This window comes from Telmatherina bonti (assembly GCF_933228915.1).
Source record: "Telmatherina bonti genome assembly, chromosome: 22".
Lineage (NCBI taxonomy): Eukaryota > Metazoa > Chordata > Actinopteri > Atheriniformes > Telmatherinidae > Telmatherina > Telmatherina bonti.
In genome coordinates, this window is record NC_136631.1 from 8,782,459 (window position 1) to 9,070,816 (window position 288,358).

The following is a 288,358-nucleotide window of genomic DNA, read 5'->3' on the forward strand; positions in this document are numbered from 1 at the left end:
AGTAACAACAGTGTTTGATACTCTTCATCATCAGGCCAGTGAATATTCTGTTTTTGTTCAGTATGTCCAAATCTTGTAACAACATCACTACCTCAGTGCAGTGTGATCTTTAGTGCTTCAGTCAGGGGCAGCATGGACCCCGGAACTCGTACAATTGTTTAAATGGAACTAAATTATAATTCTGCTCCTTGTTCTAACAGAAAAATAATGTGACAGACCAACTCAACATGACTGTCTGAAGATCCACGTCATTAGCATGCAGTCAGCAGCTGGACTGGAGACATTTGCATTCTTCCTTGGAAACCATTCCAGTGTTGTCTGGGTTATATTTATGTATTTGAACTTCCAGCCGATAAGAGAGTCATGTGGAAAAACGGAGGAGAAAATAGATTCTGCAGACGGCATTGGCTTTGCTTACTAAACAGCACATTCTTTCTCTGATGGGTCAGAACTAGTTCATGGTAGACTGCTTTGTCCCTTCTTGCTGCTTCTGCTCACAATTAAAAGAATTTGTTTATTCATATAGATATTTAGAAAATAATGTAAAATCTATTTAAAAGCATTTGAGGCTGGAAGTGTTTGTTCCATGGAGGGCAGAGTGGATGCAGACTTTGTTCCAGTCACACGCCACAACAGATTGTTTCTGGCTCGCACGCCATGACACGGGATCAGTTAATTCACCTAGTTTAAGCGAAAACGGTGCTTTAATTACAGGCTGCAAAACAAAAACCCACACTGATGTGCACGTCTTGTGCTCTATCCAGGCAGCAAGAAATGCCGATGATATTGCCAAAGTCTGCAAAACAACAATTGTATCTGTACAAAATTGGTATAAACCTGTAGTTTCCTTTGCTGGTGTGGTTGGAGTTTATAAGCATGAGTATCCGTGTATGTAGATTATAGGGCTGTGACGATACGCTGTCATCCCAATTTTTTTTTTTTTTTTTGGGTGCTGATTTGATTAAAATTACAATTCTCATGATTTCTTAATATTGCTGATTTTTGTGAACTAAAAAACAAATAAAAATGTACAAAACTTTTTTTGCTCTTCATTTTTCTTTATTTGAATAAGGAAAAAACAACCCAGTAGCCAGACCATCATTCTGCTGCTATAATGCCCAAGAAGACAAGTAAAAAGATCAATAAAAACAAAAATTTAATCATGGATTATTTTTATTTATTTGAAAAATTATAGATTTTTTTAACAAAAGAAATCTGTTTTAAAATTGTGTAGCAAAAAATCCCAATATTTCGGTTAGATTTTCCCACCCTTATGCTGGGCGGACACTGTGCGATTTCGAGGGGATTTCACCACGATTTTGCTGTCGCAGACCACGCTGCGTCACCATGGAAACATGGTAGCGTTGGGATGTCCGGTTGGGAGGGCGTAAGCCGTACAGTGTGAGAACACTCACAAAGAAGGATTAATTGCTGCTACGTTCTAACGATGATGCTGCGACTAGGGCTGCAACGATTACTCGGGTAACTCGAGTACAAAAATTGATCAAGGCAAATTATTTGCCTCGAGGCGTCATTTAATTAATATCACGTGGTGATATATTTTAATTTATGCATCATGGCGGCATTCTCAGACCACTGCGCTGTTCGGAGGGACGACATCACTGTTTCAGTAAACATATAAAATATTTCAACATTTATAAAAAATATATAAAAACAGAATCTGTCGCCTACAGTATGTCTGTACAGTATGACTGTTTCACCCGGACTGATGGCGGACGTGTCAAACAGCAGCGGCGAGCGGTTTGCTTTCTGTCTGAAGATTCTCGTTGCTTTGGTCTCTAATGGCAGAGAATGAAGAAGAAGGGAGAAAAAGACCAAAAAAAGTCGCAAGTGTGGGACCATTTCACACTAAAAAGGGCAGAAAACGCAGTGCAGTGTGTGTGCTGTAAAGCAGGTCTCAATGTTGCAGCACCTGAAACGCGAACATTGTTATAACCTGCGATATTCGTCAGCAGTAACGAGGCATGGCGAGGTGTCTGCTGCTAACGCACGTTAACCGTCTTGTAATCCATCCCTCATCTGTCTCTCCTGCACACACGCCAAGTCAAAGCGCATGTTTTCGGCAGCGTGTGACGGTTCCTGCAGCAAACTTTTATTCCTTATTAAACAGACACACTTTTAACAGGCGTGTCGTCCACCAAGACATCGGCTAGTTCTTAGATACTTAGGGCATGTTTACAAGTCGGTCCTTCTTTCTACGTGAATTCATCTTTTAAAATGCAGGAATTTGCGACTGTTGGCACATTTTAAAATATGATACTTTCAAAACATTTTAAAAGTGTCATATTTTAAAACATTTTCCTCATGCATTAGGTAGTAACAACACGTGCAACAGCTTCACAAATATACATTTATAGATTTACTTTGGTTGAGTTTCTCGTATTTGTTTTTACAAATTATAATAATTTAAAAAAAAAAAATCGTTAGAGTACTCGATTACTCAAAGAAATAATCGACAGAGTACCTGATTACAAACGTTACTCGATAGTTGCAGCTCTAGCTGCGACCTCCCGATCAAACTTCTGGCATGTCAGAAATGTTCGCCGTCGCTCATACAGTGTGAGTGGTGTTACGTCACGATTCTACGTTCGCACCTGCGCAGAAGACACCAGTGGAGCTCTAAACAATGGTGGGCAACCCCAACTTCAGATGTGTGCGGTGGACACAGCTGCTAGAAGAGGGATTAGTAGAGCTATGGAGAGAACACGAGGTTTTCTTTTTTTCTCGTTTCAGCGCACAAGACAGTTCACACTCGCTGCTCGCCATCTTGTTTTCAGGCACGCTGTGGTTGTCATAGGAACTAGGAACTTTTTTTTGTTGTCCACGTCGTGTCAACTAGTCGTGGTTGTCAATAATGGTGGCTGACAGCAGTCGTACAGTATGAGTACACGTCGTAGGGTCAAATAGAGTACGAGGGACAAACCCGGTCGTGCAGTGGGAGCATTTCCCCGACAGTCAGATTTCTAAAATCGCACAGCGTCCGCCTGGCATTAGTAGATTATAATAAGTTGTATCACTTTAGTGTTTCATGGTACAACATTAAAGTTTAAAGGGTCGCCACAGCCAAGCGAGTGAGAAAAAGATCAAAAGTCTGTTTCATGGAAGGAAATCTGTCTGTGTCCTTCTGTCGTTCACCAGTTAAGCATAATTTTATGGGTTGCAACTTTGCATTGATCCTTACAGGCTGTGAACTCCGCCCACTGGTCATGTTTTCCATCACTTTAGCTACTGTAAAATTTAGATTCAGTCTTAAAGCTGGGGTAGGTGACGTTGCTCAGAGACATTATTTTTTACTCTGGGTGAAGTGGTTCTTCATCCTGATAGTAGTCTATACATTCTGTAATCATGAACAATAAGAAATATAGTTAGACCCCTCAGTTTACTATAAATCTGTAAAAACTCTGACCAATCCAAACAGTCGGACTGAATTAAAGTTCGGCTCCCCTCCTCCCCCTCCAGCAGCGCATACTTGACAGCCACACCCTGCATATAAACAGTGTGTTAGGATGAAAATACAAAGTAGTGAAGAAGAAACTCGGAAGGCAAACATGGCTGAGAAAATGCAGGAAGGATTTCCCGACCCGGCTCGGTTTATTTGCCTCCTCCTGCTAAACAGCCGAGGAAGAGAAAATCGTTGGAAAAAGCTGTGAATAAAAAATCCTTGGATCACGCAAGGAGCAAAACCAGAGGGGGAGGAGCCAAGACAGGGCGCCACTTCCACATCTTGCTAGCTCCCCAACATTACCTACCCCAGTTTTAAGACCTGTCGTGTGAATGTAACCATTGACAACTGCAAAAAACTGTATTTATTCTTCTAATTACACAGTGCAACACGATGAAATCTGCAGGAGGACTCTGTTAAAACCTGATTTCTGCAAAAAAGCCAAAAAGGAAACTTTGAACCAAAATGGCTGACTTGCAGTTGGATTTAGGCGAACAAGACTTCTTTTCTGCCCTCTTATGTCCAATATTTCTACTAGATTTTATAAAGTTTGACAAGGTGTGTTGACATGGCTGCCGCAACAGGTGGCACTGTGGTGGCAATTGTCCCCCAAACATGCCTGAGCATCCCAAAATGTGAAGATTTACGCATTTCCATTGAGGTTGTGCCAGTTATAAACACTCACACGGTCAATCAGCCGTCGGTTCAAGTTTGATCTATTCAGTCTATTTTTAATAGTAAAAGCCGTCTGTGTTTTAGCTCCTTACTTACTTTTTTAGTTCCTTACTTACTTTCATATTAAGCTTTGTGGACATTACAAAGTACCAGGATACTTTGTAGTCAGTATGTTTTCTAAAGCCAAGTTCAAGCCAGGAGCTGAATGTTCTGCACAGCATTATGTTTGAACAGGTTGAATAATGATGCAGCTGTAGAACGATGAAGTCAGAGCGTTTTCTCATCTGGAGTTTGGTGTGCAGATCAGGTTGTTTGTTTCTGGCCTGCTTAGATAAGTTCAAGGTGTTTCCTTGTTTCCATCCAAATGCAGCACAGCACCATTTGAATAATGGATTTTTTATTCCTCTCTGGGACTTTTTTTTCCTTCATCAACCTCAGTTTGATAACATTAATGCAAGACACGCATCTAGAAATCAGAGTTACAGTTTGTTTTCTCTGAAATGTGGAGGTAATGAAAGGCTGGAAGGATGCTTGTTGTTCATTAGGCAATAATCTACAGTGTGTGATGTGAGTGAGTCGACATGATGCAGGGAGACGGTAGCGAGGAGGATCAGATGCAAGGAAGTTGCGCTCATAGATTCTTTAATCAGGAACATTTCCAGTAAATTACGTCATTGAACGTTTGCTTATTTTTTACCCGGTGACATCCGGAAGATGTTTAATCTGTGCATGTGTGTACCTACAGCTATGGAGGGAGACGGCGAGGTGATCATCAGTCCCGTTCAGAACTGCACCCACTGCGAAAGCGGCGAATGCCACGAGAGCAAGGACGGCATCATCTGCTACTGTGATGAAGAACTCGTCCTGGCACCAGACGGCGTGTCCTGCACCAACACCTCAGGTCTGACCGCTCGGACTTGGAGTCTGACTCTTTTCAGCTGTTGGCAAATGAGACCGAATGGAAAAATGGTTTAAACCAAATTGTACTTTTAATAGACTGAGACTCAGAGAACGGATAATGAGCCTATCTCCAGCAGTAATTAGACCTGGAAGGGTCTGTGCTTTGTGGAATCTTTATCAAAGGAAATGTTTTTAATAGAGCTTTAATCAGCCATAATAATTATCAATAAGTAGGCTAAGCTAACTGGTTCTTAAAAATGATTAGAACAGTTTTATGTGCCATTGTCACATCAAACCTCTTTATTCCAATATGTTAAAGGGTTAATTATGGCTTTGCCTGGATACTGATGTGGTATCTGGTTGTCCAATATCTGGTGCATTAAGCCACAATTTAATCTATATGAATGTGGATCTTAGACAAATAAGATGAGTCTTTATAATTTAAACTGAAATTTAAACCCACCATCTGACGGATATCGTGATGACCCGGAGTGTGTGCTTGTCCTGTTGTGTGATCTGCAGATCCACTCTCATTAATGACAAGCAGAGGATAATTATGATGCTGGGTCGTTAAAGGTCACAGCCTCAATATGGTCTCTGCCGGTGTGCAGATTTGTTCCTCTGCTTAAACAAATGAAATAAGGACCTCCCTCCCTGCCCTTCCATCCCCAGTGAGGAGGAATTGTCATGCACCAGCCATCGCTACTCCTAAGCACTGTTGTGTCATTGCTTTCACATCATTAATTAAGTTGGGGATCTGCATGGCAAAGTGAATGTTGATACTCCGCAGGGGAAGATAAGAACTGTATAACGCTGCTGTTTCCTCTTGTCGTGCAGCCGCCTCCCTGACGCCACATCAGCCGTCTCTCTCCCACCTGGCGCTCGGTCTGTCTGTGGGCACCTCAGCCCTCATTGCCGCCTTGTTGCTGGTTGTGTCTGGAGTCATGATAAGTAAGTGAAAAGAAAACTTTAATCATTTATCAATCTTTATTTCTGTAATTGGCTCTAATATCAATTTTAAATCAACATCTGGTTCCTGCAGGAGTTCAAGAGTAGTAACATGTTGCAAGGAAACAAGAAGCTCTTTGAGCGTAACGCTGGACCAAAACGGGTTGATGGGAATACTGAGGAAACCGTCTTAAGCTTTCTGTGACAGAGTTCTGAATCCACATCCCATCAGGAACTCCAGCAAATGTCACACAACTGGCTTTTGTGTGGAAGCTGATGCAGAAGTGCCAAATATTGCAGTTCCCCCCCTTATCCACCAAGGCAGTGTTACTCGTTGCCTGGCTTGCGAGTCGCATGCAGCTCACTGACTCTTGACTAAGCGGCAACCTCCGGCGGTTAAAAGTGAAACCTATGCGGAAGTGCATAAAACTGCAGTTCCCCCTTCATCCACAAGGGGCTGCAAAACAGAGCGAATCCCCATAGACTCCCATGTTAAAAAGACCAACTTCACAGCAGAAATAAACATGTTTACAGCCTGGTTCAAAAATCCATTTTAGCCTTAATAGGTCAGGTTGACCTTGATGACAACTGTGGGGGGAGGGGATTTTTTTCTAGCCTCTTCGTTTAAAAGTAATTTCATCTCAAAATTTGGCATATTTAGGGGCGTGTCCTTTTGATTGACAGGTACCTGATATTCTGCTTCAATCAGGAGGAATGTAAGACAACCTCAGTTTTTAGCTGGTAAACAGTCACTTTGCTTTAGCCCAGTGTTTTTCAACCATTTTGAGGCAAGGCACTTTTTTTTTTCACTAAAAAAATCACAAGTCCACAAGACTTTTTTAAAGTCCACATTAATAATATAAAGTCCATCTTGTCAAAGCCTCTTGAATAGAAATCAGATAAACACAAGAAGAAGGAATTTTATTATCTTTCACTGGGGTATGTCTGAATGAACACAGAGCTGCTTTTTAGACCAATTAGGAGAAATTGGGTAATTTCTCAGGGCACTTCTGCAGCACGATTAGCGCGTAGCTACAGGCAGGTCGGATTTCGCTTAAAGTCAAATCATCCACCCCCCACGCTCACAGCCCCCCCTCAGCTCCACCTCTTTGCACATTTATGTATTTTCCGAGAGAGACGACAAGCGTGTCGCTGCCAAGATGGCGATTGTAGGAACTGTCCAATGAGCTAAAATTCAGCTCTTCAGAAACCAATGGATGACGTCACGGAGGCGCCGTCCATCTTTTATATACAGTCTATGGTTTTATTTTATTTGCGCTCCAGTGAAGTCCAAAACCCACCATCTGCCTGGTTCTGAAGACTCATTACTGCTCAGAAGAGCTGTACATACTGTAATGTTGAAGCAGATAGGGGTCCCTGAGGAGACGTAATACACTCAGCAGCTGCTATCAGCCAATCACACGGCAGCAACTCAGTCTTGTCGACATGGTGGAGACGACTTGCTGAAGTCCAAACTGAGCATCAGGATGAGGAAGAAAGGAGATTTAGGTGGCTTTGAATTGGTTGTTGGTGTGAGTTTTTCAGGAACTGTGGACCTGCTGGGATTTTTACACTCAACCATCTGTAGGGTTAACAGAGAAGGTCTGAAGAAGAGAAATATCCAGTCAGCAGCAGTTTGTCTGGACCAAAATGTCTTGTTGAAGTCAGAGGTGAATGGGCAGACTGGTTAGAGATGATAGAAAGGTAACAGGAACTCTGATAACTGGTTCCAACCAAGATATGCAGAACATCATCTCTGAACACACAACACGTCCAGCCTGGAAGCAGATGGTCTCCAGCAGCAGAAGACCACACCGGGTGCTCCTCCCGTCAGCTAAGAACAGGAAACTGAGGCTACAATCCATACAGACTCACCAGAACTTGACAATAGAAGATGGAGAAACGTTGCTGGTCTGATGAGTCTCCATTTAGCTCCACATTCAGATGGTCGGATCAGAATCTGCTGGAAACATCATGAAAACATTGATCCAAACATATCAACTGTATCAACAGTTCAGGCTGGTGGTTGTTTAATGGTGTGGGGGATTTTTTCACACACACCTTGGGCTCCTTGGCACCAGTATGGCATCATTTAAACATCACAGCTTTCATGAGACTATCCATCTCTTTCTGACCGCAGCTTCTGATGGAGACTTTCAGCAGGTTAACACGCTTTGTCACCAAGCACACATCATCCCCAACTGCTTTCCTGAACATAGCAATGAGGCGTCCTCCAGTTGTCCTCCCACTGCCCTCCAGTTGCCGCCACAGTTACCAAATCTCGTTCCAGTAGAGCAGCTTTGGGATGTGGTGAAATGGCAGATTCTCATCATGGATGCGATTCAGCCAAGTCATCTCATGTGGTTAAGATGCCAAAGTGGCTCTGTTTAGGGGTAAAAGTACAAGGCATGGTTACCATCCTCTCGTACTGAGCTCGTCATTGTTTTTACTTGATTATTCTTGTTCAGTCATCATTGTTTGGCTTTCATTAAAACAACAGAATATATATTAATACATAAACCCTTGCTGATGCTGCTTGAGTCTAAAAACAACCACAACAACAGGTTAAATCACCAACAATAAAAACAAAAAACACAATGCTTGCTGTTATAACGTGGGAGCTCTTCTTCCTCCTTACTATGCATGATTAACTCTAACTTTCCTCTATAATTATATCTGACATTTTGGACACTGTAAGGGTGCAGAATCAGGGCTGATGAAGTCGCGCGGCTCACAACAGCTTAACACTTTTATAGCTCGATCTTTGTGACTGCTGGTGGAGAGGAGATGAGAGGTTTTTGTAGGGCAGAGCGATTAATCGGATTGTAAACTCCTCCCACAGCCGCTTTGCTTTCATTCAGACACTGTTGCCAACTTGCCGACTTTCTCGCTAAATCTGGAGACTTTTTTTTGTTAAAAGCGACAAATCTAGCAACTTTTACTGGAGTTATTAGAGACTTTTCTGGTGTTTTGGCGACTGACTTGAAGGCACATATTGTTCTGCAGTTACTGTAAGGAAGGAGCAGCGGGAGCCTCTCCCGTCCTAAAGCACTCCCAGGCGGCCAGTCTCAGTCGGCTCCGGCTGCAGGTCGATGTAGAATAACTGCAGTAGGTTGTGGAAGTTCACTTAAACATAGTTTATACCGTTGTCAGTGACAACTGGCTGCATTATTTCCATATACATAGTTTGGCGAGTTAAACACTGTAATGTCCCTCTGTAACAGGGCGTTACCATAGCAACGCGTAATCAGCTGGTTCAGATCAGCCGTCTTTTAACAGGTGAACGAGAGAAACGCGCTGCAGCCTGACAGCGGTTGTTTGGCATAAAACCTACATCCAGGCCGACGTAAAATAGTTCCTATATAAGCGGTAAAAGCGGATTAAACAACTCAGAACCGTTCATTAGACGTTATAATGCGACAGTTGGTTATAATATGACGTTATGACAGCTTCGCTGTCACACGGACCGTTACAGGAAATCATTCCTGCTCACCTCAATAAGACCGTTTAATGCTTCTTCCTTGTGTCTTAGATAACATCGCAAATGTTACCAATGTTATTTATCTCCTCTCAACTGTGGAGAACACCAAGACGTGCAGCGTTGTTTAAAAATACTGGATAATCGTGTTAAATAATCGAGATCTCAATTTCAGTCAAAATAATCGTGATTATGATATTTGTCATAATCATGCAGCCCTAGGTTTTTGCTAATTTCATCATGTTGGTACTATAATATATTTCTCAGATAAAATGTCAGCACCTTAACCTGCCTGCTTTTATATCTTCTGAAAACACAGCTGACACACACACACACACACACACACACACACACACACACTCCCGGTCCCCCTCAGACTTAAGAAGCTCGGTTGTTGTCAGAATGGAGAGTGAGGCTTGCAGCCAACGCAGACTCCAGTCTGCCTGAAGCTTTCAGCCACTACCGGCCAGACATATGCAGTCATTGAGCCGTCATCTCCTCCACACACACACACACACACACACCTGTACATGTATCCGTTCTCCCACACACACATTAGTGGAGGAGGTGGAGGCGAATGAGGACTGACTGTGAAGAATGAACCGTGTTGAAGATGGATGGCTGCTTAGCCGGCAGCTGACGGCGCTCGTACATTAGACAGCAGTTGGTAAATAAATAACTCCCCTGCACACTTACACACACACACACACACAGATAATTCGCCCTGCAACTAATATGTTTACAGCCGGGGTCGGGACTTCTGGCTCTGAGAACTGCATTCAGACTCTGCTGCTGTCCAACATTCATTTGCAGTATTGAAGAGGAGGATGAAAAGTGCTTTCAGGCTTTGCATCTCTGATTGTTTATGTTGTTGTGTTTTTAATGTGAGGATTTAAGATGTCAGAGTTTCTGACTAAACATTTAAATATTTTGTACAAATCCGGCATCCGATGGGGAGAAGACAAAGGGATTCAATCGCACAGCAAGTGTTGCATAAATGTAACTTCTTTAGAGAAAAAGCATCTTTTAAGAGCTTTTGTTTTGACAGTTCTGGCAGTCAACAATCATTTTCTACAAGAAGATGACTTCAGTCTTCTGTTTGTTTGTTGTTTTGATATTTACCCAGGCCGTGAATGTTTTAGCAGGGGAATCAGACTCTTTTATTTTCATTTCTCCAGTGTACAGGCGTAAACACACGGAGCTGCAGTCCATTCAGCTGGAGCTGCAGAGCCCGGATTGCAAGCTCAGTAAGCTGCGGGCCTCCACCATCATGACAGACTACAACCCCAACTACTGCTTCGCCGGCAAGACGGCGTCCGTCAACGACCTGAAGGAGGTGCCGCGACGAAACATCTCTCTCACCAGGTGAGTCAACATCTGAAACAGCAGTCCTGTAACCTGCAAAGCTGTGCAGGATCCAAGCAGTAAATGCTGACAGAAGGAAGACGGTGTCTCTGTAAACACTGCTCACACTGATTTGGCTGATTAAATTCTTCAGATTTCATTTCTTTGTTGAACAAATAAAAGTCTTTCAGCTCAAATCTGAATGTTATAGATATGCAGAATTATTCTAAATCAAAATTATCCAAACATTCACTTTTCTTGGTAAATAATTTCTCACAGAACCATCGGTGGAACTTTTGACTTTTCAGAAACTTTCAGTAAAAAGTAAATTCACTTTTTTTGCACCACCTGCAGCGACTCTTCCATCCAAGGAGGCGGATTTCTCTGAAACCGCATCCTCACCCAACCAACTGCCAAATAGAGACAAGCATTTTCCTCTTTCATTTTATCAGATGAATACGGGAAGGAGTGAGATTTCAGTCAGCTGAAGGCTACATCGGCTGGCTGAGCACAATAAAATACAAATGCATCGTCTTTGTAAAGGTCAGATCCTTCATGGAGGCTGCAGACTTCAGTCCAAAGTCCAACTAATTGCTCCTAATAACAGCAGCTCCTCCTAAAACACCCCTCCACCATCTAAACATCTCTGCCTGCTAGTTTTAAATAAAAGCTGCATCTGTCTGAAAGAAATAACCTTTTAAATGTTTTTAGTTGTTTTTGAAGCCACTTTATCCTCAATGCATGTTACCTGGCAACTAGTTAAACATTAGGCATTCATGTTTATGTGAATTGGACCTGAAAAAACTCATATTTATACGTGTTATGTAACCATCATCCCCTTGTTCAAACAGTTTATATACTATAAGTTTATGAATACACTTTAAATACATCCTAAAATATTAATTCCCAGAGTTTCTGAGCAGGTTGACTGCTGTGATTCAGGCGGCTGACGAGTTATTTGTGCAGGAATGTTTTACATTTGTAACAGTTTTTCATCTTTATGTTTCATTTTTGGTTTAAAAACCACAAATATTTTGTATTTATTGATAAATATCACAAATACAAAGTAAAGGATCAGCTGAATTAGCAACAAATGCGAAAATCAAAACTATCAGCAGGTCTTAAATGTCATTCAGCTCTTCAGTTCCTCAGTAGAACGTGAGATCAGGAGCTGGTAAACACTAATACAGAATATTAATAAGCTGTTCTGCATGAAAGACGCATCACATCCCAGCGCTGGTGATTACATCCAAGACAAATCTATATGCAGATCAAGTTTTGCTGCTGTTTACTTCAAACGCCTCCAGTTTGAGGTGGAAATCTCAGCTTTTCAGCTCAGTGATGGCTTGTTTGTTTGCAGGGGCCTAGGTCACGGTGCTTTCGGTGAGGTCTATGAAGGTGTAGCCGTGGGGATCCCAGGAGAACCGAGTCCTCTGCAGGTGGCAGTAAAGGTAAGTCTGAACCGGATTTAAAAGAAAAATGTATAGAAAGCTCATACGCTGATTTAATCATGATTTTGTTGACAGTTTTTCCTGCCCTGCTCTTGTATAACGTGTTTTTTATTCACACCAGACCCTTCCTGAGGTTTGCTCTGAGCAAGATGAGCTGGACTTCCTCATGGAAGCTCTAATCATCAGGTAAAGCAGCGCGAACGCTTCAAACAGCTCCCGTTGTCACACACCATCAACAAACCTTTCTCCGCTCTGTCGTCGTCTCTGCAGCAAGTTCAGTCACCAGAACATCGTTCGCTGTATCGGAGTCAGTCTGCAGGCCATGCCCAGGTTCATCCTGCTGGAGCTGATGGCCGGAGGAGACCTCAAAAGTTTCCTGAGGGAGACCAGACCGCGGCTGGTGAGACGCGCCGACGGGCTGAACGCTATCTGTCGCCGCACACACTTGTACCTCTTTGTTTCTCCGACATCAGCTTTGAAGTTATAGCAAACAGTTGCTCATTTACACATCAGACAGTTCCACGCTGCACCACCATTCGTTTATCTGTGTGTGTGTGTGTGTGTGTGTGTGTGTGTGTGTGTGTGTTCACCTGACGAAGCGTCCTCAGGGGCTCTTTCTGGCTCTTTAGCTGCTAAATGTTCCACTATGTTCGCCAGCAAGCTGCAAACTGTTCGGTGCTGAGAAGGTAGCGTTTGTTTTTGTTATTTTCTCCTCACTCAGTATGTTTACCACCGTTCCAGCTCAGCCAGGCCACAGAGCTGCACAGTGTTCTTGTTCCAGGGAGCAAACAGTATACTGACACGGCTGTAGTAGGTGGTGATGACGACCCCGTTCAGTTTGTTGGTTGTGGGATATTTCCAGCCCACCTGATATCACCAGCTCATAGTCAACTCAGCTGGTGTCACACTGAACAATTTTCTTTTTTTTTTCTTTCCTTTTCTAACAAAGCGGATGCCGTCTATCTCAAGGGGTTGTTCTGCTGTTAGCAGCCCTGCAAGGCTGGAACAGCGCTGTGGAGCATGTGCAGAAAGAAGTGAAACATAAAGGAATGATTCCCCTTACAAACAAAACCCCATATTGTTGTTTGGTTTAGTTTTTCCTTTTTTGTTTATTTCTTTCAAGCTACTTGTGAACAGTTTCAGTTCACAACAGCACTTAGAAACAGTAATCATTACATCTCGGCTGGATTACTGGAACACCCTTTATTTAGAGGTCCTCCCTCAAACGTCTGCAGTTGGTGCAAAACGCAGCTGCACGTCTCCTACCTGGAGTACGTAGGAGGGAGCACATGACACCTATTCTGGCCTCCCTCCACTGGTTGCCAGTGACCTACAGGATTCATTTCAAGATTATTTTATTTGTTTTTAAATCTTTAAATGATCTGGCCCCTCCTTACCTCTCTGAGCTCCTCCACCCCCACACTCCTGCCCGGTGCCTCAGATCAGCTGACCTGCTGCTCCTGGACGTACCGAGGTCCAAACTGAAGCTCAGGGGGACAGAGCTTTTTCTGTTGCTGGTCCAAAACTGTGGGATGAGCTTCACCTCCACATTAGACACGCCTCCTCCCTGTCCATTTTTAGAACTCATCTTAAAACCCATTTTTATTCCTTGGCCTTTAACCCAACGTAAGACAGTTTCTGGTCAGTGTGCTTTAGTTTAGTTTTATTATTGGTTTTTACTTACTATTTATTCAGTTTGTTTTATTGTTTAATTCCATATTCCTTGTATGACCTCTTGTTTTTATGTTATTTATTTGCACTTGAACTGTTTATTCTGTTTTTATTTTGGCCGATTGTGTTCAGCACTTTGTTTCAACTCTGGTTGTTTTAAAGGGCTTTATTAATAAGTTGAGTTGAGGATAACGGTTGCCGAGTCATTTATCACAGATATCAGGGGTGTAAATCACACCTGAATCATGCATGTGCAACACTCATGTGAATCAGGTGTGTTGGAGAAGGGTTGCATCTGAAAGTTGCAGGACAGTAGATCTGGAGGACCGGATTTCAGAACCGCTGCTTCAGCCTTTATTTTAAAATAAAAGATGCATTATTTAAAATATAGTTGCATCAAACAATGAAATAGAAATGCTAACTTAGATATACATTAATTTCTTTCTGCATTTCTCTGTATTTTAGACCAGAATTTGATTAATAGTCCTAAATGAGAAACAGAAAATCTGCATTTGTTTCTACATTCAGGTTATTGACAACTTTTTTGACTCCTTAAAAACAAAATGGTCTGTTTTGCAAACCTGTCTGTGCAGCCTGATGCATGTGTACAGCTGTGTGTCAGCATGATGGCATTCTAACAGTTTCCTATCCAAAACCCTCAGGGCTTGTTGACGCAGTCATCTGATTGGTTTGAGTGTTAGTAACAGATATCTGATCTGAGAAACTCTAATAGTGTCATGTTCTGTGTCTTCTTCTACGTTTTAGGAGCAGCCATCCAGCCTGACCATGGTGGACCTTCTCAACGTGGCCAGAGACATCGCCGAGGGCTGCCAGTATCTAGAGGAGAACCAGTTTATACACAGGTACTTCACCAGATGGCGGCACATTTTGTAAAAACAAACACGAGTCATGACTGAATGAAAACAATCAACTCTGCGGTTCGACGTTTGTTTCATCTAAACGGATCAGAAAGATGGAGCGGAACACAAATAGCAGCGTGCGACATGAGGCTGCAGATCATTGGTAATGTGCTTCCTGTAAACACTTGCCAGGATTCATCTGTTCGTGTCCGCTCGCATCCGCCGTGTAACATATGGACTCTGCACGCCTCATGCTTTTTGTATGATAGCAGAAAGGACAAGTTATGAGTTTAGCTTCAAAGCAGCCAGATGGGCTAGCCGGCTTGCCTTTTTACGGTCTGTATCCAAGCCACAAGTCAACAGACTGCATCCATCTTCACTGAGGTTGGTGAAGTTATGCCAGCATGTGGCGTGAGAGCTTTAAATCCGTCTCATGAACTTGTCTGCAGAGATCTTCTTCCCGGATGCTCACGTGGAAAGCCAAGTGCATGTTTAGCATGAATAAAGGTCAGAACCGGTTCTGCATTTGTAGCAGGACAATGAAAGGCACATCCACCTTCCTTGGGGTGTTTTGTGTTTTTTTTTTTGTTTTTTTTTTATTCCTAGGTGTTGGCAGTGAAAAAGGAGCTTATTAAACATTGGCCCAACAAGTCTCAGTAAAGATCCATCAATCCACATGAATTTTCACTGGAGACACAACTTGATCTTCTGCCTCCAGAGCTTTTATTAAAATTCCTCCTAACACCGTCCTTGAGGCTAATTTCAGTTTTATGGAGGTGTGTTTACTTGAGGTTGTGGAAAGAGCAGAGAATGAATAGAGGAGTGCTCAGAAAATGCAGCTTTTTTCTGCAGGATTACAGAGCTGGATGATGAGCTGTGAAATGCTTCGACGGGTTAAATCGGAGGGTTAATGCTCCTTGAACAGCTAACTGTAGCTTTTGTGAGTGTTTGCTTACTTCTCTGTTGATTTGTGTGCTTTATGGCCAGTAAATCTTGCAGTCTTACTTTATTTTTTTATTATTTTGGTGATTTTATTTTAGTGCAGGCTTAGCAATCACAATGGAAATTGTAAACACCTGCAAAGAAGCTCTGTGCTGAGGAACTTTTAATGCAACCACAGGTTTTAAAGCGGACTCATGACACAGATTGTTCTCTAAAGACTGCAGTGAAATGGGTCTTTAAGCTGCACTTAAAAGTTACTGTAAATAAGGTCAGCAGCGATCAGTTCAAGATGTTTTAATGACGCTTCGCTCTTACATCCCTCTGATGCTTGTACAATATCTCACTTCAGCTTGCAGTCAGTGACAAATGCTGCATATAAAACTTGTTTTTTAGTTACATATTACACACATTGAGCTCTGCTTCCACATTACACAAGCTTACTTGGGGTCCCTCGTTTCTATGTCCCCTTTAGCAACCAATAGCAGTCAGTAGTGTAATTATTATGGCAATTTTAATGATAAAAAAATCAAATAAAATATTAAGTTGCCTGTTATGTAAGAAATCTTGAGTCAATAGCGTAATAAGTTATATGGTAAAATCATTTTAAAATACAACAACCGCAGCCAGATTTGTATTAATACATTAATAATACATTTTTCAGACACACTATTTTCTTTAACAGTTTATGTGGTTTGCGCTTCTAAAACAGGTGTAATTACCTTTTTACATTATTGGCTTTATTACATTTAAACATTCTTGAAGAGTATTAAATTATTGGTTGCTACATGCCCTCCAGAATAAACATTAGTTAGACTATAATCCTCTTTATGTTTAGAAAATGTAGCAAAAGAGAAAGACCAATAATACACACACAGTACATCTTAGCTGTGCATAAAGTCAGAAAGTAAATCTGTAGAGGAAAAGCAACAAAGTCGTTAAAGATGATTTGTATTTTTATATTAGCATGCTAAGTGGAATCCGCACTAAATTAAATAATTATAAAAGGTGCAACACCCCATGCCTTCTTTTGGCTACTATAGTTTGTACTATAGTTTAGTCAGATTGTGGGTATTTTGTTCTAAAACTGGACCTTAAAGCATCTCTGTGTGGTTTTCTGACCTTGAAAATATGTTTCTGGCTTGTTCTGATGGTACAGAGACATTAACTATGTAGATTCCTGGAGCCGCTGTTGCCCAGCAACATCCTGAGGTTTTGTGTTGCAGCCTGGAGCATCACGTTACTCCGGAGTTTTCCTTAGAGCTTCACAGCATCACACGCTAGCAACCGGATATCAACACATTGGCTGTTTTACATGTGCTCGAGCCTATTCAGCAAATGGTCCAAGAGGATGGAGTTGTTGGAAAAGAAAATGAAGGAGCGGAAGAGATGAATAAGAATCAACATCAAAGTGACTTTTACTGGCTGAAGAGAGCTCAGAGTGCAGGTAGGATGCAAAATGCATGCAGTCATTAGGAGGAGCTTCACTGAGATGATCTGACAAAGTAGCTTTTGTTTTAAGCTTGTTGAGTTACAGCTTTCATAAAAGTTTTATTCCACTTACAGTAATGGGTGTTTGTTGTTATCAGCAGTCAGATGAACCGTCGTCTGGACTTTGTGTGTCCAAACATCAAACAGGACAAGTTATCATCTAACCGCCGGAGGGAACTGTTAGGAGAAAACCCAGTTGTGTGACAGTTGTTCCACCTTTGTTTTTTAACCTTCTAGAGCCCAACGTGACACATCTCATACATAGTTTCTGAGACATTTTCATCACTGTGTGGTAAAAACTTTGTTCAAAATCCTGTTGAACACAACCTGACACCTGTCTCTGCCCCAAAGCATACCAGAGAGCAGAAGATTACATGATCATTTTTAAGTTTTATATGGTAATAAATTGTAGATATTCTGTAAAAAAGAATTATTTTGTTGTTGAAGAGTTTCACAGTGTGGATATTGACACCTACAGATTAAAGCAGTTCAGCTTTAAATGAGGCTTCTGATAAGAGACCTGAGGCAGCTGAGAGGACGACGTGTCATGTTGCATCAATAGGAAGCTGTAAGTGGATTTAATTCTTCAGGTTATAGAAAAGAAAAAGAACAGTAAATACGTGATCTGGGATCACGGCCATTTTCGGTCCATATATCTGATATAAAGACGTTCTGAGGTTTGAATCGTGTTGTAGTTACACGTCTGACACAAACAGAGTTTCTGTCTCACAAAGCTCCCAGTTTAAACCCGTCCACACAGCTTCTTTATCCTCATTGTGTCATTTCTCATTTAATTGAATCAGTGTGGAAGCCAAACATCAAAACAATCTGTTACTGTCTATTCATCCACAGACCTCAGTGCTGAGGCTCCATCGCTGCAAGTTTTCATCCATTTCCCGTCTCATAATGCAGTCTGAGCTCAGTGTCACATGATGTTCTGCTATATTCAGGTTATTTGTCGGCGTTGGTGTCTGTCGTCTGATGAGGAGCAGCGTAGGAAAGTTGGATGCCTGGGGAGCAGACAGCAGTGTGTGGGCTCAGTTTTCCTTTCAACAAAGAGGAGAACAGAATATATTTTCCCCTTTTTTTTCATAAAAACATAAAAAGAAAAGAAAAGCTAAACCGGAGCAATGCAAATATAAGTTTTCCTTTTCTGACTCGCTATGCCTGCATATAGTGTTGAGCATTTAAATCAAGTTCTACAGGCTGTGTAAGAGCTGCACGCTTCACCCAAGGCAACTTGGGACTGAGCTTCAAATCCAGCAGAGCAGCAGCTGTTTTATACACAGTGAATTAATGTATGAAAAATTCTGGTAAACTACTGTAGAGATGAGTCATAAAGCAAGCTGCGAGGATGCTCAGCACGCATATCTCTCATGTGCGCCGCATCCCTGTGTATTAAAATGCTCCATCCAGCTGTGCTGTTGTACTCTGGGAGCTGAGTTTGTGTGTTTGTCTTCTTGCAGGGACATTGCAGCTCGAAACTGCCTGCTGACCTGCAAAGGACCGGGTCGCGTGGCCAAGATCGGAGATTTCGGGATGGCTCGAGACATTTACAGGTATGGTTTCAACACATGAAACGATGTCAGCAGGGGCGGAGCAGCTTGCCTTGCTGGTTCAATCAAATTACAACCTCTGGTTGAGGTGCAGAGGAAGCTGAAGCAAAGTGACGGCTAAATCCAAAGTGAATACCGAAGAGGAGAAACGAAATATTAAATCACACAGAGAGAGAATCAGTGTTTAGCAGTAAGTCATCACTTTTACAGATGTTGGTGTCAGGCTAGCAGTGTGCCCACACCATGCCAACAATGTTCCACTGACACAGTCTAAAATAAACGTGTAGCAACAGCAAAGCAGGCAGCTAAACATCAGCAGAGACTCCATGTTTCACATGAATGAAGCAGCTGAGATTTTACAGAGTTAATGTTGATGTTTATTCCTGAGTTAATCATATGGTTATATGAAATAAAATTTAGAACCCCTCAGTTCAGAAGATTTATGTATCAGAGCATAAAAACAATTATCTGCTCCTTACGGGGATTTAAAATCAGATCAATCAAACAGAAAACAATAATTATATATTATACCTCCATTATCTATTTTATAAAGAGCAAAATGGGCCAAACTGGGGACGTAGTGTCTGCAACAGTGCATCACCCTTCCTACTGCTAATCATAGGCATTGATCAATTGATAATCACCTTTGCTGCTCTGCAGCGTTCATGCCAACAGAAAAAAAAGCAGAGATTGAGAAAATAAGTTCCTGCTGCGGTTGTAAGGTCATTTACAGAGAGATTAATATCATTTATGGAAGATATTTAAGACAGCTGTCACACACAGCTGCTCCACATTAAGCTCACTTGTATCTGACACCAATTTTAGCTTAAGTGATTGGAAATCCGCTGTTATAATCTGGGTGTATGATGTACTCAGTGGAAAACATTTGTCTTGGCTCATTCAGCCCGCATTCCCTCTGCGTACGCCCCACATTCAGCACATGTTCGGCCCACGATCAGCCCACATTCCCTCTGCGGTCGCCCCATGTTCAGGCCACAATTGCCCCACGTTCAGCCAGCATTCAGCTCGCGCTCAGTCTACGTTCGCCCACGTTCAGCCAGCATTCACCCCTTGTTCAGGCTGCATTCGGCCCGCTTTCAGCCCGCGGTCCCTCTGCGTTCGTCCCACGCTTAGGCCGTATACGCCCCATGTTCGACCCTTGTTCAGGCTGCATTCAGCCCGGGTTCGGCTCACATTTGGCCCACTTGCAGCCTGTGGTCCCTCTGCATTTGCCCCACGTTCGACTTGCGTTCACCTCATGCAGCGCTCAGATAAACTGCAAGAAACCCTGGAGCTGCATCTCTGACTCTCCAGGCTTTGGTCAGCAAGTTTAATCTTAAAGTTCCTGCCAACATTTAGACAAAGACTGGTCAGGAAAAAGCCTCTTTCTGTCAGAAGAAAGTTTGGGTTTGTGGAGTTGCTTTCATGAAGGCATTTAAAGCTTTTCAGGCTGTTTTTCTGGTGACTGGTTAAACATCAAGAGGTTTCAACGAGCCAAGCTCTTTTATTCTTCATCACAATGTTGTACTGATGCTTTCTTGTAATCTACACAGACCTGTCTGTGGCCTTGCAGCATGGTGTTATTTCACGTGAAACAGTTTAAATAAATGCACAAGTCAGCTGAGAGACTCCCAAGGCTTTCATCTGTTGAGAGATTAGTCGTGTCACGGTATTCAGCCGTATCAACGCCACTTTTATTTTATTTTATTTTTTTATTTGTTGGATAGAAAGCCGCATATAAGCAAAGTCCCCGTCAGAGTGATGCTTTGAGAAAGCTGCTGAACAAAATCCCCCGGGAGGGGCACATTAAGAATGCTTGATTTAATTGCCGATGTCAGTTTTTCCAGGTGCCTCGATGCGATTTTGTTGTTATCTTCCAGCTTGGATCCGTGGTGCCGGGACTTGATTATTTCAGAGGGAGGGTAGTTGTTATGCACACAATGCCGCGGGCCCGTTGGCGTTTCATGGCGTGGTCCTACTGCTGTGTGACATTGGACATAGGAGTTCTTTGGAGGTGATCACAGGGGACAGGTGCACCAGCGAGGAACCAGGAGCAGGCTTAATGTCAGTGTTTCATAATCCGATAGGATAGCCACAGGCACTCTTGTGTGGTGTTTTCCGTAGTCTTCCTTTTATCGCACACAAGGGAAAGGCAGGTTGTTTTGTTTCCCACATTTCATGTACAAGAAAACACAGAACTTTACATAAACAGTAAAAGCAAGGTGCGAAAAAAGATTTAAGAGTTAAAACAAACTAAAGAATTAATATAAATATAGTAACTTCAAATAAAGAGATACGAACAGCACAGTGAGTCAGATATAAAACTGTCTGCTGATTCTTCTGCAGCAAAAACAGGCTGGATGGACTTCTTGAAATGATCAGATTTATTAAAGATTTACTATCGAGCTTGTACAAGGTGTACTTTTATCTGGTTCAAATTTCTCCCAGAAGTGGGTCAATTCTTAACAATGAAGGTGCATTTAGTCAGTAATTATGATTATTCATGACTGCAGATTGATTGGCTGAACTGTTGTCCCAGGTGCCGTCCATTGTTGGTGGTCAGTCTTTGATCACATCTTGTAGATATACTTGTCTAGTATTAGGTAGTAGACGGTAGTAGTAGAATAGTAGAATTCCCTCCCTTGCTTACTTGGCAACAGCATCCTCAAGACTTTCTCTTCTCCCCATTCCAAGCCTTAATGTCTGGAACACACTGGGGATGCACCGATCCACTTTTTAGTTCCGATCCCGATGTCTGAAATTTGAATATCTGGCGATACCGATCTTTGCTGATACCAAATGTGTTTATGTGAACATTATTGTGACTATGGTTATTATTGCTGTTATAACTGTGTAAGATTTCATCAGGTTGTAATAAACGACCCATCCTTTCTGAAGTTACCTCACCAATACAAATATAATAACATGACAGATCTAACAATTTCAACAAGTTTTACTTTGATTTGGCACATTTTACCTAAATACAACTATAAATGTGTGATTTTGAAACAAAGATTCAGCTTTAAGTGTAACAAAAAATGTCATATTTTAACATTCAAGGCGTTTATTTCTTTTAAAACATGTCTGAAGCATGTCATCAAACACATCTGCGCTGGCTTGACCAGTGTGGTATTGGGTATCGGGTATTGGTTGTGGTATTGGTACACTTTTATTAATACCAAGTACGAGTACACGCTTGGTATTGAGCCGATACAGATACTGATGTCGGTATCGGTGTATCTCTAGAACACACCTGTCTACTTCCATCTTAACTGCTTAAGTAAAGTCAAGTTTATTTGTGCCGCACATTTCATGTACAAGACAGCCCGCGTGGTTTACATAAAAACATTAAAGTATTACAGCAGAGAGCTTTAAAAACAAGCAAAATATTTAAAAGTAAAAGATTAAATTAAAAGAAGGGAAATGCTTCAAATGAAAGTTAGTGTTGGGAATTAACAGTTACTTTGATAAGACAGGAACGTGGCTCTGTCCTCTCTTAATGCAGTTATATCTGGAGCAGTGTGCTGGTTCCTGACTCCTGCATATGCCTGTGTCTTATCGATCTAAAGCAGCCTGGCATTCCTATGTCATCAGCCATCGTACCACTTTTTACAGTTCATAAGTTTACATTCGTAACATTTTCAATGTATTACTAAGTCTTTTAACATAGGCCCCCGCGACCTGACCCTGGTAGAAGATAAATGCAGTAGAAGATAAATGGATGGATATTACTAAATCTTTTCACATAGGCTCTAGCAGAAATTTGTGGCGCCTATACAAAACCGTCCGAACAATACGTACATAGTAACAAAGCTGAACAGAAGCTGATTTGACTGAGGCTTAAACTTAAACCCTTTTTAAGACCAGACTCCAATGGTGAGGCAATTACAAAGAGCTGAGTGTCATCAGCATAATCATAGTAAGACATTTTGTTTGTTTCCATGAGCTGGTCCAATGGGAGCATCTCGATGCTGAACGGGATGCGCAAGATGGGGAACTCCTCGTGCCATCTTTGAGTAAATCTGTCATTATTAATATTAGTTAGGAATCAAACCCAATCAGTTCTGCACTCAACTTTCCCATCTATCTAACAGGACGCCATCGTCCAATGTGTGAAAAGAGGCAAAAAGATCAAACAGAGCCAAAGCCATTCTTCAGTTTAGATGGATGTCATTGTAGACTTTGAGGGCAGTTTCAGTGCGTTGATGAGGTTGAGATTAGGTGTAATTAAGTAGGATTAGATTACATTTCAGGGTTCTCAATTCTATTATTAAACTATTATCAGGATTTTAATACATCATTTATCCCCACTGAGTTTTTTCTAACTCCATACTACTTTATACTCCATTCAGTATCCATTAATTCAACTAACTAAACAAATTTTTCTTCACTATTTAAATGAAGATATATGTAGATAAATGCAGTATAATAGTCATATTATTGTTTTTCACAGTTTGATTAATGTAATTTTAAATCCCTGTCAGGAATAGATAATTGTTTTTGATAAATTAATCCTCTGAACTGAGAGGGGTCGAACTTTTTTTATCACATATCACAATGTATTTTTCATATATCCTTAACATTTTTCCATCGTATCTTCGTGAAAAATGTGTCGGTAATAGATAATAACAACCAACACCTTTTTTCCCCTCCATTCTGTCACGTGTTGTATTACTGTTGTATTTTATTTTGGCTTTTAAACAACTTCCATTAAGTCTTGTCCTGGCCGTATTTGTTGTCATGTTCTTAAAAGCCAAATATTTCCAAACGCTAGCCTTTCGAGTCATTAGTAGATCTCACGCTGGGCAACAGTGGCTGCTATGCTAGCTGCTAGCTTACTAGCTGCTAGCTTACTAGCTGCTAGCCTCTCTGCTACGTCTCCTTAAAGTGGAACGCGACTTTTCTTTTCCTGCCACACTTTACAGCTGCACTTTTTGTCATTTAATTACAATGAAAAACAATTTTTTTAATATTTACTTAATCAAATTGGCTATTGTAGAGTTGCTAATAAACTTTCCAGAATTTTTCATCAGTTGTTGGTTTAAGGGTTAGCCTTTAGTTTATTGAACTTTCCAAATTGCTCTTTTTTTTTTTTCTTTCTTTTTTTTTTTTTTAGCATTGGTGTTGTCACTAAAGTTTTCAGGGTTTGTGGGAAACTATGAGACAGAAGAGAGGTGTTGACTGTGTCTCCACTACTATAAACATCTGGACAAACAGTTGAGAGGAAGAAGAAAGTTGCGATATACTTATATTATCAGTAGGTTTATAGCCTGACTTTAGGTTGCATATATTACTGTCGGCCTGCTATGCAGCTGCACAACAAAGGCAGAACAAAAACATTCAGACAAATATCAGGCTCTCTCATTGTGTCCTTGTCGGGATGCTTTTATCTTCCTCTCCGTTCAGCATCGTCATCTCCGCCTTTGTCTCTTCCCGTTAGCCCCCCTTTCTAATCCTCTATGTGTCTATCCTCCAGCTTTCCTCAAACAAAAACATGCTTGTTTAAAAATGTTACGGTTTTCTAAGACTGGATTTAAGTCTACTTAATCTGCAGCTTTTCAGTCTATGTTTGTGGTAATGGCTGTAGTAATAAATATATCCATAAATGCAGTGATTAAACACAAAGCTCCCTGCACCAATAGGGGGATTTTCAGTCTTACATGTTACATTTCATCATTTCTTCATCTTTTTTTTTCTAAATTCAGTATTCCCTGGTCGATAACAGACCGAGCAGCAGCGCAGCACATGCTCTAATTAAGTTGTTTTTATCAGTTTGGACAGTTTTTAAGCCATTGTGGCATTTTTTTCTTTGCAAATTCACTCTGAATAAAATGACACAGAGTGGAGAATCCACTACGTGGCCTCTGCTGCGGCTTTTTGATCTAATTGCATCTGTTTTATGGAGGCCAGACCACTTCCTTTGCGATCTGCTTTTATTAGGATGGACAGGGAAATTAGAGGGATGCTAAGGAACAGGAGGACAAGATGGTAGCAGCATCCAATCCTGTGATTGTATGCCAAGAAATGATGGTGTTAACCAATTTCCATCACTGACTGGATGGTTTGATTATAAGTGATAGATAAAGGCGAGTAACAGCGAGGCTGCCCCTGCAGGAGCTCTCAGATAATCTGTCAAGCAAACAGACTCTGCTAGGGATTGTTTTTCTGCTTCAATGATCATGTGTAATTTTCCTCAAGGGTAACCTCCACTGCCAATAGTTTGCTAAGTATATATTTCCTTTTTAACTATATTATCTGACTGGTTATCATTTATGTTAATCTCACTGCTGCAGCTCAGAGTTGAAGTAAATGATATTTACCTTGAGTTCATACTGTGGAAACTGCAGTAGACTTATTTACCTAATGCTCCCACTTGAATTAGTAATTTAATAAGCTGAATTATACGAACAATCAAACTCTACTGGTTTGAAATTTGTATTTTTTTTTTTTTCCTGTTTAATTTCCGAGGTTGTGTCTCAGCTGCAGAGTCGGAGTGCTGCATGAATACTGCACGTCTTATTAAACCTCTCGGTACAAGTTCTGTCTAATGTTTGGATTTAAATGTCACTTTCAAGACATTCAGTTCTCATTCCTGCCTCTAGTGAGTAACAGCACAGCTTGAAATTTCTCCTTGAAAAGACGAGACGTTCCTGCAGCTCGAGCATACGTGACTTTGAAAGAGAAGCTTCATTATTTCCTTATCCAAGCTGCGTTTGTCTGTTTTTATGCTCTGTTGCCCTGTTTTAGATGTACACCTTCTTTTTGTCTCTGAGGGAGCATCAGCCGAGCTCTTGTCTTCATGTAACATCACATTAACACAATTACAAGTTTGCAGTTGCTGCTTGGAGTGGGGGTGTCCCTGAAATCTCTCTGGACTCATCCATTCAGCTCATGGTCCTCTTTATTATCTGGCTCTTTGCAGTGTTTCGGGGACAAATTGACATTTTTGATGACAAAATTTAATGCAGACCAGATTTTTTCACCTGCATAATTCAAAGAAAGGAAGCAAACATCTGTGGTGCCACTGAACTGATGTGAAAATGAAACTAAACTGATTCAGTTGAAAGGTTAAAATATCAGTAGCTAATAAAAAGAAAAAAAAATCTGGTCCATTTTAATGTCTTAAAATAAGTTCACATGAAAAACAACATGGCTTGTTCCACTATTAGATCATTTTTGACCTGAAATTTAACTGTTTTAAATGTTTGACATGCATGTGTTACAAACTACAAAAAGAAAAAGGAAATCTTTTCATCCGTCCTGTGTCTACAGTTTGGTAAATACACATGCATACTTAGTCTGACATGCACAGATAAAATAACATTTGCAGAGTTTTTCTGATGCTTTTTCATGCATGCTGCAAAAACTGTGTGTGTTGGAGGGAAGCTGGACTTTACTGGATATTAGGTTTTATAGTTATTTAAACGTAGATACCATTTGGTGTTGGACTGTGAATCATTGAAAAGCCTGATTTGTCATCTTTAAACAAAGTTTAACATGTAAGGATGGTGCTTATAATAATAAGCAACACGCTCAAATCTGTGCTGAAAGCCTCTGCAAGATGCGGCATTTTCTTGTTTAGAGTTACTTGATGGATCGGAGGATTGTACTCTCCTGTTGTCAGGGAAAAAACTCCTTATGCACTTTCCACCGTTAGAAGCCTCAGTGGTGTGTGGAAGATCCGTACGCAGCCTCAACAGCATGGCTCCTCCTCTTCATGCTGGTCACCAGTCTGCTCACACTTAGCTGTGGGAAGGCATCCCATTCGTTGAAGATGGACCAGTGTTGTATTGGTCGCTGCCGTGTACAAGATGATCTCACAAGTTTCTACTTGGGTCATTTGATCCTCTGTATTCTGGGTTGTGTAGTTGTGTTTCCATCAGTCATAAAAATGTACAAAACCTGAATATCAAAATAACAAACTGGTAAAGAAAACACCAACATTTAAACAAAAAAAATAAAAAGCTCTCAAATATCTCTGAAAGGTTTTTACGCTCTCGTGAGACTTTTTTTTCCAGATATGTTGACATAGACGTAAATCACAAAAGTGTAATAAGAACACTTTTTTTTTTTTGCATTTACATGTCACTGATGTTATATGAGGGGTCATGTGACCAGTTCATTCCAAGTGAAGATGGCACGTATTTTGTGTAGAAAACCGCACGATGCGCAATAAATACGCATAAATCGAACAGTTGTACAGGTGCATTCAATAGTTCAGAAAAGGTTTAATTAGTATTTTCAAGAACGTATGAATAAACAATGCTGCAGTTTTTTAAATTCAGTATTTTACCTCTACAGACATATGCAATGATGCTTTTTTCTGTTTATTAGTGATATTTTTAATTTAATTTATTTTAACGTATTCTATAGAGAATAATACTAAATCATAATTATATGATGCAAATATTGTTGTATCATGTTCTTTTCCTGTTTATGACTAAAGAGAACTTGTGTAATTACAATGTATGCATTTAGCTTCAGTGAGTGGTAACATATTGAATCACTCTGTAACATCCAGTGAAGTGGTTTATTTACAAATATATAATCCTGATTCATGAACATGCAAGAATAAAGATGTAAAACGTTGTTTATCATAGTGACCGCTGTATATGAAAGGGTTAAATTAATTTTGGTAGGTTCTTGTGCGTTTTTAATACATTCTGACAAAAAGCTGAACTTTTTGTGAGTCTTGTGTATTCACGTCAGCTGCTTCTGTCCTCTTCTGTCCCACAGCGAGGACAGCTGCTGACCTCGGTCAAAACCAGCAGTCAGATAGAGGAATGATCTGATGTGTGTTCCAGCAACACAAAGCACAACAGCAGCATTAGAAATGGCTCAGATGGAGCTCAGCCTGGTGAAAAATCCCCCCCTGCCCCTCTGCCAGATAACGACTTACGGGGTGACTCACTTCCTGTTAGGAAGCTGAAAATGCGATTGGATCAGAGAAATGATACGGCCGCTGACAGATCCTGAATCAATGGCTGAATCTAAACCGTTGTTTACAGATCAGCATGGTTTCCATAGTGATGCTGCTTATTATATGTTCAGAGTTTACAGTAAATGAAAAACCTGAAGTGTGTTTAATTGTGTGTGTGTGCAGGGCGAGCTATTACAGGAAGGGCGGGCGCGCCATGTTGCCGGTGAAGTGGATGCCACCTGAGGCCTTCATGGAGGGCATCTTCACATCTAAAACAGACACATGGTGAGAATCCTTCACGTTTCCCTCAGACTGATCTCTGAGGACCAAGTTTACCGTCTCACTCCGACTTGTCTGAGTTTCCACCTTCCCAAGTCCTTCAGCCTGTTTGATCCCATTTCTTTTAACTCTGAGTCATGTCATGTCTGGGCCTCGTCCTCTGCTTTCACTTTTCATCGGAGATTTAATTTATGACTTAATTTGTTCCCAGTCTCACCCATTTTCTGTCCTACCTCCTAACTAATCTGTCTTCATCCTCTCTCGTCTGAAAAGGTCGTTCGGGGTGCTGCTGTGGGAGATCTTTTCACTGGGCTACATGCCGTATCCAAGTCGCAGTAACCAGGAAGTGTTGGAGTTTGTAACCAATGGTGGAAGAATGGATCCACCTAAAAACTGCCCCGGGCCAGTGTAAGTAACACGGGTACTGATGCATAAATACACACATACATAATGAATTCATACACCCATAAATACAGTGGGGATCGAAAGTTTGGGCACCCCTGGTCAAAATTTATTTTAATGTTTAAAAAAAAAGGCGCCAACAAAAGATGGAAAATCTCCAAAAGGCATCAAATTACAGATTAGACATTCTTCTAACATGTCAAAAAAAAAAGTTAGATCTTATTTCCATCATTTAACCTTTAAAAATGACAAAACACATAAAATGGCATTGGCAAAAGTTTGGGCACCATGCAGAGTTAGTACCTTGTACGCCCCCCTTTGGCAATTATGACAGCTTGTAAATGCTTTTTATAGCCAGCCAATAGTCTTTCGAATCTTGTTTGAGGTATCTTCACCCATTCTTCCTTGCAAAAGTCTTCCAGATCTTTCAGATTCTGGACCATCTGTGACGGACTGCTCTTTTAAGGTCTATCCATAGACTTTCAATTATGTTGAGGTCAGGAGATTGTGAAGGCCATGGCAAAACCTTCAGTGCATGCCTCTTGATGTAATCCACCCTGGATTTTGAGGTGTTTTTAGGATCATTATCCATTTGTAGAAGCCATCCTCTCTTTAACTGCAGCTTTTTCACAGATGGCATTAGGTTAGCATCCAAAATTTGCTCAAATCCCATTGAATCCATTTTTCCTTCTAGTCGTGACGTGTTCCCTGTGCCACTGGCTGCAATACAACAATACTGATGACTCTTCCATGAAGGCCATGTTTGTACATGTACCTCTTGATAGTGGAAAAGTGCACCACGATTCCAGTATCAGCCTATTCTGTCAGATATTTTTCTTGGTCTTCCAGATTTTGCTTTAACTTCCACTGTCCCCAATGACCGCCATTTCTTGATTACATTCTGAACAGAGGATATTAGCATCTGAAAACACTTTGCTATTTTCTTACATCCTTGTCCTGCTTTGTGAGAATCAACTATTTTCAGTTTCAGTCTTCTTGACAGCTGCTTAGAGGAACCCATGGTGCCGATTGTTGAGGCAAAGTCAGATGAGTCTGAGCATTTAAAACCTTTGAGATTGACATCACCTGGTTTTTCCAGACAATAATTGCAAACAATCCAGGACACTGTCAGGTGCTCAGCTGTCCAAATGTGGGAGTACAAGGTACTAACTCTGCAGGTGCCCAAACTTTTACAGGCACCATTTTTTTGTTTTCTATTATTTTGAAAGTTTAAATGATGGAAAAAGGATCAAACGTTTTTTGACGTTTGAAGAATGTCTAATCTATAATTTGATGCCTTTTGGAGATTTTCCATCTTTTGTTGGCTCCTTTTTTTTTTTTATAACATTAAATTAAATTTTTACCAGGGGTGCCAAAACTTTCGAATCCCACTGTACATGCAAATATAAATAGACAATCATTCTATAAAAACTAGCTGCGGGACTTTGACACATTTATTATGATTAATTAATTACAGAAACATAAAATAAAATAAATAACATTTAATCGCGGAACCTTTAGCGGTTTCCTGGTACACGATTACGCTGATGTACACACTACTACCGCTACTAACTTAACGCTATATAGATACAGTTCTATCTGACCCTTCAGTGAGTTTATTTAAAAACAAAAGGCGCATAAACAAGTAGTGCGTCTTTTTCTGGTGGCATCAGGACTTTTGGTGAGAAACAATAAAAGAACGTTTAGTTTTCTCTGTTAGCTGCAGCTGCGTAGCCCCCCCATATTGTAGACTCTGAACTAGAGAATAACTGGAGCTGCTAAAGTATTTGAAATAACACTTTAACTTTGGGTCTATTTCTTGATACTTTACTAAGACATTTTTTAAACATCCTATACTATGACATTTTATGACACATACTATACTATGTGGTGACATGTCATGACAATTTTTTACACATACCTATGACATTTTCTGATCAAGCTACCACTTTATTTGTGGACTGATAAGTTTGTTCCTCTGCCTCGCCTCTTTAATTTCTCTAAAGGAGTGCCACAGGGTTCAATATTAAACACCTACTTTATTTTCTTTTTATATTGATAATCTGTTACTGATCTTCATTAGTTGGCTTTAATTTGTACACACTGCTTTGGTCTCAGTTCAGTCTTGACTGCTGGCACTAAAATGGGTTTTATCTGCATTTAAAACAGAAACACTAAACTAAATGCACTACCAAATTCAAAATACACAAATAATACAACACTTTGTACTAAAACTGTGTGGGTAAATGTTCTGCTTGGCCATGTCGCCGAGATCTCAATCTGATTTGATCTGGTTATGTCCAGGCTTAATAAAATACACATTTATTGGTTAAGTTCTCTGTGTGGTGAAGCCAAAACCACACCTACCTTAAAGCTATTACTAATACACTCTTCTGTAATCTTCTTCCGCTATTAAATAATCCGTCAAACTAGCAGGAAGTTCTACGTGAAACAAAATGGCTTATTAAGATTATTTAGTCACAGCAGATTTATCAGGGATTTGTTGAATAATATGAAACTTAGAAAATACTTAATTACTCCCCTAAAAAACTGCTTGTGTTTCCACCTATTTGTAAACATCTTTAGGTACCGTATCATGACTCAGTGTTGGCAGCACCAGCCTGAAGACCGGCCCAACTTCTCAACCATCCTGGAAAGAATTGATTACTGCTTACAGGTAACTGATAATCTGACTGTATACCTGAACCCGATGCTTGTCAACCTGCTCAGAGCTGGATTGTGTTGAGTCCCTGACTGAACTGTGTTTTAGGACCCTGATGTGGTGAACATGCCCCTGCCTGTCGAGTACGGACCTGTTCCTGAAGAGGAGGAGCGTGCACCAGCGCGCACCGATGACCCCTCAACTTCAGCTGTGTTGGTCAACGCCCAGGTACCTGATGGGGAAGCTCCCCAGCTGCCCCCCTCCTATCCTACAGAGGACAGAAGAGGAGGGGAGCACACGGTCACGAGCACAGCAGCCGAGGCCAAAGCACAGATGTCCGCTCAGCCCCCGCCATGCCTCCACCAGCACCAGCCTCACATGCAGACCTCTGTTGCCCCGGCAACCGCAAACACCTCCACTGCCCCGTCCACGCTCACTGCCAAGGGACCGCATGCCGCCGCCCAGCCGAGCTCCGAGGGGGGCCACATCAACCTGGCTTTCGCACAGGGCCACCCACAGGAGAAGGAAGCCCACGGTGGGAAGAGCACCAGTCTCTGGAACCCCACCTACGGATCCTGGTTTCTGCAGCAGCAGCAGAGGAAGCAGCAGCAGCAGCAGAGGCAGGGAGGGGTAGGAGGAGCAGGAGGGAGCGGTGGCAGGGTGCCGGGGGAGGGCCAGGAGCACGTGGGCCGGACGGTGGCGGAGGTGCTGGGTCTCCAGCACCAGCATAAGCAGTTCCAGCTTCAGCAGCAACACCAACTGCAGCTGCTGCATCATCAGCAGCAGGGGCTCTGCAGGCCGCTCCTACCTCCACCCCCCCCTCCTGCTGCCCAGTCACCCCTGCTTTTGGATTCAGCCGCCTTGCCCCCCGTTCCGCTCTACAGACTCAGACGGTTCCCCTGTGGGAACATTGGCTACGGCTACCAGGAGCAAAGCCTGCCGATGGAGCCCACCCACGGCAACGCCAACCCCCCTCCACCCCAGCAGGGCACCTCAGTGCCCTCCTCATCAGCCCACCAGAGGGGGGCCGCTGTCCCTCCAATGTCTCTGGGACGGTCGGGTATACCAGAGGACAGCCGCCCACTGTTAGTTACCATGGGGACGGTGCAGGACCCCCGGCTGCCCCGCATGGAGGGCCACAACGCCACCGTGCTTTAGCCTGTACAGCAAGGAACAGAGAGCACTTTCCACCCCTCCCCCCCATCTTCTGGCGGAGAACATTAGAGGTGTGTTTATATCCATCAGATGCTAAAGCACATCACGAAGGTCTAAATACATCGGAAACTGTCGTTTTAAGAGTTTAAAAGATATTTTTTAAGTGCTGGAAAGCTGAGGAACGAACTGACGGCGACTTTCCTGCTTCTCATCCGACCGAACTAACCGTCATCGATGGTCGCCGTCCTTTAGAGGGAGCACAGCATTGTAAATAACTTGTACGAAACTATTTTTCAAGAATATCACAAAAATTGCTGGATTACCAGCCATATTAAAGAAAAGAGGAAAAAAAACGGGGGAAAAACATTTGCTGTTTGCTTGCCTGCTTGGTTATTTATTCATATTTTTATTTATTATTTGGAAGTGGCTGTATAAGTTATTAAAGAACACGCCTCTTCAAATCCAAGCAAATTCATTTTACATCATTTGATTTACACTTAAAATTTTTATACACACACACACGTATATATACATACGGGATATATTTTTAATAATGCCTAGCAAAAACAAAAAGGTAACTTGGGTTACAGGAGCATCAATCAACAAAAGATGAGTTTTAAAGCGAGCTTGTCACCGTTTTCCATGTTTTGAAATCAATGTTCTTTCAAATTGCTTTTGTCTAGAACTCCTGAAAAGCATTTTTTAGTGTTTTTCTTTATTTTTTGGCTAATAAACGACACCATGACCTTTACTTTTTATTCTTTTTTTCGCCATTTTGCCTGGATTTACAAATAGTTGATATTCCCAAATTACACTTGGTTATCTATCTCATCGTGCTCTACTGTCTCAAATGAGCATATTTTATCTTTTCTATTACAGGGTGGGTGGTATCTGTGGAATACAAATGTGTGGGGGGAAAAAAAACTGCTTTTGCATCATGCGAATGAAACCCCGACCAGTCCGACTCTCATCAAGCACATTGTGTTGACATACGTCTGTGTTTAAAGTCCACTTTTCTTAAAAATCTATCAAATGTTGATATGGAGATGAAAGTGGGTATTTTTTATGCTTTTGCTTGGCTGTATTTGGCGAACCATTTAGTCCATCTGCTGTAAAGAGACGAGCTGTATCATGATGCTCAGTGGTAAAGAAAAGTGCATTCCTGTGAGCAAAGAATGGGCAAGTTGATTATTTGTGAATGAAAACTGTTTTGCTTTGTCTCCAGTGCCTGTGTTGAACCACATTGACTCCGTTTCTCTTCACAGCTCATATCTGTTGTTTGATGGAAAAAGACCAGCCGCACCTGTAAATGTTGTAATTATAAAGTATTGTACAATGGCTCTGGTGAAAGCTGTACATTGCCCTTCAGAAGACATTAGCCAAAATGAATAAATTACTATAAAATGGCTGCAATTGTCTGTGTTCTTGCAGGTTGGGACAAAACAGTTGAGATGATTAGAGACGATGGAGTAGAACTGCAACAGCACAGCAACAAATAAATCCACACGTCTCCTCGTCTGCGATTTTAATGGCTACGACTGTTTAAATGCTTGGCAACAGAAATAAGTAGTCTGAATATCCACCCTATTCCATAACCTCTCATTCACTACACTATATAACACACTGCAAAGGTCACTCATTCTGTTGGCGATTCGGACAGAAAAAAAATGTTTTGCAGCTAGCATAATGTGATATCATACAACAGCTGCTACATGTCTTTCTTTTCAAATAGCACGTATTTTAAACACACCATTTCCTCCTATACACACTTCTACAAAGGTTAAAAATGCTTATTTCTAACAGAATTCATCCAACTAAAACTAACAAAGACTAAAACAGAAATTACCGTTTGCGTCTCAGATGTGGCAGCAGTGTGACGGTTCAGCAGGACCCTGGACTTCTGCAGGATTACGGCAGAGCTGGAAATGAAGGAACATAAAGGGCAGGAAGAGTCCCAGTGTCCCTGGACATTCATGAGAAAAATCAAACAGTGCTTATAAAGATGCTGGACGTGTTCATACTGACATTCAGTCTGACCTTAGTTCCAAGAAGCAGCGTTGAAATTCAAGAATGCTGTTCCAACATAGCATATTGTGTTGCAAAATGTCATAGTATGTGTCACAACATAGTATAGAATGTGTCAACAATGTCATAGTATGGTATGTGTCACCACATAAAATAGTTTGTGTCAAAAAATGGGATAGTAAAGTATGTGTCACAACATAGTATAGAATATGTCGAAAAATATCATAGTATAGTATGTGTTACGACATAGCAAAATATGTGTCACAACATTGCATATCAAATGTCAGAGCATGGTATGTGTCACCACATTGTATAGTATGTGTCAAAAAATGTCATTGTATAGCAAGTGTCACAACATAGCATATTGTGTCGCAAAATGTGATAGTATGTGTCACAACATAGTATAGAATGTGTCAACAATGTCATAGTATGGTATGTGTCACCACATAAAATAGTTTGTGTCAAAAAATGGGATAGTAAAGTATGTGTCACAACATAGTATAAAATGTGTCGAAAAATATCATAGCTTAGTACAATGTGTGTCACAACATATATTATGCGTCACAACCTAGTATAGTATGTGGAGAAAAATGTTATAATATAGAATGTGTTACAACATAGCATAGTATTTGTCACGACACAGCATAGTATGTGTTAAAAAATGTTATAGTATAGTATGTGTTACGACAGTATAGTATGTGTCAAAAATTTCAAAGTATGGTATTTGTCACCGAATACTGTAGAATGTGTCCAAAAATGTTTTAGTATCTTTTACGACAGCATAGTATGTGTCGAGAATGTCATTGTATAGTATGTGTCACGACATAGTATAGAATGTGTTAAAAAATGTAATGTATAGTATGTGTTACGACATAGCATAGTATGTGTCACGACATTGCATAGTATGTGTCAAAAAATGTCACAGTATAGTATTTGTCACAACATAGTGTAGAATGTGTCAAAAATGTCATAGTATTCTATCTGTCACCACATAAAATAGTTTGTGTCAAAAAAATGGGATAGTAAAGTATGTGTCACAACATAGTATAGAATGTGTCGAAAAATATCATAGCTTAGTACAGTATGTGTCACAACGTTTTATATTATGTGTCACGACATAGCATATCAAATGTCAGAGCATGGTATGTGTCACCACATTGTATAGTATTTGTCAAGAAATGTCATTGTATATCAAGTGTTACAACATAGTATGGTATGTGTAAAAAATGTGATAGTATAATATGTGTCGCGACATAGTGTAGTATGTGTCAAAAATGTCATAGTATAGTGTCAGCACATATGATAGTATGTGTCAAAAGAAGTTATAGTATACTATGTGTCACGACATAGAATATGATGTGTCAAAAAATGTCACAGTATAGTATGTCTCACGACATAGTATAGGATGTAGAGAAAAATGTCATAGTATAGTATGTGTTACGACATATCAGTATGTGTCACGACACAGCATAGTATGCGTCAAAAATGTCATAGTATAGTATGTGTCACCACATAGTATAGTATTTGTCACGGCATAACATAACATGGTCAAGAATATCATTCTATATTATGTGTCACCACATAGCATATTGTGTCAAAAAATGTCATATAGTATGTGTCACAACATAGTATAGAATGTGTCGACAAATATCATAGCTTAGTACAGTATATGTCACAACATACACTACTCACAAAAAGTTAGGGATATTTGGCTTTCAGGTGAAATTTATGGAAAATGCAATATGTTCATGCTACAGTGATATAATATCATAAAAGTAAGACATTTAAGTAGAAGGATGCACTACTGATTTCCTCATCTCAAAAAATTCATTCAACACAAGAAGTCCATGAAGATGAAATTAGGCCTGTGCTGTTCATGTAGGGGCACAATCACTGGATTAATGATGTTATTCAGGTAGTATGGGCTTGTCACTGTACCATTCACAAAGTGTAGGGCAGTTCTGTACCAAGTGGACACCCCTGCCCACACTGTAACACCGCCGCCACCAAAAGCTCGCCTGGTGACAACAGTGACTGATGCATAGCGCTCTCCCTGACGTCTCCAACATCGTTGCCGGCCATCATTTCTGCTCAGTGTGAATCGACTTTCATCAGAGAACAGCACTGAGGCCCACTGGTTCCTCATCCAGCGTAAATGCTCCCAGGCCCATGCAAGACGATGATGCCTGTGCCTGGTGGTGTGGTCAGGTACCCGTGCAGGTCGTCTAGCACGCAGACCACGCTGATTTAAACGGTTTCGAATGGTCTGACGTGACACTTGGGTGCCTCTCACCTCTCTTAAACGTGCCTGGAGTTGAGTGGCATCATCATCCGGTTTCTCAGGGCAGTGTTCACAATGTAGTGGTCATCAGCACGGGATGTGGCCAAAGGACGTCCACTTCTAGGCCTTTCTGTGACTCTTCCAGTCTCTCCATATCTCTGTTGCAACCTGCTGATGACACTCTGTGACACTCCAAGCTCAGTGGCCACTTCTGTCTGAGAACGTCCTGTTTGAAGCATCGCAATGGCAAGGGACTGTTGTTCCATTGTTAGGTGTCGTCTTGGTCTCATGATGTCAAAATGTGAACAGCATGATGAGGACAACTGTTTAAACACCAGCTCTAATTGAACCAGGACATTTATTGGTCAATTCAAGGATCACACACCTGCCGTGATTTTTACCGTTAAGCTCCTTGTTAGAGAACAGCAACTTGTGCAAAATTTATTGAAACATTTAACAGTTGGACATGTGCATTTAAAAGCTTAGAGAAGATCACATTAAGTTCACCTGTACAGGTTTGAATGCATTTTAGGCTTGTTGTGAAATTTCACCCAAAAGCCGAATATCCCTAACTTTTTGTGAATAGTGTATATTATGTGTCACGACATAGTATAGAATGTGTCGAAAAATGTCATAGTATAGTATGTGTTACGACTTAGCAAAATATGTGTCACGACATAGCATATCAAATGTCAGAGCATGGTATGTGTCACCACATTGTATAGTATGTGTCAAAAAATGTCATTGTATAGTATGTGTTACGACATAAGATAGTATGTGTCAAAAAATGTGATAGTATGTGTTACGACATAATATAGTATGTGTCAAAAAAAGTTATAGTATATTTACAAAACATCGTTTTGTAAATATACAAATGTTCACAAGAAAAAGAAACAATACTCATGACCTGGACAGGGCATCGGCGAAGACATTTTCTGAACCTTTTTTGTGTCGAATGTCGAGATGGTAGTTTTGTATTAACAAAGCCCACCGCATAAGACGCTGGTTACGCTTATACATCCGGGATAAGAAAACAATAGGATTGTGATTAGTGTATACAACAATTGGCGAAGGGCTTGACCCGAAGTACACTTCAAAGTGCTGCAAAGCCAGCAGTAAGGCTAAGGTTTCCTGTTCAATGGTTGAGTATTTGAGTTGATGTCTGTTAAACTTCCTTGAGAAGTAACAGACAGGATGTTGCACACCTTGAGCGTTTTCTTGCAATAAAACCGCCCCAGCTCCCACAGCGCTTGCATCGATTTCAAGAGTAAAAGGACGGGATAGGTCTGGAGCCGCCAGTACAGGCGCATGACACAAAAGTGCTTTGGTGACAGCAAATGCTTGCTGGCATTTTTCACTCCACTGAAAAGCATTTCTTGGGCTAAGAAGATCAGTGAGGGGCTTCACAACAGATGAAAAGTTGCGGCAAAAGTTACGGTAGTATCCAACCATGCCCAAAAATCGTCGGAGCTCACGTCTGGTTGTAGGAGCTGGATACTGTATAATAGTGTTGATCTTGCTTTCCAGAGGACGCACTTTTCCACGACCGATTTGTCGTCCCAGGTATGTAACAGTGGCTTGGGTGAACTCACATTTAGCAAGATTCAAAGTGAGGGATGCCTGAGCTAAGCGGTCACACACATCTCTTAAGGATTATAGATGAGCAGACCAAGTGTCAGTGTACACAACAAGGTCATCCAAGTATGCTGAGCAGTTAGGCAGACCAGAAAGCACTTTGTTAACCAACCTCTGGAAGGTTGCAGGTGCATTGCACATCCCAAAGGCCATACCCGTGTATTGCAAGAAATCATCAGGAGTCACAAAAGCAGATATATCAGAGGCACGTTCCGTTAAAGGAACCTGCCAATATCCTTTAAGTAAGTCTAGTTTGCTGACATATGTGGCAGCACCAATGTTGTCTATACAATCCTCGACCCTGGGGAGGGGAAAGGAATCCATGATGGTGACCGAGTTTACTTTTCTGTAATCAGTGATGAATCGTGGTGTACCATCAGGTTTTTCATCAACCAAACATAGAGAACTCCACGGACTATGACTAGGTTTAGCTAAACCATTCTGTATCAAGTATCCCGTTTCTTGTTTCATAAGAGCACGTTTCAAGGGATTTGTTCTGTACGGGTGTTGTTTTATGGGCTTGGAGTTCTGCACATCGATATCGTGTGTCAAAACAGTGGTACGCGTTGGTACATCTCCAAAAAGACACAAGTATTCTTTTATCAAAAAGGTAAGATCAGTTTGTTGGTCTGCGGCTAAATGACCCAGTAAACTAGGCAAGGAGTGTAACCTCTCCAAATTTGGAAGACACGCTGTCAAACAACAGGTGTTTGACAGTTTTAGGCCATCGTCTCTATCACCATCATCAGGAGTTTCCAGCATCGGCGCTACAGCAGCTGAAACTTGCAGTTGATCAGGAGCTGGTCTCCGGTGATATAATTTCAACATGTTTACATGACATACACATGTCTTGCGCTGCCAGTGGGGTGTTCCAATTACATAGTTATAGTCACCAACGCGCTCTAAAACATCAAACGGTCCGTCATATTTAGCCGACAACGCAGAACCTACCACAGGTAGAAGCACTAGAACTTCATCCCCAATGTGAAACTCTCTGACAGCAGCAGTCTGGTCATGTATCCGTTTCATCTTGGTTTGAGATGAAGTCAGATGTTCCCTGGCCAAGGCATTGGCCCGACTTAAGCGCTCATGAAAATCCTTGACATATTTACTTGCAGCAAATGTCGGACTTTCCGTTAGCAAAAACTGTTCTTTTAATGCTCGAAGGGGGCCACGAGGTGTGTGCCCAAATACAAGCTCCGCAGGACTAAAGCCAAGGGACTCCTGTACCGCCTCGCAAGCAGCGAATACAGCGAAGGAAACACCTTCATCCCAGCTATCCTTGGTTTCCAGACAGTACTTTTTTAGCATGGTCTTCAAAGTCTGGTGCCATCGTTCTAAAGCTCCCTTTGTTCGTGGTAGGGGCCCTACACAGTCAACAGGCTGTTCCACAACTGGAATAGGACAAAAGGGTGCAGGGGGTACAGGCTGGTTTGGTTTACCCACAAGCTGACAGACATGACAACTACGACAGAATCTAGAAACATCATGTTTCATTCCTGGCCAAAAGAAATGCTGCAGTAACAGCTGATAAGTTTTAGTGATTCCAAGATGTCCGGCCCATTGGCCTCTGTGGGCTAGTGACAAAACCTTATGTCTGTATTGAGCTGGCACCACAATCTGATTTACAGCGCTCCACACCGTCAAGGCACTATGAGGAGGGGACCATTTCCACAAAAGAACACCATTCTCAGTGAAATACCATGGTGATTCTTTTTCAGGTTGTTCAGTTCTTCGTGCATTATCAAAACACTTTTGCAGTGTCGGGTCAGCTCTTTGAGAAAGAGACAAATGCTCATGTGTTAACGGCAGTGGATCGATAAAATTATCAAACAGGTCAGAGGAAGGTCTCTCAGAAGCATCGTTTGCCGGTGGACTAGTGTCCTCTTCAACATTGGTTGGAGATCCGCCTTCTACTAAGAAGGGAAACAGGACAGAATCAGAAATTCCTACGTCAGTGTTTTTACTAGCTTGGGCACGAGTGATTACGCAAGCAGGATAAAGTTTGGGGTCATGAAGAGAAGGATCTGGAATGATATTTGCTAAAAGTTCATCCACAACTTCTAAATTTGGTACCACTATTCCACCTGCCACATCATTACCCATTAACATCGTTACACCTTTGATGGGCAAACTGGGGCAGACAGCAAGAGGAAAGAAACCGGTAACAAGCTTAGACCGAATATATACACGGTGAACTGGTCTAGGGACGTAACTCATCTCAACACCTTGTAAAACCGAATTATATCCACAAAACGAGGTGTTCGAAAACGGTAAAGCGCTAGCTAGAATAAGAGACTGTGAACCACCAGTGTCCCTTAGTATACGTATGGGTTTCTGGTCATCTGGATTACCAGTCAAAGACACATAACCCTCAAAAACGAATGGTGAAAAACATGAATCAAACGAATCAGTTTCCGGGCAACCATAACCAGTTTTATGACAGTGGGTCTGAGTTTGAACCAAACCAACTCCCTTGGTTGGTTGTGATTTTGTTTGGTTTTTACGCTTGAGGGCCAAGCAGTCTGCAATGACATGTCCAGGTTTATGACAATAAAAACATTCCCTTTTTTCAGTACCACTAGATGGCTTAACATTGGTAACATGTGTTACAGGGTTACTGCGAGTTTTCTCATTAACAGAAAACAACGTCTTGTGTGTCAGTACAAACTCATCGGCTAATAAGGCAGCTGAAGAAAGAGTTGTTACCTTTTGCTCATTTAGATACAGGACCACACGTTCCGGAATACATTTCTTAAATTCTTCAACCAAAACTAATTCTCTTAATGACTCGTACTCCGTGCTTTTAGATGCTACACACCATTTGTCAAAGAGAAGGCTTTTTTCTCTGGCAAATTCCACGTAAGTTTGTCCAGCAGATTTCTTCTGTTGGCGAAACTTTTGCCTATATGCTTCCGGAACCAATTCATATGCTTGCAGAACAGTGGCTTTCACTTTATCATAGTCCAAGCTATCCTTTAGAGGAAGCGCTGCTACTACCTCCTGTGCTTTCCCCGACAGCTTACATTGTAACAACAGAGACCATGCATCACGTGGCCAGGATAGCGCACCAGTGATACGCTCAAACGCAGAAAAATATGAGTCAACCTCAGACTCCCGAAACGCAGGTACCAGAGCAATACATTTACTCACATCAAAGGCAGAAGATACAGAGGGCTGTATGGTGGAAAGCCCAGCAGGAGTTGACGGTGTGCTGGCACGGGCTTCCAGCTCTAATCGGCGCAGTTTTACCGTTGTTTCAGCTTCTATTTCAAGCTTCCGGAGGTCAAACTCAAGTTGAGCCTGCCAAGATTGTGCTCTCTCTCGGGCTTCAATCTCAAGCCGTGCCAGGGGTACTTTTAGTCTGGCCCTACAAGGGGCATCAGAGCTGCCTGGCGAAAGTGGATCAAAACGAGGGATAGTAACCGGAGTTCTAATCCTGTGATCTCCACCAAAATCATCCTCCTCAGCATCAGCAGACGTAGGAAGTGTCACTTCCTCTTTTGGGTCACCCCCTTCAGGAGCACCCTCACACGGCAGTGCGTTCACAACTGGCACACCAAACACTCCCAGTGCAACCAACTGTTCCACCAAGCTAGCCTTTAACTCCTTTTTTCTAGCCTGCTTTGGTATCTGGAGCTGATAATGCTCAGCAATTAGCAGCAAATCAGATTTCCGGCAGCTGTCCAGAGCTTCACAAGAGGGAGAAGCAACAAAGCTTTCCAGACTAAAGGACGTAGCCATGATACACAGATATGACAGACAATAAGAAAACCCACTCCAGGCACAGGTACCCCCGAATACGGTGGATGCCGGACGAGCCCCCACTTATGTTACGTCCCGGCTCGCTATGGGTGACGGCCGCAACATAAATTAAAGTGTGCCAGATTTAATTGGAGTTTTAATTTTATTGTCCCACACAAAAAGGAAAAACAATATTCACCCAAGAGGGAGGGGCAGGTGGTGCAGCTTAAGTACAATCAAAGCAAACCCAAAACAAAAAGCACAAACTACTGTCTGTTAACCATCCAAAATAATCAAGACAGAAAAACACAAGGCTAAGCCCAAAACTATACACACAAAAAAACAACAATGCATTCAAAGAGCACAAAACACAAACAAGCACCACCAGCTACCCAGATAACAAAACTAACCAAAACTACACAAAAAGCCAACAGCAAGATGCACAAAAAGGCTTAATATTTTCATACGAAACAGCAACCAGTCTGCGAGGGCAAGCTGTATCCAGAACCACCATTGCCACGGAATGAATAAGTTACAGGTCCTTTATACTGGAGTGGAGATGTGTTGAGTCTTGATTGGTTCTGAAGGCAGCCAATCAGCGATACAGATGAATGGGGTGTGATGAGGTGGTGCCAATCCGAGCCAGGTGATGCTAGTGGAGGTTGTCCATGCTGTGAGAGAGGATTTATTATAGGAAAGTGGTGGCAGCTGTAACAGTACAGTATGTGTGAAAAACTGTCATTGTATAGCAAGTGTCACAACATAGAATGGTATGTGTCAAAAAATGTCATTGTATGTGTGTGTATATTAGGTATATGTGTATTATTTGTCAAAAAATGTCATATTATAGTATGTGTCACAACATGGTATACAATGTGTCAAAAAATGTCATAGAATAGTATGTGTCACGACATAAAATAGTATGTGTAAAAAAATGTCAAATTAGAATATGTGTCACGACATAGTCTTTAATGTGTCGAAAAAAGTCATAGCATAGTACAGTATGTGTCAAAACATATAGTATGTGTCACCTCATAGTATAGAATATGTCGAAAAATGTCATAGTATACAATGTGTAACGACATAGTATAGTATCTTGAGAAAAATGTCATATTATACTATGTGACACAACATGGTATAGAATGTGTCAAAAAATGTGATAGTATAGTATGTGTCACAACATAGTATAGAAGGTGTGAAAAAAATGTCATGGTATAGTATGTGTCAAAAAATATTAAAGTATGTGTCACGACAGTGTAGAATGTGTCGAAAAATGTCATAGAAAAGTATGTCTCATGACATAGTATAGTATATGGAGAAAAATGTCATAGTATAGTTTAGTATGTGCTACGACATGCCATAGTATGTGTCACAACAAAGCATAGTATCTGTCAAAAAATGTCACAGAATAGTATGTGTTACAACATAGCATAGTTTGTGTTACGACATAGTATAGTATGTGTCAAAACAAGTTATAGTATAGTATGTGTCACATCATTGTATAGTATGTGGAGAAAAATGTCATAATATAGTATGTGTTACGACATAGCATAGTATTTGTCACGACACAGCATAGTATGTGTTAAAAGATGTCATAGTATAGTATGTGTTACTACATAGTATAGTATGTGTCAAAAAAAGTTATAGTATAGTATGTGTCATGACATAGTAAAGAAGGTGTCGAAAAATGTCATTGTACAGTATGTCTCACGACATAGCATAGTATGTGTCAGAAAAATATCATGTTATAGTATGTGTCACATTATTGTATAGTATGTGGAGAAAAATTTCATAATATAGTATGTGTTACGACATACCATAGTATGTGTCACGACAAAGCATGGTATGTGTCACGTCATAGTATAGTATGTGTCAAAAATGTCATAGTATAGTATGTGGCACAACATAGTATCGTGTGTGTCACAATATAGTATAGTATATGTCAAAAAATGTCACAGTATAGTATGTGTCTCGACATATTATAGTATGTGTCAAAAAATATATTATAGTACGTGTCAAGACATGGTATAGAATGTCTAAAAAAATGTCATAGTATAGTGTCACAACATACCATAGTATGTGTGATGACAAAGCATAGTATGTGTCAAGACATTGTATAGAATGTGTCAAAAAATTTCATAGTATAGTATGTGTCACGACATAGCATGGTATGTGTCACGACAGTGTAGTATGTGTCAAAAATGTGATAGTATAGTATGTGGCACAACATAGTATCGTGTGTCACAATATAGTATTGTCAAAAATGTGTCAAAAAATGTCATGGTATAATATGTGTCACAACATAGTATAGTATGTGTCACGACATTGTATAGAATGTCTTAAAAAATGTCATAGTATAGTGTGTGTTACGACATAGTATAGTATGTATCAAAAATGTCTTTGTATAGTGTCACCACATACTATGTATCAAAAAATGTATTATAGTATCTTTAACAACATAGCATAGTATGTGTCACGACATAGTATAGTATGTATCACAAAATTTCGTTGTATAGTTAGTGTCACAACATAGTATAGTATATATCAAAATGTCATAGTATAGTATGTGTCAAGAGACAGTATAGAATGTGTCAAAAGATGTCATAGTATAGTATGTGTCACGACATTGGATGAGTCAACAAAATGACAGAGTATAGTACGTGTCACCACATAGTATAGTATGGGTTAGGAAAAAATATAGTAAAGTATTTATCACAACAATCTAGTATGTGTCACCACATATATAGCATGGGTCAAAAATGTCATAGTATGTTTAAAAAAATTTAATTGTATAGCATGTGCCACAACATAGTATAGGATGTGTCACAACATAACATAGTATGTGTCAAAAAATGTCATGGTATAGTATGTGTTCCCCAGACCTGAATCCAGTTGAGGACATCTGGGACATCGTATCTCGCTCCATCCACCAACGCCAAGTTTCACCACAGACTGTCCAGGAGTTAGCGGATGCTTTAGTCCAGGTCTGGGAGGAGATCCCTCAGGACATCCGCTGCCTCATCAGGAACATGCCCAGGCGTTGTAGGGAGGTCATGCAGGCACGCAGAGTTGGATCAGCCTGTAGTGTGTTTTTCCTCTTTAATTTTGAGTATAACTCCAAATCCAGACCTCCATGACACATTTGATTTTCATTTCTAATTTTTGTGATTTTGTTGTCAGCACATTCAACTATGGAAAGAACAAAGTATTTAATAAAAAATATTTCATTCATTCAGATCTACAACGTGTTACTTTAGTGTTCCCTTTATTTTTTTGAGCTGTGTATATATGCATGATGTATGGGGTGACCTAATATATGACCTGCAGGTTTGTGACTGTCAGCATCTTATTTCAGGACTTCTTTCACGTTTGGTTTTAAAGAGGATGCTGCACTTAGTACATAAGCAAGAAAAGACATGCAAGCACATGCTACCAAAACAGATTTAAAACACTGTGCATAAACATCATCAGAAATGGATTAGAAGAGACTGAAGCAGACACACACAAGTCAGGCAAAAGCCTTTTTGTGAAACACTGCTGTTGGACACCGACGACACCTACAATCCAGTGTATGAAACCAGCTTTAATCCAAAGCATAGTACACGGAGTTCTCCATCTGACCACTCGAATGCATCCCATAATGCAATGCAGCACAGTCATCACGCGCATGACGAATGTAATGTTATTTTACTCCAACTGAACGATGCAACGTGATTAGGTCTTAGCTTTTTTTTATTTTAATGCAAGTTATTTCTCTGCACGTTCAGGCAGGCGTCACATGGAGGTAAAAATGCCAAATGCATCAAATATTCGCAACAAAAACACGCCATGTTTATTTACACATTTCAGAACCAAAAAACTGGCACCACACCATCTTACAAACCGACATAATCATCTGTAAACTTGAATGCAGGCTGGCGACATGCCTGGTATGCATTTTAAAGTATACATGGCATTAGAAACACATCCTGCTTAAAAATAAGTCAACTTTTCACCATCTAACAGTCAAACGGGCAGAGATTCACTCAGTGATTACACGAATTTCAGGCCTGAAATATTTTTAGTTAAATTGTAAAATTAAATGATTCCAGTCATTGCTAAAAGCAAATACGGTACATTTTAACTCATAAAAGTGCAAATATCAATAGAAGAATGCCAAATTTTACATTTCAAAACAACAGATCACAAACCAGCGGGTTGCTGCCATGGTTACAGTCACTTCTTGTATAGTCTGGTTTGCTAACATGAAACATGGACATCACATGTGGTTGGTTGTCAGCGACTTGCATCATACTGATCTGATAAAGAAAAAAAAATAAAGTTAACATGAAATTATATTAAAATATAAAATAAATTGATCAGATTGTTGTGTCAAACATCCACACTTCAAATATACAAACCAGAAGCTGCACAAAAAACGGAAATGGGAGAGTTTGATCTTAAAATCGATTTATTCATGCTGCAGTTTCAGAGTGCAAATACAATTTATAGACGTTTAGTGGAGAAACTTAATGTTGCAAAATAATGACAGATTATTTTCAAGTTTTTTCTAAAATAAAAAAAAAAAAAAAGATGCAAAGATGGAAATGCTTTCATAGCACTGCACCCTCCCACCCCTACCCCTAACCCCACCCACTCAAATCATCTGTGGCAGATCTTTCAGACAACCTTGGGTTCGGACCACCTCTGCTTTTCAATCACAGGGTCGGCGACCAAACAGATCAATGAGAGAAGGCCACCAGAGATTCTGCAGCCAATGCTGCAGCCTACACACCCTAATTGGATGCTGCATCAGTGTTTTACTAAATAGCAGCCCTGTTTTCCACACTCACAATCAATGCGTATTCTTTGCAGAGTTGCTCAGACTGCTGGAATCAGATTGCCGCCCGCCCCCCCTCTCCCCTTGGATGATTGCATATTTCCTGTGTCAAGCAGCTTTAATTAGGCATCAAATGAAGTGTGCCACATCGGATACTCTTCAGCAGATGTATACTTTACAGGAGATCTAAACACTGAAGCTGGAAACGGACAGGAAGGCTGAGCAAGTGCAACCTGCAGGTGGTCTATTTGCGAAGGTATACTGAAGGAAAGGTGTCTTTTAAGAAGTTATAAGTCTCCATCATGTATTTTATGAGACAGAAGTGCAGAAGTCATTTTATTTCCCACGGGGTGGTCTTCACTCCAACATTGAACAGTAGAAACTAAAAACATTACTTTTCCACCTGGACATGAACTGTGAGCATAAAGATGAGGGAGTTTCGACGTGTAGGAAACACTTTCCTTCTTTAATCAGTTACTTTGGTGGCTGGATTACTTTTTATGCAGGAGAATCATGAGCTGAAGCTGCTATTTAAACAGTAAAAAAAAAAAAAATGCATGAACTGGATGAACTAGGTGGCACAAGGATGAACATTTTGTCTCTTTTTTTTTTTTTATTCACTGCAAATGAAAAACTACAGCAACAGCTCTGTGTACATTATGGAGCAGGGATCTTCAGTCCTGGTCCTCCAGGTCCGGTGTTCTGCAGGTTTTCCAGGTGATCCTGCAGGAACAGGCCAAGCTCTGCACATGGCTGCTAAATACACACTGATTAAAATCAGGTGCGTTGTAGTGGGGACACCCTGAAAACCTACAGGACAGCGTCCCTCAAGGACCAGGACTGAGGATTCCCGTTGTAGAGACTGAGAGAAACTGAGGGGATTGATTCTAACCCTGCGATAAATACTGTGAAAAATATAAGAATTTTAAGCAGGACTTTCAGTAAACCTGCACTGATTTGACTACTTTTTAGTGAACGTTACACGTACTAATCCTGTCTGCACTTGAGATTTATTCTTATATTTAGCGTAATATTTATATATTTAGAGTAAACATTTCGTTCTGTCGTGTTTTGTTCACAACTACCCGGCTAGAGGAGTCGTAAACTAAATCAGACGGACTCACCATCCACGTCTGCAGGTTGCAGATGGACAGATGGAGACGAGTCAATGTGCTTCCTGCGATGCAGCTGAAGACAGATTAGTTCTGGGTCCATGTTCTTGAACGAGTCTTTAACCAGCAAATCTCACACTGCAGATTCCACAGCTGAACATGTCGTACATGCTCCATCCTGGTTTTATTCAAACTTCTGCTTCTCTTCATGCTCAGTCTTACCACAACTATCAGCAATCATAAATAAAGAGGAGCGCCGCCGGTACAACCGCTTCAGCGCATTAGTCACTGCCACAGATTTATGCACACAGGAAGACAACTGTTGATTAGGTTCTTTTTAATGGAAGCAAACGGGGGTCGGAGCTTCATTAAATTCTTTTTAATTCCCACTGATTCATAAAGTGAAAGCCAGTTTTTAACTAAACATCCATCAACTTTCTGCAAGTAAAAAAAAAAATCAATCCTTCTGGTTTCAAAGTGTGATCCATTAGCATGCACGCATACACACTCTCAGAAACACGAACACACATCTGGTTAGACGGCAGCCCACACACACATCCTAAATTTCTGATAAAATCTCACCTGATGTGATCAAAATTAGTTTTGGGTTTAGAATTATGGATTCCATCTTCCGCCATATTGATGTGTTTCAGTGCAATTAGATTAAAGTAGTGCATGGTTTTATGTTTTATTAAACTCCCCACAAACCCTGCAAAACACTCATTTAAGAATTTAAAGTTAACTTTATAAAGTGCTTCTTTTGTCCCCTTTATTCCAGATGAAACGCCGTTTATTCCTGTAACCTCTGAACTCTGCAGGATCAAACACATGAAGGTTATTAATACGCAGAAGGAAAAGCCAAGCGTGTAAAAAGGCCCCCCCCCCACCCCGAGCTTTAGCTGCTCTCGCTCATCAAGCGTGCGCCATTAATGCCGCGATAGGTGACGCGGCTGGGACGGACCAGCACGCCGTAGCCGGGTCGGCAGGTGAAGTAGTGCCGGCCGCCAACAGAACCGTCGTTCTTGCCTTTTGGGCTCCGGAGCTCCAGACCGAGCCAAAGGCCCGGAGCAAAGTCTGCTGTGCCTAAGTAGCGGATGAACGCCATCTCATTGGCGCTGCTGAGGAAGACCTGCATGCCCACGTGGAGCCGGACCTGTCCGTCAGAGGAGGGGGAGGGGCTTCCAGGAACTCCACCGCTACCACCACTGAGGGTGCTCCAGCGCCGGCGGTGCGGGTTGGACCGACTCCTTTTTTCATTATTATTATTTTTAAATGTTTTTGTTTTTTTTTTCAGGAGAAAGAAAAGAAAAAAAAAGGTGGAAAAGATTCATGAGAAAATGGAAGCTGTGTGAAAGAACACATCAGAAGTCAGGACGGAAACTCGGCTGTTCTTCATTATAACCACAATCATGCAGGAGCCTTTTGCAGACTAATACCTCTGCTTCTTATCAGCAGCGATTCTGTCAGCGCTGCAGGGGATTTGCATGCAGCTGCAGAGATGTGAGGAATGGTTTGAGGGGAGACGCACCTGTTAACCGGGCTTCTCCTGCTCGTCTCCTTTGGAGTCGCGATGGCCGACGATGTGCTGAAACTGCGACGAATTGTCCCTGCAGAGCAATCACAATAGTCAAAGGCTCCCGCACAGATATGCGCAAAGAAATAACTTCAAACACTCTCACAATATAAAAAATAAATTCAAATAAATCTGAGCTTAAGTTGGCAGAATTCTCACCACCGAAAGGTTGACGGAGGCGTGAAGAGTTGAGCTCTGAAAGGCAATCGACTGAACCGTGGATCCTGTGGATGAAGCAGAAACTGGTAACTATCCTCCATAAAACGAGACAAAACAATGAATTAGAGCTTCAGTATTTATTTACAATCTGTGTCAACATTTCTAAGGCGCTGACTCATGAAGTACCAGCGCAGGCTAAGCTAGCAGCAAGTTCTACTCGTTCAGCTTTTTCCTAAAGTATCAGATGATGCTGAAAATTAATGCAAAACTTCAACACCAACAACCATGAAGGAGTAAATTATCCAAGTAAAGAAGGTAGAAAAACAAAAATAAAAGCGTGAGCAGGAGGTCAGGCGGGTGTTTTCCTAATGGGTTGTGAAAGCTGCTGACAAAAGAAGAAGAAGAGAGAAAAACAGAATGGATAAGAATGTGATATCCTGCATTAAATGGCTAGAAAGCATGCACCCGTCCACGCAGTCACCTGGAGGTTAATTGGAAAAGAAAAAAAGGAAAACAGACACGGATTCAGGTGGCAAGAAAAACAAGTTTAACTTCATGAAAGACAAATGGTTGTTTAAAGACACGGAACAAAGAAAAAAAGAGCAGAAATTGTGCAAAAGGAGAAACAAAGGCGCAACAGTCCATCATGAACTCCAAAACCCATTATGTCGTACGCTAATTCCTTTTAAATGCTTCTCATTCAGCTGCCAGACAGCAGAAAGTTTAGACATCGTGCTGTTCATGTTCCATCTACTGAAAAGGTCCCGCGTTCTGATCCGTGTGCAGAAGAAGTGGCGTTAAAACAAAGCGGGGGATAATTAAACGGCTCGGCAGACAAACAGGATTAAATTATCGCCAGAAAACAGCCACTTTGAGGTGCGATGCATTCGTCAAAACACCACTTTCGCTTTGTGGTGACAAAGCCCAAACAGACTGGAGGAAATAAGGCGTCAACTGATTGCAGATGGAGACAGCGTGGCGGCGGTTTCTCTGTCTGACGCGCTGAAATGAAGCAGATGGAAAACAGAATGAAGTTGTAACCGTCTACTTCCTGGAAAGACACTCAAACGTCACCACTGACCAGCCTCAGTCCTAGTCTGGAAACCCCGAAGAGGAATTTAATCTTCTCTTTTTACAAGAATATTTTCTTTTTCTTCTCGATGTCAGAGCGAAACAACATCTCTGATCGGTGATGCTGCAAACGTAGACGTCCAACAATCGCCATGATTCTCATCACGAGTTCACAGCAACATCCGTAAAATAGCCTTTTCCTCCAGATATGCAAATAAAGTGATGAGCAAAGACACACACACACGAGAGGATGCGTATGAAAGTGTTCTTTGCACTGTGAGCGTTTTTATTAAGTTTGTTGTTTGTTTGTATTTTTAAAAGATTGTTTTCACGCTGTGCCAATAACCAAAAATCCAAAAAACTTATTACAGTCATGGACGAAATTGTATTATTTGCTCATAAAAATCATTAAATTATTGTGAAGTCATTTTATTGGCTCTACATTTAAAATAGTCCATTTATTGCGTTATTTAATGTCATTCTCAGGCTGCAGGTTCATCTTTAGCGTTAAACGGTACATTTAATGGTAATTAGATACATGCAGACGATCCTACTGGAAAACCAGACAAGCTGATGGTGTGTGGAAGTAAAACCAGGTTCCAGAGCTACTGAAACAGGAAGTAACCAGATGGATACGAAGGATTTAAGAACGTGATAAACTTTGCTTCAGCCTCCATATTTGTTGTCGCTTGGCTCTCCACCACCATCTGTCAGACGTCTGCTTTGTTTTCTACGTGATCTTCTTTCTAATTAGATGCTAGGGCAGTGACAATATGCTTTTGTCCCGATTCAATTTAGATTTATGTGGGTGCCGATTCAATTTTAATTGCGATTCTTCAAAATTGCTTATTTTTGAGAATTAAAAAAAAAAAAAAACGTACAAAACTTTTTGTTTGTCATTTTTCTTGAATTCAATTGGAAAAAAAACACATAGGCTGGACCTGCTATAAATAAATAATTATATAATTAGTTATTTATTTATTTATTTATTATTTATTTATTTATTTATTAGTATTTATAATTTATTATATAATTGTATTAATATATAATTTATATTTATATATATTATTTTATTAATATTTATTTATTATTTACTTCTATTATTTATTATTTCTATTATTTAATAAATTTTTTTAAATAATTTAATTAATTTATTTATAATTAATCATAACTATAATTTACAATGGATTAGTTTTATTTATTTTTAAAAAAATAGAATTTTTAACAAAAAAAAAACATTTTTTAAACTCTGAAGAAAAAAAATCACGATATTCGATTTTCCCACCCCTATTTGACGTGCTGCATTTTACCGTTACTGGTTGTTCTGGTTGCATTCATGTTTCCAGTTACCACATGGTGTCCACACGAGGCAGATCCCACTGGGCCCCGGTCCATCTGACGAAACCAGCACACCCCACGTCTACACGTCTATGCTTTCAGGCTTGTGCCTTGTTGCTGCACTCATCAACGTGACCTCCAGGCACCTGAACTAATGATTTGTGAAGAAGTTATTGATTTAAGAGAAAAAGATCCATCATGCATGCAACGTTTCATGATACTGTCATATTTTATACCCCGAAGTGTAATTATTTGCTCCCTTACACGTCTATAATCCACATTTTAAAGCAGGGATGATGGCATCTGGCTCATTATGAGGTGTCACATTAAATTGACAAGTCATGTTGAGTGAAGGCCCCAAGCTTCCCGTTTGACAACTCCAACACCAGTTAATCACCAGCAGAGAGGAGCACGGTTTGCCTAACGGAGGGCAAAATCAAATATGCCAGCAGTCCTATAAATGACACTGTCAGAGGAACTCATTAGTGCCATCAGATGTATTGATGAGGACAATGTGATGCCATCGCAGTGGTTTCAGGGGCTTGTAGTTTAATCTGCGGTGAAGTGTAAAAGAAGAAGAGTCTGAGCCATCTTAAAGGATCCAGGACTCACCTTTGGACACGAGACGGAGGAGCAAAGACTCCATGTTTTGGAGGACAGCTGAAGTATCTGACTCCTCCCACTGATCCATCGTTTTTACCACTTGGTTTGTCCAGTTCGATGCCCAACCAGACTCCTGCCGACACAGAAAAACGGATCAGAATCAGGCGGGCAACAAAACAAATCCGATAAGGAGAGATGGACCTTAAAAGGAGCTGGCAGCTGAACTGCACACCATTTTCCTCGACTAACACCCATCTGCTTGGTAAAAGATCTCTGGTTTCTGCTCGGCTCTAACTTCCAGCCTTCAGCGCTGCAGGTCTGTCATACGGCGTGAAGCAGGAAGAAAAGTCAGAGCAAAGCCTTCCAACCAAAAGAGGAGTTTTTGGGACAGAAAGGCGGTCCTCGGAGCGCTGCAGCTGAGACAGAGCAGCACCAGCAGAGCTGATTTAAGAGTATCAAAGGAAAGTTAAGATTAAAATCCCCTCCAACGCGCTCCCATGTGCCGTGAGATCCATTAGTATTTATTTATACAGGACTGACGCCTGGAGAGAACCGCTTCCTAAATATTAATGGATCCGGTAAGCTGTTTTCTGTTTGGCTTTCTGTGGCTTTTGCTCAACAGCAGCACTTTCAAAGCTCATTTTTATTCACCGTCTTCCTCCCCGACTGGATGTTCATCACTGCAGTCACTCGTCACGCTTTTCTGACGGCGTTCATGAGCTGAACAGACCTCTTCATCACATGCGACTTGCTGGAACAAACGGCTGTGTTGGTGCTTTAAAGCAGGGCTGGACAGCTCCGGTCCTGCAAACTGGTAGGAGTTTCCCTGCTGCAACACACCTGATTTAAAGCAATGGCTTATTAGCAGACTAGTGCAGACTTTAATGTCAAAGATCTGCACAAGTGTGCTAATTAGGTGCGATGTGTGTCAGGTGTGTTGCAGCAGGGAAACTCCTAACACTTGGCTCAACGGCCGGAGTTGCCCATCCCCGCTTTGAAGACCCTTTGACTCAAAATCTGCGTTTTTGACCCGTTTTTAAGGTGCAACAAAGTTCATTCAGCACATTTCTGGAGCTGTGACTGGTGAGTGGCGTCTTGCTGCTGAAAAACCGGATCATACAACTTTCAGAACCGGGACGCGACCCAACGTCTGGCTTTACGGTATGATAAGGAACTGGCTGTTCTGAACAACAACGTCGCTGATTCAGCAAAGATACGCAAGAAGATTAAAAGAAACAAAACAAGAGTCATCGTCTGATAATCTTCTGCTGGTTGGAGAGCGCTAACAGGTCAGGTAGGATGCAAGATGGAGGCTGTTAGCCGTCGATGAGGTGGCGCGTGACGGGAAAATGTCTAAAGATCTGTAGTGTGTCTTTAAACCCCTCAACCTACTCTGATCCTGTTTCTCTTGATTTTTAAACCCATTTCTTCTACATGACGCTGTTCCTATCTGCACAGCATGTTTAGTAGGAGTGGGAAAATTTAATCGAAAATCTGGATTTTTTTGTTTCACAATTTTAAAATAGATTTTTTTTGTTAAAAATTTTTTTTTTTCTCAATTAAATAAAATTATTCCATCATAAAGTTTTGGTCATTTTTATTGTTTTTATTGATCTTTTTACTTGTCTTCTTGGGGTTTACAGCAGCAGAATGATGGTCTGGCTACTGGGTTGTTTTTTCCGAACTGAAATCAAGAAAAAATACGAACAAAAAGAAGTTTTTATAAATTTATTTTTGTTTTTAATCTACAAAAATCAGCAATATCAAAGAATTGTGAGAATCGCAATTTAAATCGAATTGGCACCCAAAAAATTGAAATTGAATCAAATCGGGACAAAAGCATGTGGTCACAGCCCTAATGTTTAGATTGGAGCTGTTTTAGTTTAGACAGATGATGAAGCAGCAGCCTTTTCCTTGTCGGGATGAATGTGCTGTGTTATCGTTACGTTTTAATTAACCATGAATGTGTTTACATCTTACAGGCGTCCAAACTGAATTTAACTGAAATTATTTCCGTTTGGTCGTTTAACTTAGTTTGAGCTTAAAACTTTTATCAATTTGCATTTTAACTCAAGAACTGCATCTCCTGGGAATTCTGCCATTTTAACCATTAAAACTATGCTAGATTGTCGTCTTATACGGTCAACCATTTCTCAGAAACTGTGGAAGGTAAACTGTGTGGAGTAAATTGTGATTCTAGCTTACCCTTTTTTGTAACCTGCACATGTTTTCCAGGCATTTCTATCCCACTCAGGAGGTTTACAATCCAGCTGCAAAATGCTGTGTTTACTCAGACTTTCCACGTTTCATTAGAAGGATATGCTTTTCATATGATCCAATTTTTCACAATTTTTTTTTGGTGCTGATTAGATTTAAAATTGATTTCTTAGTATTGCCGATTTCTAGTTTGCTTTCTAAACAGCAGACCAGATTTCCCCAATAAAAACATCAACTGTGTGCCAGTTTTTAAGATTTCAGCAGCAATATATCTGAACCAGCTGTTTAAACTTACACTCTTGGGTCAAAAGCTTGAACTGCATATAAAAGTGCTGGTTTGAGTGTCTGTTGTCTTACTGCTGCGCTACGTTTGGCTGCATTTACCTCAGGATGGCGTCTTGCTAGGTGGGCAGTAACGTTAGTCGTGTTACTGCAGTACGCCACATGTGCTTTACAGAGTTGACAAACAGCTTTCCACACGTCCAGCTCTGCTTTTTCCTTCAAAGCAAAACAGCCAAAATGTGTCCACACTTTTGGCTTAAAATGTGATTGAGGAGGATTTATCTCTGCATGTTTTTGCAGGTTGTCCACTGTTCTTCACTCTTCTCTGTTTAAGTGTTTTACAAAACAGATATAACGTCATGATACTAGAAATGTTACTAGAGATATAATAGATACACAATACTAGATACTAGAAAAACCTAAACTTCTCCATTTAGCATAAAAAAAATATAAACATTTAAAATTTGGGAAAAAAATCAATTTATAAACTGTAAAATAAAAAAAAATACCCATTTTAATATGAAATGTTTTTTTTATACCACCCTCATTCATTATAGCATCATTACTACAATTTCAACATAATATCTGTCACAACTGTGACTCTAAGAAATCTCTGTTTGACCTGGAGGTGATTACAAAACAACTTCCTGTTAAAACTTCTACAAATTAAAAGCTTAAATTAATGATGTCCAATCAGGAGCAGCCAAAGATCAACACGTAACATGAAAACAACAGAAATATTGCTCCTCTATGGCTGCAACCATTTTGGATGCACAGTGGCACCAAAAATGATTGTGTTGGTTTTGTGAGGACAGAAGATAAATTTTAGCATCATTAACTAGTAACAATCAAATAAAAAACACACCTGGAGTAAAAAGTGTAAATAGTTTTTGTATACGAGAACAGACGTGGACCCTGGCGATTTATGTGATTTTTTTTTTTTTTAACTATGTTTTGTTGGTTTTCTGGTTTTGTTTGGCCTCCATGCTGCGATATCTATTGATTCATTCATTTTACATCATTTTAGCCTCCTAATCTTACAACTGAGACTGTCCTGGAAAAAATGAGGTGTTGAACATCTAAAAACATTTTTACATCTTAAAAATAAAAAAATAAAAAAACAAGTGGACAAAAACTAAAAATCATCCAAGGTCTCATTCATTCAGTAAAAGTTTTGCAGGAACAGGAAAGTATGTGATGTCTGATGTGATGCCGGGGGGGATAAATGGGGACCATGTAGTTTTTTTTCTCTATTACAGTTCTTAATTAAATGTGTTTAACATGACAAATTTAACTGTTTATGAAATAAAATAAAAAATAAATAAAACTTTGAATAATTTTCCTTTAAAATGACCTGAATAAAAACATACTTTTTTGCTCTTGGAAATCCAAAACAAAGCAGCGCTTCAAAATCCTGGATGAAGTGTTTGTTTAAAACCAAACAGAAAATAAATAAAGGAAGTTTCTCCTCCTGAAAGCATCAGATTATTGATCCTAAATGTTAACCTCTTTCGTTCACAGATAATACTAAACTGCAACAGAGAAGTGCTGAATTTCTACTTCAGCAAATAAAAAATACTGTAGCAGGTAATAAAAACGGAGAAATGCCTTGAGGCTGCTGCCAATAAATGCGTTTCCTGTGAATTCACTTAATCGTTAATGACAAGTTCTTCTTCACAAATAGAAGCCTCGCCGCCGCCTCGCCAGACTGGTTTCACATTTCCCAGCCAAGTTAGACATCCTTTATTTCCCTTCAGGTAAAACAAATTGATCAGTTTAAGTCATATTTACTCCATGATTCTGCTTCCAGAGCAGAATCACGCTTGCAGACAAGTTTATGTGACCATGTCGCCGTGCACACGATGTTTCTCAGTCCCGGCCCTCAGGACCCGCCGCCATGCAGATTTGAGAGGTCATAAAATTAAACAGGCTGGCAAAGAATTTAACGAGGACGTTTAATCATGTGTGTTGGAGTAGGAACACATCTAAAGGATTGTTTCCACCAGACTGTGTGCATGCAGCTGCAACACGGCATCCGTAGCTACGTTTTCGTCAACGGTGCGATTTACACTTAGCAGCCTCAATGTTATTATTTATCTTTTTTTTTTTCAAATAAAAAATGTCATTAAAGAAATAATAATAATAATAATAATAATAATAATAATAATAATAATAAACATCTGGTATATGTCTTACATTCATTTTCTATGTTAAATTTTTTTTAAATAAAATTTTTTATAAAAAAGCAAAACCATTTGATAAATTTCCAAATAAAGCCACACATGATGATTTGCATCGCTGATCATTATGTAATTACGGTGACTGCTTAGAAGGCATTCGGTTGGCGGGTGAATCGAAAATATTTTAGCAAAGATCCATTTTTATGAAGAGAACAGAAGAAAGAGAAAGATGTACCAAGACATCAGCAGTTTTGGGAGTGGAAGGTGAGTTTAACATACTTAATAAAGCTGGGGTAGGTAATGTTGGGGAGCTAGCAAGATGTGGAAGTGGCGCCCTGTCTTTGCCCTCCCCCTGTCTTGGCTCCTCCCCCTTCTGGTTTTGCTCCTTGCATGATCCAAGGATTCTTTAGTCGCAGCTTTTTCCACCAACGATTTTCTCTTCCTCGGCTGTTTAGCAGGAGGAGGCAAATAAACCGAGTCGGGTCGGGAAATCCTTCCTGCATTTTCTCAGCCATGTTTGCCTTCCGAGTTTCTTCTTCACTACTTTGTATTTTCATCCTAACATGCTGTTTATATGCAGGGTGTGGCTATCAGGTATGCGCTGCTGGAGGGGGAGGAGGGGAGCCGGGAGAAGAAGCTTATGAAATATAAGAAATGAACAACTTCAATTCAGTCCGACTGTTTTGATTGGTCAGAGTTTTTACAGATTTACAGTAAACTGAGGGGTCTAACTATATTTCTTATTGTTCATGATTACAAAATGTACAGACTACTATCAGGACGAGGAACCACTTCACCCAGAGTAAAAATAATGTCTCTGAGCAACATCACCTCCTATAGCTTTACATATAAATGTTATTTACTATGCATATTACCCATCCAGTTGGGTAAGATGTCTGAAAAGAGCTGTAACATGATAAAGAAAATATATATTGAAATAGTAATACATGGAAAATATATGTGATTTTGTGATACCATTATGCAGACTGCACCTGCAGATGCTCCAAGTCTGACTGGTGTCACAGAGGTCGGAAAGAAAGCAGTCGGTGGAAATAGTTAAGACATGCAGCAGGTCCTGAGGACCTGGACTGAGAAACGCTGCATTAACCAACCAAAAAAATACGTACATTATGCTCATATCTATTCATACCCTTTCACTAAAGAAGGAAAAAAAACAGCTGCCTGTAAAATAGGCTGAAATTGACTAAAGTAATAATGAATAATTTTATTTTTATTTTTTTTTAAGAAAATCATGACATTATTTTCTAATTCTGGTTCAATAGAAATTTAAAAAAAAAAAAAAAAAAAGCAAACAAATAAGATAAATTACATATTAGATCAGTCATAAACTAATATTTTGTTGAACAATCCTTTAATGTTTCCGCTCCAGTCAGGTGTTTTCTGTTCCTCTCAGTCAGACTTCTGCACCTGTTGACAGGTATTTTGTCCCACTGTTCAACAGAAAATGGCTCTCATTTGTCCAGGACACATTTGTTTGGTTTGTTTTTCTTTCTTCAACTCAGTTAAATGAAAAAACAGTGTCTTATATTACTAAATTTTATTTTTGCAAATTTTTAGTTATTGTTCTTTTTTTTTTTTTTTAAGTCTCCAGTTATTTGAGTGACTGTTGTAAATTCAGCCTTTTCTTTAATGAAAGGGGATGAAGACATATGAACACAACTGTGTATCTCTGTGTCATCTGGAGACAGGCGAACTGGCCAATGGACTGGTCCATACTGGGTCTTCAACACAAACCACTGGGAGTTTTTCTGCTTCATGAAGTGGAAACTTTTGGTAAACAGACGACAGTCATGGTGTCAGTGCTTCCTTCTGGACTCATCAACTTTCACTCTGTTCATCTACATGTTCAAGTTATTTTCAGAAGCGTTTGAGGAGAAATACAGCAAAGTAAAATCTTTCTCTTGATTTGAGGAACTGACCTGGAGCAAAGCTGGTCTTCCCACAGAACTTTACCACGCCAGTCCTCTGGCCCACCACCAGAACCCTCTCCCCGAGTCGCACATCAGAGCCCTCACACAGCGAACTGCTGCCTGACGGGGTCCGACTCCTAAAACCTGCAAGACAGGCGACCCAACAGCGTTTCTAGAGTGGCTTCATGAACTGGATCTGTGTAACGGAGAAGACCAGACCTGCAGCTGTAAGAGTCGTGTTGTTTGAAGAGGAGCGGAGGGATGGCGAGGGCGTCGTCCTGGAAGTCGGGGAAACGCGCTCCCGTCGCTGCCTGGCTGGAAGCCGTTGCCTTGGCAGCGGACGAGGACGAGCGGCTGGTCCGTGCCGAGAGTCAAGCGAGGAGGACGACGAGGAGAGGGAGCGGGAGAGGATACCTGCAGGTGGAAACAGAATAAGGCTCCAGAACTCCAGTCCAGAATTTATTTCCCAGTTAAACATCACATTCACCTCTCATTCATCCAAAGAGGAGTAAAGCGGCCACATCTAATCCACACCAGGAGATGAGCAGTGGATGTTATCCACTCTGCTGCCTCGTCATCACACAGCACCAAAACACTGAATCCACCATCCATCCATTCAGGCAGAAATAACGCTGTTATTCATTCTTCTTCTCATTCTTCTGAACGGAACAGAGGTTTCAGATCAAACCTCAGGAATCCAAGCAGCTGACTCGCATCGGTCAGAACCAGAACAAAAGGAGCTCAACGTTTTACATAAGAACACAACAGTCATTACATCTGACTTTACAGCCGATGCGAGGAGGGCGCTCAATTTCCCCTCCATCAGGAGCCATTTAAACGTAGAACCTCATCATGCTTTTATTTTTCTACATGTTAACAAGCCATAAGTTCAGTAAGTGCCAAACGCTTGGAGGCCAGTTGATTAAATCGGTGCCGAAGTGCTTTAAGAGGAAGAGCAGCTCGGCAGAAAACCAACTTTTGCCAACAGGTGCTTTAAACAATGAAGCAGCGCAAAATAAAAAGACAAAGCTGCTGATTTGTCAGTGAAGTTCAGCTTTTTGCTGCTGCATACCAAGCTTCTCATGGATGGGTGCCGATGTTGGATTCATGCACTAAGGCAACTGGTGCGGAACTGAGGTTTCTAAAGTTTCCAGGGTTAGCAAAAGTCTGGGCTAAAAGGAGCAAATGCAATCCCAACACACAGCATCTGAAACAAAGCCGGCCGTGTACGACCGCAGTACCTGTCTTACTGACTGAGACGTCTCCTTCTGCACCTTGATCAGGACCGGCGGGACTTTTACGAGTTTCAGGTGAAGATTTAACAGTGGGAGATAAACCTTTCCAGGCAGACACACACAGGCAGACACACACACACACACACACACACACACACACACAGAAGGCTTGACTTTGCTTTGACACAGAGATGTAAACAACTCACTCTGACCAGCGGAATCATTTTAGGATCGTGAGGGATGAAATATTAAATGTACCAAACAGACAATCTGTCTGTTCTCTTTGCTTCGTTCTGCATCGGCTTCATAATTCTGAGCAACAATCTGGAAATATTAACAGTGTTTCTGCCCAAGTCTTGATTGACGTCTCGTCCTTTCACCAGTAAAACAGGAAGCAGATGCAGAGATTTACTGAAAGATGAGTAAATCTAACTATAAATACAGCATATGAAGCTAAACCAGGTTTACAAATCAAGCTTTTTAGTGAATATTTGAGCAGCTTTGTTCTTCCTGCAGTCTGCAGACTTCTGTCCAAAGATCTTCTCTGCATGTTTCTGCCTTTTGTCCAGATGATCTCCGTGCTTCAGCCATGTTGAGGTCCAGGCTCTGGGGACGATTCATCCCTCCACTAATCATGTTGCAGACCTTTTCTCATGGGGCTTCAGTGAAAAGCAGATGGATCAGGTGATGAAAGACACTCTCAGATCATTTTTCATCATTTTTCTGAGTTTATCTCTTCTTTTGTCCTCCATTAGTCCAGTTTCCTCAATTGTTTCAAGGACACACCACTAAATATGTTGACATGTGCAAAGTTTTAAGCTGATAGCCCTTTAGGACTCACTTTGTTGCTGTAAAAATACGTTTTATATCCACCACACTCATGTTTAGTATTTTTCTCAGAAGTTACGTGTCCTTGCATCAGGCTGCAGGTAAGAAAAACCTAAAAAGTTTAAAATTGGTGTGATCTGCAGGTGGTATAATATAAAAACACATCCCTTTGAAAATGTTCAGGCTCAAGGACTGAAGTGAAAATGGTGGAAAATGCAGCTAATGTCAAAAAGAAGAACTAAAACTTCTCAAAGCCTCTTTATAAGGAGAGTTTGACAACTTTTTACATATTAGAAGCTGAGGATGCGTTCACATGAGGATAGTCTGCTAGATTTGGTCCGATTGGAGACTCGGCTCAGTTGTAGGGAGGCGTATCCAGAGGTGGCAATTCCTGGTCCAGAAAGTAGAAGTCCTGCCATGTTTTTGGATCTACCTGTACATTTAGAACAGGTGTTTTCACTAACAGGCTCGTTTACCTGGGAAATAAACTCTGCTCAGTAAATTCAGCTGGTTTGGTGACTGGTCAGAACAGCAGCCGGACAGGACTTTTACGTTCTGGACCAGGACTTTCCACCTCTGGGTAAATCCATTCAGACCGAGATTTCATTCACGCTGCACTTTGGTCAAACCAGCCAAACCATTAGAACAATATATTCCCATCCCCACCAGAGGTGGCGCTGCACTAGTATTTAGCAAAAGAGAGGACAAGACCCACGTGAAGAAAAAAAAACTCCACTTGCGAATTAAACATGGAGACGAAACTTTGGCTGTTTGGGGTTTTTATTGTGTCTTATGCAAGTATACTGCAGAAATCCACTGCAAGAATGGACGCAGTATGAACACCAAACAAGGCAGAGGAACGCCATCGCTATGCATTTACCCACAATGCAATGCTACGCTAAATACAGGAAGTGACTTTTTTTCTAGTCCACTTCCCATGTTTGGTCCACTTGAAACAGACCGAGACCTGCGTTTGTAGGCGGATTGGGTCCGCTTCTTTGACTGAAATCAGAAATTGCTTGGCGTATTCACATTTTCCTAAATGAAGCTAATTTTCAAACGGACGAGGAGCCGAATAAAAGAGGCTGATGTGAACGTGTCCTTAAAATGGAGAAATAAGGAATGACTCAAGCTTTAGCAAAATGTTACCACTTATATTATAAACCTTCATAAAAAGTCAAGTAGAAAAACAGTTTACACTGGAAATAAAGTTTGATGACAAACAAGTCGACAAAGTATAGCTGTAAAAGAGTTGAATGAAAAAGCAACAAAAGCAGGGGATGGAAGAAATGCAAATAAGGACATGAAATAGCAGCAAAACACAAAAATAAAAACCAGCATGTTTTTACCCAAACACATAAAGTGATTAAATCCTGAAAAAAGCAGTTCTGTTCACACAAACTCCCAAAGACGACAAACACGAAAGTACTTTTAGGAAAATCAAACAGCAGATAAAGAAAGAAAATTACTGTAAGACAAAGATAAAATTGTCTTATTTAACTGTTTTACAGCAAAAAAAACCAAACATCTTATTTTAGGGGTTTTGTTCGTTGACTTGTGTTAAAAGGTTAAAATGATTATTAAACATTTATGTAGCGTTCATTTTAGAGAAAAGAAAACTGGAGGATTCAGCAGAAACAACTTCTATTACTTTCCAGTTCCAGCTTCAGACTGGAGAAATCTCAAATCAGCCTGGTCTTTATCGATTGTCATTTCACTTCACATCTGGTGGCGGCTGGGAGGCGCTCCCCTCTGAGACAGGCTGGTGTCTTTACTCCAAACCAGAGTACATTCCAACTAAGAATAGCAAACATCTCTTGTCACTTGACCTTTAGCTTGCACGGCTCCATCTATCCCCTCTGCATGCTGACATTCACTTCAGGTGGCAGATTGTGGCGCAGACTGAGCCTTGACAAACCAAGTGGCTGTGCTTTGCGACGTCGTCTATGCTCCATCGCCCTTTGAGGCCTGAGCTACTGCCGAACCACTAATAAGGACCAGGCTGGCACTGGGCTGTGTCTGTCTCTCCTGGTTAGTGAGACGAGACAGTCCCACAATGACCCATCCAATATATTGATAAACATGAGCAAGCCGCCTCCGCAGCTGATCCGATGGGACAGTAAAATGCAGGTGGCTCGGAAAGTTTGGGCTGACAAAAACCCTGAAAAGTATGTGGTCGTATATTAGTCTGGTTCTGGCTGTATGGAGGTGCACACACACATGCCCTCGGAAGCATTGCATGCTATATGTAAACACTCACACACACCTTGTGATTAATAGCCGCCAGGCCACTCAGCCTGTCTATGCCCTAGTTATTAAACCCTGCTTAATTGGACTATCAATCACTCCATTCCACAGGTCTGCTATTCCAGTCACACCCGGATCAATCGCTCTTCCAAACCTTGACAATTACAACTCTGCAATACAGCTGGAAACCACAGAGGTGATGAGAATCACCAAAAAAAAAAAAGGCCCCAACAAGGTTTGTACGATGTTTGAGGCAGACAAACTATACGTGTCATTCGTCAGGAGTTGAGGAAACGGGCATTCAAGGACTGAGCCGGCAAGGTCTTGTCAGCAGTCTAATGTATGCATTGTCCTTTGGCAGCAGTTCAGAAGCCGCTTTCAAAAGAGATTAATTTCAAAGTCAAGATGCAATAAATCCCACCATGCACCGACATGGCTCATACAGGATAGAGAAAGATGAAAAAGGTTCCTTTTGAGGCTAAAGTAGAAAGGTTTGAGTTGCATCTCAAGCACATGGCCTCACTGTGGAGATCCATCTCTATGGTCTCTCTGCAGTGGGCGAAAATCCCACAAACATCCAAACAGATGGCAAACGTGGGCATTTGATAAGAGACAGCCAGTCTGTTTATTTCCAACTTCCTGTTTACCTGCCTGATCAAAAGCAAAGGAAACTATTTTAGTAATACATTTCAGATCTTCTTAATGACTGACACCAGCTGCAAGGTGACTACATATGACTGGGTGATTAGGATGTGTGGCCTGGTTTCAACATTACTCATTACTCAATTTGGCACATATTAACAGTGAAAATGAAAACTGACACCCCTCTTGCCTCTGTTTAGGACTATATTAATTCTTTTAAAAAAAACAAGCTAATTATTGCCATTTTTTGTCCACCTTACCTCTCCATGAAGGGATGTATAATTTCAACCCTTCCATGCACAGTCAAGGAATGAAATGGGCAATAACACTATGTATTCTAAAAAGAAAGTTATATATAGTACGAGTATAAAAACAAAATTAACTAAAACTGATTGTCAAAGCTTTTCATTTTCAGATGTGTCTCGCAGGCCTTGGCTACCAGGAGAAAAAGATCCCAACATGCTGACATAAACACAACAAAAGCTATTTACATTTTCTCCACTCATCTTTTTTCCTTCACTTCCACCACTCTTTGAACCAGTTTGTGTTTGGTACAAGACACTGGACTGTTGGACCTGTCTGTTTTTTCTATTACTTTTGTTTCTTTTTTCTTTATTACTTTTTCAATACTGGAAGAAAACCATTTCACCTCACACTGAACTTTGACAACTCAAGTTGGATTTTACCATCATAAAAACAAAGGAATAGGAAATCTGAGCATCTTATTGGTCAATAGATCAACAGGAAGTCACCATTGTTTACATTAAGCTTCAAAATGGAGGTCCACTAACAATTTACACATTTTAAATCACCAAATGTAATGAACTATGAGGGTATCACGGTGGAATTCACCTGCAAAGTACCTTGAAAAAAATGACGCACTTCAAAGGGTAGAAAAAACAAACAAAAACACCTTAAAAATTGTCTGAAGCTCGGGTCCAAGAGGGTACTTGTTAGGGGTGGGGAATTGAATTTTTTAAAATAAATAAATAAATAAATAAAAATAAAATTGAAAAATATGGGATGTTTTTGCTTCACAATTTTAAAATAAACTTTTTTTAATTAAAAAAAAAAATTCAAATAAAAAAAAATTACATTATGAACATTTTTGTCATATTTATTGTTTTTAATTGATCTTTTTAACTTTTCTTCTTGGGCATAATAGCAGCAGAATGATGGTCTGGATACTGGGCTGTTTTTTTCCCCAAATTGAAATCAAGAAAAATGATGAGGAAGAAAAAGTTTTACACATGCCGCAATTTAAATCCAATCGGCTCTAATAATTTCTCAGTTCCTTCTAGCTTATAGAATGGTTATTTGTGAAATTAGCACCTTTTGTTACTTAAGTGTAATGATTATGAATCAAAATGAATCAAGAATAGATTCTGAATCAAATTGTCAAAAATAGACATCGAAATGAATTGTGAGTTGTCCTTAGATTCACATCCCGAGTGCTTGTGATTGCAATTTTCCACATTAAGTTCCGTTGTGTGGTTCCTGAGATATTTCACTAAGTACTGACGATGTTGCGTTAGCGGGGTGACGAGAGGCAAAGGACACTTCAGGATATAGTCATTGGGGCAGGGATTCTGGTTTGTAGACAACCGCTTTTCCACGTCGGCTGCAGCCACTTAGATTATGTTTCTGTCAGGATAAACAACCCAACAGAAGTCCTTATAAACACTTTGTAAGTGCCACTACGAACACTTTTATGTTATGTGATCAGAGCTGGTGAGATTGTCCAAATTGCTTCTTTCAACAACAAACTTCCGGAAGTTTTAGGATTATTTATTTAATTCTGAATAATTTACTAATTTTTACTTCCAGCTTTAAATTAAACATATCCTTGCTATCAATAGTTTTACAAGCAGAGATCGTCTTCTCCTACAGCAATCATTGATATCAGAATGCCAATCCCATACAGGGAACAGGATTGTTTCTACTTAAGACACCCCGCAATCCCTTCATTTTGATTCCACTTTATGAAATATGCCAATAAATGATACATAGTGATGCTTCTGCTTTACGTTGCAGCACTGCTTGGTGCTCTTACTGCAGGGAAGGTAACAGTGCCAAAAACCATCAGCTCCAACATCTTATTTTCAGCAAAAGAATACAATTCACAGCCTCCATCTCTACTGTGGCCAAGATTATATCCTGAACCCCTCAAGTGAGCACAGATCAACTACGCCAGAAGTGCTGCTGTTGCTATTTCTTCTCTGTGGTTGATACAGTCTCTCTTTACTCAGGCTGTGGTCTCAAACATTGTATCCGTGTCCTCGTCTGGGGAACAGTATCCTAGACTGCCTGCAACATGAAAAATCACCTGCCCCCTTTTGACAAGTTTTCCCACCTACACCTGCAAAGATTCACAAAATTCTTTCCCCTCAGGGGCCGAAAGCTTTTCAGCTTCACTGTGTTTGTTGTTTATGTTATGACATGATGTCTTTTTATTACAGTGCATAGTGGCAGAGTTCCTCGGGCAACCACATCCTCCAAAAACGTGTGCGCCTCACCTAGTTGCAATGTTTAGCGAGTCTGACAGCGTAATCATAGAAGCAAAACCAGGGAGACCAGCAGTCAACCAGTCAGAGATCTCAACAATTCGCTCCAAAATGTCTGGAGATGCAACATGTGTGTGGCTGAAGCATCAGACATGTTGAAAGCATCAGACGTGTTTCTTACCTGTGTTTATCTTGGAGGTTATGCGAGAAAGATCAATACGACAAGGGGGGCGCGTTGGTGCAGACGTCTTCGTAGTGCTGGTTTTAAGCCTTTCCAGAGCTTTGCTTATTTTTGACAAGGGAGCAAAAATTCCTTCAGAAAGAAAAAAAAAAATATTTTAAAAAAAAGTAAAATTGAGTCAAAAAGATTGGAGAAGCGGGGGAAGACCATCATGACTTACCGTGTTTGAGTCGACAGGTGAAATACTGAACTCCTGCCACCGAACCATCATTCTTCCCCTCTGGTTTGTCCAGTTCCACTCCAGCCCACAGGCCTCCAGAGAATTCAGTGCTGCCACAGAATCGCAGGGTTCCCACCTGCACACACACACACAAAGCAGCAAAAGAGCTGCACTGAGAAGTGTTCACAACCATCTCACCTCCTTGCAATGCATTATGTACAAGTGTAGAAGAACCAGAACCTCCAGATTTCGGTTCATCTGAGTCCACCTAAGCAGCAGGAGACAAAGGGGGCATCAGAGTATGAGACCGAAGCAGAAAACAGAGGGCAGATTTGTCATCTGCGATGGTTGTGATGAGCTGCATGGCAGAACAAAAACAGCACACTGCAGTCACACAAGTCATAATAAAAACCATTATAAGGGCCTGAAAACATGAAAAGAACAGGAGCTAATGATGGCGGCTGGTGGTTCTTTTCTATCCCTCGTCAGTTTCAAGTCCACCAGTTTCCTCCCACACTAACTTTGCTTTGTCTAAAAGCTGCACGAAGAAAAAGGGAAAAAAACCATAGAGCCGCCGTGACGTCACCCATAGGTTTCTGAAGAGCTGAACTGAAGCTCGGTGGGCGGTTCCGATCGTGGTAGGGTCATGTGTGTCGTCTTGCCCGGAAAATACAAATATGGGCAAAGAGGTGGAGCTGAGAGGGGGGCCGTGAGCGTCATGGTGGATGATTGACATCGAGCGAACTCCGAGTTTCCTGTAGCTACAAGCTAACCGAGCTAACTTGGAGATAACGGGAGATAACGGGAGCTAACCAGCTAACGGAGGTAAGCGGGCTAAAGCTAAGTCACGTTGTTAACCGGAAAAAAAAAACGCTGTTGTTCTACGTTCTTCTGACTTGAAGCCGGAGATCGGGTACCTGTCAATCAAAAGGACACACCCCTAAATATGCCAAACTTCGAGACTAAATTAATTTTAAACGGGCGAAAAAAATCACTCCCCCCACAGTTGTCATGAAGGTAAACCTGACCTATTAAACCTAAAATGTTTATTTGAACCAGACAGACAGTAAACATGTTTATTTCTGCTGTGAAGTTGGTCTTTTTAACATGGGAGTCTATGGGGATTTGCTCTGTTTTGGAGCCCCTAGTGGATGAAGGGGGAACTGCAGTTTTATGCACTTCTGCATAGGCTTCACTTTTAACAGCTGGAGGTTGCCACTTGGAAAAAACACATTAATCCAGGTGTTTATATCTGGACACACAAGTAAATAAAGTCCAAAATCCATGAGCAAGACGACCAAACTTTAGGCCTTTACACACCTATTTCAAATGTTTCATCCAAATAATTGACAATTAAACAAACTTATTTATTTAAATCAGATGAGTGTAAAGTTCTCAGTTATTTTAAGAGTTTTTTTTTTTGTTTTGTTTTGTTTTTTTTTGAGCCAAGGTTGACTGTTCTAGTATGTGTTAATCTACAGCACCTTGGTCAGCTGTTTGTTGTTTTAAAAGTGCTTTAGAAATAAAAATGGGATGTTATTTGCAACCAACAGATATAAAATCGACCAATCAGAGAAGGCGTGCTGCCTGATCATTGGTTGCAGCTACGCCGGCGTCACTTTCGCTGCTGTTTCATTCAAGCTTTCTCTTCTATCCTCTCCGGTCCAGCAGTACAAACTCTGCAATACAAACAATAACGCAAAATAAATAGAGAAATAAAATAAGAATTCAGGAAATCAAAGGGATCATTATATCTGTAAAGCTCCCCTTGGCAAAGTAAATTTGCTCATCAGAACAGCATCCAGACCATCATTCTGCTCGCTTAAATGCTGGACAAGGCACGGAAAAAAACTGTGGTCAGAGCTGAGCGTATTTATTTTTTCTTCTCTGCTTCTTTAGCCAGCAGCTATCTGCGAAAGCAGATTCTCCAACTGTCCCACGGACGTCCTGAAGCGGCCGTGGTCCAGCTTCAGCTCCTGGATTAAACAACTATGTTCTCCTCTTCCTTCTCTTTTTTTTATTTCTTTTTGTTTTGCTTTTCTTCTGCAGCATCAGCACTGTTAAAATTTTCAGAATTTATTCACAGTTTGGCATCTCGCTTTGTGTGCATAGACAGAAACGTTGGTAATTCACCTCTGAATTATTCACAATTTCGTGTTGTTTATTCACATCCGTCCCGGTGTGTAAAGGCATTCAAGTCATTTTTAACCTCTTGCAAAAGTCGCTTTTCCTTAAAAATCATAAATTTCATGGGCAGCAGACCTTTCGCTTCGTTTTCTCTGAAGACCTAAACTCAGTGAAATTGAACAATTTAAGGCCTCTTTCAAATTTAATAAAGTCTTGAGCCCTGAGAGAACAAAAAAAACCACTCCCTTGTCCAATAGGAGTCCATTTTAGGACCTTTGTAATAAAAGTGGAATTATACCAGTGATTATAAATGTTTTGTTTGTGTCATTTTTTTTTTTTTAATGTAATATGGGTGAAGAAATTCAGAAAACTGATTTACAACTGCATGGTAACTATCACATTTGCAATAAGAAAATTCCCCAGACTTTTCGGGCAGTTTGGGGGAGGTGACGCTCATGTCTTAATAAGACCGCAGAATCAAAATACTCTTTAATACTTCTTGCATTAAACACAGACAAGTTCAGAATAAAAAGCTCAACAAAATCCTCCTTTGGTTTTATTAAAAATACTTTTTTCATTGCAGTTTTTCATTACACTGCTAGGCTTCTGGAAAGATTTGTACAACCAATTGCTTCTTGGAAAACACCACATAAAGCAGCGTTTGTCTCTCTGTCTCTACTGTTCTGCAGGTTAAAGGGATACCGTCAACGTTTAACCCAAACATCCACCTGATGCGAGTCATAACGGATGATTTCTGGGGTCAGCACACAGTGCTTAATGTGTGTTGTGATGAAATTTTTCACATAATTCAGGAAACGTTTCTATTCCAAACAACAGCAGCAAGCGTCTGGTGAGCTGCAGAAGGTTGCAGTATAAACGCAGCTAGCTGAAGCTAATCTACAGACCAAAGTTGATGTGACTCCCTAAACATTTCGCGCAAGTTAGGCAGCTTTGCAAGCAATAATATTGTTTTCTATAATTCATGTAAATATCTAAGTAGTAGCAGAACGATGTGATGTCCTCACCGTGTCCTCCGGCTGCATGGTCAGCAGGAGATACACACCAGCAAAATCCAAGCTGCACAAAAATGCTATTTTCAGCAATTCCTGAGATCTAATTTATGCATTTTATATCTATATCGGATTACATATTTTTCTATCATGTGAAAACAGATTTCTTAAGTTCTAACAAGAGCAAAGTGTCACAGTCAAACTGTGTGTGTGTCTTTTTCTACATGGTTAAACCTTCCCTGCTTTCAGAGTGTTGTATGTGTAAGGATTACACGTGGCTTACACCATCACACTGCAGCCAGGCGGCTGGGTTGATCAGCTGCACTGAAGAATCTCTTACAAGTTTAAAATCATCTTACAAAACAGATGCATTTCTAACCCTGAATAAAGACTAAATCTAATAAAAATGTGTTTAATGTGCTGAAAAATAACCTGACAGCTGGGATTAAAAAAAAGAAAATTATGAGCAACAACAGCTGAGGAAACAGGAGCGAGCAGGTTTCCGAGCAGCCACAGTGTCTGGCTTGTTATTAGGGATATTTTAAAAACATAAGCTGCAATTACACAGACTAGCCTAGAAGCTTTGCATACTAAGTGTTGGTATGAGACAACTTTATTGTGTCATTTTGTTACATTAAATGTGTAATGAGCTCATGTCAGGAGAATGAACGAGACGTGCAGTTGGGTTCACGCTGCTGACTGCATGCAACGTGGCTTTCTTCATAAGACCTCGTCTACGAGACAAGTGTAAAAGACGAAGGTGACACACAGGCAAAGAAGATGAGCAGCTGAATTTTTAGAACATCTAACATGCACGGCCCCGAAGTGAGTGTTTCACCCACTGTTGTTGCTAAAAATAGATGTGCATAAAAACCACCGGGGTGATTTAACTGAAGCAGCTTCGTTTTCTTCCTCTACAGTAACAGCTCGATAACACTGAACAGATACAGACGTCTGTGGTGTCAGCTTTCGTCTAAGCTGCAGACAAACATACCCAGTTTGTTTTGGTTTTTAATGGGCGGGGGGGTTCAAATGGAAAACAATATGTTTGTTACTCTAAGTGTAACAAAACCTGGATTATCACACAGCCGCCCAGCAAGTTTAAAGAGGTGCTATTCTGGTATTTGGAGTTTTCTGAGCTTTCTACAGTGTTGAATCCTCATCAGACATGTGAACTGTTTTGGTTTTTTTTAATCACCTAAACACGTTTGAGTTTGAGTTTGAGTTCCAGCACTCTCTCCGTTCGGTTTCCATGGCAATGTAAAAACGCCTCGTTTTAGAGAGTTTTTTCTACTTGGAAATCCTTGTGACGTCCCGGGGGATAAGGTTCGGTGATTGGTTACCTTCTACTGGTTAACAAGGGCATGTACAAATACATCAGGCGGGTGGAAAACGTGGGATAAAGTTATTTCCAACGATGGCTGGTGAGTTTACCAAAGAGAGACATCCTGCTGCATTCGTTGCTGTGGGTTGCTGTTTTCCACTTCGTTTTCAGGCTCTGATTCAGGTTCCAACATGTAGGGCTGTATGCTATGTGTTGACATGGTATTTTGTTTTTTTTATTGAGTTCATATTAGCCTAATCCTTCTGTTTATGAGATGTTACAATGACGGCGAAAGCAGTTGCGGTGCGCGCTCCCGATGTAGTGCAGTGGCGGGAGGCGGGGCTTAATGTGGAAGAGTCTCAATCCACTCGTTTTGCCTGCAGGCTGATCTGACAGCCTACGGAGAGGGTCGGTCTGAAGTAAATAAAGCCATTTGTGACATTAACTCGATCAATCCCAGCCCTTCTGGGCTCAGAAATAAAAATAGATTAAAATGCACATAATAGTTCCATTTTAAACAAATGTCTTCTCTTTTTTCCCTTTCATACACACCCTCACACACACACACCTATGAAGGCTGTATGGGGTGCAATGAATGGGGCCATGTAAGGCGCTTCATTCGATGCTGAAGTGTATTTAGTCATCAATATACATGAAACACAGACTGACACCACGCTAACATAAGTTTGGGGGTCGTACCAGACGGTATCTGGCAGGTAGGGCTGTTCAGGTATGGGAGGGACTGCCTGTATGTTGTCATACCCCGGGATGAATGAATTGAAACTTTTTATGAAGCGCTTTACAGTGTAAAATTAAACAGAAAGGAGACACACAGACAGACACCATCTAAACGCCACTTCCAACCCAATAAAAACTAAAACATAAAACTGATTAAAATAACAGAATAAAAGCTAAACAGTAGAAATCAAGTAAAAGCCAAACTAAATCAGTCTGCTATGTGGAAGCACTGGTACACTTGTCTCTTTTAAATATGTTTGTATGTCTGTGTTGTTGTTGTTGTTTTTTTCTTCATGTTTTGTTTTTTGGTTTTTTATTTTTAAATGGACCTAGAGTCTGAATAAAGAAAAGAAAAGAAAGAAGATTAAAAAGATGCGTCTTGACCAGACTCTTAAAAAACATGAATGGTTATATGTTCCCTGAATTTTAATTGAAAAAAACATATTAAAGAAAATAAATATCTTAAAGTGTCCCCACATACCAGCAGTAAGGGTTTGCAGCAAAATCTAAGTCAAAGTCTGCCAGCAAGTTTCTGCTTTTGTTTTCTTCTAATATGCATCTTGATATTATTCCGACTGTAAAATGAGCTGAAACAGCAGTCGCCTCCACGTCAGCAGCAAACGGAGGAGGAGATGACTGACAGCGGCTCATATCTGCAGGGTTAATTCCTTCTGAACTCAAGTGTTCATGTAATGAATATAATCTTACTGTAATTACATTTTATTGAGTTTAAATGGTGACTTTTCCTGCATTGCTGCAGCTCTGGAAAATTCTGCAGCATCCCTTTTAGGATAGCAGCCAACAAACCGCTAATAAACCGCTTTGTGTGTTCACACCTGAGCTGTGTGCAGCGACTCTCAGTCTTCTGCTCGAATGCTCCCAGCTTGTCAGGCTGCTCCAGAAACACAAAGGACAATAGGGAGCCAATAAAAGACTGCGTTAATGCCAAAGCAGAACTGACTCATAGAAGGATATCTGACTCCTGCGCTACTGACGGAACATGTGGATCCCCGACACGTTATAGGAGGAAAACAACAGGTGGTGCCGGTTTGCAACGTACTGGACATCATCACCGTCAGCATGAGGGAACAATCGCTGCTAAAAAACAGATCCAAGACAAGACAAAGGCGTTTGTTTGAGTATGTTCATAGATTTCACCTCTTCCTCTCAAAAAAAAAAAAAATCAGTCAACTGATTGGTCAGATCATGACTGGGCTGCGTGGCGGTGTAGCGGTTAGCACTGTGGCCTCTTAGCGAGAAGCTCGCTGGTTCGTGCAGGTTCCTGGGGGAACGACTGAACTTACATGTGTACTTTGCATGTTCTCTCTATGAATGTGTGGAGTTTCCTCCCACCCAGAAGACATGCACGTTAGGTTAATTAATCATTTCTCACATGTAAGTCGCTTTGGATAACAGTGTTTTCTTAATGACTGTAGCATAGAATCTGATCACGCACTACTGGTTGTTTGTGAGCTCTGCTGAAAACAAAAGTAGAAAAACAGCATTTAATTGGGTGCAGAGTTGATGCACACCCTGACTGTTAATATCATGCAACTGCAGTTATTATGGATAACTCTAATCATGGTTGCATAACTGTTTAATTCACATCTTTAAAAACAGCAGGGTGAAAAACAAAAACGTCATTTTCTTTTTGTTTTTAATCCACAAAAATCAAAATAGAAGATTTGTGAGAATTGCAATTTAAATAGAATCGCCACCCAGAAAAAATCGAATCGAATTGGGACAAAAGCATCTAGTCTACAATAAGATTGTAAACATATTTAATTATATCGCTGTACACCTGTCCTCTGCTGGGGACATGTTACATCTGCCATAAGCAGTTCTTTACAAAGGTTAGCTGAAGTATCAGATATTACCAAACTTTCTACATTTCCTGACTCCTGAAATTAAATACCCAGAATAAATTATGTATATATTTACTACGAGGGCTGTATGTATAATCCAGATTATAAAATAAAGATGAGACATTTAAGAATACTGAAAACTTTAAAAGGCATTACTATATCAGAGTAAATCTCTCTCTATGTCAGAGTAAATCCATCAGGAACACACACTGGCCCCTAAAAGGAAAAAACAAACACAGTTCTACCAGTGAAAACCAGAAGTACGGTGACGTCTGATGAGGAATTGGCAAAGTAGGCGTTAAAAGTACTGAGTACTTTTACTACAGTTTTAAAAGGTGTTATTCCACTAAATATCTCAAGAGGTTGATATTGATTATAAATACATCTATCGATGGTCTGTGAGGACATTTGAAGGATAAATCCCAAATTCATCCAGAAAGAAGTAAACACCAAGGTAGTATTTCACAGAAAGAGCCAATACTTCATCGCCATGGAAACTAGCAGGACCTTTATGATTAGTTTCAAACCAAGGCAGAGTCGGAGCAACACGCATTAGCAGAAGGTTTTGGGTTTCTTTTTATAGACAAGGACAGAAACCCGCGTTGTTCTATGTGCTCCTCTTTAGCTGCTGTATTTTCTGCTACAGTAATGAGACAAACATCTCTGCAATCAGCAGAGCCTCTGCTTTGATATGACACCATGTTAGTGAGGTTTGCTTGAAGTGGAGAAATTAGCAGAAGCTCCAAAGCAGACGGCGCTGTTCTTGTGTTCGTGTTCCATTGCTCGGGGTTTTATTACATTTTATTTGGATGGAAATGTTTGGGAGAGTCTTTCTGCAGAGTTTCTGCTACATATTAGAGCTGGATAACAAACATCTCTGCTGCATGCATCTCATGTAGCACCCTGTACGGGGGGGGGGGGGGGGGGTCTCGTGAAGAAGAAATAAAGAAGAGCTTTAATAGGTTAGCAGCCTGAATATGAACTAAAACAAATCATTGTAATTATTTTTGCGCTTGTATGTTAAAGCAACATTCTAAAAGCAAATTCTGGGCGTCTGATACCTCGAACCGGGAGCCGATCTGTAAGGCTGAGAAACTGCATTTTACAGCTTTATTTTAAGACCAAGAGCATCATGTCACATTCCAGAAATCGACACATTGGCTGTACTGAGCACGCACCATGATTCAGCCAAAAACATCTGAGCATTATGTCTGAGGTGTGGAGAAGAAAGGAAGGCAAGACTCAACATCAAACTGACTTATCAAGGCTGGAAAGAGCTCGGAGAAGAGACAGGACAAATATGAGACTTTGTAAGGACGTGCCAAAGTGTGAAAATCTGCCAAAGTTTTAAAGGTTCATAGTCATGATTGCAAAACAAGAGAAATCCGGTTGGAAAACCAGTAACTCTTACTGGGGCAGAAAGAAAATACTGAATGCTGTGCGGGGCATAAGATGAACCATGAATTTAAGCCCAGACGTCTCATTTGCAGGGGGTCCTCGGGTTACACAGTTCTCAACCTACATCGTTTCAACTTTACAACGCTCATTAAATTAATGTAAATAAAATAAAAAGAGCACACTTTGAATTCATGAGGATCCATGTAAGCTCTTACGACGCGACGCAGAGGCTGAGACGACGCCTCGGTGCATATATACATTTATTTGAAGTAAAATGTCTGATTGCCTGAACTGTTTTTCCATTGATATGATGTATAATATGATGTATAATATGTGTAATTTGATAGTTATTTAGTGATTAAGGGGGTATTTAGAGGGCATTTAAGAGTAAAAGTCCAACTTTACGTGGAATTTCAGGTTACGCTGCGTCGTTCGTAAACCGAAGACCGTCTGTGGTTCAATTTAAACGTTTTAAAAAAGGGGGTCTATTTTATATCTTAAAAGTCTCTGAACTAATAAGTTTATGGAACAGAAAAAACGAACTTTTAACAAAACCTACTTGCGGATAGAAATATATAAAAGTTAATCTTTAATTTGACTGATTTGACAGAAGTACATCAACAGCTACTCCTGCGGCTGATTTATGAAAAGATTTTTTGGGGGGGGGGGGGGGGGGGGGGGGGGGGTTGGAAGCATCAAATAAACTTATTAATGAGAAACATCTGCTTTATTTAAGTGGTTTAAGTTTTATAAACAAAGAGGAAGTTGCCGTGTCATTCCTTTACAGCTCGTTTGATCCGTGTGCTGACCCAACGTCAGTTTTTACAGTAGAAGTCCGTCTGATTGTGACTGGAGCAGCACAGACTCACTGCTGGTAGGAAAACTGCTTATTTCACAGTTTCTCCTTTCAAATGAAGAGTTTTGCAAATAACCGAGTGCTAATAATGTTTCTCTACTTCACCGCTGATTATAGCATCTGAGGGCTTAGTGCAGATTAATGCCTTTGACAGATGCACGCATCTCACCTTCTGTCCAGCTATCACCACACGGTCTCCCAGTCGGATTCCCATGGAGGCGAGCTGTATCCTGGCCTTATCGGAGAGAGCAGGGACGGAGCGGCCTTGCAGCGTGAGAGGCAGAGGGGAGCTGGGTTTGGGTAAAGCCTGTCTGAGTAAAATCCGGAGCTCTTTAGCCACAGCAGCAGCGTCTGCCATCTCCAAAGGCATGTCGAGGGGATCAGGCACAACGTCGGCTGGACACTCGCCTTTTTCATTCTAAAAGGCAAAAACCGAGACAAGCAAAGAAAAGCGATTTAACAACAAGTTATCCATCACATTAAACCAAAAAGTATTTAAAAATGAATGAAATACAAACTAAGGACTTCCAGCTGTTTAAAAAAATACTAAAAGACATTTGTACTGAAGAGAAAAAGATTCACGTGACTCCTCACAGTTCAGACATGCTACCTGCCACTGATACATGAACTAAAGCTCACTGAACACTAGGCTGTCACACGTTGGGTATTTTGACCAGTTAGGCAATGATTAAAACATAATTAAATACATAAGACATTTTAATCTGATAAAATAAAACGTATAAAACAAAGAAGGATGAAAATTTCAGGATGTATTGGGATGAACTTCATAGCTACATGAATCTGCTTTCTTTCTGAACCACCGTCCCAGCTCCTTGGTAAAACAAGCCTGATTCGTCAATTCCTTCAGAAAACAAATTCTGAAGAAACTAAAACACACGAGGAGTTTCTAGTACAAGTTATTGATTAGATTGTCATGGTGAGGTGACGAACGCAGCAAAAGATAAACATATGACGGATGACGGAGCTCCATGCTTTATTTTTATATGGTGGAGATATAAATTATATATCAACCAACAGATGAGTCATTTATTTGTTGTTCGTCATGAGAAACATTAGAAGCTGTGCAACACGTTCAATCTCAAAGTGTCATTACAAAAGGGATAAAAAAGATTAAATTGTTTTATAAATGACATCCACAGGTATCTGGATGCTACTCGCATTGGAAAAAAACGTAAGCAGAAATGACTGTATGGCTTCAAACGGCCGGTACCTCCTCCTCTGACCCGTCGTTTGTCTGCTTTAGGATGACAAAATAATTCTTAAGGATTAAACAACTCTGATCCGTGCATTACACAGTTATAATGCACAACGCAGAGTTTAGAACACCACGAGATGCAGCGAATCAGAAGTTACACCGTGGTCCCACACAGTAAACATTTTATAACATGCTGAATTTTTTTTTTTTTTTTTTTTACAAAATCTGCTAAATATGTTAAAGTATAGGAACTATTTTATGTTGGCCTCAATGTACTTTTTAATGCTCAACAACCACTGTCAAGCTACAGCGTGTTTCTCTTTCACCTGTTAGACGACAGCTGATATGAATCAGTTGATTGACGCGTTGCTATGGTGACACCTTGTAACGGAGGGATATTACAGTGATTTAACTCGCCGAACGACCTGTGCGTAGATACGAAAATAATGCACTCCAGTTGTAATTAAAGTTATCACCGACCATGGTATAATTAAAGTTAAACTTGCCCAGTCCTAATTCTATCATCATCATCATCATTATTCTTCATCATATTTGTCAAACTACAAACCATGTAAATGGGATTCATGATACATTTAAACATTATTGATTATGGAATTATTGATTTGTGTATTTAGAAACTGAATTATTTCATTGTTAGTGCTAAAATATCAAATTAAGGGAAGCATCTCTGATGATGCTGATGATGCTGATGACAGCATCCCAAGAGGAGTTGCACAAAATGCTGATTTTCAAATAGAAAAAAATGGGAAAAGAAATCAAATGACTTCCTGCAGCGACACGAGACGAACTGAATTATTCTGAACAGCCAAAGAGTGAAGATGCCTCCACAATCAAAGCCCTAAAGGCATTAAACTGTGCAAAAAGGATGAAGATGAGGGGACATGTTGGAATATTTATGTAAAAAAAAAAAAAAAAAACAAAAAAAAAAGAGGCAAGACGACCCAAAAAGAGAGCGAACAGAGGTTCAACTGTCCTGAAAACTAAAGCTTTAATCTGCTTCAGCTAAAGGAAATTTGTAGAGAAGGTTAAAAAAAAAAAAAAAAAAAAAAAAGTAAACTTGCAGCTTTTATCTCACTGAGAAACAATTCAAACAAGCAGCAGGTAAACAACCATTTTAGATTCCTCACTGATAAGAGAATTTACTGGAAATCAGTTTTAGTGCAAACAACCTGACTCAGATTCTGTCCAGTAGACAAATGCACATCAACAAACCTGTTATGACAAAACAGATTTGTTTGCTCAAAGTAATGAATCAAACTGCTGTTTTACTTGGAGAAGTACCAAGCAGACACAAGCATCCACTCAAAGTGGACATTATTCACTTTCAAATGTCCATGAAAGACAAATTGATGCTAAACTGTGTGATGAAAAGGACTTTTGTCTGTTGTACTGAATGATGACATTAATCTTTTTCATCCCCTTTGTTTCATTTTCTTTTTCAGAAATTATTACTTTTTTTTTTTTTTTTTTTTTAGTGTGAGCTGTATTTCAAGACAAACCAACACTTAAAAGTAAAACTTATAAAAGTAAAGCAAGAAGCTGATGTTTCACAGTGGATGGTACAACAGCAGCTTGGTTTTACAGCAGATTAATCAAAGACTTCCATCTGCCTGACTCATCGACAAACATAAGAATCAATCTAAATGTTTTAAATAAAAATTAGGTGGAACTTTAACGCGTTATTTACAATTAATTAAATACGAAAAAATTAATGCATTTAATCACGGAACATTCTTCAGTGCACAATTTCCTGCTACACTGATGCACACGTAACTTAGCAACATTTTAGCAGTTTTCCCAGACCCTTCCAGTGAGTCCATACAGTTTCTTTTCTGGTGGTACGGGAGACTTGGTTAGTAACGTGAAACAACGTGTAGTTTACTCTCCGTGAGCTGCTGCATCACCCCTCCCTGTCCAGAAGAAGACAAGAAGAAGCCTGAACCTCATGCAGCTCCAGCTGAGAGCAGGAAGCAATCAGCTCTGCTGCATGACCAGAAAATGACACTGATTGATCCCGTCCTGGTTTACTGTCTGATATTGTTTATTAATAAAGAGTGTGGATGAAAACAGCTTGAAGGTTAAAAGTACTGCAACATGTAGACTCTTATTAGTGAACAACTGGAACTTGTAAAGTATTTAAAATGACACTTTAACATGGCCGGGGATGTGTTTTATTTCTTTCTTACCGTTTTAAAATAAATTAAATTTTCCCAGACCTGAATAGAACCTGAGTTTATAATATTAATGCCTGTCTATTATTTGATTTAATCATCAACTAAAAAACTTTATAAAAAAACAAAAAAAACAAAAAACAACTTGCTTTTTGGGGCAATTATTGTTATGCAATAAAAATGTGATTCATCAAGATTAATAATTACCAAGCCTGTAATTACATTCATTTTTGTTAATGGAGTCCCTCCTCTAGTAAAAATACATACCCAGTTAATCACAACGGCAGCAGCTTAACACATTTTGTGTTGTTGACATGGTCAAGACAAGTTAAAGTTCAATCTGAGCAGCAGAATGAGGAAAAAAGGGGATTTAAGTGATTGAACAAGACATGGTCGTTGGTTTAAGTATTTCAGAAACTGATGATCTACTGGGATTTTCACACACAATCATCTCTAGGCTCATCAAAAAACCAAGTAAGCAGCCGTTGTCTGAACCAAGACATCTCTATGTCAGAGGAGACCGACTGGTCAGACTAGTTGGAGATGAAAGAGAGGAAACAGGAACTAAACAACTGGTTCCAGCCAGCTTAACATGACAGCAACATGAACACGTCTATAATACCATCTCTGAATACACACCAATGTGCCATAGTTTATATAACACAGCATTGCTGAGTCTAGCATCTTCTGATGGAAACTTCCAGCAGGATGATGCACCATGTCACAAAGCTAACATCATCTCCACCATGACAATGAGTTCACTGTCCTCCAACGGCCTCCACAGTCACCAGATCTGAGTCCAGCAGAGCAGCTTTGGGATGTGGTGGAACGGCAGACTCACATCATGGATGTGCAGAGACTGTGTGACGGGGTTCTGTGCGGTACAAGAACGTGGCGTAGTTGTGGCTCCGTTTGAGGTGGTTTATTTTATGAACCAACCCTCCAAAGTGCAGCGTTATATATTAGGGCTGTGACGATATGCTTTTGTTCCAATTCGATTCAGATTTTTTGGGAGCCGATTTGATTTAAATTGCGATTCTCAAAATTCTTTGATATTGTTCATTTTTGTTGATTAAAAACAAAATAAATGTATAAAACCTTTTTTTTTTTTTGCTCGTCATTTTTCTTGATTTCAATGAGGAAAAAACACCATAATAAGCCAGATCATCATTCTGCTGCTATAATGCCCAAGACGACAAGTAATAAGATCAATAAAAACAATAAAAATGACAAAAAGTTTCATTATGGATTATTTTTATTTGGAAAAAAAAAAGATTTTCTTTCACTAAAAATATTAATTTTAAAATTATGAAGCAAAAAATCTGGATATTTCGTAATTTTTTTCGATTTGATTTCCCACCCCTAACAAGTACCTTCTTGGGTACGAGCTACGGACAATTCCTGCTTTTTAAGGTTTTTTTTTTTTCCCCCAGCCGTTAAGTGTGTCATATTTTTTTTTAGGAACTTTGCAGGTGAATTCCACCATAATACACTCATAATTCATTACATTTGGTGATTTAAAACGTGTAAATTGTTATATTGAATAAAAACAATAAAAATTGCAAAAATTTTATAATGGAGCTTTTTTTTTTTTTTTTTTTTTTAAATATCGATTTTTTAACAAAAAAATTTATTTTAAAATTGTAAAGCAAAAAAAAAATTCAGATTTTCGATTTGATTTTCCCACCCCCTATCATATACAGTGAATAAATATTTACAACATGTACAATATTTACACCATAAATCACCAATACGTTTTCAAATGCCAGCTTCGCAATTATGCTCTCACCTCCTAACTCTCCACGCTGTCAGCTGTGAATCAGCTCCTTAAATAAACATCACAGGAAGTGTCTCAACTAAGCAGCTAAATTAGTTTTTCTATGGTTCTCGTATCTCTACCCAACAGATACACACACAGAAAATGCAATCAATAATAAATACTTCAAAACCAAACCATCACAATGATCAAATCAACATAAAGAAAAATAATAAAGATAACTGACACAGTATGGCAAGTCGTGAGACTTGAACGCCACTCAGCCATTGCCTCGGTTCGATCTTACGCAGAATTATGGCACACGGTGAGTAACAGCACAAACCATTCACAGTTGCTTTAAAGAGATGAAGTGTGCACCCCTAATCTTACACTGTATGCAGGTGGGACGTGGATATTGTCTGCTTCCAGGTGTCTAAGTGTCTTATCTGTCAGGTAAGTTGGGTGTGTATGACGTCTGTCGGCAGGACGTGTGACAAGGCCTCCTGCTCACAGCTTTACATCAATATGAAGTAAAATCTGAAGAACGTTTCCAACGCCATGAATTAAGGCAGTTCTGGATAAAAAAGGAGGTCTGACCCAGAACTAGCAAGCTGGACCTCAGAGAGAGGATTAATCTACTTTTAGGTGGGGAACTCAAACATTAGTGTGCAGTAAGGCGATATATAGAGATATTAGTTCAGGAACAAACATATACAGCATTAAATGCTTGAGCCCTCCTACAGATAGATGGTGAAGAGGTGAAACAAGGAGTCAGGCAGTGATTTCTTTCTCAGCAAATAAAACCTTGGCAGTGTTCAACCTGCCAATTAAGACTTTCATCTGAAAAATAACAACTCTGATATGTATTTAAAAGATTTTAAGCTAATATATTTAGCATTTTATCTGGTCTAGTAATGGCCTCTATCCTTTCTTTAGCCCATAACAAGTGGAACAGCTTGCCAGCTTAGCATATTACCAGCATCACTAATGTTTCTGCAGATGCAACAAAAAGAAAAACAAGTATGAAAGCATCCTCTCCACAGAGCTCTGTCATTTCTGTCTGATAGTGCTGGGCTTAGCACATTCTTTAATTATATTTCTTCTCTCAGAACAAAATCCCCATCAGTGCGTTTCAAAGAAGCTGATCAGCAGGCACACATGAACATTTACCCAAGTGGTTCACAGACACAAAAAAAGAGCTTGAAGAAAAAAAAAAAAAAAAGGTTTCAGTGGGGGTACCGTGAAAGGAGATATCTGTGGAGGTGTAATAGATGCCGCATTAATTGGGCTGTACTCATATTTGACAACCCTTCAGCAGCAGTTCAAGTGGTTTTTGTCAAAAAAAAAAGGAAATGTCCGTCACCATCATGAGCTAATGACTGTGCCTCCCGAGCCATCTTAATGTGTGGGCAGGGGAACAGTATGACTACGGGGATGCTATGCTCAATTTTCCATATTCCCTTCACTCATATTATGCAACGCAGCAGCAAAAAACATCAACATTAGTCATCTCTGCTACAGTTCTCCTGTGCAACACTCAGATAAGACACTCAGATTAAGCCATTATTTAAACTCTGTCCCCCACTCAGACGCTGACAGTAAGCTAATGGCTTTCCCAACCAGCCCCACTGTGCCAACAACAGCGAGTTAAATTACAACGAGCAGCCAACAACCACGCTCAAAGAGTTTCTGTCTTAACTCAGCAGGCTGTTTAACTGGAAGGTGTTTTTCAAGTTTATCCAAACAGATGCAAGATCAGAAATTACCAGAAAAATGGACAGAGAAATTCTGCAGGCATTAAGTCAGCTAAATCTGTTTCCAAACATGCACTGAAGCTTTGACTTCTTTCCTTGGTGTTGTAGAGGGGCTGCATACAAGAACAGAAACGTCCTAACAATCACTCCTGACATCTTGCAGGGATTATTCTGCCAGCTTCCCAGCAGTACGTCTTGAAGATTAGCGAGTGCGTCCATGTGAGAAATACAACAACAAACACACTTGAGCTTTTACAGCAAGTGTGTGTGCTGATATAAGATGCTCCTTTATATTCGTTCTGCAGACATGCATACATTGTTGGTATAGCGGCAACGTCCAAATACATGTTACTGATAAACACAAGAAGTGTAGCACGAGACTCCCCAATGACTGCATTAAAGAGTCATTTCTGGGGCATTTCCAGCTCGAAGAATGCATATTTGAGGTAGGACCTAATGGACATAAAAATAATCTGGATCCAAATCTGAGCACATTCTTCAGAAAGCAACTGGTGTTTAATGTGACAGAAGAATTTGTCACAATCAAAAACTTCTTTTTTCTCTGCACAATCTTGAAAATATTGCAGAATGTGAATGGGACCTTATTACAGAGTATATTAACACAAAGACAAGATATAAACAGTATTTACAGAGTATAAAGTATAAAAGAAAAAGGTCCCAACATTATCATAACGCGTGTAGTCCAAAGGAGAGGTAGTGAAACTAGGGGGAAAAATAAAATGGGATGGCCGTGCGGTCGACACCGGCATCTGCAGTAAATGGAAACTCACCGCTGATCTGTTGTGGTGAAGAAGAAGCTGAAGGTGAAGCTCTCAATTTACAGATCAACCTTTGTTCCTGTCCTTTACTTTTGGTCACAAGCTGTGTGTAGTGACCCAAAAGAACGAGATCACGAATACAAGAGATTGAAATGAGTTTCATCTGCAGGATGGCTCTCACTTCAAGAAGCTGGGAAGGGCTCAGAGTAGAGCTCTTTTGCATTGCGAGGAGCCAGTTGAAGTGGTTCAGGCATCTGGTCAGGATGCCTCCTGGACCTCTCCTTGGTGAGGTACTTCAGGCACGTCCCTGCAAGAGGAGATCCTGGGGAAGACCCAGGGTTTATCTCAAGGTATCCCAAGACCTGGGAATGCCTTGGCATACCTCTACAAAGAGCTGGCGAATATGGCAGGGAAAAGGAAGTCTGGGTTTTCCTGCTTAGGCTTCTCTTGCGATAAATGGCAGAAAATGGATGGATGGATAAAATGGGATAAGAATGTAACTGAAACAGTGTGTGATTGTTTGACGTGTTGTGCAGATTTTTATGTATAGGCAGGTGTGAGTTATGTACGAAATTATGTGCATGTAGGTAGAACCACAGCCTTACAGCAATAAGGTCTCTGGTTCGAGTCTCGGCTGGAGTTTAACAGGACGTGTTCTCACCGAGTACTCTGGCATCCCACCATCCAGCATGCATGTTAATTGGTCACTTTAACTCTGGGGTGCCCAAAGTCGGTCCTCGAGGGCCGCTGTCCTGCAGGTTTTTGATGTATCCCTGTTCCAATACACCTGGCTTCCATTATTGGATCCAAAAGCCAATGAAGTTTTGCACTATGACTGATTAGTGTAAGTTGGAACAGGGACATACAGAAAACCTGCAGGACTGTGGCCCTCGAGGACTGGACCTTAGCACCCCTGCTCTAAATTCTGCCTAAAAGTGTGTGAGCATGACTGGTTGTCTATGTTGACCCCGCCTCTGGACCTTGGACTTGCTCCTGCCACTCTATGACCCTGAATTAAAATAAGCAATATAGAAAAATGAATGAATTTAGTCAAAAATCATTCAAATCTAGAGATACAAACTACAAAAAGTCCTTCCTAATGTTTTGGATCCTCAAATATTTCCAAACTAAAAATCTAAAATCAAAGTACTTTGAGGGCTATGGGTCTGAATTCATGAGATTTTGTGTTAGAAAAAAAACATGAAAGGCCAATAACATTTTTATTTTTCCATCCTTTACATAAAACTTTCTCCTGCTCCAGTTCAAGGTTTGTTGTGATGAATCTCTGCAGGGCCAAGTATTTAATCCAACCACTTACGGCAACAACCTTCAAAAGGAAACTGAAGTTTTCAGCTTTTGTTTTACGACTTTTAAACTCCGTCGGCTGCCACCAACACTAGTTTTCAACAAGTACAACATTCAGGTGTGTCAAGTCTGCACAGTAAACACTGGAGGTTCATGGACATCATATATTTCTGTTATAAAAGAAAAAAACAAACACTTGAAAACTCAATAGCTTTGAGACTGCTGTGATTTCACTTGAAATTACAATAAAAAAGTTTGGTTGTAAACCTAAAAAGAGAAAATAGAAAAGTAGAACGCAAGTGGAGGAAACGAAAACCTTCAGAGCCATTATGAGTTGTACAAACAAAGCCTGCGAGATAATAACAATGAGCTGTGCAGGGCCAGAGAGCGGTATCTATCTCATATGATTAACAAGAATGTCAACAATTCCTGCACTCTGTTTGCTATGATGGAAAAACTTACAAATCCTCTTAAACAGTTCAACCCAGACCTCCTCTCCACTGACAAATGCAATGAATTAGCTCACTTTTTTAGGGAAAAATTAAAACAATTCGACAAAATATAAATGTCACATATTCAAACAAGAAAGCTAGCCTGTGTCCAAAACTTAGAAATAACTCTGATGTTATGTCAGAATTTTATACGATTGATTTAAAAATTATACAAGAAACAGTACTGCATCTGAAATCAACAACATGCTCTTTGGACATGATACCATCCAACTTCTTAAAAGTAGTTTTTACCTCTGTAGAAAGCGATCTCCTGCTTATTGTCAACAGCTCACTGGCATCAGGTATTTTAAGTCTCTAAAGATAGCTGCTATTAAGCCACTCCTAAAGAAAAAGACTCTGGATGCCTCTGTAATGAACAACTACAGACCTGTCTCTAACCTCTCTTTTATATCCAAGATAATTGAGAAAGTTGTGTTCAATCAGCTTCATGACTTCTTAAATGAAAGTGGAAATCTTGAATTCCAGTCAGGCTTTCGACCTCATCAAAGCACTGAAACAGCTCTGGTCAAAGTCTTAAATGATATTAGGTTGAATATGGATTCTGGGCAAGTGTCAGTCCTGGTTCTGCTGGATCTCAGTGCTGTATTTGATACTGTAGATCACAGAATTCTGTTGGACAGCCTGGAAAACTGGGTTAGATTTTCTGGAGTGGTCCTTAACTGGTTCAGGTCTTATTTAGAAGGCCGGAGTTATTTAGTTACAATTGACATCTATGAATCTGAGCGAGTGGCCGTGACTTGTGGAGTACCTCAGGGGTCAGTCCTTGGACCTCTTCTGTTCAACTTGTACATGCTCCCTTTGTGTCAAATAATACAGAACCTTAATATCATTTATCACAGTTATGCAGATGACACACAGCTTTATGAGTCTTTGTTATCAGATGACCACGGTTCAATAGACTTACTGTGCCAGTGTTTGGAGCAAGTAAACACCTGGATGAGAGAGAATTTTCTTTAATTAAATGAAGACAAAACTGAAATTATTCTGTTTGGTAGCAAAGAGAAGAGGGTCAGCATTGGTAAACACCTGAAGACTCAAGCTCTCAAAACCACCAATCAAGTCTGTAACCTTGGAGTGTTGATAGACTCAGATCTGACTTTCAGCAGCCACATAAAAGCTGTCAGTGAGACAGCTTCATATCTAACTGAGAAACATCAACAGAATTAAAAGTTCAGTCTCCCAGAAAGATCAGGAGAAACTCATCCATGCATTTATCTCCAGCAGACTGGAATAATGTAACAGTTTTTTTAACAGGACTTCCTAAAAAGAGCATTGAACATCTGCAGCTAATCCAGAATGCTGCTGCTAGAGCTTTAACTAGAACTAAGAGGTATGAACACATCACACCAGTTTTAAAATCTTTACACTGGTTTCCAGTCAATCACAGGATAGATTTCAAAACCCTGCGGATTGTTTACAATTCCCAGAATGGTTTAGGACCAGAATACATCTGTGATATGTTCAGAGAATATGAACCAAGCAGAGCTCTTCGAGCCAAAGACTCTGGTCAACTAGTCCAGACTAGAGTCCAGACTAAACAAGGAGAAGCGGCATTTAGCGGTTACGCTGCAAACAAGTGGAATAATCTGCCAGATTTTATTATGATTTTGTTATTTGTATTTTCTGTTATGCTTTTTTTCTGCAATGCTTTTAATGTTTCATGGAAAGCACCTTGAATTATGAAAGGTGTTATACAAATAAACTTGCCTTGCCTAAAAACACAGTTAATGTGCAAATAGCTCTAAAACAGTGAAAAGTGATAGCAGTACCTGCCATATATGACAAAATATTAACAAAAAGAAGGTCCAAGAGATGTTTTCTAGATTTCTAGACATAATCAGGAGGAAATGAGTTTCTTGGTTGTTTACAAGGAATTAAAGTAAATAAAAAAAACAAAAATAAAAAAAAAACAAACAAACATTTGAGTTGAGTTTCAACACCAGCTTTTTTACTATTATTATTATTGAAATGATCCAAATAATATAAAAGTCAATGCTTCGTTCTTTGCGCTCTGAATGAGTACTGGTTAGACTGGTTTACATAGAACAAATGAGAATAAAGACTACTTGACAGGAAAATAACACCATCAGAAGTTAAATCATTTTAAATCGTGCATTTTGTGCTGAATGGCTGCAGTAGATACAAGAAAAACCTCAAAAAGGAATGCAATGAAACAATCCTCTCTACCAACACAGAGCAGCAAACATGTGTGTTCCACCCTAATATTTTCAGAGCTTTGCAAGCACAAACCAAGAAAATATAATTAAATCAAATGAACAAAGAGCCTCTGGACTCGTCTGTTATGCATGGGACTTTGGTGACCTCCAGTGGGAAATTAGGGCATAAAAAGAACAAGCAGAGCATTTGTTTACAAGATTGTTTGAAATCAAACACCAGACAAAGAGAGTCAATAAGTATTTGAATTAAATGGTAAGGTTTACGATGAACCATCAACCTTCGATGCAACATTAACTGCAGGGACTTCTCTTTTTCTATAAACTCCTGAGAGAAAATGTATTTTTTTACAGCTGAAAACAGCTTTTCGTTTTATGCAATGCCAAATCCATCTTCCCATTTAATGGCATGGAAAAGGTGACAAGCTTTTCTCACATCTGGACACCGTTATTGTTTCTTGTCCTTTTTATCACTGAGGTTAATTTGAAAATTAAATGTAAGTGTATATATGAAATTTTATACTATATTTGTTTATTCTTTAGTGAGTAGAAGTGTGTTGAAGGGCTCCAATGTCCACTAAAGTGGTAAAAGAGCAAATATACCATCCTCATTTATGAATATGCCAATACAAATGATCAATCATCTGCAATCAGTTTTACTGTCCATTACATTAAATTATGAGGAAAGTTTATGAATGAAACAACAGAACAATCGCTGCTGTTCTTCCTTTTATTTGATAATAATGTCTTAATGTATGTTAGCAATACAGAAGCATCGACAACAACAATTCTATTTAATTCAATACAACAGCTGTTAATCAGTCTGAGAGCAAGTTTTTTTTTTTTGTTGTTTTTTAAAAAAAAAAAAAAGGTCAACATTTTGTTTTGTCTCGATTTAGCATTGAATAAATTTTAAGTACCAAGAAATCAGGAATATATATATTAAATAAACACATACATGAAAAACTGATGCTCTTGCTGTATTATACACATATATATATATATATATATATATATATATATATATATATATATATATATATATATATATATATATATATATATATATATACACACACGCACACACACACACACACACACACACGTTAAAAGTGACATCAACGTGCATGTATGTCCTTTAACATCAATCTGATGATGGACTGGTAAAGATGGACTACCTCTCAAAAACGTTATACAAGAACCACATGTGCACACGTCAAAGAAATTATTACTGTTACAGATTACTCCCAGAGTTCTGATTTTAATGGTCAGATAAACAGGTCCAGGTTTTCTGAGATGGTCTTTAATATTCCAGAAAAAATGGTGTAAATATTTAAATGGAACAAGTTAAGTTAGAAATGCACCTTTGCTTCTCCTGCAGACGGTTCGACACAAAACAAAAAGTAATGAGGAATATTTTTAATCTCCCCTTAGTTGCATCAACTACTTAGACTTCATCTGAAGGATCTGTGTATCAACTGCTTAGGCTTCATCTGAAGGATCTGTGTAATTATTTCTTAATGCTCATCTGTTGAACATTTAAAGCAAAAATAAAACAGTGCCTGAATTTGGAATGAACAGTGATAGGCTCCAGGTTGCTCTCCGCTGCCCTCTGCTGCACCGATACGTTACTGCAGCAGGAAGAAAAACACCAGCTTCTGTCTTTATCATAGTTTGGTTGTCATTTTATCATTGACTTTATATATTACAGCATCATCAACATCATCATTTTAGCTACTTAGATTTTCTTAATTATTTGCCTATGATGTACATGTAACTAGCTGTGAAAGGAAAGGCAGCTTTTCTGTAACAATGTCATTTATCCGATGCAGTTAGTTTAAGAATTGGAAAGAACTTATTCTATATTTGCTCCATGAAGAATGAGTCAGAAGATTAATGTCAATTTGTAGCAAAAATTAAAATTTGTGATGGTTTCACACATGTAAATATCAGACTCGGAGGACTGACAGGGAGCCTGCTGGTGGTAGAGCATGCAGAGGAAAAATGATGCTTACTCTGAAAGCAGGATTGGCTCCGAGCTCCAAGAGACATTTGACAGCTGATGTGCACAGATTGGATGCAGCAATGTGGAGGGCTGTGCCGAAATCAAAGTCACTGCAGGTGGCATCAACCTCTGCGTAAAAAGAGAGAAATAATAAAACAGCTTAATTCCGTCACGTTGGATTGTTAACAACAAGCTGACCCTTTTTCTAATGACCGTTCCTCCCCGAAAAACAAATTACATTTTACTTTATCAACTGCTGTGCAACAAGGAAATAGGACTCTTATCTGTGCAACATTCATTTGCTGAGGTGTGCTTTTGCTCAGGCACTGTTTCAGACAGACTGCAGTGTGCTGTGCTTTAACATGATCCCATCTTCCCTCCAGCTCCATCACCGTCTGCCTGCTGAGTCGTCATTTTTATGATGCGAACGGCATAGGTGTGTGAAATGAGTCATAATCCAAAGAAATTTAATCAATGTGCAATAAAGTCCTCCTGTCATTATGCAACTCTATCCAAATTGCAAAACGAGTTTCCTGTATCTACAGTTAACTGTATTTACTATTAAAAAAAACCCAGATGTTTGGAGAAATGGTCAATCCAACAGCACCCCCCACTGCTGTGCCATTATAAAGAATGCTGAACTAGAATGCACCTGTGGGTGCACCTAATCAACTGGAGAATGTGAATATTTTGCACAGGCAGGAGATAAAACTGCTGAGGTTTTAATCCTCATGCCACAAAGTGTTGAAAGTAGACGAGTCTGTCCGGTGCTGACTGCTGGTGAAACTTTCCCAGCTGTGTTTTCTCACCTCCGGGCTGGGAAGCCTGCAACACCACACGGATTAGCTGGGGAACATCGAAGTAGGCGGCGTAATGCAGCGCCCTCATGTTCGTCCAGCGTGACCGAAGGTTTGGATCTGCACCCAAAGCGAGGAGCTGGCGGGCAAAGCTGGCTGACGTCTCTGCATCACCTGCAGAGAAATGCACAAAGGGCGAGCTGGGAGGAGCTTCTGCATTCAGAACGAACGGCAACGTTTAGTGAAAGACGCAGAATTCAGTTCAGCCGTCACAGCTGCAGAGATTGATGTGTGAAGACTTGTGTAGCACAGCCGAGCAGTCGTTACTAACCAATACCCGGCGCTCCAGCCTTGCAGCAGTAGTGCAGGAGGCTCATGTCTGTCAGACCGTCCCGATCATTAACGCCGCAGCCTCGCTTTAGGATCTGTGCAAACACAAGTTGTGTTGTGAGCCACAAAGAAGCTGGCGTTGCTTTGCAGGAATAATACAGAAGAAGCTCTGATGTAAAACAGGACACTGATCTGATGAACGATGAGGAAACTCGGCGTCTCACAACTCACTTTGTGTTTCAACAAGGTTGTACAAACTGATATTAAAGCAAGGCTTTTACTTCAAGGACAGAGGAAGCAAAGTGAGAGAAAGAAATCAAACCTAAAGTCTAGTGATGAGTGTTTTTCTGCACAATTTACTGCATTGCAGGTACTTTGTGCAAGACCTGATGGGGGTGTTTTGTGATTACTCTGCTGGGTGTGTGTTCTGTCAATGCAACAGTGATAATGAAATTGGTTGAGGTAATGCAGAACAAGGAGTTAAAAACACTGCGCTGTTACCTCGTTGCCTATTAGCTCGATGTTCTTCTGAACCTGGGGAACCCACTGCCTGAGGACAGCAAACAGCTCTGGTATGGTGGTGTTGGGGTCCTGGAGAATCTCCTTGCATTGCGGCTCGCTGGGGTCAAAGAAGGAGAACTCTGCAGGTGGACAGAAATGATGAGATCCAACTGTAATCCTTGGTTCTAGTGGGATTGAATGAAACTCAGAGCGGACATCAGCTTTCCACAACAGGCGGCTCAATGGATTCAGTAAAAGCAGTAATCTTAAGAAGTAGCCCAGCTGTCCTGCAGCAGAGGATGAAACCAGATGTGACAGTGGGGGGCACGCTGCAGACCAAACGAAGCATTAAAGGACCCAACTGAGATGGAAAACAAATTACATCCACTGCGAAGGGCCAAGACTAACACTTGGTGTATAATTTAAGCCGCGTCGTTCTGCTGCATTTGCTTGGCTGTTTTCATGTCACACGCAGCGACTGTTTACGAGTTCTTCATGTGCAGCACTCTGCTCAGTCAGAAAATGACAGTTTCTTGCCTGGGAATACACGACCACAGCAGTTAAAATCACGCTGTTTTCACTCAAACACTGGAGAACGAGGGGAGAATTCATTCTGAACGATGTCTTTTCTGCAGCAGGAAAGTCTCTTCATGGATCCATGACGACGACCACTTCATATCAGCATGCATCTGCAATATTAACCCTTTCATGCATGAATTAATAAAAAAAAACCAAACAATGAAACATTTTTTTTTTTAAATACAGTATTTTACCTCTACAGACATATGCAATATTTTTTGTTTATTAGTGATATTTAGAATTTATCGTGATTTAAGACTTATTTTAATGTATTCCATAAAACATTTATAAAATAATATATAATCATAATTATATTATGTAAATCTTCTATAAAATATAACTATCATTTTCTTTTCCTATTTATCACAAAGGCAAACTGGCGTAATTACATTATGTTCAATCATATCTTTATTCTCCAGAGAGTGGAAACATATGGGATGACTCACTAACATCCACTGAAGTGGTTTATTTACAAAAATACCGTCCTCATTCATGATCTGATGAGGACTAGCAGGGGAGATCATGTTTCACCAGTTTTAGCCTCTCTACACTGGCTCCCTGTTAAATCCAGGATAAAGTTTAAAATTCTTCTCCTCACATATAAAGCTCTCCATGACCAAGCTCCATTGTACATAAAAGATCTTATAGTTCCATATATTCCAAATAGAGCACTGTGCTCTCAGACTGCAGGTTTACTGGTGGTTCCCAGAGTCTCAAAGAGTACTATGGGAGGAAGGGCCTTTAGCTATCAGGCTTCTCTCTTATGGAACCAGCTCCCACTGTGGGTTCGGGAGGCAGACTCCCTCCACACCTTTAAGATGGAGCTGAAAACCTTCCTTTTTCATGATTCTTATAGTTAGGATATGAGCATCTCCTGAGTTGGAGTCTGCATGTACGGGACCCAACTGCTATATATGCTCCCTTTAGGCAAAATTATTAGACAGCATGGAATAAACTTTCATTGTTATGCAGATGATACTCAAATATACTTATCCTTTAAACCAGATGAAACAAATCAGCCCAATAGGCTACAAAATTGTCTCATAGACATAAAGACTTGGATGTCTAGAAATTTTCTCCTCTTAAACTCAGATAAGACTGAAGTAATTCTCGTTGGATCTGAAAAACTCAGAGCTAAATTTTCCGGTTTTGTAATGAACCTGCATGGCATTACTTTAGCTTCCAGTGCTACAGTGAGAAACCTTGGAGTAATATTTGACCCTGACCTGTCCTTTGGCCCACATATTAAGCAGGTTACTAAAACAGCCTTCTTTCATTTACGTAATATAGCCAAAATTAGGGACATTCTGTCTCGGAGTGATGCAGAAAAACTGGTTCACGCTTTTGTTACTTTGAGACTAGATTACTGTAACTCTCTATTACTGGGCTGTCCTAAATATGCCCTGAAAAGCCTTCAGCTGATCCAGAATTCTGCAGCCAGAGTCCTGATCAGAACCAGCATGAGAGATCATATTTCTCCAGTTTTAGCCTCTCTTCATTGGCTGCCTGTTGAATCTAGAAAAGAATTTAAAATCCTTCTCCTTACATATAAAGCCCTCCACAACCAGGCACCACTATATATCAAAGACCTCATTGTTCCTTATATACCAAGCAGAGTACTTCGTTCGCAGACTGCAGGCTTACTTGTGGTTCCTAGAGTCTCAAAGAGCCGAGCAGGAGGCAGAGCCTTTGGTTATCAGGCCCCTCTCTTATGGAATAAGCTCCCAGTTAGTGTTAGGGAAGCAGACACCCTCCCCACCTTTAAGACTAGGCTGAAGACTTATCTTTTTGATAAGTCCTATAGCTAGGGATGGTTAGCATCCCTTAGTTATGCTGCTATAGGTTTAGACTGCTGAGGGACATTTCCTGATACACTGAGCTTCTTTCTTTTTCTCTTTATCTCTTTCTTTTACCCCCCCCCCCCCCAATAACAGTGTTGCATCATTAACATGTATGTCTCCTGTCTCAGCAGGTCTCCCTGGCCGGGAGTAGCAGTTCCTGTTGTCTGTTGTCTTTCTGTCCTCTTCCCCCCACACAGCAGAGGCAGATGGCTGCCTGTCCTGAGCCGGGTTCTGCCGGAGGTTTCCTTCCTGTTAAAAGGGAGTTTTTTCCTTCCCACTGTTGCCAGTGTGCTTGCTCAGGATGGGAGATTGAGTTGGACTCAACTCAATCTGTTGGTTTCCTTATATAGGCTGTTATGAATTGGCCTTCATTATGTTTTCCCCTCTGTCTGTAAAGCGTCTTGAGATGGCATTGCCGTGATTTGACGCTATATAAATAAAGTTGAATTGAATTGAATTGAACTGTCCAGGTTCTGCTCTTTGCTCTTATAGTTATGGGTAGTCTAGCCAACCTTTACTTATGTAGCAATGGGGATGTTACCTGATGCACTGAGAAGTACCTCGCTCTATTTCTCTAATATATTAATGTATAACTATATGCCAATATTGCCGTCTCGAACTTATTTCTCCTTTTTTTCCCGCAGGTCTTCCTGAATAAGTGCAGTTGTACATGTTGTTCTGTCTTTCCTGTCGTCTCCACCCCAACCAGTCGAGGCAGATGGCTGCCCTCCCTGAGCCGGGTTCTGCCGGAGGTTTTCTTCCTGTTAAAGGGGAGTTTTTTCCTTCCCACTGTCGCCGCGTGCAGCTCAGGATGGGGGATTGGATCCAAGTCATGACTCGATGCCATCAGTTGGTTTCTATTATAGGATATGTATGAATTGGCTCGAAATGATGTGTATGTAAAGTGTCCTGTGACAACATTGTTGTGAAGTGGCGCTATACAAATAAAGTTGAATTGAATTGAATATGCAAGAAAAAAAGCTTATAAATAGGTGTCCTCTACAGGGCCACTATGCATGAAGGGGTTCATAACTAAAAAAAAAAATCTGCAGAAGATTTCCTGCTGCATTAACAACATTGCATGACAATGTCGTCTTTAAGGAGTTCCAACTGGGAAGCTGGATGGATAAACTTTATGGAGTCTGAAGTGAACATTGCAGACATTGGCTTTTCACATGCAGCTTATAATCCCATATAAGGCTGGACGATATGACGATATACATCCCTTGGACAATTAAAAATGTCTTTCGTTTCATATGAGGTTCTATCGTTTACGCCACGGTAAGGTGCTTTACTGCAGTATTTTACATCCATGTGCTTTACGGCGTGCACGCTGCAATGCATTAAGAAACATGGAGGAAGACGGTAGCAGACGTGTTTCAGAGCAGGATAATTCATTAAAATATGACCAGCCAACCCAAACTTATGAGCTTGTTACTAAAAGAGGGAAAACCTTAGGTGCATGGACGTGGTTTGGATATAAAAAGACCGACGTGGAACCGACAACAGACTAGCTCACAGTCCCAACAACAGACTCCGACACAACTAACTCATTTTATCACCTGCGCAGGAATCATGACAAAGAATCCAGCGAGTCAACGAGCAGAAGCTGCAAAAGCTGCGTCAAGTTGTAGCAAAAGAGTTCATAATAAACTACAGAGGCAAAACGCTGCAACAGGCTTTTACCTGTGAAACGCCATACAGCCATAGTTCCTGCAGATGGAAGGAGATCACTGCCGAGCTCATCCGACAAATTACTGATGACTGACACAAAATTACAAACAGTTTTATATCATTATGAGGATATAAAATGAGTTATCGGGATATGAGATTGTGGTCATATCGCCCAGCCCTAAACATGTCTAATAAAGCCCTGAAATGTTCAAAATACCTCAGCTTTGATTTGAAATGTAGCATTAATACCACAAACACAAAATGGTTACAAACAAATATTTTTGGATGTCCTGATTCAAGTTGTAACTTTTGACCTGAACATTGGTGTAATATGAGCCTAAGATGAGGGCTCTGCCTTTTCCTCCTCCTCCAACCAAACTCTGTTCTGGCTGAACGAAGCAAGAGGGTGAAAACGGTCTGAAGAGGCCAGGATGAGAAAGCAGGAAAGGGATCGCTGCAGAGGAAAGATATGAGTCCATCTTGGCAAAGACTTCACTGGTTGGAGTCTGATGAAAGAACAGTGTGGATGTAAAACCCACTCTCTGTTTGCCTCAGTATCATTAGACTGCTAAGTTAGCTCTTTGCCCAATGTGACGAACTTTTTCACATCTTTCAGCTGCGTTTATTTCAAACAACGGCAGTAAGTGCCTGATGAGCTGCAGAACATGTACTTTGCTGCTTAGTAGAGGCTAAATGCAGCTAGTTGAAGCTAATCTGCTACAGTCCAGACTCCAGAGCTAACTCAACTCCCTAAAACATACAAGTTGGGCTGGTTTGCATGCAAGAAATTCATTTCCTATAATTCATGTAAATATTGGAGTTTTAACAAAACGACTGCAAACACGATTCCACAGCACAGTGGGGACCATTTAGTATTGCGACCGTGTTGTGTGGACTGTTGGAAGGTATAGGTTTTGTTTCCGTAGTGGTCTAAAGTTACACGGCATCCCTTTACAGAAGCACTGCTGAACTTCAGCAGGTTCTCCCTGCAACGCAGCATTTCTCAACTCCAGTCCTAAAGTAGGGTTTCCTTATAAAACATGCAGGGCAGGGAGGCCGGAGGAGCGGAACAGAGAAACACTGCAGACAAAGTAGTGAAGTGGTGTTTCTCAGCTTCAGGTTGCTGCTGCATGATGACAGCTCAACTAAATAAAACGTACATAAAACATTTAAAATGCGGCAGAGTTTTTAACAGGTACAAGGAGGTGAGGGCACATCACCTGTTCTACCTCGCTTCATTTGCAAATCTATTTTAGAACTTTTTATTTTGGATTTAAATCTTTTAATGCGCCTGTTTTTTGGTCCTCCCTCCAGCAGCTGTGAATGCCAGCGCTTTCCCTCAGGTCAGCTCAGATGTGATGCAGCTTCTTCTGTTCTGGCTCCTAAACTTCAGCATAAACTTTCTGAGCACATCAGAAAAGCTCTATGACGGCTTTTAAATCGTGTCTAAAAACACACTTTTATTCCCTGGTCTGTAACCCACAGTGACGTTATGACAATCAGCGCTCTTTGTGTTTGTTAAGCCCCGCTTTTTAAATCGCTCGCTTGTGTTTGTACTTGTGTCTGTTTTTACTCTGGTCTGTGTCTAAACTTTTACAGCACTTTGGTCAGCCTGGTTGTGGTAAAACACATCACCTTGCCACCAAAACCAGTCAGAAATACACTTTTAAAAGCCAGAAAGTTGCTTATTGCTATTTTAAAATCTAATACCTACCTAAACTCAAACTCATTCCTAGGAGTTTTCCTAGAAAAACACACCCCCAGCACATTAAAAGGTAATAAAACACAACAAAAGTAGCCATGAAGGACACACTGGGATCTAATGTGCATGTTTAGCAGGGAGCTAATTAGATGTACTAGTTACTGTACATTAAATGCTGCTGACTTGGCTGAAAAAACAACAACAGCAGAATAGAAATTAAGGTGTAATCACCCAATACCAGTCAATTGTTAAAAAGATAAATAAAAAAACACCTTCAGCAGGAGCAGACAAGATCCTTGTGATGGAGCGGTGCATCCCTATCAAATTTTTATCAACTCAAGACATCGTACACATATTTCCACAGATATGTTCATCCATATGAAGGTACAGAAAATATATTTTATATAAAACACACAAGTGTGTGTGTGTGTGTGTGTGTGTGAATGACTGAAGGATAAATGCATTTAAGTGCCTTGTTTAGCTTGAACATGGCTAATACTTGCATATGAACCCTGTTTAAAGCAACATCTGCATCCTAGTTGAACAACCACAAGTCGGTTTTTACTGAAGACAAAGACTGATCTCAATGCATCGACTGAAGGAAGGTAACATGTTCATCTGTGAGCGTCGTGGAGGTTTCACTGTCGGGGCTGCAGGAGCCGTTTTGCTGAATCAGTCTCCAGAGTTACACAGTGTTGCATCTGGAAAGGCTTGGCCAGGTTCCTCTCAGACACACATCACCCTTTGATGCGTGCAGCAGATTGCATTTGTTGGAGTTGAACCACACTTGTGAGTTATGCAAACACAACGTAAATCGAAAGCAACCATCGGATTCAGGCAGCATTAGTACTCAATAGTTACTTTGAGACCAATCAGCCTGAAGCTGGAACCAGTTTAGCTCCAGATCTTACAAAAAATATTAAAACAAGCAAAGAGGAGATACAAGTTATTTTTCCTGTCTACAGATTCAGGATTCCAATCTGCATCTTAGATTTAGATATTTCTTTATTTCAGACAAAATAACTCAATTTAATCAACAGGTTAACAAAGTAGAAATTATTATAGAGTCTGAAAAGAAGCAGGATGAAGCGATGCTTATGTATCCCTGCCCCCCTTTACAGTTATAATCTTTTCTTCCTTGTAGTTGTTAAAATAATCCCTTAAATAGTCAGTTTTCTTTTTTTTTTCTTCTTTTTTTATGGAAAAGAAATAACTAAATGCAAAAAATAATAAATGTACTCATGTACACATCTTGATTTGTTTCATCTCATAACATCAACTCACAACAGAAAATGCACATCTTTTCTCCCATTCTTACATTAATATTAGTGTTTTCACTTAGAGGTGCATGAGTGTGCATGGATTCTCACCAGAGTCACTGGGCATGGGAGCAGAGGCCACCTGGTGGATGACCGGCCGCTGATGGGAAGCAAGTCTGGTGTGGCAGCCCAGGACGGTGTCCCCCTCAACAGGCTCTGAAAGATCCTCCTTTGTCATCTCCCCCTCAGGGCCTGTGGCTGCAACAGTAGCAGAAAATCTATTCTGAGAACACAAGTAGGTCTCATCTCATGGAAAACCAGATCAAGTGTGTTGAAGCTTTTAGCCCATCTGACTTTATAATCATGAGGGAAAAAAAAAAACAACTTTAACATAAAATAAGCACCACAGCAGAAAGATGTAGTAAATATTCTGAGCTGAGCTACTTTTAGTACAAAGTGAACATTTTCTAAACTACACTTGAAACACAGAGGCTGTTAGGGAGACGGGGAGCAACCGGGGAAGGTTAAACTAGAAGCACGCACACGCAGGTCGACAGTAAAACCTAAGAAATCAACATTTAACCAAACATCTTCCAAACCAACCAACACTCACTGTCATCTCCTCCTTCCTCCTCTTTCTTATTGATCTCCATGAGAGCCTCCCTGTTGAGCTAAACAAAAAAATATCAAGAGACACAAACTGGGTCTAGCAGATTGGCAGAACATCTTACCAAACTCCTTCCAAAAATAACTCCCCAAGCAAAGTGAGTCGCCTCACTCTCCAATAACACTCCCACTCTCTCCATTTAAACCCCGCTGATCCCCTGATTCCACATCCAGCAGCTATTTACAGCTGACAGACAGTCTCACCCCGACTCTGTCCTGTCCTGTGTGGTGCTGAACTCACTGCCAAATCACCTGATTAGCTGGCCGTAGGAACCACAACGCAGAGAATGTGGCCGCATGAACAAATAAACACCGCTGAAGGGCAACAAAGTGGTGGATAATTAGGACTGTCCCACACAATCACGGCTTTTCTTTACAGCCAGAGTTTATCCTGGCTGTAGGAAGCAGACTGAATCCCCAGCACCTTCAGGGGAGGGTGTGCCCATCTTCCACACCTTTCTGAGCAAAGCTACACCATCCCAGGCAGAATAGGGGGAAAAATATGACAGCAGCTATTTTCAGACAGTGGGACACAGAATTTACCATTAAATATTACAAGAAGAGGGAGGTATATTATTAATACTCTATATTATTATTCTCCAGTGCATTCCTATGAACACAAACACAATGAAACCAAAGCAGCTTAAAACAGATTTCTAAGCATATTCTACCTCTCAGTTTACGTCTCTTATTTGCCAACATACTGCTGAAATGGTCTGGCAAAGCTATCATCACTGCAACTACAGACAACAGTCGTATTCCATGCAAAAAAATGACAGGATTTACAAGGAAAAAGGGGGAAATTTACAATTTGTTGGCATGCTCTTAAAGGTTATTCCTTCTATCCAAGCTGAAATCATAACAGCTAAATGTTCACACATATTGTTAAAGTCTCTTGTAGAACTTGCGGACAGAGTCATATAATCTATTTTCTGGAAAGAGTGCACTTCAGTTATCAGTCAAGCTTTTGCTTAATCACAAAATGTTACGCAAATGATTAAAAAAAAAAAAATAAAAAAAATAAGGACAAAAAACACCTCAGAAGCTGAGGTTTTATAAAATTCCACTTATTTATTCCATTTTTCATGATGCAATTAGAGGACTACAGTAGGAAAACAGATCTATAGACGGTTTGTTGTGATGAATCTCTGCAGACCAAGAGAAAACAAGATATATTCCATTTAACCACCGCTGGCACAGAGCTTAAAAAGGAAACTGGAGAGTTTCAAGGAAACAAGAGTTTCTCAGCTGGCAACGGTGATGTAAAATACACAACTATTGGTTAAAATTTCATTTCAGCCCCAGTTAATCATTTTCCAAATCAGTTTTAAAAGTTCCAAACAATAATACTGACTTTTACTTTAATTCACCCTCAGACTGTCTAAAAGCAAATGCAGCTTGAATCCCACAGAGACAAAAAATTAGAACAATAATTACTTGAGAAAAATCAAGTTGTTGAAATGTCACCAAACACTTTGGGTTGACTGCCTCCAGTGCAAACTGGAAAAGCATAAAGGGGCACAGAGGGAGGTGGGGGGCGCAAGAAAAGCAGCAAACATGCATCTTCCAAACCTTTAAAACCATATTTCATTTAGGGATGCACCGATATCAATACCAAGTGTGTGTATGTGTAGATCTTCGTTTTAAAACCACACATTTATAGTTGTATTTATGTAAAATGTGCCAAATCAAACTAAAACTTGTTAAAATTGTTAGATCTGTAATGTTATTATTGGTGAGGTAACTTCTGAAAGGATGGGTCATTTATTACAACCTAAGGAGATCTTAGACAGTTATGAAAGCAATAATAACCATAGTCACAATAATGTTCACATAAATACATTTGGTATTGGCAAATATTGGTATCTGCAGATATTCAAAATTTAGATATTGGTATTGGATCAGAATTCCCTAAAAGTGGATCGGTGTATCCATAATTTAATTGCAAACTAACATTTAACTAGCAAATTAAAATCCTATTAAATCATTTCAAATACCAGGTACATATATTTTCATCAACTGGCATCTGATTTTTATTTCTACTAAGTTGTTTTGACTTTTATGTTGCTGAAGATCAAGATGGGGATTCAGCCCATCCCATCTGAGGTCATTGGCTTGCCTCCCACAGATAAAGTCTGCAGACTTAAGACAATGACCTACTTTTGCAGCAGCTCACTGTCAGACCCGTAATGTCAGCTATCTCTCTTAATGCCACAGCTAAGAAGACAAAAACATTTTGGTTACCATCAGCTACTTTTCCAAATATGCAAACTCCCCTTTCTGTCTGAATTAAATGACTTTTTCTTTTTTACTCTTGAGATACAAACTTAGTTCTGCTTACATCTTAATTCCTGCATCCTAAATTCAACAGCAGCAGTGTGATCTAGTATTCATAGACACCATTGTCCTTAGGGATTTAGGTTTACATGAGAATTTCGATGTGACCCATGTGTTTCCACTTAGCCCAATCAAGTCCATCATCCCTTTTATTTTAGTCACCTTCAAACTGAGCAGCTCTAATCTAATCTAATAAAGGGAGGATTTTTTTTCCTTCCCACTGTCACCAGTGTGCTGCTCAGGATGGGAGATTGAGTTGGAGCCTCCAACTCAATCTGTTGGTTTCCTTATGTTGGCTGTTATCAATTGGCTTTCATTATGGTTTTTCCGTGATTTGATGCTATATGAATGAAGTTGAACTGAATTGAAATTGAATTAATCAACTTCAATGACTGAAACCACCTGTGGAAATCATGATCTCAGGTCATAACTTTGCAGATGCTTGCATGGTTTGCTTCAGGTTGTTAGGATGATGTTAATCATGTATCTTATACTTTAGCCTGGCTATTTCCCTGACAGTATCCTCTCTGTCAAGGAAGTCAGCTTCTCACCAGTGACCCCTCCTTCATTTCACCAGTTTATAGTCGTGGAAGAAAAGAAAAAACGTGTTTTGTCTTCTAAAATGCACAAGTTTGTCTCTACTTAATTAGCTGCTATACAAGCTAGCTATATGAGTTAGCCGGTTAGCATATGTCCCAGGCTGATGCAGACTAACATCGTCTTATATATTAGATACTGTAGTAATATCTGGTCCAAACAGTTAGGTTTTACTCAACTAAATTTGGATTTAATGAGGGGAAAAGTTACTTTAGTGCCTTTTCTGATTCACATTAGCTTCTTAACTTAATGTTTCCGAGCATAAATACAAACATTTTAGCTGCTTAAGAGCCACTTGGCGAGTAGAAATATAAGCAAACATAATATCTGCACGCTAATAGTATTCATGCAATAGCAACGTTACCTGCAGATTGCAGCTTGAGCCCGTTTACTCATGAGGAAAATGTCCAGCAGAGGATTTAATTCCGTCAAATAAAACCATGTGCTGCGTAACTCGGCCATTTCCGGTTGGCCTTCAGAATAAAATCTTGTATTGTAGTTCTGGTATGGGTTTCTGCCTTTTTCCTCGGGCGGTTAAAAGTGAAGCCTATGTGGAAGTGCACAAAACTGCAGTTCCCCCTTCATCCACTAGGGGCTGCAAAACAGAGCATATCCTCATAGACTCATATGTTAAAAAGACCAACTTCACGGCATAGATATAAACATGTTTACAGACTGGTTCAAAAATCCATTTTAGGCTTAATAGGTCAGGTTTACCTTCATGACAACTGTGGGGGGGGGGTGATTTTTTTTTTTTTCTAACTCGCCCGTTTTAAAGTAATTTAATCTGGAAGTTCGGCATATTTAGGGGCGTGTCCTTTTGACTGACAGGTACCCAATCTCCTGTTTCAAGTAAGAAGAAGTAGAACAACCGCGGTTTTTAGCCGGTTAACAACGTGACTTAGCTTTAGCCCGCTTACATCCATTAGCTGGTTAGCTCCCGTTATCTCAGGGTTAGCTCAGTTAGCTCTTAGCTACATAAAGCTCAGAGTTTGCTCGATGTCAATCATCCACCATGATGCTCACAGCTCCCCTCTCAGCTCCACCTCTTTGCCCATATTTGTATTTTCCTGGCGAGATGACGTGCATGCCCCTGCCAAGATGGCGATGGTAGGAACCGCCCACCAAGCTTCGATTCAGAAACCTACAGGTGACGTCACGGAGGCTACGTCCATCTTTTTATATACAGTCTATGGTTTTAAATCACCTAAAAATGTGAATACAGCTTACATAAAATGGGAGTATTTAATTAGAGTCTAATATTTTTAATATTCATAACATTTGCTGTTTCAAAAATATCTCTTAATTTAAAAAAAGATAAATGTATCCTGCAACATGCATATTTTATTTTAACAAAACTAGATTTAAGGATGAAATAGTTTTCATTCTTATTTTATGTGTACATTTCATTGCTATATTTTATAGTTTTATCTCTTAAAGGCACCAAACCACCATTCACTTATCAATGGCCTCTTCCTAGTGTCATGTTAACATCAAGTAGGTTTTATGAGTGGTCAACTTCAAACTGGCCTTGTTACTAACTGAAAACTGTAATCCCTCTGCAATTTGGGAATATGAAATATTTCGGGCTTTATGTAACCCCCCTCTCGCCAAACGGCTGCTGAGACAGACTTACATATTGCTTCAGGATGGCCTCAGACAAAGGACTTGTGTCCGTACTTATCTTGCTTGATCTTAGTGCTGCATTTGATACAGTCGATCATAACATTCTGTTACAAAGACTAGAACAGGTGATTGGAATTACAGGTACAGCGTTAAGCTGGTTTAAATCATATTTATCTGATAGACTTCAGTTCGTTCATGTAAATGACAAGTCCTCCCAAACTACAGTAAGTCATGGAGTTCCTCAAGGTTCTGTACTTGGACCAGTACTCTTCACGCTATATATGCTCCCTTTCGGCAAAATTATTAGACAGCATGGAATAAACTTTCATTGTTATGCAGATGATACTCAAATATACTTATCCTTTAAACCAGATGAAACAAATCAGCCCATTAGGCTACAAAATTGTCTCATAGACATAAAGACTTGGATGTCTAGAAATTTTCTCCTCTTAAACTCAGATAAGACTGAAGTAATTCTCGTTGGATCTGAAAAACTCAGAGCTAAATTTTCCGGTTTTGTAATGAACCTGGATGGCATTACTTTAGTTTCCAGTGCTACAGTGAGAAACCTTGGAGTAATATTTGACCCTGACCTGTCCTTTGGCCCACATATTAAGCAGGTTACTAAAACAGCCTTCTTTCATTTACGTAATATAGCCAAAATTAGGGACATTCTATCTCAGAGTGATGCAGAAAAACTGGTTCACGCTTTTGTTACTTCGAGACTAGATTACTGTAACTCTCTATTACTAGGCTGTCCTAAATATGCCCTGAAAAGCCTTCAGCTGATCCAGAATTCTGCAGCCAGAGTCCTGACCAGAACCAGCAGTTTTAGCCTCTCTTCATTGGCTGCCTGTTGAATCTAGAATAGAATTAAAAATCCTTCTCCTTACATATAAAGCCCTCCACAACCAGGCATCACTATATATCAAAGACCTCATTGTTCCTTATATACCAAGCAGAGTACTTCGTTCGCAGACTGCAGGCTTACTTGTGGTTCCTAGAGTCTCAAAGAGCCGAGCAGGAGGCAGAGCCTTTGGTTATCAGGCCCCTCTCTTATGGAATAAGCTCCCAGTTAGTGTTAGGGAAGCAGACACCCTCCCCACCTTTAAGACTAGGCTGAAGACTTATCTTTTTGATAAGTCCTATAGCTAGGGATGGTTAGCATCCCTTAGTTATGCTGCTATAGGTTTAGACTGCTGAGGGACATTTCCTGATACACTGAGCTTCTTTCTCTTTATCTCTCTCTTTTACCCCCCCCCCATAACAGTGTTGCATCATTAACATGTATGTCTCCTGTCTCAGCAGGTCTCCCTGGCCGGGAGTAGCAGTTCCTGTTGTCTGTTGTCTTTCTGTCCTCTTCCCCCCCCCACACAGCAGAGGCAGATGGCTGCCTGTCCTTGAGCCGGGTTCTGCCGGAGGTTTCCTTCCTGTTAAAAGGGAGTTTTTTCCTTCCCACTGTCGCCAGTGTGCTTGCTCAGGATGGGAGATTGAGTTGGACCCAACTCAATCTGTTGGTTTCCTTATATAGGCTATTATGAATTGGCCTTCATTATGTTTTCCCCTCTGTCTGTAAGGCGTCTTGAGATGGCATTGCCGTGATTTGACGCTATATAAATAAAGTTGGATTGAATTGAATTGAACTCCAGGTCCCCCCACGACCCTTAATCAGACAAGCGGTACGGATAATGAATTAATTCATTAATTATTTTGGGGAATGGTTGGGGTTCACATTATAACAGCAGCTTTGGTCATGTTTATATCTGAACAAGATCAGGATGGAGCTTTAGAACATAAATAAACCTAAACACACAATACCAAAATTTCACGCAGCCATGTTGATGCGATAATGGTTCAATGTGAGACAGAGCAACACACATCACCTGCCTGCGCACAGTTAGATGATGCATACGTGTATCTGGGTGTGTGTGTTGCTTTTGGTTAACATTATGACCCTGGTGTCTTCTGGAAACTAACAATAAAATGATAAAGGCAATATGCACCACAGGGATTGTGAGAATTAAGTTATCAGCATACAGACGTTGTTCTCTCTGGTTTATCACAGCGTCCTCCAAGCTTCATCACATTCTCTGCTGTGAAGTTCAGTTTAATCCTATTTGGCAAATTATACATTTTTCTGATCAACTGCATGCACAGTTGCTTCATTCATGGACAAATATGGTTTATATTTTAGGTTTTCACTACATGTTATAACACGATAAAGTCATTTTTATTTGCTACAATGACATATGCTTCCTTACATCTGGGGTTGTACCTCAGTTTAAAACCTGGCAATGACCAGTTGATTGTCACAAAGTTCTGATATATATTACCTTAAAATTGTAGTATAAACCTTTCACAAAATCCTTTTAATTTCACACTAAATGCTATTTGACTCAGTTTAGTAAAGCAAGAAAGATGGATTAACAAGTATTGTAACTGTAAACCAGGAGTACCTGCTAAGAAACAAAAACAAAAATAAAAGACAATAATAATGTCAAATTCAATTCTTTAAAAGCAGTTGCACATGTGTCCTATAATCTCCTTTAGGATGTATATATCCAACTAATTAATTTATTTACTTGTAAACAATTCTCTCTATTCATTTTAGCTTTATATTTTTATTGCACTCATTTTATGTCTAACACTGTTATTTTATTTGTGAAAAGTGGTTTATAAATCAGTTTCATTTACTAATTTAATTACTTTCATGCTGAAATACAAATTTTAGATATAATTATTAAAGAAAGGCTTGAAACTTTGTTATTTATATATTGAAAAAAAAACTCACTGCAAGGTAACAGCAGCATAATTCAAGTTTTGGCTGTATTGCTATATTAAAATGTCATTTTGGCTACTGTAACTTTGAAAAACATTACTCCAGCATATCTCTTGAAAATACAGACTTTGTATTTCTAAATAGACCATTTTGATGCAAATATTCACTAAACGATTTAATGTTGTTATTATTTTGTAGTTATTAACTTCCTTTCATCAGTAAATAACTTTCTAATTAATGATGGTGGAAATAATTTTGTATCGTCGACTCATTTCAGAGAGGAAACAGGCAGAGGAAGCTCCTAAAGATCTCAAATGAATATTTCAAGTACTTCTGCTGGTTTGTGTTTGAGCAAATCAGCTTTCAGCAGATGAATGCGGAAATGAAAACAGGAAACTGTCAAGTTAAAAAAAATAAAAGCGGAAAATACGTCAAATTTCCTTCAAATTAAAAGTTTGTTTACGTTTATTTATTAACTCTTACAACAACCAAGCTTAATTGAACTCAAATCAGATTCATTGAAGTTTTTTTTTTATTTCTTAAGTTTATCCTTTTCTGTCTTTGGAGTTTAGTGATCTTATAAAGTAAAATTTAGAAGTTAGTTGATATTTTAAACCGGAAGTTGGCTTTTATTATGACATTATTGACAGCGGTGACAGCGCAGCAGCTGGAAGCTAAGTGTTAAAAACAAAAAGAAGAAAAAAGAAAAAATCTGAAGAATTCAGACGATTTTAAGAATATATATATTTAATTGAAGTTTTTAGAAAATGCAGTCAGACACTTTGCTTCACATCGCTAATTTCAGCACGCTGTTCCTGTGCATGGTGCTGAAGTTCCCGCAGATTTTTGTACTGATGCGAGCGAAAAGTACGACAGGAGTCAGCCTGAACAGCCTTCTCCTGGAGCTCATCGGGTAGGTGCACACAGAAAAACTTCTAAGATGCATCTCTGTGGAGGGGTTTCAGCTGCAGATGCTTCTGCTGCTTGTCTAAACTGTGCATCTTATCAGGGATGGAGATTAATCGTGATAAATGAGTGGAAGTTTGTGTTTGATGTGATGCGTCCTGTTCCTGCAAGTGCAGAGAAATGAAAGTGGAGGAGAAAGCATAAAGTTGGGTTTTTGTTTAGTTTTTGTTGGACATATTTAACAGAAAATGATGGAAGTGTGTGAAGCGTTGTGCGGGAAAGTGAGCAGCAGACACATTTTCTGATCAGTTTTCTGAACAGACACTTGTCTGCTTTTGGATGATGGAGGATCAAATCAGTCTCTGTGAGGCAGAATAATGTGGCACTGTCCAGTCTCTCTGTGCCTGGTAGTGGCTGCTCTAAATATCACCACTGTGCTGGTGATAATCTGCTGTTACTGCGCAGGAAACACTCAGACAACCCAGCTTCAACATGCATACGTAGCTACACCTGATAGGAGAGGTTAATAATTTTGATCATCTGGGAAATCTTGAACCAAACTCAAAGATCTGTCACGTGACACCCACAGAGGACCATGAATCCATGACTCATCCAGCTCATTTGGGGCCATTGGTGCTTGTCTGTTCTCATTAATATCAAGTTAAACATTGCAAGTGTTTACAGATGCAGAGATGAGGTTGTAAACCAGGGTTGCAGAGGATGTAGTGAAATCATAGACTGTATATAAAGAGAGAGTAAAATACACAGAGGAAGTGGGAGGATCATGGAGAACTCTAAGTTGCATTCCAACTGTGAAGCATAGCAAAGGAGGTATCATGGTGTGGGTCTGCTTCTTGCCTTTAAAGCCTGAACACTTTGCAGTCGTTGAACTGGAACATATTAAAGACATTTCTATGAGAGTATGTATGTTTCTGGCTTCGAAGCCGCTGATGCAACAAATGCAACATGTTTCTTGGATGATGCAATACCCTCTACTTGTCATGTTAGTAGAGGTAAAGTCAGGACTTTGACTTAAACTTTCTTCTTTTTCAATCATTCTGTTCATATGTCTTAATGAGACAATAATTGTTGCAAAATAATGCAACAAACAAGCTTACATATAAAACCATCTAAAGCTTAATATACATCTTATTTGTTGCAAAATAACGCAACAAATAATGTCTCATTAAGACATATTGACATTGAATGACTGAAAAAGAAGAAAGTTTACGTCAGAGTTCTGAGTTTAATTCGACTAACATGACAAGTAGAAGGTATTGCATCATCCAAGAAACATGGAGGGTGTCCAGAATTCTTCTTTATTGTTGTACAAGTCTGATGAACATCTTCAGGAAACATCTGGTGGAAGTGGACATTATCACTTCTTCCAGTCTAGACTGTTCTTCAGTCACTTCGTGTCTTCAGTTGTGACTTAGAGAAATTTTACGCTTTTTTTTTTTTTTTTTTTTTTGTTAAATGAATAAAACAGAATTCTTAGTTATTCCACAGTTTTTTGTGGAAACCTTTACAGGAGCCTTCTCTGATGTGGAAAATTCCTCCTACAACAGCTTTTGGTAAAATGTGCAGATTCTTTTAGCAGCTTGTGGAAAACACATCTTGCAACTTTAGCTTCACAACATCAGCAACAGTTCAATAACCCGACACCTTGTGCTCTGCAGGTTCATCGTTTTTGTGACTTACCAGATGTACTATGACTACCCACCTCCAACATACCTGGAATATCCCATCCTCATTGCTCAAGGTCAGTTATCTAACGTCTGGCTGACACTTCTGCGTCATCGTGCATGTCCAAAACATTATTTCGGGGGGGCATATTAGCTGTTTCAGCTCTCTTTTTAATTCAGTTTTTGCTGAATCCATGTAACACTGACCTGAGAAAGGTCAGTGCTCCCAACTCGACGGAATAAATGTTTGAGAAAACCAGACAAACAGAGAAATAAGAAGTTTCTGGAGTAAAAAAAAACAAAAACAAAACAAAAAAAAAAAACTACGTACAGCAGAAGAGCAGCGTCTGAAAGTTTCCTCGTTAAGAAATCTGACAAAAAACTGTCACAGGTGATGCATCTGGACCCTCAGTTGATCAATCGCCTGCTTGTCGAGGCTTCAATAGAAATAGTTTCCATGGAAACATGGCTGGCAAGAAGGCATTCCTCGGGAAACAGGGAGAAAAGGCTGAAGGAGGGCACACGACCATATAGACTGTACATAAAGGATGGACGGAGGCTCCCTGATGTCACCCGTAGATTTCTGACAAGCTGAAATGAGGCTCATCGGTGGGAACTGTGCAACACAGTTGTGATTTCCGCTGTGTGGGTGGATGGCTGCTTGTAGATTATTGTGATGTGATGTACTGATATTGTAAATAAGTAATATCTTCATTTATATAGCACCTTTCCAGCTGAAAAGCACCTCAAAGCACTTCATAAAGCAACAAAAGCAGTTTTAGAAATACAATTAATACAATAATTTAAAACAGTCAACAGCAAAAAGTTAACTTTCACTGTAAAATGTGTTAAAACAGTGTTAATTAAAAGCACATTTAACACAAAAAGTAAAGCTAACAAAAATAATGAAACTAGAATAAAGTAAAAAAAAAATGTAATTCTGCAGGAGACTTTAGCTAAACTCAGACTCAAGCAGATCCTGAATGTTTTAAGTCTGGTTTGATCGAGCATCCCGAACATTGATCACAAGCTGGTTCCACAGGAGAAGAGCCTGGTAGCTGGAGGCTCTCCCTCCCAGTTCACGTCTCCAGACCCGAGGAGCCAGAAGTTGGCCTGCTGGAAGGGAGCGGACTGCTCTTTTGGGACTGTATGGAACTGGGAGTTTTCTAACATAGGTCAGATTAAAACCATCTAAAGCTTTATATGTAGGCAGCAGAACTTGAAACTCCATCCTGGAAGTCACAGGAAGCCAACAGAGAGAAAGCAGAACTGGGGAAATGTGTTGTCTCCTGCCAGGCTGCATCAGAGCTCCCTGCAGCCTTTTTAAGCATTTGGAGGCTGTTAAAGCAGCTGCATGAAAACCAACAAATGAAGCAACAAATGCTCGTATTAATCTCACTGCATCGCTATAGTTTTCTTATATTACAGAGATGAAAAAAGCCGTTTTAGTGAGTCGGTCATGAGGTTCCTCACAGTGTGGCTACAGGTCAAACTGGGACCATAATCTGGTCCTGAAATGTTCTGTGACTGTCAAGGCAGCTGATGGAACAGCAGTCAAATCCAGGACTAATTTCCTTACTGGGACCATGAAGTGAATTGCAGCAGAATCGTAGCCCTGATCTCCACATTACTGCAGCAGTTTGGGATCGTTTTGACAGAGAACGGATCGAAATGCACTCATTAACTAAATAAAAGAGCTTTTTTTGTTTTGTTTTTTTTTTAACTCTCAAACACATATACAGTACAAGAACAAAAATTCACATTTGTATAACAGTGTAGCTTATATGAGAAGGAGCAGTAGGAAGCCCAAGGCTTATTTAGATACTACTCCTTATTTACAGTCTTTTGAACACAATTATTTAGTAAACCTTTACATACTGAATCATCAGTACAAAGACAACATTAAAACAACCAATTAGATTATGAATTGTTTCCTTTTGTATATTTCTCCATTAACAATTCCTTGTCAATTTTTTTAAAATGGAAAATATTAATACAGGATTTTAAACCATCACTTAGTCCATTCCACAAGTTTTCTCCATAAATGGATATATGTCTGCGTACATATGGCTTCTGTAACATGGCTTTACCTCTCCGGTTGTACACAGCAGCTCTGTCTTTAAATATCTTTTGTATATTATATGGCATCTTATTACTTTGAACTTTGAACATAAATTGAGCTATTTTAAAATTAATTTAGTCACAGAATTTAAGGCAACGTACTTTCAAAACTAAATTATTCGTATGATCTATGTATCCTGCATGATTGATAACCTTTAAGGCTCTTTTTTTTTGTAGGATAACTAGCAAAGTAGTCTTAAAAGTAGTCCCCAGACTTCCATACAATAAGTAAAATATGGTAATACTAAAACATTGTACAAGGTAAGTAATGTTTTGGAATTTAGGATATATCTACATTTTTGATATAAGACCAAAACATTTAGCTATTTTTCCACACAGATGATCGATGTGAGGTTTCCAACTCAGTTTATCGTCTAAGAACCTATTTTCAGACACTCTTTCAATTTTTACTTGATCAGTTTCTAAATCAATACATTTTGTTTTGGCTTTTTTTTTTTTTTTTTACAATTCCCAATTATCATAAATTTAGTTTTGTTTACATTGAAAGAATCAAACCAGGATTTTAGTTTCCCATCTCTTCTGTTGCAGTTTTTATTACATCATTTAATTCATCACCTGAACAGAAAATATTTGTGTCATCTACAAAAATAACACATTTTAAAACATCTGACACTGAACATAAATCATTTATATATAAATATATATATATATATATATATATATATATATATATATATATATATATATATATATATACATATATATATGTATGTATATATAAAAAATGAACAATATAGGCCCCACCATCGACCTCGCTTTGTAGAGTCCTCCAAGATGTCTGCAGTACCTATCACCAGTTTTCCTGTCAAAATACACAGAAATGACAGCTTGAGTAGGACTGCGTGGTGTCCTCAGATTATTATCCGTCATGCAGAACGGTTTTGTAAATGTTTTAGATCATTTGACATGAAACCAGGGTTTCGGGAGGGTTTTGTTAATGAGACATGTCTTTTAGAAACACTTCTGTGCAGATGATTCGTCCTAAATATAAGTTGATAATTTGTTTAACTGTGGTTTTAGAATGCACGGTGAGGGGGGGGTCCTCCAGGAAAACAGGCTGGGAACCACTGATTTAGATTATTTTTTAGTTTGTGTAACTTCACATGCTGCTTGTTACTTGTGTCCAAGTTTAACTCGCTGCAACAGTGTGAGAAGTAAAAGCTGCTGAAGCGACGGCACGTCAGCGGCCCCTGGGCCCCTGAAATGAAGCCTGAACCCAGCCTGCAGCGTTAGGATTCCTAACCTGTTCTGTGTCTTCAGATGTCCTTCTCCTGCTCCTGATTCTTCGCTACAACGGCAGCCTGCGGCAGAGCCTCATCTACGCCGCCCTGTATCCTTACGCTTTACAGCAGTAATGAATGTGCAAAATGCTCCTTCAGTCTTGCAGAAAATCAATGAACCGTAAGTCTTTCTGTAAGCCGCGCTGCTGCCTTAACGTGCTGCGTTCAGGCTGGTCGGAGGCTGGAGGCTCCTCACCGTGGAGAGGTGGATCATAGACCTGGCAATGGTAATAAATCAGTTTAAAATCAATCATAAGGGGCCGTTTGTGCCACAGTAAGGAGTTAACATGTCATCACTGAGGAGTAATGAGGTGGAGATTTGAGAAGAAAAGGTAGCCAGACCTCATTTCAGCCGGTGCACCGAAGCAACGCACCTGGAATCGCTTGGTTGACGAGATGAACACGTCTTCAGGCATTTTTGCATTTAAATAAGCCAGAGCTGCCGTCATGCACCGCGTTTCCCCGCAAAGCTGGAGATGTTAGAAGGAAACTTTTCACATTTTAAAGCTCAGCTCGTCATGTCATAAAGCCTGCCCTGCGCTTTTCTCCTCAGAGCATGTGCACATTCATTAGTGCCGCCAGTAAGTTTGCTCAGCTGCAGTGTCTGTGGAGGTCAAAGGACGCCGGCCAGGTCAGCGCGCTCACCTGGGCCATGGCTACCTACACCTGTATGGGTGAGTTTATTTAATAATCAGCTGTAAAATTAAATAACCCGTTGCTTTGAGGTTTTCCTGCACGCTTATTATAACAGAACTTTTGATGCAAATAAATGTATTTATACCGAAATAACTAAAATTATGACAACAAAAAAATGCACTTATTATCAGATAGCAGGTGGTATTAAATGTTCAGATACCTTTTAGCTCAGGTTTAGGTTAAAAACACACCAGAGTCTCATTGCTGCTTTCCAAATAACAACAAAAGGAGAAAAAACACCGAATTTGATCTTCTTTAACAGATAATTTCCCATAAACTCTCCTTGGTGTAATGTTTCAGTTCATGAATATGTATGATCTTATTTTCTCAGCTCCCCATTTAATAAATTAGCAATTCAACACATTATTAATTACATATCAGATGCTGTGTTGGATAATGGGCACGTCATTAAGTCTGCTTCCTCCTTGTTCCAGCACGGATCTACACCACCACGGTGACAACGGGAGACATGCAGGGTAAGTCAGCCTGAGTGACTCCAGGAGTCCCTCGTATGAATATTTCATCAACATTTGTGAGAGAAAAAGGTTTGTTTTCTAAATGTTTTGCAGCTAATAGCAGCGTGGGAACCCGGGGTGAGCACCGAGGAACGGTGATTTTCTGGGTGTTCAGTTCAGAAACAAAGAGCTGCTGAGCTGTTCAGTCCTCGGAATTAAGAAGTCACAAAATTACTGAAGCCATCATGTTATTATGTCTAAATTTTCTTTTTTTAATCAGTTATGACAACTGTTCTGTTTTATCAGTTGGCCTCAACACACAAAATGAAGAGAAAAAGTAGGACCTGGCTTGCTTTATTTGTTAGTAGTAATGATAATTACAGTAACATACACTCTTAAGTGTCGACGTTTTGAGGGGATCCGGCTTGGAGGCCTCAGGATCAAGTCTGACGTGGTCCTGTTGGCTTCATCTGGTCGTGATCTCCAGCTCTCACTTGAGCGATTCGCAGCAGAGTGTGAAGCGGCTGGGATGAGAATCAGCACCTCCTAATCTGAGACCATGGTCCTCAGCCAGAATAGGGTGGATTGCCCTCTCTGGGTCGGGAGTCAGGTCCTGCCTCAAGTGGAGGAGTTTAAATATCTCGGGGTCTTGTTCACCAGTGAGGGAAGGATGGAGCGCGAGATCGACAGACGGATCGGTGCGGCGTCTGCAGTAATGCGGAACCTCTGGCAGAAACCAGCTCAGGGAGGCTGCAACCAGTTGGTGTGGAGGACAGGAAAACAAGTTCCCAGTTTTAGCTTTTAACTTTGACTCACCTTTCAGTAAATCTTCTGCTTCTGAAGACGGAGTGAAAGATTCTGCAGGAAAGACTGAAATAATTAGCGCACCATACAAACCCAGTAAATAAACTTCATTTGACAAAACAGCAGTGTTGTTAGGCGGCTTTACTTTCTGATAAGTGCAGGTTATTTTATTGCACTTTTACTATAATGTGTTATTTTTATCCATTTTATTAAAAGCATGTTTTTATTCTGACTCAATCATATAATGGCCTTTTTATAATGTTTTTTAATTAGATAACTTAATCATTGTGCAACTTGTATCAGGCTCTTATGTTTCCTCATACACTTCTTTGTTACCCCCCCCTCCCCCTAAAATGATTCTAAATGATTAGAATACTTTTATTATGGCTGGGATGGAACATTGATATATTTCATTTCATTCTAGTTTTTCTTTGCATTTATAAATTAGTTTGTTACATTTAGTTTGATATAAAATAATTCTCTACGTCGTTAATATGCATATTAAAAAAACAAACAAAAAAAGCAAACATCTGCAAATAAAGCCAGACATAAACCTGAATGAATAAATTAACTGTTTTAATTTTAAATGAATTAATTGTTTGTATTTGTTAAATTGTATTTGCAATTTAGTTGGATTAAAATAAATTATAATAAAAGCGTTCAAAACAGAAGGTGGGGAACCCGCCTACCTGGTCTACCTGAGCTCTGATTGGTCAGCTCTGCTGGCCTGACAAATCGCTGCTCACCTTCGTGGTTGTGCTGAAACGTAAAGCTCAGTAAGGAGGCGCAAGATTTCCAGGGAAACTTTCTAACATTTACAGCAGGAATCCTCAGTCCTGGTCCTGGAGGACCGGTGTCCTGCAGGCTTTCTTAGTGTCCCTGCTGCAACACACCTGATTCCAATCAGTGTGTATGGAGCAGACATGTGCAGAGCTGGTCTGAACCTGAGTCAGGTGTGATCCAGCAGGGACACCTGGAAAACCTGCAGGAGACCGGATTGGGGATCCCTGATTTAGAGGATAAATAGTCAGAGCCAGCGTTCCTGTGTGTCCTTCAGAGGTTGGCAGTTCGAGTCCTGCTCTGCCACGCTGCAGCCCAGAAGCAATCCCACCCCGGATAAATGCAGACGGTTATGTCAGGAAGGTCATCAGGCGTAAAACGAGCCAAAGCACGACTGTGCAGAGAGGAGGCCTCCGTACCGACTCAGGGGGAAACTAGAGGATTAAAAAGTCAGGAACAGGATCCAACACATGGCGAGAATTTTGTTGGAAGAATACGATCAGGTTTTTTTATCAAGCCTACTCAAAAAAAGCACCAGTGTTGTGGATATACATGTAACTCTGTGGATGTTCAGGGGCCAACCACTAGCATATCTTCTGGGACTGCACTGTTTTAAGACCATATTGGTCAAAGGTATGCGAACACATAAACAATGTATTTGGTCCTAAAATAGTTGGTAACTTAGAAAATGTACATAAATGTTACAGATTGGAGAAACAAGGATATAAAGCTGTTGTGGATTCTCCTTACATGCAAATAAGAAGGTCATAACCAGAAAATGGCTAAAACCGGACCCTCCAACTACTGAAGAATGGATCAATATTACACAAGAAATTTACATTATGGAAAAATAGTCACACACCCTTAGATTCCAGAGAGACTCTTTTTATAACATCTGGTCAAAATGGACGGAATATGTGAAACCCATAAGATCTGACTTTATATAACAATTTATGGTGCTATGGTCTTTACTTTTTGTATTTACTTTTCAACGGTACTCTTCCTATTTTTATTTTATGTTTTTTTTTTTGTTGTTGTTGTTTACTGTTCTGTAACTAAAAAAATAAAAATGTCCAATAAAAAATGAAAAAGTCAAGAAAAAAGATTACAGATGGAAAAAGGGAACATTATCTTTTATAACAATAATAAAAAAAAGTCATCTTTCACTGTCCAGGTCTTTCTGTAACTTTTATCTTAACCATCTTTATGTTTTTCTCTCTGTTGCAGTTCTGGTGCGCTTCATCGCCATGACCCTGCTCAACATGTGGGTGCTGCTCACCGTCGTCTACTACCAGAAACGCCGCCGCAGCATCAAGAAAGATGAATAATTCTGTAAAGTCAGACAGCTCGAACCAGACAATCAAACTGATGGTTAACAGTAGTTTTTTTTAGTCTTTTACCTGCATCAATCCAGACATTTCTAAAACTGTAACATTCCAGGCTGTAAAAACCCGACCAATGCTTATTTTTTCCTGCATTATGTGAAAGAATTCAGCCTTTTTTAACATCCCAGATATTCTAACTCAGGATGATAGTGACCTCTGAGCAGTTTTTATACTGTAAATGTGAAGTTCATTCTGAAAAAATCTTAATAAAGCAAACATCTCGCCTTCTTACGCCGCTATTTCACCGTCATCCATCAAACCCAGCTGCAGAAAAACAACACAGAACATACCAGTAAATACAGAAATAATCAAAAACCAAGAGGCACATCCATGTCTTTATTGTTCAAGTGGTTATTATCATTATCATAGAGCCGTTTGGTAGCAAACATGCAATCTGGATGTAAAGCCTTTAAATACAAAGTAGACAAGGCTGTATAAATAATATAATGTGCACTGTAAGGCATGTAAAATATATACTGTGGATATTTATACGTATAAAACATGCTTCTTGGTTAAAGGAGAGCACTCAGTACACACACACTCACACACACGCACGCACACACACACACACACTCACAAAGTCAACTCTCCACCTGTTATTTAAGCCACATACACACGACAAAGTGTCCAAACTCAGAGTTTGGTTCATTTTAATACAAAAATATCAGGACAAACACTTAGAAAAACGTTCATTGGGGCTGGTGCTGCTCGGTGTTTTCACTTACTGAGCCAGGATTTGATCAGCTTTGTCTTAAAACTCCTTCTGCTTCTAAACCGGGAGGCCTGCAGGTGAGCAGAGCCTTTAAAGGAATAAGCAAAAAGCACGCGGAGCGGTTGATGAAAAGGGGGCTTCGCTCAAGTATATTTGGTGATACAACGCCTGTGTTTCGTCTCTGGTAAAGCCCAGATGTACATTCAAAAACAACAGAATCAGATCAGAGAAGTATTAACGGTGCACCCCCTGAATTCAGTAAACATTAACCCTTAAAACTGACAGTGCAGGTTTGTGAGATTATGGGATGGCGAGCATCATTTATTGCCATCAGAGCTGGGTGTTTTTTTGCTCACCTGTAACCGGAACTGGAGCGAAACGGGTCAGAAATCTGAACAAGAGACACTGAGTGGATTATTTTACTTAATTCCAGGAGGAATTTCGCACTCCTTCCTGACTTTTCAAGAAGTTGCAGCTTGTTGTGCTTTTAGTACCTCATTCAGAACCGAGGAAAAGCCAGAGAGTCAAACAGCTGTAAAGTATCAACACTACCAGGGAGAAAGTTTAACAACCTCACAAGGAAAATACAGAATCTTCTGAGTGTAGTGTTCCCCATTAAACCCTTCATATTGTTCATTAAACACAGAATGTCTTCAATTTGGCCGTTAAAATCCCCCCAGAGCGGATGTGGAGAGGTTTTGCCGCTCGCTCCCTTCCTCAGCGTGTCCTGCTACGCTCCGTTGAGGTACGTGAATCCTGTTTGTGCCTCTTCAGCCCTCGGAGAGCTCGCCTCTGTTCGAGCTTCTCCAACTTCCCCCCGAAGCACCAAACGAAACAAGACTTTGGCTAATGGGTTCACCCCCAGCTCGCAGTGGAGATCGCAAGTGAGCCTGAAAGTCTTTCAGTGGCAGGTCGAGCAACAGGAATAAATGGACTAAAACTGTGGGATGCAGTGATGAAGAGTTCAGTGTGCAGGTCTGTTGGAGGAAGCATACAGCGCCGTCCTGAAGATGCATCACACTCCCAGGCTGGGTTAACTGGAAAAAGAGACAAACAGAAGCAAAGTTTACCTTTAGGTTTATAATAAAAGCTCTGACTGAACCTTTTCATCGATCTGAGGACCAAAAACTTGAGCTTTAGATTCTACCTCTGCATATACTATGATGAAGAGTACTGAACCACCCAACATTTCTTTATAGTTTAATATTAAAAATCATCAGAAATCTTTTAAAGTGGTCTTAAAAAAAAAAACGTTTGCCAGGTTTTCTGAAGGTCTTATGAATTTTTCTTGAACATCGGCTGATTTTTCTACATCCTGGCTCGAGGAGAAAAGGCTGGATTGTGTCGAACGACGCAGAAACTGGACTGAAAATAACAGCGGCAGGTCTAATAACCTCCAGGTTACTGAAGCAGCATGGGATCGTCTGGACAGAGAACTGACTTCAGAGAGCTTGGAGAGATTTTCCTGAACGCTGCTGAAGGAAACGACAAACTTTTAGACTTTTACAGTCTGCTTTTGTCTGAAATATGCATTTCCATTCACGTTTGCACATATTTCAATCAACTGTTGCACCTCTTTCACCTGTTTTCACGTCACTTTACACTCACTGGCTAATTTTAATCATGTCCACCTGTTTTTATATGGTTGAATATGTAATCAGACGGCAGCACCTTAACGTGGTGAAGACGACATGCTTAAGTTCAAACTGAGCATTGTAATGAGGAAGAAAAGGGCTGAATATGACATGACTGTTAGTCTGACTCCTGGGATATTCACACACAACTGGACCAACATGTCTGGTTGAGGTCAGAGGAGACTGGGCAGACTGGTTGGAGATAAAAGAAAGGCAGCAGGAACTTAAATAAGCACTAAGTATGCAGATTAGCATCTCTGAGGAATGTTTCTAAAACCTGAAAACATGGCCATGAGGTGTATAAAGAAATGAAGGGTGGCTTCATACCAGAATTTACATGTAAAGTAAGAACTGATGAAGAACATGAAACCGTGATCCAAATCTATACTCCCAGTTCAGACACCCAGTGACAACGTTATCCTGGTCCAAACCAGCATGTGTTTCATCGTGTGTATTCCCCACCTGCCTGTAGTCTAACACCCCGTCTGTGTGACAAGAAGCTCATACACAAACATACACACACATTTCAGAACCGAATCATTTACAGGGAAACTTCTGGGGCAAAGCAAGACGAGCTGAACCGTCTTCAGGTGTACCAGAGGCTGCTGGATTCTTCCCGCTTCGTTTGGAAGCCGTTTGACCTGCGAGGGCTGAAGTCAGAGGGGGGGGGGAAACCGCGTTAAAACGACCACAAGGTGAAAAACAGCAGAAGGTGGAGACGAAGGGAGGAGGCTTCCAAGATCAAACTAAGATAAAACATCCACAAAATTTAGGAAGAACGCGACGGGACGCAGAACAAAGAAGAAAACACGGAAATAAAACATTTCACAACGATGCAACGAGTCAGATAAAACAGCTGTGTGACGGAGTTAAAACAACAACCCAAACCAGCCTTGCTGCATCTCATGCCAGTTTCCTTCCCGTCTGGCTGGTAGGTCATGCGTTGCCATGGTGACCATGGAGGTTGTGTAATTATGACTAAGATTACGCTCTTAAATATTGTTGTTGTTTTTTTTATGTCTGGGGAAAGAAAACAACTTATTTTGGTTGAACAACGTCTTCACCATCCAACCCCCTCAACAAACTTCACTACGAATACCTAACCCTACCTCACACGACACAGGAGAGCATCCGTACACTCTTATCACACCTGAGCATAACTCCAGGTACACCGGACTCGCACACTCATCCTGTGAATCATCTCACACACACGGTACCACCGTATGACGGAAAATGTATTCATATCACAGCTTTTTCATAGCATGAAACCAGAAACTGGCCCATCCCAACTCTTATAATGTTTTATATTAAGTAACATATTTGTTTTTGGTGTTTAATCACAATATGCTGCTGGAAAAAGTTTATTTTTGTTAAAAAAAAAAAAAAAACAGATTGAAAATGAAGAGTAATCTGCAGCTTGCAGTCTTTGCAACCTGAAAATGAAATCAAACAAGCTTTCAGTCGTAGAAGTTCATCACGGCTTGATGCAGACTCACACTGTTTGGTTAGAAGAGGTCGAAACCAAAACATTTTTATCAGTGATTTTTGTTGCAAAGACTGAAAAGTTTGGTTGTCATGCGGTGGGAGGTCGCCACTGCACAGCACACACTGCACACAGCGTTACCACATGCCGTCATCAGAAGTGTATGGAGGAACAATCATCATCGATATCATCCAGCGCCCAGTGCCAGTCCTGAAGACTGAGCTCCTCCAATCTGAAAGGGGAAATCATGCGACGGCCATTTAATTACTGCCCACACACACACACATACCAGTGGTGTGTGGCTTAACAGCATTAACTTTCATTAAAAAAAACTTTGATTAAAAACTTCTTAAAAGTATTATTTTGGCTCTAGAAGCCTTCATGACACAGTTGCTGGGTGAGAGAGAGAAGCTGCACCGGCTGCATGAGGTGCTGTAGTCTCTGCACACAAACCAGTTCAGCTGAGCACCATAAACATCTTTATTTATAACTCTTTTTTTAATTACTGGTTTCTCCTCTAAAACATGGAAATCCCTCCAAAGTTTCCAATCAGGATGCCCTGAAGCTTTGCCGCACGGTGAGTAAGTGGATAAATGATGGTGTGCTCTCGTTTTCTGACCATGTTTGTAACGCTTCGTCCAAAAGAGAAGGATTTTTTATAAAGCTATTTGCATTTCTGCATTTCATAAACAACTTTGGTGTCTTACCTGTTTGGAGTCTTTCCAGTACAGCTAGCATCACACAGACCCAAAGATTTATTTGATAAGTTAGTTAAAGTGACAGAGGTTTAAAGACGCACGTCAAAACTTGAACATTTTTCTCAGTGATGCGCCGCTGATTGACGGATAATTTAGCCTCTATCGAGCGTCCCGCCTGTTCTGTCCTGTAAAAGACAGGAAGAATTTGCTAGTGTGACGTGGTGTGAAAAGCAGAACTCTGCTGCAACACGGAGCAGCTTCCTGGAAGAGAAATAAGCTGATATGTGAGCATCTATAAATGCTGCATTAAACCCGTTGTAAAAATGTGCACCTTGCAAACACCAGTCTATTCAGGCGATTGTTATTAATAAACACTATTGTTTTAAATGAACAACATTAATTAATGATAAAAACAACTTTCTGCTGTTTACACTGGAATTTTGCCAGACACAAAATATATGATGAAGAATTTGAATAAATTAAAAATGTGGAAGCTTGGGGTCCTTTAAAACCATAGGCTGTATATAAAAGATGGGCGGAGCCTCTGTGACGTCACCCATAGGTTTCTGAAGCGCTAATTTGAAGCTCGGTGGGCGGTTCCTACCATCACCATCTTGGCAGAGTCACACATGTCGTCTCTCTTGGAAAATACAAAAATGGGCAAAGAGGTGGAGCTGAGAGGGGGACTGTGAGCGTCATGGTGGATGATCGTCATCTAGCGAACTCCAAGCTCCAAGCTAACCAAGCTAACCTGGAGATAACAGGAGCTAACCAGCTAACGGAGGTAAGCGGGCTAAAGCTCGCTAAAGTCACGTTGTTAACCGGCTAAAATCTGCGGTTGTTCTACGTTGTTCTGACTTGAAGCGGGAGATCTGGTACCTGTCAATCAAAAGGACACGCCCCTAAATATGCCAAACTTCCAGATTAAATTACTTTTAAATGGGCGAGTTAGAAAAAAATCCACTCCCCCCACAGTTGTCATGAAGGTAAACCTGAACTATTAAACCGAAAATGGATTTTTGTACCAGGCTGTAAACATGTTTATTTCTGCTTTGAAGTTGGTCTTTTTAACATGGGAGTCTATGGAGATTCGCTCTGTTTTGCAGCCCCTAGTGGATGAAGGGGGAACTGCAGTTTTATGCACTTCCACACAGGCTTCACTTTTAACCGCCGGAGGTTGTCACTTGTTTGAAAGTTCCCAGCTCAGAATTTCGAGGTCGTTTTGTCATTTCTGGCAATAATTTCTTGAAATTAAGAGTTCTGGGATGCAGAAAAGGTTGTGCAGTGCAGATTTTTAGTCTAGTGCTGGGCAGCAGTGGCTCCAAAAAAGTCCTTGTGCATCAAACAAGTCCTGAACGCAGAGTTTACAGTTACGTAATGCGTCTTTAAGAAAGTAAAGAACCAGCTACGGTTAAGGTTGCAAGTAATGTGACCTTCGTGTCTCCTTCTGAGATACAAACCATCTGCACGAGCATCAAAGGTGATGTTGGTAACCATGGAAACGCTTATTAAACTCCTCCTGGACAATATGAGGGCACATTTTCAATCAATCCATATATTTTCCAACTCATTCCACATCTGCAGGCTGAATCCAAGCTGGGATCACCTCCCATGTATACTGGTCCATGTGTGTCTCCAGCTTGTAGGAGCAAACAGCAATCTGATCCAAATTTTTCTCATTTTAATTTAAAACTACCTGCTTGATGCTGAAAAATAACCATTTTTTTAATTTATTTTTTTGTTTGTTCGTGCTACCTGCTCTTGCTGGTGGGGAGCTGTCGACTGGGCCTCCTCATGGACTGGCTGGCCTGAACCTTCATGGAGGCGCGTGGCGAGGAGCGTGCAAAGTGCTCTGGTGGTGGGGGTTTCTTGGGAATCTTCTTGACCAGCCGGCTCACCCACTTCTGCTGCTCCTCCTGGGAGGCGGCGAGCAGCAGCAGGTTCTTGGCTGTAGACACGTCGTAGTTCACTAGTGGATGAGAACAAAGAAGTTTTAGAGATATGAACAAGCGTAGAAACATCGACCTGCAGAAAGCACCTCTTACCTTTGCAGGGAGCGATGATCTCCTCCTTCTTGTCCATGTGGTCCTTGTGGCACTTGATGTGGCAGCGCCGGCACTCCAGAGCCGGCGGCGGCTTGAACATGTTCCACAGCGGCTTGGTGCACGCCTCACAGTTGGTGGGGAAGTGGTAGAGAGTGGGGATGAACTCGTGGCCTTTGTGGCAGATGTAGCTGGACTTCTCTCCGATGGCCAGCGGCTCCACAGGAAACTCAGGCTCCTTTTTGCTTTCGCCTTCGTTGGCGTAAAGAATCTGTACGGTAGAAAGCGATGAATTTAGGATTCCAGCTCTTTTCAGCGGAGTAGAAAAATCCTGAGGCGGCGCGACAGACCTGGAATATCCTGGGAATCTCCTTGGCGTCGGCTCGGTACACATCTGTTTGAGTTACAGGCCTCACATGGAAGAGTTTGCTGTACAAGAGAAATAAGATCAATCAGAGCGCATTAAACATATTAAACTGCTTCTGTAAGAAATAATCTCCCTCTAACTGGACTGAAGCTGCTTATTTTTCATACTCTATGTCGAGCACCATGCAGGGAATGGACTGCTCTCGGTCCTGCTCGCTGTTGTAGAAGAGAATCTTCTTGCTGCTCACCACGACGTACTGCAGAAACAAGACGGATGAAATAAAAACATTTAGGAAAAAAAAGGAAAAAAGACGTTTAAAAGAGCATATTTTGATTCATTCAAACCTTTCTCTCCCATCCAAACTTCTTGGTGTTGTTTCTGACAGGAAGGGACAGCCAACCTTCGAGCCTCATTTCTGTGAGGGAGATGAGAAAAGGAGGAAGATTTGTTTAGTTATTCTAATGTAAATACTTTTACTGCAAGCTAAAAAAAATGATTACATTTAATTTTCTGACTTTTTAACCCTTTGTGTGCAATTAATTAATTAATCAATTAATTTTGCAAGAAAAATGAAGGAAATTATATTAATTAGCTTTTTTTTTTTTTTTTAAGTGTTTGGACTGCCACACTGAGTTCAACCAGTTTCTGTTGGATTTCTTTACTGGTTCCACATCTTTTGCAGATGAAGGTCAACTCTGTTCCCTCAACCACAAGAATATCAGTCCATAAATGTCAAAGTCACCCATTACTCCCAGTTCTACCCACTCAAAGTGGTATTTGATCACTGACATGAACTATAATGTTGTCTGTTTTATTAGGATGAGAATTATTAGGAAATCAACGTTAGTGCCTCGGTCACCTGGTTAAACTTTCAGACTTTAATCTAGTCTACGGTGTTCCACTTTCCTCCTGAACCACCACATCACAATGATGTGCATCTCAACCCTTTTATGGGACCAAACTGCAGGCTGCAGCAGCTTTTAAATGACCTGGTTGGACATGAAGCTGCTTCTATATGGACTGACTCTCACAACGTGATTATCTATGTTGGTATCTATCATTTTATAAATGAAGACAGGCGGGTTTCAGTGCCCGTCGTTGTCACTGGTATTTATTTTAATGCATTCTGTCGGTTTTCCTCATGATGTTTACAAGTTGCAACCTTATATGGGCATTTTTTAAGTGTTTACATATGCAAATTAGGGTCAGCTTTAGGAGAGGCTGGCATTCACCAATCAAAGAGGAAAGATTTTGAGGTCTACCAGCGTGGTGGGTTAGATCCAAAATTTAGGATTTGTAATAAGATATTGAGGCATGTGATGGACTGGGACGTGTCCAGGATGTACCTGCCTCTCGCACAATGACTGCTGGGAAAGTCCAGCTTCCCCACAACCTTTAATTGGAACAAGCCATTAGGAAAATGGATGGATACATGAGATATTGATGAATGAGGCCTATTATCATCCTGCCCACATCGCAGTGGGAACCAGTAGGGCAGGGGGGTCAAACTCCAGTCCTCGAGGGCCGGTATCCAGCAGGATTTTGTTGTTTCCTTCTCCCAACACAGCTGATTCAAATCAAATGGATCCAGCAGCTTCTTGTCGACCTATTTAATAATTTCGGTCAAGTGTGTTGGAGCATGAAGACAACAAAAACCTGCAGGATTCCGCCCCTCCAGGACTGGAGTCTGACACCTGTGCAGTAGTGGATGGGGACAACGATATATATTTATTGGTGTCTATTGTCTGGTGAGACAGTACTCCACCAGGAAACCATTACGGACTGAACCTTTTTCTTTAAAAAAAAAAAAAAAGAAAGAAAAAAAAAAAACCAAAAACAGACTATAAATTGACTCCGAAGCCTGCGTCAGGCTGCTTGAGGACACCTTCTGTAAGAAGTGACCTACTTGTCCAACGCTTGTAAACACAGGTGTGTTTATGAGGCTGAGCTCTTACCTGCGTATGCATCATCAGCATCGAACTCGGGTCCGCTGCTGACGCTGGCAGAGTCCATCGACTGAACGCTGAGCGTCTGTAGGAGATTCCTCAGCTGCTCGATGTCGCTGTCCTTGCTGTCCAGAGCCATCTGCAGCTCGATACGCATCTGGCTCTCCTCTGCTAGTTGCTGCACGTTAGCGACAGACAGATTCAGTCTTTCTGATTCAGACGGCGAGATGAGAGGAGCGAGAACGGGCGACGCTTCACTTACCGCTTGCATTTCGTTGATCTCCTTCTGGTATTTTATCATGGTGCTGTTCAGCTTTTCCTTCTCCGACCTCAACTCCAGCTGCAGCTTCCTGTTCTCCTTCTCCTTTCGCCGCATGTCTGTGTCGTTACCACGGCGACTGCCTCCACCACGAACTTCCTTCCTGTTCATGATCTCCGCCAATTTATTGACGGCCTGCAGACAGACACGAATTCAGGTAGTCTCAGGATGAAAGAAACCGATAATGGATCCCTGAAGCGTTGTGGAAGCGCTGCGGAGCGAGTACACCGAGCTTTCCACCCGGCACCCGATTCCACCTGGAGAGTTTCAGAGCGGAACGTCTGTCGCTGTTCACATGAGGATTACAGCACTGTGTCATAGCAGGCCAGAGACCCTCAGTCCTGGTCCTGGACGGCCAGTGTCCTGCAGGCTTTCCAACTGTCCCTGCTGCAACACACCTGATTTAAATCAGTGTGTATTTAGAAGATATGTGGAGAAGTTGTTAGGTGTGTCCCAGCAGGGACATCTGGAAAACCAGTAGTACACCTCGAGGACCAGGACTGTGTATCCGAGGTGTAGATCGACTTAAAAGGCTTTATAGAAAGGCGTTAGAGTGAACAACTACTAGGGCTGCTCGATTATGACAAAAATTATAATCAGGATTATTTTGACTGAAATTGAGACTCGATTATTTAACACGATTATCCAGTATTTTTAAACAACGCTGCGCGTCGTGGTGTTCTAGACGCCGTGTCGCGCATTATAACCGTCTAATACACGGTTCCGAGTTGTTTAATTACCGCTTATATAGGAACTATTTTACGTTGGCCTGGATGTACGTTTTATACCAAACAACCGCTGTCAGGCTGCAGCGCGTTTCTCTCATTCACCTGTTAAAAAGACGGCTGATCTGAACCAGCTGATTAACACGTTGCTATGGTAACGCCCCGTAACGGAGGGACATTACAGTGATTAACTCGCCGAACTATGTATAGGAAAATAATGCAGCCAGTTGTCACTGACAACGGTATAAACTATGTTTAGGTGAACTTCCACAACCTACTGCAGTTATTCTACATTGACCTGCAGCCGGAGCCGACTGAGACTGGCCGCCTGGGAGTGCTTTAGGACGGGAGAGGCTCCCGCTGCTCCTTCCTTACAGTAACTGCAGAACAATATGTGCCTTCAAGTCAGTCGCCAAAACACCAGAAAAGTCTCTAATAACTCCAGTAAAAGCTGCTAGATTTGTCGCTTTTAACAAAAAAAGTCTCCAGATTTAGCGAGAAAGTCTCCAAGTTGGCAACAGTGTCTGAATGAAAGCAAAGCGGCTGTGGGAGGAGTTTACAGCACAGCGCTGCAATGCCAGAGACGCTCGATTAGCAGCTGAAGACAACAGGAGAGGAAACTGCAGAGAGAAAAATAATCACACCCTTTTATTTTTATGATCGTTGAAAACCCAGATCATAGTTGAAATTAAAATCCGATTAATCGCCCTGCCCTAACAATTACTCAGTAAATTAAAAAGCAGACACAGTTTGACAATGTCTTCTGTGCTGCTCTTTATTTCTTTATGTGCGGTGTCAAACATGAGGCTACAAAGCAGCGCAGCTTTCCTCCTCCAGGATAAATCCACGTTTTCCACGCTTTCATTTATGAAGTAAAACCTCTCCAACCTAACGGCTTGGTGCCGGTGCCGCCAGTCATGAAGAAATGTTGATGTTTCAGAGTAAAATGTATCCAAAGTGGACATGCAGTCTTTTACTGTGAAAATCCAAAGGATCAACTGACTTCCTGTCTGAACGATCCGTTCGGCTCTGGATTGACGAGGTTTCAAAGCGGCAGAAATAGAACAGACGTGTTTTAGAGAAGTGGAAAGCGACGCCGCTTATGGGACGCTTCAGAATCCCACCGCGGAGCAGCTGGTAGAACCAGACCTGTTGACTGGTGTTGCTGTGATCCGCTGTAAAGACGCACCGCAGCCGTACCGCAGCGCTTTCATGCTCCGTGGAAGTGAGGGGGAAGGAAGAAGACGTGGCGACAAAGTCGATGAGCTCTCTTCACAAACACCAACCTGAGTCTTCAGCGTCCTCTCAGACTGCAGCTGCTTATCAAACGCCTGCTTCATCTGGCTGATCTGCAGCTCCCAATCCTTTGACTTCTCTGATTCTAGAAGAAGGAACACAAACAAACAAAAATCTAAATCCTGACTTATTTTTATTAAAACGAAGAATCTTTATACTTGGGAATGTTAATTACCTTCAAGTGCTTCCTTCAGTTTGTTGTTCAGCTCCTCCTTCTCGTTGGCCAGGTTAGCAACATCACTGGTGAGGGTTCGGTTGGCCTCCTCCAGCTGGAAAAATGAACAACAGTTGGTCCCGCTGCTGAGCGTAAAACAGGAAAAGTAGACGAGCGTTTCTGCAACTCACCGAGCTGATGGTGATGTCCTTCTCTGCGAGCTCCTGACGGTGGCGAGCCATCATCTCCTTCAGCTCCAGCTCCTTCATTATCTTCTCCTTCTCCAGGTCGGAGTACTGCTCCTCGGCGATGGAGCGAGCCAGCTGCTCGGAGTCAGCCTTCGTCAAGGTGATCTCCAGCTGGGCTGCCAAGGAGTCCCTGAAGGAGGCCGGAAAAACAAAGTTACACCTGAACTGAACCACTGAAACTTCAAGCCAACATTTCTGCTTCGTCTCTTTAACAGCAAAGCACCTCTCCTCCTGCAGCTCCTGCAGAGACTGTTGCACCTCCTTGTAGAGCTTGTTCCTCTCCTCACATTCCTCCTTCAGCTCTCGAACCTGAGTCTTATAAAGAGTCTGGAGAACAAGCAGCGGGTTCTTATTGTTAGATGTAAATATAACTAACAGCTACAGTTTTAATCGCTCATCACTTCTGATTTAAATATGATGAAAGCAAAGCATTCAGCTTTGTATCATTTAAAGATTAACACAAGATAGAAACACTCAGGTCATCTGAGACACATTTAGATCAAGTTTTAGGAGGAAAATGACGGATGGGAGAAGCAGCTTTACGTTCTCCTGCTGCTTTCTGAAGAAACAATCTTCATAAACACCTAAAACCTCCTGAAACCATCTGCTTTCTTGCCTTTTATTACAGCTTGAAGTTGTCTTGTAAGTTAGTGATACATTCAGTAAATTATCCAAAGAAACCTGTGGTGAACACATTGACGTAATGTTTGATTTATTATCTTCTCTGAAGGATAATTTCATATGTAAACAGCAAAGATTCAGGAAATACACTTTACTTCATAAACCAGGGATTATTTTACATGTTTTTACTGGATTCACTAACAAGACTGATGTTTTCTGCCTGCACCCCACAGAAGTGGGTGGAGTGGAGTGAGGTGTAAATTTATGCCTGAAAAGGAGTTGCTGCCATTTCTGCTGGCTTTTTCTTTAATCAAAACATTTTACTAAGACAAGAAAAGGGGTAAAAAAACGTCTTCTTTAACAAATGGATGCCCAGCTAAAAGCATTGGTCTTCACTGCGTTAGAAGTCAGAACAACTTGCGTTAGAAAAGGAGAACCAGATCCGACCATACTCACAGAGAAATACTGCTCAGCCTCCAACTGGTCCTGCAATTCTTTCATTTGTCCATCTGTGTCCTGCCTCTCTCTGCAAACAAACAAGCTAAATTAAAATAACAGAATAAACTGTGATAGTTTTTTTTGTGGTTAGTTTAAAGTCGACTGACTTGCGCAGCTCTTGGTTCTGCTTCTCCAGGCTGCGTTTAATGTCCAGCAGGTGATTGGTTTCCTGCTTCAGCTGTTTCTCCGAGGTCCTCAGGACGTTGACCTGCTGGTTCTGGGCCTTCAGATCGTTCAGGGTCAGGTTACGCTTCTGCGTCTCCTGCTCGATCTTCAGTGTTAGGTTCTTCACCTGCAGGATGGAGTTAATACAGAACACAGATGAAGTGCATACAGTTCAGGGGTTTTTTGTAAGATAAATGCACTTCTGTTAGTATTTTTACTTAGTTTTTTTTGCCACATTTGTTCCTGTAAGTGACATTTAAAGACAAATTTAACCAGCTGACCTCCTCTGTGAGGTGGTCCTTGTGTCTGCGCAGCTCATCTAGCTTCTGTAAGGCCTGTTTGTAGTCGCAGTCCATCATGCTGCTGTGCTTCTCCTGCTCCAGGATTCTGTTCTCCAGTCGCAGTTTGGCTGCTCGCTCCTCTGCCAGTTTCTGCTCCATCTCTGCATTCAGATCGAGAAATGATGGATCCACATGCTAACCTGTATAAATCTGCAGAGATGATCCAGTTTTGTTCCTTATAAGATCACACGTTAAAGGATAAATCTTTACCCTTCATGGATTCTGACTTGGCTCCTTCAATGGTCACTTTGATTTTGCTCTTGTCTGCCAGCAGAGATCTGGTCGCCTTATGAGAAGCCTCCTCCTGCTCCAGCTCCTGCTGCAGAACCTTCATCTTGTAGGTCAAATCGATCTCCTTGTTGCTCATCTCCTGTTTGGACACAAAACGCATCAGTTCAGCAAATTCTGCATCCATAAGAACAGCACCAGTCGCTTCTGTTCATGCTGTTACATAATCACTACTGAAAAGCTAAAACGCTGAGACAACGTCAGCTCTGAGAAGTTTCAACGCTTCTTTCAATGTTTTCTGTAATGATTACTGATTTCTGGGGGGAGATCTGAGTGGACCAACAGATCTGCACAGTTCTTATTTATTCATTTGTCAAAAAGCTTCTATAAAAGACATAAACATTACCCATAGATGGAAAACGGTTTGATCAGAAGCTAATGCATCATTCTGCATTGTTGGAGCAGACAACTGCTTCATTTTCTGTCCCAGACCAGCAAAAAAGTTAAATCAAGTGTTTTAAAACTCCAAGAGACCACTGAACGTGCACTGTCTGACTTTGTACTGTAGGTTAAAGATGGATGATGTGGTTGGAGGCGTAAGGAGCTGTTTTTACAGCAGAAATCAGAGAAAATACGTTTTTATAAACATACCACAAAGATATAATTAGATGATATTGATGCAACATGTAAAAACCAGTTTCCGTTTCTAAAATTCGTTAATGTGAGGAGAGCTGCTTTCATCCTGGCTCAATGTTTGTTTATTTACTTGGTCCAGACACAGAGGTCCATTTAAATAAAAGAAACAACATCAACAAAGACAGACAACACACAATCAGTCCATGTGGCTGTTAAACAGTTTCCCCATCCAGTGTTTCCTCAGGTCAGTTATAACAACAGCTGCTGAGTTGAGGGTTTGTTAAAGTCTGTATGATGGAGTTTTCTGACTCCTCCAGCCGCTGCATGAGGTTAAACATGAAATGTCTTTGCACAGCCTTTAAGGTGGGATAAGGATTCTCTACAAACAAGGTGGCACCTGATCATCCGCATCAACAGCCTAAATCAATGTGTTTAAGGAAAGCATAAAAAGAACAATATCAAAGACTTATGAAGAGTTAGAAGCATAATGTGAATTACCTTGAATAATTACGATGGTGTTACATTTTGATTATCTGTAAATGCTTTCAAAACTACTAAAAAGAAAGGAATGTAATGGGTAATTAATGCAAATTTAGGAACAACTGGATGTTGTATGTGAATATTGTAAACTGTATAATAAGAATGGACATAGGATGATCATGAAATTAAGGGGCAGATATCATAAGATTGCTCTTCTTTCTGCTCCTTTTCATTCAATCCATATTTAATTGGCAGTCTTATTTTGTATTTACTTTTATGTTGTTTTGAATGAAATAAAAAATAAAATGAAATGAAATGTGTCTTCATAAGCCACGCTCGGTGTATGAAAAGTGTTTGGCCCAGTTACCACAGAGGGTAGAAAAGGCTCTGAACAGGCACATTTCACATTAGGAGAGCACACGCTAAATTTAAATACGTAGCGTATTTTCCTGCACGAACAGTTTACGGTATTGTCTCTGAATATCGGTCAACACACCAGTCCTCAGAAACAAAGTGTCCAACATATTTAACCTCATTCGAGCTTGTGAGAGGATTAACACATAAGTGAAAGATGGGGAGTCACACTTATCTCCATTGATTCTTACAATCATCATATTGCTCTCAGTGGGATTATACTAGGGATGAACTGATACCCATACAAGATGTGTGTCATGACATGTTTCGGATAGGTCTTTAAAAAAAAAAAAAAAAAAAAAAGTTTATAGTTGTATTTAGGTAAAATGTGCCAAATCAAAATAAAACTTGTTGAAATTGTTCGATCTGTCATGTTATTATATCTGTATTGGTGAGGTAACTTCAGAAAGGATGGGTCATTTATTACAACCTGATGAAATCTTACACAGTTATCACAGCAATAATAACCATAGTCACAATAATGTTCACATAAACACATTTGGTATCGGCAGATATTCACATTTCAGATATCGGTATCGGATCAGAACTCCCAAAAAGTGGATCGGTGCATCCCTAGATTATACATTACATTATGATCGATCCCAAAAGCAGAACAAATTTCAACAGTTGTTGCATCGAGCTGGCATCACAAATCAGCTAAGAAACAACTTTCTTCGCTTCTTTACAACCAAGAGAGAAAAGGAAAAGTCTTTATTCAGATAGAGATCCATGAGTCACACCAAGCTGCAGTTGCTTCAGAAGCGTCGACACAAATCTGCACTAAGAGGAGAGGATAAACCTGCTTTCTGCATCTAATCTGAAGCTCAAAATAAAGCAAGATGAGTCTCCAACACATGGGAGATTTCTGTAGTTATAGTAAAACTAGGTGCAGTACAGAGGAGTGTCACTCAGACTGATGCTGTAAGCATTAAACAGGACCTCAGACTGATGTGACTGCTTGTGTGTGTAGCATTATGTAATAAATGAAGGTGCCATCCATTTAAATGCACTGAAATATTAACAGCTGAGCCATAATGGCATCACACCGTGAGACAGAGACAAACACAGTCAAGTCATACAAACAAAAATACAGCAAGTAAGAGACGGTGCAAAAACAGAGGGTTCAGGCTGATGATGACATGAAGAGAGAAACTCCTGATTTACCTTCTCCAGATCTGTGAGTTTCTCCTGAAGCTGCCTCTTCTCAGTCTCGCTTTTGGACAGCGCTTGTCTCTGCTGGCAAGCTTCCACCTCCAGCCCAGAAATACGACCTGAAAAACCAAAACCAGGACTTTTTCAGCTTCCTCAGATTCATACACTGATCTGTGCACAGAAAAAATGGGCAACAAACACCACCCATCGAGTATTTTATTTCATAAAACCCTAATTATATTAGATAAGCATCAGATGGCAATGTTTAAACAAATGAAACATTGTTCAAATAAATGCAATTTGTTGGCTTACTGTGGTCTCAATTACAGTGTGTAATGCTGTTTGATCTGTTAATCCATCTGTAGACCAACAAGCTGCAGTTTAACAAGCCAGAAATCAACGTGTGCTCCTATCAATTACTGCAAATCACATAATGGGCTTTACATCAGTTTACTTTTGCCAGATAATGATTAAATAATCAGCCTGGTTGTTTCTGACCAGTACAAACACAGTTACTGGCTCACAGTGAATAAAAAGGAGCTTTAGCTTTTTTATCTGTGAAACATCAGGAGTATCTATAATAGTATAAAATCCTGGCTTGTGGCCTTTCGGGCTCTGCTGACCACCTCCAGAGAAAATCTCTCCTCCTGACAAGTTAAAGTGACCTTTCTGTGTTACACAAAGAGGGAATGTGCTGTTTGCTGGAGAGATATGGACTAAAATTAAGCTCCGGCGCAGACTTCTTTCTAAGGTCTGGAAATCCTCTGTAAAGCTTCTGTATTTGCTCGGCACAATGCTTCTGTCTATTTGCTGCCATTAAAAGCCATCATGTAAGCTGGAAAGCAGGCAGAGAGGAAATGGTTTCCAGTAGAGATGTGTTGATATGTTTTTTTCCAATCAGATTCAAATCAAAGCGTTTCTTTTTAGGTGCCTCTTTGTATCTGAAAGCACTTTATAAATAAACAACTAATGGCATAAAACAACAATAAAATGGACAAGACAATAAAACAGAACAAACCAGGCCTAGTGGTCGTGCTCTCTGGAGGTAAAAGTCACCATAAAAAGGTGAGTTTTTAAAAGAGATGTCACAGACAGAGGGAGTGTTTGGAAAAGGCTCTGTCTCCACAAGTCGAGTGTAAAGCACCACTATCTGGTCTTCAGATCTCAGAGCTCTATCAGGACGGTGCAGAAATTCTGAGATATGGACCATTTAAGCATTTAACCTTCAGCACACTGCATAAAAAAATGATGTTTTTTCCTTATAAAACGGCATTCTTTGTCACAAACAGAAAAAAAAAAATCACGCCTACCTTTCAAAAGCACTTATCTTTCTTATTTATTGTTGTAACAGCCTGGTATTTTGTACATGATTAAATAAAGAATGAAAAAATATGTTCATCATGTCTTTTTCAGTCTTTTGCATATATTTCTTGAAAAATAAATTTTTTTAAAAAAAAACTCAAAAAATGCATTTACAGTTTTTCTTTTGCACTTTTTCCTGGTGAAGATCAGAAGTCATTCTACCTTAAAATTCAACGTGAGCAACACGACTCGCTCACCCTGCTCTGTCCCTCTTTGCATCTTTTACTTGCTCCGCATAGAGATTAGTGTCGCGGACAAACAGAGCGATGAACTCTTTGCTGAATAATAGCTCAAACATTCCCCTTCAGACACATCATTGTCTTCTAAATGTGGCCCTGCGAGTTCACCAACAGTGAACTGTGTTACTGTATTTCATGCGTCAGCAGCTGTCGGGCGCTTGCAACAATCGGGCGCATGAATGCGCCGGCAGTGTGCTGAAGGTTGAAAGCCAAAAGTAAAACTTTTTTAAAGAGACAGGCAACCTGGTAGGAGAACGCAGCATTAGGGTCATGTGCTCACACCGTCTTTATTTCTGTGTTGGACTGATGCTCGTGTCACCCACCCATCAGGTCGCTGATGGTTTCCGAGCCCTGGCTGTGCTCCCTCCTCTCCGTCTCCAGCGCAGCCTGCAGGCTGATGCACTCCTTCTCCAGACTCAGCTTGCTGCGCTCCAGCAGGCAGCACTTGTCCTGCAGCTCGCGCACGTTGGCCTCCAGCTGCTGCAGCTGCTTGCTGCTCTCCGTCTGCGCTTTCCGAAGCCTCGTCGCTGCTTCGGATTCGGCCCGCAGCAACGTGTTGGCCTCCTCCAGCTGCAAGAGCAACAGTCACCGTTTACAAACACGTTTCCAGACTCTGGACTTGTTAACATCCCTGAATAAAGCAGCACTGCTACAGATAAATACAGGAAAGAGATGATCAATATCTTCTCATCTCCATCATGATATTATAAAATAATTTTACCTTTATGTTACGGTACTGAACTACAGCCGTCTGTCTGGATATTTACTTACCAATGGGCATTTTAGGTATTTTATAAGGTGATGAGTCAGGCTAATTAAAATTTAGAGAAATTTAGAGTAATTTATTTAATGGAACGCCCGCTGAGATGTACCATCTCGTTTTCGAGGGGGTTCAAAAACATAAAACAATACATTATAATCAGCAATTACACAAATTATACGCAAAACAATACATAAGATACAGACAAAACAAGACAAGACAAACTTGCTCACTCCTACAGCTCTCCACACTCCTGCCCATGTACAGATGTAAGACACAAAAATTACACAGCTGGGGAGGTCAGAATCGGTGATTAATGGACATGTCACAGAATTGGAAAATAAATAAATAAATAAAAAAGGCAATAATATAAAGAGCAATATGAGAATAAATTATGTTGACTCATTATTAGTAGTAATTATTATTATTTTTATTAATTAACTGTTTTTTTTAAATTTTTTTATTTTTATTAGTCGTGACGTGGCGACCTGTCCAGAGCGTACCAGCCTCCCGCCCAATGATTGCTGGGATAGACTCCAGTGAGCCTTAACTGGAGGTTATGGATGGATGAATAGATGGTCATAATGTCATCATGAAAACACTTTATCTTTATAGAGAAATTGTAACTTGTATGTGAAATGTGTTTCTCATCATTCTGTGGACTTTAGTGTCCTTGTAAAGGATTCAGACCTCGGCTGGCAGCATGAAGAGGCCAGGTTCGCCAGGTGAACTAAACACTGCGGGTTATTTTTCCTCATCTTTCCATCTAGTCTTTTTGTTCCTGAAGCACAATGTTTCTGTGACGGTTCAGTAACTGCGCTGCTCTGGTCAGTTTCTTCTTTATCTGTGAAAACTCCAGCAGTAAAGCTGCTTAACTTGACAGATTCCGTCTCCCAGAAGGCGGAAACGAGGCGATTCCTCCTGGGTTGAATGCAGCCAGCTTCAGGGTTACCTCCCTTCTCTTTACACAGCAGCAGGAAAGCAGACGCAGGACTCTGCTGTAGTCAGAGAAGCTCTGGCTTTTTTTTTTTACTGGTTAAAATTGGAATGAAGACTGGATATTCACCTCTGAACAGGCGGTTCCTCACAGCAAATATTTTCTGCTATGACTGTCTGGCCTTTTGTGACAGACCAGCTGACGCGCGACACATCTACCGCCCCCCAGTCTCATCCTAAATGAGGCCACGCCGTTCTAAAAACAGAGCTGTAAACATTTCAACATCTACACACTTTGAAACATTGAGACTCCTTTTATTTATTGAAAATGGGAAAATCTAACACAGAACGGACTTTTTGCATGTATATAAACTGATCTGACTGTTGTTGTTTAATCTAATGGAAACACACGTTCACGCTTGGCCCGGTGAACTTTCTGTATTTCTGGATAAACTCCTCAAAATAAAACCATTTAAATCCAATAAGATCTGTTTGTGAATATTTTTTCAATGATTATTACCAGCACTTCCAAGAACTTTTTATCTCGTCCCAGTGAAAGAAAGAACCTGTAAGCAGTATTTCTGCTGGCGTGTTCGTATTAAATTATGTATTAAAACCTCTTTTGTGAGCTCCACAACGAACCATTTTCCCTCTAAAGGTTCCTGAAGATCCAAGTCTCAACATTAAACAGAGCCTCGACACAACGTCATGAACAGACCTGTTTCTGCAGGTGGATGTTCTTCTCATTGGAAATGTGTGAGTTCTGGTTTCTTCTTTTCATGTCGTCCAGTTGGTCCCGAAGGCTGTTGACTGCACAACACAGAAGAACGCACATTAACACATGAGGTGAAGTACCAAAACTCTACCGCTGAAACGAGACGAGAGGAGCCGTCAGCTTTTATTAAAGGAAGAATCAGTTAATCAAAATGTTATTGATACAGCAGTTTTCATACAAACAACAGCGCAAAGTGCTTCGCATACCAAAAAATTAAACTAAATATTAAATGTGGAGTATGTAAGATTTTCAATATTTTCACAATAAATGAACTAATAAAATAACGACAATCATAATTAGATAGTTTTTTGAACATGTAGGTTCCAGTCTGTCCATATTTGATGTGTTATTAAATTACAAGTTTAATAATGACAAAGACCTATCTTAAATGTTTGCCTACCAGTAAAAAAAAAAAAAAAAAAAAAAAAAAAAAAAAAAGTACTTTTTGTCATTTGTCATTAATTAAACTTCTAATTTAATAACGCATCAAATATGGACAGACTGGAACCTACATGTTCAAAAAACTATCTAATTATGATTGTAGTTATTTTATTAGTTAATTTATTTTGGAAATATTGAAAATCTTACATACTCCACCTTTAACAATAAAACAAATTAAAAACAAGCCGTCAGACCAAAACATATAACTCACCCAAAATCAAGCACAGAAACACATCTGATCTTTTTTTTCTTCACACTTAAACCATTAAAATCACATAAAACACGCCCACCTACCAACCCAGTCCCTGGTCTCAAACCCCACAGACAAACCCCAGTCCCCAGTGTCTGCCTTCCTGCAGCCATGACAAAGTGATATCAGGACCAGTCCACACCGGGACACCAGTCATGTCCACAGAGATCACCCCGACCCACCCAGTTAATGGCAGGTCGGGGCACCCACCACAGTGGAGGATCCCAGTAACCCCCCCCAAGACAAGGGCGTTCACCGCAGACCAAGCAGGCCGAGGCTCCGATGCAGAAGATTCCAGTAAAGACAACACTGAGAAATTCAATTAAAAAATAAATCAAATAAATAAATAAAAATAATAGATAAATAGGAGTAGCTGTGTAAAATTTTGCAAAGGTTATAGAAAACAATTTAAATGAAATCTAAAAATAAATGCATAAATAAGCCAAATGACAGATCAGAGCTTCTTCATCGGCTTGAGAGAGAAACGCTCAAACTCTGGTGACGTTTTTAACGTAGTGAGGAGAAGTCTACGTCACGTTCTTGATGAGGGTGTAAACCATATGAGTTTATTAATATGAGATCAGTTTGATGCATTTATGATGTTGGTAAAGCATCTCAGTCATTATAAATGTATAAACTGAATTTCAGAGGTGGAAAGTAACTAATTACATTTAATCACATCACTGTAACCGAGTAGTTTTTGTGAGTAATTAGTAATATTTTAAGTAGCTTTTTAAACAGGTAATTTTACTTTTAGTTCACTACATTTTACTTCAGTACATTAGAAACCTCCCCAGTTCTGAGTAAAAAAAAAAACAATTAAATGCAGGGAAAACTAGAAAAACACCTGGAGAACGCAAACCTCCACCAAGCATATTGATATTAATACCCAACATACACTACTCACAAAAAGTTAGGGATATTTGGCTTTCAGGTGAAATTTATGGTAAATGCAATATGTTCATGCTACAGTGATATAATATCATAAAAGTAAGACATTTAAGTAGAAGGATGCACTACTGATTTCCTCATCTCAAAAAATTCATTCAACACAAAAGGTAACGACAATGGTAGTTACACCACAACAAAAAATTTGAACGTCTCAATATCTCGTCATGTGCCCTTGGAGCATAAATTACAGCTTGACAACGACGTCTCATGCTGTTCACAAGGCAACTTATTGCCTGCTGAGGCATGGCATCCCACTCTTCTTGAAGGGCAGCCCTCAGGTCATTGAGGTTCTGGGGTGCAGGGTTTCGAGCCTCTACACGACGGCTCAGCTGATCCCACAGGTTTTCAATGGGATTCAGGTCTGGAGAGAGTGCAGGCCATTCCATTTGAGGTACACCAGTCTCCAACAGCCGTTCCCTGATGATGCGGCCTCGATGAGCAGGAGCATTGTCGTCCATGAAGATGAAATTAGGCCTGTGCTGTTCATGTAGGGGCACAATCACTGGATTAATGATGTTATTCAGGTAGTATGGGCTTGTCACTGTACCATTCACAAAGTGTAGGGCAGTTCTGTACCAAGTGGACACCCCTGCCCACACTGTAACACCGCCACCACCAAAAGCTCGCCTGGTGACAACAGTGGCTGATGCATAGCGCTCTCCCTGACGTCTCCAACATCGTTGCCGGCCATCATTTCTGCTCAGTGTGAATCGACTTTCATCAGAGAACAGCACTGAGGCCCACTGGTTCCTCGTCCAGCGTAAATGCTCCCTGGCCCATGCAAGACGAAGATGCCTGTGCCTGGTGGTGTGGTCAGGATGCCGCGTGCAGCTCAGGATGGGGGATTGGATCCAAGTCATGACACAATGCAATAAGTTGGTTTCTATTATAGGATATGTATGAATTGGCTCGAAATGATGTGTCTGTTGATTTGTGTATGTAAAGTGTCCTGTGACAACATTGTTGTGAAGTGGCGCTATACAAATAAAGTTGAATTGAATTAAATTGTGAGATCCTCAACATATCCTAAAAATTTGTGTGAGAGAAATTCGTTTGTGTGAGAAAATTCTCAATTAAACTGTTTTAAAGTTCAATAAAAACAGTGTTGGATTGGATTCATGACTTATCCTTTGTTTAGATCAAGTAAGAAAGTAACTTTTACTCAAAGAAAATTTTATGTTTAGTTCTTTTTTTTACTCTAACTCAAGCAGATTTTGACTAGCAGTCAAGCAGTATTTTACTTCCCTATACTGGAAACTTCGCCCCCTTAACAGAATAAAAACATTAATTTAAAAATAAATAAATAAAACCTGAACATAAATCACGCTGAACGCCATGGACCGTCGTTCTCTGCTGCTGATCTACTTCGGTCTCGTTCGACACTCTGAAGGGACACAGCACCGGTTTGCACGAGAGGAATTCTCACTGATAAACTGTTTTAGTTCAATAAAAACAGTGTTGGATTGGATTCATGTTTAGATCAAGTAAGAAAGTAACTTTTACTCAAAGTAAATTTTATGTTTAGTTCTTTTTTTACTTTAAATCAAGCAGATTTTGACTAAAGTATTTTACTTCCCTTTACTCAAAGGAATTAAAACATTAAATGCCTGGAAAAAAGCCTGAACATGAATCACGCTGAACGCCATGGACCGTCCATCTCCGCTGCTGATCTACTTCGGTCTCGTTCGACACTCTGAAGGGACACAGCGCCGGTTTCTCACTGATTAACTGTTTTGTTTATTAAAATTAATGGTGGATTGTTTACATGAAGCGATTGAAAGTAACTAAGTGAGTTTTACTCAACTTAAATTTTAAATTCAGGTTTTTTTTAACTTTTACTCAAGCAGATTTTCGATGGGTACTTTTAGTTTTACTTGGGTAATATTTAAGCAAAGTAAAGATAATTCTACTGGATTACATTTTCCTGTACTATCCCCATCCCTGCTGAATTTCTTCTCTCTGTTTGTGAAACTGTTGACCTCTCATTCAAAGATTTTTTTCCGCTCACGTTCTTCTCCAGACAAACATTTCCAACCCATCAACACTCTCGGACAAGAACAGCTCAACCCGAAGGATGAAACCCAAACTCCTGCAACCCAGGATAAGTTTAAAGCTAGATTTATGGTGAGAAGGCTTCCTCTCAGACGCTCCTGTTGGCCTGCAGTGAGATAAATGGGACTAAATATTTTCTTGGATATGGCAGCTCCGGGCAACAACACTGTTTAACAAACATGTCTTGACAGTTTAAAAGAGACGTAAACAATGCCGCATTAGCTGTGCAGCCTTTTCCAGTTTGTAACAGCTGGAAGTAGCTACACTTCCCCACACACAGGCTGGGCTGAAGACCACCAGTTAACATAAACACCAATAAAAAAAAAATAAAAAAAAATAAATAAATAAATAAAATAATAAAAAATAATAATAATAAAAAATAAATAAAATAATAATAATAATAATAATAAATAAATAAATAAAAATAAAATAAAAAAAGAAACAAAAAAGAAAAAAAAGAAAAAAATTACATTAAATTAATAAACAAAAAAAAAACCCCAAAAAAACAAACATACAATAATCTGCATCACCAGTAGCATGTCCAAGTTTTACGTTTGTTATACTGGCTACACTTACAAGTCACTGTATGAGGTTTAACTTGTCAACACGAACATCTAATTAGCCAACCAAATGTCAGCAACTCAATGCATTTAGTCATGATGTGGTTAAGACTGGCTGGAGATGAGAGGAAAGCAAAACAAAGTCAGATAAGCACTGGTTCCAACCAAGGCGAGCTTAATAGCATCTCTGAACACATAACCTGGGCTACAGCACCAGAAGACCCATCAGGTGTCACTCCTGGCACAGGAGGCTTCACTTCACACAGACTCACCAAACCTGGACAACAGAAGACGGACAAATGCTGCCTGGTCTGATCCGGCGGGGCAAAACCAACCGTCTACCAACATGAAAGTCTGTGGATCAGCTCTCCGGACTACATGCTGACGTGTTTGTCGGGGCATAAATGTGTGTGAGAGGTGGAAAACACTTGGTTTAATAGCAATGACAGAATGGTAAAAGTGCTGTGTGAGTGTGGTGATCAGGTGACATGTAGTGTAAAAACACATCGGGCGGCCTGGGAATGTGCCAGAAAAGCATTAAATAAGTACAGTCTATTTGCTATGAGTCTATAGGGCTGGGCGATATGACCACAACCTCATATCCCGATACAGCTCATTTTATATCCCCGTAACGACATACATGATGATATAAAACTGTTTGTAATGTTGTGTCAGTCATCAGTTATGTGTCATATGTTGGTTGTCAACGGCAGCAGTGATCTCCTTCCATCTGGGGGAACTATGGTCGTATGACGTTCCACAGGTAAAAGGCTGCTGCAGCGTTTGTGTCTGGAGTTTATTATGAGCTTTCATCTCCATTTGACGCTGCTTTTGCTCGTTGACTCTATTCTTTATTCTGTATTCTTTATCCTGATTCCTGCGCAGGTGATAAAATGAGTCAGTTGTGTTGGAGTCTGTTGTTGGGACTGTGAGCTAGTCTGTTGTCGGTTCCACGTCGGTCTTTTTATATCCAAACTGCATCCATGCCACAGAAATTTCCCTCTTTTAGTAACAAGCTCATCAGTTTGGGTTGGCTGCTCATCTTTTAGTAAGTTATCCTGCTCTGAAACACGTCTGCTACCGTCTTCCTCCATGTTTGTTTATGTATTGCAGGGTGCCGTAAAGCGGTTTTTAAAGTAAAAGGAGTAAAGCACCATATTGTGGCGTAAACGATAGAGCCTCACATGAAACGACTGACATTTTCTTTCGTCCAAACGATATAATATCATATCCATGAGCCCTATGAGTCTACTATGAATTTCTCTTGTATCAACAGTCCAGGCTGATGGCAGTGTTACGGTGTGGGGAATATTTCTGGGCATCCATCATCATCACTGTACTCCAGTGGCCTCTAAAGGCAGCAGATCTCAATCCCAGTTGAGCACCTCTGGATTGCAGTTTAACGGGAGATCCTCATAATGGATGTGCAGCCGACAAACCTGCAGCATCTCTGTGTGATGCTTTTATGTCAATGGCCACGGTTGTATGAAGCTTTTAAATTCTGAAATATTTATTCATTCATTAATTTCCCATACTGCTTAGTCTGATGAAGCTGGAGTCTCTTCCACTAATCATCAGGCAAGAGGCGGGGAACACCCTGGACATGTCGTCCGTCAATTCTGAATCAATTACGCAGAATTAATGTATCATTCTTCAAGTTTACATGGAAATAATAATTCTGATTAGAGTTAATCTGCCTTTGCTTAATTGGGAAGTTTCTTTTAATCACCACCAGAAAGAAATCCAATTCTTGCTTCTTTTCTTTTTGGCTGCAACATGGAAAAATAATAAAGAAAAATATTTGCTTTTATATTTATTATTAATTCTAAAGCAAAAACTCGACAAGAGCATTATGCTGTACTTTTTTCAGCAGCTGCGGGGGAGAAGGAAGATAGATTACCTGAGACGGGAGGCAGAAAACTGCACAGAATATGTGTGTCTCATCGTGACGGGACGAGGTAGCGAGCATGTCCGGAAGAAAACGGAATTAACTTAAAGCAGAGGAATTAACTTGAAACAGATGAATTAATCTATTTAGTTTTCAAATGGGAATAAACAACACTTACTTTGGAATTAAGTTTAATTCGGAATTGTCATTTTCATTCAGAATTAGGGGTTTACATGGTCATTTTGCTTCTCTTTTTTAATTAAATTAAAAATGTAATTTTATTCTGGATTTAAACGTGGCTAATATGCAGCAACATTTCAGAGGAAAGCAGCAACAGCTTGGTCTGTGCAACCAGGGATTACCACAGTTCAGAAGGAAAAAGAGAGTCCACCCTGGATGATTCTTTGACAACAGCACGGTGTGCCCTTCTGCCTTTAATCAGCCCTGCATGTTCAGAGACTGGCCGATGCAGATTATGCAGATAACTCCTGAGAATCAGTCAGATGAACTGGTTTAACAACCAATAAGTCACCTCCGCTGTGTAAAGGGTGAAAGACAGCCTTAACTCTACCTGCCAGGCTGTTTCCCACCCAGCCAAACATACCTGACACAGTGACCCAGCATGAAAACAAGCTGCAGGTCACGATGATGTGTCACTTTACAGATTTAACAGCACAAATCTGTAAAGTGAAGAAACCTTTTAGATCAGAGGTGAAGTTTCACAAAGTGTCCAGGTGAGGGCAGCGTTGTCCGCATTTCAGTCGGAGAAGTTCCAGCTAATAATCTAAACAGCAAATGTAAACAGAACCAACTAAATGGCACATTAAGAGGTCTGTTTACCAAACTGTTTCATTGTATTGCTACAAATAATTATTATATTGTAAAACAGGGCAAACATGGCATTGACTCCTTGTTGTGATCATTATTCAGATGCAATAAGAGGCAGATGAAGGAATTGACAACCTATAAAACAGAGGTGTCCAGCTCCGGTCCTCGAGGGCCAGAATCCTGCAGGTTTTCTATGTATCCCTGCTCAGACACACCTGATTCAAATTAATTAGTAGTAGAGCTTAATCAGTTGTGTACGTCATTGGCTGTTTGATCCATTTAGTGGAAGCTAGATGTGTTGGAACAGGAATACATGGGAAACCTGCAGGACAGCGGCCCTCGAGGACCGACTTTGGACACCCCTGCTATAAAATATGTGTAAGTAATCAAGCAGTACTTTGTTTATGTGTGCAGACTCTACAGGGTGCGTTTGGTACCTTCATTCTCCAGGCAGCGCTTCCTGTCGGCCTCGCTCTCCGCCTTGCGGTGGCTCTCCAGGCTCTTGTGCTGCAGCAGGGCCTTTTCTCTCTCCAGCTGTCTCAGACAGGACTCCAAGTTCTTCCTGCTGTTCACCTGAAATCAATCACAAAAGACTTTCTCGGCTTCTGCAACGATAATGTGATTCCACGACGCACATTATGAGAAATTACTTCCAAAAAATCCTCCTGGGGATTAACATTCATCCAATCTCTGCATCTTTTTTGATCGATTTGACATTTTCACCTGAAATAAGGCAAATTGTAATTGTGAAATAACGCAAATTTGCCGTTTCTAGGAAATAGGCGAGGAGGCTTATGGAATCCCAACAGGAAAGGTGGGTCATTACACCCCCAATTATTACAAGTAAGACTAGAGCAGCAGGTATTTAAGGAATCTGAGACAGCGACGAGTGATTAACCCACCTCTTCTTCAAGTTCCTTCGTCATTTTTTCAAGACGGCTGGTGGCAGTTCTGCAGAGAGAAAGACGCCATGAATTAATACAATTTTAACATTTAAAGTCACTGTTCTCAGCATGAAAAGGAACATCATCATCTTTATCTTGCACCTGTATTTGTGCTCAAGATCGTCTTTGAGCTGCTTGTCGTTATTCAGCTGCACCTCCATGTTGCGGAGTTTCTTCTGAAGAGCTGCTGACTGAAAACAGACAAAACATCAACCGGTTGCACGTGGCCTACAACGAACTAATCACGTCAGGAGCAGAAAAATGAATAGAAGTTATGCAAACTTTCATCTGAGCCGGCAGCTGGAACAAATGTCTCCCCGAAGGTGTTTACAGAGGGGTGACTTTAAAGTCGGGACAGATAAAGTTTTGCACTGAAACCAAAGATGAATAATCGTGTGCTGCTCCTCCTCTCAGCCTGGCAGTCATGAAATCCTCCAGTAACATAACATACCGGTATGTTTCTCCAGGACCAAACATACCATCATTTATATGCATGTGCACAAGCCTTGAGCCGTCCTTAATTTCTCTATACGCTGCCATGGAAATGAGAAACAGGTGCAGGAATCTACTGAAACGTGAAAACAATGACGAAAATGCAAAACTCGAGTTTAGTGTTACTTGAGTGTTCTTTCATTCTTTCATGCAGCCTGAATCGGACTTCTTGATGGACTTCTCTAAGCTCTTCCTTTGATGTTGGCTGTCAAGGTGATCTAACCGTCCTTTAATATTGTTAAATACCACAAAGAACACAATGCCACTGGTTTCCAGTCCATGTTTTGTGTCATGTGACACACCTCAGCCTTTTCTCCCAGTTTCCCCATCCTTAAATTGTGACCAGTTCTAATGAGGTTTAAGCCACCAGTAAATGCATCAGCTGAAGAGCCGGGTGCATCTTTCAGATCTTGTATCAGGTTTTTGTTGGAACTGTTCCTACTTCATGAGGTCCCCAACTCCGGCCCTCCAGGGCCACAACTCTGCAACTTTTATGTGTATGCCTGCTCCAACACATCTGACTCAAACTAATTTTGCAGAACTTCATTGTCTGTTGGATCCATTTAGGAAGCCAGGTGTGTTGGAGCAGGGATAGATAAAAAACCTGTGCACCCCCGTCTTAAGGACATCCCCTTCAGATCCTGTTTATGTGCTGAAGATGGTTCCTTTTCCTCCTGGCTCCTTTAGTCTTCAACACGTCCGGTGTTCGCGGCACTCCACGCTGACAAGCTAAATTTTCAGCTCTTTAATTATCGCCTTGTTTTACAGAAATGCTATCCTCAACACTTAATAGATGCAACAAAAGCAATGCTATTAACTTTGGCATCTTTTTTTTTTTTTCATAAGCTACGTTAAGAGTCAATTTCGCACTGGTTAAAATTTCTAAAACAGAAATGTTTGATATATTCAAACTCATGCAGTAGGGCTGCTCGATTATGACAAAAATTATAATCAGGATTATTTTGACTGACATTGAGATCTCGATTATTTAACACGATTATCCAGTATTTTTAAACAACGCTGCGCGTCGTGGTGTTCTAGACTCCGTGTCGCGCATTATAACCGTCTAATGCACGGTTCAGAGTTGTTTAATTACCGCTTATATAGGAACTATTTTATGTTGGCCTGGATGTACGTTTTATACCAAACAACCGCTGTCAGGCTGCAGCTCGTTTCTCTTGTTCACCTGCTAAAAGACAGCTGATCTGAACCGTTGCTATGGTAACGCCCCGTAACGAAGGGATATTACAGTGTTTAACTCACCGAACTATGTATAGGAAAATAATGCATCCAGTTGTCACTGACAACGGTATAAACTATGTTTAGGTGAACTTCCACAACCTACTGCAGTTATTCTACATGGACCTGCAGCCGGAGCCGACTGAGACTGGCCGCCTGGGAGTGCTTTAGGACGGGAGAGGCTCCCGCTGCTCCTTCCTTACAGTAACTGCAGAACAATATGTGCCTTCAAGTCAGTCGCCAAAACACCAGAAAAGTCTCTAATAACTCCAGTAAAAGTTGCTAGATTTGTCGCTTTTAACAAAAAAAGTCTCCAGATTTAGCGAGAAAGTCTCCAAGTTGGCAACAGTGTCTGAATGAAAGCAAAGCGGCTGTGGGAGGAGTTTACAGCACAGCGCTGCAACGCCAGAGACGCTCGATTAGCAGCTGAAGACAGCAGGAGAGGAAACTGCAGAGAGAAAAATAATCACACCCTTTTATTTTTATCATCGTTGAAAACCCAGATTGTAACTGAGATTAAAATACGATCAATCACCCAGCTCGTTCGTGTACTTGTTCTCCATATTGGTCCCTGATCAACGTTTTCTGGAGTGAAGTCAATAAGAGACCCTATATTATGGATCAGCAACATTAAAAGCAGCTTAAGTATTTCTGTGCAGCAGAGAACACTTAAACTCTAACAAAGTGTGAATAAATCACTGGATTGGGGAAAGAAATCCCCCTCTGAGTCATTTCCATTATAATCCACGGCTGACATCATTATGAGGCCTGTTCTGATGATGGAAACAAACACCTCGCGGTTATTATGTGTGAAGTATTTACCTCTCCTTTTGAATTCTCAATCACTGATGAATTATTGGCAGAATTCAGCAACCTGAAGAAAGAAAGAATAAAATCAACACAGAGAGATAAATAAATCCACTAAAATCGTCAGAAATCAAAGGAGTAATGGAGGATTTACTGGTTTTCTTTGAAGTAGGTGAAGCCAACAAATGGTAACTGATTTCCAACAAAAGCCTTGGGCGTGGGGAAGGTCTCCACGTCGCCTTTGTCGTCTTCTATCTCGTCGAAGTTGCTGGTGTCGATGTCGCTGCTCAGCTCTGGGACCACCGGGGCTACCGCTGGCGGGAACAAGATGGAGGGGAAAAAGGTAAGTGTGAACTGCTAGAAGAAGGAAGAACAACGTAAACATGATTTCAGTCTGATGATGAATTTCAATGTTCTACTTGATAAAGAAATTCCCGTAGACATTCATCATACATTGTAATCCCCACTTTAACGTAAGGACCCTCTTGACCTGCAGCTCATACTGAAACACAAAAAAAGCTCTTCACAAACCTCCTCTGTCCACTTCTGTAAACTCTAGACTTCATTCTGTTGACTCAAGTTATCCAGAAGGTAACTCGCTAAGTACATCCGAACCAGGTCATGATACTAACTGTCTCTGATGGTGTCGAAGGTCCACTGGTCGTTCTTGAAGAAAGGATGTCGTTTAATCTCCTCCACGCCGTTTCTGCCCAATCGCACCTCCCTCAAAACAAAGAACCATCAGGATGAAAAACATACCTGGCACAGGATTAAACATGTGAACAAGTTGTAAAATCAAATCAAATCAAAGATACTTTTTTCATCCCAGAGGGGAAATTCAAGGTTCATGTCAGGAGCGTCCAAGGTTAGACATGCAGACATTTACATTTGACAAGTTTACAGAACAAACTGATACTGCAAAAGAAAATCATGACAAATAAAGTGCATCTACTTTCAACTGAAAGGAAAAAGAAAATAATTTTTGACACTTTTTTAGGACACTTTTTGAAGCTATAGTGGAGAGGAGGACTCTCACCAAGCTTTTGTCTATCCTGGATAATCCTGACCACCTTCTCCACCCTGTACTGGTTGGACAGCGGAGCGCCTTTTCCAAAAGGCTCAGACAGCTTCGCTGTCACACGGACCGTCACAGAAAATCATTCCTGCCCACCTCAATAAGACTCTTCAATGCTTCTTCCTTGTGTCTTAGATAACACAATGTTACCAATGTGACTTATCTCATCTCTACCGTTTTGCAAATACTTTAAATTTTATACTGTTCTGTTGTTGTGTTATAAACACAATTATACATGGAACTACTAAATTTCCCAAGTTGGGATTATTAAAGTACTTCTATTTTTAAAAAACTAAAATGGTCATTCAATGTTAATCAAGCCTTAAAATATAGTAAATGCTGCGTTTCATGACCATAAAACATAACAAACATACAGTCACTGAGCTAAACCAAGATTCAGTTATTTAATAGCTTGTTGAAACACATTTAGTAGTAAAGTTTGAAATAATATTTTCTGTATGTATCAGTTTTTTACATGGTTGTGGAGGAGTTTTTGTCGACTCTTCGGTACAATGTTGCTTCAGTTTACTGAGGTCTGTAGTATTTATTTTATTCCAAACTCTCTTCAGGTCTCGCCACAGTATTTTCAGGCCTTCTAGTCGAGCTTTAGCTGCTGTACTGATGGCATCACAATTTACAGAGGAGTTCAGGGTTAACGCCTTGGTTGAAAAAGTGTACAGGGCTGCAAAACAACCCCATATTATCAACCCTCCACCACCGTGCTTGGTAGTTGGCATGACGTGTTTGTGCTGATTAGGCCTGTCGTAATAAGTAATAAATTGATTAATCGCACGATAAGAAAAAATAAGTTTGCCGGACACTATAATTTTCATTTGTCTTTCTTTTCTCGTGTCCCATTTGTTTTAAGACAATATTAACTAAACACAGCAATACAGCAAGCGTCCATCTGCACGTCAAACACTGCAATTTTCCCAGCTGTGAAAAAAGACCTTAGACAGGTTAGCTCCATGTTCCCGACAGCCGACGATTCATGAGGTGTTTAACCGATAGATAAATCCCAACAGGACGGTGCAGCATGGCGTGCACTCAGACAACATGGTTGGTAAAGCCACACTGCCCTTTAATATTGTTAAAAAGGCGACATTTTGAAAAATGTTGCAAACATTTTATAGCCAGTATGATCTGTCTGGATGAACATACATGTTACAAACAGCATTTCCACAACTTTACAATGACATGAAAAATGACACTGAAGGAAATCAACATTCAACTTTACCATTCCACCTCTGTTCAAGTCCAAACATGACCCCTTATATGAGCTTTACCATCCTCTATGTAACTGTGTTACATGGTGTTTAGAGACCATATGTTCCAGATAACCACGTTACCAATAACCCCATGTAGCCTTAGTTTTATGAAGTAAAACCAACTCAAGTCATTTATGTCTTCTGTACTGCATGCCGCGTTTTATTTCTTCTATTGCGCCCGCCATTTTTCTGATTGGTTTACTCCGCGCTTGTTTGTCCTGCCCTAGAAATCCATTGATGTGACTACCAGACTCTACGCTGGTACAGCAAGCAAGTCTGGCTTGCCAGGCTACGGACATCCATCCCTGAGAAGATCAGCAGCCTTGTTGAACGTTTCCACTTGTGAATAATTTCTCTTGTTGTGGGCTGACGGACTCCAAACACTTTGGAAAACAAGAAAACAGTGTGGATGCAGAGCTCCGCTGTGAGGACAGTTCGGGTGCAGGTTTCACTCTCAGGCCACCTTCACCGTACAGCAGGAAGAAACAACTGTCTCCTAATGTCCGTACTATTCATGAACCCTCATTTACGGCGTAGGGCTGCACAATGGAGCAGACTATCTAGTGCAGTCAGTCTGTGGGCGATTCGGACACTGAGCTGGCTTTTTCTTTCTTGTTGCAGCTGTCACCACGGCAACCACGAGGCGTGTGAAGAACACTGAAAATATTTAATTCCTCATATTCTATCCTTTCTTGGATATATTTTCAATTTAAAAAGGCCTAAACTGTTTGTTTTTAACCTGGTTTGACGTTTGTGTCATTTGCAGCAGTTTGAGCTCCTACCTGTGAGCCTAACGCTGCATTGTGGTTTATCTTGACCTGTCTAGTGAACATACATTTTAAGGTGCATCTTTAGTACACTACTTTTTCTCTCTCTGGACTTTCAGACACCCTTAAAAAATGGTGTGATCACTATATAGGGCACTATGTAAGGAACAGTGTCGACAATTCACAGACAACCAAAAACTTTTCAAAATAAGTTGCATTCTGCAACTGATGATTACTTTTCTAAATAAAATGCACTGACGCTGGTGTTCCAACCACTGCGTAGCCGTCTGGATCACCTTTTAAATAACAGTAAGTGCACTTGTCAAACAAGCGGTCTCCTGTCCTCCCTTAAAACAACATACTTTTTTATTAATTCTATTCTTTTGTTTTCTATTCTATTGTACAGTCATTGAGCAGGCACTTTTATCTAAAGCAACTTATATATGAAAGTGAGAACAAGCCAAGCTAGAAATCAGACAGTAAACCAGGGCTACTCAATTAGACGTTCAGGTGGGCCAGATTTTCAAATAAAAAAATGATCAGAGCCAGTAAATAAAGTAAGGTAAAATAAATCAGTAAAAATAAATTTAAAAAAAGAGATACATTTACATTTTAGAAAATAAGTGGTTTATCAATTTTTCTATTTTAAATTCAGTCCCACATGACGCGGACAAATACACAAAATAAATGCTGAAAATTCTAGTCAGAGCCGATTTTTCTCCTAACTTTTAAAATAAAAAGGTCGTATCAAACTAAACTTCTCGACGTGGCGCCTCCTCACATTATAATCTTTACACACCACCACACACTCATTGCATATGAAACACATTGGTTTGGCACTCGATTGTGACGGCAAAATAAACAAATACTTATCAGTCCAGGTGGGGTTAAATCTGCAGTTTTCGTTTTGTCAATTTTGCGTTTTGGGACAAAGAGTGACATGCTTGCTAGCGCTGCTCCTACAACTTCAAAACACAACAAGCGCTGGGGTTAATGTTGCTAGGCAACCAAGTGTTGCATTCATGGTCTGCACAACTGCAGGATTGTAGGCTACTTAATCAGCGTAGGAATGACTGAAGGTTCTTGATTAATATCTTTATTCATTTACATAAGCTGGGCCACATAAAAGTTGGTTCTGAGCCGCATGTGGCCCGCGGGCCGCCGTTAGAAGAGGCCTGCAATAGAGGGCATCATAGATAAGAGCTATTCAGACTGCTGTGACTCCAGTTGGATGCAGGGGTTGACATGTAGTGCTACAGGCAGCGAGTTTTTGCTTGTGGTTTTTTTTTTTTTTTTTGTGTCCTTCCTTATCTCCACAAAACTTTGTTAAAATACAGAAACAGAAGATCCAACAAATTTGTCTCAGCGTTGATTTGTTGCATTACTAATATTCCCTTTAATGTTTTTTAGCTCAGTCTGCTGATTTTAATATGGAAAATATTTACAACACATATGATACGGCCACTAAGTCTGTACGCTTGAATAGTAAGACTTAAGATCTTTGGCTGAATGTTATAAATCATTTTTCTAACTAATGAGAACACAACAGGACAACACCAGTTACAGTTTAGTTTTTGTTTCTTCATGGAGTTTAGTTTTCATTGTAATCAATATCACGTTTATTTTCGTCTTTACCCGTTTCTTCTGCCTCTGCTTGTGTTTTACTGGCAATTGGCAAACCTTTTTCATGTAACTGCGCCCCAGGTGGCGTTGTGTGAGCGCGAGACAGTTTATTTCTCCCTGCTCGGTGGTGGAGGCGGCCTGAGAGTTGAGCCTCCCTACAGCGGAGCTCTGCAGTCAGACCCCTCTCTGGAAAGCACCACGTAACCCTTCCCAGATCGACAAACATCTACAACTACTTCATTAAAATCATGTTGTATTTACCAAATTTTAAAGACCTGGAAAGAATTAGAGCAACTTTATGAAACGTAAAGCTTTTGGGTTGTCATTTTATATGACAAGGTAATAAAATCACCACTGATAAAAAGATAAAGGAATATCTTCATAGATGGAAGTGATTTAAGTCAGCATTGCCAAAACTATCCCCTTCAACTCTTGTCTGTTCCCTCTTTCTTCTTACCTGTCAGTCAGGAAGGCACAGATGATATTTTTTGCATTTTCAGAGATCTCCACGTCGTCAGGGAAATTAAGCGAGTTCTTGTGGTCCATGATCTTACTGTAGGTTCCCACCAGAGAGTCGGCGTAGAACGGAGTATCACCTAACAGCCAATAATGAAACAAACTGCATTAAAAAAATAAATCTCTTTGTTTCTTGTCTGCACATTCAGCAGAAGATCTTAAACCACTCACTGACCCACAAGCATCTCAAAAATGAAGACGCCCACGGACCACCAGTCACATTCCCTCCCGTAAAAACCATCTCCTCCCTGAGACTTCAGGACCTCGGGGGAGATGTAGTCTGGAGTCCCGACAGCTGTATCACAATGCACCATGCCGGTCTGCAGCACAAACACAAGAATTATTCCCATTAGTCACCTTGATGTTGACTGGAACTGGGAACAAACAAGCTGTATACAGAAGAACGCAACAGTCTGCGCAATATCAGTCCAAGTTTCTGCAGAAGTGTTAAAACAAAAATCTCCATCAAATTTAAGATGACATTTCTTTCACATCTTAATGAGAGATTTTATTATTACATTTTATTGTTACAAAATAAAAATAAAAAGAATCTAAACCACATTAAAACATCCCAAGAGTCATTTTGCTCTGATTTTCATTAATTTTTCCTACAAAATGCTTTTAATTGGGAGATTCTTGGGCCAAATTAGAGTTAAATCAGGTTCGCCTTCTTCAATAATTACATGAGCAATCTTCTGGGAAACTTGTTGACCAATTCATATCCTTGTATACACCTCATTACACCATGTAACACAGAGAGGGGGGGGGATCCCGAGGCGTTCCCAGGCCAGCCGAGAGATATAATCCCTCCAGCGTGTCCTGGGTCTTCCCCAGGGTCTCCTTTCAGAGGGACGTGCCTGGAACACCTCACCAGGGAGGTCCAGGAGGCATCCTGACCAGATGCCCGAGCCACCTCAACTGGTTCCTCTCAATGCGGAGGAGCAGCGGCTCTACTCGGATCTCCTCCCAGATGACCGAGCTCCTCACCCTATCTCTAAAGGGAGAGCCCGGCCACCCTGCGGAGGAAACTCATTTCAGCCGCCTGTATACGAGATCTCGTTCTTTCGGTCACGACCCACAGCTCATGACCATAGGTGAGGGTAGGAACGTAGATCGACTGGTAAATCGGGAACTTCGCCTTCTGGCTCAGCTCCTTCTTCACCACGACAGACCGGCGCAGAGTCTGCATTACTGCAGACGCCGCACCGATCCGTCTGTCGATCTCGCGCTCCATCCTTCCCTCCTCGTGAACAAGACCCCGAGATATTTAAACTCCTCCACTTGAGGCAGGACCTCACTCCCGACCCGGAGAGGGCAATCCACCCTATTCCGGCTGAGGACCATGGTCTCAGATTTGGAGGTGCTGATTCTCATCACAGCCGCTTCACACTCGGCCTCGAATCGCTCAAGCGAGAGCTGGAGATCACGACCAGATGAAGCCAACAGGACCACGTCATCTGCAAAAAGCAGGGATCCTGAGGCCACCAAGTCGGATCCCCTCAACCCCTCGGCTGCGCCTAGATATTCTGTCCACATAAGTTATAAACAGAATCGGTGATAAAGGGCAGCCTTGGCGGAGTCCAACCCTCACCGGAAACGAATCCAACTTACTACCGGCAATGCGGACCAAGCTCTGACACCTGTCGTACAGGGACCGGACAGCTCGCACAAGGGGGCGCTGCAACTTTAGTTTCACAGAAAATACAAAAACACAGGCTGCTTATGATGTTTGACCTTCTGTTATTTGGAGATCAGATCAGTCTACGTTGGTTTTACTTGCATTTGCGGAATATAAACAAAAAAAAAGTGGCAGTTTAGTCCACAGTGCAGCTGCAGTGAAAGATCTGCCGACATGACGTTACTCACAGCGTCCATCTTCATGCATGTGCCGAAGTCGGCCAGCTTCAGGTGTCCGTGTCTGTCCAGCAGCATGTTGTCCGGCTTGACGTCCCGATGGATGAAGCCCATTGAGTGAATGGCGTCCAGAGCCATCACCACTTCTGCTGTGTAGAACTTGGCCCACTTTTCAGGGACGTCGTAGGTGCTGGTGAGGTTGACCAGATCACCTCCTGGCATGTACTCCATCACCATGTAGAGGTAGTGCTCATCTTGGAAGGCACAGCACAACTAAACACACAAACACAATTTCCCTCAAAGCTGATGTTTGTTTGTGTCAATGACCAACCCACAGATCCATACGTAGATTAAGTTTTAATTTTTATTGGTGGAAAAATCTCAGTCAACAAACTTAAAACTTTAATGAATACAAAGCTTTTTTTTTAAAAAAAAAAAAACTTCTTATTTGCTTATCTTTAGCCAGAAATCAAATTATAAATGTGCATTTTAAATAAAGAAAAACTTGATATAATAATTAATCGAAATGTTGCATAATTACCTGCACAACCCAGGGACTGTTGGCGAATGCCATGATGTCTCTCTCTTCCCAGAAGAACGCTGAGTCCGACCGCTTGATCATCTCAAACTTACTCAGCAGCTTCAAGGCGTAGACTTTCTGTGAAACTTTATGTCTGACCTGAATGGTGATGCAGGAACAAAAGCAGCATGTTGATGAGTCAAATATCACTTTGTCAATGTAGAAACTGTAGATTATACAATCATCGGGGCATTAAATGCAGCCCTGCATCTTTTTTTTTTTTTGGTCTTGTCCAGCATTTAAGCAAGCCGGATGATGGTCTGGATGCTGTGTTCTGCTGAGCAAATTTACTTTACAAGTGTAAAACTGCATTACTGGTATGATGATCCCCTTGATTTTCTGGATTTTTATTTTATTTCTTTATTTATTTTGTATGATTGTAATACCACAGATTGTTTCAACCGCTGGACCACACCAGAGAGGATAGGGGTGACAGAAAGACAAAGGGAAAGAGAAAGAAAACACCTCATAGAGAGAGAGGAAAAGAGAGAAATAGAAAGAGAAAGAAAGAAAAAACAGACATTTGCATAAACGTACGCATATACACCCATACGCATTTGCCTATATAGATGCATGTACCTACACATTCACACACAGACACAGACAGGCCAATCTTAGATTCTTATTCCCCCTGCGGACGACTAGGCTATCAAGCATCAGGGGCACCATAAACTATCAGGTTAAGTATAAATGAGAGAAAGAAAACAAGCTGCTGTTAGTGAATAAACCTGCAGGACAACTAAGTGACTGTGTCACATGCAGAACATACAGAGTGGAACGTGTTCAGAGAAGAGTTATCATGTCAATGTGACCCCGCCCACACAAAGGTAAGGAGCAGGCCAGGAGGACCCCGAGACCCAGGTGGCTGGCAGCCACCCCCAAGCACAGGATCCAACCACCCCACTCCGGAGCCAGCTATGGACCCACCCGGGAGGCAGCGGAGGGGAGCCCCAGCCAGAGTCCCCCGCGGTCAGGGGGAACAGGCCCCAGTGGGCCCAGACCGGCGAGAACCGGGCCCGCCGGGTACCAGCCGTCCAGGGCAGACAGAGCACGGGCCCCAGGGCCCCAGAGCCCGAAGGCAACCCCCCAACCCCGCGGGCAAAGGGCCCAGCCCACGCCAATGGAGAGGCAGGATCCCCAGACGGCAGACAAGTGGCAGCCACGCTCCCCAGGCACAAGACCGGGGAGCAATAAAACTGATCCAGTCATTTTGTTTACAAGACGGACAGATTTAATACGATCATAATTTTGACACGTGTAAATTGTAGAAATTCAGAAGAAGACAAAGAATTTTTTCCAGATGAATATGAGATGAGATGCTCAATAATCCTGAACTTTTTCTGAGATTCCAATCAAAGTGTATCTGTTTTCCTACCGCCATTTTTTCCTAAAACTCATCATGACACCTGACGCCCTCAAGCATGTGCAGAAGGAACATACAGAGCAGGGAATGATTGTTCACGTGGCTATTTATTCCTGTTGATAGAGAAATCAAATCAGCTTTTTCCATCAGTTTTGTCCAAGAGAAATCCAGAGTTAATATGTAATATTTAATAATAATCATTTTTAGCATGATTAAGTTCATAATATCTACTTGGACTATTTACATATAAAGTTTCTTCTTTTCCAGACAAAGAGTTTCTTTCAGAAAGCAGATGGTTTTAACTTCTTTTTTTTTTTTTTTTTAAATACACGTTTCGACTGTCCCTTCAGTCCTCAGAAACGTCCATCGTGACGCGTCCTTATCAGCAGGAGGTGGAACCCTGGTTGATTCCTGGAGGGTTTCACCTCCCGCTGATAAGGACCCGTCACGATGGACGTCAGATGAAAAAGAAACCCTATATATCTAAATAATCCTTTTTACCATATAAATCCCACCTGGTCCCTGTGATAGACTGGCGCCCAGTTCAGGGTTTACCTGCCTGTCACCTGATGACTACTGGGATAGACTCCAGCTCTTCCACAAACCTCAACTGGACTAAGCTGCATAGAAAATGTATGAATGACGTCCCACCTGGGAAATTAGGCCCTGCATTTCACCCATCTCTAGATTTACTGGAGAGCTCTCATGGTGGGGGCTACTGGGGGTTGAGGGACTTGCTCAGGGATCCACAAACACACACAACTCCCCCAATAACTTACTGTTTACAGAGCGGGGATTTTGTAAGTGACATGTTTTTTACTTCCTTGATATATTATTTTGTTTATTTGGCTTAAAAAGGCACAAATATATATAACCTATGAAATAAACCTATAAGAAAAAAAATACTTTTTTTTATTTTATGACAATAAATCATAAAAATTGTGTGATTTTACACATTTCTAGTGCTGCTAAATTAATTAATGCATCGTGAAAATTAAAATCTTTGGATTATTTCTGGGACAATACTGAAAATCTGTAATCCTGACATCTTCTGTGTTTATTTCCTTAAATTGATGCAAATAACTTTGTGACGTTCAAGCATTGCTATATTTGACTTGTGACTTTATGTTTTATTGGTTTATTCATATTTTATGTTTAAGTCATGCTCATACTGCAGAATTGCATTAGTTTATGTTTGGTGTGTGTAGTTGTCTGATAACTGCTGTTGCAGCGTGAGCATCCACAACAATTCACAACCGTAATGACACGTTTGACTGGTTGAATAAAGGTAATAAAAACCTGCTATCTGTGTTTCCAGTCACTTACTGTTTGGAGCAAAGCTTTGAGGAACAAGAAAATCAAATCCACATTAATCATCAATACTCACCAGTTGGACTTCGCCGAATGCCCCTCGACCGATAATTTTAACTTTGTCAAAATCCTCAGACTTCACCTGAAGGTCTCGAAGCTCCCCGATAACTTTCTCATCTACGGGAAAGTATAGAGAACATGTAAAAAAGTTGGCGTTCTGCTGTGAGATTATTCCACTGGCTCAGAGGAAGCACTTACATCTGTTTAGGAAGGTTTCAATGTTTTTGTTCTTGCGGAGAGCCGGGTAGTCCAAGTCCAAGACCAGCGCATTTATGGAGTCCTACAAACAAACAAGGAACAATTTAAGAAAAACATAAACGTGTAAAAGAGGAAAAACCACGACAGAAACTCTTATAATCAGCAGAAATCTGCTCACAATAATATGTGAACATCACAAACTAAATAATGTGTTTTTAATGTGGTTCATCTCTTTATCAGGAGGACAGATACAGTCAGGATGTTCTCCATCTTCCTCCTCTGAGTATTTTTATAGTCAGTTGACTCATCAGCCTGTACAGAAGCATTGGTAACAGCCGTTACATAACAAACAGAGTTATAACACTCTACGGAGCGGAGCATGTTAATCATGAGGCATCTGCCAGCTTAGAACAATTAATCAGGACTGAAAAACTAAAATGGTATAATATTTCCCCATTTAACTATAATAAAGCAGTTTTTTGACACATTTGTAATTTAAGAACAATATTAATGAGATTGAGCTTAATGTTGGATATGATGAATGCACGTCTCGACATTTGCTGTTATTGAGCAGCAGAAAGCTGCTGGTTTCACATTCAGACCTAACATTACCGACCAATGACGGCATCTGAAGATAGTTTATTTTCTATTTTCTCACCACTGAACAGAACAAAAACAGTTCCACATCAATGCAAGTCAGCAAGTCTGAATGAGGACTACCAGCTTTGCCACAAGCGCCCGATTCAGCAGCGATCAACTTGACTGACCACATACACAAACAGAGACTACATGCAGAGAAAACACTCGAGTGGAGGCAGCAAGGGGCACGATGACTCATTTTTCCCTCTGCCGCCTTTTCTCTATGATATTCATCAGCTAACAAATGATGAACAACTCGTCTCCTTTTGAAAACAGTGGAAATCTCAGTGAGATAAGTCACCTCCACACAGTACAGCTGATGCCGTCATGGTAGAATATCACCCACTTCCCAGTAGCTGAACATCTGAGATAAAGAGCTTTAAATGCATCCAAAGTGGACAATTCTATTATTTACAGAACTTAGTAGAGGTGGGAAAATCGAATAAAAAAAGTAAACGTTAATCGGAAATTCCCCCCCCCCCCCCCACAATTTTAAAATCAATTTTTTTGTTCAAAAAATTAGATTTTTTTTTTATTTTATTAAAATTAATGCACCATAAAATTTTTGTCATTTTTATTGTTTTTATTGATCTTTTTACTTGTCTTCTTGGGCATTATAGCAGCAGAATGATGGTCTGGCTACTGTGTTGTTTTTTTCCTCATTGAAATGAAGAAAAATGATGAGCAAAAAAAAGTTTTGTACAATTTTTTTTTTTTGTTTTTAATTTTCAAAAATCAGCAATATCGGAGAATTGTGAGAATCGCAATTTAAATAGAATCGACACCAAAGAAAATCAGAATCAGGAATCAGGACAAAAGCAGATCGTCACACCCCTCGTACTTAAAGTGAGTTTTCACAACATGCAGTCAAATTTAAAAAAAAACAAACAAACAAAAAACATAATACACACAATATTGATATCCAGGCTAAAACTTGCTCCTCCTTGTACAAGTCATTGTTTAATCAGATAAAATTAGTTATATACAATTAGTTGTTGTTGTTTTTTCTTTTTTAAAGAAGCCACTTCCTGATCAGGCGGTTTAAAGACCATATCTTGTCAATGGGTCATTTATCTGCTTAAAATAGCATCAGAAATAATCTATATTTGTCTACAGGGACTGAAATGATGTAATACATAGAGCTCCATGCACGACATCAATAATAATGCAATATTAATACAGAAATAATTACAACTATGAGCACAAGTAGTAGTTTTATTCCAACAAATATGCATCAGCTGATCAATTTGTGTCCAAAATCTGCTAATGAATGTTTATTTGATAACAAATGTATTATTGGTTGTGGTCACAAAGTGACACTTTGTGCTAAATAATTGTGAGAAACATAAAAAGAAGGTCATAAAAAGAAGAATGAAAGCAGGAAAGAGCCGAACCACACTGAAGTGTAAACAGAAACTTGATGTTGAGGTCAACATCAGCTGATCACGGATAACTCATCTTCCCAGATGGGTAAATCGTCCCACTTCTTTTTCATGCTGTGCACGTTTGTTTGTGCAGGTTGAGAATACAACTAGCTCCTTTTCATGCATAACATAGATTAACCCTTTCATGCATAGTGGCCCTGTAGTGGACACCTATTTACAAGTTTTTTTCTTGCATATTCATGAATGAGGATGGTATTTTTGTAAATAAACCAATTCAGTGGATGTTAGTGAGTCATCCAATACGTTTCAACTCACTGGAGAATAAATGTATATGATATAACTAAACATAATGTAATTACGCAAATTCGCCTCAGTGATAAATATGAAAAGAAAATGATACAACCGTATTTTTAAAAAAGATTTACACAATATAATTACGATATTTTATAAATATTTTATAGAATATATTGAAATAAATTATGATAAATTCTAAATATAAAAAAAAGTGTCATTGCATGTGTGTGTAGAGGTAAACTACTGTATTTTAAAAAATGTTGCATTGTTTGCATTTATGAATGAAAGGGTTAAGTAGAAAATATGTTGACAAACTTATTAGTTTTATTTTATACAGACCAACATCATTAAATAAAGCCAAATGAAAGAAATAAAACAAATCATTCTATTTTTTATTTTATTTTGTCCTTTTAATTCTAATAAAGCCTGTTTCATACCACTACAAAACTGTATCTATTAAGCTCCAAGTTGTTCCCAATAACAGTGATATGAATGTTAGATTGCTGAATAAAACTACATAAAGTTGTTAACATCTGTGATTGACACCCTGAGTGGCCTTTTTCGCCGCAGCAGCGCGTTTACTGCATCTGCTTCAAGGTCTTTGCAGGCATCACCGGCATTGGGCATCACCGTTTACAAAGTGAAAAACAGACTTCATTTGTACACAGTGAGGCGTTTGCAAGTATGGTGCTGTAAATCAGAGAAATGTTTAATTTTCAGTGATTCAACATGAACATGCAATCACCTTCTCCAGAAATAAAAGAAAGGTTTGTGGATGCAGTCACTGCAGAAGTTTGACCCAGAGCAATGTGGGGAAGCCATTAAACAAGCAGAAGACAGACTGGTGGTAACCTCTACTCATTACAGTGCAACAAGAAGGAAGTTGTATATCAACTTCTGTCAGCTGTGCGTGCCTGACTGGTCAACGTGGAGCCGTTAGAAGCACCGGACCGAGCCGAACTGTGGAGAACACAGGAACAAAACTCTGAACCTGCGTTATAATCTGTTCCAAGTCTCCCTCGCTTCCTCTGTACTCCCTTCATCTTTGCTTTTCTCTCATTTGTTCGCTCTCTGTCTTATCAGCCAGTCTTCCTGCTCTCCGCTCGGCTGAAGTCGGGCTGCAGCGAGCTGCGCACTCCGTTTCATCATCTCAGCTTCACTTCCCCATTAAAGGACTGACCTCACACAAAAATACTATTTAAGGAAAAAAATACACACAGCAGGGGGCGGAGAAGGATTGCCTGGTGGCTGAGCGCACACGCCTACGTGCACGAGGATCTCCCGACGAGCACGGTGATACAGGAAATGATCCACCCCACCCCAGGGCTGACAGATAATTTCACTGTGTCATGAAGCCAATCTCTGTGTGCAAGTCATTTCCTCTGAAGCTGCTTTTTTCTGCAGCCGCTGCGCCGAACATTCAGCTGAGACGAAGTAAAAAAAAAAAGGCGACGTGTAACAGACGGATGTGGAGGTATAGGTGCGTTTTCTCACAAAGCATTAAAAGTTTCATTTCTAAAGACTGATTTTCCAGTTCAGGCACATGAAAGGTTAAAGGGGAGTATGTTTTATAGAGGTTACTGATGGAAAAAAACGTCCAAAATGACAAAAGAAACTAAACTACCGCACAAACCACGGGTCAAACATAAAGTCCTCACAGGTTTTCTTTCAATAATAAGTTTATATTTCCCCCATTTCTGCCAAAAATAAGTCTTCTATCTGCAACATCTTTTATTATTTTCCTTATTTTGATAAGTTTTGTATGATAGCAAGTCATCCTTTAGCCCCACTGCTGCTATTAAACACAGTTTAAAGTCTGGAACATAACCAGTTAATGCCACCACTTCTATGCTCTCCACAGCTGCAAACAAGTCATTTCCGTGTTGTTTTACACTCATGAGAAGTGACGGATTTATTGATACATCCTTTTTGTAAAACAAACACTGTCATGGCAACAAACAAACTAAACCTCAGCAGCCCTTGAAGGCAAACTGAAATCGGATATTGGAGAAAATCAAACGTGCTCAGTTTGAACATATTCAAACCACGTCTTGTTGAAGTGAGCCCACAGAGGCGGAAGTCTTCTTTCAGTTGTTTAATCACACTTCTTTCTGTCTGTCAGGTCAACTAAACCCATCGCTGCTTATCAATCACACTTTGTCAAAATGAAAGGCCGAAGGTGTCGATGTAAACACAGAATCAGATGAAGAAGGGACTCAGTTTCACTTATATCCAACGTTTGGCTTAAAGAAAGACGAGACAAACTGTTTACTGAAAAGAAAAAAACAACATTAACACTGTTGTCAAGGAAATAAACATTCCTCAACTACAAAATGATGTCTTATTAATACCGTCGCATTCCTGCATCACTCCTTCAAGCAAGATGAATCAAGTGCGGGGGAAGGATGAATGCATAAATACATGCTGCCCTGGTGATAGCAGCGTTTTTGCAGTGAGGAAGAGAGATTGCAATGGAGGACGGACAGTTGCTCTTGTTTACCACCATGATAAACTATTCTTGCAACTGCAAAGTACGTCAAAAAGACATCTGGTAGGAGCTGCACGTCAAAAACCTTTAGCCTGAGATGATAAGAATTGCCAGACAAAATCTGAATGCTGAAAACAGGAGATGGTCCGGCTGAAAACGATTCACTTAAAATAACTTTGCAGACATTTGGAGGCATCAGGATTTAATGAGATACTAATGTAAATATAATAAGCTGCTGAATGCATTGTGGTTGCAAAAGAAAACACGGCTACGGACGGCACCACTAATTAACATTACTGCAACACATGCCAACAAGGCTCTGGGGAACATTTCTCAACTACTTAGTCGAAGCCACTGTTTATAAATATTATGTTACTGAAGAGTGTCTGGGGGAGAGTCGGATCAACAACTGAAACCTGGACTTGTTCCTATTATCCCATATTGTCCCCTACCGGACAACAACAATAAAGGCTTTATTTACATTAGGCGAGGTTTCACCTGTAACCTGGGTTCAACATTAAAGCTCATAAAGAGGAAAACGGGTTATTGGTGAGGAAAGTGGAGGTGCTTTCAGTGTTTAAATCAGGGGTGTCCTGCTCCAGTCCTTAGGCGCCTCCAGTCCAGTGCTCCAGTCCTTGTATCCCTGCTTCAAAACTCACTGGAAAGTTTCTGGACAGGCATTTTTAAGGCCATCTCCATCGTCTGGAGGGAAAACTTCCCACCTTGAGATCCTTTCTCCAGAAATTGCTGTCTCCAAACTACAAGCGAAAGCAATTGCCTTTATGTCCCTGATAGCCCGACAAAACTCCATCATTCAATAGCTGAATCAAAGACATGCTTTCCACGCTGCAGCAAGAGAAATTGAGATACGGCAGGAAAAATTTTCTTGGAAAACTTTCGATGATCTGGTCACCTTTTATTGACTGTGTTAAAAGCTTGTGTCTGCTTTGATAGCATAGCTATGAAGCGTGACAGAGTGAAATTGATATAGCAATGTCTAAACCCACCAAGGACATATACATATATGAAGGAGTATTATATATTCTGTTATTCCAGACTATGTTTATTTATTATAACTATTATTATTTATTATCATTACTGTATATGCAAGGGGTAGGTGGTAATATGGTGGTTGGGAATGTGTGTATGTGTGTGTTTAAGCTGTAAAATGCAAAACATTTAATAAAAAAAAAACCTGACAAATGAATCAGTCATTGTGGAAAACTTGATTGCCTGTTGGGTCCATTTAATGAAAGTAAGGTGTGTTGGAGCAGGGATACATGAAAAATATGCAGGGCACCTCCGGTTTAGACTATTTTCTATATTAATGGAAGTAAATTTAAAATGAGTGACCAACTTGTTTTACAGAAACTGCTCACAGCTCCAGCACACAGTATAACCTCAGAGCAATGCTAATGACATGATGGGGACCCAAATCACAACTTTATCATATGCACTTGCAATATTAAAGTTTTATCTTAATTATCACTACTAAATGCCAGAGGAATAGTCTAAATCAGGGGTGTCCACCTCTGGTCTTAAAGAGCAGCAGTCCTGCAAATGTAGGGAGTTTCGCTGCTGCAACAAATTTGACACAAATCAATGGGTAATTAAAGATTTGTGCAGAGTTTGATCAAATAAAATCAAACTTTATTTATAAAGCTCTTTTTCTACAATAAAATGAAATACAAAGTGCTGTACGCATTATAAAAGCAGAGCAAAGAAAAATCCAACAGTCCTACCCTTCCCACAAACTTTAATGTATACACACACACACACACACACGCACGCACGCACGCACGCACGCACGCACGCACGCACGCACGCACGCACGCACGCCGAACACCTATTCAATATTCATCTTGATCATCATGCATACATCTAGTTAAATGTTGCTGAACACAGAGCAGCCCAGAAAGGAAACACCATCACAGGAGCCGTCTGCACCAGGAGTCGACCAGACCACACCAGCAACGGCACCAATATGGGCACCAGTCAAAAGACCAATGACCTGAAAGGCGCCCCCGCAGCCATGGCGAACATGACACCCGGCGCAGAGAGCTCCCTCTGAGGAACACTGGAAAATATGCTACAATGATAAAATACATATAAATAATAAAACAGAAAATACATAAAAGTTTATATAATTATAAAATTTAACTTATAAAGCTCATATTAAAATAGAATAAAATGTCCTTAAAGAGAATTGGGTTAAAATGAATAAATAAAATGCACACACTAAGATAATAAATATTGAGTAAAAGCCAAATAAAAAAGGTGAGTTTTGAGCCTGCTCTTAAAAACACAAATGTCCTGCTCTGCACAAGTCGCCTTATTAAGTCTGATGTGTGTCAAGTGTGTTGCAGCAGGGAAACTCCCAACAACTAGACGACTTCGGCTCGAGGACAAGAGTTGCCCCTGATCTAAAATCAATCTGTAAAGCTCACATTGAAACAGACAGAAATTGTTTATTCCAAACACAAGTTTATGCAGAATAAATAGAAAAAAAAGCATAAATCCTTTCCTGTATGTGTGTCAACGCAGTTTAGATGCTTTCAAGCGTCTTATTTCTGCTTATGCAAACTAAATGAAGAAAAGTTAGGAGCAAGAAAGACTGTGTTTCAACAAGTAAAAAGGTACATTTTCATGTCCAAAGGACAAGTTCGGGGCCAAACTAAGTAATTAAACATTTCTTAGTCCAGCTTTGAAACGTGGTCGTTTCCTTCCTCGTACAGCAACATCAACACGACAGCAGTGCCTTCATGAACTGATAAAAAAAAAAAGGTATCTACGTTATCAGGATGAGTGGTTATGTATCCATTAGATGGCTTTTTATCTTTGCTTTACTGTAATCCAGCTGGGGGTGATTGCTGGTTGCTAAGCAACTCCTGCAAAATATAAAGAGTTGAACCCAGTTGGTAATACAGAGAAGCAGGAGTTTTATAAGAGCTCCTTTTCTGCACATTCTATTCTTTTCCATTTTATTTACTCAACCTGCTGTTGACATTTCAGAGCGGTCGCTCTCCCCTTGCCTGCTTACACTCTTTATCACCCTGTAAAAGCCACGTGGATCTGCCAGTCAGGAATGCAAAGACTTTAAAAAGAAAAGACGCAAAACATAAAGAGAAATAACCCGGCTATTTGAAGTTTCACATCACTGCCTCTCTCCGTGTGTACAGTCCATCTCCTCGCCCCCAAAAGTAAAGCTCTTCCTCGTCTCCTCATACCCATCTCATCACCAGGCATGTGGAACAGAAAACAAGCAGCGCTGCTCTGGGCTTTAAAAGGACTCAGGAGAAAGTTAATGTTTTGATTAAATTCCAGCTGTTTTAAAAATAGTCGTGCGGATAAACGGTGGGCCGGGCAAAAGCGAGGGGGACCGTGCCAGGCATGGCCCGTAAACTCTCCAAGACAGACACAACGGCAGGAATCTGGTGCTCGCAAATAGCACAGCTAATGTTTCTGTGGGGAATAACAAAAGTATGTCTTACTCATGCCTTTGACAGATTTCTGTCCCATGCTCCTCTGCCCTTCACATTTTTGGCACCCAGGCTTCGTTATAAAGCATAGCGAGGAAAAACATGACAGTAGATGCTGCATGTACATAAACCCCTGCTGCATGTTACCTGTGTTCTAGCCAGGTACCACCAATGAGTCATAACATATATAATTACTGCATTATGCAAGCCAAAATGTGTGGGATATTCTGAGTCAGGAGGGCAAGTGGCTCGCTAGTTTCAGTCATGCATATGATTTGAACGAATCATTTCCATTAACTTGAAGATTTCCCCATGCTGCGTGAGGGCTGATGCCAATAGGGCTCTAAAACGCATCGAAAATCTATTCCGATAAAAGATGGAAGGATTCTTCAGTCAGCTGATTATTTGTGCACACTCGGCTGATGAATAACCGGTAGCTAAGACAGCAAATGGAAAACCTGACAAGACTGTGCAGCTTTTATAATACAGCATCGTTTGGGGTTCAATAAACATGCATGTTTGTTGTTATGCACTGTTGCTGTGCACTGTTGCTGTGCACTGAAAACAAATTAAACATTCGGTCACATTCATATTGATGCTGGACAAAAGCTGTTGTTGAGAGCAAAAGAGGACTTTTCTGCCCTATTTCTTTGCATTTCTGTGTAAAACTGGTTTTAGTAATGGTCTCTATGATGCCACCAACCTCCAGCATAACGGATAAGAGCAGCAGGTGTTACAGTAAACAATAACCATGTCCCAATTCAGGGTCTGCACACTTTGAAGTCTAGTTACAGTTAATGAAATGAGACAGCCTACATGATGTACGAGAATTACCCATAGTGCTCCAGTTCTCTGCTGCCTAGCAGCTGCAGATGCATTGTTTATCCAATTATGTTTCCCTAAGCACACAAAAATATATTTAAAAAAAAAAAAAATGCAGCCAAATTTTATTTCTCTTTATTTACCTGTAGGTTTAAATTAAAAAAAACATGTGGATGAGGCGGCCCAGACGAGCTTTCCTCGAACTGAGAATGCACTCGGTCAAGCTAACGTTAACATCAGAGAAAATGCTGGTCAGACCTGACGTGTAATTAAATTCATTTGTTGTTACCGAAAGCCACTGCAGCTTTTTCTGCTTGTGGTGGATCGAAAGGACCTTCACAAAGTAATCACTAAATTCTGGTGGTGACAGTACATATGTTGCACTCTTAACTGCGTTTTGGCTCATTGCTCAATGATAAAACTAGCTACAGATTTCACTGAGTCATATTTAAATTAAAATACACCCAAATATATTTACGGTTATATTCATACTTTTGTGCATTTATACATTTATAAATTAACTCCTCGGCACCGAACTGCTGCTTATTCCCTGCTGGCTTGTGCAAAATGAAATCTGGGGGAAAAAAAGAGGCCAGTACTTGGCACGTCGCTATGACGTATTTAGCCAACGCATCTGCACTTCGAAGTGCGCAGACGCTAAATTGGGACATTAACTTCATTTTCTGTCTCTTAAATCTGTGGGATTTACTGTCTTTTTCACAAGAGTCACAGGAAAAGTTCAACAACATCAGGAGAGCCAAGATAAAATAGAAAATGTCCATGTGGAGTCCTGAAGAAACCTAAAGCATTTGGTAAAAATAAAAATCACTAAAACATTTTGAGTAAAATTCCTTGTTTTGGTGACGTGTTTCACTGTTTTTGAGGACAATTTTGTTGGGCTTTATGAAATGATCAGAGACCTTAAAGAATCTGTTTCCCTACAATTAAATAACTCTGTGCGGTCACTTGTTATGAAGAACCCTCTCACTCCAAGATGATTAAATTTGTCTGGTTTCACTTTTAATCATCTGGCATGAACGCGGCAAAATTTGTGTATAAATACTGTTAGCATTGGCAAAATCTGTTTGACTTATAACAGCCAGCTGCTGAAAACACTGCTGGTCTGACCAAGACGGCACAAATGTTCTTGTTTGGGTTTGTTAAAAGGAAATTAAACTGCATGAACTCACTGACAATCCAAAGCTGTTTGGCGATGTGTTTGTATAGTTCTGTTGTCGCTGCTGGCTGTGCACAATGCAGCTTGTGTGTCGCTAAGATCAACTGAATAATGCGTTTGCTTGTGAAAATGAGTGTCCGAGCCCATGCATATGTGTGTGTGAAAGTGTGTAGGAGGGCGTGTTTCACCGTCAGGTTGAGATGGAATAATGAGGCCAGATGGATGGATTGTGTGTTGTGTGTGGGAGCCTCCTGTTCTCGCCACTTCACACTCATTTGAGACAGAAAGTATAAAAATCTCAGGTATCAAACTCTTTTACGCTCAAGCCGCAGGTGAATATTTACTTGAACTTATACTTGATATTGTTTGTTTTTGCATATCTAATAATGTACAACCCAATTTTTATAAAATTGTAAAACTGTGTGAAGTGTAAATAAAAGAGAACTCAAAACACATACTATATATCTTACAGAAAATAAAGAACATATCTGATATTAAAACTAACATTTCTTGGAAAATTATTGTTAATGTTAAATTTCATGGCAGCAATGATCCCTAATTTGAGTCTTTGTGTATAATTGCAGGAAATATTTATTTATTCATATTTTTCTATTGTTAGGGCTGCACAATTAAATGTGCCACAATTAAATAAACCTGATCATCAACGATATATACATTCAACACGTGAGCTCTGCTGCATGCGTCTCTGATCAGTCAGGTTCTCAACCAGCCGTCTGCCAACCACCAGGGGGCGAACATGTGGTTATGGCTTAACTAAGCTGCATAAATACCAAGAGCGCACACCTTTTACCAGCAGCCAGTTAAGTATCACTGGATTGGCTGGATTTGAGGTGGGCGTGGTTAACACAGAAAAGCATGAAGCAGGAAGATGCCGCTTCTGCATTTTCCTGTTGCAGGTAAAATAGATTGTTTTGATTAAACAGCTGATCGAGGTGGTAAAAAAATACAAACATTTTTACAACATGGGGCATGAAAATACACGAACCCAGCCGTGTGCACAACCTGCACTGCTGCGGACAAAGTTGCTCGTTACATATGAAATAACCAGCTTCACTGCACAAAAAGCAGACATCAACCCCTCGCCACTGCAGACGAAGCTTCTTGTGGAGGATGTAACGAGCTTTAGACTGATGAGAGCATGTCATGTCGAGAATGGAAAATACAATTGCATCAAAACACTGAATAAGAAATGTGAGATCCCTTCATGAATGTATTTTACCAAAAGGGTGATGCCTGGGCTATATGAAAAATGTTGGGAGGAAATAGAGGGAGAGCCATATTATACTATATTATATATATATATATATATATATATATATATATATATATATATATATATATATATATATATATGTGCATAAAAAACATATGGGCTGTGACTATATGCTTTAGTCCCGATTCGATTCAATTCCAATTTTTTGGGTGCTGATTCGATTTAAATTGCGATTCTCATGATTCTTTAATTTAGCTGATTTTTGTAGACTAAAAACAAAGAAAAGATGTACAAAACTTTTTTTGCTCATCATTTTTCTTGATTTCAATTAGAAAAAAACAACAGTGACCCGACAATCATTCTGCTGCTGTAAGGCCCAAGAAGACAAGTAAAAATTGTGCAGCCCTATCCACTGTGTATTTTATCATCAAATAATTCAGAGAATCAGAAGGAATCTCTGTGCGCCTGGGATCAGGCTAAAAGTCAAACTGGTTGTTTATGGTTTCTGAGCCCTCAGGCAGACACTGCATTAAAAACAGACATGAATCTCTGGAAACCACTGAATGGGTTTATATGCACTTCCACAAATCACTGAACACAGTTCACTGTGCAAGCCACAAATTCAAGTTAAAGCTCTGTGATGCCAAGAAGACACCATATGTGAACGTAATCCAAAAATCCCACCATCTTCTCTGGAACCATCATTCAAAATTTATTTAAAATGGTCAGAGGCAAAGTGGAAAACGGTTCTGTAGTCTGATAGATCTGAAATTCGTTTTGGAAACCACGGACACCTTGCAGACTAAAGAGGAGAGGGAGCATCCAGCTTATTACCAGTGGACAGTTATAAAGCCTGAATCTCTGACGCTACGGGGTCGCGTTAGTGCCGATGCCATGGCCAGCTTACGGATCTGTGCAGGCTCCATCAATCCGCCTGTTTACATAAATGAGCGGTCATGTTGATAGGACAGAGACGGAGTGGTGCACCTGCCTCTCACCTTCTTATTGCTGTGATAGGCTTTGAATCCGACTAACCTAGAGGTGCCCGAGTCCAGTCCTTGAGATCTACCATCCTGCAACTTTTTGATGCAACCCTTCTCCAACAGACGTAAGACGTAAGTCATTACCAGGCCTCTGCAAGGCTGAATGACACACAGATGAGGGAATTCAGCCACTTTATTCAGGTTTGTTGGGGAAGAGGTGCATCTAAAAGTTGCAGGATTGTGGATCTTGATGATCAGACTTGGGCACCCCTGGACTAAGCGGTGTAGAAAATGAAGGCGTGAATGAATGTTGACGGCAACATCTGATATCCCTCAGCAGACAATAGCAGTTATCCAATAATGACAAATTGGATTAACACAGATTTCTTTTCTCAGTACGGCTATCAGGATGTAAATTTCTATATTTTGAACATCGCTCAGAAGCGGCGCAGTCATAATGTGAGCATTACACAAAAGGAAAACATAATGGCGTGCAGCAGTGGATGTCTGAGTATAAACAAAGTAAACCATTCATCGTGTTCTGCAGGCTTATTAGCTCCTCACACAATCAGCTACTGCTAAAACCAGACACTTCCCAGATGTTTACAGACAGCTGAGGCCATCCACTTCAAAATAAGCATATATTTCAAACATGTAAAATGTCTCAGTTTCAACAAGTGATACGTTGTTTATCTTCTACTGGGAATAAAACATGAGTTAATAAGATTTATAAATCCCTGCATTTGGTTTTTATTTATATTTTCCACAGCTTCCTAACTTCTTTTGGGACTGAAGTTTGAGATAGTTGATATCAGGTAAACAGGTTTCTATAGAGAAGCAGGGCCACAATATCGATGTAACCTAAATAAACCAGCGAATAAAAACCCACCAAACCCACAACATCCGCAGCAACACCTGCATGTGACAAGATATGCAACTATCTCTTAACAACTCCGGTAAAGATTATTTTCAACACATTTTTCTTGTTCGTTTTAATCCAAAAGGAACATAAAAACATGGCAAACACGAACAGTAATCACATAATTTCATGTAAATATTTGCAATCACTCTGAATAATCACTGTAATCACATGTTCCCTTCTGTTTAAGTGACGCCATCTCCTTTACTTCAACTCTTAACTTGTAATATTTGAGAAACAGCTATTTAGTGAGCTTCTGCTGTTATTATCATCATTTGTTCAGTCGCAAAGCCAGCAGTGCAGCTCCAGTAAAAATTCATTTAAATCGCCTAAAAAAGCATCTTTGAGATAAAAAAAAAAAATAATAAAATAATGTTGACGGGGTGCATTTTCATTGTGAAACTATTAGTAGAGTCACAGCATGATAGGGACAAAAAATGCATAGAAATCTACAGTAAAATGGCAAATAAAACCACAAATATCTGTGTCAGTTATCTGTCATCTAAATGCCATGCTAGTGTGAGATTTAAACATTAAAAGTTTTTATTTACATGCCACTTAATACTTGAAAATGAATGGGAGAGTTTATTTTTGTATCCATTCACAATTAAGAACACAGCAACATACTTTTATGTTTGCTTATAAAGCCGTGAAGTGACCTAAATTCCATGTCTATTATTTTACTGTAGTGTCTAAACATATTCCATATGAGGCACAAAAAGCAGAACATAAAAAAATTACATGAAATGTACATGACTTTCTGTTATATAATTTGCTGCATTTCAGAATGTTAAGGCTGCCCCTGTGGCCTGTATCTTGTGTTTGGATGCTGTAAACATCACTCGAACTAGTAGTTTTTGGAACATTTCTATAAATACATTGGCTGATATCACTCAATCAGACTCTATTTGACCTCATCACTAAAAACTGACCTTAAGAACAAACTGCTGAACAATGGAAACAGATTCACAAAGACGTTTATCTGATGGAAAAACTGGCAGAGATAATGGGACTGTAGTGGATCCAGATGAAGAGCAAGAAGGAGAAATCCACAAAATACAAACATACGGTAGAGATTTAAAACTGAAATGAAAAATAAAAACCCTTGGGACTAAAATATGCGAGAAAATATAATCTCCCATTTGTTTATTAATACTTATTTTATTAAAAATCTAAAGAAAAAAGTTTACGATGACAGATAAAGCTGATCAAAATGAATGGGTTGTCCCAACAGCTTGATGACAAGTGTTTGTAAAGTCTTATAAGTTGTAATAACCTACGTTTGAACGACAAGGTATTTTTCCAGAAGCTAGGGGGTCCTTGATATGTACTTTTCCAGACTCCTTCCATTTCCACGGAAGGAGGCAGAGGCTAATATAAGTTCTGGAGGAGATTTTATACCCCTGAAAACAACCCTGAGATGGAGGTAATTCTTCTGCGATGACACACAACCACAACGGTGAGCTTTGTAATGCTGAATGTTTCCAATCAGTTGAATATTCCCAGTCATTCTCATCTCTGTCATAAGTCATAAAACCTGCTAAATGTTTGCAAACAAAACATTCAACCTCAGGCATGCCTGCTTGTTTCAATCAGCTGAGAAGACAAGGCGCTAATTAAGCTGTGTGCAAATAAAGACGAAGCACTGATCATAACTACATAAATCTGTGAGCATTAAATCATCTATCTTTGTTTTACAGCAGCTAAAGCGCAGTAAAAACACCAAAAACAAGTAATAATTTGTAACATGGACAGATTATATAACCAGTAAAGTAGACCTTGGTGGGAATCGGGACACCTGGACAAATAAAAAAGCCGGTTGGGATGTTCCGGGTCGGCTTTCAAGGGCCGCTGTCCTAAGTTTTTTTTATGTATCCCTGCTCCAACATCCCTGGCTTACATGGGTTTAACAGCCTTGGATGTTCTGCACAATGACTTACTAATCTGAGTCAGGTGTGTTGGAGCAGGGATACATGGAAAACTTGCAAAATTGGAGCCCTTGAGGACCAGAACTGGACACCCCGGCCCTAAATTGCTGAAGTTAACATGCTAATCAACAGGGGTGGCGAAAATTGAATCGGAAAATCGGAAATCCGGATTTTTTTATTTCACAATTTTGAATTTGATGTTTTTGTTAAAAAAATCTTTTTTTTTTCAATGAAATAAAATTAAATCAACATTGAAAAAAAAAAAATCATTTTTATTTATCTTTTTACCCGTCTTCTTAGGCATTGTAACAGCAGAATGGTGGTCTGGCTACTGGGTTGTTTCTTTACTGAAATCAAGAAAAACTACTAACAAAAAGAAAGTTTTATACATTTTTTTGGTTTTTAATCTACGAAAATCAGCAATATTGAAGACTTTTGAGAATCACAATTTAAATCAACACCCAAAAAATCTGAACCATATCGGGACAAAAGCATAATGTCATGGCCCTACTTATCAATAAACCAGGAGGTGACTTCATCTGATTTCCTGGCCAGGTGTGGTGCCATCAGGGAGTCTTACAGACATAATAAGGGCTGCAAACAAGTCACAATGAAAAGAAAAAAAAGCCACCTTTTACGTTTTTACATAGGATTAAGATGCAATATATTATTTAACCAGTTTTTAAATGGTGTTGACTGGTAGAGTTTGCTAAGGGATGACAAACCAGATGTTTCCATCTATCAAATGGTGAGTATTTATCAAAAAAACCTTTTTTATGTAAATCACGACAAGACAGGAAAGGGTGTAAGCATAAAAGTCAAGACGATATCTTGATACTAGATAAGGGTTTCATTTCTCCATCCTAACAGCTCAGAGAGCGCTGGCTCTTCTCAGATGCCTCCTGATCTACCAATAAGAGCAGGAGCTGCATAACTAAAGAGAAGAGGCCATTATCAGGCTGCTGAGGGCTCACACACCAAGTAGATGCTGGGTGTCATTCAATGGAGGGGGGGGGGGGGGGGGGGGGGGGGCAAAAAATAAAAAATAAAAGAAAGAGTACGAAGAGGCTTGGCTGTCTCACCAAAGGAGGTGTGGAGCAGAGAGACTGGTTTGTTTTGAGGAGGAGGGGAAAAAAAAAAAATTGGCCAGGCCACAGTCCCCAGTGCCTTATAAGGCAGTGTTTCTATCCAGCAAGCAAATTGAAGCTGGGACTGCTGCTGTGTGCCTGAGAGAAACCCGACTGCAGAGTCTCAGGCTGACTCTCGGAGAACACGGCGTGCAGGGAGGGGGGTGTCCCCACCTCCCCACAGCCCACAGAGCTGCACTCTGAAGAAGGGTTCAGTGGGAGTAATGCCTGGTGAGAAAGCAAACCAAGAGATGGTGGGGAGATACAAGATAAACTGGAAACAAACACTTTTGGCATTTAGTGCAGAAAAGAGACAATGTCTGTTTACGCCAGGAATTAGTTTGGAGGGTGGGGAGGGGGTCACACCAGCTCTGTGCATCAGGTTATGCAAGTCTGCAGCATGATATAGACACTGGACTGCAGGAAAAAAATACCTCAATACCTGCAGTGTGTTTAACAAGCCTGAGAGGAGGAGCTGAGCAGCAGAAAAAATAGATAAGGCTAAAAAGCAAAAGGGGAAAGTGCAGCCAATCTTAAGGACTTTGAGCCCTACATATAGTTGCCAACTATTTACTCAATGAGGTCATTTCCTTTTAAGACTGCAGGAAAGCAACTTAAGCGACTTCCAATCAAGTGTCCATTTTTTCCTAAAGAACCACTGAAAACACCATTTTTGCTTTCCCTTAAAAATGTCTCTCTGTACTTGGAACTATATAAAACAAACAGCACCACAGTCAGCAGTGGGGCGAGTGCTGCCAAATAATGATTATTACTGGAAAAGGTTAGCTTATATGCCACGACTCTCTTGATGAATGCTGATAGAGGCAGAGCAGTGATTTATAAGTGTTATAACTGTAATGTGAAGCAGTTACAGCATCATTTGTGTGATATTTGTTGGTAAGCCTCGTTGGGTTTTTTTTTTAGAAATATGGTAGAATTAGGGGTTTCCTACAGATGATAACATCTGTTCCCTAATTTCCATGTCAGATTAACATACCGCAGGGTGAGCTGTGTTCAAGGCAGCAGACTGAGTTTCTTAACAGATGCTGCAGATTTTTCTCAGGAGAGTCGAACCTAAACACATACACCTTCATGTTGACTTCTTTTTTTCCCAAGCAGTAATTGAATAAACAAAACAAAAGTCAACAATGAAGCTTGTTCTGATGTGTTCTTTCTGTGGCTGTTGCTAAGCTACAATACCAAGAGACATGTGATTCATTATTTACCAAATATAAGGACATGAGCAATTACCAAAGGCACTTCAAGTATGCATGTTTTTATTCCACCTGCAAAAAAGGATATGTCACTGTTTGAATCCCACCCTGACCAGGAGAACTTCTTGGTCCTAACAGCAGCAGCAAGGCTGCTAAAAATGGAAAACTGCAGCCTGTTCTCTCCTACGCATGCTTCCTACTCAACTTTTGTCTCAAACACTCAACACCTCTTTCTTCCCTGCTCATGTCCAGGAAGTAAACACCACCAAAGCACAAGCAAGTTCTCTGCGAAATGTTTTAATGGAACACCAGGAATGCCTCATGATATGTGGAAAGGGGGGCTTGAGAGAGGGGGGTCTTATGCAAGATGGGGCCTATAAAAGAGGGGTGAGAGGTGATGCTTTTTAACATATAAATTACACAGAGCTTTTCCTACGTCAGAGGGCTCAGAAAATCAAACACAATCCAGGAAAAAATAATGTTGAATCAGAATTACTGAGAAAAAGAGGTTTGAAAATATCTTGTATCCAGAGGGACGTAAGACAGGGTGACATCAAACATAATCCATAACGATTCCAGCTGTCTTCAAGTCCAAAGCTGTTAAATCCTCTGGAAAAAATGTCCATAACCGACTGGAACGACAATTTATTTTGGGAATTTTGGGATCTTCTTTCCCATTTACGTCTAAAGTTATGATATAAACGGGTGTAATGGAAGGATTTTTCCACTGGCTTATGCAACTCAGAACTCACCGGGTAAATCTGCTGTACTTCCACAAGAGACACTAATTCATTTCTAAGCCATTAGGCACCAGTCTTTGTCAAACAGCAGAATTTTTTATACAGAAAAATGCCTTTAGATAAAAGTATACAGATGTTTTTGGTTCTGTATCTCATGCAAACATTACATACAAATGTTTATGTAGAGGACATGTCATGCAGATACTCCATCTGGACTTAATACAATGCTCTACATCCATCCTCATATTAAGAGTTTCCTTTCAGTGGATTAAACCTGTTGAATGAGTTGTCACATACAAAAAATAATTAATAACTTTGGATCCAGAAATTTTGCTGATGCCTAACTGAGTACAAACAACTACAGATCTTTGAAGGGGAAAACACAGTAAATGCAACTGCTTTCTTTACATTTAGGAAAGGAAAACAAAGTAGATGAGATTTTAAGTCCAGCAGATTAAAGATTGCACATGGCTAATGGGGTAAATGTGTGCATTTTGAAGAGCTGATTGTGCCAAAGTATGCACACTTGAAGTAGTTGTGTGGCTTTGGTAATTTTGCTTATTTAAAAAGGTACTTAGCTTTTTGTTTTGGAAAGGTTTCCAAGAACATATACCTAAAAATAAACAATGCAAACCAATGCAAAAGAACAACAACTCCACAGGTGGTGGAAATCAGCCTATTAACAAATCCCACAAATACTGTATGTGTGCAGATCTAAGAGGGGTTCAGTGGGCCCAACTGTTACCCAGGCGGGAGTCTTGGCCGGAAATATTAGTCTCCCTGAGCATACCAAGCAGGACATTCTCCACAAGTTAATCCTAATCTGTAGACACGCTTCAAAGAGCCCCAAACTGCACTGTCTGCACTGCCTCTTAACTATTAATCAGGCCTGTCTGAAGCACATCCACAGTGTCCACCTCATCCTGCCTGCTTCTTATTAAAAGTGAATATAACATCACTCTATTTCAAGATTAAGTTGCTCTGCAGCTCATTAAAAAAAAAAAAAAAAAGGATTATAAACTGGAAAAAAATTAAACTTGACAAACAAGGCATGTAGCATTATTAGGACATTATTATGGGAAATGGTAGTGATGCTATCAGCATAACCTGACCCAAGTGTGTGCATACGTGTCTTGCGTTTCAGCCAATAGACAACATCATTAATTAATAATACTACATGTGGTGTATCCCACTTGACTTACCAGCAAACTTTCCAGGTTTATGGCAGATCTGGGGTCTCTGATCATGTCCTCCAGCTTCTTCAGCCGGTTTTCCATCCTCTTCTCGGCGCCTAGCGACATGACTGCGGCCTCCAGACTTATATAAAGTTGACTTAGAAGATATAAAGAGGGTTTTCCTGAAGTAAGTTTACATGGGAGTCCTCTTTGTTCCTGGGTAATGGCCGTAGGCCTAAACGGAGCAGCCTTGGGCGCTCAGCCCACCCAAATCGCTCCCAACAGGAATACTGTGCACAATGAGGAGAAAATATTCCCAACAAAAAAAAAGAAGGAAGACTGACCAAACTTAAGCCAACTTCTTGGCTTTAAGCTAATATAAAACACGCTGCTTTTTAGTTTTTATTACCTCCTGTTGAGTGAAAGATGCATTTTTCCTCCAACTCGTCGGTAAAGTTTGAATTTGGAGACAGCAGCAACAGGCAGCAGGGCGTTTTCTTTGCGCCCCTCTCCTCCCCTTTCCCTGTTTTTTTTTTTCTTTTTCTTTTTTTTTTTTTTGGCCTGCTTAAAAATGCTTTAGGTTCGCAGTTTCCAGAGAAAAATTCATCCCATTCAGCGGTATTTGAAGCCCGTTAGTTGTAGTTTATCCTTCGTGCTGCCACAAGTCTTCTGAAAGGTCGATAATGTCTGTTCTTCTCCCGCGCTGAATTTTTAATAAGCAAACACTCTCTTCCTGAATTTCTTCTCGCATTGTCGTGTCTGCCTTCCTGCTTTCATCCACCTTCCTGCTTGTAGCCACGAATAGAAGTTTTTGGAGTGTTTTATCTGCGAAGGAAAGTCCACCAGCTGCTGAATTTTTTACTGAGCTCACATCTACACTTCACACACGGAGGCTGGAGTCTCTCTCCACCCCCAAACAGCAACACATGCAGGACTCAATTTCCCATAATGCCCCTGTCTCGTCCGCGAGCGCTTCTGTCTGTTTATTTAAGTTATGCGGAAAGCAATAAAGGGGTGTGAAAATCGAATCGAAAATCGGGATTTTTTTTTTTTTTTTTTTTTTTTTTTGCTTCATAATTTTAAAATAGATTTTTTTTTTTTTGTTAAAAATAAAATCATTTTTTTTCAAACAAATAAAAATAATCCATTGTAAAATTTTTGTCATTTTTATTGTTTTTATTGATCTTTTTACTTGGGCATTTTAGCAGCAGGATGAAGGTCTGGCTACTTGGTTGTTTTTCCTCATTGAAATAAAGGAAAATGACAAGTAAAAGAAAAAGTTTCATACATTTATTTTGTTTTTAATCTACAAAAATCATGAATATCAAAGAATAGTGAGAATCGCAATTTAAATCAAATCGGCACCCAAAAAAATCAGAATCAAATTGAATGGGGGAAAAAACATATCGTCACAGCCCTAGAAAACAACCAAGCTAGTATGGAGAGAAATTTGTTTCTTTATTATCCAAATAAGTTAGATTTGAAACCAAAAATTATTTTTGAGAGCAAAAAAAAAAAAAGAAGTGAGAAATATATATATATATATATATATATATATATATATATATATATATATATATATATATATATATATATATATATATATATATATATATATATATATATACATATATTGTAGGGATAGAAACAAATTAGGTTCCAATTAAAAAAATGTATATTTGAGAAAGCATAGTTCTCCAACTTCAATTAAAACTCATGTTTTCAATCAAAACTACTGTTTTCTTCAATCAAAACTAATGTCTGTAAGTCAAAAATATATATATTTTTAAAATTGGATCCTAATTTGTTTCTGTCTCTACAAAAAAAAAAAGATTCTCACTTTTTTTCTTTTTTTTTTTTTGGGTCTCAAAAATCATTTTTGGTTTCAAATCTAACTTATTTGATTTGATAATAAAGAAACAAATTTCTCTCCATATTAAGCCAGTATTGACATATTTTGGATACTTTTCCTAAAACTTACACTGCTGTGCAAAAGTCCGCCCATTAGTTTATGTTAAAATGTTTACACATATTATTCAAGTTAAGTTGATTTGTATGAAACATTGTATGTATCAGAAAATTCTAAGTGCTTTACATAAAACATTAAACGTATTACAGATGGTGTAAAGAAGCATAAAAGATATCAAGAAGTAGCAAAAATCCCAATAAATTACTAAATTACATTTAAATAATCAAAAGCAAGACTAGTCAAAAGATATTGTGTAAATTTAAGAGCATGAGAAAAGAAATGTTTTTAACCTGAATTTAATAGTTTCTTCATTTGGTGAGTTTAACATTTGCGCCATAAAAGCTAAACCTTCTTCTTCATGTTTAGTCACGACTCTGGTCTGGATTAGTTGATATGAGTTTTTTTTTATCTAAGATCTCTGTTTGGTTTATATTTTCTGAGCATTTCATAGATGTACTCTAGACCTAAACCGTTCTGGGGTTTGTAAACAATCAGTAGGGTAATCCTGTGGCTGTGACCTGGCTGGAAGCCAGTGTAAAGATTTTAAAACTGGTGTGATGTGTTCAGATCTCTTAGTTAAAAACTCAAACAGCATCATCTGGATGAGCTGCACATGCTCAATGCTCTTTTTAGGAAGTCCTGTAGAAAACAATTACAGTAATCCAGATTACTGGAGATGAATGCATACGTGAGTTTGATATTGCAAATTATGGCAGAATCAGGAAACAGGAACACAAGGAATTGCAGAAATATGAAGGATTTGAGGAAGAACTGGAGAACACCTGGAAGGTAAAGGCAATAGTAGTGCCCATAGTCATTGGAGCTTTGAGGGCCATGTAGAAGTGGCTTAAACAGACACCTGGAGAAACATCAGGTATCTCAGTCCGGAGGAGCACAGTCGTAGGAACAGCCAAGACACTGCGTAGGACGATAAAGCTCCCAGGACTCTGGTAGAAGACCCGAGCTTGAGGTGAACAGGTGGGGGGGTGAGCGAGGAATGAGTTTTAAATCTAGTACCAAGAAGCTATACGCTAAGCTCAAAGAGGGATGCAGATTCCAAGTGAGCATCAGAGCTGCTGTCCAAGATGAAACAGTCAAGAACCACAAATACATCAGGAAGATGGCCCCATGCGATGAAGCACTTGGTGAATGTTTCAGACAGTGGAACCTGGAAAAGAAATTAATTGGAAGAACATAATGGGAGGAAAAACCTCTAAACAGGATATACCACAGAAAGACAGTAGCTGATATGAACATGTCCTACCAACGGCTGGACAGGTCAGGGCTAAAGGACTGCACTGAAGCACTATCATGGCAGCACAACTGCAAGCTTACCAGAGCAATAAAAGACCAGATCTATACCACACAATACAAGATCCCAGGTGCAGGTTGTGAAAAAAAGGGTCCTGAATCAGCAGGGTGTAAGATACTGGCAGCAAAATAATACATGGAACATCAAAACCAATCAGCTGGCATATGGACTGGAGACTCCTCGGTCATGACGAGAAGTATCTCCCAAGGTAGAGGAGAATGAGAGACCTAAGATCCTGTAGGATTTCCAGGTCCAGAAGCCCATTGAGGAAATAGCTTTGTTTTTTTTTTAGTAAATGTTTAATATGCGGTCAGAATGCAAATAAAAGGCGGGTACAGGCAAACTTAATGTAACCTGTTCAATGTTTCAGTATTTGTTGCAGAACACGTTAACTAACATGGTGGTTAACCACCATGAGAAGCTTCCGAAACATTAATGGACCACTAATGGTCCTGGTTCAGAGGCAGCTTGTATCTAAACAGTCTTCTTCATCATTCACTTCACATTTTGATATTGTCAGACCAAGATGACACCTGACACATTAGACATTTTTTTTTATGTTGCAGTATAATCACCGCTGCTAGCTGTCTAACTCCACTTGAATACTCTACATTTATCATTTGATAGCAGCGTCGCATGAACCTTTTCACATTTTCCAACTTTTTCTGTGTATGGTATATTATTTCCTTGCAAGCTGAAGGAGATTCTCTGTGCTTTCTGAAGGCTTTTCTTCAGACGTTGGCTGCTTTACAGTCATTTTCAGTCCAGTCTTTGTACTTGACCATTTTCAGAGAAATGTGGGTTTTTGTTTGTAAAGACACTTAGCACTGACCTATGATTCATTCAAGCATAATTAAAGACTCACACAAGTGTTGTGTCAACATATAACAAACAACTTAGCAAAGAACCAGGTTTGAATTGTATCTTTAGCACTTTTCGTACTATAAGCCTGTCAAAAGACACATTACTTGTTTCTAATTCTTCAGCTGCATTAATAAAAAAAAACACCAAACATTTTTACCTAGAAAAGCCTTTAGAGAGCCCAGACCTCTGCCAAGCAGCTCATTTCCACCCATATTGTCATTTCCATCCTTACTCCTGCCTTTGTTTTATATGTACTGTCTGCACTACTAGATTCCAACATTTGCTGACAGTGAATCCACAGTGTCTTGGGTATTTTATGGTGTTTGTTGCATGTTTATATCATGATGTTTTCTTACAGTGATAAAAACTCCAAAGATTCCCTATTTTTCACTGTTCTGTTTCTGTTCTACCCTGCTGGGAACTTCTCCTGTATATTTCTGGCCTGTAGCACCCTGACCATTTTAGTGGATTATAGGCATACATGATCCTATCTCACAATAATACAGCATTCCTACCTCCATCCATCCACCAATCGATCATCCATCCATCCATCCACCCATCCATCTCTCCCTCCCTCCCATCATCCATCCATCCATCCATCCTTTCCTCCCTCCCTCCTTCCTTCCCTCTCTCCCATCATCCATCCATCTATCCATCCATCCATCTATCGATTCCATCCATCCCTCCCTCCCTCATTTCCTCCCTCCTTCCCTCCCTCCCTCCATCCATCCACGCATCCATCCATCAATCCTTTTCTCCCTCCCTCCTTCCCTCCCTCTTTCCCATCATCCATCCATCCATCCATCCATCCATCCATCCATCCCTCCTTCCCTCATTTCCTCCCTCCTTCCATCCATCCATCCATCCATGCATCCATCCATCCATCCATCCATCCATTCATCCCTCCCTCCCTCATTTCCTCCATCCATCCATCCATCCATCCATCCATCCATCCATCCATCCATTTTCTTAAGTGCTTTGTCCAATTAAGGGTCACGGAGAACAATCAATCACAACAATCACTGGACAAGAGGCAGGGTGCCCCCTGGACAGGTTGCCCATTCATAAAGATTCCTTCAGAAGATTCCGGGATCAAGATGGTGGTCTGGATCACCCCCAAAATGAATTGGAATCTAAGTTAGACCAAGATTTGTTCTTAAAAAAAAAAAAAATCCATCCATTAGTTTTTGCATAAAGTTGGTGACAGACAGACTCATGAATTGATAGACACAGGCAAAAAAAAACAACCTCCGCCTCTGTGGAGATGCTTCCAAACTGAACATGGAGGGATAGAAGTGTCAGGATTGAAAGACTAAATACAGCATATGAACAGGATCTAAAAGTGATGTCCTTCATCACCTGCATTTGGACCATCAACTGATCCATACTGAGCATCACTCAGGGAAGGTGGCGCACATTTCAGCAATACAATGCATCTATTACAACAGTGTGGTGTCACAGTGGAAGATTCAACAACTGGCCTGCCTGCACTCCTGACCTCTCAGCACCCATTTTTTCATGCATCATATACAAAACAAATACAAAGAACTATAAGATCCCAGATCAAAAGCACGGGTGCCACGTTGGTCCTCAAAGGCCAATGTTCTGCAGGTTTTCGATGTATCTCTGCTCCAACACACCTGGCTTCCATTAAATGAAGTTCTGCACAATACCTGTTCAGTTTGAATTAGGTGTTTTGAAGCAGGGAAACATGGAAAACCTGCAGGATTGTGGCCCTCGAGGACCATAGCTGGACAACCCTGACTGATGACAAACACGAGTAGGACAAGACTCTTCTCTAGCAGCTTATTTTTCAGCAATATTTTACATGGTCATTTTTATATGTTTGTAATATTTATTGGCTTCCATCCAAAATACGACACCTTTAACTCAGGTTCACTTTCAAACCCTCGGTGGACTGTCCACCTCTTGCAGCATTACAGCTAAGACAAGTGGAACAAACTCCCAGTGGAAATTAAACTTTCACCAAACTTTTAAATCCACCTTAAAAACAAAAGTCTGTGCATTAAATCTGCACAGCAACTTTTAACTGATATTGCTTTTATTTATCCTAATCTAATTTATTATTTTACTGGGATCTTTGCTATTTTTGGCATCTTCTCTTTGCAACACCTGTAATGCTTTTGATGTTTTCATGTAAAGCATCACAAATAGTTTTTTTTTAACATGAAATGTGGTGTACAAATAAACTTGCCTTGACTCTTTCTACTTTAGATATGACAAACCTTCATTTATTATTTCTAACACTTGTTCTGCTAGATATATTTTGTTGAAAGTTTTCCAGATAAATACTGTGTCTGCTCAGGCTTTATTTCAAGCTGTTGCAGCCAAAGATTGGAAAGTGGACAAATCTTTTTTCCAACTCATTTAGGGAGTTTTGCTATGTCCAGTCTCATATAAAATGTAAATTTGCTTTACTAAGAGGAGCTTGACTGATATAAACCTCTTCTTGATACTTTATATTACTCTTTATTTTTCAAACTTGTTTACACATCAATTCTGGAACTGACTGAGAGAGCAAAAGAAAGGAGTGAACAGAGGAGAAATGGAGGCAAAGAGAAGAAAAAAAGGTAATAATACAGGCCTGTTTATCGTAACACCCAGGAAGGCGCAGACAGCAGGTAGGCAAAGAAAAACATGTTTAATGTTGTGAAGTGTGAATCCTGAAGACAGAGTTATAAATAAATAACTGAGTGGGGATGTGAGGGAAAAACAGGATTATGTCTGCAGCAGTCTGTACAGGGATTTCTTCTGTTAAAAAGATTAATAAATGCAAGAATGTCAATCCAAAAATGAAACTTTAGAACCAGAATGAAAGGTAGACTGAAGTCATTTTTCACAGGTGAGTTAAAACTCAAATTAGCATCACCACTACACCCAGTAGGAAGCTCCTAACTCACAGAGGAAGCAAAAAAAACCCACACAAAATAAAAGCCAAATAAAAACTTTTACATGACTGGAAGCAGCAGCATCGGCTGTTCAATCCAAGCAGGAGAACCAGACAACCAGGTGCTGCACCTATGAGGAAACAGAAAACAACCTGCTGCATCAGCAAGAAAACAAAGCAGACAATCATCAGAAGCACTTAGACAAAGAAAAAAAGCATTAATCACAACTACAAAAATAAAAAGAAAAGATAAAACTGTTGTAATTGGTGGTTAAATTAACAGGATGGCCATGAAGCAAAGAGAACCAAGTGTGAGGACTCCTGGCCCATCTTTGCACCAGTCACCCAGAAATGGGCAGAGAATGGAGCTCATGCAACCAACCACTAAAAGCCTTGCAAGATGCCTAGAAAAACCAGTTCCCCCTGGACGGGTCAGCACCCGCCACAATGCTTGTTCTTTGGCTGTTTTTTTTTTAAATTTTTTTTTATGACCTTATGTCTTTTGTTTTCCAATTTTCTTCAGACGTTACCTTTTATCATGTTTCCACTGCAGATAAGAATGAATTCTCAATTATTTTCTTGGTTTATGAATAGTAATTTGTTAATTTAACTGTATTGTATTATGGATGGAGTTGATGTTTCTATTTGATCTAGAACAAAAATCACCAGTGCGTGTTTTTATTTTAGTTTTGTTTCTCTCTTTGTAGTGATACAGCAGAAAAACTTAAGGCCTTTCATGTCTGTTTTGTTTTTTTACTCGTGACCGTGATGGTGCCCCTGATACTGTGGTCTGGTTGACTCCTGGTGCAGACGGCTCCTGCAATGATAGATAGAGGTAGATGTATGTGTGACGTTTAAGACAAGTGTTGGAAATTGATGTTGGTTGGGTGTGTGTATGAGTGTGTGTGCGTTTGAGTATGTGAGAAGGGAGGGGCTGATGATTTCTCTTTGTTTTGTTTTTACATCATGTAAAGCATGTTGTGTAACATTTTATTGTAGGAAAAGTGCTTTATAAATAAAGTTTAAAGTTGAAGTTGAGGGGTTATTTTCCTTTGTGAGGTCGCAAAGGGAGCGATCTCAGAACCACATGTTTGAGTGCACATTTGTTAAGAATTGGACCAAGCAAGCTGGAGAGGTAACTGACTTTCTCCTTTTTGGGCCTTTTTTATACACAAGATATGGGGACACATGTCTGTGTCCCACTAAGCCATTTACAAAGTAAATTTAGCAAAATATGACACATTTAATTTGATTCTGGACTTTAAATTTGAATAAAGCTACTTCCTATTTCTGTATTTGTTTAAACAATCTGTTTAAACACTGTATCTGACTTAGATAGCAGCTGCAAAACATATTAAACCTCCACAAAAGGAAAACAACTCAGTCTTTTAAGGTTCCTTTTTATTAAAGCTGTTGCATCTTTCCCTATACTGCATCCACTTCTCCTTGTAGTTCCCTTTTAGAAAATAAAGTAATTTCCCTTTGCCTCCATGCTGAGGAGTGGCTGCTACAGTAAGAAGCCAGTAGATGGAGTGAGAGACCACATAAAACACATCTTTTAGCCGTAAACCTTTGATTATTGGGCATCTCAGATTAAATATAAGCAATAATTGATTAAGAATTAGGACTGTCTTGTAATGTGGTGTTAGCACCATCATCAATTTAATAATTTTTCTGTGTTTTGTTGAGAAAAACTAGAGACTCCACCTGGAATTAGAGGATTTATTATTATTCATTCATTCATTTTCTAAACTGCTTAATCCAATTCAGGGTTGTGGGGAAGCTGGAGCCTATCCCAGCTGGCTTTGGGCAACAGGCAGGGTACACCCTGGACAGCTTGCCAGTCCATTGCAGGGCCACACAGAGAGATGAACAACCACTCATGCTCACACTCATTCCTAGGGCCAATTTAGAGTAACCAATTAACCTAACATGCATGTCTTTGGATGGTGGGAGGAAGCTGGAGTACCTGGAGAGAATACATGAGGAGAACATGCAAACTCCACACAGAAAGGCCACTGACCAGACCCCTCCCCAGCCAAGGATTGAACCAGTGACCTTCTTGCTGTGAGGCCACAGTGCTAACCACTGTGCCACCGTGCAGCCCTTTATTATTATTAAACCATTATAATGACTATTCAACTAGAGTCTAAAGATTGCTTCCATTTTGTAATGTGTTAAGGACCCTCTGTCTTTTAGGGATCAAGGAGCAGTGGTTATTTAGATGGATAACAAAATGGAAAATAGAGCGGTATAGCTATGTAGATGGTTTTACCAAAGAGAGGATTTAGGATTAGGTCTAATTCTGCATTTTATTCCATCTGACCCATGTTGGTCATAAATGTTTAAGTAATATAACCAAAGATCAGCTATTATGAATTATTTACCATTTTAAAATGTGTTTAAACTCTTCCCTACCTAAATATTAATTATTAAAAACATGACTGTATGTCCTCTGGCTGTGTTGTGTTTTGGGATGTGCCTTTGGAAAAAAACCTTAAACTATATTTTAAAAATTCTACAGAATCCTGAAATTGTCTCTTACATGTTTAAATATCTGGTTGCTCCTAAATTTCACACATAATGAATCAGTAAATACGGAGTAAAATGTGCATTTTCTGCAAGGTTGTTAGTTTTATCTGCAACATTTCATTTCATCAGGATAACATTTAAGGATATTTAAATTTCACTGTTTGATAGACTCAGTATACTAAATATATCTGTTGATCAAAATGGGTTATCTGGATTGCATCTTAGAGTTTACTAACAGTTGCATGAAATAATAGGTGATCATCGGGATATCTGCATAAATTGCTCATAAAATGTGTTGATTGTCATCTAAGATGCAACAATAGACAAAGAGTCTGCTTAAACCAACACAAAAATTAGACATTTTCATGTTTTACTGAACACAGCATGTAAACCACTGCTGAAATCTAAGTAATCCCAAAGGGTTAACATACTTTTCCTTGCAACTGTAAATAGCACTTGTAGCAACACAGATAAGTGCATATAAATACCTTGAAATTGATATTAATCATTTGGTTTGTCTTGGGAATACATCAGTACACAAAGGTTGAAACACAACCTGTCAAAATTTCCCTAAATTTTAGACAAAGTGAATATACATAACAGTAAAATGCAACAGTTTAATATAATACATAAAGCAAGATGTGCAGGTCTAGCACCAGCAATTAAATTAAATTAAATTAAATTAAATTAAATTAAATTAAATTAAATTAAATTAAATTATCTTTTAACCCTCATTTTGGGGGATTTTTTTTCTTGAAGGTTTTTTATATTGATAAACCAGGAAAATGTCATTATAACGCAAATTACATTTTCCTAATTTAGTTTTAATATTAAGCTAAAATATTAAATAAAAATTTAAAATTATGCATCTTTAAGCATCCATCCATCTATTCATCTATATCTCCTTCAGTGTCTGCCTCATAAATTAAAAACTGTGAAGTCTGAGAAATAATTAAGATTATGAAAGCCGTCCTTGTTTCATCTTTAGCTGCTCTTAACAGATTAAAAAGATGTGATAAAGGAAACGAGAATAAAGGTTTCCTCATGAAGGGTTCTGAAAGAAAGTCTTTTCTTTTTATGTTTTGATATTGCTTCATATAAAACCCAGACTTTTCTGACTTGTGTGGGTGTCAATTCTTTGCACACATACAGAGAAATGTCTGAAACAGAGTTGTGTGTGCCTCTTATTTATTTGTCTTCATGGGCAATTCACTAAATAAAACAAATACTGTTACAACACAAATAAATGGATTATTTTTCCAAAGCAGTTTTGGCCACATGTTATGTACATCTTATCTCATAAGAAAAAGTCCTCCTCATTTCAACATTTGCTCCATTTTAATGATCAAAAAAAGCATTTCACTGTTTACCAGGCATTTACATTGGAATTGAATGGTCAGATCAAACCATCTTTGCTTTTGTCATTATTTGCAAAAGAAAAACTTCTCAACAATAAATAATACTATAAAATGTACACACACAAAAGAATTGACAGTCCACCACGAATTAAAACGAACAGATTGGCTTGTTAGGGACAGGAAATTTGAGAGAAGGGTTTTCTTCCTAGCAAAAAAAAGTGACGGTCCATACAAGTTACAGAAAAAGCTGATCATCTATACATTGACACTAGCAAGATAACAAACTGGTTGTTTCTGGTATATTTCATTTTGTACAAAGAAGGGACGGTCGTCTTTACAAGTGAGCATCATTGTCTTAACTGTGGAGATTATACAAGCAAGAGTTAAGGCAACTTCTCTGTTGTTTTTGAAAAATAATATGTATTTGTTCCATGTTTCATTTTTGTCTGGTGACGTCCTGTTTCTGTTCAGTTTGGAGTTGTGTTTGCATAATCCAGGCTGTTATTTAGGCCTTCAGTCTGTCTTCAAAAACAGGAATGCTGGAGATTTGTCACTAGTCTGGTTGCTATCACAAAGATTGTGTCCAAGTGAGACTTTAGCTTCCATATCTTCAATCTTTGCTTCAGTACATGTTCAGTGTACTGCTTACCACAACAGTACAGCACAAATCAGGATAGAAAACACTTATAACTGGCCATTTTTTAGTCTATGTGCCTTTGTAAGTGTAAAACAACGCCAGACAGGAGAAAACTAGGCATGACAATGATAAGTAGTTTCTCATCCACATCTAAATGAAAACGTATCCTTAAGTCAAGTCCACCAAAACTAATACATTTAAAGAATGAGTCATCATTGTAGAAAAGATATTAAGTATAAGTTTTTCCTGCAGAAATTGTGGCAGAGAACATTATTTTTTTAATCAGTCTTGTATAACACGGTGTCAGGAGATTGCTAGCCATGTTAGCAGCTAGCATGAGCTTTTCGCAAGGCAGTAAAAATTAAGTTCCCAAAAGGTTTTTGCCATATGTTTTTGATTTTGTGAGAAAAAACAAAATATTATGTCCTATGGGTGTCATAAAAGCACCTTGGCGAGACAGATAGTGCAGAGTCTCAATTTCAAATCCCTTCCCTCTCCAGCAGCATCATAATGTCATCTGTCACTTCTCAAGCAGCAAATATCTCTCCGTGCTGCAGTGCCGGCACCAGAAAATGAAATAGTTTAATTCAGTATTGTGACTGATTGTCACTACAGTTACAGACTTCAGGTATGACCCCCACCAAGTGACATAATGGGTCCCTTTTAATCCTGCCTTAGCTTTGAGCATATCAGGTAAACATGGTGAAATAGTGCATTTCAGGATTATTATCCAATGCAACTAGATTAGAGTTGTAAGCATGACCAGTCTTTTCAATAATCTATTGAGTTATAAACATAGGCAAACATAAAATGTGCTGCCTAAAGAATAAACTGTACATAAGAAATGGATAAGGCTGTCGAGATCATCCTCACACCTTTTTAAGTTTTAGAATTTTTTTACTATGTCTGGAACACAAAGTGAACCTGTATGTACAAGAATTTGGAGCTGGGAAGTAATATCTTTTAAATTAGATTGGATAAAACACTTGCCTTGAGGCCTAATTTTCCTACTAATTAGTGACGCATCTAAAAATGACCACAATCACACTGATCAGAACGAGTAACTCTGGTTAATTAAACCATATTGACTTCTGTGGGGAAAAAAAACTTAGTCACTTAGGTATTTAATGAGAGAAATTGTAGCTTTCTTTAGAGATTCTGGAGTGGTCATAGATGGTATCCATCTCTCAAGGACTTTACTTGTCAGTTACATGACTGACAATAGACTACTTAATCCATATAGTCTTGTAGTGTTAATAAACATCTTATCCCAAGTGCCTTATGAAGATCTTGTTGCTTGGACATAACAAAACAATCATGAATGACATTTTCCTCTGTTGGTGTATTTCAGTAACTCATAAGCAGCAAAAGACACCTTGTGCTTATCTCCAGGATATAACGCCCAGTTTATAAATCAGTCTAAGTAAGATAAATTATTTCTTTTCTTGGATATAATCTCTAATTTATGAAAGACTGTATGCATGAATATCTGCAAAGGCATTAGAGAAAAGAACACCTTTACTTAAAAAAAACAGTGTTATCCAACAGACAAAAGAGAAACAGGACACTAAAAAAAGAACATTTTCATCTCCTTTGCTTGCAGAGAAATGAAGCAGCGGCAATGAAGTGCTTAAAGTGACACCAAAGCTGTGTTTTGGCAAGTGGCGAGGGAAGTCTGAATGGCTGACTAACAGGCAGCAGATAGAGTTGCACAGTGCTTATTCTGAGTCAACACTGTGTAATCTCAGCTGGGCTCTCTGCTTGCATCTGCCTCCCAGACAGACGCAAAGTTACATTTACAAAGTCTGATGCAAGTATAGACTGCATGTATGTTTTTGTATGAGTCAGTTTGGGCTTTATTTAGTTATTTAATGTGTCACTGTGTCAAAATGAAGCAAATAAAAAACATCTCTTATTTTGGCTTATAAAGCAGCTTTTTGGGGGTACAAAAAAAAAGAAAGAAATACTGCTTTTGACATTGTTTTATGCCCTTCTGCATTTTCTACTGTTTTTTTTCTAAGTGTTTGTTATTTTGGCAACTACAAATTATCTGGTCCAATCTTCATTATGAAGTGCTATTTCCACTGAAAACTGTTTTGTTTCAACACAGTGGCCTTTGGCATATGATAATAACTTGTCTCATATTGGTACCATCTCTATAAAAGTGTAAACTAAATGCTGGCTTTGTCTGACTGGATTTGCAACTCACAGCATGATTGGATCAGATCAAATAGTTGTGTTGTTCGCATTTTAACAGCAGCGAGGGGCTGTGCACTAAGCATGACACTGAGTCAAAAATAACACTGCTTTCGTTATTTGGCTTTAAATAAATAGTAAATGGCAAAATATTAAGCAGAATGTTTGGACAAGAAGTTGAAAATGAGTTGTTTGCAACTCTTTTCTGAAAGGGCTGGCTTCCATCTGCCACATCTAAATTCTGCCCAGCCAGTCTCAAACTAACTCCTGACAGGAACATCAGTGTTAATGTATTATAGAGGAGATTAAGTACAGCTAGTTGTAGTGAGTACCCACTGTAAGGGGAGTCTCCACACTGACACGCCATACTGGTTGTTTTGGTGTTGTAGGAGGCCTTGAGACGTTGTCAAACAGCAGCTGCAGCTTCCCGATGAGCTGCACACCTGGCTGTTTTACAAAATTCCTGAAAACAATGGGATGATCATCATGACAGCTATCTTTTCATTTTTATGGAAAGATCCAAGTAAATTTAGTTGGAGAGCTCAGAAGAGATTCCACGTCCACACCTTTAGCTTCTGCTGATGATCAACGATGCCTCTGATAGACTGATTTAATAGAGTTAATTCTAAATGTAACTGAGATTGGTTTTTATAAGCAAGGACACTTTCCCAGCATCTGAAAGAAATATCGAACTGACTTGTCCTTCAGTCATATTGTCCAAACTGTACTCTTGTTTTTATGCTTGTTGTGCATAATCATCCATCAGAATCACCCAGAACACTTGGTGTCAGGTTGGCAAATGAGGAATAAATAACACTTGGTGTACAAAAATCCTGTACCTGCGATGCGACACGGAGTTGGACCAAACGCGCTTCACCGTTCTCACATTTATCTTTTCAGGGCTTCTTTACAAATTTTCAAACAGCAGCTTTGAATACTGAACACAACAAAGCGCCTCATATTAAAAATAATAATAATAATAAAATTAAAACAAAAAACAGTAGAGTGCTTGCTTTTGAAAAAAGGAGGAGGATGGGTAAAGTCTGAGGGGCAGTGTGGGCTGAGAGTCTCTAAATGAGGTGAGAAGCAGTGAGGGGTGGAGGAGGGGAGGCTTCCTGTTGCAGGAATAAACCATCTCCAGTTCAGACGTCAAACGGTCCAGCTGGCCATGATGTCCAGTCTGAAGACTCTCAGTCCATCACAGACTGTCACGCAGAAGGAGTCCTGTCCGCTCTGCCAGCATACACAGCAACATCTTTTTTTGGACTCGTATTGGTTGTTGAAGGCGATTTGTGGTGCTGGTGGACTGGGCAATGGGTGAGGACGACAACAGTGTTTGAGTGCGCATGTGTATGGTCTAGTTTAAGTGGTGGGATTTACACGTTGAGTTGATGATGGCACTGCGGTCCTCAAAGCATCCATCTGTGAAACAGAGAAAGAGGAGAGTGAGATTCAACGGTATAACATCAAATATTGAGTTGTGAGTTTAAAGGTACAGCGTGTCAGAATTACTGACATCTAGTGGTAAAGTTGGGGAAAGAAATTACGTAAAATGTCAAGCAGCCTTGTGAACGGATGGTCAGAAGTCTTGTAAACATGTTTTCATCAGTGAGGGGATCCAGTTACCTCAGGTGCAGGTATGATGCACGGCATGTCACCACTTTTGGTGCCTTTAACCCATTAATTAATCAAAAGCAATGCAATCTTTTTTTTTTAAATATAGTATTTTACCCCTACAGACATTGGCAATGATACTTTTTTTTTTTTGTTTGTCAATGATTTTTAGAATTTATCATGATTTTTTTTTCAAATATTTTTTTATGTATTCTAAAAATACTTATATAATCATAATTATATTATGTAAATCTTTTATAAAATATAGCTGTAACACTTTCTTTTCCTATTTATTGAAAAGGCAAATTTGCATAATTACATTATGTTCAATTATATCATATATTTATTTATTCTCCAGTGAGTGGAAATGTATTGGATGACTCACTAACATCCACTGAAGTGGTTTATTTACAAAAATACCATCTTCATTTATGAATATGCAAGAAAAAAGCTTGTAAATAGGTGTCCACTATGCATGAAAGGGAGTAATGCTGTTACTTTTCCTAAATAGTGCATTCACACCTATCAAATGGTACTGCTGTTTTAAAGCTCAGAGGGTTTTAATTTCACACACACAGTTGATTGTCCATTCGAAGACACTGTAGTAAAAATGGTGGAACAAATATTGCAGCTACCATTATATGGACCGACAGCAAGTAGATAGAAATAGCTCTTTCTAAGAAAATAAAACAGTTATTCTAATTAAGTGATCAGATACATGATAAAATTTCTGCAAATGAAAAAGGCAGAAACGAGATGTTTTATTTCCTTCTTTCTGCTCCTTTTAATGATTTCAGTTAATTAACTTTGTTGATTTTATGTTAAAAATTTGGCTTTTACTTTGTCAGTTTGCCATGAAATGAAATGAACAAATAAAGACATGAAACTGCAAAATGTCAGTGGCAAAAATCAGTAAAAAATTATAATTATAGTTATGTGGAAAAGAAAGAATGCTTTCTTTCAGTTACAAGATTTTACATATCAGGACATTAAAAAAAAGGAAAATAAGGTACCAATAGATCTTTTTAAATTAATATTATTTTTTTATTTCATAAATGCTGCATTTTAAACCCAGTAAACTGAAGTACTGTCTTTGTCCATGCATACAGAAGAGAATAAAAGTTATTTACTAGAATATTCTTAAAATGATAAAAATGGTCAAGAATGTTGAATGTGTTGTGATTTTAATGGCACAGGAGCAAATATGTGAATAAACATTTATATGTCTGTATTCTCCCACATCTATAAAAATAAACAGCTTAATGTTGGATGTCTATGAGATAACGAAACATAATTTCTATTCATTTCAGGTGGTTTGCTCTCAGCAGAGCTAACGGTGCACGGGGCTTCATTTCCATCTTTTGTTGCTACTAATTAATCTTATTCAGAGCACTCACCTCATGTTACCACAACCTGAATTGATCTTCAAATTACTCTTGACTACAATTTCATTTAATTAATAACTCAAGGAGTACATCATTAAATTGTGCATTAATGTGCTGAATGAATCCTTTGAAATGAAAAAGACTTCCCATTTCCATTCTGGAGCTCAGAGGTAATCTGACAGTCACAGCCAAATGGCGTGTGTGTGTGCTCGCTTGTGTGTTTATGTTAAAAACAGAATTTAAAAAAAAACAACATGAAAAAAAAAAGACTGCACTGGTATTACATTTAAAATGTTGCTCTCAACCCTTTCAGAGCATGAATGCTCCTGCAGGTGACATTTAAAGGCATCATCTGCATCCTGTCTGCCACGGTGATGTGCAGGAGCATGCACTCTGACATGACTTTGGCTACTAATTTAGTTAATGCTTGTTTGACCTCTTCCACTTTCTGTATGAGTTCACACTGTGTCTACACTGAAATCAAGCTTCACGTTGAGAGATTCTGATTAACTGATCAACCTTATTATGAAATTTCAATAACCCCAAAATGTCCAGATTTGAGGATTGCAAGACTACAGACAAAGAGAAAACGGCTCATTACAGAATGATTTGTACAGGTTGGGAATAATTTTGAACAGTCCTAATACACACAAGGGACCATTTGATTGGCTCCCTACTGGCAAGTGAAAAATGTCAGTGACAAAAATCTGTGTGAAGTTATAATTAAAGTCTTGTGAAAAAGAAAGAAGGCTCTCTTTCAGTTCTAGGATTTTACATATCAGGACATTATAAAAAGAAAAAAATCTGGTCCTTATCAGAACTTAAAGCTGCAATACTGAACTTTGGCAGATTTTAGCACTTTGGTGCCCCATATTAAAGGGTGATTTCATATTAACTTTGCCTCCTGTCTCTTCTCTGGGGTCTTTCCAGACAGTAAAAGTCAGTCTGATGTTGAGTTTTGTCTTATGTCCTGTTGTGTCACCTTTTTTTTTTTTATTTCTGTTCTTCACGTACTTTGATAATGCCCTCTTTAGTGTCTATATTGAATCAGCCATGGTGTGTGTTTAAAACAGCCAATGTGATATCCAGTTGCTGGTGTGTGAAATGGTGCACAGCTGGCATGCGACCCCCCGGATTGAAAAATAAAGCTGTGAATTGTGGTTTCTCAGCCTCGGGCACAACTGGTCAGCAACAAGTCCAGGAAGATACATTATAAATGTTACTTAGCCATAAAAAAATAAATAAAAAGCAGGGTTTTAAGGTCAGAAACATGTCTCGCATTGCTTTAAATGAGGCAAATTCAATATCAGATTAATAGCTATACATTATACAGTGTCAATATTTATTAAAACTAAGCCAAATTGCAAAAGTTGTGCCTGAAAAAATGGATTAGATTTACATAGCATTTTTCCTTTATTTCAATGTTTATTCACTCCACATGCATAGCTGGTGGTGGTGAGCTAAATTTAAGCTGGTTTAGCCCCAGCTGCCCTGGGGTGCTATTAATCAAGTTACATTAATGCACCACAATGCTAAGGAGGAAAGACATCAGCAGTGATCTTGGTAAAATAAACCCAAAATAATTCTGAAACAATGTCTTTTTTTCACCAAAGTGAAGATGTTTGACCATAAAACACAGCATATCAGCATCAATACCTCATAGGTGTCAAGCACGGTGGTGGAGGGATTATGATTTGGGCTCATTTTGTAGTCGTATGACTTTGACACCTTGTGATCATTGAGTGAAGTATGAGCTCCTCCTGAATAGCACAGTATTCTGGAGTAAGATGTGAGGACATCTGTCGACACAGCTAAAGCTTGGCTGAAATGGATTTGTGCAACAGAACAATGATCTCAAATACAGCAGCAAATTTACAGAAAGGCTGAATCCTGAATACAAGAATCAATAGTTGCGCTGAACCAATCAACGTCCAGAACTCAACCTGACTGAAATGCTGTGGTGGGATTGTGAGGGAACCAGGCAAAAACTAAAGCTACAAACCTCAATGAATTGAAGCAACATCGTACTAAAGAAGAATGGACCAAAATTCTTCAACAACTATGTGGACTGATTAAGCCATATTATTGAAAATGAAGATGTAATGTTATTACTGCTAAAGATGATTCTACAAGCAGCTGAATTATGGGATAAACTTAGTTTTTCCACTCGGCTTCTACGCTTAGCCTTTTGTATAATAGATAATGACACATGTTAATTTATTTTTACATAATTTTAAGACCTGCAAAGAGCTACAGGATTAACTTTAATAACATTTACATAAAACCTCAGAATTGGAAGAAAGTGTACTTTCTGATACATGGGATGGCATAGGATTGTAAATAAAAACTCACCTCATTTGTTCTGATTGCGAATTCGCAGACACCTCCTCTTGAGTGGGGGCTCCAGCTCTGGGCTACCAGCTGCCGATAATGGTGCGCTGATGGAGCAAGACAGGATGGCCGTCTTGTCAGCAGCAGGCTTTGGCACAGGCTGGATGACAACACAGCCTCCAGCTGACAGCAGTGGCAGGGCGTAGGGATGCTCACCTTCCTCCATGTTAGAGTCTGGGTCTGGCTTACCCTCCACTTTGTCCACTTTCTCATCTTGTGCTAAACCCCTCTTCCCTGTCTCCCGTTCACCCACTGAACAATTGTTCTCTTTCAGCGCCTCATGCTCCAGATCACCATTGGCTGGTCGATCTTCTGCCTCCCCATCTCCCACACCCCTGTCTCCCTTTCGATCAGTACAAGACTCAATTATAGGATTGAATGAATGCCATCCAGTACCATTAACTATTACGTTACACATGGCAGCAGGGCTAGCTTGCAGCTGGGACAGGGACTGCGTCCGTATTGAAGTGGGTAAAGGAACAGTGGTAAGATTTGGGATGCAGGGATTCAGCTGGTTCACTGAAGGATCTGCTTGGCTGGAGGGGATGATGTTGCTGGAAGGTAGGGCTGGTGATTCTAGTGTGTTAAGGTGTGTAACTCCTTCTAGTTCAGTAGCATTGCCTTGTGGCAGGAGAGTCCTTTCCCCACTGTCATCCTTCCCTTCCCTCCCCAACCCAGTCGCTGGTGGAGACCTTGATTCAGCCTCTGGCTCCACTTTAACCTGGACTCCAGGTAGCATCCTGTGAATTACTTGCTGCTGGCATGGCCTTTGGCCCACCGTTAGATCAATAACTCCATCTACCAGTCCAGTGCCACTAGTTAGACTAATGCTGGCTGAATTGTCCTCTGCCTTCACAGTCAAGTCCACCAATGCTGTCCTGCTTCTCTCTGAGCGTACAGGAGAGAGATGCTCACTACCACCTGACTGCTCTCCTCTGTCGCCTCCAGAGGAACCTGGAGAATGAGGCCTAGAGACTGAAGCTTCAGACGAGTCTGGAGCACTACGGATAGAGCCATTGCTCTCCGGATGATCCCTGGAAGTTTTGGAGTTGTATGGAATTGGGATTGGAATAGGGATTGGGACTGGCAGGGGTACAATGACAGGGTAAGGAACCAAGAGAGTCGGTGGGGGTACCAGTGGGGCCAATGATGGCATGCCAAAATTCATTATTGGGGGTAAGGGTATGGGTCCATTAGGCATCATGCTGACAGGAGGAAAAGGTGGAAGGCCTGGCATGGGAAGGCCAGGGTGTGGCGGGATCATACCTGGATTGGGATTGGATGTATGGTGGACATGTGGAGACAAGAGAGGCCTGTGCATGGGGCTTGATGCTGGACCGAGGCTCCTTGGGGGAGGTGGTGGACCAATACCAGGAATGATGGGGTTTGAAAGTGGGCTGTTTGGCCCTCCTGGATGGACAGAAGGGCGAAGAAATGGTGGCCTGATCTGGTGCATCATTTGATGCTCCATGAACAGAGGCAAGGGCATAGGTCCTCTGGGTGTCATCACCATGGGTGGGCTACCCGAAGGTACTCCAACTGGTGGGTGCAAAGTAGGAACAGGTGGTGGGGGGAGTGTTGGACTTTCATGGGGTCTGGGTGTCGGAATTTTGGCTGAAGTGGAGGAGGAGGGGGAGCAGACAGCAGCTGTGTCTGAGGGCGAAGTGGCAGAAGAAGTAGAAGGGGCCATAGCGGAGGTGCTGGAATGCCCCCCTGGTGAGGGAGCTTTACGCCGAAGGTCCGTTAATGGTGTTCCCCAGGATTCAGGAGTGAGCAGCTGCACCCCACCACTGCACTCTGCCTTACCCTCCCCACCAGCCCCGTGTCCAGAATTGCACAGTGCTCCAGGCAGAGCAGCCTGGGTCTCTTTGTAGAAAATGTCCATCTTATATTGGTTCAGGCATTTGGCACTGCAGAACTGCAGCCTCCGCTCACCAGCTCCAAAGTCCAGGTACTCTTTAGTGTGGCGAATATGTTTGCACCAGTCGCACACCTGCAAGAAAAGGCACAGATAAAACTGCATCTGCACCTTTTACCCAATGTTCTCAAGACTTCCAACTTGTTTATGAAACAGCATATCTTCATATCACGAGAACTAAAAATAACAGATTCTTTACAATGTAAGTGAAACAGTTTCTAAATACTTTCACAGACAGACTGAAAAAAACCTTGACTTTGAGGATCTTTGTGCTTAGTTTGTGCATGTATTCAAGAACGCATCTGTCATTGTGCACATAAGGTTGTTTCGTAGCTAAGTGCAACTAAGGGGACTTTGTTTTTAGCAATCTATCCAAACAAACAAGAAAAAAAATCTTATTAACGCATTACATTTGGCATAACTAAATTAAATTGCCCTCAAATGGCTTTTCACAGTGTGGTATAAAAACATGTTTTAAATAGTTAACAACAGAGTTTTATAACACAGTCAGCTTTAAGGCTGAGGAACATTTCATACTGCACACCTGAATAAGTGACAATTGTGGCAAATATAAATGACTTTATAATGTTGTCTTTTTGTTATGGAATGATAATGTGAGCTTTAGTGAATGCATATCATTCTAAAGAGGATATCAAACATATAAAAAAAAAGTTCAGCTGGCTCCAAAACATGAACAGGCTCAATTTAAAAAATAGCTTCTTCTAGTTACCCAACTGTTACCCAAAACAGGCTACTGCACAGTTTCATCAATGTTAGACATCTTTCCGGTGCAAAACATGCACATTTTTCTTATAGGAAAAAAATTAATGTGACCCTGGCAGAGCAGATAGCAGTGGGCGAGCCCCGAACACGGCGTTACTCGTTAGGCCGCACACAGCTCACTCTGTCAGCTCTGGGAGGAGTGGCAGGTCCTCGCTAGAGATAATTAAGGCATTAATCAGTTGTCAGACCCTTCAGCGACATCCATCCATCACACAGACCCTTAAGCCCCCCTGCTGAATGTTAATAAGGTGAGGGATGCAAGCGGAAGGTGGATAAACTCCTTTAATGCACTGCATTGCAACATTGGTTTGTTTGGCTGGATCAAGTTTGGCAGCTGCGGAAAGAAGGTGAACTTTGATGAGCTGTTAAGACGGATGCATGGCTGTACCAACAGAGTACATCGCATATGGTCCTGCAGCTGCATCGTGTGTTAAACATCTGGCTCTTTGCATTGATTGTGTTTTAAGTAGCCCCACACAAGGTGGACGATTCAAGAAGCTGATAAGAAAAAGATGAAGAGTGGAGAGTTTTCAGGAAACTTAGCATAAGTTAATAGTTTAGCTTAGGCAGCTGGAGAGCAGATCAGAGAGCAGATTAGATGCTTAAACACTGCACTGGATGGAAGTCCCTTGAATTCTACACGTTTTTACTGTCCATTTAGTCCAAGCTCATTCAATGAGTCGTGACTGAGTAAAAGTCAAAAAGGTGCTCTCGTAAGTTGCGTTTGATAATGGTAGAACCAGGATATTTTAAATAATAAATGTACTGAAAATTTCTCGACTCGGAAAGACAGATGGAGAGCACTTAACGACTTTCTGCACCATGAGTGAAATTTCACTGCGCATTACACTAATGGAGTTGTGCTTTCTCTTTCCTGCTCACCCCCCACTCCTGCACACAGATGTTTGCAGTTGAACGTAATTATGGTCATTTATTTCCATCGTGGCCAACGAACCAGCAGTGGTGGTGTACTTCAACCACTTTGCATTATAACAATTATCATGCTTCTAAACAAGCCCAATCACCTCTGCAGCCGCCGCACTCTTCCTCCTCTCACCCTTCGACCTGGTGACGAGGGCAGTAAAATTTAAGGATCCCCAGATCAGACAGCAACTAGTTTTTGTGCATAATTAATTTAAATTAACAAGTTAGGTGAAGAGAATTTAGAAATTATGAGCTGGGGGTCATTTTTGGGGGTTAGGAGAATGGATGAAGAGTGTTTAATTGCTGCAGATGTAAAGAAGAAGAAGAGTTTTGTCCACCAACAGGTTGTAGAGGAAGATTGGAAAGTTTCAGGTAGGGAAGAGGTTAAAGACGTCGCAAAAGATGTGGCAGATTTAGATAATGAAGAGCAGGAAGAGCAAGAGGGTGACGACTGTAGAGTTTGCAGCAGTTTTCAATGGTGTGAATGAGGTTTAAGGGGAAAATGTGCTTCAAGGGATTCTAAAGAACATGTCCCAACTATTAATGTCAATATGCAATCCTTATGGCACTTCTCAGATTGCTTTGATAACTGCGGCTGAAATTAGTCACATGCTTTTTGGGTAATTAATCGGCATCACATGAACAGATCTTTGCCATATAGGTCCATTAGTTTTGTTAGAAACAGGCAAGCACAAACACTGAAGACAGCAAATTCCATCAGAAAACAACTTCATGCAACAGGTCTGTTGCAGAAAGCAAACAATGCAAAGTTTAACCAAAAGCTTTCACACACAAAAAAAACAACTTTATACGTTGAAAGGATCATTTGCAATATGTGGACACATTACTATAATTATGCAAACAACCAATTTACAGAGTCCCGATTCATTGTTGTGATGGTCTACAACACTGGAAATGTATCTATTTTATCTCATTTTCCAGTTTTCTTTAATGGCTACAGTGTGTGCCCACTTCATTAAAATGCGAATGAAGCCAGAGGAGTTAAAACTGTAGATTAAAGCCAAAGAGGACCGGAGCTACACTCCCTGTGAGACTGCTCTCAGCACTCCCATCACACGTAATAAAAAGGACATACAAAGACCATTCTCAGTTTGCCAGGTGAAGCCCAATTTCAGTATTTCACCGCAGACAGTCGTGCACACGTGATGAGTGAAATAACTCCAGTTCCAGGAATGATCGCGCTTTAATGTCCCTGCAGCCAACTGGCTGCTCTCTGAGGAAGAGACATTACTGCTAGCATGTGGCTGTCTGCTGCACGTTTGCACTTCCACGTTCACTTAAAGCTAAGCAAAGATATTTATATACATTCCTGCTGAAAATTAAAAAGCAGGCCGATTATTTCTCTCATTTACAACAGAAAGAAAGGAAGAGTGGGTAAAATAACTTGTTCATAAAATCCACTCTCCAGCACCTTTAAAGTTTATATTGAACACCTTATGTGTCATTTGTTTAAGTTGGAAAAGAATAATCACGTGCTATAGTTTTAGGGGGATTTCATGTAAGACTTTTTATTACCCAGGATTTGTTATTTCTCTACCAGTTGCCTGGAAACAATGTGCTGATGTCAAGAATTCTCAATTTTATGCGTTTTTTTTTTTTTTTTTCAATGGATCATGTAAAGCAGGTGCTGATTTACTTATGTTTAAATGGGGCTGGGCTAAGCTAAGCTGTCCAGCTTTTAATTCTTTTTCCATATTTAGTTTGGAAAGATGTAGGCAGAGTTCATCAACAGGACTGTGTTGATTATGTGCTGTTTGATCTGAGAGAAAGAAGAGCACATAAACAGGTGTCACAGAGAAAGGGGAAATAGTAAATCATTTAAAGTCCCCATAATAACAAAGTCAGGATTTGTTTTTATTGTTATTTATATATTTATTTGTTTTAATGCTCATTTGTACTCCCAAGTAAGGATAAGTTGCTCATGCAGGCACACATTTCTTTTATTTTAAAGTTTGTAAACTGCAATCATAAAGAGCTTTATTAAATGTTTATGTCCTTCCTTGTGTAAATTTGCACTAGTATCCTAAAACATGTTTAGTCACGGAAATTCCCACTTTGTGCCTTAAAATGCAAAACTGTTCCTGTGTGATTGACTTAATCGCTTTAATTTCAGAAAACATTCCATGCATCTGAGTAATTGCATGTAAACAGGGCTTCTTCATGTAACAAATTACCTGGAAGTTGTCAGTGAAAACTATGTGATCACATCCAGTAATGTTTGTGAGAAAGGAAAATCATCTTTAGCAGTGAACATTAACCCTGGTCTCTCAGCAGATTACCTTTTTTGTTATAATTCCTAAATGTTATCTTATTTATGGTTGACATTGGATACATTTTACTCAGTGCTTTTTTGTTAAATTGTTTTCATCATTTTTTTGTTTTGATGATGAATTGTTCATTGATTATAACAAACCCACATTTTTCAACAAGAAAATATCTATTTGCTAGCTAGAGAGCTAACTAGATTGTCTAGCAAGCTACTAGCTAGCTATAACATTAGCTAGCTAGCTAGCTAATACAATAGCTAATATAAAATGAAAATATAACATCATAATAGCTAATTATAGCTAATAGCAGATCTTTCAGACTGCTAAATCTTTGACTCGATCCAAATAAAGTCACATTAACATTCAACTTAAACAAAATCACACTCAAACAAACAATAGTTTGGGGCGCTAAGAAAACTGAAAACTAGTCTTTTAAACTAAATTTTCACCCTACACACAAACAACTGACTTTTTTTTTTTTTTTTTTAAAATATGTATCATTTGTACTTGTGTTCCTGTGTTATCATTACATATATGCCACTGGGTGCTGTAAAATTAGGTTAAAACTATTAAAAGTATTTCCAAAATTGTTTATAAACTATTGGTTGTTTAATGGGTATTTTGTGTTTTTGTAGTAATGACTGCACTAAACAAAGCAGAACTAATCCATATAAAGCAAATATTGCACAATAATTAATTATTATTATTAATTATATATGCTTAAAAGTAAAAAAAAAACTGACAGCATAGCAGGTCATTAAATAATTAACTAAATATAAAATGCACTGTAAGCATTGCGTAATGTGTTATTAACAATATTATTGTAATACATTATTATATTAAATTGCCTACAAAACCCAGATGGAGGTCACTGAAAATGGTGTAACATGTAAAATGAACAAAGCAAATGAGCATGAAAGGAAGTAAAAAAAAAAGATTAAACTTAAAAATATGAAAAACTTCATGTGCTACTTCTTGGGGTGATGGCTGGGAATGAAATTAGTGTTTTAAATATAAAATTACCTAAAACTTAAATAATTTTACCCAAAAAGGATCATAAAACATATCTTAGAAGCCACAAAGCTAAAACTATCTGGTGTTGAATGGTCGTGGTCCTTACAAGCACGTCGCTGTTTGTCTTGAAGACAAGTCTTGGCGTATCCTGAGTAAAGCTGTGCTGGGGTAATTTCCCACCAAGGCCATCGTCGTCTCTCGCCTAAGGGGGAGAAATAATGGCTTCTTTTTACGGATGGACAAAATAAACAGGTGAACAGAAGCAACAAGGAGAGTGAGAAATGGGAAAACAACAGTGACAAAGAGGAACATAAATGGTGACGGTAAAATGGGTTTGTGGACAAATCAATCAGCAGGATTGTCTGGAACAAAAAACAAGTGTGGATACATGCATGTGCAAGATGAAGAGCCTGGCGGCATTTAACTCACTGAAACAGAAATAATCATTTTCAAATATTGATTTATGTAAAGTTAAAAGGAAATTATGACACTTTTGTAACAAAAAACATAATGAAAAAATTATATTCTATTGTTATAGCCGTCTAAATTTGCATGAATATTTTATAATGTGCCCTGAAGTCAGAATTATATTTAAAAAAAAAATTACTTTTAGTTAAGTATATTGGAGGTTGTTCTCAAGGTTCAATGAACTAACATACATTTTCATGTAATTATTTTCATTTAAGGCATTAACCATGATTTGAGTTGTCAAATGTTTTGTCCTTTAAATAGATTTGGTTTATTATTATCTTTTAGTGTCCTGCAGATTTCCTCACGTGTTATATAAATTATTAGCTATGGTTAGAAAAGCTCCACAGACAGGCACTTTGCAGACAGCAAACTTTTTTTTATGTGATTGGACCAAAACCATGAGGAGGTGACGGTTTTAGTTTGTTGGTTGTTATCTAGGATTTTACCACTAGGTGGCACCAGACACCAAACACTGGATTTGGATTGTTGTGAAAACATATGTGTTTATATAATTATTATTAATAGGGTTACCTAGGTTATTTTCACAGATGTAAAAATTAAAGATGAAAGCTCATCAACAATATGTTTTTTCTTTACTTAGCCATAGCTGTTAAAAGGAAAAAAAAAAAAAAAACGCCTGTTTCTTTAAATACTTTTAATACTTCACTATTACTACTAACAAGTTCGGTCTCAGAGGTAGTATCAATAATATACATCTATTTTACAATCTTATACATTAATAAATGTAAAAAATAAACTTAGTTTATTTTTATGAATATTTAATTTTCACTCTTTTCACTTAATTCACCAGTCAAGTGAAAAAATAAGCAAACAAAACAGCAGTAAACAGTTTAAAGTTACAAATAAATTTCCATATGTAGCAGCCTGATGATGGACATTTATGACAAAACGATAAGTGGAGTTTTAAGAGAATTACATGATTTACCCAAAGTTAAATTAAACTTTCTTTTGTAGAAATGACGAAACAAAACTAACTTTTCAAACCTGGAAACCTGAAAACTTCATTAAAAGGTGAATACTTGTGCAAACATATAACAAACCAATATATCAAAATTAAACTATAACGAGTCTTAATTCACTATGGCTTTGCAACAAATATAGGCTTTGTCACATAGTGTAGGATGAATTTATTAGCCATACTAGAGACTAGTTTAAGACATTTTCTGGCTTTCAGACTGAGACCAACAACTAAGTAAATCTAATTAAGAAAATTAGAGATTATCCTCCTCTTACACAGAGAATGAAGCTGGTATATTTATGGAGACACAGCAAATGAACCTGAGAGTGACACGTGACTTTAATTTGCAGCAGATAGGTAAAAAAAACCCTTGACTTTATATGTGGCTTGATTCTGACTTCATCAGACAGATTTTAATATACTCCCTTGTATGCTGGATCATTGCAAACACTGAAAACCCATTTACAAACACAAATGTTCACCTTAGTTAGTAAGTAAAACTTAATCACAAAGTGCTGTGAGAAAACTAAAAACATTAAACATCAGTTTGACAAAAGATAAATAAAAACGTTTGTAAAATGATGCATCTTTTAAAAGCGCCGCAGACTGCAGACCTCAAACTCAAGAAGAGGGAGTTCCAGAGTTGTGGCGAGAAGACGTCTTTGCCTTTAGTTTACAGCCTTGTACATGGCACAACCAGCAGGCCTTGGTCACATGACCATAGAGACTTACTGGGACGTACAAATGTACAAGTTCTTGGTTGTATGCTGGTGACTGACCATGAAGAGCCTTATAAACCAGGGCCACTGACTGAAGTGGATGGGAAGCCAGTGGGGTCAGACAGATTTAGACTGGCAGCAGCATTCAGTACAAGCTACAGACGGTCCAATCAATCAGGTAAATAAGGAGTTACAGTCACTTAATCTTAAAGGAACAAAAGCACAAATAACAATCTCTAATTTCCACCCTAGTTGCACATAAAGAATGTATTAAAGCATGAAATGTTTTAGGTGAGTTACAGCTTATGCAAAGAAGAATAAAACTGGATTCTTTTACACTGAGAAAACCAATGATTCTAAAGAATTCTATAAAGCAAGCTTATCACTGTTAAATCACAAATTAATGAATAACTCCATGACTTTATTTAGTATGTTCTAAATGCACAGTGAACATACTCGTCATCAAATGCTTCGTTTATCACACACTGGTCAATTTACAGATCCATTTAATTTAGTAGTGAAGTGAAATGGTAAAAAATGACTAATATATGACTAATATATAATATTAAAAAAAACATAGTGTTTAAAAATTCATTTCTTAGGATAAAAAATGTTCATGTCTTAGAAAAGAATTAAATAAATAAAATGATCACATATAGCTAATTTATTAGTAATTATTTTGCAAAGTTAAATAGTAGCATAATTTGTCCTTTAGCAATTATATTTAAAAAAAAACTAAGTCTGCTCAAATACGAGTTATTGTGAAAGTCCTTTCCATGGCTATTTTACTGCAGTATATAAATTCTTTAAAGCCTGATGGTGGCTAGAAAAGGAGCCACCCTCTCCTGCACTCTGTGAGTCATTCATTATGCACAGTGTGAAAAGCGAGGCCGCTTAAAGCAGGTGTGCAGGTGTGGGCAACTTTGTTCCAAAAAATGTTATTGGAAAATTTTTCTTTGACAAAATGCCAAAGTACTTCATTGTGTTTCACTGAATGAAATGCACTTTTACATAACAGAAAACTCAGTGTGATATAATTGGTTGATATTTTAGAGTTACAGGGAACGGAAAATGACAACTTAACTTGAGTTATATGTGTCGATCGTGTTGTTTTGCAGCTGAGACTTCAAGCTGAGCCCAGGTGAACCACAGGTCCGAGCGGCCCTCTTTCAGATTATCCCCCCTTTAAATTGCTCCCTGCTACCTTTGATTTGGCAGAGTAATTTGGCCTCCAGCTCTCCTTATCCCTTGTCGATACCAATAAGAAATGCTGGCATATTTCTTTCACATTTTGTCCAAATTTCTGATTGAGTTTGTATTCGTTTCCATCTGCTCCTCTTACCTCCGAGCTAAACATTGCTGACAAGTGACTCATAAAACATGATGGTTTGTGCTGGAAACTGTGTAAATATGAAGGATAACACTGTTCTGCAACAAATGACAAAGTAACAGGGAAGATTTCAAACCTTTTTCACAAACAGAAGCAGGATTTTTTATTTGTGTTGCACTGACCCAAACACATGTGCTTGATTGACACATGATTCCCTGACAGTTAAACACACATTATCTGGAAAGGCATTTAGGGGCACACAGACACACGCTCTTTGTAGCACACACACATAAAGACGCGCCATTGTGCTATTATTCTGTCTCCAGTTTGTGTTCTGACCCTCTGGCCCTCCGCCAGTTCATTTGCATTTTGTACTAATGAGGTGTTGGCACTGCGAACGAGGTGTGAGGCTCACACAGGGAGCCACACAGATGAAGGAGATGGCACCCAGATAGATAGATAGATAGATAGATAGATAGATAGATAGATAGATAGATAGATAGATAGATAGATAGATAGATAGATAGATAGATAGATTAGCTGCTTGTAAGAACGACAGAGCAGGACATCGTCCGCCTAGCTCTCCTCTGGTGACGCTGCTGTCCTGAGGGGACGCAGCACCAGCTGCTGTTGTGCGAGCTTCCATCTGGGCATGCATACACATCCAGGTGTGTGTGCCCATCACCTGCCAAAAGAGCTGCTCTTCCCAAAAGAAAGACGCTCCGAAGCAGGCTTTTCCAAATCTGAAGACAAACACGGCTGAGCACACACCAGAGCTCAGCTGAAATCCTTCAACGAAGGTGCAGTCCAGGCTCCGTGCAGATCACAGGCAAGAAAACACGACATACATAAAGCAGCTAACACACAGTGGGGTTTTTTTTTTAGTGAAAATTCAAAGCCAGCTGAGTTTTTACACATAAAACAACTTTTTAAATTGTTTCATAGAAGAAAAGCTGTAAAAATAATATTGTTGACAACTGAGTTTTCACTATAACTACTCCTAGATCAACACTTGCTCATCCTCACAAGGTTGCAGAGGAGTCTGTCTGTGTTGGACCTGTCATCACCTTACATATGTTATCTTCCTACAAACACAGAAATCAGTCTTTAGGGCGAGTCAAGCACATCCCACCTTCAGTATTAGCTAAAGAAATGACACAAAGGCGTCCAAGTTGATGTTTACAGTCTCTGTGTCTTGTTAGTTGGAGTTACTTTTGTCTTTATTTGAGCTGAATGGCTGGCAGCTATGAGATAATCACCTCCCTCTCTGTGCCCAGAAGCTGTGTAAGACAGGCCTCAAGGCTTCCCAACCACCAGTGAGCCTCAGCTGCAATATGCACACACTTTACACACAAATTCCCACAAGCGGCTGCATTCACGCACACACACAAGGCACTTATACACACACATGCTTCCGTGCAGCTGACTGAGATGCAAAGTAAACTGTGGAGGGTTAAGGATCAGGGGAGCTGCTGTGTGTGTGTGTGTGTGTCTTGGAAGCATTGTGACATTTCTAGGCTGACATAAAGCGACACTCTGCCCCCTCGTGCCTGGAGGGAGCTCCCGGGGAAAGACACTGATGGAGGTCTGGGGTCTCTAGAGGGGAGAGGGGGGGGAGGATTTCATGATGTGAACAAAAAGCTGTGTGCTGCAGCAGAAACAACCTGCAGGGTTCCTACATGTTTCTCTTTTTTTTTTTTAAATTCAAGACTTCTCCAGTCTCAAATTTCCAGATTTTTTACTCAGGCTTTTTTCCGACCAAGACCATAAACATTTTTGTGGTTATAAAAGCTTTCATGCTGCCAAATATTTACTATTTACACACCAGATCATTTCAATCAATTACCACTAAGCACATGTACATTGTTTTATTAACCTAATAAAGCATTAACATTCCTGGTCAAGAAGATAGAAACTAACCAGTGTTACCTAAAATAATCATTTAAATTTCAAAGCATTTTGTTTATGTTACATTTGATTCCTGAAAGAATTCAAGAGTGCATTAAAAATTAAAATTAACATAATAAAATGTAACAAAAAGCAACATTTAATTACAGTTAATGTCACAGCAATACACTTTATACAAACTCCTGCATGCACCATTAAAAATCCATCTCAAGATGACATGTAGATGTTATGTTTCATGTGGGAAACATCTAGCCAGGAATGCCAAGCAAACCTACACATTTCCGTCTCCATGCTTCACACTCACACAGGATAATTCATCACAGCTAATTGCCTAACTTAATCTTGGCGCTGAGTCCAATGAGCACATGTGTTTATTTGTGTGAGTATGTGTGGGTGTGTGTTAGATAAACGGCAAAAATCATGCAGATATGTGTTAAAGTGTGACCGTTTAGCAGCTTCTTACCTACAGCTGAAAGCTTAATTCCACCTTAAATCTGTATTCAAATCCTCCAAATTAGCCAATATCAGAGCTGGAAATATTCAGTGAACTTTCCCCTTTACTTAATACTCCCCCCCCCCCCCCCCCCCCCCTCCCCACCACCACACAGATTGGCTTTTGTGCACAACAGCAGAAAGAGCATCCAGGAGTGCCAAGTTACACTGCATTACAAAACAAGAAAAAGAGCAAAGCTGTGTTTTTAAATCAATACTGGATGGTCAAAAAGAGAATAAGAGTGAGCATCCGAGTGCAGAGTGAGGTTACAAACAGAATAATTGAGTGGAGCAGGCGGTGAGGAAGCAGCACCTTCCATACCAACTAATCCAGATGCTTAAAGCACACAGTAAACAGAAACAGAAAGTGATTAGCTGGAGTTAAACTATCAATCATCATTCGCCACACACAAACAAGCTCTACATAATGTGGAGTTATGCAGTGATGTGAGAAGGTAGCAGCCATAGTCACCCAAGGAGGGGGTTGGATTGCATGAATGAGGCAGCTGAGGATATTTCATGCAACATAATACCAGAACCAGCCACCCCCTTCGTCCCCGCTCCTCACCGCGTCTCCTACCCTCTATCCGAAACACATGCAGACACGAGATAGTTTTTCTTTTTTCTTTTTTTTTAGCTGGAAAAAGAGAGAAAGCCTGCAGGCTGTGTTGTTGTGTCCAACCTTGTGGGTGCATGAGAAAAGAAACATGTGGGTATCGTTTACACAAATGGTCTGCATGAATGTACGAGAGCCAGACAAAATATAGAATCTGAGCCTCTGTGGCAGAGTTAGCCTTTACTGTGTTTGTGATGTTGGAACATGTGCATCCTGCTGATGGATGACATAAAATACCCAACATGTCTTGTGGGCTCATAGGAACAGAGTATGTATGTAAACTATAGCACTTATATAAACTGTGCAGGATGTGCTGTTGACATGATTTACTGGACTTGTACATTTCGATAAAAACAGACACATTTATGCGGCTAAAATTCTGAAATATCCATCCATCCATCCATCCATCTTCTGCCGCTTATCCGGGGTCGGGTCGCGGGGGCAGCAGCCTAAGCAGGGAAGCCCAGACTTCCCTCTCCCCAGCCACATTTGCCAACTCTGCGGGGGGGATCCCGAGGCGTTCCCAGGCCAGCCGAGAGATATAATCCCTCCAGCGTGTCCTGGGTCTTCCCCGGGGTCTCCTCCCCGAGGGACGTGCCTGGAACACCTCACCAGGGAGGCGTCCAGGAGGCATCCTGACCAGATGCCCGAGCCACCTCAACTGGTTCCTCTCGATGCGAAGGAGCAGCGGCTCTACTCGGATCTCCTCCCGGATGACCGAGCTCCTCACCCTATCTCTAAGGGTGAGCCCGGCCACCCTGCGGAGGAAACTCATTTCAGCCGCCTGTATACGAGATCTCGTTCTTTCGGTCACGACCCACAGCTCATGACCATAGGTGAGGGTAGGAACGTAGATCGACTGATAAATCGAGAGCTTCGCCTTCTGGCTCAGCTCCTTCTTCACCACGACAGACCGGCGCAGAGCCCGCATTACTGCAGACGCCGCACCGATCCGTCTGTCGATCTCACGCTCCATCCTTCCCTCACTCGTGAACAAGACCCCGAGATATTTAAACTCCTCCACTTGAGGCAGGACCTGACTCCCGACCCGGAGAGGGCAATCCACCCTATTCCGGCTGAGGACTATGGTCTCAGATTTTGAGGTGCTGATTCTCATCCCAGCCGCTTCACACTCGGCCGCGAATCGCTCAAGCGAGAGCTGGAGATCACGACCAGATGAAGCCAACAGGACCACGTCATCCGCAAAAAGCAGGGACCCAATCCTGAGGTCACCAAGTCGGATCCCCTCAACACCTCGGCTGCGCCTAGAAATTCTGTCCATATAAGTTATGAACAGAATCGGTGATAAAGGGCAGCCTTGGCGGAGTCCAACCCTCACCGGAAACGAATCCGACTTACTACCGGCAATGCGGACCAAGCTCTGACACCTGTCGTACAGGGACCGGACAGCTCGTACAAGGGGGTCCGGTACCCCATACTCCCGGAGTACCCCCCACAGGAGCCCCCATGGGACACGGTCGAATGCCTTCTCCAGGTCCACAAAGCACATGTAGACTGGTTGGGCAAACTCCCATGCCCCCTCCAGGACCCCAGAGAGGGTATAGAGCTGGTCCACTGTTCCGCGACCAGGACGAAAACCACACTGCTCCTCCTCAATCCGGGATTCGACTATCCGGCGGACCCTCCTCTCCAGGACCCCTGAATAGACCTTACCAGGGAGGCTGAGGAGTGTGATTCCCCTGTAATTGGAACACACCCTCCGGTCCCCCTTCTTAAAAAGGGGGACCACCACCCCAGTCTGCCAATCCAGCGGTACTGCCCCCGATGTCCACGCGATGCTGCAGAGGCGTGTCAGCCAGGACAGCCCCACAGCATCCAGAGCCTTAAGGAACTCCGGGCGGATCTCATCTATGCATTCTGAAATATGAAGATGTAAAGTGTTTAAACAATGTAATAACGTTTAGTTATGTTCAGGGACATAAGTTTATGCTTTTAAAGTACAGAAAGAAAGAAATAATTGTTTGCTGCAGGCATTTGAATAAGTAAGGCTATTAAGATGTTAGACTTACACTACACCTTTATCATGGCCGAAAACATTCGTGATCAGGATATTATCAAATCTATTTCAAACAAATGTCAAACATTTTTAGGACTTGGTCACATTTTTGTCAGCTTAATTTAAGGAAATAAGGACATCTAAAATTATGCAAAGAAACAACTAACATTTAATTATGTTTGAATTATCAGCTCTTTTTAATCCAAATATTATCATATATCATTTACAAAGCATGTACTAATGCAATACTGATTTTTAATATTTAGAAATAAAATAGTTGTAAAAACATGTATAATGACACATAAATCTTGACTTATTTTGTGAAAGTCTCACAATATCTTTAGAGGTTACAAAATTAAATGCACCAGTTTAAAATGTTTATTCACCAAAGCTTAAAGCAGTGGCTCCCAAACTGGGGGACGGGCCCACCAGGGGGACACCCAGAGTTATCACAGGGGGTGTGTGGCAAGGCTAAATAAAACTTGGGAGTTTTTACTGGATGAATTAGTAAAAGTACTTATAGGAAATGATGATAAATCAACAAGAGAGACTTCAAATAATAAACAAGAGAACAAATTATGATGGAGCATGTCTGCCCCTGCTTGACCAGTAATAGTAATAACCAATGGTGGGTAATAATGAGACCATAGTCTTTTGCATGTACCGAAATATTATCATCTAATATAATGAAGTATGAAGCCGAACAATTTACAACACCACTTGTGGACTTTACATCCTGAACACAAAGAAAACCCTGCAGGTTACTTTAGAAATAAACTGAGTATCTGAGTATCATATATAGCAAAGTTGTTTTACTAAAGCAGCATCGTCTCATAGAAAACTCCACTCACCTGAAGTAGTTTGAAAAGAGTCCTGGTTTAAAATGTTTTCACACTAAAGCAGAAGAATGGATAATAATACTGACACGGTTTTAATTATAGTTACCTACAATACAGCTACTTCAACTAAAGAGGCATTTCTTAGTATGTTTCTTTGGTTCATGTGACGGAAGGGGGATGGGGGGGGGGGGGGGGGGGGGGGGGGCTTGATATTATTGTCGTTGATGAAAAAGGGGAAAAAGTTTGGAAACCAGTGGCTTAAAGTAATATTGGGTTAAAGTTTTGTTTTGTTTTTTTTTTTTTGCCCATGACTGACTAAAAATTGTTTGTTTATGTTTTTTAAAAAAATATTTCAGGTAATTTTTAGGTAAACATAATCTCAAGGTTTGTTATTTTATGGGATACAATTGAAATGTTGATTGCAGGGATTCAAACTTAGACATGGATGGTGGGAGGAGCTTGGTGAAATCAACTTAGCTGGCCAAAAAGAGCAGACTTTACGAGAGGGGAGGAGCACATAGTTATATTGGTTGAAACCATAGACCGTATATGAAAAATGGACGGAGCCTCCGGCGGTTAGAAGTGAAGCCTATGCGGTAGTGCATAAAACTGCAGTTCCCCCCTTCATCCACTGGGGGCTGCAAAACAGAGCAAATCCCCATCGACTCCCATGTTAAAAAGACCAACTTTACAGCAGAAATAAACATGTTTCCAGCCTGGTTCAAAAATCCATTTTAGGTTTATTAGGTCAGGTTTACCTTCATGACAACTGTGGGGGGGAGTGAATTATTTTCCTAACTTGCCCGTTTAAAAGTAATTTAATTTTGAAATTCGGCATATTTAGGGGCGTGTCCTTTTGATTGACGGGTACCAGATCTCCGGCTTCAAGTAAGAAGAACGTAGAACAACTGCGATTTTTAGCCGGTTAACAACGTGACTTAGCTTTAGGCCGCTTACCTCCATTAGCTGGTTAGCTCCTGTTATCTCCTGTTATCTCCAGGTTAGCTCTTAGCTACAGGCACTTTGGAGTTCGCTTGATGTCAATCATCCACCATGACGCTCACAACCCCCCTCTCAGCTCCACCTCTTTGCCCATATTTGTATTTTCTGGGCGAAACGACATGCATGCCCCTGTCAAAATGGCAATGGAAGGAACCGCACACCGAGGTTCAATTCAGCTTTTCAGAAACCTTTGGGTGATGTCACGGAGGCTCCGTCCATCTTTTTAATATACAGTCTATGGTTGAAACTCTCAGAAGTGGAAAAAAAAGCCATGTTTTGTTTCAGTGAACTGATATCTCAACACTCAAAAAAATATCAAATCAAATAATTTGGAATGGCTAAAATTGAAGTATCGACTCCAGAGTATCAACATGCGCACCCCTAAATAGCTCTGCTATTTGGTTTTAGGTTTGTGGAACAGAAAACAAAACACAAACATCTGTTTTGGGAAGAAAGACAAATTAATTTGTGAATATCTGCTGGATGTTAAAGCCTCAGCCATTTCAGAGCTAATTATTTCTAGTCAGTTTATGTATATACATGTCTGTGTGTGTTTGTAATCACACACTGTATCATTTCCCCAGTCATACTGAATTTGAAACTTTCAATTTTCCCACACCTATTCCTTACACGAGGAGCTGTCACTATACTGGCAAAACATATTTTGAAATTTCTGTCAAAAGTCTAAGGCAGCCTAATAAGGAAAGCAGGGAAAATACAGGAACTGGAGATCATTTTGCTGTTTCTTTGTATTTTTTCCAACCACATTTCACAATATGTTGCAACTCTGCGATGTACAAATAAGGTCAGAGTAGACTGTGGAGCCAATTAGACTGAAACAGATGTCATATGTGAAACATTAAACTACAGGGCAACCTGTAATTTAAATGTATGGTAATGTATGATATTACATGTTTTAATGTTTTCTTTATGCACAAAGTTCATTAAAACTTTATATAGACAGCTCATTTTTATTTTTAGACGAACCCCCTGTCTTCGTAGCAGGGGTGTAACTCCACACGAGCTTTTTATTTGATGTAATGTTTACAGCCTTCCTGATTGATCTCTGATTGATATGGAGCTGCCTTGTCAGCTTTGCCAAGAGTCGGATTCCTGACCTCCTCTGGAGAACAGAGATCAAAATAAAACCAGTTTAAAAAAAAGATGAATTTTTATCTGGTATGAAGTTCTGTAGCTCTTGCAACTGTCACAAGTTCTCCTGAAAAGTTTCACCATGTCAAAGGCTCCTTGACATTACAAGAATGTGCCAGATCATCTGTCATCCTTTCAACATTTAGCACAATTGAAACTAGATGAAGCTACACAATTGCTGTAAAAGTAAGTAGGGCAAAATGTTGACAACAGTATATTACAACGTTACAGTAAGAGCAGCATTCGGCTTGATTTACATGCTTTGGGAAAAAGTGTCAGGAAAAAAGAAATAGAAATTGGATATCACCAACTGAAATGGACAGACTTAAAGTGCATCCATATCTCCTTCCTGCCTCAGTGTAGTGCTTGGAAAGTGATTATGCTTGGATGAATAACTGACTTCAGGACAGACAAGCAGGAAAGTAAAACGTGTTATACTCACAGCACAATTCCTTATATATCCCAGCTTTGGTACAAAAGAGAAAGGAGATTGTTTAACCACAGCAAATGGGAAACGAAAGCCCAGAAATAGAAAAAAAAAAACAATGATATTTTATCTATACTGCATTAGTTTAAAGAAAAATCTCAAAGATGATGGTTTACTAGCAAAATAATGCATTAAAGAAGAATAAGATGTGCCTTTTTGGGTTTAGATAGCGTTAATATGCTAGCTGCTAATTATTTTAGTTAGCCCACTGCTTTCCACATGCTGATAAAAATGTTTACTTGTTTAAATATTTAGTTTCAGGTTGTTACATCATGGTTCAGAAGAAATCTTCAACTCAATAGGTTTAATGTGGTAGTAAAATTAATCCATGGTTGGAGAATAAGATACCCAATTTTGTGGGTTGATAAAGTTAGCACCCTAGCGTTAATTGCGTTAACCTAATGTTTTTCACGTTACTGAAGATTTCAATTATTCACTTGTAGCTATTCATATTGTCTGCATCACAGATAATAAGTCATCTTGAAGGTAATGGCATAAATATGGTAGTAAAAACAATCCATGACAACAAAGTTCAGTTTTGTATGATATTCATGGAGCTAGCATGCTAGCTTCCCATAACTTTAGCTAGCCTATTCTACACACACTGGTAAAAATTTGTAATAGTTTTTATGTATTTCAGGTGGACAACATTTCACTCAGTATGTTAATTCTTTACGAAACTTTTTTTTTTTTTTAACCAATACCTTTTTATTCATCACCTAGTGTCAAATATAAGCTACAATTTGAGTTTTTCAAGCTAACTTTAAAAAAAAAAAAAGTTGCAAGTCTGATCTGAAACAAAAACACTACCATTGGATTGTTTTTAGTCATGGGACTAAAGAAGAAAATAATCTGTTTACTGGTGGAGAAGGTTATTAAACTGTTGTCAGGACATGAGATTATTGCTAAATCACAAAAATTAAATGTTAAATTCTAATTTATAGCTAATGCTATAAGCAATGATATAGAATACAGAAATCTTAAGAATTAGTGAATAATGTGTAATCTTTCATTGTTTAGGATGTGAAAAAGCAGAAAAGAGATACAAAAAAATGACCTGACTGACAAATCTGTACATTTTCAAGACATATGTCTGGTGGTGATCTGATATAGTCGTGTCTATGTCCCTCACAGTTTGGTCCAGGAAAAACAGTTTTATTTTAAGTCTGTTTAGGACTTGAGGTTATCGGTCGGGCCCATTTTGCAAATTTCTGTCAGACCAAGTTGAAAACAAAGTAAGCTGTTTGTGCACCACCTGTCTTCATATTATCCTCCATCGCCAGCTGGCTCAACCTGCTCACTTAACACACAGATATAATGTATTCTGCTTCCCAGAGTGTTTAACAATTACTGAAAATGGTTGCATATAGCTGAAAAACACTACATGAGTTTGTCCTATTCTTAAAAACCCTTCACCTCACAGTGAGCACCGGTTCGCTATGTGAATTTTTGATGAAAAAAAACTAGCAAAGTTTCTAAAACATGTCACATAATAATGTCCAGTTGATGTTAAAGAACAGGTTTTACCTTATTTCTTTTGAAATAGGCTCTTCGGCAAGCAGCAAAGCATTTTTCACTGCAGAAGCTCTTCAGCTCACTCCCCATGCTCAGAGAGTAGCGTTTCACACCGACCTTCTGACACCAGGCGCACATTATCTGCACATTTGATGCATCCTCATCTAAAAAAAAAAAGAAAACCAAGCAACAGATAAAGTAGAAGTTTGAGTTGTCTCTTACAAACTTTATCCTGCATATTCAGGCATTAAAAGCAACAAAAAGTAGTTCCAAATATAGTTCATGGAAAACACTAAATCGCTAACAACCATATGCATCAAACAAACTGTTTGCATAATATATCATTAATAATATATAACTTAAAATCTTGTGATTCCAGCTGCAAATCACATAAATGTACTGGATGAGTGGTGGGCATGTGTAAATGCCTGTTATGGCTGTGCTCTTTGGGTATTTAGAGAGTTTAAGAGGATACAAGCATGTAATCTGATAACATGGAAAAACAACTGGAGCCTCTGATGGAAAGAATAGACACCTACTGAAATTATGTCTGAAAATGATCAGTCAACTTAGGTTTGAGTCACACAAAAGTCTTGAGAGTATTTCAAGGACACCAATTTTTCATGTAATGCAACTGTGATCAGCAGCCACTCCAGATAAATGCTAAAACTCATGTGAAACCTGATTGCAGCTGTGTTTTGATTTCAAAATTACCCACAGTGAGGGCATTTTAATAATGAGAAAATGAGAAAAATGAAAATCTAAAAGACCTGAAGAGCCAAATAAAAGCAAATACATACATACATTTACTAACCAACAACTGCTGTCAAAGGGTCAAATATTCACTACAAATACAGAGCAGGATTTTTTTTTTATAGAATTACCATAAAAAGACTCGAAGATTTACAACTGCATGACAAACTGTACGTTTTTTAACGTTTATGCATACATAACAGTACAGATTACTTTGTGCCCGAATCTATTGCTTGTATGACTTCATACATAAATGGAAGTACAGCATATGACTGTGCAAATTTAAATAGCTTGAAAGTCCATATTTGGTCTGAAATGCTTGACAAGCTATATTCTTTAAGTTGTCCTCAGGAATAGTTCTGCAGGGTTATTGAAAGACTCCAAAGCTCTTTTTTAGATGTGGATTTTAGATGTTGGATACCTTTTGTTCTGCTTTCTGTCAAGACAATCCCACATTGTTCGAATAATGTTGACGTTTGGGCTATGGGGAGGATTTCCCACCCCATTTGACGTGCTGCATTTGACTTTCAGTCTAGTTCTTGTTAGGAATGTTAAATATTGGCTTTATAACCAGTATTTGATTTACCGGTTTTGTCCAACTCATAATTTCCAAAACTGATATTAACCCATATTGATATTTTTGGAGAGAGTTGTGCCAAACAAACAAAAATATCTGGAAAATTTTTGAGTTAGATGAGACTTAGCTGAAGAATTTGACATACAACATGTGCATATTGTGCAAAGTGTTGTTATTAAAAGAGTACAAACTGATACTAATCATTTCCGATGTTGCATTTTAATTCTGATATCGGCCGATAATATCGGACACCTCTCGTTCTTGTGTTATTTTGGCAGGTGCATACTTTGGCGCCTTCTCTCTTAGCTTCTTGAGCCACCTGGCCATTTTTGATATGCTTCGGCCAACAGTAAATAATCCAGATGCACCACTCAGGTCCTGCATCAGGTCTTCGATGGACTGATGTTCTATTTCACTTTCATATTCCGTTCATCTGCCGCAGATTGTTTGTACATTGCTTGTCCTCCTCATGTCCAGTTTTATCATTTTAACGTCACACTGCACATCATAGTAAGACATGCCAGAATTGAACTAATTGCTATTTTATATTGTTGTTGCAAAAATACAGTTATACAGGTATTATTTATAAATCTGGATTAAGAAATGGGAACAAGTTATGTGTCTAACGATCACATTAAATTGCTTCTTTGCTAAGTTTTCTGTTACAGTTTAACAAACTTAAGTCATCTCTAGTGCATCCATTTTTTTTTTTTTGGCAATAGGTCAGACTGAACGTGGTCTCTGGTTCTAGAAATGACAATAAAATGCAAAAGAAAAAAAAAACTTCAGAAAACTGGAGAACTCTGGCTCAAAAACAGTTTTAAAGATGACCTCAAAGTTGTTTTTTTTAAAAGCAAAAGTAAAAAGAAATGCAGACTGTTGGGAACCATTGTATGAGACACATAATGAATGTTACATGTGCGTTATCACACAGTTGAAGTGATAAACACTAGTTATTGCAGAGATGTCATGTGTTTATGTTTGAGCTTAATTTTGACTGCATAGATGTCGCAGTAAAGCAGGACGGTAGGTGACTTTTCCAATGCATTTCATGCCAGGTGTGAATTTACACTGCAGCTAAAGCAGCTTTGTGATGATCTGTGGGGGTGCGTGGTACACCCACAGGATAAATACAAAGCTGTTTAAACATACATCTGTTTCTTTACATTTCTGAGTAAATTTGCTGCTGGTTTCCACTTATTCTATAACACGTTGTTTAACCGTTATAAATTAACTACGACTGGCTGTGCGGTCAATTTGGGAAACAAGTTATTTTAACAGCCCCTCCGTGACAAAGAAATGCTTCTTCTGTGGTAAACTGTGACTGTTGATGATGAGCTGCGGGCTTTTAGTGCAGCCGCCGCTGAAATGAGAGAGATCCTCCGAGACTCCCTTTAGTATCTCCCAATTATCACATTATGACTATGCGTGTGGTGTGAGGGTAGGGGTGTGGGGCGGGGGGGGGGGTGCACAGGCCCATTAGTTTTTCACCTCCGTTCACCTCTTTATCACTGCTGGCTGGGCTTTTCACCTCTTTTCAGCTTAATGGATCTACAGGGCCATCGGATTTTAAGCAAAACACTAACTCACAATTAAGGGGAGAACTCTCTTGGGTCCTAAAGACAGCGCCGGGGACCCAACATGCATTTTAAGGTCGGTCTTCCCTGCCTCATTCCTGCAGTCGCTCTGATGTTCGTCACAGTGATTAAAGAAAAACAGGATCAGTATTTGCATGAGCCCGTGTCTGCGCCAGATAATAATGGGAAGGACTGAAGGCCAGAGTGAAATCTTTCATGGGATCTTCAGGTAGATTTGTTTTAGCCTTTCCACATTTAACAAGCTCATCTCAAAACACTCACACCTGCACGAGGAGGGGAAAAAAAAATCCCTGTAATTATGCAGTTCCGTACAAAATGCCACCATCATTCACCGTACCTGTACCTCAAAAGGTCCTTTGTCGGATTTTGCAGAGGCACATGAATAATTCAGTGTATGTGTAGAGATGGTAAAGGAAGGGACGGGGGTGGGGGGGGGTTGAAGGCAGTTTCGGCCTGGTAGTTAGTTGGTAGCTGGGCTTTAAGTGGGACCGCACCATCTGTTTCCCCGCCTAGGCAGGGCCAGCGGGGACTCCTCTTGGGTGATGCCAAGGCGGCTCGCTTCCTCCACCGGGGCGTACCAGCCTCCTGTCCACAGCAGACGCAGGGGATAATGAAGCCCTCTGTCTGGCCAGGGGAGTGTGGACATTTCCACCGAGAGTTGATGGGGGTAATGTTGACACTTGGGCAGGTGGAGGAAAACAAGGTGTACAGCAGGTAGCTAGCTCATTAACTGTCTGTCGCAGAGACACAGTGAGGACAAACTTTTAACACTGCATAAAGATTTACTTTTCTTGCCAAGTGATGGTGAATAATAAAGTGGGTTTATAACTTCTGTGGAATGAAAGATGCAGCAGGTTAAATCTACTTTTTCTAAAAAGGAAAAATGACTCTGTGTGTTTTCTGTGGTTACTGGAGATATTTGTGTGAATTCATCAGCAATGTTAAAATCAATGACCTTGATCTGTTGTGGAGGTTTTAAATATAACCTTGTTATAGTTGGAGATTTAGTTGCTGTCTGCCTCATTGTTTGAGTGGCTTTTCGACAAACAAGGACACATATAAGGCTAAACTACTTTTTCACTTAAGCTTCTGCCTTAATTACACGCCTCCCCAAAAAGAAAAATAAATAAATAAAGCCTTCGATGCTCTACCTGCAGGGGGCTTGATCAGTGGCGGGGGAATCATGGGGACCATGATGGGCAGGTTGCCATGCTCCTTGGTGCTGGGCATGGAGGTGGACGGCTCTGTGACTCCATTCCTGGAGGCTGGCAAGGACATGGAGCTGTTGGCTCGGTCCGGAGAGCCTTCACTGATCTCCACTGAAGCTGGGATTTTTGGCAACGAGTTTTCTAAGACAAGAAAATTTGAGCAAAGTGAAGAGTTTACTGACCAACAGAGGAGATGGACTCGCTCCAATTCCTGCCATAAACTAAGCTCATGATATGAGAAGCACAACTAACAAAAAGTTTGATACTTTTCTGTTTAAAAACCCTGAAAATAACTTAATATATTGTGTATTTTTCCATCACATCTATATCAGGCAAATGTTGCTCCTACTAATAATGATGAATAAAAATCAGGCTACCTTGGAAACTTGTTAAATGTTTTTAATAATCTCAATAAATCAAGTGACATCCAGCCTTTTTGGTTTTGTTATATTTCAAGTTATTGATTTAATTTTCTATTTTTTCTTTAATATTGCTTCACAAAGATCAATTTTCGAAGAAATGTGTAAATAAACTCACTAAATACAGCCTCATTAGCACCAAAAGTCCACCATTAAAGCCAAATGCAGCTTTCCAAATGTAAATTACAAACATTTTTTAAAGGAATGTCAGAATTTTCCAATTGGCTTCACCTTTTTGAAACTGTTCAATCCTAAACCAAATAAAATGTGAAAAAAGATAATTTTTTTAAATCTTCAGTCTTTATTTTCCCATTAAACAATTTTTAAAAAGAATAATGCAGGGGTGGCCAACTCCAGTCCTTGTGAGCCGCAGTCCTGGTGTTAGATGTTTCCCGCTTTAACACACCTGACACATTTCAGACTTAATTAGCAGACTTTTGCAGACTTGACATCAACATCAAACACAACACAGGTCTGCTAATTGTCATTGATTTCAGTCAGGTGTGTTGCAGCAGGGAAACTCCCAACACTTGCAGAACTGCAGGTCTTAAGGACTGGAGATGGCCACCCCTGAAATAATGAATAAAACTATTATTATTGTATCCAGCAGAGGGCAGAAGGAGGCATCAGATTGTACACAACATGGTTTAAAGCCAAGTTTTTACCATAAAGTCATCCAAAAGGTCTCAGAAACAGAGTCAAATATGGTACATGTGGCATTAGAAACTTAAAATAGGCCAAAACGATACAGCAAAAAATGCTGAATAATTGCACCCATGAAATTTGATACATCCAGAATATAATCAGAAACAGATTTAAATTCCCAATGCTTTATCGGTATAAAAGATAATAAAAGGACAAAGTTAATATTTTAACAGCTTTAGACTCATTTACAGATTTCTATTGGTAATCGAAGCATCTTTTTTTGATCTTTTTTTTATTATTGTCCTTCCAGTTCTTTTTAGTTAAGCTTGCAAGAACAATTTTGCAGTTGTTGGACTTTAAGTCAGGACTCATTGCTGGGAAGTTTAAGGGTGTTTTTACATCAGGATAGTCTGCAAGACTCGGGACTTAACGCTGTCCTGGGCTGAGATTGTATTCATGCTGCACTTCTCAAACAAATTGGACCTTTAAAAAAATGTGTTTCACTCTCCACCAGAGACAAGGAAATATGAAGATGCATCAGATCCTGGTGGTCAGAGTTCATCAGACTTTAATCAGGATTTTTACCAAATTCTTCCATGTCTGACCGCGAGATATTTCTCCCGTCCATAGCAACCTACATCTATCCACCTACAGGCATGGATGTTTTGGTTGGGTTTAGAGCAGGTTAGTCCAGCTCTGGTCCAGTCCTGCAGATTTCCATGTATCCCTGCTCCAACACACCTGAATCAAATGACTCAGTCATTGTGCAGAACTCCATGAGCTGTTGGATCCATTTAATGTGAGATTCAGGTGTGTTGCAGCAGGGATATGTTGAAAACCTGCAGAATAACGGCCCTTGAAGACCATCTGGCTAAGAGGCAGTACCACTGCATAAGAAACCTTCATAACATCATGACTGATACAGTCACATACTCTCAGAAGCAAGTTGGAAAACTATTTTCACTCCACACAATCTGCTCGTGTAAAAACGTAACCTGAAACTGTATCATACAAGGAATAAGTCATATATCAACTCTGCAGAAACCCTGCTGACTTCTCTGGACACAAGCTCATCTCAGACGGACAGAAAGACAGGACATGCCTTCTGTAATCCATGTTTCAGTTGCTTTTGGGGGAAAAAAAACACAAAAAACAAAAAATCCAGATGAGAAACAGCATCCAGGACGTGAAAGCTTATCAGTGCAGAAACAACCTGCAACAGTGTGAAACTATCATTGATGCAGAAATGTATATCAGCAGTTTGAAGACAAATATGCTCCTAAGGTGAAATCTTTTCCCAGAAGGTCTGTGGTTATTTTAATGTGAGACTTCATGACCTCCACATATGTCTCATGCTGAAAATGTATGAAGCTTCACGAAGAGGAGAATCGAACACCAACCAGCTGAGCAGCTTAAATCCTGGTTTCAGAAGTAATGGACCGATTCCTCTGAAAAACTGCAACAATCAGTATTATCAGCTTTGCAATGGACTGATGACCAGTTCAGGGTGTACCCTGCCTCTCGCCCAGTGACTGCTGGGATAGACTCCAGCTTCCCGTGACCCTGGCGGACTAAGCGCCTAAAAAAATGGATGGATGGACAAATCGATTCAACTTAGTGATTAACTTGACCATATTCCAACTTTTTTTTTTAAAGTTTGCTACTGGAATCAAGGTTTAAACAAATAATATTTAAGGTTTTATTGAATTTCAGAACATGCCCAAGCTGTTCTGGAAACAGGATTTGCAGATAAAACTTTACTTGAGGTAAGTGTGCACAGCACAGCACCGGCTGAAACTTGGACTCCAGATTGCTCCAGGCGTGCCCAAAGCTATTTAAATGACCTCCAACATGATGTTTCCACAATCTTCAGCAACCTTCACAAACTTTTCTATTAAATTTCTTCTTAGCAACAAAAATTTGATTGCATTTATTGATAAATGATTCAATTCTGTACCTAAAATTGGAACGTACCGATGACGAGAAGCAGAAGTTGTGTTGATGTTATAGGCAGCTTCATTCACTTTTTATGCTGCTTACATTGACCTGATGATAAAAAAAAAAAAAAAAGCAAGCTACCTTTGAGGACAGAGATGTGCTGTGGTGTCTCTCCTATCTCCAGGTTGTCCGAGTCTCTCAGCTCCACCTTGTCGTAGCCGTACCATCCGAGCAGCTCATTCATTGTGTTCTCTGCAAAACTCTGCAACACAAACACAAAGCATAGGAGACTCATTAAACATCCCCATACAGGTACGGGTTAGACTAACCTGCTTTAATGTAGATATAAAGCTTAAAGTACGGATTACTGAGCAATTTTACGGACACATGAACATATTGGAGTAATATGAAGCAAAGGTTTGAGATTGACTGGTTCAGATGCTTCTCAGTGACCTTGACCACCTCTTTAGACTTTTTCAATTAATTAGGCCGAGATACTGTGATCCCACTAATACGTAAATCAAAACCACAATGTAGTCTTTTCTCTCCTTGACTTTTTAGAAGTGCAGGTCAGCTTAATTGGGGCAAAATCCTGTCCAAATACTGCAGTGTGCATTCAGCTGAACTAATGGGCCCTATCACAGCACAATAAAAGAGGAGGATCTTATCAGAGTGTAATAAAGAGAATGGGAACCCTATCACAGCACACTAACCAGCACAGAAAGTGTATCAAGCTGCAGGAAAACAGGAGCTGCTGTACAGGAAAGACACAGCTGGAATGTGGGACTGATGCATGGCTGATGATCTGTTCTACTTGACCAGGTTGCAAAGGCAACAGAAGCACAGACACTCCTTTACCAGCCTTTACCAGATCCTTTTTCCTCACCTGAGCGTCCAATACTGATCTGAAGGTACAATATCAACCATCGACCTTTGGCCTAAGATGCCCTGGTTCGAAACACACTTATGAACAACCTTCTTCTTTTAAAATATGATATTTGCTCTGGAAAATCTCTAAACAGCACAGAAATCTAACAACAGAACACCTCTAGAGTACTCAGAGCTTGTCAGTGTCCCTCCCAAAGCTAAATATAATGGCCGGTGTTGGGGAATTTGTCATATGCAGACAATTTAGTAGACAAGACAGAATACAAGGCATGCCGACAAATGTTCAACAGAATTTTCTGCAGTCTTAAAGGTCAATCAAAAGCACAGATGGATCAAATGTAGGTGAAATTAAGAGAAAATTGTATTTAAAAAAAGACATTTTTCCAAGCCTTGTTCTTTGTGATGAGAACTGTAGGACAGGAGGAGGTAACGGTCACACTAGTGGGGCTAAGAATTCTGGAAATAATTGGAAAGATGACACTGACGGTGTCCAGTCTGTTGCCACATTACAGCAATGTTCCTCAGAGCCAAACACAGGTAGGGATCGATTCCCAGACATGTCAGCGACTCCAGGCCCAATGAGCTGCATTAACAGATGTACCAGTTACTGTTGGTGTGTCTCATCTACTGTAGGTTGTTTGGGTTGGACATCTCCTTTAAACTAAAATGTTCTTATAGCCTCAATAAAACGTTTTTCTGCCTGCGCACAACATCACCTAAAACACCTTAAACATTCTTCTTTCAGCCTACTGATATGATACTGTAATAAGTAAAAAGTACCTCTATAGTGATAAACTTTGCTACGATGAACACTGATATTGATGATACATAAGATGTCATAAAGGGGTTGATTTTAACCCTTTATTGAGCGCTTGATGATATACCATGAAATTAGAAATTTTAACTTAAAATTGTCCTTCTGGTATGAACCAAGACCTCCATTCTGTTGTTACATTAACAACAAAAAAAGATAGTTTCATTTGGAATATGAAAGAAAACAAAGTGATGAAAAATAGTCACTTGCCCCATAAAGGGTTAAAGATGACTTTTTTACATTTCATCAGGAGGGAACTTAAACTCAGAACTGCTCTGCTTGTGCTGAAGAAGCAACTTATGTCATTTCACGTTTATTTACTAATCTGCAGGTGTTGCAGACAGATATTTGCAAAGTTGATTAAATTTATATTCATTTTTGGCTTTAGTTGACATGCTAGAAGAATGCAACTTAGATAGTGGATATTGCTAATTGAGTTGCAGTTTTACAACATTAATCATGTTTTAGAAAGTCTTTCTGGGAAGGAGAATTTCCTAATGGTATATTTATTTCCCAAAATTTGCTTACCCTGAGGCCATAATTACAGGTGGTTTTTCTTTTTCTTTCTCTGACTAGCACGACTCCCGATTACTTCCCCAGCTTCCACAAGTTCACAGTTTAATGCTCCTGCTTCAACCAGCAGCCTGTATGTGCTTTTGCATATATAAACCTCTATGCAGGTGGAACATTAAAGTAGTTTCTCCATTACAGCCTCTCATGTCGTCAATAAACACTTTGCTCAAAACAAAACTATAACCTTGCTAATGCATACGGCCCATTATCACCATACATCTCCCAGCTGGAACATTCCCAGAAGCATCTGTTCACTGAACCGCTGCTGCATTAAATGGTTCAGCTATCGTTTGACTCTGAAACACAGAGGAAAATGTTCTTTGTGGATGCAGACATCAGAGAACGAATCAGCTGTGCTTATTTTGGTCTGTGTGATAAGAGTAACGGGTCACTAAACTATCAGCAGAACAATGACACAGGACACGAGTCAGCTCATTATTATAGCCAGTCCCGCTTTACTGTGTACATTATCTCATGAAAGCAGCCGCCAATCATCAGTCACTCGATCGAGCAGTTAAATGTCAATTGCAAACAGCCTGCAGACACGGAGCATGTCGAAGTGGTTCAGTGCCACCCAGAACATCTGACTCTTGGCTGATTTGAGTGTTTTTTGTTGTCTGAGACAGAAAGAGAAACATCAAAACACAGAGGGAGACAGCTATTCGTCTAAAAAATGATCTTACTCCTCCTCATGTCACTGAACATCATCATGGATCGTGTCTCAGAAAAAGCTGACCAAAGAGGAGAGAGGATGAAATTGGGAATTATGGATTTTTCAGGTACAAAGTCATTGAAACCGTGTGGAAGTTAATATTTTTTTTTTTACCAGAATTTAACACCATAGAAACTGACCAGATTCTAGACTCCAGAGTGGTCCGCTGACTCAAATCCTCAATGTAAATATCAGCTTTGTCTCAGCTTTGTCTGAACCAAGCGGCAACCTCAAGCACCTGCAGTTCCCCCTTTCATCCACTAGGGGCTCAAAAACAGAGCAAATCCCCATAGACTCCAATGTTAAAAGACCAACTTCACTGCAGAAACAAACATGTTTACAGCCTGGTTCAAAAAACATTTTAGGTTTAGATTTGCCATCATAATTGTGGGGGGAGTGAATTCTTTTTTAACTCGTCTGTTTATAGCCGATTTCATATTGAAATTTGGTATAATAATAATTTTGATTGACAGGTATCTGATATCCTGCTGCAAGAAGGCAGAGTGCAGAACAATCACGGTTTTTAGCCAGCTAACAGTGTGATTTAGCTTTGGCCTGCTTACCTTTGCTGGTTAATTAGCTCCCATTGGTTGGTTGGTTAGCTCTTAGCTAAGGTGAGGTCAGAGCTTGATAAACGCCAATCATCCACCCTCACTCTGTACCGCTTTGCCAATTTTTGTATTTTCTGGGTGCGGCAGCACACATGACGCTGCCAAGATGGTGACAGTGGGAAACGCTTAATAAGCTTTAATTCAGCTCTTCAGAAACCTACGGGTGACGTCACGAAGGCTCTGTCCATCTTTTATATATAGTCTATGGTTTCAACCAATCAAATTATGTGCTCCTCCCCTCTCGTAAAGTCTGCTCTTATTGGCCAGCTAAAGTGATCTGACCAAGCTCCTCCCACCATCCATGTCCAAGTTTGAACCAGGAGTGTCCAGGTAAGATCCTTGAGAACCACAATCCTACAGGTTTTAGATGTATTCCTGCTTCAACACACCTGACACAAATAATGAGTATTATGCAGAACTTTTGGCTTCAGACTGTTGGAGCTATTTACTTAGTATAGCTATATTTATTGGAAAGTTGGAGAACTTAGCCCAGTTCTTTGCAACAAACGTCATGGTATTAATTTTTTGTACTTTAACATCGGTGACATTATGGGAGGGAAGGGTGAAGAAAAAAAAGAAAAAAAGCCCCATAGCACTTCATGTAAGGACCTGCGTCCAGCTGGACAGTCCACCAGCACCTTCCTACGATGTCCTCTACTGTTTAATTTCATGCTTGTGTTGTTCTCACTCTCATATGTAAGTCACTTTGGATAAAAGCATCTGCTAAATGACTGTAGAATAGAATAGAATAGAATAGAATAGAATAGAATAGAATAGAATAGAATAGAATAGAATATGAGTCAGGTGTGTTGGAGCAGGAAAACACTGAATACGTGCAGGGCAGCGGCCCTTGAGAACCCGCTTTGGACATCTCTGGCCCAGACGGAGCCTAGCGTTTCTGCAAATGCTATAAACAAGAAAATCTCCATTTTAAACACAGTCTAAAGGATCTGCTGGGTTTTTATTCTTGTTCTGTTGTTGTTTATTTAGTTTTCTTTTGTCTTTTTTTTTTATTTTGTCTTGTTTCCTGTTTTATTTTGTAGAGCTGTTTCCCCTTCTATATTCTGTCAACTTTACTTTGTGTTTTGAGCTACTGTCATCAATTGTTAAACCTGCTTCTTGTCTTGGAAGCAGCCGCTCTGTATGTATGCACCGGTATACATCCCAGTTCGTCCTATGTGTTGTCTGTTAGTCTTGGCAGTTCTGTTGTCTTCATTTGTCTGTTTGTGGTGTCGTCTTCTCTGCAGTTGTGGCTTTGTGTGAGTCCTGCATTTGGATTTTCCACCTAGTCTCCCACGTCCACAAGCCGTGACTGAGAGGCTGCAGCTAATGAGGAATGACAGGCGTTATTGATCTATCTGCTATGAAATACCACTGTGGCAAGGAGGTCAGGGGGTAGATGTGTCACAAAGGTGCAGGGCACAGCTTGACAGTTGACAAGAAACACCTTGTGCTACGTCCTCATAGTCCAGTCGCACTAAAAAATGGGGGATGTGAACGTTTGTGCGCTCAACTCTTCTGGTTTTTTCTCAGTTTCTGTCAACAGAATGGAGAAAAGAAGAGGTGATTCAACAAAATGACGCATTATTTGACATAAATAGTTAATTCAATTAGCGTTAAGTTGCAGTGACAATTAAAAAATGTGTAATAATTTCTCTCAGGTGAGCGTTAACTCTGTGATATGGTAGATATTTACTTTAAGTGCAGCATTACTGTCTCAGCTCTTTCAGATGCATCAGTGTTATCAGAAACTGACATGAGATCACATGGTAGTAGCATAAAGCTGTTATAATTGTCAAGATTTTTACCCATATTGTCATTCGTGTGTCTATATTTGCAGGACTGTGTAGGCATTTAGCATGCAAATCTGCAGGTAAATACTGCTTTTGATTTCAAGGTTAGAACACGTCGGATTTAACAATGGCGGCGACTGAAATCCAATCCATTCACAATCTCCTCTTTGTTCTGCAGAGATTTTTTTTTTTTTTTAAATGTAAGATATAGCAGTGAAGGTTGTTAATGAGGACAGCTCATGTTTGCAGATGTAATAACACCCCTGCCTGAACAATGATGAGTGACAGTGATGCTCTCTCTGCCTGAAGGTTCCTGAGAGTCATATTTAGCTCCACAAGTTAAAGGTGGCTTCTTACCGCTACATACGCAACCACGTTGTCACTCAGGGGACACTTCTAGATCTTGGCTTTTATAATGAGAAGTATTGCACAATCATAAGCTTGCAAAATGTGACGTTTTAACTGTAATCACCCACACATTTGGTACATTCTCAGTACAACATATTGACACTTGGTCATCAGTCTTATCAGGTTTTAAACGTACAAGGTACAAGTTTAGCATTAATTTTAGATGTACGGAGACCTAATCTACAGGTGCGGATTAACAGTTAGCTTTCTGCAGCAGTAAGTAACATCCTATGAGTAGTAAACTGCAACAGGAAAGTATGATTGTTGGTCTTAATAAGTTGTAGTTGTTAAGGTGCTGAATATTGGTTCTATGTAATGAACACATTTTTAATTCAATCTAGGAGACATCTCAATTCCTCTTTTTCTTTGAGTACATCTATGTTTTCAACTCGTTTTCATCCCAGAAAGACAGATCCTTTCTATCAGATCCTTGTGGTATTTGAAAGGTAAAAAAAAAAAGGTGAACAAACTGGGATCTACAGTTTTAGTGTCCTGATGCTCAAACTGATAGACTGATGCCATCATGGAGTTATTACTGGCAAACAGCAAACATAGACCATGTTGGGAGGCTGGAGGGGTCAGTGGTGGTAACCAAAGTACTTGCAGCCACTTGGGAGTTATTTTCCTTTTTCCTTTAACTTGAACTTCAATTTAACTTGCTATGTGGCCAAAACTAAACAAAAGCACATATTAATGCACCACCATGCTTGAAAAAGAGCAGAAAGATAAAAAACAAAACTTATAATACCTGCCCCTTTTATAAAATGCAACACACCTATATATGGTTTATCAATAACTTGACAATACTTTATAAAAACACTCGTGAAATGCCTACATTAACTTGGTTCACCATATAAAAATAACTTGTAAATATTCTTTAATACAAGCTAATTCAGAAAATAAATGCTGAATAATGTTGTGTAAATATGTTGTTTAACTTTTTCACCTATTTTTAAAAACTGATTATTGTGTGTGTGAATGATTGGTTTTAAGAAAGCCTCGTGGTTTCACACCTCTGAAAACATGAACTGCACTACATGGTCAACATGCTATCTGCAATGAGATGCTGTTTTGCTCTGTAGTTTTGGCTGTTTTGGGCTTTAGTTCCTCTTATTTATTATTATTATTATTATTATTATTATTATGATTATTATTATTATTATTATTATTAATAGTAAACTTTTTCTTTCTGCATTTTTAGTTCTTTGTCTCCTCTTCTTGTTTCACATCACCAAACACCCTGTCTTTTGTATGCGTGGTTCTCATACTGGAGTTTGGAACCCACATGGGATCACGTGATCATTTCAAGAGGTCACCAGAAATTTATTGCTTGAGTTTAAAATTGGATTTAATCCTTTTGGATGGGAAATGCTTTGATGCTGATTTTTTTTAAAAATTTAAATATTTTTATGATACATCTGTCTGCCTCCTTCTTTTGAGTCACACTTTGCTGTTTTATCTTGTTATATTATATCTTCGTGGCTACCATAGTGGTGGGTTCCTCTGCTCAATATCTAACACTTGTAAACAGTCCTATAATGTCTGTTTTAAACTTTGAAGGAATTTCTATGGACTTTTATTCGACCGAAAAATAAATTCAAGCGTAATATTGTGTTTGTAATGAAGCACTAATGCACCCTTAGTCTATAGGCAACAAATTAGGAGTAAGTGAGGCAGATTTAAAGGTTAATAAATATCCTGCTGAGTATTCTCTAAATCAATCAATTAATGTTTGGACAATAAAATGCAAAAAAATTCATGATAAAAATGGAATAAAACTAAACAGAATCTGTTTTCTTTTATAGTTTCTTTGTGGTTTTTGTCATTATGTAAGCACAATGAAATTCTGAAGGGCCTCTTGGCTTCAACATGCTTAAATAAAAAAAAATTTAAAAAAAATATGACGGGCTATCATGGATAATTAAAAAATTAAGATATAATATATGGATATAAGATAAAAGCTCCACTGTAAATATCCTTGACTGCAATTAGTCCAACTGTAGGGTTGAAACCTTCAGAGGAAAAAAACTAATCCAGGGAAAATCCTGTTTTTGCACAAAGGACTTGGAGCAGAACCTGATCCTGAATGTAGGCCTGAGTAAAACGGATGTAGATGTAAAGTAAGCACATGAGGAGACAAAAACACAGCATCACTCTGTCTCCTCTTCCTCCCTACCATCCTGTCCTCTGTGTCACCCTACTACTTTGAGAAAGTAAGAGTGTTATTAAGAGTGGAATCTAATCCTTGTTGGCGGCTCATCAAAGCAGCAGCACCAACTTTGGCTGTGGGTGTGTTGTGGAGGAAGAGGCACTCTGCAGCTACAGATATATATATATATGCTACGTTAGAGGTATGTATGGCCTTTCTATCTGGTTTAACGCAGACTAACTCTGTCAGCTGTATACTTTTGGAAAGCAGGAATAACTCAGAGGAAAGTGTGGTTTGTGAATGAAGTCGTCTTTAGTGAGATTTTTAAGTTTAAAAGTACAGAGAGGGGAAAGCAGGCACAAGCAGGGTGACTTTCTCTCATCAGTTGAGACTTTAACCTGAAAATTTATCAATAACGTTTAACTGATGATGTTGCTGAACCTCTTAATGCCTAATCAGCTTTTTTGGGTTAAATCATGTTTCTCTTAAATTTGTACTAAAAGAATCAGCCTTATGAGGAGGAAATGGGTCCATCCTTAATCATCCAACTACAGCGAGTGCTTGGAACAAGTTGCTGCTACAGCTGCATGCTCATGACTGGAAGTACCTGTAAACTGGGAAAATAAAAGTATGTTTCCTAAGTTTTAGCTAATAAAAGAGAAAACAGTTGTAATGCCTCTGTGAGAAGAAAACAGCAAACATAAACAACTAAATGTGACAGTCTGCCTTTAGAAAAAAAAGAAAATGAGTTAAGTTTAAATGTCTGCGAACCAGCCTCCTGCAGGATAACTCTAAACTAACACAAGTGCCTTTTTTCCATCAAGTGTTACTCAGTGAGAATGTTACTTGGTCATGAATGTCATTTTAAGGTTTTAAATATCTAAATAAAGCAAATGCACCAGTCCATAATTACTTGGAATTCATAAAGAAGTTGACAGAAACATTTTATAAACTGTAGTTCATTTCAGAATCAGTTTTATTGTCATTGTCAGTGAAGGGTTTCACAAACTAGGAGTTTTTCTTGGTGCAAGGGTGCAACATGGAACATAGACTAGTTCTAAAAATCCCACAATATACATGCAACAACAAACAACAGCGTGGAATGGTACTATATATACCTACATAACTGGATATTTACGTCATCATAGCTTTCCCTTTTTACACAAAAGATCATAAAAATCAACATCTTGCACAATTTAATTAAGTTTCCATCGATGAAAAGGCAAAAACACACAAGCACCAATGGGAGTAACACACAACAAAGTATTGCATTTCTGCAGCACCACAGATTTGAAGATGCTGTGGAAGACGTCGTCTCCACTAATGTGTCTCCTCAGGAATACTGCATCTTGTTTTAGACAGAACTTCTCCAACAAACACACAAACTTGCAACAGATTAATATCTAAAAGTAAATAATTGTTAACTATTAATTAATTAAAAGACTTAGCCCTCCATGCATTGGGTTTTAGCTCATATTTCAGCCTTCAATAAATACTTTTTTTTTATGTTTACACGCACAAAAATGTTCAGAAAACAACCTGATGAGGACTGCGCTCTGAACAGAAGACTTGACCATCTCCTCAACCTTAATAACGTCATATTCTGATCTTTATCCCATTCTGACGTATCTGCACAGCTACATCCTGCTGGAGTTTTCATGGCATCTTGCAACACATCCTGCTGTTTTACTAAGCCTGCTTTAGGCTCCACAGCTGCCATGTCACCATAATTATGAGTATTTTGGTTTTTAAGAACACTGTTGCTTGTTTTAGGCTTGTTTTTGTTGCTGGGTTGCTTGTTTCTGTAAAGGTTCTGTCAATGCCAGAATTTAGTGCAAAGCAGGAAAGCTGTGGTTAAAAGAAAACACTCTTGAGACGCACCATTGCTCCGTCTTTCCAACTACGCTCCGTTTATGTAAGTTGGAATATGAACGGAATATTGTATCCGCAGCTCATTTAAAGACTATAATCAGAATATTTTCTAAATTATATTAAAGTTCATAGAATATTGCAGTCCATGCAGAGTTGACAGCAAAATGACAGCAAGTATTTGTTAATCACTGCAAAATGCCACAAAACAGCCAAAGATTTAATGCATTAAAAAAAAAAAAAAAAAAAAAAAGAAAGAAAAAGAAATATTGCAGTCTTTTATAAATAAAACTTTTACAGCTTCAGATGGATTTACCTTTTTTTTTTTGTTTTTTTTTAACAGTCTTGGTTAGAATTCATCTGAAACTGATAAAAACAAATCTATTTGCTCCTTTTATGTGTTATATAAAAGATGGAGTCTGAAGAAATTAGGCTGGTGTTGATGTGCTGCTGAGTGTCTCTTGTTCCAAAAAAGTCAATACGTTTCTCCCACAGGTAATTACAGCATCATTAACTAATTTCAGTCCTTCTGATCAGTGTATCGCTGTCCCTTCTGAGAATAATTCCATAATTAAATAGATGCTATGCTTCAGAGAGATGTATGTGTTTGGGGATGTGACTGAATGAACTGGCACGACTGTGAGCCAATAGGAATGTCTCACATGCCTTTTTCCCCCGTTTGCTGAAAAATATCTTTCTCTGAAATTAACTGGACAAAAGGAGCATAAGGAGGGTTATCCGACCGGTTTATTTCAGAAATTTTTCTTCATTTTTTCCTATTTAAATGCACGTTGTATGCAGTTTCAGTTTAAATACTATGCAATGCATCCTTAAAGTTTATACTAGTTTTCTCCATGCATCAACAAGAAGCACCTTGAGAGCAAAAATTTTGCTTAAAGACTTTCCTTTCCTCACTTCTAGACTGAAAAACAGCAAACCAATGGATAGATCCAGTTCTTTTACACACTAAGGCTGATTTGTGCTTCTGAACTTAAGCTACTTACACATTTTAGCATTTATCTTCATTATCTTGTATCTGTACCTGACACAGCACAAGATTTATACACTTGTAAACGCATAAATCTTCTCATCACAGATCCAGAGAATACGAATGATTCACTGCTCTAAACTGAACAGACTGAAATGAGTGTTAGCTTGATGAACAGAAGTGTGGATGTGGCAGCTATCAGCGCTAACTGTGTTAGCCAGGATTCACACATATGCCAGACGGCAAACCTTCCTGCTGTTTGGGAAGCGCAGCAACAGTGAACAGCACAGTCATGTGATTTGATGGGTTGGCTTCTGTGCTGTCACTTAGCTGGACTTCTCTCAACTTTTCCCTGCAAGCAACAAAGGGAATGAGAAGCAGGACTCTAGATCCAACACCAGGCAAGAAATGGTCATCCCTGATTCCATTGATCTAGCAATCCGAAAGGGAATAGATGCATTCCTCGCAGGTGCAGATAGAGTTCAGAACTGGCCAATGTTTGAGGGTTGTACTGATGGTTTCCATGCATAAACATACGAGGGTCTACCGTATATTCTGTAGATCTTTAACTGAAACAAGCATTAATGGAATTCTGCTAATCATCCTCATTGTCTGGTATAGAGATTGATTCGTTCCCATGCAGAGTCAGTAAGCTGAATCTAGGTTGTCCATGGTCAACGGACACGGTTTTCTTCAAATGCATGGGTCATTGATTAGGACTTGACAAATTGTTGGATCCATTTAATTGGAATAGTTGTGTTGGAGCAGGGAAACATGTAAAACCTGCAGGATGAACGAAATTGAAGGACCTTGGCTGACAATTGCATTAAAAGAATATCCAACCTCTTGTGGTCATGGTGATGGCAGTGATATATGTAAACCATAACTGTGATTTTTATCTATTTATTATGGGTAGGACTTGAATAATAAAATATCATTTAATCACAGGCTTTTAATTAATTCATCTCAATAAATTGCATTTTAATTGCATAACAATATTTGCCCCCAAAATCCAGTTTTTAACTATTTAAATAGATATTAATGGAATACTTAATGAAATAATAGACACAGATATTAACATTGTAAATTCAGCTTTTTTAATGTCTGGAAAATGCATTTAATTTTCTAAAAGTTAAAAAAAACAAACAAACAAGCAAAAAAAAAGACTCCTAGTTTAACTCCAGTTGTTTTCTGTTTAAGAGTCTGTTACATTTTACAGTACTTTTAGCTTTTAAACAGTTTTTTCCACACTCTTCATTAGAAGGCATTAATATCTGACGGTAAACCAATCAGTGGCAACCTCCGTCTGGTCATGCAGCAGAGAGGGGATCATTACCTCCAGCTCTGACTGCAGCTGGAAGCTGGATGCTGTGCGAAGCTTCCAGTGTGTTCTTCTGAATGGGGGAGGAGCTTATTTGGCAATCACTGCTGCTAACGGAGGGTAAATTACACGTTCTTTCACGTTACTCACCAAATGTCTTCAATATCACCAGAAAATGTTGCTAGATTTGTTGAACTCACTAGAGGGGTCTGGAAAATGGCTAAACATGTGCGTCGATGTAATCGGTGTACCAGGAAATCATGCTATGATAAACGTTCCATGGTTATTTTTTTTCTTTTACATGTTAATTTTTCTGTAATTAATTAATTGTAAGTAATGTGTTTAACTCCTATCCTTACTATTCATATCATATACCTGCAGCTTGGAAGGGGGGGGGGGGGGGGGGGGGGCGGGTACTTTCAAGACTCTATTATGTGTATGAACAACCTGTTTGTTGGGGGACTTGTTGGGACGCTGCAAAGGGACAATAGACTGTATATAAAGAGATGGGCGGAGCCTCCGTGATGTCATCCATCGGTTTCTAAAGACCTGAATTGAAGCTCGGTGGGCGGTTCCTACCATCGCCATCTTGGCAGAGGCATGCGTGTCGTCTCACCTGGAAAATAAATTTATGGGCAAAGAGGTGGAGCTGAGAGGAGGGCTGTGAGCGTCATGGTGGATAATTGACATCGAGCGAACTCCGAGTTCCCTGTAGCTATGAGCTAACCGAGTTAACTCGGAGATAACAGGCAATAACCAGCTAACGGAGGTAAGCGGGCTAAAGCTAAGTCACGTTGTTGACCGGCTAAAAACCGCGGTTTTTCTACGTTCTTCTGACTTAATCAAAAGGACACGCCCCTAAATATGCCAAACTTCGAAATTAAATTACTTTTAAATGGGCGAGTTGGAAAAAAGTTCACTCCCCCCACAGTTGTCATGAAGGTAAACCTGACCTATTAAACCTAAAATGGATTTTTGAACCAGGCTGTAAACATGATTATTTCTGCTGTGAAATTGGTCTTTTTTAACACGGGAGTCGATGGGGATTTGCTCTGTTTTGCAGCCCCCAGTGGATGAAGGGGGAACTGCAGTTTTATGCACTTCCACACAGGCTTCCTTGGAGGCTCCGTCCATCTTTCATATACAGTCTATGAAAGGGACCCAGTGGAGCCTCATGGAGTGGTGACAACTAGATTTAAAAGATCATAAATGCTTGATTTTAATCATCCTTGTATATAACAGCATGGATTTCACTCCAAAATGTGTAATAAAGGTTTTCCTTTCTCGGTTCCCTATAACAGATGCAGCTTGCAACAACTTTCAGTCCATTTTCTTTTTCTTCCTCTTTGCACTTGAGTTGATTGGAAGTGAGGAGCTAAAATTTGGGTTATGGTTATACCCAGAGGTGGAAATTCCTGGTCCAGAAAATGAAAGTCCTGTGCGGCAGCTGTTCTGACCAGTCACCAAACCAGCTGAATTTGATAAGCAGAGTTTATTTGCCAGGAAAACGAGCCTGTTCGTGAAAACGCCTGTTCTGAATGTACAAGTAGATCAAAAAACATGGACCAGGAATTACCACCTCTGGTTATATGGAGACTAGGGCTGTGACGATATGCTTTTGTCCCGATTCGATTCGATTCCGATTTTTTGGGTACCGATTAGATTTTAATTGCATTTCTTACAATTCTCCGATATTGCTGATTTTTGTGGACTAAAAACCAAAAAAAAATGTATAAAACTTTTTTTTTTTTTTGCTCGTCATTTTTCTTCATTTCAATGAGAAAAAAACAACGCAGTAGCCAGACCATCATTATGCTGCTATAATGCCCAAGAAGACAAGTAAAAAGATCAATAAAAACAATAAAAATAACAAAAATTTTATAGCACATTCATTTTATTTATTTTAAAAAATATATTTTAAATTTTAAATTTTTTAAAAAAAAATTTAACAAAAAAAATCTGTTTTAAAATTGTGAAGAAAAAAAATCCCAATTTCCGATTTTTCAATTCGATCTTCCCACCCCTAATGTAGACATTTATGAAAATCTCCAGACTTATATATTTTTATATATGTTTGTTATTTGCTAATTCCTCATTAAATCTACGAAACAGAAAAGATTAGTAGAAGGGAACATTACTATTGCCAAATTTAACAAAAAAACAAGCAAACTTATCCATTAAAGCTTTTCTGGTGAGACTGGAGTTGATGTAGAGCTAATTTTCTTTGCTGTGAATGGTCTTCTAGTGTTTTCTACAGTTTGTGTCACATGCAATTGATGTGTTGGTGTTTTAATTCACACAAATCATCACCATTTTGTTCTTTTTAGAGTCATCCATAATGGTGGTTTTACAGAGCTTCTTCTAATTGAATTAATTTAGGATGACTAGTCAGGATGTGTACAGCTGACTCTTATTTTATCAGAAAAAAGCTGTAAAATTGCTGCTACCACAGTCCTCCCTCTTGTTTCCCTCCAGTGAGACCCAGACATGGCCAGCAGGGCTTGTGGTTATGATGATGTTAGGAAACGGATACCTTGCGGTTAGAAACCAGAGCAGGTCACAGAACACCGTGATAAAATTCCCGAATCCACACGCCAAGTTTCCCTTCACCTCCTCCTCTTTTCCACTCCCCTGCTGCCTCTCTCCTACTCTGCCTCTCCCTCTCCTCTGCTTTCATTCCCCCTCTACTTTCCTTGATATCTGATCCAGCAGAGACACTCAAGTTACAGTTTTTACAGCTTAGCCAGCCCAGTGCTGTATACATTCCTTTCTCCCCTTGTTTCTTAGCCCACTCTCCAGCCTCTCCTATCCCCGCCATGCCCACTCCTGCTTCTCCTTGATTACTCACCGGGGCTTATTTTACCGTGGCGCACATTAAGCAGCCAGATGAAGGAAACACTGTCAGACTGTTTAGTTTTTCAGAGGAGTATGATCCCCTCACAAGGGCACATTGTGTGTCTGCGTGTGAGTGTTTTTCTCTGGTCTGACATGTTGAAGATGAGAGAATCTAAAGAGGAAAAGTGAACAAACCAAAATATAAAAATCAATACACCAAACTTCATTCACAGGATTTACTGTTTTAGGGGAGGCGACCATCATGCAACCCTGGTGTAATGTTAATTAACTGCAGCTCTGCCAGATTTATTTTTAATACTTAGTCCAGGTTTACAGGCTTTTTGTCCAATTACAATTCCTTAATTGTCTTAATGCATTGATCTCAGCAGTATCCATGAGTTTTAAACCAGTTTCTCTTCATTTGATTTCATTAATTTGAGAAGGGTTCTATCACTGGACTGGCTTGTGATGTGATGCTGTATGAATACAAGATCACGTGGAATAGAATATAGAATAGAATCAACTTTATTCTCATTGCAACAAGTACAACGAAATTTAAAGTGACATTTAAGTTTATGCCTCATTCATTAAAAAAAAAACATAATATAAGAAAGATAAAGATAAAAAAAATACACAAACAACACCACAGTGTACCGTCTGCTGCCCCAACTCAATCATCTATGATTGGCAGTATTAAAAATGATGACTGCCGTTGGGTAAAAACTGTTCTTAAATCTGTTTGTCTTCATCTTAAATGATCTATACCTTCTACCTGAAGGTTATAGTTCAAGCAGCGAGTGTCCAGGGGGCGAAAAGGGTGTAACAAGCTACAATTAAACCTTATTTAGCTGTTTTGAAGGGTTTTGACCTTTAAACCACAGCTTTGGTAACTTTCCCTGGCATTAATGGAGAAACTGGTGTCACAATTAAATCATTCTAGTTATTTCAGTGTGGTTCGTCCTTAAATTCAAACAAGCATCTACAATTTGTTTATACTTTTAAATATGACTCATAAAGACCTCCTATAAGGTATCACCCCTGCAGGCTGCAAGAGGGGAATATGACTAATACTGAACCCTATTGGAGAAGACGTCATCCATAAATCTTATGTTTAAGCCTTACAGGAGGAAGGACGGCAGGTTGTTGGTGCAGTTATGCACACTAGTTTTCTGAAGTGACATCAAGATCAACATATCACATCTACAATGACATTTTCCCCTTTGTGCGATTAATTTACCTGGTTAAGTTTGGAAAACAATAATATGTAGGTTAAGACACATTCTTCTTAGAGCAGGACCGTGAGCCATTCTGCAGTTCCTGGCTGGGTTTGGAAACTGAAATGACTTGTTTAGAGTTTAAACACCTTTTTGCAACATGAATGTGATCCACATGGATGGCATTTGCACTCTTAACCACCACATTTTCCTAAAACTTAATCACAGGTTGTCTGCATGAAGGGGGGAAAATAGTTTGTTTCGTTTTTATGCTGACGATGGAATTATTTACTGCTCTATATCTACACGTAATCAGGCTCCCTGTCAGCAACAGCTAAACTTTTGGTTCTTAAAAATTGTTCTAAATTGCGAAAAAAACAAATCTAAACCTTCTCAAATGTAAAATTGAAGTTCTTGATTTCTCTTTTTATGACTTTTTTTATGTTTCATGGATTGGTTCAGAATGCCACTGCAAAAGCCTAGTAATAGAAACTGATGAGTATTTCTATTTTACAGATTGCAGGCAGTAATAAATAAAAAGAAAATTTAAATTACAGTCTAGGCTTCATGTCTTTTAAGCCAAAATGAGAGTTTTTACCACCATTTCTGTCTGTGCTGATGATGTTATTTACATATTTACAACCCTTACAGACTAGACTGGAGTCTAACACAGAGCATTAAGATTTATTAAAAGCCCTAAAACAGTTACATCCCACAGCTATTTCCTCAACTATGCCCTTAACCCTTAAACTGCCTTCTTGTGGAAATCAATCTGCCTTACCGGTTTGTTTGGGAAAACAATGACAAAAATCAATATCGTCTTCCAAATTGTTACTACATGGCATCAAGCGTCATCTCAACAATTCATTAATGAAAACCCACTAATTTTCATTCATTTTCTTTACCACTTAGTCCAACTAAGGCTTGCGGGGAAGCTGGAGCCTATCCCAGCAAGAACCACTGGGCAGGGTACACCCTGGACAGGCTGCCAGTCCATCGCCAACACAGAAAGACAAACAACCAGTCACGCTCACTCCTAGGGACAATTTAAAGTAAGCAATTGACCTAATTAGCTTGTCTTTGGGACAGTCGGAAGGAGCTGGAGAACCTGGAAAGAACCCACATATACATGTTTATAAGAACATGTAAACTCCACACAGAAACGACAGAAAGCATCACCCCAGCTGAGGCTCGAACCAACGACCTTCTTGCTGTGAGACAGTAACCACTACGCCACCGTGCAGACCCTCATTGATTCTCATAAAATCCATTAACATTAAAGGGTTAAGAAAAGTACAAGACTTTATTATCTTCATCCCAAAGAAACATTCCTTTTATCCATGCCCTCCATGCCTGAACTAAACTGTGTTTAGTGTGTGTGTGTGTGTGTGTGTGTGTGTGTGTGTGTGTGTGTGTGTGTGTGTGTGTGTGTGTGTGTGTGGAGGGGGTAAAAATGCTGCTCATTCTGCTTGGAAACAGCTGCACAACCTCCTGAATCTCAAGGACTCAGGTTCGTTGAATAAATTCCAGTTAACTTTGAACATATTGGAGGCAGATATGTCTTTTTTTTTATTCATTTTAATAAAACTATTCTTCCCCGGTTTGACTTGCAATGACTGTGGTGATTAAATATTCTATTAATAAAAATATCTATTAAAGATATTTATCATTTTAGTCATATTGTGCTTTGAATAAATGATTTTTTATTAAGTAAACTGTTATATTTTTGCTGATCAAAGTTGTTACCTATCTTGGTAAGAGTCTTATTGGAAAAAGGAATTTTATATTTCTACATGTAAAGGTTAAACACACAAATATCATGTAAGAGAGTTGTACACGTCATACATCATCAGTTTGTAGGACATCTGCACAGAAATAATGCTTATTTCAGCTCACAATAAAAAGAATGAAAGATAATTAGAAAATGAAAGACATAATGACAAATGTTGCTGCGTCCATCAAATGAGATGTTTAACTGGCATGTCAGCTCTTCAAAACATTTTATAAAACGCGTCAATTCCCTGAATTCTGAACGATGACCGATGTCACAAAATCTATCATCTAAGAGTAAAAAAAAACCGCAGACCTGAAAATAAAACCTCATCTCTGAGTGATGAGTGGCATCATGCAATTACTTTTTCAGTGTGATGAATTATCAGAGGAGACACTTGGTGTGATTTTTTTTATGTGGTTTTTCAAACAGATCTCAGCCTGATGAATGTTCTTTGTATAAATTATAGAAATAACAAAAATCGAACCTGGAATTGTGCTACAATTTGGAAATTTCTCATTTGTAAATAAGCTTGTTGCCCACTTTTTTCATACATGCCACACAGAATTATAAAAAAAATTACATTTAGAGACCCTGCCTGACATCTTCCACACAGTAACTCCCTTCCTCCCATCAGCCTGCATCCCCTCTCATCAGGACCAGACAGCCTAAGGATGGGTCAACTTATCTTGTCCCAATTTCTTCATGGAAAAATCTGTGACTTCCTCTAAACGTCTTGCATATTTTTGAGCAACAAACAAGGACAACTCTATCAGGACCGGAGGCATCTGCCCAGGCTTGATGCACTGAAATGTAGTTTAGTTGAGATAATAAAAGCAGCACACAAACAAAGCATCTATATCACTATCAATAAAATACTCATCCTTTCCTGTTTTTTACAGTAACACAAAACAAGAAGCATGATCGCAGCTGCTTTTTGAAAGCCTCCACACACACACACACACACACAAAAAGCCTCATTCCAGATTTCCTTTTTGTTCCCGCTGACAATCAGCACCTAAAAATCTCCATCCACGCAGTTATTCTCGGTGTGATCACCTGCATGACCACCCGTCTCATGAAGATAAAGTAATACATCTGGAAAACAGAGCAGAAAAAAAGCCGGCTGCCTCTGCATCTCCAGCCAAATGTGTACAAACAATGAGAAGATGCAGACAAAGCGGTCTGCCTCACACACGCACACACATAACGACACACTCACACAAAAACGCCAGCAACCCTCTCATGCTCCACAATGAACCGCATGGAGCTCAAATGTCACAACGTGCACAGAGTCAAGACTGGAATAAAAAAGCAAAAACAAACAAAACAAAAAAAACCACACAGTAAACGAAACAACGTGGGGATTAATGCTGAAAGGAGGAACCGCGCAGGCCCAACACGAGGGACAGTGTGCGTAAAGCCTCACACACGCACATCTGGATCGCACGCCTCTGGGCAGCTGGTCAGCTCGCACATAAACACGCACAGACACGCAAATCCCACGCAGACCCAGAAAAGCATCACGGATAGGCGAGTATCCCCCCCCCACCCCAACCCATTGATGAGCTAATTATGCGCCTCGGCTGCTCCCTCGCACCGTACCGTACTATAGTATTAATAGTAGTAGACGCACTGTTGACGCCTTCACTGACGCGCTGGATTTTCCATTAACTCTGGGAGAGCCGTGAAAGGCAGGGAACAGAAAGGGCTAAATTATGCCACACTGTTCCCGCAACTTAGCAGTGGAAGAGTGTCTGTGCCGCATCCATTGTGCGAGGCGGCGTGCTGGCAAGGCGCGCTGCCGCTCCGGCTGGCATCCTCCAGCGCGCATGTGACAAAAGGAAGTAAAAAAAAAAAAAAAAAAAATCATAAATCAAAGTTTGCTTTTCCAATTCCACGTAGGTGTTACAGGATCATCCACAGAGGACGTCTAGTTAAGAGCTTCAACGCGCATGCATGCTCTCCAAACAAGCACTCCACGCGTAATCACATGCAGCTGGGCACAGTCCAAACATTTTTTTTTTTTACCTTCATCTCTTCATTTATTTCCCTTTTCACCGGGTGAGCTGGCTTGCGGCTTCTTTTATTTTCCGGAGGTCTGCCCTCTTTTTCCATCTCTGCCATGTTTTCTCTGTGATACTTCTGTCAATATTTGCGATGAGGAGGAGGAGGGGGGGGGGGGGAGGCGTGAGCTGAGAGGCAGCTGTTTACAGTCGCCAGACGGAGAACGTCTTGGCGCTTTTCAGCGACCCGTGTGACGCTGGGGAAGCCGCCGAGGGCTCGCTGTGCCCGGCTAAGTCAGCCATCTTCTGGCCGTGTCCTCCGCGGTCCGTGCGCCAGTGGTGAGCCGCCTCTGTGAGTCAAATGAGAGGTTGAGTGAGGGGGGGGGGGGGGAACCGAGACAGGGGGAGGGGCGTCCGCTGAAACATTATATGACGCGCTGATGATCAGAGGTGGGCTATTTCTTCTCGCTTTCCCGTGGAGCGCAATCAGAGCAGCCACATCCACTTACCACCGCTGCCTCTGTGACGGTCTGTAAGCAGCAAACAGGTGCCCCCCTCCCCATGAAACCATCCAGCCTCTTCAGGGGAGTTTAGAGCTGCTCAAAGTAAACATCCAGTCCTGCTCGCCACGCTGCTTCTGTCATTTCACACCACAAAATCAAACCTCACGTCAAAGAAGTTAAGGCTGTGATGCACAGATTAGAGACGCCTCATGGATCACCTGATGTCTTCTAAAGAAGTCTTTTACTCCTGGAAATCCCCAACTAACATGTACAGCACATATAAGCCCACAGGTTGTGCAAATTAAACATGTAGACATTGATTTTACAGGTCAGTTTGAAGCTAAAAGGAGGCAAGGGCATTAAGGAGGCTGACCTGGTAGAGGTCCCAAGAGGCAGAGAGGGAATGTGACCCCACGCACCTGGAAGAAACAGCTTAAATGTGATTAAGTTCTGCAGCGGATTTATGCAGCAGGAGTTTTTTTTTCCCTCAAGAAGATGATCAATAATGTTTCCCACAAGTGTTATCTGTTATTCTATGAGAAATAAATCACAGCAGGTGATACCGACTGAGTGATTATCTTTATATTCCAGTGAGAAACACGCAGCAGTATGCAGATGGTAACAAATGCATGAATACCATATCAGAGAATGGAAATCCCACATTCTTTCATATTGTCTGCTGTTTTCCAGATCTTAAAATGAGATTAATTTAAGCATTACATGAATAACACATACCCTTTATTATTATTATTTATTCAACAAAAACAAGTAGATGAGTAAGTCCACTCTTCTTGATAGATTTGTCTTGCTTGTTGATTGTGTTTTGCAGCTTTTGTTTCTGCATTTGCGCATGATGCTTCCGCTTCCTAAATTATTGTCATAAGAACCAGAACCAGACCTGATAAGAACTTTTGCTCTGTGCATGAATTCACCTGTTTCAGCTGTGAGGTAGATGCAGCTCTCTGAATTACAATGAGGAAGGCTGCTCATGGCAAAGTGACACCCATTTGAGGTGGAAAATCAGCAGGAACAGGAGCTGTGAACCGTGATGCAGGGTCAGGGTGAGATGACTTGCACTGCTCTTACCATGCCTCGCAAAGCGGCAACCCAGTACCGGCATCTTAAGATCCCCCCCTTTTAATCTGTTCCTCCAGCTATAGCAGCTTGGTTTACTGTAATTTAAGTCTGATGCTTCATTCTGGTGGTAAATTGTGCAGTTATGCAAGCAGAGGCAGACTGCTATGTCTACATTTATACCAAACTGGACAAGTGTAGAAAATGAAATATGTAAAAACTGAAATAATTCAGAAGTTTTGGTTAATTCCTTTTGCACTTTAAAGATATAAAAGTGCATCATATTACCAAAAAAAAACAATTTTCGTTGTCTCTCCAGGTTCTGAGTTATGCCGATGATGAAGAAATCTCTGGATTTTCCAGGTCATGAACATAAATGTACAAACTCTCTGTTTGTTTTGTACATGAACTCACAGAGGAGGATGCAGCTCCAGGCTGTGGAAGCTGTCCTTGACAGACTTTCTCTCCAGTAGAGCAAGTCAGACCGAGGAAGGCTCAATGAAAGCATTGTTAAACCGCTTTCACCATCAGCGCATTACACTATCATACTGTTGAACTGTCATATTGTCACAAGGATTGTGTTGCATGAATGGAAACATGAGAAGCTTCACTATGATTTCAGCAGTTTCCTTTAAATTTATACCTTTAAAGGTTTTTTCTTCCCTTACTTGTTATTAAATCATTTTAGGTTTCAATGAATCTTTTAGACAGACAAGAAACAGATGAAGAGGGAAGATTTGTTTGACTTGATTTTGGTAATTGATGTTATTATAAACTTGTGGTTGTTTCGCTCATTTTAGAGGTTTTTATTTGGTTAAACAAAGGATGAATGAAAAAAATGGAAAGGCAAAGTGAGCAAATGTTTTCCTAAAAATCTTCCAGTACATGTTTTACTGAATAGAAAAGTGCAAAGGTTTTCATAATTCCAAATTATTTGACAAAAGCAGTGGTCAATAACCAAATACTGTTGAAGAAGAAGATGCATTAAATCCTTGAAGTCTTCACACTTATAATTTTAAAAAGAAACTGTATCACTTCTCAAGTAATATTGATATGTGTCTCATTTGATTTGTGCTTTTTTATTTGTACAAATAATGACTAAATTCTAAGTTAGTATATATTTGTTTTAAAGGTACAGTGTATAAGAAATACTGCCATCTAGTGGTAAATACAGGAATAGTAATTATGTCAAATGTTAGGCAGTTCCGAATGGTAAATGCTGATCTTGCATAGTGCTTTTCTTGTCAAATGTTCACCACTCAGAGAGCTTTTATACTACACAGCACTACAGCATGTTGTTATATACCAAGAGCGTTCTCCTATTACTCACATTCATACCCTGATGGACTCATCAGGAGACAATGTGGGGTTCAGTGTCCTGCCCGAAGACACTTTGGCATTCCTGGAATCAATCCACCATCTCTCTGAATGATGGATGACTGTCTTTCCTCCTTAACTACGAACCGCCACCCACCATGCTGCTCGCCCCCTTACATCACCGCCACCATTTCCGGTCTTTCGGATTAAGTCCAGTTGTACATGTTGATCTGTCTTTCCTGTCCTCTCCACCCCAACCAGTCGAGGCAGATGGCTGCCCTCCCTGAGCCGGGTTCTGCCGGAGGTTTTCTTCCTGTTAAAGGGGAGTTTTTTCCTTCCCACTGTCGCCTCGTGCAGCTCAGGATGGGGGATTGGATCGAAGTCATGGCTCAATGCAATCAGTTGGTTTCTATTCTAGGAATTGGCTCGAAATGATGTGTATGTTGATTCGTGTATGTAAAGTGCCCTGTGACAACCTTGTTGTGAAGCGGCGCTATACAAATAAAGTTGAATTGAATTTAACTGAATTAACTACGGTTACCCTTCCATTTTAAAGGTACAGTGCCTGTCAGCAGCCAAAATTCTTCCGAACATGTTTTCATCTTCGAGTGGCTCCAGTGTCCTCAGATGCAGCCTGACGGCACTTAAGATAACTACTTCTAAATTGTACATGTGAACTTTTTTCTTTTAAGATGTTACTTATCCCAAATGGGATAAGTAACAAAATAAGGGATAAGTAATATCCCAAATATATATTTCATGCAGAATATCAGATAAACCTGTCTACTTCCTGGATGCAGATTTACAGCCATGGACATGTGGCGAAGAATCCATGCAAGGATGAGCTAAGGCAAAGTACAAGGCAAAACTATGAGAAACGGTTTTGTATGGTGTATTTTTTATTTATTTGTTTTTTTTTTTCTTGACAGTGGGATAGTAAACATTGCAGGTTCTTTTTGTGGCTGCAGTTGCAATAAATAAATAAACAAATAAATTAAACTAGTTTAAACAATACAATAAAAACAACACAACTAATAAAACCAAACTATTCCAGGTAAAACGGCAAAGAACAGAGGTGGGTCTTAAAACTGGACAGTGAAAGTGGAATAAGAGGGGATTTAAAACTGGACAGGGAAAGTGGAATAATAGCGGATTTAAGACTGGACAGTAAAAGAGGAATTAGAGTGGATTTAAAACTGGACAGTGAAAGTGGAATAAGAATGGATTTAAGACTGGACATTAAAAGAGTAATAAGAGTGGATTTAAAACTGGACGGTGAAAGTGGAATAAGAGTGGATTTAAAACTTGGCGGGAAAAGTAGAATAAGAGTGGATTTAAAACTGGACGGTGAAAGAGGAATAAGAGTGGATTTAAAACTGGACGGTGAAAGTGGAATAAATGGATTCAAAACTGGACAGGGAAAGTGAAATAAGAGTGGCTTTAAAATTGGGCGGGGAAAGTAGAATAAGAGTGGATTTAAAACTGGACAGTGAAAGAGAAATAAGAGTGGATTTAAAACTGGACAGTGAAAGAGGAATAAGTGGATTTAAAACCGAACAGTGAAAGTGGAATAAGAGTGGCTTTAAAACTTGACAGTGAAAGAGGAATAAGAGTGAATTTAAAACTGGACAGTGAAAGAAGAATAAAAGTGGATTTAAAACTGGACAGTGAAAGTGGAATAAGAGGGGATTTAAAACTGGACAGGGAAAGTGGAATAATAGTGGATTTAAGACTGGACAGTAAAAGAGGAATAAGAGTGGATTTAAAACTGGACAGTGAAAGTGGAATAAGAATGGATTTAAGACTGGACATTAAAAGAGGAATAAGAGTGGATTTAAAACTGGACGGTGAAAGTGGAATAAGAGTGGATTTAAAACTTGGCGGGAAAAGTAGAATAAGAGTGGATTTAAAACTGGACAGTAAAAGAGGAATAAGAGTGGATTTAAAACTGGACAGTAAAAGAGGAATAAGAGTGGATTTAAAACTGGACGGTGAAAGTGGAATAAATGGATTCAAAACTGGACAGCGGAAGAGGAATAAGAGTGGATTTAAAACTGGACAGGGAAAGTGAAATAAGAGTGGCTTTAAAATTGGGCGGGGAAAGTAGAATAAGAGTGGATTTAAAACTGGACAGTGAAAGAGAAATAAGAGTGGATTTAAAACTGGACAGTGAAAGAGGAATAAGTGGATTTAAAACCGAACAGTGAAAGTGGAATAAGAGTGGCTTTAAAACTTGACAGTGAAAGAGGAATAAGAGTGAATTTAAAACTGGACAGTGAAAGAAGAATAAGAGTGGATTTAAAACTGGACAGTGAAAGTGGAATAAGAGGGGATTTAAAACTGGACAGGGAAAGTGGAATAATAGTGGATTTAAGACTGGACAGTAAAAGAGGAATAAGAGTGGATTTAAAACTGGACAGTGAAAGTGGAATAAGAATGGATTTAAGACTGGACATTAAAAGAGGAATAAGAGTGGATTTAAAACTGGACGGTGAAAGTGGAATAAGAGTGGATTTAAAACTTGGCGGGAAAAGTAGAATAAGAGTGGATTTAAAACTGGACAGTAAAAGAGGAATAAGAGTGGATTTAAAACTGGACAGTAAAAGAGGAATAAGAGTGGATTTAAAACTGGACGGTGAAAGTGGAATAAATGGATTCAAAACTGGACAGCGGAAGAGGAATAAGAGTGGATTTAAAACTGGACAGGGAAAGTGAAATAAGAGTGGCTTTAAAATTGGGCGGGGAAAGTAGAATAAGAGTGGATTTAAAACTGGACAGTGAAAGAGAAATAAGAGTGGATTTAAAACTGGACAGTGAAAGAGGAATAAGTGGATTTAAAACCGAACAGTGAAAGTGGAATAAGAGTGGCTTTAAAACTTGACAGTGAAAGAGGAATAAGAGTGAATTTAAAACTGGACAGTGAAAGAAGAATAAGAGTGGATTTAAAACTGGACGGTGAAAGAGGAATAAGAGTGGATTTAAAACTGGACGGTGAAAGAGGAATAAGAGTGGATTTAAAACTGGACAGTGAAAGTGGAATAAGAATGGATTTAAGACTGGACAGGGAAAGAGGAATAAGAGTGGCTTTAAAATTGGGCGGGGAAAGTAGAATAAGAGTGGATTTAAAACTTGACAGTGAAAGAGGAATAAGAGTGAATTTAAAACTGGACAGTGAAAGAGGACCAGGACAAGGTAATTATTATTTGTATGTTTTAACACATACAAAAAACAGAATTTTAAAAAAACAACAACATAAATCTACATTATTAAAATAGATAAATTAAAAATAAAAAGAATCCTCTACCGGAAGTGCAGTCGTAGCCGTGGTTACGTCTCATGATGTAATACGTTACGTTTTCAAAGATGGCAGCGCCGTGTGGAGGGTAGCGTGTTGTGAAACACTTATTGCTGTTCTTCCAGTGTCATAATGTTAGTTTATTTTTTTTCTGCTAAAAACTTTATTATTAAATACTTTATTATTATCACGTAGATGTTTTCCCCATTATGCGCATGTGTGGACGTTATTATCGGACGCGGTGTCTCAGTGAAAGCATGGTGTAAGAACCGGCAACCTGCTGCTGGGAAGAAGGAAAATGTTGTCGGCAACTCGGTCCCGACTGTCCCGTTTGGCTGTCTCCATCCGAGCCCAGAGGACGCTGAGCTTGTTCTCTAGCTCTGGATCCTCAAACTGGAGCAAAGTGGTGTCGGACGCGGAGAAGATCGTGGGATATCCTACCTCCTTCATGAGCCTGAGGTGCCTCCTCAGTGATGAGCTCAGTAATGTGGCCATGCACGTCAGGAAGCTGGTCGGGACGCAGCACCCTTTACTCAACACTGCCAGGTAAACAAACAAACAAACAAAACAAAACACAAACAAGCTGCTTTCTGTCTCAGCTTCGGGTTGGGTTTGTTTCTTTTCTGGAGGAAAGGTCGGAGCAAACTGCAGACATGCTCCAGTTAGGATTACCAGTTCATGCCTTGTAAATTATAAACATTTTAAAGGACAAAACACATTGGTCATTAGAATAATGGCACATTTTCGGAACAAATATATTTAATTATCTGCATGAGTTTAATCCAGTATTCTGTAGTTAGAATTAATGACATGACCTGTTGGCAGCAGGGCCGGATTAAAAGTGCACAGGCCCCTGGGGCTAGAGTGATCCAGCCCCCCCCCCCCCCCCCCCCCCCCCCCCCCCCCCCCCCCCCCCTTCCCCACCTCAACATTTTGAAAATTGTGAATGATACACTGTGAAATGACATTTCAGCCAATGGTACCAATAGCTAAACACTGGTTTTTATGTACATTTAGTTTCATGTCCAAACTGCTGGTGTTTGCTGCAAATGGGCCCCAAGTGGGCGTGGGCCCCTGGGCCTGTGCCCATCATGTCCATTGGATAATCCGGCTTAGCTCCTAGGTTTAACCTGTTCGAGGAGACTGTGAGAAGGTTTGTCAAAGTAAATCTTACGTGTCACATGGCGGGAAATATGACGTGAAACAGCACAAAAAATCTGAGTCACACAAAAGGTGCTACTCAGAGGGAGGCTTTATAATCACAGATTAGTTATGTTTGGATTGTACTTTTATTATCAAAGACCAGAATAGAAAGGTTTTTTTTTTAACTTTGTCATGGCAGAGTGGAATCTCAAATTGCCCCACATTTGGTGAGAGAAGATCTGGTCACCCTAGTGTTGGGGCAGCAAAACAACAAAACTCTGGTGGATATTGGCCCTTGAGGACTGGAGTTTGACACCCCTGGTTTAAGGGGAATATGCAATTTAACAAAAAAAGGAAGAAGGGAGCTTCAAGAGCAGTCACACAAACAGACAAAGTGGCGCTTTCTGACAAGGTCGTGCAGAGATGTGTGTTTTTACATTTCAATCAATCAATCAAACTTTATTAAGCGCTTTCCCAACATAAAATATGTGACTCAAAGTGCTTTACAGTTTATAATCAGACATAAAGGAAACACACAGACAGACACATTATATAAAAAGACACCTCCAACCTTTTAAATACATCTAAATGAGAGAGGTAAGTGCAGACGGACCGATAGTGGAAACCCCATCCGAGGAGCCGTCTGCACCGGGGCCTGATATTTGTACCAGACTATAATCACTGTGACGTGTGTATGTTTTATTTTTAATTCTATGATCATAAAGGATTGGTGCATCAATTTGACATCTCTATTCAACCAATGAGAGATGATGCAAGTATATAGATGACATAAGAAGAATTTACCTTTGCGTTCAAATTGTCTATTTGTAAAAGCTCCAACTTTATTTAGTTTCTGTCCCAACTTCGGTTTGGGTTTGTTTCGTCTGGAGGAAAGGTCGGAGCAAACTGCAGACATGCTCCAGTTAGGATTACCAGTTCATGCCTTGTAAATTATAAACATTTTAAAGGACAAAACACATCGGTCATTATAATAATGGCACATTTTCCGAACAAATACATTTAATTGTCTGCATGAGTTTAATCCAGTATTCTGTAGTTAGAATTAATGACATGACCTGTTGGCAGCAGGGCCGGATTAAAAGTGGCCCAGAGTGATCCAGGGCCCCCCTTCCCCACCACAACATTTTGAAAATTGTGAATGATACACTGTGAAATGACATTTCTAACATCTCTCAGCCAGTGGTACCAAGAGCAAAACATGAGACACTGTGGTGTAACTATCTGGCTTTTATGTACATTTTGTTTCATGTCCAAACTGCTGGTGTTTGCCCCACATGGGCCCCACATGGGCGTGGGCCCCTGGGCCTTTGCCCATAATGTCCATTGGATAATCCAGCCTTGGTTGGTATGTTTATTTATTTATTTTTTTTTTTTTTAATGTTTTTGTCATATTTCAGTTTGAATGAGTTAAATATATTTAACAAATTAAATCAGTGACTTAAATAAACACCTGTAAGGATAAAAAAAGTTTCCCTTACAAAAATGTGGCACTGGCATCATAAAAATTGACAGATAAAAAAAAAAAAAAAGAAGCTGCTTTTAAAACACTTTTTAAAATCAAAAACATTCTTCTAATTTATTATAAAATCTTTACTCTGATTTACTTATTCATGTTAATATGTATTTATTTTTTCTATTCTTACCAAATTTGTCAGGCATAATAGTGATGTTGAGCTTTCTCTGAGTAATAAATGTTTAGGTTAATACATTTATAGCAATCACTGCAATCTGAAGTGTCTAACCAGAATGAGAGTCAAAAATTTGGGGAAACTGGGGAAGCTGAAAGTTAAACCAGCAACCTTTTGACTGAAGGATATCTCCTCAGCATGTTCACCTACAGTCATTTGGCAGACGCTTTTACCCAAAGCGGCTTACATGTGATAAATGATCAGATAACCATAGCATGCATGTCGTGTGGGTGGGACTGGGAGGACTGTACAGAGAAAACCCACACATGCACAGGGAGAACATGCAAAACCTCGCAGCCAAGACTCGAACCAGCGACCTTCTTGCTGTGAGGCCATGTGGTGGAAATATTAGAGTTTATAATGCTTACCTTCGAGTTACAGATTATTTTATCCAAGTTTTTTGTAAAAAAAAATATGTTTGAAAATTCCAGTATGATGCTTTACTGCTTTCATTGCTTGTTTGTATTTGTTTTATGTTGAGCAGGTCTAGTACAGTTACACTTTGCCTCACCTGCAGATCCATTCATAGTATCTGCTTTCATCTCTGTCTCCATCAGGCTAAACAACAATTCATGACAATCAATAGTTATTTGTTTTCTCTCACTCAAGCAGTTGCTATCAAAATACTACATGCTCATGTGATCATAACACAAATATTTTTTCATTCTCTTAGTTTTGGTGAGTATTTTCAGGTTGCATTTGATTGATTAAACAAGCTTAAAAATGTGGGAAAATGGGGTTTTTGTAACAGAATCGGTGGATTTGAAAGCGTTTTGAATCAATTTTTTAGAAAGGGATTGCCAACATAGTTTACCATACCACTAGAGGAAGTCAGTTAACAACTGGTTACCCTAATCATAGTCCTGTTTCATATCTGTTTCTACATCGTCACTTCATTGGGATAGTTTTAGCTGGATGCAGTCTGTTTGCAGAGTTTTAAGAATGAAACAGAAAATGAAACCAAAATAAATTTTATAATTTTTAACTTAATTTGATATGGGTCATAGTGCATATTATTATTTTTAATATTCTTTTTGTTGATATATTTAATATTAATATTTTTACATTTATACATTTATTTTTACATTTAGAAGTAGTTTTACATTTATAAAATTTTTAGATTTATTCATGTCATTGTCTGTCATGGTGTGTTCACTCCTGTTTTTCTAGTAAAACCTAAAAGACAAACAGGAGTGTAGCTTTTCTGCATTTCAGATGTTCTCTGCCGGCAAATCACTCTTTTTATTCGTTTGTGTACATTTACAATGAGAGATATAATCCCTCCATGGGTCTCCCCCGGGGTCTCCTCCCAGAGGGACGTGCCTGGAACACCTCACCAGGGAGGCGTCCATATTGACTCTTGAGGACTGGAGTTTGACACCCCTGGTTTAAGGGGAATATGAATTTTTTTTTTTTTAAATGGAAGACGGGGGCTTCAATAGCAGTCACACAAACAGGCAAAGTGGTGCTTTCTGACAAGGTCGTGCAGAGATGTGTGTTTTATATTTTAATCAGTCAATCAAACTTCATTTATGAAGCACTTTTCCAACATAAAATATGTGACTCAAAGCGCTTTAAGTCTATAATCAGACATAAAGGCAACACACAGACACATTATATGAAAAGACACCTCCAACCTTTTACATACATCTAAACGAGAGAGGTAAGTGCAGACGGACCGGTAATGGAAACCCCATCCGAGGAGCCGTCTGCACCGGGGCCTGATATTTGTACCAGACTATAATCACTGTGACGTGTGTGTATGTTTTATTTTTAATTCTATGGTCATAAAGGATTTATGCATCAATTTGACATCTTTATTAAACCAATGAGAGATGATGCAAGCATATAGATGACATAAGAAGAATTCAGCTAACAACTAACTGGGTGTTTGCGTTCAAATTGTCTATTTGTAAAAGCTCCAACTTTATTTTGTTGGCTTCATTGGCAAAGTCTTGGTTGGTCTTTACGTGACTTTTACTGAGGGATATTTTGGGAAGATGACCATAGAGGCAGAACAGGATGTTTAAATCGGTTGCATAATGATAGCTCCAATGGATCTGGTCACATCTTCTGTGTTCTCTCCCCATAATGAAGGAGTCGCCAGACTTTTCTTGTGTTTTATCAAAAGTTATCACAAACTTGGAGCAGAAAGAAAAGAGAACTGGAAGGCAGAGTCCTCAAACTCAATCCCGCCGTGCGGACGGGTATGATGGAAACAGGAGCCCAAGGGTGTAATAACCTATACGCCTAAATCTGATATGACAATCCATTTGGGTGTTGTAGCAGCAGGGGGTGGAGGCGGCAAGGGGAGGGGTGCAGTAGACCTCTTGACAGTCTGACTCCTCACTGTCAGCTCGGGTTGGCTGGTTCGTATTTCCCACTGTGTCTCGGCCTTAGACGCGCAGCAGATAAAAATATCCACAATAGCAGACAGGCAGACCCTCGTGGAGTTGGGTTTCGGTTTTTTCTTTCCTTTCATTCTCAAAATCTGCTGCTCAGCTAACTTTGCCCCAAAGTGTGGAGTTACAGCGAGGGGACTGCGGCCCAGAAGAAGAAACTTTACTTGCTTTAAGGACAGTCCTTGACAGTCTGACTTAGACTAGAACTTCCTCCCACTGATTTATACTTATTTTTTTTCCATTCTGATATCAAGACTTGTTTTATTTCTTTCCTCTCTTTGTTCATAAATAAAATAGTCATTAAGATGACTTTAAATGATTATCAGGATTGCAAACTTTGCCATCAGTGTTGACATTGAAGCTAAACCAAAGAGCAGAGCTCTAAATGTTAGAATATCCCACTCTCTTCTTTTTTCCATCCTTAATAACAAAAATGATAAATAAAATACATTGTGTCTTGCAAAAATATTGTATTATCTCGCAAAATAAGTTGCAAACACAACCAGATGACCAAATCGGTTTCATCTTGATAGATATAAATTAACTTGACTGACTTTCATTCATCAAATTAGCTTTGCCATCTTTAGTGCCTTGCTCAAGGGCTCTCTCAAGCCATGGTTCTCCAGACCCAAACCCACCTCTGTAACCACTATGCACATACTATAGGAGGTGGGAAAATGGAATCAAAAAATAGAAAAAAATGGATTTTTTTGCTTCACAATTTTAAAATCAAATTTTTTTTTTGTTAAAAAAAACGTGTTTTTTTTTAAATAAAAATAATCCATTCTGATTTTTTTTGTCATTTTTATTGTTTTTATTGATCACTTTACTTGTCTTCTTGGGCATTATAGCAGCAGAATGATGGTCTGGCTACTGTGTTGTAGCCAGACCATAACACGCAACTAAGGCACCAACTGGTAACGCAGCCAGGAAGCGTTTCTGACTTTAGTTTTAAAACTTTCAGCTTGTTTTCCTTAATTTAATTTGAATTAACTTGTTTTCCTGTCATTACAGCATAAAGATTATTGTATGTACATTGGACCTAACTTTCATTATAAAGACTAAATTAAAAAAAACAACCCTTCAATATGCACTGAGACACACTAAAAACACATAAAACAAACAAAAAAAAAAAACCCACTACCTTACACATCATTTATGAAGTGCAAAACTGAACCAAATCTGTAAATTTCTAGGTTTTTGTTTAGTTTTACTTGATTTTTTTTTTTTTAAGAAAAGTTGATTTGTATGGTCTCTGCAAGCAGTACTGTGAATAAGAAACTAGAGAAAAACTGATATTTTCATGGTTGTTGCAGCAGATGTGTTAAAAAAAAAAAAAAAAAAAAAGAAAGGCTTTTTGGAAACGAGAGAAACAAATCCTGGAAACTCAGGGAAAAAAAGTTGGTCGATAATCTAAACATATCATGCATTTAATCTATAAGTCTTATCGGCGGTGCACAGTAAAGGCGGATACATTGCATAAAATCTCTCCTGAGGAAAAGTGCAGTGGTATTGGACATTTCCATCCATTCATTCATTCATTACTTTGGAAAAAATGTCATGCGGAGGATCAATATGGCACCATGTGAGGTCGTGCATTTGCATGCATTAATTCCAGCCCTGGCGTACAGCAGCTTATGCTCCTGAATTCCTGCACTGCAATTGCTGAGTGGAAGGCGTGGTGACCTGTTCACAACCCTTTAAAATGACAGCAGCCCATTGCTCTCCCCCTGCTTCCTCTCTCCTTTGCTGTAGCCCTCACTGTCTCTCTTCTTCCACATCCTCTTCATGCCCCCACCACTTTGCAGGAGGGCGGTTGTGATTGATTGATGTATGCCGGTGAGCGTTGTGACATAAATATTAATCATGTGCCACCTTCAGGCCACCGGCTTACCTGGACTCTCCAAGAAGAAAGCAGCTTCATCATTCTTGCTCCTGGCTTGGATTTTTTTATTCATTTATTTATTTATTTATTTATTTTTCAGGCTGCTGTGCTCACACCGCAGCGATCTGGCAACTATTTTCCTGTTAGGTTAAAATTTAGAGTGACCATAAATATCTTGCATGAGCTGTAGGGGAAGACATAATGTCAGCTGTATCGTAAATTTGATGTGTTTTATGCGTTTTCCCGCTCTGTCTCAGAGCATTGTGAATCACTTGTATATTTACTTCTCTATACTTTTTCAGTGTCTCGGGCTCCTCAGCCATCACCACCCCCGCCTTGCGGTGCAGGGGTGGGTCAGAGAAGGTGGGGGATGGAAGTTGGGGGTGCAGGTTTGGCAGTGGAGTATTGAGGCCTGTGTCTGGGCATCGAGCGGAGGGGGGGGCGTGACCGCTTGTCTGCCTCGGAGCTCCTAACGAGAGTGTGATTCATAGCACAAGGAGCTCCCATAGGGACAGGATTAGAGGTGCTCTGTCTAACTGCTCCCCAGAGAGACTAGAAAGATATTTAATCTGCCCACCATCCAGGCAGCTACCACTGGGCTCTGTGTGTGTGCTTCTGTGATTGTGTCACAAGGTTGTCGGCAGGGGGTGCGGGGGATACCCCCTTTTGAAACCCAGAAGAATCAGAAACAAAAGATAGTCTGCAGCAAAACTGATCAATTATATTCATTTTGTAGTTTTGGTATAATGCACCCCTGAATTCACAGTTTTATAACGATGGTACTGCTTAGGACAGGGGAAGGCAGCTCCGGTCCTCCTGATTAGATGTTCCCCTATTTCATCTATTGGATCTATTTCATTTGAATCTGGTGTGTTGGAGCAAGGAAACATCAGAGGACTGTGGCTGTAGGGGAGGGGTCCCCAACTCCGGTCCTCAAGAGCTACCATCCTGCAGGTTTTAGTGTTTTCCTGCTGCAACACACCTGATCCAAGTCAATGGCTTATTAACACGCAGGTGCAAAAGATGACTAGTTGTTAGAGAACCTTTTCATTTGAACCAAGTGTGTTGTACCAGGGAAACACTAAAACCTGCAGGATGGTAGCCCTTAAGGACCAGAGTTGGTGACCAGAGATGCTCACCCCTGGTTTAGGATGATCAATGTTCCTTTGGTTGATTATAGTTAACCCTTTACCACTGATAGAACCATGTGTTATACAGTTATTGAGACTTATTGCATCACTTTATGGTAAAACTGGTTTGGCTCCTCTGTACCTCTGAGCTGCTTTCCTCATATTCGCCAGCCTGGTGCCTCAGATCAGCTGATCAGCTCCTTCTGGAGGTAACCGAGGTCTAGGCGGACGCTTTTCGGTCCAAAACTATGGAGCGCTTTGCTTTTACAGGTTAGAGAAGCTACATCACTGTCCATTTTCTGACCTTTCATCCAGCATCAGACTCTGTTTATTATTTTCTCTTATCTATTGTTTTTAATGTTTTTTTTTTTTTTAAACTTTTTTATGTTTTTGTTGTTTTATCCTTTAACTGTTGTTATTCAGATGTAACTCTGCACTTTCTAAATGTTTTACTTCTTTGTTCAGCACTTTGTTGCAGCTTGGTGTTATGTTAAAGTGACACATAAAGTTGAATTGAGTTAAAGTTGAGTTAAAAACCTTGTTAAAAACCCAGATAGCCAAGCATAACCTGATGAATACCTTTTACACTACAATAATTCAGACATTACTGACTAGAAAAGTGACTATATTCAAATTATTAGGGATGCACCGATATGGATATCAGTATCTGTATCGGCTCAATACCATGCGTGTGTACTCATATTTGGTATTAATAAAAGTGTACCGATACCACACTAGTGAAGCTAGCACAGATTTGTGTGATGACATGCTTAGGACATGTTTTAAACAAAATGAATGCCTTGAATGTTAAAATGTGACATTTTTTGTGACACGAAAAGCGAGATCTTTGTTTCAAAATCGCACATGTATTGTTGTAATTGGGTAAGATGTGCCTAATCAAAATAAAACTTGTTGAAATAGTTAGATCTGTAATATTTTTACATTTGTGTTGGTGACTTAACTTAAGAAAGGATGGGTCATTTATTACAGCCTAATGAAATCCATAGACTATATAAAAAGATGGACGTAGCCTCCATGACGTCACCTGTAGGTTTCTGAAGAGCTGAATTGAAGCTCGGTGGGCGGTTCCTACCATCTCCATCTTGGCAGGGGCATGCGTGTCGTCTCGCCCGGAAAATACAAATATGGGCAAAGAGGTGGAGCTGAGAGGGGGGCTGTGAGTGTCATGGTGGATGATTGACATCGAGCGAACTCTCGAGCTTTCTGTAGCTAAGAGCTAACTGAGCTAACCTGGTGATAACAGGAGCTAACCAGCTAACAGAGGTAAGCGGGCTAAAGCTAAGTCTCGTTGTTAACCGGCTAAAAGCCGCAGTTGTTCTACGTTCTTCTTACTTGAAGCGGGAGATCGGGTACCTGTCGATCAAAAGGACACGCAGTTAAATATGCCAAATTTCAAGATTAAATTGTTTTTATATGGGCGAGTTAGAAAAAAATTCCCTTCCCCACAGTTGTCATGAAGGTAAACTTGACTTATTTAATCGAAAATGGATTTTTGAACCAGGCTGTAAACATGTTTGTTTCTGCTGTGAAGTTGGTCTTTTTAACATGGGAGTCTATGGGGGATTCACTCTGTTCTGCAGCCCCCAGTGGATAAAGGGGAAACTCAGTTTCATGCACTTCTGCATAGGCTTCACTTTTAACCGCCGAAGGCTTCGTCTATCTATCTTTCTATCTATCTTTCATATACGGTCTATGATGAAATCTTACACAGTTGTAAAATTATGTTCACATAAACATATTTGGTATCGGCAAATATCTGTATCTGCAGATTTCAGATATCGGATCAGAACTCCCAAAAAGTGGATCGGTGCATCCCTAAAAATTATTATTATTTTCTTTGAAGTTTAAAGTGGTAAATAAAGACCTCAGATTAAAAAAAAAAAAAAAAGCCTGTTAATATCTTAAGTAAATGTTTAAGGTTTAACTTGCTTCATCCCTGTTAATGGATGCACCAAGTGTCTCATCCAGCCATTGCCGTTGACAGCCCCCCATGATGAGCACTTTCCTGAGGTTTCCTTGTAAATATTGGCTCAACTCCTATCTCTGTGTTAATTTCAACAAGTAAATCAAGTTTTTATTAGATATTTGATGAAAGTTTAATGGAAAGTTGGTATTTCTTTGCAGAGGGTTTGTCTACGACAACAAGAACAATCTTCAGATGAGAGGACTAATTGTCCTGCTAATGTCGAAAGCTGCCGGGCCCAGCCATGCAGCCTCCGACCTCCACGCTCAGGACATGGTCAGCGGCATCTACCCAAGGTAAGTCTCCTGACCCCATCATACTGATTTTGTTGTTTAAATAAGCAACATGTCATGATTGTCTTACTACCAGTAAGATTTACCAGCAATTGATCATTAAGCTGCCTCACATTTCTCAACATCTGCCACCCTACCCGTACGCTTGTTTAACTCTGCAGCTCTGGATGGCGCTCGAGCTAACGACAGCAGGACGCCCTAATGAATCTTCCTCTTTTGCAAGAAAAAGCATTCGGGTATCTTCCAGCTTTAATCACAGTTGCAGAGCGTTATCTTGGTAATGATGTGCGTCCAGCGGCTTCTGCGGTTAAATAAATTCCAACCAAGCTGCTAATTCAAATCCCCGGTTTGTGTCTGTGACCGCACTGGCAGCCAGTCTATCTGGCTTCTGCACATTTCATTGTTTATGTATGTGCTGGTTGAGAGAAAACAGTGAGCAGTGAACATCTGTGGCATTGTAGTGCAGAGCCATAAATGGGCACTTTTCTCTCTGTTACATGGCTGCTGAGGGATAAATGGAGAAATAAGATCCTTGTGTCGAAGTAATTCTATCTTGTGGGTATTGTCCATATCAGTTCCTGTAAGTGAAGCACTACATCATCTTGTGTATGTGATAGAATATTAGGGTAATGTAACCAAGGTTATTAGATAGGAACTGTTTTATTGTTCAGTTAGATTTAGTTTATTTAATGTAAAATAAAGAAATAAAATGAAGAAAACTTTTCAAGAAGGACCTCTTTTCATTACATGATACAAGTTAAGACACGTGGCGCATTTATGGCTTGTCTACATGTTGCTCTAACTGGGTTGGAACCCCTTTTTACCTTCAGAACTGCCTTAATTCTTGGTGTCATAGATACAGCAAGGTGTTGGACACATTCCTCTAAGATTTTGCTCCATATTGACGTAATAATGTCATATAGTTGATGAGAATCCACCACATCCCAAAGCTGCTCTGTTGAACTGAGATTTGGTGACTGCGGAGGACAGTGAACTCATCGTCATGTTGGAGATGATGTGAGCTTTGGTGCATCATCACTAACCAGCAGACGACACTACACTGTGGTCAAAAAGGGGCAGATATGGTCAGCAACAATACTCAAGTAGGCTTTGGTGTTTAACCATCCCACATTGGTACAAAGGGGAGCAAAATGTGCCAAAAAATATATATATCCCCCATACTATTACAACACCAGCAGCCTGAACTGTTGATACAAGGCAGAATGGATGTTTTAGCTTTTAAAGCAGCCTTTAAATGTCTGTTTATCTTTGTTTAAATCACTGAGACCTCTTACCAGGTCATCACTGTAAATGAGAAGTTGTTCTCCACGGATTTTAACTGGTTAAATAAGGGTTAAATAATATAAAAGTGAATTCCTTATGAAATTAAAATTAATGTTTAAATCTCCCAAAATTAAGCTGTAAGCTCACGACTTTACTCTTATTGTGAAATCAAATTTCTGTAACATCTGCAGCTTGCAACAGTTCATTATACTTAATGTAAATATGAACGTAGTACTTCTTAAATGCTTCAGATAACACAGTGAGGTCCTCTCAGGCTTCCTCACACACACCGGCGGGAAACCTAGGAGCGGGGATGTGGGTGTGCGCCAAGTGGTTTCCAGAAGTGACTGCTGTGTTTGGCGTGGCTGTGCAGCGGGTGCCTGAAAGGCTTCTTTCTTACTGCGAGCTGGCACAAAGCTTGTAGTCTGTGCAGAAACATCCTAATATTACATCTAATCTGAATAAAGCAGGCATCGGCCCTGTTCAGTCAGCGAGGCCGAACAGTGCAAGTTACTACACACCCACATCCTGCTACAGCCTGACAAGAACATCACCGTGACACCCGACATGCAGCATTCTCTCAGTCGTAAGAAGGATAGTCCAAACACACACACACACACACATGCACACACAGCATGACTTGATCACCTCATTTGCACTATTTTGCTCACTCTCTTTCTCTGCCCCCACCTCTCCTGGGCTCATTAGCACCTCTGCTGATGGCGAGATGGTAGGATGGGGGGAGTCGGGATGGGGGGGGTGATTGAAACCTCCGGGGGATGGTCTCCTCCCTTCTGACAGGCAGCATTTGTAAAACATTTCCCACTCTGCTGCCTGACACTGATGATTCACGAACACGCCACCATGATAGATGGATATATGGATAGATGGATATATGGATAGATAGATAGATAGATAGATGTTCTTACAGACAGCTGAACTTGTGCCAACCACTCCCTTTACTTTTTTGTGTTAAATGAAAGCCATGTCAGTGAACGCATCACGCTGATGGACAGGTCACCTTTTTAAATCAGCGGCAAGGAAACACACTCAGATCTGCAAGGCTGTGTTTGATGGCGAGGCAGACTGCGGAAGGTGGAAAAATGGAACAGAGCAGTCAGGACAAGGGGCGTGGTAAGGGGGCGTTACACCTCAGCAAGATGGCATCGGTTGCTATGCAACTGAGAACCAAAGCTATTTATACACCGGCCCCCTTGTCCCCCTTTTTTCTTTCCCTCCCCAAGCTTCACTGCTGCTGATCAGGACCGCTAGATTTGGAGGCACAGCTTTGTATTGCGAATATGCCAGAGTTCATCTGATGGAGACTGGTATATTTTGCTCCGTTATGTTAGGATGGCCATAAAAAGTACCCAGATGATTAATAATCTGATCCTTCTATCAAACACATTGATTATAAGCTGATGACAGGAGGATATAAGTGTTTCTGCTTTCAGCAACTGTTTGATTAAAGCTTTCCTGTGGTAATTATTTTTAAAGCAGATAAACAATGCTACAAATGAGACTCAGAATTACTGAACCTGAGTGATCATTTATCTCTATTGTGTTTGAACATAGCTGTGTCGCGTTCCTGTTTTATTTCCAAATATTAGAAGGTTCTACAGCAGCTGCATTTATACAGAAATTAAAGCCACACAGGCAGTAAGATGAATAAATATGAAATATGATGAAAATACACATTTACTTTTAAGAATATCAAATGTGGAATAAATGTGGTGGTTTATAAGCTGTGAACAGTGAGGAAAGTCTTAGCGTAGGGATTTAAATTTAGAAGTAGAGGTGCTTTTCTTTGTCTTCAGACAGATAGTAGTTGTTGTGAATGAAACACGAGTGTGTTTAGTGAAGTGTGTTTATAACTATTACATTCCTGCTGTGTGCTTTTGTCTGCCGTTGCAAAACCACCTTATAAAACATTTGAATCAAAATCAGCTCTGCTGTGTTCCCCTTTCCGAACAATACACACTCTCCTCGTGAAGTGTAGCCATCTCTGAGACACCTTGAGACGCGGCGACTGTCTGTTAATTTCCTCTTATTTAAACCCTGAACTTATTAACTCTCATTCGGAGCGACGGTGTTGTTGCTGTGCATCACCGAGCAGAGAAACCAACCAGACAATGGGTGTGATTGAGAGGCAGAATAGATGACATTATTGAAATTTAATCACATCTTTCCCACGCCGACGCTGAACACAGCAATTACCTGGCTAAAAGTGTGTGTATGTGAGTGTGTATATAGGAAGGGGCTGGAGCTTAAGGCAGACGACCGGCTCATCAGGTTCTCGTGGCGGTTGAAAGAAGGTCGTAAGTGGCTATCAGCGCACCCGACCCTGTCTGGATGGATCCCTCCTGTCGCAGCATGGCGAGCTCCCTCCATATGGAGAGAGGCCTAATTATCCCCCACCAATGACTGAATCAACATTTGATTATATCCTCGCTGAGGCTGCTGTGAAAGACTCTATTCAGATACCACTGTTATGTCTCTTTTTTCACATCATAATCAAGGATGGCTGTTATCTGCTAATGATAAGTTTAATTTCTTTTTTTAAACATAGCCCGTGGCGTGCTGTGTGCTGACACGTCTGACACATCTGCTGGTTTATGCCCCCAAGGGTGCTGATGCTGTTTTTACAAGTTTTGTTGTAATTGTAATTTTATCATGAAGATTTTCATATTTTAAGCCTCTGGAAATAAAATCTTTATGGTTTTTTTTTTTTTGAGTTCTCTTCTTTTTCTTTCTTTTTTTTAATAGCCAGAGGAACTTGGCAGAAATCACAGAGCTGATCCACACTGCCTTCCTGGTGCATCGTGGGATTGTAAATCTGAAGGAGTGGACGGTTTCCGATGGCCCGTTGAAGGACATGGAGTTTGGGAATAAAATGGCTGTCCTCAGTGGCGACTTCTTGCTGGCGAACGCTTGTACCGGACTGGCCCAGCTCAACGACACTGAGGTATCTGGTTTGTTACTAAGATATGTGGTAACATCTGGTCTGAACTCTGGGTTATTAATAAGATTTGCTGTCGTGTGACCTTTTTGAGGTCCTCAGATTCCCAGATCTGTGTCCTGAGCTGCACGTGGCGACAGTGGGAAGGAAAAAACTCCCCTTTAACAGGAAGAAAACCTCCGGCAGAACCCGACTCCGGGAGGGCAGCCACCTGCCTCGGCTGGTTGGGGTGGAGAGGACAGGAAAGACAGATCAACATGTACAACTACACTTGTTCAGGAAGACCTGTGGAAATAAGGAGAAATAAGTTCGAGACGGCAATATTGGCATGTATTTATACATTATTAGAGAAATAGAGCGAGGTACTTCTCAGTGCATCAGGTAACATCCACATTGCTACATAAGTAATGGATGGCTAGACTACCCATAACTATAAGAGCAAAGAGCATAACCTGGATAGTTGGGTCCCGTACATGCAGACTCCAACTCAGGAGATGCTCATATCCTAACTATAAGAATCATGGAAAAGGAAGGTTTTCAGCTCAATCTTAAAGGTGTGGAGGGAGTCTGCCTCCCGAACCCACAGTGGGAGCTGGTTCCATAAGAGAGGAGCCTGATAGCTAAAGGCCCTTCCTCCCATAGTACTCTTTGAGACTCTGGGAACCACCAGTAAACCTGCAGTCTGAGAGCGAAGTGCTCTATTTGGAATATATGGAACTATAAGATTTTGGTCATGGAGAGTTTGTTTCTGTGTCGTGTCCATGATGCTGATTGGCTGATGGATAAGGGTACGTTTGGCAGTGGAAACACAACAGTTTTTTGTACCAAACTGCTACAAACTGGTCCGTCCCGAGTCAGGTGCCCGTGTGGAAACATGGCATTAACAGCTCCATAGTGAAACATCAATGTGTTCATCTTTTCTGAGCTGTGGGTGTTAAATTCTACTTGACTTCCAGAAACACTCAGATTAAACATTTGAGATCACAAATGTGGTCTCAAATAATAAGTCAAACATTGTTTTAGATGACAACTGTTCCCATTTAGTGCGTATCACACTCACTTATCTACGTAGACAGACGGTTTATATCTGCTTGCTAGCAAGTGACGGGGTGTGTAAAGCGAAGTTCAGTTGCAGCGTCACTCAGATCCCAATAGAAAAACTTGTATTGTTGTTTCTCCACCTCAGTAGGCTGCTGGGAAGCTGAAGTCCAGAAAATGCATGTGACAGATGTCACTGTCCCATATAGCAAGTCCAGTTGCAGGTCGACCAGTTATGCAGCTCTGTGTGTGTTTATATTACTAGAGTCATATTAAAGAGAGCACTTATGAGATCTGTTAAGACGTTTGTTGTGACAAAAAGTAAATCACCAAAAAGTGTTGCGAAAAGATTAACAAGGGTTTATTAGAATAAAACAAATGAATAAGTGATTAAAAGAAGAGGAAAACTGATCTGTGGTGCAACCGTAGAAGCTGTTCAGGAGTCCGTATGTGAGTTCTGAAGGGGTTCTGCTCATAAGGTCATAGAAGAGTCATTTTAAAGCAGAGTCTTTGGAAAGGCTGACCCAGGGAAGATAGAAGGTGTCGCGATAAGGTTCTTACACATTATCATTGTCCATATCATGCCCAGACCCCTTCAACTGGGGTCCAGTTGCCCAGATGAGCAATGTGTGCGAGTACAGATTAATGCTGATGAGCATTTTTAAAGGAAGATGCCAATAGGAACAGTTTATAAGAGAGAAAAGAACCTGTAAAATTCCCACTACATTGTGAAAAGCAGTTTATGTAATACTGGTGAAGCATAAAGCTCTGTTTACACCTACAGATCTGGACCACTAAGTTGCTTTTTTAGTGCATTTTCACGGTAAAACCTGGTAATGGTACCAGAATGTTCTGTTGGACCCTTCCGTTGGCATCTAAAGCTTTCAAGTCTGACCCAAAATGGTGCTGCTTGACACAACACAGTCAGTTTATTGGTTGAAAGAAGAAAGAAGCCGTGGGATGTTTAAATATACAGTCGATTTTTTTTCTTGTTGTCACCATATTCCACTATTCCCAACTCGTCTTGTTCTTTGGTAGTTATGATTCAAGGAAGGCATTACTCTGTCATGGTGTCATATAGCTGACACATCTATCGCTATTCGGCTGTTATCCCTCTAACTGAGTCAGGGTAGAGTTTGGTGTAGAAACACAACAGAGATCAGAGTTTACCAAACCAAACTGTCCCATTGTGAAACAAGGTAGAAACTGGGCTTAAATGAAGAAGGCACATTGCGTATAAAGGTTTTTAGGTGTAGCTCTGAACCTGTATCAACAATATACCTGCAAAAATCCAATCTGATAAAGTTCAGAGCAAGGATAGAGTTAATGTGAGGTTTAGGGGATTAGTTTTTTTCTTGTTCACCACAGTGAACATCATTATATTAAAAACCATCCGATTCAGCTCCACTGGTCCCACCGTTCGATGGCTCTCCAGCCAAGTAGGATGATGCGGTCAGGGGACACCAGTCACAGACACGTCACATGAATCCTTCTGATTGAGTTTTCAGCTCTGGACATCTGTGTGATGGTGGTCTCATAGGTGCACCACAGATCGTATCTGCTTTGCAGCCTGGTAACCTGTTGCTGACAGATGCTGTCACCACACTGCTCTGTCAGAATGTGGTTGCTTGAGTGGATCAAAATAACCCTCTCCCACCCACATATGCCATCAGCTGGACTGGCCCTTATCGCCTCCCCTGTTGCTTCTTTTTTTTCTACACACACACACTCTTGGTTTATGTCCACCACATGGCAGTTGAGAGAAGCTTTACCAAAAATTTGATGTAAGTGATATCCATGGTGTTTCTACTGTAAGAAACTTCTTAGAAGTTCGCGGCGTTTCCTTGACAATGCAAGTATATTTTCATTTGTTTTGGTCTCTGCAACAGGACTATGAGAGATAATTTAGCCGGAGCTGTATCTCTTAATATTTTCTGCATGTTCTACTTTCGCACATTTCATTTTCAAGGTGAAAATAATGCCGTTCAATTTCAACTGGGACCGAATTGCCACACAATGCTTCTTTTTCCCCCTCAAACAAGCCAGCAGTGCTGTTTATGAGGACTATGAAAGTAATCTGAAGCAACCGCAGGAAGCGTCCCCACAGTGGAAGTTTTTAATGGACATCTGATAGCTAGCAGTTACTCGTGTTTGAAAAGGTTAGCAAAACAAAGTGAACTGAGGAGAAACCACACCACAGCAGGCACGGATGTAGCCTTTTTTCATGTCTATCACTGCTTTGAACACAATAAATTGCATTAGTGTTGGCAAGAATGTGAATTGTTTTGTTCATAAGTGGATGCAACATCTTGCCCGTCGTGTAGTTTTGAACAGAAGTCTGATTTTCTGTCTTCTAGATAAAAGAAAATGACAAAGATCTGACTGGAAAAACAACATAAAACATATGATATGTGTCAAACCTAGTCTCCTTATCAGATAAAAACAGATAATAATCAGATCTTTTGTGTAAATTCTTCAGCATGGTCAGGATTTGCTTTGGAAAACACCACAAGGACTTTGTGATGATTAAGTGCACCAGAAACGTGCTGAATCACTGAAAGTTTAAACATAATTTTTTGATGACAAGTGTGCAAACCTGATCTGCTTATGAAGATGGTGTCATGTGATTTAAAGCCTTTAGAGGAAATGAATAAGCAGGAGATGCTATTTCTATAATTGGCAATAATAGCAACATCATCAGATTCTTCGTCTGTCTCATCAAATAGCAAACCTGCATCTCTGAGACAATCACAAGACATTCCTTTAAAAGTGAGCAAAGGTTTGACTGAAGTTAAATCAAGGGTAAAGTAAAGCTTAAAGCTCCCACAATGCATTTGGAGAACTTTGACGTCTTTAAATGGTGATCTGTCACCAATATGACTTTTTTTTGGTTAAACAGCCACAGCCTAAATCCCTGTCCTATTTCAATATTTAAATCATAAAGTGATCAGGATATAAGGCTAAAAAAATAATGGGCTGCCAACGTGCAGCTCAACATAGTATTAAGCATAACCTATTATTACAAACTTGTGGTCAATAACATTATCAGTGACTGATTTAGTGCAATTTTGTTTAATGTTAAATGTTTTTGATGAGAAAAGTTCTTGACATGAATTTATATGGCTGCCTAATTAATTTTTCTTTATGCCATGTATCAGTTAAGTAACTTACACTGCAGTTTTATCACAGTGAAGACATCTGCAGACAAACTACAGGAGCACAGATCATTTTACTCCAATTATCATCCAAGTAAATTCCCATAAGTTAATGATAACTGCATACAGAATAATCTTTTTTTTTTTTTTTAAAGTAATTACAGGAAACCAAAAGACTATTGAGTCTCCTCTTTGGTTAAATTCCCTATCCTTGGCTAGAGTCGGGCAGTGGGCGACAGTGGGAAGGAAAAAACCTCCTTTTTAACAGGAAGGAAAATCTCCCGCAGAACCAGACTCAGGAGGGGCGGCCATCTGCCTTGACTTGCTAGGGATTGAAAGGACATGACGGGTCAATATAACCATAAATTTAAGCTTTAATGATAAAAAGTATATAAAATATTTTTGTTTAAAGGAAAAAGTGGAGAGAAAAATGGTGAAAATTGCTTAGTGCTTCAGGGGAAGCCTGACATGTAGTTTTAAATTAAGACATAAATAAAGGGATGGTTTACAATTGATCAAAAAGTTGAAACCAAATTTTAAAAGAAAAAGGGGATTAATTTACCTCTCTAACAAAAACTTTTACATTTTAAATTTAGCAGGTTTAGCTGAGCAGGTTTTAAATGTTGGGTGGGCTGCACAGTGTTTCAGGGGTTAGCAGGAGGATAGGGTAGGGGTTAGCAGCATGGTGGTGCAGGGGTTAGCAGCAGGATAGGGTAGGGGTTAGCAGCATGGTGGTGCAGGGGTTAGCAGCAGGATAGGGTAGGGGTTAGCAGCATGGTGGTGCAGGGGTTAGCAGCAGGATAGGGTAGGGGTTAGCAGCATGGTGGTGCAGGGGTTAGCAGCAGGATAGGGTAGGGGTTAGCAGCATGGTGGTGCAGGGGTTAGCAGCAGGATAGGGTAGGGGTTAGCAGCATGGTGGTGCAGGGGTTAGCAGCAGGATAGGGTAGGGGTTAGCAGCATGGTGGTGCAGGGGTTAGCAGCAGGATAGGGTAGGGGTTAGCAGCATGGTGGTGCAGGGGTTAGCAGCAGGATAGGGTAGGGGTTAGCAGCATGGTGGTGCAGGGGTTAGCAGCAGGATAGGGTAGGGGTTAGCAGCATGGTGGTGCAGGGGTTAGCAGCAGGATAGGGTAGGGGTTAGCAGCATGGTGGTGCAGGGGTTAGCAGCATGGTGGTGCAGGGGTTAGCAGTGCGGTTTGAGCAGTACAGTGGTTAGCAGCACAATAGTATGGTGGCTAGCAGTGCGGTGGTTAGCAGCATGGTGTTGTGGTAGTTATCAGCAAAGAGGTTAGCAGTACGGTGGTGCGATTGTCAGCACCAGGGCCTCACAGCAAGAAGGTCGCTGGTTTCAGCTAGGACTGTTGAAACTGTGGCCTTTCTGTTTTATATTTCAATGTTTTCCCCGTGCATGTCTGTATTTTCTCTTCGGTAACCCACACAAACACTCCTGGGTGCAGTTGTTTCATGGGACTTTTGCGGCTTCCCCAGCTTTACCAGCTCTCCTGTTTTAACTAAGCAGTATAGAAAGTGAATGAATGTTGAATAAGAATCATAAAAATAAGTTGAAAATGATGAAGAATCCATTAGTTTGGGGGATATGATGAGCTACTGCCTGTACTTGTCAAAGAATTTTTAGTGTTGCACCAGAAGTGAGTTCAGCAACACTAATAAAAAATTTTAAAAAGTAAAAATGAGCCTGTTGACATCTGAAATGTAGAGTTCCCTCAGCTGTCTGATGCCAGAGATATAACACTATGTGTGTTTTATTATAAGCATAAGAGTAAGTTAATTATCAACAATGTATCTTGACTCATACAATTGTTTTGTTGAATTTTTGCAGGTCAGTATCTCCAAATTTGAGTCAAATTAAGTTGCCAGGAAAAAAAACCCAATAAATTACTCTGACAGAGTTAATGTTTCTTCTTCTATATTCTTCTTCTTCTTCTATTAATAAAACATTCATGTAGTTGATGTTAATGTATTTGGCTTTGATTACCACACAGTGAAGGTCAGATATCACAACAAACGTTCAACAAAGAAGACCGATGAGTTCAAAGACCCCTGATTTCCATGAGTCAGCTTGTTTGCTGGAAAATAGAAAGAAGGGTGTTGACTTAAAATAAAATATATATTTGGAAAAACCTTCACAAAACAGGTGAAAATGGCACAAACGCAGTAAACAATTTGTCTTTTATCATTTATTTTAAATTTCTCTGCATTTAATTTCACTTCATTGTGTCACCTTAATCTTGTCTTTTTTAATTTTACAGAATGAAACTATTTTTTTTTAACTTTGTGCCTTAAATATATGTACATATACATATCTGTATGCAGCCATACATCACCATATATACCATGTTGACATAGTTTACCTACTGTTTATGGCTGCAAACATACATGCATAAAGAAAACAGATAAATTAGTCAATAAATAATTAAATAAACAACTTAAAGAGCAAGAAAAAAACTAAGAAAATATGTATATACCTATATGATTTTGTACATGTACATACATATGTGTACACCTAGTGATCAGAATAGAATAGCGTCTTACTAACATGTTGGAATCTTAATTCTATTATTTAATTCCTGCACTATTTTACTAGTTTTATTTATTTTTGGTTGTTTTTTTTCCCCCTTAGATTTGTTAATTGTTTTCTCATCAAAAAGAAGATTTGGCTTTAAATCAGTTTCGATTTAAAGAAAAAAATGATTTAATCAAATTTTAATGTATTTTTATTTATGAAAGAATCACTTTTAGTCCTCGGATCCTAAATATAACAAAACAAAACTAAAACTACTGGATAATATTGCATCTCCATTAAACTACAGTGATAGAAAAAGTATATATATATATATATATATATATATATATATATATATATATATATATATATATATATATATATATAGTAAATATAGTAAAATCTGTTTATACCCTTGCATACCAGTGTGCTTCAGCAACAGGTGTGTCTTTAAATGCCTGAATCCACCGGTGTGTCTGACAGCGGATCACTGTCTGCAGATTTGCATGAAGCATCATCGCTGCCAGTTGATGCATCTGATCGGACACCTGTCAGTGCAACCCTTCCAATTATTTCCTGAATTCCTGCAGAACCACCTCCTCCTGTCCACCTCCAGTGGCCATTATAGACACTCAGCCTACGTAGGCAAAAAGAAAAAATAAAGTTTTCTTCTATTATGCTTTGTGAAACCCAGTTAGCATCCTTAAAATAGTATAAGTTGAAGAATGAACCAAAAGGAGCAAATCAAATGGAGCCTAAGCAACAAAACTGTGACAGAGTCCCACAACGTTCATATTTTTGTTGTTTTAAGACTTTTATATCCACTCTGCTACTCGGTTTGATACACAAAGCATTTCATTCTCCTTTGAAAATTCATATGTTTGGTGTTTGCTTGGAAATAGCACACCAATGATTCCTTTTTTTGTGCTTCAGCCCAGAGCTTTGAGCTGGAGACGCACCAGTTCAGCTCTCTCTGGCTCATCATCGTGATCCATTAGAGGTGGATTTCCTTCTATCGGCACCAACAGACTGAGTGGTAGTCCCGTGAATTTAGCTTACGCATGTATAAAATTGGTGGCTTGCTCTTTTAAATGCCACATCCAACCTGATTTAGCTCCACAGCGTGAATGAAAAACATCCTGCTGAAGTGTCAAACTTCAAATTACCTTGAGGCAGAAACAACAAGGGCTTTAAAATGTTCTTTTACACTCATGTAGATCTGGTAATTGCCTGATATTTCCAATCTAAACAAAGTGCAGTTTGATTCGGATGTCAAAGATTGACAGTCTGCTAAACAGCCGATTATATTTCTTTATTGGTCGCTGCACAAGACGTGGCAGAAAAGCCGTTTGTGCAGATTTTTAAAAAAGTTTTTCTCATAAAGCAGACTTTTAAAAATAAAAAAAAAATCCTAGTGACTGCGATGCAGATTATATGTCGTGGCCTTGAGAGGAAACCTATGCCGCTACTTGTATAAACTGTAAAGTAATCTCACAGTGCGGCTCTGGTTTCTTCCCCCTCGCAGACCTGTCGGCAAAACACGATCCAGCTAGATTTGGGAATGGAGTAAGGGGGAGGCAGGGGGACAGCTTATCTGATACTTTTCCAAAAAAAAAAAAAAAATCCCCACTGGCCAAGGCAGGCCAGGCAGAGACACCACATCTGGTAATACTGTAGGCACATTGTCCTTCCAGGTCTGTGGGCGCAGCTCGGGTTTCCTCAATATTTTCCCCTGGTGGATTCAGTTACCCAAAGGGCACTGCGAGGCTGACGGAGCAGCCAGCGTCACCAGACTTTTCTGATCAACCAAGGATGTCTGGGATGAGCTGAAGGAGCTCTAAATATAACCCCATTCATCTGAAGAGGACAGGCGTGGCCTTGGCCCGTCCGTCCACGCCGCTCCGTAGCTGTGAATGAAGGACGGGCAGACTGACTTTCCTCATTCACAAGCTCCACACATGAATAACCGCTTTAAAATGTGCAGCCTCTCATCAGACATCATCAAAAAGTAGGCTTGCATGCCCCCTGTAAGAGGAAATGAGCAATTGCAGACCTTAAGAGACATAATTCCTGGATCGTTATTTCCGAGCCATTTCTCAACCAACTGGTTGCAAAATCCCGGCTTTAGACATAAGCCAAAGCATATACATCTAAATCATTGAATAATATGATAAATACATGATATTTTAAGTGTTTAAATGAAGGAAAAGAAGACCCTGAGGTCAGATCATCACTGTGAAACTTTGTTAACCCCTCTGCTCTCTGGACAGCTTCCTATTTTGTCTCACCATCTGCCTTTCAGCTCCATTTCAGCCCCTCAGACCGGACTGACACCTGATCCGGCTCTCGCTGCCGGATCCTCTATAAATACAAAGTATAATGAGTGAATGCGAGTCTGGATGTGCTTGGTGAAATCACCAGGAGCTTCTCCTGCGGGCTGATAATGAGCAGCTGAGCTGCAGTTCACCTGGCTTCCAGCACGTCTCACCTCAGATTAATTCTCCAAACCAGCTGTTCAGACGCTCGTGCTTCAATCTGGGGGGAAATTGTGGTTTTAATTACAAATGCCACAGATAATTTGATGCATTTCTGATCAACCTAATTTTCATCAGCATTTCGCTTTCATCTGCACCGTTAGTGATTTATAATAAGGGAGATGCTCGGCAGTCCTGAGCCTTCATCCTGTTGGTGAACCTGCAGTCTTCAGGTAGGAGCACCGTGGATTCTTGGCTTTTTCTCAGCCACCTTCATTCACCTGAAGCTTTTCCACATGCTGAGCACTTGTTGGCTGCTTTTCCTCCTTTATCATCCAACTCACCCAAAACTATTACAGATGGATTTGGTTGAGTGACTGTGCCATGTGATGCAGCACTGGAAAACACTGCAACTCCTACAGAGCCTTGAGGTGTGTTTTAATGACCCACTTCTCTGTTTAGGAGAGTTAAGGTGTTTCTTTTCTTATGGGAATCAATTCTTATTGGTCAAACAACGCCTCATGGGTTACAAGATGACCTGAACAGCTTTATCCCTTTACAAACTTGTTGCTGAAAAGGGACGGCGGTGGCTCAGGTGGTAGAGCGGCTTGTCTTGTGACCTGATGATCTGGAGTTCAAGTCAACGCTGCTGCAGCCCCGAGGGGGGCGGGATTGTTCTGAGAGGGCGCCCCAAGTCTGGGTTAATGTTGAGGGTTGCATCAGCATGTGCCAGTTCACCTGTGTGATGATTAACGTGGCGACCCCGTCAGAGGGACAAGCTGAAAGGGTCAAAATTTAAAGGGATCCAACAGCCTATGAAGTTCTGCACAATGACTCATTCATTTCAGTCAAGTGTGTTGGAGCAGGATACATGGAAAACCTGCAGGATTGTATAGCTGGATTGTATAGATGGGAGTTAGAGGTCAATATTTAAAAAAGAAGGACCTGATCAACCTGTTTAATATCAGACAGGTATTTATGTGAGAAAGTTGAATAATATGTCATAAGATCGCTAAAAGAGGTTAAAGGGGTTAGAAGCAGAGAGTCGGGGGCAAATAACTATGTACTGTAAATCATCTTGTTTTCCTGTTTGTGTTTACTGAAAAACCTCAAAGCTTGAATTTCTTCTCTCTTTATTTTTGTCTCTTCGGCAGGTTGTTGAACTGATTTCCAGTGCCATCGGGGATCTCGTTCAAGGAATCTATTATGAGAATTACAACACTACAGAGGTAAACTATGTATTTTACGACACACAGCTTTGAAAAAATTCTCACTGGAGGAGCAAAACCTGTAATAAACCACAGCCGATATTTGCATTACAGTTCCAAAAAGGCACCATGGTCCTACTGCTTTAAGGAAATTATAGAGCTGTCAAAGATTAAAGTTATATCGCTGAAATCCATTTGCATTTATTGTAACCTCCAGGATGAAAGGATGAAGCTTAAAACCAGGTCAGTTATTCAGACAGCAGTAAGAAACCAACAAAAACACAGAATATTAGGCTTTTTTTTAATGGTTTTTGGCAACAGGTGAACGTATTTAGACCAGTGTAGCTTTTTAAATGCTATAAAAGTGCGGCTGCATTATTTCAGAAGTCCCAGGGGAAAGAAAGTTGCCAGTTTTCGGTGCATTAAGATAATAGTTGGCTCTGAATGTGAGCAGAATGGGACCTGAATGCTTTGCTGTGATTGGCTCTGACAGTAGGCACTACCAGCTGACTAATTATATGAGGAAAACCAGAAAACTTCAAGATGAATAATGAATTAAATGAGACTTTTTATATGAGTATTGACCGGAGAGCCGGCAGGTACCAGTTAACAAGAGTATCCTTTCATTTCTCTCTTTTTCTGCCATGAAGCTTTAAAATGAGGGTTTAAAGTTAAGTAACATCTTAGATAAAATGTTTTTCTATAAGTTTTTATGGGAAACAAACATAAAAGTTATATTAAATGAATACTTTTCTGTAAATGAGGCTTATATTTGACCAAATTGAAGCCTCAACTTCTTTCTGTCCCAAACAGCTGAAGAACTGATGTGGAATAACTGCGTTAAATGTGTGTTTACTCACCAGTGCACAACAAATTACACAGTGAAAATAAAGCCACACAGACGAAGTTTGTTTTGGTTGAGGAGCTGTTGGGTACTTTGTGGGAAGTTTGAAGTCGCACAGTGGAAGCAATGAAAGCTCAAGCCTGCGGTGTCTGCTGCTGTTTGCCTTGCAGGATGGCCTCACCGACGGCGTCGACGTGGCGTCGTGGGAGGAGCAGACGTTCTTGTCCCACGGAGCGTTGCTGGCCAAGAGCTGTCAAGCTGCCATGCAGCTCGCCAAACATGACAAGGAGGCCCAGAGACTGGCGTACATGTACGGCAAACACCTGTCGCTGGGCCACAAGGTAGGTCTGATCCAGGCTTCCCTCAAAATACCAGTACAGTACTTTTACTCGAGATTTTTAAATTAATTATAGTTCAGTTTAAATACTGAAATACCATAAGCACATACTAATGTTGGTTATTCTTACATCAAAAATGACAGATTTTCTCTTCTTTTCCACTGACTTAAGTATTTTCTCCTTTAAATATCCTAAAAAATCTCTAGATCCAAAAAGGTAGATAAAGAGAGCTAAAATAAAAACAAATTTGAGAATATAGGTCACTTTTTTTCTTCTGGAGTAAGTTTAAGATTCTCTAAAATTATATTTTTGCAAACAAAGTCCTAGACAAAAGTTCTCCAGGTTTTCTTAAGGCCTTTGAAACTTATTTCTTTTGACATTTTCAGATTTTTTTTCTCATTTTCCGTCTATTTATTATACACAGACATTATTTGTCCAAATTTCTTTAGTTTCATCAGCATGCTCAGGATTTAGAAGACAGCACACAACAAAATTATGTTGCAACTCGTCATAGACTTAAAAAAAAAAAAAAAAACAGCATTAAAAACCAGAATCTGAAGCAGTAAAACAGATTAAACAAAGTTAAAAAGGAGCTTAATAGTAATAAATATGACTAAAAACATCCATTAAATCCATAAAATATGAAAAAGGCATCACAGTTTGACAAGAAATGGGAAAATAGCTAAAAGCTTGGCAGATCTCAGCAGTGTTTCAGTTGAAAATAACCATCTACAGCAGATGAACACGATCTCACAGCAATGTCCTGAAGAAATATGAATAAATCCAGCAAAGACCTGAAGGAGGTCCTGATCCATCTGGACCTTCAGTTGATCATGTACTGTTCAGGCAATGTGCTTCTTTAGAAATGGTCTCTGTTACGTCCCCTGGGAGGGGTGCAACCTGACAACCACAGATGGAGACAAGACAAGTATAGAGGATTGAAACATTTATTTCCAGGTCTTGGAGGTGGCAGGATTATGGAACCTGTGGGAGAGGATGGGACGTTAGGCTAAAATCAAAGAAAACAATAAAACAAAACGAGGCCTAACTCAGACTCTTCCTGTAAACCAAAACAAAACCAAATAAACTCCTATCTAACTGATCTAATAACCAGCTTGACCAAAACGTTTACAAGGGGTGGCAACAGCCTCTAACCCTAGTGTGTCTATACAATTATTTTTCTACGTGTGGAAATGTAAAGGGCGCCCCAACTTACCTGGTCCTCATGCCTCCCCACATACCTGTTCCACCATGCCATTAACAAACACTGACAAAACAGAAGAGAGCGACGGCCTCCAGGCCCTGCTCTTTTAAAGGGTGATCTCTAGTGCTCATTGGAGCATCTGAATTTGAACCAGCCAATAGATCCCAGGGTAGGCAGTTCTCCACTTCAGCTACTTGGAAACACCTGGAGATAACAGGGATGACAAGTTTTTACAAGCGCAAGTGATGCACGTAACAGTCTCCAAGTAAAGGTGACTGCCAAGAAGCCTTTTTTAAGGAAGAAGGGGGGAAAAAAGACGGAAAAAAAGAGTCAAATCACACTCAATGTTTACTGAAAGTTATTTATTTCAGTAAACGAATGATTTTATTTCTGCTCCTCCTCTTTGGTAACAGTCAGGAGATGCGGTTTCTTTCCTTCCTGTTGCTCTTCTGCAGGTTATCTCCTCATGGTGAAAAAGCATGTTGTGTCAGGAAAATCTCTAACAACTGCAAGGCAAAGTAAGAACAGAATTCATCATTCTCTCAGAGTGATTGCTCCCACTGCTTGGCATATCCCCGCTTTTTTTTTTTTTTTTTTTTTTTTAATAGAAACATTTAAAACCAATTAAATATCCACATTTAGGTTAGTGGCGTGCAGGAAATCATAGATCAATTTCCTAAAGCTTAAATTAAGTCTTTAGTCTCTCACCGCACTGAAATTTTGTCCCTCCGGACTCCTTTTTATTTATTTATTTTGCTGTGATCAAATTAAATCAAAGTAAATGAATAAAGCTGCAGCAGACAGACCACTGATCCACACGCAGCTGCAGTGTGTGACTGAATGGGTAATTAACTCTCTTTTAGTTGGACTTAAATGGCGTTCCTCAAAGTAAAGCTGATTTATGATTAAAGAAAGTAAAAATGGAGGTGGACGGGGGGCATATTTGTTATATTAAACAGTGAAAATGAAATGTATAAAAACATGGAAATAAAATATACAAATATAGTAACACTAGCTATATGCGCAGACTTATTTATATATGTAATTTTTTATCTGAATCTAACTGGTATTAGTGAAGTCATTCGTAATGGCCCCCTCTCAGTGCTGCAGTTTTACGTCCTCCCCTGCCGAGGCTCCCTACGGCTGCCTGTCTGCTCGTCCGAGCAGCTCAGCATGGGAGGAGGCAGAAATCAACTCTTTGAAGGAGACACATCCTCATCAGACCAGTTGTGTCTTTCACCTCGCTGCTCATTAGCAGGATCTCTCTCTGACTGCATGCAGGCAGAACGTGGCCTCAACCATTCCCACCGCTGGGTGTGTTTAATTGGTAACCTGGAGTAGAAACGGGGTATCATTGACTCCCCCGTGTGTTCTCTCTTCCTGCAGCTGAACTCTGACCTGCAGCCGTTTGTGAGGAGTGGGTTGGGAGAGCCAACGTTGTTCAGTTTGAGCGCCGCCCCGGTGGTTTTTCATCGTCAGATCATCGGCAAGGAGAGGTGGCAGCAGCTGCTGCAGCAGGTACCCTTCAGAAAGTCTGTGTTTGTTTTGAAAGCATGTGACGGCTGATTCCTGCCATCCTGCCATGTACACATGAGACTCAGTTAGACAGGGATGCTCAAGTTCGGCCCTGTAGATCTACCATCCTGCAGCTTTTCGATGAGACCCATCTCCAACACACCTGAATAAAAAGAAAAGCTCGTTACCAGACCTCTGCAGAGCTGGATGACATCCAGAAGAAGGATTTCCGCTATCTGAGGGTGTTTTCCTCGGCATTTTAAAACTGCATTTAGTTTTTACTCAGGTTAAGTTTGTGTGATGATCTGAAACATTTAAGTGTGACAAAAGGAAGAGGACAAATACTTTTTCACAGTACTGTATGTTAGTCAGTGTCAGAACATTTGCACATAAAACCTGTGAAGAGAACTCAAGGGATCGGGTCTGAACTGCTGTGTAGCCAGAAGAAAACCACTGATCAGCGAGGCTAACTCAGTGTTTCTCAGGCCCCCCTGCCCTCCATGTTTTATAGGCAACTCTACTTTAATACACCTTGAACTTGATGAGGAAGTTGAATAATCTGACTCAGGTGCTTTGGAGGAGGATCATGTCTAAAGCACGGAGGGCAGGAGGGCCTGAGGACTGGAAATGAGAAACACTGGGCTAACTGAAGAAAAGGGCTTCAATTTATCATGGAGCATAAAGATTGGACTCTGGAGCAATGGGAGAAGGTCGGGTGGTTTGATGAGTCCAGATTTACCCAGATCCACGGTGATGGAAGCATCAGGATAAGAATGTGGTGATGCAGACATCAGGCCTATACTTCCTACTGTACAAGCCTGTGGGGGAAGTCTGTGATCTGGGGTTGCTGCAGTTGGTCAAGTCTAAGTTCAGTAACATGTGACCAAAGAATGAGGTCATCTGACCATAAATATACCGAATAACCAAGTTATTCCATTATCTCTGATGAAACCGGCACATTCACATCAAATTAAAGAAATCTGTTTCTAAAACACTTTTCACACATGAGTAGTAAAACCTTTACATGATAAAATATAACATATAAATATAAAAAGACAATTAAAACTCACACTTTCTCTTCCTCATACACACCCACAACCACTCTGTCTCTTCCCATGATGTATATATAATCCAAGATGACAACGCCAGGATTCATCAGGCTCAGGTTGTGGAACAGTGGTTCAGGGAGCAGAAGACATCATTTTCACACATGGACTGACCGCCACAGAGTCCCGACCTGAACCCCATTAAGAATCTTTTGGATGTGCAGGAGAAGGTCTGGGCAATTAATCGGATTTTAATCTCAGTTACAATCTGGGTTTTCAACGATGATAAAAATAAAAGGGTGTGATTATTTTTCTCTCTGCAGTTTCCTCTCCTGCTGTCTTCAGCTGCTAATCGAGCGTCTCTGGCGTTGCAGCGCTGTGCTGTAAACTCCTCCCACAGCCGCTTTGCTTTCATTCAGACACTGTTGCCAACTTGACGACTTTCTCGCTAAATCTGGAGACTTTTTGTGTTAAAAGCGACAAATCTAGCAACTTTTACTGGAGTTATTAGAGACTTTTCTGGTGTTTTGGCGACTGACTTGAAGGCACATATTGTTCTGCAGTTACTGTAAGGAAGGAGCAGCGGGAGCCTCTCCCGTCCTAAAGCACTCCCAGGCGGCCAGTCTCAGTCGGCTCCGGCTGCAGGTCCATGTAGAATAACTGCAGTAGGTTGTGGAAGTTCACCTAAACATAGTTTATACCGTTGTCAGTGACAACTGGCTGCATTATTTTCCTATACATACTTCGGTGAGTTACACTGTAATGTCCCTCTGTAACAGGGCGTTACCATAGCAACGCGTAATCAGCTGGTTCAGATCAGCCGTCTTTTAACAGGTGAATGAGAGAAACGCGCTGCAGCCTGACAGCGGTTGTTTGGTATAAAACCTACATCCAGGCCAGTTCCTATATAAGCGGTAAAAGTGGATTAAACAACTCAGAACCGTTCATTAGACGTTATAATGCGACAGTTGGTTATAATATGACGTTATGACAGCTTCGCTGTCACACGGACCGTTACAGGAAATCATTCCTGCTCACCTCAATAAGACCGTTTAATGCTTCTTCCTTGTGTCTTAGATAACATCGCAAATGTTACCAATGTTATTTATCTCCTCTCAACTGTGGAGAACACCAAGACGCGCAGCGTTGTTTAAAAATACTGGATAATCGAGTTAAATAATCGAGATCTCAATTTCAGTCAAAATAATCGTGATTATGATATTTGTCATAATCGAGCAGCCCTACACTGGATAGAAAATAATAATAAAGGTCTGGCAATCCAACAAAATATTCATGCTTGTGAGTTTTATTTCTTTTTTTGTGTGTGTTCAGGTCAGGCAAGGGTCAAGCAGAGGCTTTAAACCTAAAAATTAAATCGTTTAGCCTGTTAAAACAGAGTGAAGTAGTCACTGAGCAGGCGGAGAACACAAACGTAAAGTTTAATAGAGAGAAATATTCCTCCAAAAATCAACTCTTTATCTGTGCAGTGAAGAAACCAACGGGCTGAATGTTGGAGGATTCAGCACAAGGTTCACCATCACAGACAAAAAACAAAGAAAAAATGATCACAGAAGGATAAAAATGCACCTGTCGGGTTGTGGAACAACATTTTTATAAACAAAAATCAGCTTTTTATTTGGTACAATAGAAGGAAAACAGGAACCATGTTCTCAAGACTTCAGAACAAAGATGACCATCCTTATCCTTATCTGTTGCTACAGTAGCCCACAGGGGACAAACACCAGCTGCTTTTTACTGTTGCCGTGCCAGATTTTCACTCATTTGTAATTTGTGCCGCTTTATTGTTATTTTGTGAATTTTCTTAGCGCTCAGATTGTTTATTCTTTTAATTTAAAGTTTTGGTTTTCTCAAATGACAGATATTTTAAAAACAACTTGATTTCCATTTTTCTGCATGTTTCTTTTTTTTCATTTTGTCCGACTTTGTGTTTGAGGAAAATGATATTTTTGTGACAAAAGCAGAAGGTTCTAAAATGAAGAAATTGATTCTGTCTTTGTTTTTGTTTATTACAAATCCTTATTGTATTTGGGAACCGGATCACTGTAGACGGTTTTATCTGTCTGTGTTCTGGATGTTGTTAGCAGATAGAATGACGAATTCTACTGTGTGCCCCTGAAGAAAATCATTGTGGACCATGATGTTAACATAATACCAAAAACCAGGATAACTGACTGCGTTTTCTGTTCTGTTTTCAAGGTAAAAACTATGAGGAATCAACTGGATTACTCGAAGGTAAACTCTAATATTCTCAACTGAATTTGCCCTTTGATGGTGATATTAATTCACAGATCCTCCAGCAGGTTCTGCTGCTTTTCTTCCACCACTTTTTCTTTGCTGTTTTTCCTTTTTTTTTTTTTCACCTCTTCGCAGCCTGGCAGTGCATCTGTCAGCGTCACCACAGAGAATCAGGATGTGTTTTCACTGGAACCCATATCAAAGTTGTGAAATGAGCTTCCCAAAGTCAATGTGTGAGGCAAGAAGGGGACTGATCAGGGTGCAAAAAGACACTGGAGTTACAGAGGAGGGGTCTGGCAGCGTCGGGGTGGGGGGGTTATCTGGTCCCGTCTGAAACCAGAGCTGGAAGGATCGGTTACCGAGGCCTATTTGTGGAGGAGACACCGAGACTCTGAGACAGTGGCATTGTGAGAGAATCTCCTTCAACCGAAAAGGCAGACAAGTTTCTGAGGGGAAGGAGAGGTGAGGGGACACGAGGAGGAAAGCTGAGGGCAGGACAGGGAGGGAAAGTAAAAATTTTGGGAGGCAAAGAGAGCAGAAAACTTTTGTTTTGACGCTTCATAATGAATTGATTAAACATCTTCTATTGTCGAAATCTCCAGAATTTTTCTGCGTGAAGCAAAAAACTTTACTGGTTGAACCACATAAAGCAAAACTGTGACTAATAATATCGAGACTTTATTGTAGTCAGTGCCTCCTGTTTTGTGTTATATGATGATTTAGGGAGTCACATTAAATGTCATCAGTATACTTTCATCACTTTAAGCTCTTTTATAACAGAAACCGCACAACAGCTGTAGGGATGTGTGCAAGCTCAGTACTGAGAACGTCCCAGTCCTGACCCTTTGCTTCATGTACCTGTTTGTATGTCTGCTTTCCTGTCTCTCTTCACTGCCTAAAGACTGGGTCTCCGTTCAACACACTGTTGATTTATCTGCCTTTTCAGGAATATACAGTTGCGTGTGTGTGAAAGTCTTGATCCATCAGTTTTTATATATTTTGTTTCCGAAGCGCCAGCCTTTCTCGTAATCTTATTCAGCTGTCTGGAGCGATCGTTCTCTAGGTTTTCAGTCCACACCTTGTACCTAGCCGTTTTCACAGGATCATCTTGTTTCTGTTTGTTGAGCCACTTAACGCAGACTTTAAGAGTCATTTCAGCATAAAATGACATTTACCTCAATAGATGAACCAGTGTTATCTGGACACATAGCAGACAACTTGGCATAAAACTTATATAAATAGGTTCTAGCTTGCAGCCTGACAAAAAGACATGTTATTTGTTCCCATTTCTTTAGATGCATCCATGAAAGAATCCAAAGGTAACACAGTTTGACAGACTGGAAAAAGTATTTCAGCAGCAACAATGTGATTTACAAAGACTATATTACTATCTGAAAACATGACATATGGCAGTATAGTGTGGAGTATGTTCTGATAACATTTAGAGGAAACCGGACAAATGGAAGTGAATAAATATCAGGACTACAGCAGATGGAACAGGATGAGAAACAAAGGAAATCCTGACACAGGACCTGAGAGGTTCATCTGGACCTCCCGGTTGATCAGTCCATGGTTGATTCAAACCAGGAGGACAAGCTATGATATGTCAAATGACACGAGAACTGGACTGAAAATCAGCAGCAACATGTCTGATGGGAGGATGAATCCTCTCCGGAGCCCAGACTTCAACAGCGTGGCATCATCTGGACACAGAACGGAAACAGGTTAGGTAACATCCAAAGAAAAGTTCAGGAAAGTCCTTCAAGAAGCCTGATGAGCTTTTCCTAATGACTACTTAAAGGTCCCATATTAAGTTCATTTCTAAAGGTTTTCTAACAGTCATATGTGTCCCATAGCCTGAGTATGAGGCCCAAAACGGAGAAAATTCTGTCACCTCTCATTGTTTGCTCCACTTTTCAGGCGAATGTGAGTTTAATTAATTAAGGACGAATACTGAATCTGACCTGTACATTTGTATTTATAACATTGTTTGACGAGCGACTTTCCTTTATAGAACATTGTTTTTTATATAATTACCAGTTCCATCATTATTCTACTAGTTAGACGACAAAATTACATCTACCATTGTATAAAACATTTCTGATCACATGGTGAACAGATGAAACTATCTAACAGACATTTACATCTTTTGGACTCATCTATAACATTATTTATTTATAAAACTGAGAACTCCTGCTGACTAAAGTCAAATAAACAGGAATCTGTATGCGCCTGATAAACATAGTGTTATGCAAATGAACTTTTCTGCAGTAATTTAGTTTTGTTGGAGCGGTGCTGGTATGAGTCTGTGGTGCCTGTACCATGTCCCCGGTCATGTGTCTTATATCATACAGCATTTAAAATGTTATTTTTAAATGTGTTCCCTTATTTGTTATTATTTATCCTTACTTTGAAGTGCTTAATATGTAGAATAAATAAATAAAACAATGTTGTTGGACATCCATATGAAATTGTAATAAAACAAGAATAATATGAGACCTTTAAAGAAATGATAGAAAGATTGCAGAATAAAACTTCTCAGATCTGCAAAATCTGTTTTTACCTTTTACTTTATATCTGTTCAGAATTTCCCTCTGGATTAAATAAAATTATTTTGCATGTTTGCACATAGTTTTAATAAATCTGTGGGTTTTTTTTAAAAGCACGACATTAGATTTACATTTTCTGTCTGTCCTCATTCATTTTAGAGCAGAAAAGTTCAGATACAAACTCCTCGTTGTTTTTACAAAGTTACGTTTGTTCAAACTGCTTTTCTCATCCCACGTAGACTGTTGTCTTCCAGGAACAACCTGCCTGCTTCAGATTTGACAGCTAAACTTCAGTCGACATCTTTTTCACCATTTCTTCCAGCCATTCAACAGCAATCAGAGCCTGCCAGTTGAAAACAATCATTTGATGGATGATTGCCCATTTATTTTAAATTGTAGCGTTTGAGTGTTTTTTTCTCGCGCTGCTGTTGCTCGGTTTTGGTCTTTCTGCACAGACTTTTGATCCTTTTGATATTTTCCACCAAAATATAAGAAGAAAGAGTGTGTAGCGGGGGAAAAAAAGTCTTGCAATTTTCCTTTAACTGAAATAATTGTCTACAGAAGCTCATCTTTTTGTATTGTTGTGTGTTCGTATTACTGCTACCAAACAAAACGAGCTGAAACCAAAACCTTTTACTGAAAAGTACTGCAGGTAGCCTGTTTTCAGTTTGTCTTCCTCACATAAATATTGATGAGTGCATATGTGAAGTGCTCTCTGCTGTTTTCACTGTTAAAATAAGACCAAACCCACTGATGCTGCTTTTTGGGGTCATTCCTGACGGATTGGGTTGACCTATCGGAGGTCGCGTAGTTGTTGCATTTTGGACTCTACTAGCACGTCGTTTAATTCTTCAAAAATGGAAGGAAGCTGACCCACCCACAGCATCACATCGGATTTAAGATGTCTTACTTCATCTAAAACTGGACAAGATCAGATGTGTGATGAGAGGTTCTGAGAAGAAGTTTTATGAAACTTGGAAAGGCTTTTTGACTTTATTTAATCGAACATCAACACAGATTCAGGAATAGGGTTTTTTTTGGGGGGGTCTTTTTTGGCTATCTGGTTGTGATGTATGTTTATTGATCTATGCATTGCCTTTTTATTATACCTTTAAGTGACAGTACATACTGGGATGTTTGTTGTTTGTAGGGTGGGTTTTATATTTTTTCATTGATTTGTATTTTTGTTTTTTCTATACTGAAAAATTCATAAATATATCAAACACGATAAATATTGATGAGTTCCGAATGCATCAATTTGTTTTTAAGGCTGCTAAAACAGACTAATTAACTTGCAAAATGTAAAGAAAGTAACGTGGAACTTGACTAGGTGTCGCAAACAGATGTTGGAGATCAGTGAGCATGAAGTTGAGGAGAAAAAGACAAGGTTAGGAGACCAGTTGAGGTGAAATGCGTGAGAATAAATAATTTTTTTTACTTCAAAGAAGGCCTTCAGGGCTTTCCACCTCCAGAATTTATGAGGCATATTGCCCCTCAGCAAAAAGATGTTGCAGCACAGCAGCAGGAACGCTCTTAAACTCACCGAGTCTGTAAACTTAAAGCTGCTGTTTGGGCTGATTTGACTTGATGTCTTCCTCATTGTCATGTTTGAAATGATGATGTTGCGTGTCTTGTATGAACTCCATGACTAGATGGAATATTTTTTTATAACACAAAGGGCAGCCTGCACGAAAAGTCCCTGCAAGCAGAACTTATTTCGGTGCTCAGTTCGTTACCTGGATGGTAGAAAGAAGCAGCAGCTCACCCGTCCTGTGATCCGGTGCCATCATTAGTCAGCTGAGAAGACAGTAGATCTGCCGGTTTTACCTGCAAATGCCAGATTTTTTTTTGTAAAAACTCAGTGATGAGCCTTTCATTTTCACCTGGTAGTTAAATGTGGAAGCTGCCTTCAGGGCAGCATCTAAATGCACAGACATGTCACCCAGGGGTTTTTTCTTTTTTTTTTCTTTTTTTTTTTTTTTGCTCTCTTTTTGTGTGTGTGTGTGTGTGTGTGTGTGTATACTTAAAATAAAAGCCTCACTTCTTCCAGTTTTCAGGCTGAACTTTAAGAGTAAGCTAAGTTACTCCGGCTCCTAACAGTTTATTATGTTGACAGCTGGATGGTGGCAGCACTGACACAAACATGACAAACTAATGTGTGTTTTCATCCCTCCACAGCTTTTGGCAGCCGTTAAGTCGGAGAAAGGCGTGAGCTCAGCGGTGGACTTGTGCTGTTACCATAGCAACAAGGCACTGGAGGCCATCCAGACTTTCCCCTCCTCTGAGGCTCGATCCGCCTTGGAGAACATCGCCTCTGCCGTCACAAAATTTTGACCTGGACGCGTTGAGACATGCCCTCCACCGTGCAGACTTCAGGAGGAGGACTGGAGACACTTGACATTTGAATGGACTTATTTTGATCCAGATGCAGAAGCTGTGGATGACAGACTGCAGCAGAAATGCAATACCTGAAGATGGTTGTCATGAAATAAAAACGCATTTCTTTTCCCTCTCCTGCACGAAGAAAACATCACGCCAGGCTGCATTTTCAAACCCGACAGCTCATTGTTACCTTGCTTATCAGCAACGCCACATACCAAGCAGAACATAATTTAAGATGTTTTGAAGGATTATTATTGTCATCTGGAAAATGTGCCATGAACAGCGAACGAAGCACCAAGCAGCACTTATTCTGAGGAAATACTCCTTCTTCTGAAGGATCAGCTCGCCCTGCCTGTTAATGCGGAGATCATCCTGGAAATCGTAG

The 288,358-nt window shown here is 39.9% G+C and overlaps 6 protein-coding genes across 10 annotated transcripts in view; 3 read left to right on the forward strand and 3 right to left on the reverse strand.

The window, feature by feature from the left end:
- alk (ALK receptor tyrosine kinase) overlaps positions 1–32,197 on the forward strand; it is a gene marked incomplete at both ends in the record, with an annotated part of 582,154 nt that extends 549,957 nt beyond the window's left edge. The window contains 12 exons of the mRNA XM_079262769.1: positions 4,884–5,039; positions 5,876–5,989; positions 10,643–10,829; positions 12,169–12,259; positions 12,381–12,445; positions 12,530–12,659; positions 14,696–14,793; positions 18,687–18,779; positions 27,880–27,981; positions 28,249–28,383; positions 30,964–31,054; positions 31,148–32,197. Of these exons, the coding sequence (XP_079118895.1) occupies positions 4,884–5,039; positions 5,876–5,989; positions 10,643–10,829; positions 12,169–12,259; positions 12,381–12,445; positions 12,530–12,659; positions 14,696–14,793; positions 18,687–18,779; positions 27,880–27,981; positions 28,249–28,383; positions 30,964–31,054; positions 31,148–32,197 (2,312 nt within the window). The remainder of the gene's footprint in view (positions 1–4,883; positions 5,040–5,875; positions 5,990–10,642; positions 10,830–12,168; positions 12,260–12,380; positions 12,446–12,529; positions 12,660–14,695; positions 14,794–18,686; positions 18,780–27,879; positions 27,982–28,248; positions 28,384–30,963; positions 31,055–31,147) is intronic.
- A 13,518-nt stretch (positions 32,198–45,715) lies between these two features.
- Positions 45,716–102,740, reverse strand: LOC306772463 (CAP-Gly domain-containing linker protein 4). 5 transcript variants are annotated; one of them, XM_079261937.1, is made up of 17 exons: positions 99,329–99,451; positions 98,827–98,973; positions 91,661–91,800; positions 91,161–91,254; positions 90,842–91,003; positions 90,043–90,161; positions 76,509–76,757; positions 67,022–67,157; positions 66,802–66,933; positions 60,406–60,501; positions 59,384–59,578; positions 59,174–59,308; positions 52,564–52,687; positions 49,543–49,607; positions 49,339–49,417; positions 48,837–49,057; positions 45,716–46,177 (listed from the first exon to the last, which is right to left on the reverse strand). In XM_079261937.1, the coding sequence occupies exons 1-17, from the start codon at positions 99,366–99,368 to the stop codon at positions 46,155–46,157; spliced, it is 2,157 nt and encodes a 718-aa protein (XP_079118063.1). In that variant the 5' UTR covers positions 99,369–99,451; the 3' UTR covers positions 45,716–46,154. The 5 variants fall into 5 exon arrangements, with proteins under 5 accessions (XP_079118063.1, XP_079118064.1, XP_079118061.1 ...); XM_079261938.1 differs by lacking the exon at positions 48,837–49,057; XM_079261935.1 differs by lacking the exons at positions 45,716–46,177; positions 99,329–99,451 and adding an exon at positions 102,680–102,740 and having other exon boundaries at positions 46,790–49,057.
- A 4,686-nt stretch (positions 102,741–107,426) lies between these two features.
- On the forward strand, positions 107,427–117,070 carry slc66a3 (solute carrier family 66 member 3). The gene is made up of 7 exons (XM_079261527.1): positions 107,427–107,633; positions 109,306–109,388; positions 112,714–112,783; positions 112,903–112,960; positions 113,287–113,407; positions 113,864–113,905; positions 116,696–117,070. Exons 1-7 carry the CDS (start codon positions 107,488–107,490, stop codon positions 116,794–116,796), a joined length of 621 nt encoding a protein of 206 aa, XP_079117653.1. The 5' UTR covers positions 107,427–107,487; the 3' UTR covers positions 116,797–117,070.
- A 314-nt stretch (positions 117,071–117,384) lies between these two features.
- Positions 117,385–178,216, reverse strand: rock2a (rho-associated, coiled-coil containing protein kinase 2a). Its single transcript, XM_079262652.1, has 32 exons — positions 177,783–178,216; positions 158,152–158,233; positions 157,970–158,070; positions 155,181–155,318; positions 154,652–154,912; positions 152,961–153,105; positions 152,727–152,865; positions 148,169–148,260; positions 147,691–147,850; positions 147,552–147,603; positions 145,101–145,189; positions 144,957–145,005; positions 144,492–144,627; positions 137,028–137,119; positions 134,937–135,183; positions 133,025–133,131; positions 130,313–130,472; positions 130,043–130,203; positions 129,704–129,888; positions 129,555–129,624; positions 128,701–128,804; positions 128,421–128,607; positions 128,251–128,344; positions 128,066–128,160; positions 125,998–126,189; positions 125,745–125,913; positions 124,134–124,204; positions 123,957–124,045; positions 123,773–123,851; positions 123,426–123,693; positions 123,136–123,349; positions 117,385–118,602 (listed from the first exon to the last, which is right to left on the reverse strand). Exons 1-32 carry the CDS (start codon positions 177,879–177,881, stop codon positions 118,599–118,601), a joined length of 4,131 nt encoding a protein of 1,376 aa, XP_079118778.1. The 5' UTR covers positions 177,882–178,216; the 3' UTR covers positions 117,385–118,598.
- A 10,332-nt stretch (positions 178,217–188,548) lies between these two features.
- sobpa (sine oculis binding protein homolog a) lies at positions 188,549–244,767 on the reverse strand. The gene is made up of 7 exons (XM_079262120.1): positions 244,491–244,767; positions 224,655–224,775; positions 221,455–221,652; positions 217,388–217,539; positions 203,955–204,050; positions 196,883–198,914; positions 188,549–192,953 (listed from the first exon to the last, which is right to left on the reverse strand). The coding sequence occupies exons 1-6, from the start codon at positions 244,584–244,586 to the stop codon at positions 196,884–196,886; spliced, it is 2,694 nt and encodes an 897-aa protein (XP_079118246.1). The 5' UTR covers positions 244,587–244,767; the 3' UTR covers positions 188,549–192,953; position 196,883.
- A 5,970-nt stretch (positions 244,768–250,737) lies between these two features.
- The window catches only part of pdss2 (prenyl (decaprenyl) diphosphate synthase, subunit 2), a 40,382-nt gene continuing 2,761 nt past the window's right edge, over positions 250,738–288,358 (forward strand). The window contains exons 1-8 of the mRNA XM_079262121.1: positions 250,738–251,200; positions 261,069–261,203; positions 265,251–265,449; positions 275,786–275,860; positions 276,854–277,024; positions 279,612–279,743; positions 283,004–283,039; positions 287,770–288,358. The exon at positions 287,770–288,358 is cut by the window's right edge and continues 2,761 nt beyond it. Coding sequence (XP_079118247.1) covers positions 250,953–251,200; positions 261,069–261,203; positions 265,251–265,449; positions 275,786–275,860; positions 276,854–277,024; positions 279,612–279,743; positions 283,004–283,039; positions 287,770–287,925 — 1,152 coding nt within the window. The 5' untranslated portion in view covers positions 250,738–250,952 and the 3' untranslated portion in view covers positions 287,926–288,358. The remainder of the gene's footprint in view (positions 251,201–261,068; positions 261,204–265,250; positions 265,450–275,785; positions 275,861–276,853; positions 277,025–279,611; positions 279,744–283,003; positions 283,040–287,769) is intronic.

Bases quoted from the DNA above. Each gene is read 5' to 3' on its own strand.
- LOC306772463 (XM_079261934.1), bottom strand. From the start codon at position 99,368: ATGGAGATCAATAAGAAAGAGGAGGAAGGAGGAGATGACA. The intron at 76,758-90,042 runs GTAAGCATCATT...TTTGCCTTTTAG, and splicing joins GAGCCAATCCTGCTTTCAGA to AATGAAAAAGGCGAGTGTCC. The intron at 49,058-49,338 runs GTGCGTCTCCCC...TAATGAAAAAAG, and splicing joins AGGAGAAGCCCGGTTAACAG to GAGTCGGTCCAACCCGCACC.
- slc66a3 (XM_079261527.1), top strand. From the start codon at position 107,488: ATGCAGTCAGACACTTTGCTTCACATCGCTAATTTCAGCACGCTGTTC. The intron at 109,389-112,713 runs GTCAGTTATCTA...CTGTGTCTTCAG, and splicing joins TCCCATCCTCATTGCTCAAG to ATGTCCTTCTCCTGCTCCTG. The intron at 113,906-116,695 runs GTAAGTCAGCCT...TCTCTGTTGCAG, and splicing joins GACAACGGGAGACATGCAGG to TTCTGGTGCGCTTCATCGCC.
- rock2a (XM_079262652.1), bottom strand. From the start codon at position 177,881: ATGTCGCTAGGCGCCGAGAAGAGGATGGAAAACCGGCTGAAGAAGCTG. The intron at 145,006-145,100 runs GTGCAAGATAAA...TTCTCTCTGCAG, and splicing joins GATCTTGAGCACAAATACAG to AACTGCCACCAGCCGTCTTG. The intron at 137,120-144,491 runs GTACCAAACGCA...TGTGTTGTGCAG, and splicing joins GCGCTGCCTGGAGAATGAAG to TCAACAGCCTTCGGGACCAA.
- sobpa (XM_079262120.1), bottom strand. From the start codon at position 244,586: ATGGCAGAGATGGAAAAAGAGGGCAGACCTCCGGAAAATAAAAGAAGC. The intron at 224,776-244,490 runs GTAAAAAAAAAA...TTTGTGTTGCAG, and splicing joins AAATAAATGAAGAGATGAAG to AGTTTTGCAGAGAACACAAT. The intron at 204,051-217,387 runs GTAAAACCTGTT...TCTCCCCCTTAG, and splicing joins CCTATTTCAAAAGAAATAAG to GCGAGAGACGACGATGGCCT.